We start from the raw sequence: 255,230 nt of genomic DNA on the forward strand, positions 1-255,230 counted from the left end.
GGTGTGATAGTGGGGGGGTCTGTGCTGTGACCCGGGGTCCCCCCTGGCTGTGGGTGGGGGTGCGATAGTGGGGGGGGTCTGCGCTGTGATCCGGGGTCCCCCTGGCTGTGGGTGGGGGTGCGATAGTGGGGGGGGTCTGCGCTGTGACCCGGGGTCCCCCCTGGCTGCGGGTGGGGGTGCGATAGTGGGGGGGGTCTGCGCTGTGACCCGGGGTCCCCCCTGGCTGCGGGTGGGGGTGCGATAGTGGGGGGGGTCTGCGCTGTGATCCGGGGTCCCCCCTGGCTGCGGGTGGGGGTGCGATAGTGGGGGGGGTCTGCGCTGTGACCCGGGGTCCCCCCTGGCTGCGGGTGGGGGTGCGATAGTGGGGGGGTCTGCGCTGTGACCCGGGGTCCCCCCTGGCTGCGGGTGAGGGTGCGATAGTGGGGGGGTCTGCGCTGTGACCAGGGGTCCCCCCCGGCTGCGGGTGAGGGTGCGATAGTGGGGGGGGTCTGCTCTGTGACCCGGGGTCCCCCCTGGCTGCGGGTGGGGGTGCGATAGTGGGGGGGGTCTGCGCTGTGACCCGGGGCCCCCCCTGGCTGCGGGTGAGGGTGCGATAGTGGGGGGGTCTGCTCTGTGACCCGGGGTCCCCCTGGCTGTGGGTGGGGGTGCGATAGTGGGGGGGTCTGCGCTGTGACCCGGGGTCCCCCCCGGCTGTGGGTGGGGGTGCGATAGTGGGGGGGTCTGCGCTGTGACCCGGGGCCCCCCCTGGCTGCGGGTGGGGGTGCGATAGTGGGGGGGTCTGCTCTGTGACCAGGGGTCCCCCCCGGCTGCGGGTGGGGGTGCGATAGTGGGGGGGTCTGCGCTGTGACCAGGGGTCCCCCCTGGCTGCAGGTGGGGGTGTGACAGTGGGGGGGTCTGCTCTTTAATCCAGGGTCCCCCCTGGCTGCGGGTGGGGGTGCGATAGTGGGGGGGTCTGCGCTGTGACCCGGGGTCCCCCCTGGCTGTGGGTGGGGGTGCGATAGTGGGGGGGTCTGCGCTGTGACCCGGGGTCCCCCCCGGCTGTGGGTGGGGGTGCGATAGTGGGGGGGTCTGCGCTGTGACCCGGGGCCCCCCCTGGCTGCGGGTGGGGGTGCGATAGTGGGGGGGGTCTGCTCTGTGACCAGGGGTCCCCCCCGGCTGCGGGTGGGGGTGCGATAGTGGGGGGGTCTGCGCTGTGACCAGGGGTCCCCCCTGGCTGCAGGTGGGGGTGTGACAGTGGGGGGGTCTGCTCTTTAATCCAGGGTCCCCCCTGGCTGCGGGTGGGGGTGCGATAGTGGGGGGGTCTGCGCTGTGACCCGGGGTCCCCCCTGGCTGTGGGTGGGGGTGCGATAGTGGGGGGGTCTGCGCTGTGACCCGGGGTCCCCCTGGCTGCGGGTGGGGGTGCGATAGTGGGGGGGTCTGCGCTGTGACCCGGGGTCCCCCCTGGCTGTGGGTGGGGGTGCGATAGTGGGGGGGTCTGCGCTGTGACCCGGGGTCCCCCCCGGCTGTGGGTGGGGGTGCGATAGTGGGGGGGTCTGCGCTGTGACCCGGGGTCCCCCCTGGCTGTGGGTGGGGGTGCAATAGTGGGGTCTGTGCTGTGATCCGGGGTCCCCCCTCGGCTGTGGGTGGAGGTGCGATAGTGGGGGGGTCTGCGCTGTGACCCGGGGTCCCCTCTGGCTGTGGGTGGGGGTGCGATAGTGGGGGGGTCTGCGCTGTGACCCGGGGTCCCCCCTGGCTGTGGGTGGGGGTGCGATAGTGGGGGGTCTGCGCTGTGACCCGGGGTCCCCCCTGGCTGTGGGTGGGGGTGCGATAGTGGGGGGGTCTGCGCTGTGACCCGGGGTCCCCCCTGGCTGTGGGTGGGGGTGCGATAGTGGGGGGGTCTGTGCTGTGATCCGGGGTCCCCCCTCGGCTGTGGGTGGGGGTGCGATAGTGGGGGGGTCTGCGCTGTGATCTGGGGTCCCCCTCGGCTGTGCTGCGCGACTCCCAGTGACTCACCCACGTGCATTGGCCCAGACACCCTGTCCCAGCCTGGGCAGGGAACTAGGCTCTTCCAGGGGAGACAGAGGGAGGCGGAGACGGCCCGTGGCTGGGGCAGCCCGGGAGCTGGGCAGTGGGATACAGGGCGTGTGGGGAAGCAGGGAGGACGTACACTGAAGCCAGTACAGGGGCTCAGGAGCTCAGGGGCCCATGACCCCCTCCCCCGAGGGCACTAGGGCTGTCGGCCTGTCCCAGGCCTGCGTCAAACCTCCGCTGGGCTGTACCTGGAGCAGCACTAACCCGTCTGTGCTCCGCTGGCTGCAGCCGGGGTGCAGGGTCGGGGGCTCCCCAACGCGCTGTCACACCCCCCAGTGCACCCCACAGGCCTCTCGGAGCTGGGCAATGGATCCCGGGGCGCGGGGCAGCTCCAGGGTAGACTACACGTGCTCTAAGCGTGTGTCGGCGTGTTAGGCCTGGGGGGGCGGGTTAGCTAATGAGTGCTATAAGCGTGTGTCTGTCACATGACTAAGGCCCGTCCTGTGCCCCCATCCCCCCCACTGACCGTAGCCAGGTCCCTCAGCCGCCCCTCGTGTCTACGGCCCCGTCCTGTGCCCCCACCCCCCCCACTGACCGTAGCCAGGTCCCTCAGCCGCCCCTCGTGTCTACGGCCCCGTCCTGTGCCCCCATCCCCCCCACTGACCGTAGCCAGGTCCCTCAGCCGCCCCTCGTGTCTATAGCCCCATCCCCCCCACTCACCATAGCCAGGTCCCTCTGGGGCTGGTGCGGATGGGGGGCTGGTGTGAGGGGGGCTCTATGGGGCTAGTGCGGATGGGGGGCTGGTGTGAGGGGGGCTCTATGGGGCTGGTGCGGATGGGGGGCTGGTGTGAGGGGGGCCCTGCCAGCCCCGCCCTGGGATCCCCCCCCCGCAGGCCCCTGCCAGCCCCGTCCTGGGATCCCCCCCCCCCGCAGGCCCCTGCCAGCCCCTCTCTGGGATCCCCCCCCCCCGCAGGCCCCTGCCAGCCCCGCCCTGGGATCCCCCCCCCGCAGGCCCCTGCCAGCCCCGCCCTGGGATCCCCCCCCCCCGCAGGCCCCTGCCAGCCCCACCCTGGGATGCCCCCCCCCCGCAGGCCCCTGCCAGCCCCGCCCTGGGATCCCCCCCCCCCCCCCGCAGGCCCCTGCCAGCCCTGCCCTGGAATCCCCCCCCTGCAGGCCCCTGCCAGCCCCGCCCTGGGATCCCCCCCCCCCCGCAGGCCCCTGCCAGCCCCGCCCTGGGATCCCCCCCCCCCCCCGCAGGCCCCTGCCAGCCCCGCCCTGGGATGCCCCCCCCCCGCAGGCCCCTGCCAGCCCCGCCCTGGGATCCCCCCCCCCCCGCAGGCCCCTGCCAGCCCCGCCCTGGGATCCCCCCCCCCCCCCGCAGGCCCCTGCCAGCCCCGCCCTGGGATCCCCCCCCCCCGCAGGCCCCTGCCAGCCCCGCCCTGGGATCCCCCCCGCAGGCCCCTGCCAGCCCCGCCCTGGGATCCCCCCCCCCCCCCCCCGCAGGCCCCTGCCAGCCCCGCCCTGGGATCCCCCCCCCCCCCCGCAGGCCCCTGCCAGCCCCGCCCTGGGATCCCCCCCCCCCCCGCAGGCCCCTGCCAGCCCCGCCCTGGGATCCCCCCCCCCCCGCAGGCCCCTGCCAGCCCCGCCCTGGGATCCCCCCCCCGCAGGCCCCTGCCAGCCCCGCCCTGGGATCCCCCCCCCGCAGGCCCCTGCCAGCCCCGCCCTGGGATCCCCCCCCCCCCCGCAGGCCCCTGCCAGCCCCGCCCTGGGATCCCCCCCCCGCAGGCCCCTGCCAGAGTGGAGCCAGTGCAGCCCCCAGAGCAGGAGCTGCAGACCCCCCCAGCCCAGAGCTGGGCCCAGCCATTCCCTCACTCCTGTTGCCATGGCGAACGTCACTGTCATTACTAACTTGTTGCCGTGGTAACCTGGGGAGGAGTCCCAGGTGTGCTCCAAAGAGCCCCTGTGCGTTCCCCTCCCCCGCTGAGCCCCCAAGCCAAGGAGGTGATGGGGGGGGTTCGACCAGGCCCCCGGCGCAGCTCAGCGGGGCGGCCCCGGCCCTCCCTCCCCAGGGGCCCTGGCCCAGCCTCCGTGCAGCCCATGGGAAGGGGCCGGGCGGGCGGGAGCTGGCCCCATTGGAGCGGGCGCTCGGAGGAAGGGCCCTGCCCCACGCTGGCTGCTGGGCTGGCTCTGGAGGGAGGCTCGGGGCCATGGGCAGTGCTGGGAACACGCAGCGAGGGCAGCCCACTGTCCTCCCTCCGACGCCACGGGGCCGGGCAGGCGGGCCAGGGCCTGGCTCCATCCTTCGCTCCGGCCACAGGCCAGGGCTGGCCCCGGCGATCCCTGGGGCAGAGCTGTGGGCAGGACCCACCGTGCCCCTAGGCCATTGTTCCAACGGCTGCGGCCGTTGCCGCTACCCGATTTCCAGCCTCAGCTTGTCGAGTTTCCACTTCCAGCCCATTCGCTGCCCACCTGGAGCCCATGACGGGGGATTTGCTTCCCAGGTGGATGCTTCAGAGGAAGGTGGGGAAAGCCAGTTGTGTGCCGGGGCCAAAGTTCCTACCTGACCTCCACGGGGAGCCCCTGGAGCCAGGGACTGATTGCCTGGTGCAAAGCAGCGAGTGGTAGGAAGATGTGGCAGGCAAGGCAGGCGGGCCTGTCCCTGTGGCCTAGGAAGGAAGCAGTGAACCGGGGCACCCACAGAGGCCAAGGCCAGAAGAGACCCCCGTGACCACCCACCACAGTTGTGTGTCCTAGGAGCGGGCCTTTGGAAAGTCTCTACTCTCCTGACGCCTGCAAGGGGCGGGGAGCCCAGCTGGCCCCGTGTCTGATCCCCTGCGCTGCCAAGGACTCACCCTTGGGCCAGGCTGCAGCTTGGTCTTGGGCACCCAGGTCAGCAAGGCTGAAGCCCTCCGACTTGCCAGTCTCCGGCCCAGAGGCACGGTGGGCTCTGGCTGGTGGGTCGATTCCTTGGCCCACAGGTGAGGCTCAGATTTGTGAGGAGCAGCTCCCACACAGGTGCCAGGCAGCCACTGGGCTCTGAGCCTTCCAAGTGCCCATCCCCATGGTGTCTAGGCCCCGGCTCAGCCATGCTGTGCTGCACCTTCCCAGCTGCCCAAAGTCATTTTTAAATTCAGTCAATAGAATCAAGTTCGACAGGTCAGGGAGATCTGGGGTTAGCAAAGGGATTAGAGAGGAAGAGCACTCACCCTGCTGGGGTCAGGACAGGGCACTGCTGGGGGAAGCTCACAGCATTGGGAGGGATCCCAGCTGGTGCTGACAGGGCACTGCTGGGGAAGCTCACAGCAATAGGAGGGATCCCAGCTGGCGCTGACAGGGCACTGCTGGGGAAGCTCACAGCATTGGGAGGGATCCCAGCTGGTGCTGACAGGGCACTGCTGGGAAGAGCACAGCACTGCTGGGGAAGTTTGCCCTGCTACAGCCTGGGCTGGCATTGGCTGCTCTGACAGTAACTCGCTCAGCCCCGGGCAGGAATTGCTGCTGTTCTTGCCTGGCCCTGCCAGGAGCACAGGTGGGAGCGCCAGGCTGCCAGCGCCAAGCACCTGGGCTCCAGGTGCGGAAGGGTTTGCGGGCACAGGGGCCTGTTGCCGGGGGAACGAGGTGGGGCTCCTTTCCAGCGAGGCCTGAAAGGATGTTTTGGTCCCACACCGAGCCTGCCAGTGCTGGGCCTGCGGCCAGGCTCCCCTGGCACGGAGCCCACATGTGTACGGGAGTTGTGCCAGCAGGGCCTGGCACCAGCTGCATTGCTCAGCCCTGCCCAGCTCGGGAGGGGGGGGGTTTGCACAAGGCTGGGGGGTCACCCGGGGTGAGCTGTGACATGAGCATGCAGCCGACAGGGCACTGCCCCCTTCCCTAAGCAGGGCATGGACCTACTGCAGCCCTGGGCCCAGGGCCCTGCTCCTGACAAGGGCAGGAGCAGGCAGAAGCCTGGCAGATCATCCAGAGAAACATACGGAGTTCCCAGCTGGGCGACCCAGATCCACTCCCTGCTGCTCGCCCTGCCTGCCTGTGGCTTATTCTCTGTGTTGCAGCGGGGCCAGGCTCTGGACGGGCATAGAGGGCCAGACGGTCCCTGCCCCAAGCAGCTCCCAGTCCTGGCACCCTCCCTGTAGTGGTGGGGAGTCCCCAGCTGGTGCCTCTCCCTGCAGGACCCTGTCTGCCTGCAACGGCACAAGCAAGGGGCTGCTTCTGGTGCCGAGCGTGTGGGCCTGGGGCTGAGAGCCGCATGCTCTGTGGGGCAGAGGACGGAGCCAGTGGGCTGCACGTTGAGGTGCAGCTGTTACCATGCCGGGTGACAAAGGCAGGCGGTGTGAGTGTGGGGTGGCTCGGCCACCGTGGGCAGGATGGCGTGTGCGTGGTGGGGTCTGGGCCACTCAGCCTCGGCCAGTGGGGCGAGTGGAGCTGTGGCAGGGCTGTGGGGTGGGTGCAGGGGACGGTGATGGTGCTGCACGGCCATGGGGTATCTGGTGCTGAGGGGAAATGACCTGGGCACAATCTGGGTGTGGGATGAGAACTGTTGGAAGGGGCAGCGATGCTCCCACAGCCACATGGGGGGGTGCAGGCCCTGGGAGGCTGGCACCAAGGGCTGTTGTAAGAAGAGTTGGGGAGGCAGCGGGTGCTGTTGTGGGGCAGAGTGCTGGCACCGGCACGGTGGAGGGGAGCGCTGGGTGCTGGAGGGTGGCACGGTGGGCAGGGTGGAGGGGAGCGCTGGGTGCTGGAGGGTGGCACGGTGGGCAGGGTGAAGGGGAGCGCTGGGTGCTGGAGGGTGGCACGGTGGGCAGGGTGAAGGGGAGCGCTGGGTGCTGGAGGGTGGCACGGTGGGCAGGGTGAAGGGGAGCGCTGGGTGCTGGAGGGTGGCACGGTGGGCAGGGTGGAGGGGAGCGCTGGGTGCTGGAGGGAGGTACGGGCCAGCGAGCGCTGAGCTGTATCTTTCCCCTGGGGCTGTCTGCTTGCAGGAGCAAAGAGAGGGTGGGGCGCTATGCAGTGGGGTGCAGGGGCCGTGGGGCGCTATGCATGGGGTGCAGGGGCCGTGGGGCGCTATGCATGGGGCGCAGGGGCCGTGGGGCGCTATGCAGTGGGGTGCAGGGGCCGTGGGGCGCTATGCATGGGGTGCAGGGGCCGTGGGGCGCTATGCTGTGGGGCGCAGGGGCCGTGGGGCACTATGCATGGGGCGCAGGGGCCGTGGGGCGCTATGCATGGGGCGCAGGGGCCGTGGGGCGCTATGCTGTGGGGCACAGGGCCGTGGGGCGCTATGCAGTGGGGTGCAGGGGCCGTGGGGCGCTATGCAGTGGGGCGCAGGGGCCGTGGGGCGCTATGCATGGGGCGCAGGGCCGTGGGGCGCTATGCAGTGGGGTGCAGGGCCATGGGGCGCTATGCATGGGGCGCAGGGCCGTGGGGCGCTATGCAGTGGGGCGCAGGGGCCGTGGGGCGCTATGCAGTGGGGCGCAGGGCCGTGGGGCGCTATGCAGTGGGGCGCAGGGGCCGTGGGGCGCTATGCAGTGGGGCGCAGGGCCGTGGGGCGCTATGCATGGGGCGCAGGGGCCGTGGGGCGCTATGCAGTGGGGCGCAGGGGCCGTGGGGCGCTATGCATGGGGCGCAGGGCCGTGGGGCGCTATGCAGTGGGGTGCAGGGGCCGTGGGGCGCTATGCATGGGGCGCAGGGGCCGTGGGGCGCTATGCAGTGGGGTGCAGGGGCCGTGGGGCGCTATGCATGGGGCGCAGGGGCCGTGGGGCGCTATGCAGTGGGGTGCAGGGGCCGTGGGGCACTATGCATGGGGTGCAGGGGCCGTGGGGCGCTATGCTGTGGGGCGCAGGGGCCGTGGGGCACTATGCATGGGGCGCAGGGGCCGTGGGGCGCTATGCATGGGGCGCAGGGGCCGTGGGGCGCTATGCTGTGGGGCGCAGGGCTGTGGGGCGCTATGCAGTGGGGCGCAGGGGCCGTGGGGCGCTATGCATGGGGCGCAGGGCCGTGGGGCGCTATGCATGGGGCGCAGGGGCCGTGGGGCGCTTTGCTGTGGGGCGCAGGGCCGTGGGGCGCTATGCAGTGGGGCGCAGGGGCCGTGGGGCGCTATGCATGGGGCGCAGGGCCGTGGGGCGCTATGCAGTGGGGCGCAGGGGCCGTGGGGCGCTATGCATGGGGCGCAGGGCCGTGGGGCGCTATGCAGTGGGGCGCAGGGGCCGTGGGGCGCTATGCAGTGGGGCGCAGGGGCCGTGGGGCACTATGCATGGGGCGCAGGGGCCGTGGGGCGCTATGCATGGGGCGCAGGGGCCGTGGGGCGCTATGCAGTGGGGCGCAGGGGCCGTGGGGCGCTATGCATGGGGCGCAGGGCCGTGGGGCGCTATGCAGTGGGGCGCAGGGGCCGTGGGGCGCTATGCATGGGGTGCAGGGGCCGTGGGGCGCTATGCAGTGGGGCGCAGGGCCGTGGGGCGCTATGCATGGGGCGCAGGGCCGTGGGGCGCTATGCATGGGGCGCAGGGCCGTGGGGCGCTATGCAGTGGGGCGCAGGGGCCGTGGGGCGCTATGCATGGGGCGCAGGGCCGTGGGGCGCTATGCATGGGGCGCAGGGGCCGTGGGGCGCTATGCATGGGGCGCAGGGCCGTGGGGCGCTATGCAGTGGGGCGCAGGGGCCGTGGGGCGCTATGCATGGGGCGCAGGGCCGTGGGGCGCTATGCAGTGGGGCGCAGGGGCCGTGGGGCGCTATGCATGGGGTGCAGGGGCCGTGGGGCGCTATGCAGTGGGGCGCAGGGCCGTGGGGCGCTATGCATGGGGCGCAGGGGCCGTGGGGCGCTATGCATGGGGCGCAGGGCCGTGGGGCGCTATGCAGTGGGGCGCAGGGGCCGTGGGGCGCTATGCATGGGGCGCAGGGCCGTGGGGCGCTATGCAGTGGGGCGCAGGGGCCGTGGGGCGCTATGCATGGGGCGCAGGGGCCGTGGGGCGCTATGCATGGGGCGCAGGGGCCGTGGGGCGCTATGCATGGGGTGCAGGGGCCGTGGGGCGCTATGCATGGGGCGCAGGGGCCGTGGGGCGCTATGCATGGGGCGCAGGGCCGTGGGGCGCTATGCATGGGGCGCAGGGGCCGTGGGGCGCTATGCATGGGGCGCAGGGCCGTGGGGCGCTATGCAGTGGGGCGCAGGGGCCGTGGGGCGCTATGCATGGGGTGCAGGGGCCGTGGGGCGCTATGCAGTGGGGCGCAGGGCCGTGGGGCGCTATGCAGTGGGGCGCAGGGGCCGTGGGGCGCTATGCATGGGGCGCAGGGCCGTGGGGCGCTATGCAGTGGGGCGCAGGGGCCGTGGGGCGCTATGCATGGGGCGCAGGGGCCGTGGGGCGCTATGCAGTGGGGCGCAGGGCCGTGGGGCGCTATGCAGTGGGGCGCAGGGGCCGTGGGGCGCTATGCAGTGGGGCGCAGGGGCCGTGGGGCGCTATGCAGTGGGGCGCAGGGGCCGTGGGGCGCTATGCATGGGGCGCAGGGCCGTGGGGCGCTATGCAGTGGGGCGCAGGGGCCGTGGGGCGCTATGCATGGGGCGCAGGGCCGTGGGGCGCTATGCAGTGGGGCGCAGGGGCCGTGGGGCGCTATGCATGGGGCGCAGGGCCGTGGGGCGCTATGCAGTGGGGCGCAGGGGCCGTGGGGCGCTATGCAGTGGGGCGCAGGGCCGTGGGGCGCTATGCAGTGGGGCGCAGGGGCCGTGGGGCGCTATGCATGGGGCGCAGGGCCGTGGGGCGCTATGCAGTGGGGCGCAGGGGCCGTGGGGCGCTATGCAGTGGGGCGCAGGGGCCGTGGGGCGCTGTGCATGGGGCGCAGGGCCGTGGGGCGCTATGCATGGGGCGCAGGGGCCGTGGGGCGCTATGCATGGGGTGCGGGGCCGTGGGGCGCTATGCATGGGGCGCAGGGGCCGTGGGGCGCTATGCAGTGGGGCGCAGGGGCCGTGGGGCGCTATGCATGGGGCGCAGGGCCGTGGGGCGCTATGCAGTGGGGCGCAGGGCCGTGGGGCGCTATGCAGTGGGGCGCAGGGGCCGTGGGGCGGCAGGCGGGGGTTCCGCGGGGCAGGTCACGGGCCGGCTCCGCCTTGCTCTGGCTATTGGGCTGGCCGCGGGGCGGGGCTTGCGGGGGGCGGGCCGTGGTGCAGGCGGGGGCGGGGCTTGCGGGGCAGGCTCCGCCCACTCTCCGCGCTCTCTCCGACCCCAGGTCCGGCTGCCGCGGGGGCCCCGCACGCGGGGTGCGGGCGGAACGTTTTGCAGCGCGGCGCGGCCCGGGCCGGCCATGGGGCTCGCGGCCCGGCTCGCCTCGCTGGCCCCGGCGCTCTGCGCCCTGCTGCTGCTCTCGGCCTCCCAGGAGACGGTGCCGGGGTCAGCCTGCACTACGGTGAGTGCCGGCCGGGCGCTGCGGGGCCCGGGGGCTGCGGGGCCCGGGAGCGGGGGGAAGCCCGGGGGCTGCGGGGCCCGGGAGCGGGGGGGAAGCCCGGGGGCTGCGGGGCCCGGGAGCGGGGGGGAAGCCCGGGGGCTGCGGGGCCCGGGAGGGGGGGAAGCCCGGGGGCTGCGGGGCCCGGGAGGGGGGGGGGAGCCCGGGGGCTGCGGGGCCCGGGAGGGGGGGGGGAACCCGGGGGCTGCGGGGCCCGGGAGGGGGGGGGAGCCCGGGGGCTGCGGGGCCCGGGAGGGGGGGGGGGGAACCCGGGGGCTGCGGGGCCCGGGAGCGGGGGGGAAGCCCGGGGGCTGCGGGGCCCGGGAGCTGCGGGGCCCGGGGGGGGGGGGGAGGCCCGGGGGCTGCGGGGGACGCCGGGTGCCTCGGCGGGGCGAGGGGAGCAGCTGGCCGGGGCGGAGGTCGCTGGCGCTAGGGATGCGGGAGCAGGCGGCTCCCCTGTCCCGAAGGCTCCTAGGTCAGTGCACAGGCGAACCGGCCCCCGCCCCCGCCGGCTCGCTTCTAGCGGTGGCCAGCGGCCTGGCTCGGGCCCAGCTCGCCCGGGTCCGGGACCTACCCCCCGGCTCTGCATTTCAAGCGTGTTAGGAGCCGGGCGCGCAGGCACCGGGTCCCGGAGCTCGGCCCCCACCCTGGGGAGCCCCTTCCACTCCCGCTGCTGCCTCTGGATCAGGGCCCGCGAGGGGGGCTGGTGTTTAAACGGCCCCCTCGCAGACCAGGTCCCCTGGCACTGGGCTGCAGCAGTGCGGAGCGGGAGTGGGGGGCACTGGCTGCGGGCCCCGCCCCCGGGGACGATAGGCCAGTCGAGTAACCGGTAAGACCTGGTGCGGTTACTCGACTATTCAGGTCCCCGCTGTTTGGCATCCCTGGCTGGTGCGAGGTGTGTTACACGCCGTGCACGTGGGATCCGCAGCCTCCCCTGCCCCTGCCCCCCAGGTCTCAGCCGGGGGGCTCTCCAAGTGCAGCATGCCCGCCCCTCCCCGGACCCCGCCTGCAGGCACTTGGCAGACCTCTTGCCAGGGAAGCTTCTCCCCAGTGCTGGGGGGCAGGGGCCCCCCAAAGCTTGCAGCAGGGACAGACGCCAGGCTCCTGGGTGGGGTGTGAGCCTGGGGAAGCAGGCCCTGCTCCCTTCCATGCTGGGGGCTGCTGGCTGCACGGGCAGGGTGGCTCGGGGCAGCCGATGGGACTTGCGGCCGGCCTGTGGCTGAGGCAGGAGCGGGCACTCCGGGGGGGAGAGGCGTGGCAGCGGGCCGGGTCTCTGGCCCCAAGCCCCCTTGACTGCACCGTGTGGCCCAGAGCCCTGGGCTGGAGACGTGGGGAGTTGTGTGGAATTCTGCTGGCGGTGGCAAGGGGCAGAGCAGAGAGGTGACCCCCATGCTGTGGGAGGTACTGAGCCGGCCCAGCCTCGGCCTGGCTGGCAGAGGGATTGGACTGGCTCTGCTTCTGGGACTGTCCTCGCTGCCCCTTGGGGCTGTTGCCCTGCCGGGAGTGGGCACCTGCAAAGGGCCGTGCCCCTGCCTGGTGGCAGCATGCAAAGCGTCCTGCCGTCACCCCCAGCCATGGGCATGGCTTCCAGGCCCCTCGGCTGGCCCCTGGGATGGGGTTATTGGCTAGGGCCTGTGCACGCCGTCCGGCCCCGTCTCCAGTGAGGTGGGGGGAGTTGCAGGGTCTCAGCCTAGGTGTCCTGCTGGTGGCTGATTCCTGGGGCTGCAGGAAAGCCGTGCGCTGGAGACGGACCTGGCCACGGGCTCCGTGTGGGAGCAAGCGCTGCTGCGGGATGGCCGTCCTCGGGGCGCTGCGACCCTCCGGCTCCCCGGGGGCTGGGCAGCATCTGGGATGTGGGGCTGCCCGGGGGGGAGGTGCCTGCTGCTCTGGCTGGGCCCAGAGGGAGGAAGGAGGTGGCTGGGCTTGGTCAGCCGTGTGCAAGGGGCCGGGCAGGGGCGCTGTGGCTGCGTGAGGCCGGAGCTGGAGGGTGCGAGCGAAGCAGCCGGCAGGGACTGCGGTGGGGCCTTGGGCTGCGGGTGGCGGGCTGGGGCCACGGCGTGAGCCGCCTGGTGCTGGCTGCTGAGCCCGGGAAGGAAGTGCCTTTGCCCGGCGCTGAGCTCCCTGTGGCGGGCACCCCAGGGACAGCGAGTGGCTCAGCTTCCCTGCCTGGCTGGGGAGACTCCGGGCGAGTCTGGCCCTGCTCCCGAGGGCGGGAGGTGGGTGGCGCTTGCCGGCGTCCCGGGGCCAGGTGCTGGCTTCTGCAACCTGCAGCCTACGTTCTGCCGGTGTCGAAACGCCTCGTGACTCCTGGCTAGGTGCTGAGGCTGCAGAACGCCCGCGCCCCGCCTAGCCCCGCAAGCCAGAGCACGTCTGCCAGAGGCTCCCGGCCCCACGGCGGAGGCAGCCAGCGCAGGCTCCTGGTGTGTGCTGGCCTGGACAGCAGGGCCAGGCTGGGGGTGGTGAAAGAGCCAGGAGGCAGAGCTGTGCCCGGGCCAGGCTGCCCAGCCAGCAGGCACCGTGCCCAGCATGGGGGCTGCCCAGAGGCCAGGCTGGGGAAGGCGGGGCTGCAGCATGTCCTGGGAGGGGAGGTGCTGGTGGGGGAGAGGGCAGCGGCTCTGAGGGGGAAGGGGGAGGTGCCGCTTGGCGGAGTCCTGCCCGCCTTTGTTGCTGGGAGCCGAGGCTCCTTGCCAGGGTGCTGCACAGGGATCCCTGCCTCTCCCGGGGTGAGGCTCTGTCCCCCTCCCCCACGGCTCTGTTCCTCCTGTGTGTCTGGCCCCTGGCAGCCTGCCCTCTGTGCGAGGCCCTGGCAGAGCTCAGCTGCTGGGCACGGTCGGAGCAGGGCGCAGGGTTTGCCCAGGGACCGGGACTGGCCCCTCAGTCTCCCCCACCCAGTTACCGACTGGGGGGGGCTGGGCCCCGCTGTGGGGAGGGTGCCAGGCGGACACAGGGGATGGCTCCGGTTGCCCCTTGGGACCAGTCTGCAGCCTGTCCCTGGGCCCAGTAAGGCCCCAACCTGCCGCTGCGGATCTTCCTTGTGCTCCGCTGCAGCCGGCCCTGGGGCCCCCACCCTGCCCGGGAAGGGGCGAGAGAGGGGTGTTCCCTGCAGATTCCCGCTGGGCGCCCTGGCCACATGCTTCCGGGGGCTCGGTGCCCGGGGCAGGCGTAGTGCGCGGGAGCCCAGATGCCCTGGGCGGGACAGGCTCCGTGTGCCCCATCCTGACAGCTCCGCCCTGCCGCGGGCCCACCCGGGTCCATGGGCCCCCTCTCTGCCCCTGTGGGTGTGGCAGGCCTGCGGGGCGGGGTGAGCCAGGGCGTGCCGTGCTCAGTCACCTCCAGCCGGTTTGCCTGGAAGCGGCCGGTCCTGTCCCAACACGCCCGTTGGCACCACGCAGCCTCCCGTTTGCTGCCGGCCAGGCTCCAACACGGCTGGGACTGGGCTACCCCGAGCGCCCGCCCTGGCCCTGCTGGGGGCTGCTTGGTTCTCCTGGCCTAGGGCCCCGGCGGGACGTCCCGGAAGCCTGGCAGCTGCTGTGGAGGGAGGCAGCCGAAGCAGGACCCCATGGGGCTGGGCTGGGGCTCGGTGCCCTGGTCCCTGAGTGGGCATTGGGGCTCCTGCTAGCAGGGCATGCCCTGCCGGGGGCGGGCAGGCAGCAGCTGCTCGTGGGGCAAGCACAGCCCAAGGCAGCCTGGCTGTGGGCAGGGCTGGCCAGCTGTGTGTGTGGGAGGGGGGCCCAGTCGCTGCCAGCTGGGTGAGCCTGTTCCCAGTGGCTGCTGGCCCTGCCGCGGGCTTGGCTCCACAGCGCTCGCAGCTCATTGTGCTGGGGCAGGCGGGGCCCTAGCGACAGGGAGCTTGGGGGCCGACACCGCTCCCTGGGGGGTCCTAGCCTCAGGGAAGGGGGGGCCCTAGCTGCTGGCTGGGGGGTGGCACTGCTCCCTGGGGGGTCCTAGCCCTGGGGGAGCCCCAGCGGCAGGCTGGCCAGGGGGTGGCACCTAGCTCCCTGGGGGGTCCTAGCCCCGGGGCAGGGGTGCCAGGCACAGAGGCTGGGAGGCAGCAGCAGAGCGATGGGACCCAGGCCTCCTGCTCTGTCTGCTCGCGGCACGCGGTGTCCCCCGTGGGGAGCGGGGCAGGCAGCCGTCGCTCGCCCAGCCCTGCCTGCAGATAGAGCGGGGCCTGGGATGGGCACACGCAGGAGCTGGAGGGGGCCCTGCCCGGCTGCAGAGCGGGGAGGCGGGAGGCTGGGCCTGCGTCACAGCCCGGGCAGGGGAGAGGAAGCGCTTCCGGAGGCAAGCCCAGCCAGGCAGGTAACCTCAGCTGCTTGCAGTGAGTCAGCCCTCGCTGCCCCCCTGGCGGGCAGGCCCAGGCCAAGAACTTCCTGTGGGACCAAGACACCTGGGCCAGCCCTGCCAGGGTGTTCCGGGCCGGACCAGCCCTCTCTCCGGCACCGCCCGGCCCGTCACTGCACAGGCCGGACCCTGCGCAAGCCGGGGCCGTGGGCACCGTAGGGCAGGCGGGAGGCAGGCGGGGTTCTGGTTCTGGTTCTGGCCAGGCCAGGTGCTCTCGGGCGGAGCCGCCTTTGCCAGCGTGAGTTCTCGCCCGGTGCCGGGGTGAGCGTGTCACGGCCATGGGCTGCGCCTGGGCCCCTGCCCAACGCGGGGGAGCAAGAACCTCGCTCAGCCTGTCCCCTGGCAGTGCCGCCTGGGCGTGTTGGGGGCGCCGGGCACCGGGCAGGGCTCCCACGAGCGGAGCCTGGCTCCGAGGGGCGGCTCCCAAGTCACCCTGCAGCCCGCCCGCTTTGTGCCCAGGGAGTCCGGGCGCTGTGGCCTGGCGGGTGGTGTCTCCTCTCTGCGCTGACTGGCCTGTCCAGACAGGCGGCTGCTGCTCCGCCTGTAGGGCCGATTGAAATACTCCCCCTGAGAGCCTGAGCTAGGGCTCCGCGGGGCCAGAGATCACCCTGCCCCGGCCCTTGGGCTCTGTGGGGCTCCGCGGGGCCCCGGAGCGGCCCCTCCCCCGACGCTGGGGCTCCGCGGGGCCAGAGATCACCCTGCCCCGGCCCTTGGGCTCTGTGGGGCTCCACGGGGCCCCGGAGCGGCCCCTCCCCCGATGCTGGGGCTCCGCGGGGCCCCGGAGCAGCCCCTCCCCCGATGCTGGGGCTCCGCGGGGCCCCGGAGCAGCCCCTCCCCCGACGCTGGGGCTCCGCGGGGCCCCGGAGCGGCCCCTCCCCTGACGCTGGGGGCTCTGTGGGGCACCGGGTCTGCCCTGGCACTCAGCTGGCAGCATGCCGGATTGCTCAGCCCGTCCCTGGCAGGAGGGACCAAGTGTCCAGGGTGTGCCCGGGGCGGGGCTGTTTTGGGGGTGTCTGAGGCAGGGAGTTGGTCTGACGAGCGTTTTGTGCTGCAGGCCCTGGGCGGAGGCTCCCCAGGTTTGGCCCGGGGTCAGTGTCGGGCCCTGTGGCGGTGGGGAGCTGGGAACTGGGGGCTGCCCCGTGGCGGTGGAGGGAGGTGCTGGAGGCCAGGGGCTGCCCCGTCGGGGAGGGGCGGTGGAGGGAGGTGCTGGAGGCCAGGGGCTGCCCCGTGGCGGTGGAGGGAGGTGCTGGAGGCCAGGGGCTGCCCCGCGGCGGTGGAGGGAGGTGCTGGAGGCCAGGGGCTGCCCGGTGGCACTGGGGTGCCCAGCGACGTGGCTGCCTGGTCCCATGGGGCCTGTGGGGCCTCAGGGCGGTGCGCCGGGTGGTGCTGGCGGAGGGAGATGTGGGGAAGGTGGCCTGGCAGCCTCAGAGCAGCACTCCCAGCTGCCTGCTCCCTCCCCGCCAGGCCCCCTCGTCCCCCCATGTGCGGGGGCAGCAAATCAGGCTTGTGCCGGGATATGCTGGGGCAGCTCGGAGCTCGCAGCAGAGAGGCTGAGCCGGCCCGGCGCCCCGCCACTGACCCTGCTGTCCTGCCAGTCCATGCCCCGCTCTCGGCCCCTGGGCAAACGGACACGACCCGTCGCCCCCGGGCATGGCCAGCCCCGCTTTCAGCCCTGTAGCTCCAGCGGGAGGCTCTCCAGGTCGGCTCCCCTGGGGCCGGGCAGGTTCGGACTAGGGGTGTGACAGGGTGGTCAATTAGCCCATTAACCAGCCAAAGCGCCTAGGTCGGTGCTACGGACGACAGGCGTTTCCCCCACCCCCTGCCATAAATGTGTAGCAGGCTGGCCAGCAGCCCGGCCAGTTACGGCTCAGGCTGGGTCCAGGGGCTCAGACCCCCCCTCCACCCCCTCGCCAGACGGGCTGCCCGGGGATTCCAGACTGGGTCGATTACCCGAAAAGAATTTGTGAGCTTAATCGACTATTCAGTTAGCCGAGATTTAACATCCCTAGCTTGGACCCCAGCCTGTATGGGGAGGAGCGCAGGCAGAGCTGGGGGGGCAGGGTTGTGGGGCAGAGGTGAGGGGAACCAGCAGGGCAGGGCTGGAGTGTGCAGGGCTTGGCCATGAGGGGCTGTGAGGGGGCCGGCGGGGCTGGGCTGTGAGGGGGCCGAGGGGGCTGGCGGGGCTGGGCTGTGAGGGGGCTGAAGGGGCCGGCGGGGCTGGGCTGTGAGGGGGCCGGCGGGGCTGGGCTGTGAGGGGGCCGGCGGGGCTGGGCTGTGAGGGGGCCGGCGGGGCTGGGCTGTGAGGGGGCTGAAGGGGCCGGCAGGGCTGGGCTGTGAGGGGGCTGTGAGGGGGCCGGCGGGGCTGGGCTGTGAGGGGGCCGGCGGGGCTGGGCTGTGAGGGGGCCGGCGGGGCTGGGCTGTGAGGGGGCCGGCGGGGCTGGGCTGGGCTGTGAGGGGGCCGGCGGGGCTGGGCTGTGAGGAGGCTGAGGGGGCCGGCTGGGCTGGGCTGTGAGGGGGCCGAGGGGGCCGGCGGGGCTGGGCTGTGAGGGGGCCGGCGGGGCTGGGCTGTGAGGGGGCCGAGGGGGCCGGCGGGGCTGGGCTGTGAGGGGCCCGAGGGCACCGGCGGGGCTGGGCTGTGAGGGGGCCGAGGGCGCCGGTGGGGCTGGGCTGTGAGGGGGCCGAGGGGGCCGTCAAGGCTGAGCTGAGCCTGGATTTCATGAGCACCAACACTTCCTTGCTGGGGAGCAGCGGGCGGTGGGTTCTGGGACGCTGGGGGCTCCCTGGGGCCGTGGCTGGGGAGCAGCGGGCGGTGGGTTCTGGGACGCTGGGGGCTCCCTGGGGCCGTGGCTGGGGAGCAGCGGGCGGTGGGTTCTGGGACGCTGGGGGCTCCCTGGGGCCGTGGCTGGGGAGCAGCGGACGGTGGGTTCTGGGACGCTGGGGGCTCCTTGGGGCCGTGGCTGGGGAGCAGCGGGCGGTGGGTTCTGGGACGCTGGGGGCTCCCTGGGGCCGTGGCTGGGGAGCAGCGGACGGTGGGTTCTGGGACGCTGGGGGCTCCCTGGGGCCGTGGCTGGGGAGCAGCGGGCGGTGGGTTCTGGGACGCTGGGGGCTCCCTGGGGCCGTGGCTGGGGAGCAGCGGACGGTGGGTTCTGGGACGCTGGGGGCTCCCTGGGGCCGTGGCTGGGGAGCAGCGGGCGGTGGGTTCTGGGACGCTGGGGGCTCCCTGGGGCCGTGGCTGGGGAGCAGCGGGCGGTGGGTTCTGGGACGCTGGGGGCTCCCTGGGGCCGTGGCTGGGGAGCAGCGGGCGGTGGGTTCTGGGACGCTGGGGGCTCCCTGGGGCCGTGGCTGGGGAGCAGCGGACGGTGGGTTCTGGGACGCTGGGGGCTCCCTGGGGCCGTGGCTGGGGAGCAGCGGACGGTGGGTTCTGGGACGCTGGGGGCTCCCTGGGGCCGTGGCTGGGGAGCAGCGGACGGTGGGTTCTGGGACGCTGGGGGCTCCCTGGGGCCGTGGCTGGGGAGCAGCGGGCGGTGGGTTCTGGGACGCTGGGGGCTCCCTGGGGCCATGGCTGGGGAGCAGCGGACGGTGGGTTCTGGGACGCTGGGGGCTCCCTGGGGCCATGGCTGGGGAGCAGGCCCAAGCCGGGAGCCCCGGGCGCGCTGACGGGCGTCTTGCTGGCTCCCCAGGCTCCACCGAGAGACCCGTGTGGCGGTTTGAGGAGGACGGAGTCACCAACTACACGGCCCTGCTGCTGAGCCCGGACGGGGGCGCTTTGTACGTGGGGGCGCGCGAGCTCCTCTTCGCCCTCAACACCAGCCACTTCCAGCGCGGCCCCCAGCACCAGCGCGTGAGTCGCCCGCCTCCCACGGGAGCCCCGTGCCGGGCAGGGCAGGGCAGCCAGCAGTGAGGTGGCCTCTGGGTGGGGGGTGACAGGCCGGGCCAGGTCTGGGCACCGCTGAGGGCTCCGCTCAGGGTGAATTGCTCAGACTCGGGGCTCCGTACAGCCCCACTGGAGACCTTCCAACAGGCCACACCGAGCGCTTCAGCTGCCAATCCGGCCAGAAGCCTCATGAGCAACACCCCAGCTCTCCCTGTGCCCCAAAGAGCCCTGGGCCTGCCCACAGGTGAGGGGTTATAGGACCCATCTCACCTACCCCGAACGGGTTCTTCCAGTCCCAAGAACCAGCCACAGAACCCAGGTCAATTTACACTCTGGATCTCACCCACAAGGTCACGCTGGGCCGATCCTTTAGCATCTAACATCTCAAGGTTTATCACTGAAAGAAAGCAAAGCCTGAGAGTGAGGTTAAGGAGAATACGTTACATGCATCGAATCCCCCAGTTCTCGACGCAGGCTCTCAGCAGAGATGTTAAACTGCTGGCTTAAAAGTCTCTGGTTACATCCTATGTCCGGAGGGGTCCACGGTTCTTCCCGGCTCGGGGTTCCCTGCAAGTCTGCATCTGGGATCAGGAGCTAAACTGAAGACAAGATGGAGGGTCCCACATGGCACTTGTATGCCCCCTCTGGCAGCTGCTTGGCTGCAGCAGGTCACCTGGCCAGCGGCCTCTCCCTGAGTCCCCTGCTGGTAGCCCCTAGGTATCAGTCACGTGCCTGAGGTGCATATTGGCACCTAGAGAGTCCTTGTCTCCTCGCTAATTAGCATAGTCACCGGCTGAGCTTTCCTTGCCCTTTGCTCAGCCACAGAGACTTTTCCAGCCTCCGCACAGAGTCCGTGTTTCTAGCCACACACAGACACTGCCCCCGTTACCGACGCCGCCCCCGTTACCGACGCCGCCCCCGTTACCGACGCCGCCCCCGTTACCGACGCCGCCCCCGCCCCCGTTACGGACACCGCCCCCGCCCCCGTTACCGACACCGACGCCGCCCCCGTTACGGACACCGACGCCTCCCCCGTTACCGACACCGACACTGCCCCCGTTACGCACACTGCACCGACACTGCCCCCGTTACCGACACTGTCCCCGTTACCGACACCGACACTGCCCCCGTTACCGACACTGCCCCCGTTACCGACACTGCCCCCGTTACCGCCCCCGTTACCGACACCGCCCCCGTTACCGACGCTGCCCCTGTTACCGACACCGACGCTGCCCCCGTTACCGACACTGCCCCCGTTACCGACACTGCCCCCGTTACGCACACTGCACCGACACTGCCCCCGTTACCGACACTGCCCCCGTTACCGACACCGACACTGCCCCGTTACCGACACCGACACCGCCCCCGTTACCGACACCGACACCGACTCTGCCCCCGTTACCGACACCGACACTGCCCCCGTTACCGACTCTGCCCCGACACTGCCCCCGTTACCGAGTCTGCCCCGACACTGCCCCCGTTACCGACACCGCCCCCGTTACCGACACCGACACTGACACCGACACTGCCCCCATTACCGACACTGCCCCGTTACCGACACCGACACTGCCCCGTTACCGACACCGACACTGCCCCGTTACCGACACTGCCCCGTTACCGAAACTGCCCCCGTTACCGACACCGACACTGCCCCTGTTACCGACACTGCCCCGACACCGCCCCCGTTACCGACACCTCCCCCGTTACCGACACCGACACCGCCCCCGTTACCGACACCGACACTGCCCCCGTTACCGACACTGCCCCCGTTACCGACACCGACACTGCCCCCGTTACCGACACTGCCCAGACACTGCCCCCGTTACCGACACTGCCCCCGTTACCGACACTGCCCCCGTTACGCACACTGCACCGACACTGCCCCCGTTACCGACACCGACACTGCCCCCGTTACCGACACCGACACTGCCCCCGTTACCGACACTGCCCCCGTTACCGACACCGACACTGCCCCGTTACGCACACTGCACCGACACTGCCCCCGTTACCGACACCGACACTGCCCCGTTACGCACACTGCACCGACACTGCCCCCGTTACCGACACCGACACTGCCCCCGTTACCGACACCGACACTGCCCCCGTTACCGACACTGCCCCCGTTACCGACACTGCCCCGACACTGCCCCCGTTACCGACACTGCCCCGTTACGCACACTGCACCGACACTGCCCCCGTTACCGACACTGCCCCGTTACGCACACTGCACCGACACTGCCCCCGTTACCGACACTGCCCCCGTTACCGACACTGCCCCCGTTACGCACACTGCACCGACACTGCCCCCGTTACCGACACTGCCCCGTTACGCACACTGCACCGACACTGCCCCCGTTACCGACACTGCCCCGTTACGCACACTGCACCGACACTGCCCCCGTTACCGACACCGACACCGCCCCCCTTACCGACACCGCCCCCCTTACCGACACCGCCCCCGTTACACGACTAGCACCTGCAGAACCAGTAGAACAGGCCGTGCCAAGCGCTGGGACCCCTCCCGTGGCCCCTTGGGACAGACTTTTGGGGCAAACACCCCTCCCCCCATGGGTGCGACTGATCTGTAGTATCCAGTTACGTGGCGGGGGCAGCGCCAGGGGGCTGAGGTGCCAAGCGCCGGGGATGGGCCTGGCGCAGGGTTTCCGGAGGCTGCATGTCCCCGGAGACACAGGGCAGCGAGCCGGGGCGGGGGAGCTGCAGAGGCAGGGTGCCAGCCTCCACCTGTCCACGCCTGGCTGGCTCCACCTGTCCCTGGCGGGCACTGAGACTCGGCCCCAGGCAGCGGGATGCTCCACAGGAGCCGGGGGCCCATCTGTCAGCAGGGAGGGGCCGTGCCAAGCGCTGGGGCTCCTGGTAACCAGCCCCTCTCCACAGCTGCCCTGGAGCGCGGACAAGGAGAGGAAGAAGCAATGCGCGTTCAAGGGCAAGGACCCCCAGGTGAGTGCCAGCGTGGACCCCACCTCTCTGGCTGAGCCTCTGGGCATGGCGCACGCCCCCAAGCAGGCCCCGGCCCCATGCCCAGCCGGCCAAGTCGGACAGGGGCCTGCAGCCAGCCCGTGGCACTGTACTGCTGCTGGGGTCCCTTTGGGGCACTATGGGGTGGGGGCCTGTGGGGGGCTCTCCCTGCACTCAGCGCTGGCCCGTGGCCCCCGGGGGCGCTGTGGGGTGGAGTGGGGGCCTGTGGGGGGCTCTCCCTGCACTCAGCGCTGGCCCGTGGCCCCCGGGGGCACTGTGGGGTGGAGTGGGGGCCTGTGGGGGGCTCTCCCTGCACTCAGCGCTGGCCCGTGGCCCCCGGGGGCACTGTGGGGTGGAGTGGGGGCTTGTGGGGGGCTCTCCCTGCACTCAGCGCTGGCCCATGGCCCCCGGGGGCGCTGTGGGGTGGAGTGGGGGCCTGTGGGGGGCTCTCCCTGCACTCAGCGCTGGCCCGGGGGCACTGTGGGGTGGGGTGGGGTGGAGTGGGGGCCTGTGGGGGGCTCTCCCTGCACTCAGCGCTGGCCCATGGCCCCCGGGGGCGCTGTGGGGTGGAGTGGGGGCTTGTGGGGGGCTCTCCCTGCACTCAGCGCTGGCCCGGGGGCGCTGTGGGGTGGAGTGGGGGCTTGTGGGGGGCTCTCCCTGCACTCAGCGCTGGCCTGTGGCCCCCGGGGGCACTGTGGGGTGGAGTGGGGGCCTGTGGGGGGCTCTCCCTGCACTCAGCGCTGGCCCGTGGCCCCCGGGGGCGCTGTGGGGTGGAGTGGGGGCTTGTGGGGGGCTCTCCCTGCACTCAGCGCTGGCCCGGGGGCACTGTGGGGTGGGGTGGGGTGGAGTGGGGGCCTGTGGGGGGCTCTCCCTGCACTCAGCGCTGGCCCGTGGCCCCCGGGGGCGCTGTGGGGTGGAGTGGGGGCTTGTGGGGGGCTCTCCCTGCACTCAGCGCTGGCCCGTGGCCCCCGGGGGCACTGTGGGGTGGAGTGGGGGCCTGTGGGGGGCTCTCCCTGCACTCAGCGCTGGCCCGTGGCCCCCGGGGGCGCTGTGGGGTGGAGTGGGGGCCTGTGGGGGGCTCTCCCTGCACTCAGCGCTGGCCCATGGCCCCCGGGGGCGCTGTGGGGTGGAGTGGGGGCCTGTGGGGGGGCTGGGGGCTCTGGGGTGGGGTGGGGTGGAGTGGGGGCCTGTGGGGGGCTCTCCCTGCACTCAGCGCTGGCCCGGGGGCGCTGTGGGGTGGGGTGGGGTGGAGTGGGGGCCTGTGGGGGGCTCTCCCTGCACTCAGCGCTGGCCCGGGGGCACTGTGGGGTGGGGTGGGGTGGAGTGGGGGCTTGTGGGGGGCTCTCCCTGCACTCAGCGCTGGCCCGGGGGCACTGTGGGGTGGGGTGGGGTGGAGTGGGGGCCTGTGGGGGGCTCTCCCTGCACTCAGCGCTGGCCCGTGGCCCCCGGGGGCGCTGTGGGGTGGAGTGGGGGCCTGTGGGGGGCTCTCCCTGCACTCAGCGCTGGCCCGTGGCCCCCGGGGGCGCTGTGGGGTGGAGTGGGGGCTTGTGGGGGGCTCTCCCTGCACTCAGCGCTGGCCCGTGGCCCCCGGGGGCGCTGTGGGGTGGAGTGGGGGCCTGTGGGGGGCTCTCCCTGCACTCAGTGCTGGCCCGTGGCCCCCGGGGGCGCTGTGGGGTGGAGTGGGGGCCTGTGGGGGGCTCTCCCTGCACTCAGTGCTGGCCCGTGGCCCCCGGGGGCGCTGTGGGGTGGAGTGGGGGCTTGTGTGGGGCTCTCCCTGCACTCAGCGCTGGCCCGTGGCCCCCGGGGGCACTGTGGGGTGGAGTGGGGGCCTGTGGGGGGCTCTCCCTGCACTCAGCGCTGGCCCGTGGCCCCCGGGGGCGCTGTGGGGTGGAGTGGGGGCCTGTGGGGGGCTCTCCCTGCACTCAGCGCTGGCCCGGGGGCGCTGTGGGGTGGAGTGGGGGCTTGTGGGGGGCTCTCCCTGCACTCAGCGCTGGCCCGTGGCCCCCGGGGGTGCTGTGGGGTGGAGTGGGGGCTTGTGGGGGGCTCTCCCTGCACTCAGCGCTGGCCCGGGGGCGCTGTGGGGTGGGGGGAAAGGGGCCTCGGGCGGACTGGGCAGGTTCCTCTCGCCTTCCCTTGCAGAGGGACTGTCACAACTACATCAAGATCCTGCTGCAGTTCAACAGCAGCCACCTGTACGCCTGCGGGACCGGCGCCTTCAGCCCCGTCTGCACCTACCTCGTGAGCGCCAGCCGCCCCCTCCGCCGCCCGGCCGCCCGGCCTTCCTTCCCCACAGCGCTCACGACCCTGTGCTGTGCCCATCCCAGGCCGGCAGCGCCTGAGGTCCCAGAGCCGAACCCGCGCTTCCCCCAGCTCCCCAGCGGGGACACAGGGCCTGGGGTGTCACGGGGCAGGTGCACATCAGTGACCTGGCGAGTGAAACACCCACAGGTGTCAAGAGAGGGCAGGACACGCCTGACCTGCCTCCCCTCTTGCCCCCGCCTGCCTTGCCCCGGGCTCCCCCGCCCCGCCCCGCCTGCCTTCCCCCGGGCTCCCCCTTCCCCCGGGCTCCCCCGCCCCGCCTGCCTTCCCCCGGGCTCCCCCTCCCCCCGGGCTCCCCCTCCCCCTGCCTCCCGCCCCCCTCCCCCCGCTCCCCCTTCCCGCCCCGCCTGCCTTCCCCCGGGCTCCCCCTCCCCCCGGGCTCCCCCTTCCCGCCCCGCCTGCCTTCCCCCGGGCTCCCCCTCCCCCCGGGCTCCCCCTTCCCGCCCCGCCTGCCTTCCCCCGGGCTCCCCCTCCCCCCGGGCTCCCCCTTCCCGCCCCGCCTGCCTTCCCCCGGGCTCCCCCTTCCCCCGGGCTCCCCCTTCCCGCCCCGCCTGCCTTCCCCCGGGCTCCCCCGCCCCGCCCTGCCCGCCTTGCCCCGGGCTCCTCCCTGCCGCCTGCGTGCCCCGGGCTCCCCCGCGGCCTGACCCGTCCCGCTCACAGCATCCTCTCCCCTTTGCAGCCTGTGCAGAACTTGGGCCTGGCGCGGGACCTGCTGCTGGAGGACGGGAAAGGTCGCTGCCCTTTCGACCCCGAATACCAGTCCACTGCCATCCTGGTCGGTAAGGAGGGGCCCGGGGCGGGGGTGGGGGCTGCGGGTGGCTCGAGGGACGGGTGTCCTGGCGGAGGCTGAGCGCTGCCGGGTCCCTCCGGCCTGGCCACGTCGCCCCTTTGGTGGGAGGGCCTGTGGGACGCCGGCCCGCGGGTGCCCAGCTGGCACGGGGCGGGCGCCCGAAGGAGGCTGTGCTGTGGGCCCAGGGCAGGGCGGAGCCGGTCCCCCCTCAGGCCAGCGGGTCTCTCCCCGGCAGACGGTGAGCTCTATGCCGGGACCGTGAGCGACTTCCAGGGCAAGGAGCCGACCATCTACCGGAGCCAGGAGAGCCGCATCTCCCTCAAGACGGAGAACTCCCTCAGCTGGCTGCAAGGTGCGGGCGGCGGGGCCGGGAGCCCAGGCTGGCACGGGGCAGCCCAGGGCCGAGGGGGTGTGAGCCAGGCCTGGTGGGATGGGGAGGGGGCAGGCTGCTGGTCTTGCTCAGACTCTGCCTCTCCCCTGGGCTGCCTTCCTGTCGCTGCTCCCAGGAACCCCGCAGGCAAGCTGGGTTGCACTCCTGGGCCCTGGCGCTCCCCCCAGAGGGGCTGCGTCTTGGGCCCAGGCTCCGGGGGGCTGGCACTGAGGGTCTGTCTCCGGGGTGCAGACCCAGCCTTCGTGGGCTCGGCCTATCTGCGGGAGAGCCTGCCGCCCGGCAGCGCCGAGGGTGACGACGACAAGGTGTACTTCTTCTTCAGCGAGACCGCCCGGGAGTTCGACTTCTTTGAGAACACCATCGTGTCGCGCATCGCCCGCGTGTGCAAGGTGGGCAGGGGCGGGCCCGGCCTGGCTGTGGGGTGGGCTGTGGCAGGGCAGGGCCAGGCCTGGCCATGGGGCAGGCGGCAGCGGGGCCTGGCCTGGCTGTGTTGGGGCAGGGGTGGGCCTGGCCTGGCTGTGGGGCGGGCGGGCGGGCGGCAGCGGGGCAGGGGCGGGCCTGGCCTGGCTGTGTTGGGACGGCGGCGGGGCAGGGGCGGGCCTGGCCTGGCTGTGTTGGGGCGGCGGCGGGGCAGGGGCGGGCCTGGCCTGGCCGTGGGGCGGCGGCGGGGCAGGGGCGGGCCTGGCCTGGCTGTGTTGGGGCGGCGGCGGGGCAGGGGCGGGCCTGGCCTGGCTGTGTTGGGGCGGCGGCGGGGCAGGGGCGGGCCTGGCCTGGCTGTGGGGCGGCGGCGGGGCAGGGACGGGCCTGGCCTGGCTGTGGGGCGGGCGGCGGTGGGGCAGGGGCGGGCCTGGCCTGGCTGTGTTGGGGCGGCGGCGGCGGGGCAGGGGCGGGCCTGGCTGTGTTGGGGCGGCGGCGGGGCAGGGGCGGGCCTGGCCTGGCTGTGTTGGGGCGGCGGCGGGGCAGGGGCGGGCCTGGCCTGGCCGTGGGGCGGGCGGCGGCGGGGCAGGGGCGGGCCTGGCCTGGCTGTGTTGGGGCAGGGGCGGGCCTGGCCTGGCCGTGGGGCGGGCGGCGGCGGGGCAGAGGCGGGCCTGGCCTGGCTGTGTTGGGGCAGGGGCGGGCCTGGCCTGGCTGTGGGGCGGGCGGCGGCGGGACAGGGCCGGGCCTGGCCTGGCTGGGGGGCAGGGGCGGCGGGAGGGGCAGGGCCAGGGCCGGGCCTGGCCTGGCTGTGTTGGGGCGGCGGCGGGGAAGGGGCGGGCCTGGCCTGGCTGTGTTGGGGCAGGGGCGGGCCTGGCCTGGCCGTGGGGCGGGCGGCGGCGGGGCAGAGGCGGGCCTGGCCTGGCTGTGTTGGGGCAGGGGCGGGCCTGGCCTGGCTGTGGGGCGGGCGGCGGCGGGACAGGGCCGGGCCTGGCCTGGCTGTGTTGGGGCGGCGGCGGGGAAGGGGCGGGCCTGGCCTGGCTGTGTTGGGGCGGCGGCGGGGAAGGGGCGGGCCTGGCCTGGCTGTGTTGGGGCGGCGGCGGGGCAGGGGCGGGCCTGGCCTGGCTGTGGGGCGGGCGGCGGCGGGGCAGGGGCGGGCCTGGCCTGGCTGTGTTGGGGCGGCGGCGGGGAAGGGGCGGGCCTGGCCTGGCTGTGTTGGGGCGGCGGCGGGGAAGGGGCGGGCCTGGCCTGGCTGTGGGGCGGGCGGCGGCGGGGCAGGGGCGGGCCTGGCCTGGCTGTGTTGGGGCGGCGGCGGGACAGGGCCGGGCCTGGCCTGGCTGTGTTGGGGCGGCGGCGGGGAAGGGGCGGGCCTGGCCTGGCTGTGGGGCGGGCGGCGGCGGGGCAGGGGCGGGCCTGGCCTGGCTGTGTTGGGGCGGCGGCGGGGCAGGGGCGGGCCTGGCCTGGCTGTGGGGCGGGCGGCGGCGGGGCAGGGGCGGGCCTGGCCTGGCTGTGTTGGGGCGGCGGCCGGGCAGGTGCGTGTTGGCCAGCGGAGGTGGGGCAGGCAGTAAGGGCAGCGGCTTTCTCATTCCCAGAAGTGCTCCACCCCCGCTCTGCCCCACGTGTCTCCACCCCGGCCCCCTAGTGCACACTGCGGAGCAGTTGAGTGGTGGGGGGAGGAGCTTTAGCACCTGTGTGCTGGGGGGTCACTTGGCAGGATCAGTGGCCTGTGCGTGCGGGGCGGGGGAGGGGAGTGGTCACACGTGCAGACTGACGCACGTGGAGGCACAGGTGTGCGAGGGGAGGTTGTGCGTTTCCCTGCTCGCTGCAGGGCTTGTCGCGCCCCCGCTGCCCGTAGCTGGCTGGTGACGCTCGCGCTCTCCCCGCGGCAGGGGGACCTGGGGGGGGAGCGGGTGCTCCAGCGGAGGTGGACCACGTTCCTCAAGGCCCAGCTCTTGTGCTCGCGCCCCGACGACGGGTTCCCCTTCAACGTGCTGCAGGACGTGTTCGTGCTCACGCCGGCTGAGCAGCACTGGAGCGACACGGTCTTCTACGGCGTCTTCACCTCCCAGTGGTGAGCGTGGGCGGGGGCCGCGGCCCTGGGGCTGCTCCAGCGAGAGCGGCTCAGGGCCGGAGCCGGGCGGCGGGCGGGGAGGGGACGAGAACCTGGGCACCGACCCCGATCTGGCAGGGGGCAGGCAATGGGACGCAGGACTTGTCCCGCTGGGGTGCTGGCTGCTGCCCGCTGTTCCCTCCCAGCGGTTTGCCTGGTGCAGGTGCTGTGCTCGCGCGCGTGAGTGTGTGTGCGCGTGAGTGTGTGTGTGTGCGCGCGTGAGTGTGTGTGTGTGTGCGCGTGAGTGTGTGTGTGTGCGCGCGTGTGTGCGCGCGCTCGTGAGTGTGTGCGTGTGTGTGTGTGTGTGTGTGTGTGTGTGTGTGCGTGTACGCGGGGGGTTGTCCCCAGCCTGCAGAGGCCGGGGTGTCTGGGTCGTCCCGGCCCCGTGAGAGCTGCTGATCCCCCCGTGCTCTTGCGCCAGGAACAAGGGGGGCCTGGGCAGCTCGGCAGTGTGCGCCTTCGCCATGCGGGACGTGCAGAAGGCCTTTGGCGGGCTCTACAAGGAGGTGAACCGCGAGACGCAGCAGTGGTACACGGACACCCGCCCTGTGCCAGAGCCCCGGCCCGGAGCGGTACGTGCCCCTCTCCCAGCAGGGCCCGAGCCTGCCTGCTCCGCCCAACCGCCTCCAGCGCCCCCGGCTGCTCCAGCAGGCGCTGCTGTGCCGCGGGTCTGTCCGGGAGCTGCAGGGCTGTGCTGTCCGTGTGTCTAGCTCTCCCCTTGTCCGCCCCCCAGTGCATCACCAGCCATGCGCGGCGCATGAGGATCAACTCCTCCCTGCAGATGCCGGACCGGGTGCTGAATTTTGTCAAGGACCATTTCCTGATGGACAGCGCCGTGCGGAGCGAGCCGCTGCTGCTGCAGAGCCGCGTGCGCTACCGGCAGATCTGCGTGCAGCGCGTCCAGGGCCTGCGCCGCGCCTACGCCGTCCTCTTCCTGGGCACAGGTGGGTCCCCGGCGAGGGGCGGGGCCCGGGCGGCGTTGCCAGCCCCGGCTCTGCTCAGCGCCCCGCTGTGTGTGTTGCAGACGACGGGCGCCTGCACAAGGCCGTGAGCGTCGGCCAGAAAGTGCACATCATCGAGGAGCTGCGCCTCTTCCGCGCCGGGCAGCCCGTGCTCCAGCTGCTGCTGGACCACAGCCAGGCAAGGCAGCCAGCAGGCTGAGCTGGGCCCCTCTCTGCAGCCCGGGGCCCCCCGCGGCCAAGGCTCCCTCAGACTCGTTTCTCCAAGGCCCCTGGCATGGCCGGCGCCCGCGTGCCTTGCCTGACAGGCTCATCCGGGCAGCCCAGCACCCGGCGGGGCCCAGCCTCAGGGACGGGGGCCAACCCTCCCCCGCTTCCGCCCAACCAGCGAGCAGCTTGGCTCAGCCCGCCCGCCCCGACAGCCGCTGCCCGGGCACCCCGCGGGGCACTGCTCCCCAGCCCCCCCGCCTGCCGTGGGCGCCAGGGGTTCCAGGAAGGGGCCTGGCTGCTGCGTCCTTGCTCGCCCCCTGCGGGGCTGGTGCTCACCCCTCTCTCCTGCCAGGGTCTGCTGTACGCTGCCTCCTACTCGGCCGTGGCCCAGGTGCCCGTCTCCAACTGCAGCCTGTACCGGAGCTGTGGGGAGTGTGTCCTGGCTCGGGACCCCTACTGCGCCTGGAGTGGGGACGCCTGCCGCAGCCTCGCCCAGCGCCTCCTGCACACGCAGCCCCAGTAAGTGCTGGGCTCCCCCGCCCCCGACTCGGCTCCCCCGCCCCTGCACTGCTCGGCTGCCCCCCGACTCGGCTCCCCCGCCCCTGACTCGGCTCCCCCACCCCTGCACTGCTCGGCTGCCCCCCGACTCGGCTCCCCCGCCCCCGACTCGGCTCCCCCACCCCTGCACTGCTCGGCTGCCCCCCGACTCGGCTCCCCCGCCCCCGACTCGGCTCTCCCGCCCCTGCACTGCTCGGCTGCCCCCCGACTCGGCTCCCCGCCCCTGCACTGCTCGGCTGCCCCCCGACTCGGCTCCCCCGCCCCCGACTCGGCTCCCCCGCCCCCGACTCGGCTCCCCCGCCCCCGACTCGGCTCCCCCGCCCCCGACTCGGCTCCCCCGCCCCTGCACTGCTCGGCTGCCCCCCGACTCGGCTCCCCCGCCCCCGACTCGGCTCTCCCGCCCCTGCACTGCTCGGCTGCCCCCCGACTCGGCTCCCCCGCCCCCGACTCGGCTCTCCCGCCCCTGCACTGCTCGGCTGCCCCCCGACTCGGCTCCCCCGCCCCTGCACCGCTCCCCCGCCCCCGACTCGGCTCCCCCGCCCCTGCACCGCTCGGCTGCCCCCCGACTCGGCTCCCCGCCCCCGACTCGGCTCCCCCGCCCCTGCACCGCTCGGCTGCCCCCCGACTCGGCTCCCCCGCCCCTGCACCGCTCGGCTGCCCCCTGACTCGGCTCCCCCACCCCCGGCTCGGCTCCCCCGCCCCTGCACTGCTCGGCTGCCCCCCGACTCGGCTCCCCCGCCCCTGCACCGCTCGGCTGCCCCCGGACTCGGCTCCCCCGCCCCTGCTCCCCTCCCCTGCCCCCCGACTCGGCTCCCCCGCCCCTGCACCGCTCGGCTGCCCCCTGACTCGGCTCCCCCACCCCCCCCCCGACTCGGCTCCCCCGCCCCTGCACTGCTCGGCTGCCCCCCGACTCAGCTCCCCTGCCCCCCGACTCAGCTCCCCTGCCCCCCGACTCAGCTCCCCTGCCCCCCGACTCGGCTCCCCCGCCCCTGCACCGCTCGGCTGCCCCCTGACTCGGCTCCCCCACCCCCAGCCCCCCGACTCGGCTCCCCCGCCCCTGCACTGCTCGGCTGCCCCCCGACTCAGCTCCCCTGCCCCCCGACTCAGCTCCCCTGCCCCCCGACTCGGCCCCTCTGCCCCCGCACTGCTCGACCGCCCCTCGGCTCCCCTGTCCCTGCCCTGGCCAGTCTTGGTTCTGCCACACCAGGAGCTCGCACCCCTCTCGCCTGCCCCCTTCATCCCCCAGTTGGGCCCCTTGCCCGTCCCTGCAGGCCATGCTGATGGCCCGTCTCCCCGCAGAGCCTGGGCCCAGGATATCGAAGACGCTGACACGGAGAGGCTCTGCCAAGCAGGGAATGTGTCCCTGCCCATCCCCCGCCGTCACCAACCCCAGGGTAAGGAGGGCTTGGGGCAGGACCGGGGAGGGGGGGGCCCTGCTCAGAGGATTGCTGCTTGGACCCAGGGCCTGGGGCAGGGCCAGTGAGGGGGGTGTCCGGGCCGGCTCAGGATTGCTGCTTGGACCCAGGGCCTGGGGCAGGGCCAGTGAGGGGGGTGTCCGGGCCGGCTCAGAGGATTGCTGCTTGGACCCAGGGCCTGGGGCAGGGCCAGTGAGGGGGGTGTCCGGGCCGGCTCAGGATTGCTGCTTGGACCCAGGGCCTGGGGTGCAGGAGTTGGCTCTCGGTGGGGGGGTCTGGCTTGCACTGGCGGCTGCCCGGGGGCCCACGCTGCGGCTCTGGCTGGGGGAGGCAGAGCCCCGTGGCCCCCGCCGGCCGTGGCCGCTTCGGGGGTGGGGAGAGCCGCTCCCCCCTCCGCAGCCCTGTGCCCGCGGGTGCTCGGCCCCGTGGCTGCGGCTCTAACGGGCCGCGTGGCTTGCTCCCAGCAGAGGGAACGCCGTGCCAGCAGGTCCGGCTCCCGCCCAACGCGGTCCGGCACCTGCCCTGCCGGCTCCTGTCCAACCTGGCCTCGCGGCAGTGGGTGCACAACGGGACCCCCATCAACTCCTCCTACCTGGTGCTGCCCGACGGAGCCCTCATCCTGGTGGGGAGCCCGGAGCGCGGGGGCACCTACGAGTGCTGGTCGCTGGAGGAGGGCTTCCACAAGCTGATGGCCGGCTACTGTGTGGGGGTGGAGGAGCTCCCCCTGCTGCAGCACCCGCCCCTGGAGCCCGTGGGCAGGCCCCTGCCGGGCCAGGCCGCCATGGAGACCATCAGCACCTCGCGCAGCACCTCGGCTGCGGGCAGCGCCTCCCGCCTGGCCGCCAAGAGCTACTGGCCCGAGTTCCTGGCCATGTGCGCGCTCCTCGGGGCCGTGCTGCTGCTGCTGGCCTCCTTCGTGCTCTGCCGGCACCGGGCCGGCATGAAGGCCTTCCTCCGGCAGGGCGAGCGTGCCCACGGCATCCACGGGAAGGCGGGGCTGCCCGCCGAGGGCCTGCCCCTGAACGGCAGCAGCCTGGCCAGCACGGCGCCCGACCACAAGGGCTACCAGACGCTGACGGACAGCGCCCTCGGCACCCCCCTGCACGAGCCCCCGGGCGCCAGCGCCGCCTTCTCCCGGTCCGAGAAGAGGCCGCTCAGCCTCCGGGAGAGCTTCGTGGAGGTCTCCCCCGCCTGCCAGAGACCCCGGGTGCGGCTGGGCTCTGAAATCCGGGACTCCGTGGTGTGAGGGGCTGGGCGGGACCTGAGCCCACGAGCCACACCAGCCGCTGCGTCGCTGAGCCTTCCCGGAGACCTGGGGCGGGGCGCACCCTCCCCCGCCCGGCTCGAACAGAGACTTGGGGTGTGGGGGGCGCACCCTCCCCCGCCCGGCTCGAACAGAGACTTGGGGTGTGGGGGGCGCACCCTCCCCCGCCCGGCTCGAACAGAGACTTGGGGTGTGGGGGGGCGCACCCTCCCCCGCCCGGCTCGAACAGAGACTTGGGGTGTGGGGGGGCGCACCCTCCCCCGCCCGGCTCGAACGGAGACTTGGGGTGTGGGGGGGCGCACCCTCCCCCGCCCGGCTCGAACGGAGACTTGGGGTGTGGGGGGGCGCACCCTCCCTCGCCCGACTCGAATGGAGACTTGGGGTGTGGGGGGGCGCACCCTCCCCCGCCCGGCTCGAACGGAGACTTGGGGTGTGGGGGGCGCACCCTCCCCCGCCCAGCTCGAATGGAGACTTGGGGTGTGGGGGGGCGTACCCTCCCCCGCCCGGTTCTAACAGACTTGGGGTGTGGGGGGGACGCACCCTCCCCCGCCCGGCTCTAACGGTGACTTGGGCCTTGCCCCCTGCCCCAGCTCTAACGGTGACCCGCAGGGGCGGGGAGGGGCCCTCCTGCAGCTGGCCCACATTCTCCAGAGGGGAGCTCAGAGGGGCTTGTGCTTTCCCCAGTGCTAGGCCCTCGGGCAGCCCTGAATCGGCAGCAGGAGCCAGGCGCTGCGGGAGGGGAGGGGCAGCGGGGCCCTGGTGTGAGTTTTGTGGCCGATCCCCCTCGCTGGGCTCGGGGCCGGCTCTGCTCTGCTCTGCTCGTGGCCTCTGGTTCTTGCCCAGCAGTGAGTGTTTTTATAAAAAGTCCCCCAGTCTCCTCGTGCGGTGTGTGCCGTCCCTGCCGCCGGGCCCTGGCACCTGCAGTCAGTCGCTCGCCACGCCCGGCTGTGCGCCTCATCACCCCTGCCCATCTGGCTGCTCTCCGGCGGGAGCGAGGCGCCTGTGGCCCCTGTCTGCCTCCAGCCTAAGCTGGAGTGCTGGGGCCTTGTGCCTCTCCCAGGCAGGGGAAGGGGTCTGGCCTTCCCTGGGCTCCTGCTGCAGGCCTGAGCTGGCTGGAGTCTCGTGGCCACCACGGTACCTCGAGCACAGAGGGTGGGTGCAGCTAGAGCAGAAGGGCCCGGGGCAGAGGGCTGCCGGGGAGGGTGCAGGAGTCATGGGTGGGGGTGGAGAGGCCCAGGGGGCTGAGGGGCGGCTGCTGCTCTTCCCCTGACTTGAAGCGAGAGGGAAATTCGCATCTGCCCTCCAGGAAGCACAAGCTGGTCTTTCCCTTGCCGCCCTGCCCAGCGGGGTCCCAGCCGCAGCCCCTCTGCTCTCCTGAAAGGGCAGAGGGAGGGAGAGGCTGGGGCAGCCCCAACAGTGGCACGCACCTCCCAGCCAGCCCCGTTCTCCCCTGAGCAGGATGGCCTGCCCCATTTTCCCAGCAGCTGGTTGAGAGCAACAGGCCTGGGCGTCCAGGCACCTCCCTGCTGGCTCAGCCCCCAGCCTGAGGGAGCTGCCCCAGTGCTCCTGGCTGCAGGGGCAGGAGCCTGTGCTGGGGAGAGGGGGGGAGGTGGTTGGGCCCCTTTCTCCCATCCCCCTGCTCCATGCTTCCTGGTGGCGCTCGGCTGTGCCTGGGCAGCCTCCCATCCGGAACCATTGCCCCAGCTCACACGCAGGTCTCTGCTCCAGGGAGGGGCCACAGCGCTGCCCGCAGAGCCCTAGGGGTCCTGGCGAAGGCGGGTGACCAGCGGACAGGCCCTCGCCGGCCCTCCCGCTCTCAGGCACTGCTGCTGGGCTGGAGGATGCCTGTTGGGCCAGCCTGCGTCCTGCACACGGCTTGGCTGGCTGGGCCAAAGTGGGAGCCGTTTGCAATGCCCGTGTGGAGCCGGCATGCCCCCGTGCAGTGGAACAGAACCCTGCGCGTGAGGGCAGGCCTTGCTCTCCCCAGCAGCTGCGCCTGGGGCAAGTCCCCTTCTAGGACAGACATGGACACGGAGACAGAGCTACGCCCTCCCCCGAGGACACTGAGTGGCCCTGGGCACGGAGAGCTAGAGCCTGGCCCGAGACAGGGCCAGAAGGGGGGGTTGGGCTCTGGCCGCCCAGGGGGCAAGCACAGTTCTCAGGGCAGTGTCACCTGCAGCTTGTTTGCATTCCTGCTGCTGAAATGGGCCCTGTCATCGTGTGTCCCACCCCCAGGCTGCCTCCAAGGGGTGGGCCCTGGCCAGGAGCACAGGGCCCTGGAGATGCCTACCCGCCTGGCTGCTCACACCACCAGAGGAGCTGGCTGCTGGCAGGGATGGGGGCCTGTAGAAGCCCCCGTTGGCCAGTGCCAGGCCCAAGGCTCCTCCACCCTTTGGCAGTCACGCCCAGGCCCCCAGCAGCTCTTAGGCCATTCCAGGCTGCAGCTGCCCACGCCGTAGCCTAGGTGCTGCCTGTCCTGCAGGGCTGAGGGAAGAAGGACCCAGCGCCACAGGCCTGGCTGCAGCCAGTTCCTTGCACACACGTGACACGCCAGGCCCACGGGTAAGACTCCAGCTCTTTATTCACTTGCCCAGCAGCTGCCTTGAGTGGTAAGAAAAGTAGGAAGCAAGAAATTCATGATACCCTGAGTTTTAGCTCCCACCCCAGGCACAAGCACCCAAGTGCTGCCAGTTGGATAGGAGAGTGGAGCTGCTGCCTTCCCCCAGCCTGCGTCTACGGGCTACCGGGAGAGGCCCCTGCCAGGCAGCCTGGCTAATGGGAGACAGGCAGAGCAGAGGCAGGGGCAGACTAGAAGGGGCACAGGTGGAAGTTGCACAAGTCCAGAGTTGTCAGCTGTGGCCCTGCCTGCTGCCAATCCTGGGAAGGCCATGGGCCGCGCCAGGACACCCCCTCCCAGACCGCACAGCTGGCTCTGCAGGGCCCTTCAGGCGGGCCCTGGGCGGAGCTGTAGGCTGCAGCAGTGTAAGGTGCATCATTGCATAGAAAAACAAGCCAGGTTTGCTGCCGCCCTGGAGCCTGCAGCAGGGCATGGGGCCAGCCAGGCCCTCAGCATCCTCAGGGGCTCCTTGCTGGAGTCCCAGCCACCAGTCTGCTAGTGGAAGGCACAGGGAGGTTCAGGAGGGAGCCCTGGATTATTGCAGGCCCCAGCAGGAGTTCCCTTCTCCAGCTCAGGGTGTCCAGGTTAGGCCCAGGGAACCTGGGTTGCATAGGAGTAAGCAGCTGCAAACATGGCCCCATGGGGACTGGAGGTCCTAGCAGCCCCTGCTCTGAGCCGGGAGTGGCTGGGACCTGGAAGCACAAGGCCCCTGGCACCACAGGACCTTGTGACCCCCCCGCTGCACAGGAGAGGCCTGGCCCTAGGGGCCATAAGGCACTGTGGACGGAGCGCTCCTAGCACCAGCCTGCAGTCACTCATCTAGTCCTGGCTTGGTCAGAAGAGGCAGGATCCAGCCACCGTGCAGAGATGTGCAGCCGGCTTGGGAGAGACAGGCCACGGGACGGCTTCGCTGGAAGGGATGTGCTGCATCACAGCACGATCTTAAAGGAACTGAAAGACACAGCATTAAGAACCGGCTGGTCGCTGCCACAGGGGCGCTACCTGCTGGGACTCCCACAAGGCCATGCGTGCCTGGGCTGGAGGCACCCTGGGGGGGCGGGGGTACGAAACGGAGCTCCAAGGGGACCTGGCAGAGCCAGGTGGAATGCAGCTGGTGTCTCAGACACGATTCTGGCTGTCTCCTGCCAATGCCTGGACCCGGGGAGCAGGTTGAGACAGCCCCCATCAAGCTAGCACAGTGGAGTCACCAAGGAAGGGGCATGGGAGCCTTGGGGTGGGAAGGGTTGTCTGGTGGCCAAGGCTCAGAACAAGACGACAGAGCTGCCACAGTGTGCCTAGGCAAGCAGAGACGCTGCCAGGGCGGACCAACTGGGGGTCCCGAGCCAAGCAAAAAAAGAAAAGGCAGGGAGTTCGAGCCAAAATGTGGTTGTGCCCCCGCTGGCAAGCACTGGACTAGCTCCAGGCAGACACCGCAGCAAAGCAGGCAGCTACCTGGCGAAGTCCGGGGAGCGCGAAATGACATGCTGGAACTCAGAGAGGTTAATGGTCCCATCCTTGTCGATGTCAGATTCCTCCAGGATCTGTCAGGGAAAAGGATACACCTGGCTGAGCAGTCCCGCCCCACAGACAGGGCCAGCCCCACAGGTGTGGGCTTGTTACACTCACGTTCTGGATGAGCTGGTCCATCTCTGAATCACTCAGCCTGGTCTCATCCCCTTCCCCCGTCAGGCAGTTCACTAGCTTCTCCAGGTCCTTCTGGCCCAGGGTCCCATCATCATCAAAATCTTGGGGGGAGGGAGGGGGAATGCCCAGATTACACTCAGACATTTGCCCAGTAGACCCTGGTTCTATGGCAATGGCCTAACCACATAGGAGCGTGCCTGGAGGGGGCGCTCCTAGCTGGCCCTGGAGGCCTTCCAGCCTGCTCCCTGCCCTGGGCAGGGCTGGCCACCACCACAGGCTGCAGCCTGCCAGCCACCCCGCAACCCCCCCAAGAGCAAGCCCTGGGAGCAGCCAGGGACTGGCGGAGCAGAGCAGGCACCCGGGACCCGGCCGATCTCTACCGAAGATGCGGAAGGCGTAGTGGGATTTGATCTCTGCCGTGGCTGAGTCGCTGAAGACGCTCAGCATGTCGAGGAAGTCTTCGAAGGACATGCTGCTATCCTGAGCCTCCGAGGTGGAGAAGACCCAGCAGATCCGGTGCTGGAAGGGGTTTGCCTGTCAACACATGGGGAATCATGGCTGGGCTGAGGCCCCAGGGCACCCTGGCAGGAGCGGGCCAGCTCTGCCCTAGCTCAGTGCAGGTCAGAGGGCCAAGCAGAGAATCACCATGATCCCTTCCAGCCTCAGGGTATGTCTAGACTACGTGCCTCTGCTGGCAGAGGCATGGAAATGAGACATACCGACATAGTCAATGAAGTGGGGATTTAAATATCCCCCGCTTCATTAGAATAAAAATGGCCACTGCATCGTGCCGGCTCAGCTATTTGTCGGCACAAAGCGGCAGGCAAGACGGGGATCGGAGGAAAGCCTTCGCCGACCGATCCCGGAAACCTCGTTGCACGAGGCATGAGGGATCGGTCGGCAAAAGCTTTCCTTGCCGACCAATCCCCGTCTTGACTGCTGCCCCCCGGGGCCCACTTCATTGACTATGTCGGTATGTCTAATTTACATGCCTCTGCCGGCAGAGGCACGTAGTCTAGACATACCCTTAAAGTCTCCTGCTGTGCAGAGACCCTCAACATCACGTGCAGCTCCACTGGCCGTGGGCAGCCCCTGCGCCCCGAGGCCGGCAGTGCCCGCACGGCACAGAGAGAAAGGCACCAGGCGGACGGCCCTCTCGCAGCACAGCAAGCGCACCGTGACTGAACCGCCCAGGCCGAGCACCCCCAGCATGAAGGGCAGCAGATAAGGAGCTGCCCCAGGCAGGACCCGAGTCTTTGCCCCGATGAGTGGGGCTGACCTGGTTCCTCCTAGGGCAGAGGGGGCCAAGCAGCAGGGGGCGTGCACCATACCCTCAGCTCAGGCAGTGTGAGCATCTTGCTCGCGGGGACTCTTGTCTGCAGGATGTCCTCCCTCTCCTCCTTGGGCAGCAGCTCGCTGAATCTCTTGAGGGCGCTTTGGGAGACAGGACGAATTAGAGCCTGGCAGAGTTGCTGCCGGCCTGGGCCTGGCTACTGGGCTCGGCTGGGCCACTCCCCGGGGGACCCATTCTGCATGCCCCGAGCACACTCCCAGGCTTGAGCAGAAAGACATGGACGCAAACAAGGGGCAAGGGAGAAGGAAGAGTCATTCCCCAGCCAGCCAGCCCCCTTCTCTGCAAGCTACAGCCACAGCTGGCCCCTAGACCCAGCTCCCACCTTCTGGCCGCTCAGTGTGGCACTAGGCACCAGCCTGCTGTAGCCCCCCCGCACCTCCAGTTGCAGAGGTTACAGTGCTAGGTGGCTGCCAGGAAGGCTCCCAGAGCAACCGCTGCAGGGACTTCCCCACAGGCCCCTGCACAGGACCAGCTGCCGGTGCCTGGCACAGTGCGTGACTCGCTCTCAGGCAGGCTGGGCTTGAGCCAGCAGCTTCACCTCAAGCAGCCCATCAAGGGAAACACCAAGAAGCCGTCACACCCTGGAGCAGAGTCCAGCACAGAGCCAGGCTCAAAGGCACTGTGCCAGGGAGTGCAGCAGGGCGGGGAGCAAGAGCAGGAAGAAGCTCAGGGCAGAAGGAACTACCTGGTCACTGCACACTGCTGCACCGCACTCCCCTCCCCCCGCTAGGATGCATGCCCCCTAGGCCGCGCTGCCACCTCTGCCTGCACCCCTGCCAGTGCGCGCTGCGGCAGCTGCCACCACCCACAACTCAGAGCAAAGGGGACCAGTGCGGGGGAAGGGGGCCCTGCCTCGGGGGCCCGTGTCATATCTGGGGCTTTCCAGGAGCAGCCACCGCCATGCTAGGAGTGCTGCCTCCCCCAGCTACCCCTCCCACTGGAGCCAGGCAGGGCGTCTAGCTTGGGCTCCACCCTATGGCCCAGTGGCTCTGAGCCCTCTGCTGGGTGCGCTCCAGGCAGGCCCTGGCCCCTTCTCCCTGCAACCCTCCTCTCGCTCCTGCGCCCGGCAAGGGGCGAGGGGACCAGCCGGGCGCTCACAGCAAGATCTCCTGCTTGGTCAGGAAGGTCAGCTCCTGGAAAGAGAGGAACGTTACCAGCGCAGGTAGGGCGGGGCATGGCCGGGGGCGGGGACCGGGGGGGCTGGGGGCAGCGGGGGGAGGGGCCCCGGGGGGGCCCGGGGGGTCCGGGGCGGCGGGGGGGGCGCTCGGGGGGGGTCCGGTGGCGGCGGGGGGAGGGGCCCCGGGGGGGGCCGGGGTGGTGGCGGGGGGGGGGGCTCGGGGGGGGGGGCGGCGGGGGGGGGGGGGGCGGCGGGGGGGGGGGGGCCCCGGGGGGGGGCCGGTGGCGGGGGGGGAGGGGCCCCGGGGGGGGCCGGGGTGGGCTCGGGGGGGGGAGGGGGGGGGGGCGCTCGGGGGGGGCGGTGGCGGCGGGGGGAGGGGCCCCGGGGGGGCGCTCGGGGGGGGGGTCCGGTGGCGGCGGGGGGAGGGGCCCCGGGGGGGCGCTCGGGGGGGCCGGTGGCGGCGGGGGGAGGGGCCCCGGGGGGGGGCCCCGGGGGGGCCGGTGGCGGCGGGGGGAGGGGCCCCGGGGGGGTACCTGGTACTCGCCGAGCAGGTCCCGCGGGAGCTGACTGGCCGAGCCCCCCATGCCGCCCCGCGCTGCTTCCCCGGCCGGAGTCCGCGCGAGCGGGGTCCTACGTCACCGTCTCCAGGAGACGCCCCGGCAACGCCCACGGCTTAAAGGGCCGCCTCCGCCAAGTGCCCGGCGCGGGGCATGCCGGGAGCATCGTCCCCCCCCCCCCCGCCAGCGCGGGGCATGCCGGGAGCATCGACCCGCCCCCCCCCCCAGCGCGGGGCATGCCGGGAGCTTCGACCCCCCCCCCCCCCCCGAGCGCGGGGCATGCCGGGAGCTTCGACCCGCCCCCCCCCGAGCGCGGGGCATGCCGGGAGCATCGACCCGCCCCCCCCCCCCCCAGCGCGGGGCATGCCGGGAGCATCGACACCCCCGCCCCCCAGCGCGGGGCATGCCGGGAGCTTCGACCCGCCCCCCCCGAGCGCGGGGCATGCCGGGAGCTTCGACCCGTCCCCCCAGCGCGGGGCATGCCGGGAGCTTCGACCCGCCCCCCCCCCGAGCGCGGGGCATGCCGGGAGCATCGACCCGCGGCCCCCCCCCCAGCGCGGGGCATGCCGGGAGCTTCGACCCGCCCCCCCCAGCGCGGGGCATGCCGGGAGCTTCGACCCGCCCCCCCCCCCAGCGCGGGGCATGCCGGGAGCTTCGACCCGCCCCCCCCCCAGCGCGGGGCATGCCGGGAGCTGTGACCTTTCCCCTCCGCCCATTCGCGTGGCAGGTCGCGATGTGTCCCCGCCTCTCGGCGCGGAGCATGCCGGGAGCCGCGCGCCTGAGGGGAGCGGGGCCGGCGGGTGAGTGGGGGCGGGGCCGGCGGCTCCTCGCTCAGCGCCCCCCCCTCCGCTGGGAGACCTGGGACGGGGGGGTAGGAGGGAGCAGCTGCTTCGGGCTCGTGGCCCCATGGCGGGGCGGGGCGGGCTCGTGGCCCCATGGCCGGGAGGGGCGGGCTCGTGGCCCCATGGCGGGGCGGGGCGGGGCGGGCTCGTGGCCCCATGGCCGGGAGGGGCGGGCTCGTGGCCTCATGGCATGGCGGGGCGGGGAGGGGCGGGCTCGTGGCCCCATGGCGGGGAGGGGCGGGGCGGGCTCGTGGCCCCATGGCCGGGCGGGGCAGGGCGGGGCGGGCTCATGGCCCCATGGCCGGGCGGGGCGGGGCGGGCTCGTGGCCCCATGGCATGGCGGGGCGGGGCAGGGCGGGCGGGGCTCTTGCTTCCTCCCTGAGTTCTGCCCACGGCCCCTCATGCCCAGCGGTTGCTTTGTGTGTTCCAGATCCGCTGGGGATGCTGCCTGCAGCGGAGCCCTAAGAGCTGCTGCTCATCTGCCATGGCAGCGCCCCTGGGTGCCAGCCCAGCCCTCCGTGACCCAGCGGGGCTGCCATCCCCGGAGCAGCCAGGCAGCCGCCCTGTGTCCTGCCAGGAAGACTTTGTGTATGGTGAAGAAGATTATGTGCTGTGTGGGGTTGGGTGGTGGAGAAGCAGGTCGGAGGGGCCAGCACGCCACCCCTTGTCTCGCTTTGACAGAGCTTTGCAGGCTGGCTGGGAGGAGAGGATGAGGCTGGGGCTCTTCCGGTATCGCCTGGGCGAGCTACAGACCCGCGTCTTGCCTGGGAAGGTCCAGTTTGTGGCCCAGCTGAACATCCAGAGGGGGCTGGAGAGGAGGCGACCACAGGCCATCCAGAGCATAAGGCAGACATTTGACCCCCAGCAATTCCATTTCAATAAGATCAACCCAGGGGAAATCCTCTTCCATATGGCCAGGGGCCCTACGCTCCACCCTCCCACCAAGGGGCCCTCTCAGGGCCGAGGGGCCCGCGGGAGCGTGAACTCCCAAGGACACTTGCCCACGTCCTAGTGGTGATTAACGTCAGCCCTCTGGAGTTTGGACACGTGCTCTTTGTTCCAGACCCTGCTCTCTGCCTGCCTCAGATCCTCACCCAGGAGCTGCTCCAGTTCGGACTGGAGTCGGTTCTTCTCAGTGCACACCCAGGCTTCCGGGTTGGCTTTAACAGCCTGGGAGCCTTCGCCTCAGTCAACCACTTGCACCTGCATGGGTTTTACCTGGATTGGCAGCTCCTGATTGAGACGGCCCCAGGCGAAGCCCTGTGCCCCACGCTCAACTTCCACTTCCTGCGGGGGGTCCCGGCCCCAGGGTTCCTGTTCTACAGCGAGGGAGAGGGGCTAGCAGCCCTGGCGCACACCATCTGCCGCGTCACTGATTACCTGGTGGAGAAGGAGATGGCACACAATGTGTTTGTGACCCGGGGAACTGCTCCTGGGGAGCCAGCCCATTCCCAGGCTCGGTCTGGGATCCGGGTGGTCATCTGGGCCAGGAGCTCCTGCTTTGGGAGCAAAGAGGAAACTGCATTTAACGTGGCACTTTGTGAGCTGGCTGGGCACCTGCCTGTCAAAACTGCCCAAGACTTCGAGAGCCTCACAGAGACAACAGCTATTCACACCATCCAGAGACACCTCCTCCCCGAGGCGCAGCTGGCTCAGCTCTGTAGCCAGCTGGTGGCACTTCTCACACAGTAACCCCGTGGGCTCTGCGTTGCACGTGCCTCACACTTCCTTGTGGCCAGTCTGACTCTCGTGTGTTTTGGAATCGCTGCAGAATGGTTCACTGTGGGGCTCTGGCTCTGGGTCCAGTATGGAGGCTGCCTTGTTGTTTTATACCACTGCCCCCGCAGGCACTGCCAACTGGCTCCTCTGGACACTGGCCTGCTGTGCCACTCTGGGCCAGAGAGGAAGGAAGTGTTGTCCTTGCCCTATGGGAGTGGGAGATAGAACTGGGGGGTAACCCCACAATTCTGACCTCGGTAGTGACTGAACTATTGGCTTGTTTCTGGTGAACACAGCCAATAAACCCCCTTTGGATGCTGCAGCATCTACTCTCTTTCCCATAGCACATAGTAAAGGGCCGGTTCGGTCAGAAATGTGCCCGTATCCCAGTGGCTCCTTTCTCTTCCCCAGAGCAGCTGCCGGCATTTACCAGTCAGGGTAAACTTCAAAACATCAGTAATCTACCTGAAAATCCCATCCCGGCCACTATGGACGGAGAAGCCCTTTACACCAACATTCCACATGAAGACAGATAACAGGCCATCAGAAACACCATCCCCAATGACAGCACTGCACACCTGATTACAGAGCTCTGCGACTTTGTCCTCGCCCCCCACTACTTCCAATTTGGAGACCATTTGTATCTCCCAAGTCAGCGGCACAGCCATGGGTGCCCGCATGGCACCACAAACTGATCTTGAACAATGTCTCCTCAGCTTTCACCCCCTAACGCTCCTATTTTATTTATGCTACTTCGATGACATCTTCATCATATGGACCCACAGAAAGAAGACTCTTGAAGAATTTCACAAGGATTTCAACAACTTCCACCCCACCATCAACCTTCACCTGGACCAGTCCATGTGACAAATCCACTTCGTGGATACTACAGTACAATTAAATAATGGACAAATTTCCACCACCCTATACTGGAAACCCACCAACCACTACACTTACCTTCATACCTCTAGCTTCTATCCCAGACACATTTCTCAATCTATCAAGCCCTAAGATACAACTGGATTTGCTCCAATCCCACAGACGGAGACAAACACCTACAGGATTTATATAAGGCATTCCTAAAACTGAAATACTCACCTGGAGAAGTGAAAAAACAAACTGACAGAGCCAAAAAAGTACCCAGAGATGAACTACTTCAAGACAGGCCCAAAAGAGAAAATAACAGAATTGCACTTGTCATTACTTGCAGTCCACAACTCAAACCCCTCCAACTTCTTATCTGCAAGCTACAACCCATCTTGGAAAATGACCTCTCACTCTGAGGCCTTGAGGGAAAGCCCATTCTCGCTTACAGACAACCCCCCAACCTGAAACGAATTCTTTCCAGTCACCATGCTACACAGCTACATCATAAGCATCCAGGAACCCGGCCCGGCAATCAGTGGTGCCAGCTCTGCCCATGTATCTATACAAGTGAATTCATCCCTGGAGCCAACAACATAAGCTACCAAATCAAAGGCTCATTTAACTGCACATCCAGTAATTTGATCTAGGCCATCAAATGCCAGTGTGCAAGATAACGAGCCTTCACTCTGCGTTGTGTTTAAGCAACAAGTAGCCAGAGGCAGTTCATTCGAGCAATATTGCAAGGGAAGGCAGCGTAAGCGGATCTTCAAATGCAAAACAATTCAAAGCCAATATATCTACCTTTCTGTTACATATAACATTAAACAATTACTTCCCTGCCCACTCAGTTCCCATCGGACACTGTCTTATCTCAAGGCTCTCACTGAGGTCAGCATTCCACTCTTAGCAATGTGAGAGAGACAGGAAGGCGAACCCAGCGTCTCTTCTAGCTCTCGCGTTAGCAGGAGTCCGAGTGAACCAGACTCTTGCTCTGCTACTGACAAACCCTAAAATGGCCACCCAAATCCCCTTTCCCTTAGTCCTGCTTCCACACTCCCCCCTTTTGTGCTCTAGGCACAACTACTTCAAATCTCTATATTCATTAAACATTGTATTTCTGTTTTAACATCGAGAGGATTGACCTCACATGTATGGATTGGTTGCAATGGTAATACAGGATTAGTATGAACATGAAAACTATTTCTGTTAGTACATCCTCTATAACAACAATAAAATAATCCTACAATAAGCAAAAGCAATACAATCATTAATATCCCCACAATAACTCTATAATGGGGTCGCTGTATAGCCTTAGTTACATAACACGATACATCATAATCCGTACACAGGAGGGATGTTCTATAGACTGTGTGGAAAGCATGTGCCTCAGTTTGATAGGTATTCTGGAGAACATGAATTTGACCTTGTAATTCAGAGATTTTCTGGACTTCTGGTATGAGTGAAAGTAAATTCTGGAATCGGTCGGGTATTAGGGTAGTCCAGTAGAGGGGTATTTGGAATCTAAGGGTTGTTCGTAGGACCTTGTCTGCGGGCCAATAAATGACATGATTTCCCATAACAGTGGTGAGATGAAAGTGCATGTCTTGGAATGTGGTGGTATTAATGTGTGCACAGCTATCATTGGCCTGAAAGAGCAAATGTCCTGTTAGGGTGCATCCTTGTCCCATACCTTTCCAACAAATGCTGTCATGTACGGTTACAACTTCCCCTGGTCTCAGCTTTCGTATGCACTGAAGCTGTGGGGGTTCTAAAGGCCAAAGCACCCATTGATTTCCTATCCCTATCCAAATATCAGGTGTTATTCCAGGAGCACTGACTATAAACCGGCTGGGCGCACCAGGTGGTTTAATTTCCCAGATGTCTCGGTGAATCACCCAATCCCACATGCATCCCCCAATGGACCTGGCAAGATTCGGTATGTGGGGGCCCACACCCCTCCAACCGGCCCGTATGCTTGGAAGGAGCACTGTGAGTGCCTGCATCTCCACCCTGAGAATCTCCAAGTGTGTCTCCAGGGCCACAGTTCTGATGGTATCCCCGAGGCATTTGCAAGGGCAGTGGGCCAGGTCTGATGCTCAAGATCACTCTGAATGGCCATTAGCTGGTCATTCAGGAAGTCCTGAATTTCCAAACAAGCCAGATCCCACTGCAATTCCTTCTCTGCCTCAGTGATATCCAGTATCATCTTTGTCAGCAAGTCCTGGGTCATTGAGCCGAGGGCGGAGATAACATGCAATTCACCGATTCCAGCCTGAACTTGGGTTAGCTGTGCTCCAGTAATAAGCCCAGTGGCTTCCTCTATCTGTCCCAGCCTTTCCTCATGTTGTTGGCCCCTGTATATGCACCATCCCACAGGCTGTCTTCCTTTTCCTCCTAGTGGAAACCCATGCCCTCTGTTGTGCCAACCGAATGGCAGCCCTTTAGAACAGTTTGGATACAAAGAGGTGACCTGAAAGCTGGGCAAAGGCAGTGTAAATTTTACAGTCCCTAGTGTGGCATTGACTATGGTCCATCGATATCCTAACACATCTCTTTTAGACACAGTATCATACCACATCTGTTGATTAAAAACTCTAATATAATTTTTAGCACCATTAATATCAATAGCATAAGAAGGAGTATATTGCAATATAGCGCAGGCAAAATTATCGGTTAAGGGAATTATCTTAGTACAGGTAAACTTTCCATTAGGTGACCACATTCTCTGAGTCTGAATGTGGCCCTTTGCTAACTGGGTAACCAAATAACAATAGGGCCCTCTTCCTGTCAACAGACTACAAACCCCGGGGATGGCCATCATGTCAACCCCATCAGAAAACCCCCTAACCTCAATGCTAGAATTTAGTGGCTCATGTTCATGTACAGTAATATCATAAACCCCTATCTCCACTGATCCAGCTGACTTCCATTTAATTGTTCGCTCAAATGAAAAATTTAGAACCTTGAAAAATAGATTTTCCAGACAATACTTAGCTAAGTCACTCAGATGTGACGGCCTTGGCCATTGAATTTCATCAGAATACACAATATCATCAGTATTTGGGTATGTTACCGGAATGGCAGTGGAGGTGGAGGAGGTAGTGAGAGCGGTGGCATCAAGGTGCTTTTGGTATTGATCGTCTGAAAGCCAATTGGGGAGTGCCATACATTCTGCTGGTATTTGCCCATAAGCACAGATCGCAGCTCCTGGAAGAAACCCACCAAACCACTCAACACCACACTCCCAACTGTGAGTCCCACAAGTCCCTCCTTGCCAGTGTATAATGCTCCGCCTTTTCCACCAGGGCCAGTTCTTAATGTCCTTTGTTGTTAAAAAGTTCTGGACTGTGGCAGTGTCAGGGGAGCGAATTTTTCTTCTTCTTTCTTGAAATAGTAGTAATTCTGCATCATGCAGGGGAGAGGTTACTAGCACATCACCCTGTAACAATTTGGTCCTTCTGACATATACCAGAGGTATATTAGTTCTGTTAGTGGGCAAGGGAGAAGTTACTAGCACTTCACCTTGCCCTCGTTTTCTGCTATTCAGCAGGAGAAGGAACAGGAACAGAAAGAGGGACAAACCCATCAATAGTCGAAGTTGAGTCATCTCGAGGTGGAGGGGTCCTTTTACAGTGAGAAGCATGGGTCCAAGTAGGCAGCCCTTGGCACTTCACAGCGGTGTTGGTGGTCAGCAGGACCTGGTATGGGCCTTTCCAGCGTGGGGCTAGAGCAGTCTTTCACTGACGGACCTTTATGTAGACCCAGTCGCTGGGTTCCAACAGATGGCACGGTTGCTCAGGGTCCTTGAGTAATGCTTCTTTTACTTGTGAATAAAAGGACCTAACACACTTCATTAATGTCTGGCAATACTTAAGCATGATATCATCCATTAAATGAATGTCCATTTGAGCCAAGGGTCAGTGGGGGTGCTGCTGGTAATCGCATCGGGCGCCCTGTCAGGATCTCATGTGGGCTAAGTCCAGTTTTCCGATTTGGGCTGGCCCTCATGCTCATTAATGCCAATGGAAGGGCATCTGGCCACTTCAAGTTTGTTTCTGCACAAATCTTGGCCAGTTTGTTTTTCAAAGTCCCATTCTGGCGCTCCACTGTCCCAGCAGACTGGAGGTTGTGCTGGATCTGTAAAGCTGTACACAATTCTTTTACAATCTGTCCAGTAAAATGAGTATCACGATCACTGTTAATACTAACAGGTATACCAAATCTGGGTATAAAATCCTTAAGTAAAAGTTTCACCACAGTCTTGGCGTCTGCCTTCCTACAGGGGAAGGCTTCAATCCAGCCTGAAAACACATCAACTAATACTAGCACATATTCTTAATTACAGCATTTATACAATTGAATAAAGTCAATTTGAATATTTACAAATGGTCCCCACGGAGGGGGATGTGCTGCCTGTTTTACCTTAACAGCCTTACCAACATTGTGCTGTTGGCAAATCGTACACTGTTGGCAGTAGTGCTGGGCCACAGGAGAAAAATCTGGTGCAAACCAGTCTCGACTAACAGCATTAATCATAGAATCATAGAATAATAGGACTGGAAGGGACCTCGAGAGGTCATCGAGTCCAGCCCCCCGCCCTCAAGGCAGGACCAAGCTCCATCTACACCATCCTTGACAGATGTCTATCTAACCTGTTCTTAAATATCTCCAGAGAGGGAGATTCCACCACCTCCCTTGGCAATTTATTCCAATATTTGACCACCCTGACAGTTAGGAATTTTTTCCTAATGTCCAATCTAAACCTCCCCTGCTGCACTTTAAGCCCATTACTCCTTGTCCTGTCCGCAGTAACCAAGAGGAACAAATTTTCTCCTTCTTCCTTGTGACACCCTTTTAGATATTTGAAAACCGCTATCATGTCCCCCCTTAATCTTCTTTTTTCCAAACTAAACAAGCCCAGTTCATGAAGCCTGGCTTCATAGGTCACGTTCTCTAGACCTTTCATCATTCTTGTCGCTCTTCTCTGTACCCTTTCCAATTTATCCACATCTTTCTTGAAATGTGGCGCCCAGAACTGGACACAGTACTCCAGCTGAGGCCTAACTAGCGCAGAGTAGAGCGGCAGAATGACTTCACGAGTTTTGCTTACAACACACCTGTTGATACAACCTAGAATCATATTTGCATTTTTTGCAACAGCATCACACTGTTGACTCATATTCAACTTGTGGTCCACTATGACCCCTAGATCCCTTTCCGCCATGCTCCTTCCTAGACAGTCGCTTCCCATCTTGTATGTATGGAACTGATTGTTCCTTCCTAAGTGGAGCACTTTGCATTTCTCTTTATTAAACCTCATCCTGTTTACCTCTGACCATTTCTCTAACTTGCTAAGGTCATTCTGAATTATGTCCCTATCCTCCAAAGAAGTCGCAACCCCACCCAGTTTGGTATCATCTGCAAACTTAATAAGCGTACTCTCTATCCCAATATCTACATCACTGATGAAGATATTGAACAGTACGGGTCCCAAAACAGACCCTTGAGGAACTCCACTTGTTATCCCTTTCCAGCAGGATTTAGAACCGTTAACAACAACTCTGACTACGGTTATCCAGCCAATTATGCACCCACCTTGTCGTGGCCCTATCTAAGTTATATTTGCCTAGTTTATCAATAAGAATATCATGTGAGACCGTATCAAATGCCTTACTAAAGTCTAGGTATATGACATCCACCGCTTCTCCCTTATCCACAAGGCTCGTTATCTTATCAAAGAAAGCTATCAGATTAGTTTGGCATGACTTGTTCTTCACAAACCCATGCTGGCTATTCCCTATCACTTTATTACCTTCCAAGTGTTTGCATATGATTTCCTTAATTACCTGCTCCATTATCTTCCCTGGGACAGACGTTAAACTGACCGGTCTGTAGTTTCCTGGGTTGTTCTTATTCCCCTTTTTATAGATGGGCACAATATTTGCCCTTTTCCAGTCTTCTGGAATCTCCCCTGTCTGCCATGATTTTTCAAAGATCATAGCTAAAGGCTCAGATACCTCCTCTATCAGCTCCTTGAGTATCCTGGGATGCATTTCATCAGGACCTGGTGACTTGCTGACATCTAACTTTCCTAAGTGATTTTTAACTTGTTCTTTGTGTATCCTATCTTCTAAACTTACCCTCTCTCTGCTTGTATTCACTACGTTAGGCACACCTCCAGACTTCTCGGTGAAGACCGAAACAAAGAAGTCATTGAGCATCTCCGCCATTTCCAAGTTTCCTGTTACTGCTTCTCCCTCCTCACTGAGCAGTGGGCCTACCCTGTCCTTGGTCTTCCTCTTGCTTTTAATGTATTTATAAAATACCACCCCGTGGTACACGCAAGCAAAATAGGGCAAGAGCACCCCAGGCGCAACCAGGCGGCCGTCCGGGGAGCGCCAGAGGTGATCAGGGTGTAATATGCACCCAGCAACACTTCAAGAATGTTTCTCAGCTTCTGGTGCCATCTCCTGTATCCTAGCAAGATCGTCCAGGGAAGCTAGAGGAGGTTCCATTAAGGCAAAAGTACATTCAGCCCGAGGGGGGGCAAAAAGGGCCGCGTGCTTGACCGCCTTATCAGCCAAAGCATTCCCACGCGCAACTTCATCATGAAGGGTTTGATGTGCAGTGCACTTAACAACGGCAATAGCTTTGGGTAACAAAAGGGCATCTAAGAGAGCAGACACATATTGACCATTCTTGATAGGGGAACCAGAGGATGTAAGAAAGCCTCTGTGTTTCCACAGCAAACCATAATCATGTACCACTCCAAAAGCATATTGAGAATCAGTGTAAACAGTGACAGTTTTATGCTGAGCCAAAATACACGCTCTAGTCAAAGCAATGAGCTCTGCAATCTGAGCCGACAGGACAGAAGTCAGAGCAGCACTTTCAATCACAGCATGCAAAGAGCATACAGCATACCCAGAAGTTAATTTCCCCTTAGAATCATGCAAACAAGAACTGTCTACAAAGTATATCAGATCAGGGATCTGCAGGGGCATGTCAGTAAGGTCATCCCGTGGACGGGTAAGGACAGAAGTTAGGGTCTGTCTACACTACCCCCCTAGTTCGAACTAGGGGTAATGTAGTCATACAGAGTTGCAAATGAAGCACGGGATTTGAATTTCCCGGGCTTCATTTGCATAAAGCCGGCCGGCGCCATTTTTAATGCCGACTAGGTCGGACCCCGTGCCGCGCGGCTACACGCGCTAGTGGAACGAGGTGTACAGCTAGTTCAGATAGGAAGCCTAATCCGAACTAGCTAGTCGGTGCCGCGTGTAGCCGTGCGGCACGGGGTCCGACCTAGCCGGCATTTAAAAATGGCGCCGGCCGGCTTTATGCAAATGAAGCCCGGGAAATTCAAATCCCGGGCTTCATTTGCAACTCCGTATGACTACATTACCCCCCCTCGTTTGAACTGGGGGGTAGTGTAGACATACCCTCACAGACACACAGTCGTGAGATGAGCCGTCTGTCGGCCCGGGCAGAAGGGAAGCCGGGTTTAAGACAGGACAGCGAGGCAGAGGAATACGAGACGAGGTTAACAAAATAAGTTCATACTTAAGGAGACGAGAAGTAGACAGATGCTGTGTTTGGTTCTTAGCTTCCACTGCATGAGGCCCAGCAAGCGTTAAAGGTGAACTTAAAACTATAGTTTCAGATAATTGTACGGCCAATGCTGCTGCAGCCACAGCCCGAGGACAAGGGGGTTAGCCAATTGCACAGCATCCAGAGCAGAGCTGTAATAGGCAAGTGGCCGGTGTTTATCGCCGTGTTTCTGTGTCAACACAGCCAAAGCAAATCCATCACGATCATGACAGAAAAGAATAAATGGCTGAGCGTAGTCAGGGAGGCCCAAAGCGGGGGCACTAGAACGGGCTTGTTTAATAGCCACAAAGGCTTGTTCAGCCTCTTGGGACCATGGCAGGGGTCAGGAGTATCTGTTTTAATAAGCAGTTGTAACGGCTTAATTATTGCTGCATAACTTACAATCCATTGTCTGCAGTACCCAGCCATGCCCAGGAAGGTTCGCATCTGCGAGATAGTGACAGGTTTAGGCATTTTTAAAATGGCTGCCATGCGAGCGTCTGATAAATGTCGAGTACCAAGTGAAATATCATGACCCAGATAATGAACCCTAGGCTGGCACAACTGAAGCTTTTCTCGGGAGGCCTTATGGCCTTTTGTAGCTAGTGCTTTCAAAAGAACCGGAGTATCAATTTTGCAGGATTCAAAAGAAGGGGAAGCTAACAAAAGATCATATGAGTACAGATTTTTCTGGAAAGACTATGTCATCGAGGTCTTTCTTGAAGATTTGAGAAAATAGAGATGGGGATTCAGTATACCCTTGAGGCAACCGGGTCCAAGTGTATTGACGTTCCCTATAGGTGAAAGCAAACAAATATTGGCTATCTTGATCAATAGGAATAGAAAAGAAGGCTGAACAAAGGTCCACAACAGTAAAGCAAGTGGCTGTAGAGGGTATACAAGAGAGAATGGTAGCTGGTTTGGAACCACTGGAAACGATGGCAGGACAGCAGCATTAACTGCACGGGGATCCTGCACAAAACGATAGGTATTCTTTCCTGGTTTTTCACAGGGAAGATAGGAGTATTACAAAGGCTAGAAACAGGAACAATTACACCCTGTGCTGTTAAAGAGTCTATTACTGGAGCAATCCCTTCTTCCGCTTCAGGGCGCAGCGGATACTGTGGCACTCTGGGAAGAGGCTTCGAAGGATCAACAAGAATTTTAACTGGTTTAGCTGTCCCAATCTGCCCCGCCTCATTCACATGTTTGGACCACACGTAAGAGGGGACTTGTGACAGTAACTCAACAAGATCGTTACTGAGAGGCAAACCCTGCTGGGCTGGTTCCTCGGTTTGCAGGTAGCCAGCACTTGACTGGGATTCTCGTCAGGGACATTTAAGAAGACTCCATCTGGAGTACAGTAGATAGTGCAGCCCAATTTGCACAAAAGCTCTTGTCCCAGTATATTCACGGGGAGGATGCACTAAGTAAAAGGCTGATCTGAAATGGGCCCCAAGGAAACAGAAAGGGATTTTGTGATGGGGTGAGGAACGGGTTGGTTCGAAATACCAACAGCTGTGACAGACGAGCATGACAAGGGAACAGAGGGGAAATCCGCAGACCTTAAAGCTGATCTGCTAGCACCAGTATCTACAAGACAAGCTACAGACTGACCTGCTATTTCACAATTAACATATGGCCTTGCTTGAGAAATGGGGAGCAAAGGATTCATGATGCAGTTACGTTCCCTCAGGCTGTCCTAGTAAGAATTCACTTGTGGAGGAAAGGCAGGTGCAACAGGGTTTGGGAAAGGAGGAGGGGGAAGAGGCAACGAGGGGTGTGGAGATGGTCGGTTCAGGCACTCATTTCTCCACTGACCCTCCTGGCCACAGTAATGACATGCCGTACTCCTTAGCTGGGGAAGGCATGAGGAAACTCTTCCTCTCCTCCGTGCTCCACCCCGTGCTCTTCCCCCCCTTGCTCCATAGGTCTGTAACCGTAAAGCCATAAGCTTTGATTCAGCATTTTCCTTCTGCTCTAAGCAAGCTGCACAATGGTTTGCAACTCCTACCAATTCAGAAAGGGGCTTGGCTTGCCAGCCAATGCAAATTGTCTTTAGCTGTTGCTGAACCTTTGGCAAAAGTCCCTGTACAAAAGCAGCCCCCACTGCCTCTTTGGCATTCTCAGCTGGTTGGGCGATCCCGGAATGTTGCTCAAATACCCTTGTTAGCCTATCTAAATAATCGGCAGGGAGTTCGCCTTTGTCTTGCTTACAGCCACTGATTTTTGTCCAATCAGTTTTCTTTGGGCAAACCTCTGAAACGGCGTCCAACAGACGGCCTTTAGCGTCAGCCAGGGGTTGCCCATTTCCAGGGTCGGCATTTGGCCAGTTAGCCTGAGCTGTGAGCCGCTTTTGAGCTTCAGGTGGCAATATGACTCGTAAGAGCTAGTTAACGTCAGCCCATGAAGGATCATAACACTGGAATACTATCTCGAGTTCCTCTTTAAATTCCCCAGGTTCCTCTCTGAACTTTGGAAATCCCTTAGCTAAATTTTTAAGGTCCCCTGGTGTCCAAGGGGCATGTACAGTAACTAGGACATCTCCAGCACCAGGTAATTGTCGTAAGGGAGCCATGACTAAAGGGGTACCCTGGACTGTTGGGGCTATTTGACGTCTAGTGCGTGCTGCAATCGGGGTGTAGGACCCGGTAGAATTAAACGAACCAGGGGACTGGTCAGAATCAACCTCCCCGGTTTGCTGACTGCTAGGCAGGGCTGGTGAAGAAGAACTCTCCCCAGAAAGATTAATCTGTGGGGATGAAGCCTGTGCTGATGAGTCTGATGCTACAGCCAGCAGATGAGTCTGATGACACAGCCTGCCAAGGGGGAGAGAGCGGCGGTGGCGGCAGCCTTGGAGCATTGCTAAAGAAACCCACAACATCTTCAGCTGTCTCTCCCTCGCTCTCAGCGTTAATTAACTGGGGATACAAGGGAGCCGAGGGAGCTAGGGAGGTGGATTGGATGGGAAGACATCCAGATGCCTTACATTTTAATTTCAAATCCTGTGCTTGTGTTTTTAGTTTTTCCTGAGAGTCCCTTAGACTCCGCATTCGGGACTCATGGAGTCTCTTTGTGGCTTCCTCCCACCAATAGACAAATGGTCCCCACTGCACATCTGGGATTGCGAGACACGGCACCAAATTGTGGAAGATAACGAGCCTTCACTCTGCGTTGTGTTTAAGCAACAAGTAGCCAGAGGCAGTTTATTCGAGCAATATTGCAAGGGAAGGCAGCGTAAGCGGATCTTCAAATGCAAAACAATTCAAAGCCAATATATCTACCTTTCTGTTACATAGAACATTAAACAATCACTTCCCTGCCCACTCAGTTCCCATCGGACACTGTCTTATCTCAAGGCTCTCACTGAGGTCAGCATTCCACTCTTAGCAATGTGAGAGAGACAGGAAGGCGAACCCAGCGTCTCTTCTAGCTCTCGCGTTAGCAGGAGTCAGAGTGAACCAGACTCTTGCTCTGCTACTGACAAACCCTAAAATGGCCACCCAAATCCCCTCTCCCTTAGTCCTGCTTCCACACCAGCAATGCCCAACTGCTATATATATTGGACAAGCTGGACAGAATCAATGGGCACAAATCAGACATACATAAAGGGAACATACAGAAACCTGTTGGACAGCACTTCAGTCTACCTAATCACGCTTCAAAAGATCTCCAGGTGGCTGTCTTGTCACAAACCAACTCGACAAGCCCAATACACAGAGAGGCGTTGGAATTACAATTCATCCACAAATTCAGTTCTCATCCTGATAACCTCCTGAATTGAGATAGCGGATGGCTGGGACATTATCAGCCTAACATTCAGGTGCCAACAGCTCTTCGTCTGTGTAGATTCTTGCATTACAGGCTACCCCCAACTTGCGACACGATTGGTTCCGGGAATAGCGTCACAGGTTGGGGCATCGTAACTCAAGTCCACATTTGCGACAGTTGTATGCCGTCGTAAATGCGGGGCCAAGGACGTAAGTTGGGGGATTTCGGCCCCTTCCACACTTACGGAAAAGGTCATAAGAGCGGGGGAGGGGTCGTAAATCGGGCCATCGTAAAGCGGGGGCCTCCTGTAGTACCCTTCCTATCTAATTGCTATTCTATGATCCTTATCTGTTTCTTTTAACTATCCAAACTTTAGGTACTTATAGGTTACCAGTTCTGCCCACTTGTTCTTCCCTTTGATATTTTCATACCCTCTGCTCCTTGTTTCCTTCCGTCTCCCCTATTTATTTTGGGTCTGCACAGCCTAACCTCAAAACTCCAATCATCTGAAGAAGTGGGCTGTGCCCACGAAACTCTTGATCCCATCTACGTGTTTTGTTAGTCTACCAAGTGCTGCCAGACCATTTGCTTTTTAAGTTTATTTAGGGTATAACCCGTTACTCCAGTGCTTGTTCTACGGGGCAGGCCCCTAGAAACACTATAGATCAGCAGCCCTGCAGGCCCCCCCAGCTCAGAGAGATGGAGTCTGTCCTAACCCTGCAGACACCCCAGTTTGGGCACAGGTGGCTATTCGGGCTTGTAGATCGTCAACAGACCTGGCAGCTAAACTAGAATCTGAGAAGTGAGTTCAGGGACTCCCAGCCAGAGCCCAGGGCTGCAGGGAATATGTGGGGCAAGCAGCTGATAGAACCTGCCACCAGCTTGGAGGCCTGGTCTATGCTGCAGGAGTAGGTTGATGCCAGGCAGCTTGCGTCTACACTGCAGTCTTGCTCCCACCAGAGCCAGCTGCCAAAGGGCACAGCTGCCAGGGCAGAGCGCGGCTGCTGCTGTACTGGGGTGTGCACAGTTTCTGCGTGGATGCTGCTCTGCTTCTAGCTCTGGCTCTCAGGCCCCACACTGACTTTACATCGTTGCAAGCGCTCCTGGAGAGCCCACAGGAGGACCTGCCGAACCATACTGTGATGGCAGTGGGTCACCCCTGTTGCACTGAGGGAAGCTTGTACCTAAATTTGCATCTGATTATTATTAATTAAGCCTCAGTGGAAGTTGCAGATACCACCAAACCTCATCTATCGTAGGTGTTTGCTGACCCAGGAATGCCGCAGTAAATAAAAACGTTGCTCACTTTAAAGGGGCCAAACCATATATTGTAAAAGTTTTAAAGGTACAACAAGAAAGGCAGGTAAACAGTAATATTTCCCAACCCCAAGAAGGAAAGAAGATAGAAAAGTTCCCCACAAACACACGGTTACACAAAATACAATAATTACACAGTCCAGTGTAGCCTACTCATTTTTGACACTTCATTAATATTTATAAGCAATCATTAATATGTATGATTTGTTATGAATATGTAGTAGCTGTTAGGAATGTTAATATAGACGTTTCTAGGAGTGTTGCACACGGCACACAGGTAGCTGCACATGTCACACTGTGCTGCTACATGCAGCTCACTGATCCAGGCGGTTACAACTTGTTTATCAAAGCAACCAATCAGGGACCCTTGTTTTCCTGTACAGGGTCCAATGAGTGTAAAGATAAAGATAATGAATATTTATGAGAAGGGTGCTTGGAAGGCCTGGCTAAGAGTTGTCTGTGTTGGTTCCTGCCACCCTTGTTCCTGCTTGTCTGTCTGTTTATGTCAGTCTGTAGTTAGTCAGGGTTAGCTAGATCTCGTCATCGAGTGTGTCCGTTAGGATCAGTGCGTCGGTTCACCGCACCAGCGGCCGGGGACTTGTCCGTGACGGGAGCGTCGTGGTAGCTAGTCAGGTTTTGTTTCCAGGTGTGAGGTGTGAGGACCAGACGACCAGCGCCAGGCAAGTCTCCACCGGAAGGCCCCAGACGAGGATCATCACCACCCGCCTGCACCACACCCGTCCCCAGGGTCTCCGAGGGACCGCCTCTCTGTTCCTCGCTGAGGGCTCGGAAGGAGCCCAAGGCTTGAGGTCGAGAGCACCGCAGAGGGTCACCGCTGCGAGGGATCTCCTCCGTGTCTTTCACCAGAGGCTTTCAATTAGCCAAAGGCTTGAGAGACAGGAGCTTCTCACCCACTGTCAACTACTGGACTGAGTAATTATTGTATTTTGTGTAACCTAGTGTTTGTGGGGAACTTTTCTATCTTCTTTCCTTCTTGGGGTTGGGATAAAAAGTGTTTACCTGCTTTTCCTTGTTGTGCTTTTAAAACTTTTACAATATATGGTTTGGCCCTTTTAAAGTGAGCAACGTTTTTATTTACTGCGGCATTCCTGGGTCAGCAAACACCTATGATAGATGAGGTTTGGTGGTATCTGCAACTTCCACTGAGGCTTAATTAATAATAATCAGATGCAAATTTAGGTACAAGCTTCCCTCAGTGCAACAGAATTGGCGACCGCGGCAGGACACCAGTCGTTTGCTTGATCTCAGCCGCTTTTCCAGCAAGGAAAGCAGGTTTTGAGAATTGTGAAATAGAGTAAAGGGAGGGCTCTAAATAGACCTCTGTCCTATCTCTCTCTGCTCCCAACCATTTCTGTTCCCTAAAATCCGGCCTACGGTCCAGCCTGGTAGTGGGGGGACGCGCTCACTCAGGGTCTGTAACCCTCCGGTAACTGACCAGACACCCCGCTGGTTAGTTGGGCAAGAGGCCCTTCCTGAGCCCAGCCCGCAGGTGCCACCATTTGGAGGCCTTGCTGAGTCGGCCACTTGGAGCCGCTGCATGTGATCGCGGTTCGCGAGTGCAAACCCCTCCCCCGCTTTTCTCTGGAATAGCGCGGTTTGGCTGGCGCGTCCTAGTTTCTCTGGTGGACAGTGCCGCAAGCCAGTGTGATATTATTCAGCTGGTCTTGAGCGACCCGGTACACCACAGGCTTGTTCCAGGAGGCTTGGTAAGAAGCCATGGCAGCTACTAGAGTCTTTACTGAGGACGGCTGGGAGCTGCTGCAAAATAAAAACTGGTTAGAGTGCGCTCTCGATTCTTTCTGTAAAGGGCCTAACCCTTGGAAATCTAATGTATTCAGGGGGGAGGATCCTTTGAATGAGCTGTGTGTATTGTGGGAAAAGTTTGTAAAAACTAAACCTGTTCCCAAAAGGAAGACACAGAAAAGTGCTTTCATTTATGCCTTAGCCACTGTCAGCAATGAGCTTAGTGCTCAGGTTAAGGAGTTGAACATCCAGTTCAAAGAGTTTGAGTCTATAAAAGATCAATTGGACAGACAACATTTCAAATTGGAGGCTGTGGAAATTCAAAATGCTAGAGGCTCAGCTTGCAGCAGTCATGTCACAGTGTGACCAAGCTGAGGACAGCCTCATAGAAAAGGTTGCTGCCTTAAATGACTCACAGGCTACGGTGAGGCAGCTGCTTAAGGAGGCAGGCACGCCTAAGCCAGGAGTGGCCGACCACACCAGCTGCCAGAGGGAAATTGCCAACCTGCGCCTGCAAGTCAGCAAGGCAAGAGGAGTTGTTTCAGCAGTCAGCCCTGGTTATCCAGCTGACTGGCTGAACGCTAATGGAGAGTCTGAGGTCCCACCCCTTGATTGCTATCAAGGAGGGGAAGGGAATATGGCTCCTGTAATAGTAACCGAGGTTCACCAACCAGGGCAGAGTCAGCCCACTGTAAAATATGAGAGGAAGTCTTTCTCTCCTGAACAAGCCAGAGTTCTGGGCAAGAACCTAGGCAAATGCTGCAAAGAGACCATTTTGAATTGGATGGCAAAAGTGGCTGCCTCCCCAGAGGACACAGTTACCTTACTGAGGGAGTGCATGTCACTAGAAGACGTGACGGCCTTGCCTTATGGTGTGGTCAATAGTGCTAATCCAGATCTTAGCAATTTATACAAAGCTGCATACCACTTATACTTCCCCAGCGAGGATGTAATGGGAAAATTGTATTCAGATGTGTTATCTGAAGGGGAGAGACCGGAGCTGTATGTAATGAGAAAAAAGATGTTGCATTGGCTTGCTGGGTTAGGTATTCTGGTTAATGGTGCCATAAATTATGATGGTTTTGGATTTAAGAGACTGTTGTATCAGGGTCTGTGTCCATCCCTGAAGATAGCTTTGGGGTCTTTTGATTTTGGGAACACCCCACTGGTTGAGTTTGAACGAAAACTCCGCGAGATCTTTGAGCTGCTGCAGCAAAAGCAGAGCACCAACCCTAAAAAGGTAGCAGCTATCGAAGAGAAGGGGGAAACTAATGTTAAAAGGCAGGCTCCTAAGCCTCCGGCCCAAGCTAAATTTAGAGGTAACCAAGGACGTTTTGGGGAGATTCATGTGACCCGAAAGGTGCTGTCACAAAAACTATCCAGATTTCTACCCTGGGATAAAATTCAGGACTTGAGTTTAGGAGAAATGATTAGGGAGCTGGCTAGGCTGGACGTCGAACCAGGCTGCTCCGAGAACCGCCAGCGTGGTGACAACAGACAGGCGCCGCCATCTTGCCGTACGGACAGACTGCCGCAAGGGAGACGCCATGTGGACGTCGAACGTCGTGACGCGCCTAACTGAAGCTGCCGAGCTTCCCTCTTGCCCCCCCTACAGGTAATAACACCGATTGCCCTTGACATCTATGGGAGACCTGTAGTGACAATGACTTTTACAGGGAAGTTCGAAGAAATACAGCAGAAGATATTAGTAGATACAGGGGCATCTACTAGTATACTGTGTTCAGCGGCAGCTCCTCAGCTAAGACAACAGCAATATTCTTGTGTTAAGTCTCTGCAATCCTATAATGGCAAGACATCTATGGTACCATTTGTCAACAATATCAAGTGTAAGCTTGGAGATGAGAAAGTCACCATGCAAGTTGGATTACAAGATATGGACGGTGTTGGCATCATGGGATCAGACATGATTAAAGGAGTAGGATTAACTATCGATTTAGTGAACAAGAAGATCTACAAAGCTCCGGACAACCAGAGTGTGGGTGACATCATTTCAGCAGTCCATCGTTTAGGTGCCATTAAGGCATCTGAAGAACTGAAGCTGCCCAACTGGGAGACAGATGTGATGGACATCGTGACCCAGCACAGATCAGTGTTTGCAAGGCACAAACTAAGCTGCGGTAAAACAACCGAGACTATAGAAGTTCCTGGTCCTGATCCACGATCAATGCGTCAGTATCGCTTTCCCCAAGAAGCACAGGATGGAATTGATGAAACCATCAAAGCATTACTGAGCCAAGGTGTACTGAAAAAGACTTCAAGTCCTTGTAATTCTCCTATTTGGCCAGTGAAGAAGGCAGATGGGAAGACATGGAGACTCACCGTTGATTATCGAGGGGTGAACAAAGTGACTCCAAGAATTGCTCCTGTGGTGGCAAAGTACCCCAAAATCATTGCACAGATTGCGAATGGAGCACGGTGGTTTTCAGTCATAGACATTTCTAATGCTTTCTTCTCCATTGGATTACATCCCAATAGCTGGCACAAATTTGCTTTTACCTACAAGGCTCAGCAATACACCTTTACAAGGCTCCCACAAGGCTTTCATAATGCTCCTACCATCTGTCATCGTGCTGTATCCAAGTTATGGAAGGGACTGATGCATTCAAAGAACATTATAAGCTACGTGGATGATATCCTGATTGCCACTCCGGATAGAGAGACACACCTTGCTGCACTTGACGAGGTATTAGATGCCTTAAAGAAAGCTGGTTTCATCATCAATCCTGAAAAGGCCCAGCTTTTAAAGAAAGAGGTCACCTACTTGGGCGTCCGTCTGGGACATGAAGGTCGTACTCCAGACAAAGAACGGGTAGAGCTGATATCCAAGCTTCCAGCACCAACAGATGTCCATAGCCTTTGAATGTTTCTCGGCTTAATTGGATTTTGCCGAGATTTCATAGAAGACTTCGGTAGTCTCACAAGACCATTATACAAATTATTGAAGAAGACACAAGAATGGAGTTGGGGTCCAGAGCAGTCAGAAGCTTTTGCAAAACTGAAGACAGCTCTTATGAAAGCGCCAGCCCTGGCATATCCTGACCCAAACAAAGAATTCCATCTTAAAATAACAACAGGGAAAGAAGCGATTGGTGCCATCTTGATGCAATACAGTGGAACTACCTTGAAACCGGTTGCCTGTGGTTCCAGGACTCTTAGTAATGTTGAAAGACAGTTCACCTCCTGTGAGAAAGAGGTTCTGGCCCTTACATGGTCACTTCAGCATTGGGAGTACCTAATTGGAAGTGCACCCATTGTGTTGAAAACGAGCCACGCACCTGTTCGCTACATCAGATCAGGAAAAGCGAACAACGGGCGAGTGAGCCATCCCAGACTGGCTCAATGGACTTTGACACTGATGAACCATGACATCAAGGTGGAACCCGCCAACACCCAATCTAATCCACCTGGAATATTCTGTCAGCCCATCCAAGCTACAGATCCACATGAGTGTCCAATACCGGAACAGTCTGTGTCCAACATTATCTCACCATTTAGTCTACTCCAGTCATTTAAAGACGTCAAAACTAAGACACCTGAAGGTATCTGGGTGGTAGACAGAAGCTGTCGAAGGAAAGACGGGCAACTAGTCACTGGAGCAGCTGCCATGCATACCTCCACCCAGTACAGTGTATAGAGGCCAACTGATGTCGTCTCAGCCCAAGCAGCAGAGATAGTCGCAGTCATCCTAGCGATGGAAGAAGCATTGCCAACGGCAGACATAACCATCTGCACCGACTCGGACTGGGTCCTACGATCGTTCATAGATTGGATGGTCGTGTGGAAAGAACAGAATATGTGCACTAACGACAACAAGCCAGTAGCCCATGCCACTCTGTTAAACCACGCATGGAACTTGGCTACCCAGCGCACTGGAAAAACGTATCTTTTCAAAGTGCGAGCACATAGAAAAGACCAGGCCGAGATCTCCATCCTAAATAATCAAATGGACCAGCTAGCAAAAGAAGCAGCCGGACTGGATCCAATGACTGCATGGAAGGCGAAGGATATGCAGAGCATCCACGCCTCCACGCCCTTCCCACCTCTATAAGATTCTATCGACATCGTGAGACTACAAGAATCTGATAAAGACATCATGGAGCTGCTAAGAACTAGAAAACATCAAACCTACAAAATCAGTAGACATTCCAGCGGAGTAATAATGGCACAGAACGAAAACCAAATACCTGTTTTGGTGATGCCACGTGTGTTACGTTCAGAGCTAATTGAGCTGGCTCACGCACAAAGGCATTTTGGACAAGAAAAGACTCTAAATCGATTAAAATCTGTAGCATGGTGGCCACAAATGAGCGCAGATGTTGAGCATTTCATCAGCAATTGCCTTCGGTGTGCCCAAACAAACCCTAAACCACGAAGTAATAAGGGACCGTTGAAGCATCAACCCATTGATGGTCCCTGGAAAAGGTTGCAGATAGACTTCTTTGGCCCATTGCCCAAAACAGCCAAGGGCAATGCCTATTGTCTAGTTATAGTAGATCCGTTCTCAAAGTGGATAGAAGCCATTCCCATCAGAACGTGCACTGCAAAAGCTACCACGCGGGTTCTACTTAATGAAGTCTTTTCGTGTTTTGGTCTTCCAATGGTCATTGACAGCGACCAAGGATCTCATTTCACTGCGGAGATCACTAAGCAATTGTGTACGGCCTTGAACATCACACAGCGATTTCATATTGCAGGCCATCCGCAATCTTCAGGTCAGGTCGAGAGGTCCAACCGGACTATTAAGACGGCCTTGAGGAAAATGGTAGATGCCTCAGGAATGAAGTGGGACCAGCATCTTCCTCTAATCCTGATGGCTATGAGATCCACGATCAGCTCTGTGGGGTATACGCCACACGAGGTGCTGTTCGGACGACCAATGAGAACATCTGAGCTTTGGTGGTTACAAGGAGGGGTGCCTTCCGACGAATTCCAACCGAGGGTGAAAATTGACCAGTATATCCAACATCTGCTATCCATAATATCGGAGGTCCAACAAAATGTGGCCTGTCAGCTGAAAAGGAACATCGTGAAAATGGACAAAAGATTGGCTGAGGAGTAGACCCTTGATAACTGGGACGTTGGTACAAGAGTGTTATATCGCCATTATAGCGAAAAGGACCATCCATTAAGTCCTAGATGGCTCGGGCCATGTCCAATAGTTAACAAAGCCAGCCCAACGGTGTACCAAATCGAAATCACCACTGATAAAAAGAAGAAGATCCTGAAGTGGTTTCATATCTCACAGCTTAAGCTCTGGAAGGAGAAAAGGATTAGCCTTACTTTCAGTCTAACTGATAATGGGGGTTAGAGACCAAAATCTAATCTACTGTCTTGGTTTATCTTTTTCAGAAAGTTTAACATGGAGTTTTCTTTCAGATTGTTCATGTTATTATATGTATTAATAATATTGTAACTACAGGTGTCAATATGGTTCGTATGGATGTTAAAATCATGAGTGATGGTCAGGTAATTAGACCCAATGACCGTCATAATGAATATGTGCATCCCCCTGAGAGTAAGCTGGTTATAGTAGAGAACGAAGTGTGGAAGTGCATGGTAACTGACACACCATTGTCATACTGGAGTATGGATCGTATTCCATCATCGAAATCCAGTGCACTGCTTCGTCGCTCTGCTCATCCAGTCCCTGCTTTTAGGTCACAAGAAGTGTTACTAACTGTGTCACAGGGTTTCAAAGTCTGTAATAGCATTTCTGTCTATACATGCTCTTGCAATGACTTGCTACCTATGTTGTAGATCTAAAGGTGGCAAAAGAAATCCTGTTTCTGCAATGTTATGATGGTTGATTTTCTAGCAGTCGCTCTCAATCACCATCAAGGAGGGGATTGTAGCCTGCTCATTTTTGGCACTTCATTAATATTTATAAGCAATCATTAATATGTATGATTTGTTATGAATATGTAGTAGCTGTTAGGAATGTTAATACAGAAGTTTCTAGGAGTGTTGCACACGGCACACAGGTAGCTGCACATGTCACACTGTGCTGCTGCATGCAGCTCACTGATCCAGGCGGTTACAACTTGTTTATCAAAGCAACCAATCAGGGACCCTTGTTTTCCTGTACAGGGTCCAATGATTGTAAAGATAAAGATCATGAATATTTATGAGAAGGGTGCTTTGAAGGCCTGGCTAGCAGTTGTCTGTGTTCGTTCGCGCCACCCTTGTTCCTGCTTGTCTCCTGTCTGTTTATGTCAGTCTCAGTTAGTTAGTCAGGGTTAGCTAGATCTCGTCATCGAGTGTGTCCGTTAGGATTAGAGTGTCGGTTCACTGCACCAGCGGCCGGGGACTTGTCCGTGACGGGAGCGTCGTGTTAGCTAGTCAGGTTTTGTGTCCAGGTGTTAGGGATAGGTAGCTGTCTATCATCGGTTCCTGCTGAAGAGCAGAAGCCACCTGAAGATCAGCGCCAGGCAAGTCTCCACCGGTGATTCCTGCGCCTAGGAGCGGAAGGCCCCAGACAAGGATCACCACCACCCGCCTGCACCACACCCGTCCCCAGGGTCTCCGAGGGACCGCCTCTCTGTTCCTCGCTGAGGGCTCGGAAGGAGCCCAAGGCTTGAGGTCGAGAGCACCGCAGAGGGTCACCGCTGCGAGGGATCTCCTCCTTGTCTTTCACCAGAGGCTTTCAATTAGCCAAAGGCTTGAGAGACAGGAGCTTCTCACCCACTGTCAACTACTGGACTGAGTAATTATTGTATTTTGTGTAACCTAGTGTTTGTGGGGAACTTTTCTATCTTCTTTCCTTCTTGGGGTTGGGATAAAAAGTGTTTACCTGCTTTTCCTTGTTGTGCTTTTAAAACTTTTACAATATATGGTTTGGCCCTTTTAAAGTGAGCAACGTTTTTATTTACTGCGGCATTCCTGGGTCAGCAAACACCTACGATAGATGAGGTTTGGTGGTATCTGCAACTTCCGCTGAGGCTTAATTAATAATAATCAGATGCAAATTTAGGTACAAGCTTCCCTCAGTATAACACCAGTAGTTGACAGTGGGTGAGAAGCTCCTGTCTCTCAAACCTTTGGCTAATTGAAAGCCTCTGGTGAAAGACAAGGAGGAGATCCCTCACAGCGGTGACCCTCTGCGGTGCTCTCGACCTCAAGCCTTAGGCTCCTTCCGAGCCCTCAGCGAGGAACAGAGAGGCGATCCCTCGGAGACCCTGGGGACGGGTGTGGTGCAGGCAGGTAGTGGTGATCCTCGTCTGGGGCCTTCCGCTCCTAGGCGCAGGAATCACCGGTGGAGACTTGCCTGGCGCTGGTCGTCTGGTGGCTTCTGCTCTTCAGCAGGAACCAGTGATCGACGAGCTGTACCTGTTCCCTATACTGGACACAAAACCTAGCTAGCTAACCCGACGCTCCCGTCACGGACAAGTACCCAGCGGCTGGTACAGTGAACTGACACACTAATCCTAACGGACACACTCCATGACGAGATCTAGCTAACCCTGACTAACTAACTGAGACTGACAGGGTGACACAAACACAAGCAAGGTGGAAAAAGCGCGAACCAACACAGACAACTCTTAGCCAGGCCTTCAAAGCACCCTTCTCATAAATAGTCATGATCTTTATCTTTACAATCATTAGACCCTGTACAGGAAAACAAGGGTCCCTGATTGGTTGCTTTGATAAACAAGTTGTAACAGCCTGGATCAGTGTGACACGTGCAGCTACTTGCCTGCCGTGTGCCACATTCCTAGAAACTTCTAACTGAATATGAATACAGCTAATACATATTCATAACTAAAGATACATATTAATGAGGTGTCAAAGTGACAGGCTACACCCCAGCTCAGCCTCGTTTGGTAGTGTAGACTTTCCTGAGCGACTGTTGTGTCTTACTTGAGGTACGGAGCAGCCCAGGGTGGGGGAAGTGAGGGCCCCCAACAGGAGGCAGCATTGGTGGGGACAGGACTCCCTGTGGGAGGAGGGGCTGGGGAGGTGCGGAGAGGTGGGGTTCCCAGCAGCTGGAGATGTATTGCAGAGGGTGGGGCTGTGTGATGGGATTGGGGCTGTCAGGGCTCCTAGTGGGATAGGTGGCTGGGGGCATGTTGGCAGTGGGGGTGGGGGTGGGGGCAGGGCTCCCAATGGGATAGGAGGCTGGGGGTATGTTGGCAGCAGTGGGATGGGGAGGAGTGGTCAGGGCTACCAGTGGGCGAGGCTGGGGGGTGGGGTTGGTGGCACGTCAGGGTGAGAGCAGTGGGGTAATTAGTCAGTTGGAGCACGGCTTAGGAAGGCCTTGGGGTAGGAGAGACCGCGGTAGAGCCCACTGCATTCTGGTCAGAGCCCACCCACACTGCAGTGAAGCCCTTGTTCAAGCCCTGTCTCGCCTGGATCAGGCCAGGTGAGCTCCCTGACCCTTACCCCTCTCCCATCCTATTATCGGGAGGTGAGGAAGGCCCTCTGGGGGTTGCTGGCTGGGTCAGTTTCCTGGCAGTGGGCTTGTTAGCATCTTAAGAACAGGAGAATGGGTCAGAGCATGGGTCCATCTCGCTCCCGCTCACCAAGTGGCTAATGTCAGTGCTTGTGAGGGTACAGACCAAACAGGGCAGTTATTGTGTGATCCAGCCTCTGTCGCCCGCGCCCAGGCTCCAGCAGTCTGAGTCCAACCCTTTCTTCCTAGTTTTTCACTAGTTACATGTTGTGAAGGGGACCTTCCCTCTGTCCCATGACAGCGCTTTGCCAAAGAGCCTTTGGTGAGCGATCTTGTCGCAGGCGCTTTGCAAGTACAGCTGTGCTAGATCTAGTGGATCACCCTTGTCCAGGTTTAGCACGGATGTCCCTGAGTGACAGGTAGCAACATAACCTGTGGTGTAGACTACTTTGTAGATTTGTCACCTCAGAAGAATGGCCCAGGGGTAGGAATCTTGAGACGGATGCAAATAGTTCATTTTGTGTCTCTCAAATGGCCTTGTGTTCCTGAGTGCTCCTCTACTGCTGTCGGGCTCCGGTAGCCACTCGGATCGGTGGGCTTCCTGCTTCTGAGGTACCCATCAACCCTTCCAATCCTAGCAGAGAACTGGCCAGCAAGCCCCGTCCCCTGCACTCATGGCAGGAGCAGGTACCAGCTAGACCACGGGTGCCTGGGGCCCACAAGGGGTCCTATGCCCCTTGAAGGTTGTAAGGGAGGTGAGGGAGCAACAGGCGGTGCCCCCCCATCCACTGCAGAGGGCAGCCTGTGAGACAGTGGGGGGCCGGGGACCCCCATTCTCACTGCCAGCAGCAGGAAGCAGCTGGCCCGGCCGGCTCTACTCCCTGCTCCCAGCCATGTTGCTCAGGGAGGGGGCCCAGCGAGCACGAGATGGGGGGCAGGGAACCAGTGGGAGGGGCTGGGGAGCCCCGCCCCGCTCCCAGCCAGGTGCCTGGCGAGGGGAGAGAGGGGCCGAGAGCGAGGCATGCTGGGAGCGCCCATTTCCGCCCCGTGGCGTTGCACAGGTGGGAGTCTCCGCCCATTCCCTCAGCCAATCAAAAGCCAGTTTACTCTCCCCAGGAGCCTGGGCAGCCTGTCAGTCACGTGACCCGCCTCAGGTGCGCTGTCTCCATGGTTTCGCGGGCCGGGGCGGGCCGTGCCCTGACCCCGCCCCTTCGCTTGGTTTCCCAATGGGCTGGTGTCTTTCGTCCCATGGAGACAGAGTTGTACTTAAAAGAAGTACTCGGGATCTTTTTCAGGGGGATAAGGCAACACGCCACATTTATTGATCACACATAGAATAATCAACACTTATCATATGCATATGATATATATGTCACTCACACACACACACACACACACACACACACACACACACACACACACACACACAAGCACACTCCGTCTTGCTGTTGTTACCAACGAGTTGCTCCCCTTAACTGCACTGGCCAGGTGAGTTAGATGGGGGAGGGGTGGAGCCGGGCTTCTGCCGATCCGGATCGATGCTCCGATGGTGACAAGACGAAAACCCGGGGTCCTCTGCAAGACACCTCATTTTAGAGCATCCCTCTCATATGCAAATCTATCCCAGATTCAAACTCTGGGTCTGTGTCCGTTGGTCCCTTTGTGCTGCAGAGAGGGTGTTTTCCAAAGAAGGTGCCTGCTTCTAATCCCCAAGGCCGTCAGTATGTCTGCTCTTCTTTCTTCAGCCCGCTTGACACCTTGGGTCTGGCTTCCACCCCCTCTTCAACTAGTGTAGCTGTCTGGAGGTGCTTGGCTCCCAAGTCTTACTCATTCACACCTCATTCATTCAACAGGGCAATTGATTACAGAGTGGGGGGAGAGAATGGGGGGAAGATCTTATTCTACTCCTAGCAAAAGACATTTTACCATTTTAACTATAGATTCAGTTTTCTACAAGTTTTTCTACATAGGGTTCTAATACAAAGTGACAAGGTTCTATGGATTTAGGTTCTAATACAAAGTGACAAGGTTCTGTGGATTCAGGTTCTAATACAAAGTGACAAGGTTCTGTGGATTTAGGTTCTAATACAAAGTGACAAGATTCTGTGGATTTAGTTTCTAATGCAAAGTGACAAGGTTCTATGGATTCAGGTTCTAATACAAGTGACAAGGTTCGGTGGATTCAGGTTCTAATACAAAGTGACGAGGTTCTGTGGATTCAGGTTCTAATACAAAGTGACGAGGTTCTGTGGATTCAGGTTCTAATACGAAGTGACAAGGTTCTGTGGATTCAGGTTCTAATACGAAGTGACAAGGTTCTGTGGATTCAGGTTCTAATACAAAGTGACGAGGTTCTGTGGATTCAGGTTCTAATACAAGTGACAAGGTTCTGTGGATTCAGGTTCTAATACGAAGTGACAAGGTTCTGTGGATTCAGGTTCTAATACAAAGTGACGAGGTTCTGTGGATTCAGGTTCTAATACGAAGTGACAAGGTTCTGTGGATTCAGGTTCTAATACAAAGTGACAAGGTTCTGTGGATTCAGGTTCTAATACAAAGTGACAAGGTTCTGTGGATTTAGGTTCTAATACAAAGTGACAAGGTTCTGTGGATTCAGGTTCTAATACAAAGTGACAAGGTTCTGTGGATTCAGGTTCTAATACAAAGTGACAAGGTTCTGTGGATTCAGGTTCTAATACAAAGTGACGAGGTTCTGTGGATTTAGGTTCTAATACGAAGTGACAAGGTTCTGTGGATTCAGGTTCTAATACGAAGTGACAAGGTTCTGTGGATTCAGGTTCTAATACAAGTGACAAGGTTCTGTGGATTCAGGTTCTAATACAAGTGACAAGGTTCTGTGGAGAGGCACAGTGTCAAGTCATATGCAGCAATATATAATACATAGATTTATCTACAACAGCGGCGGGGCCTGCGGGAGCCCTAGGGGCGCGGCTGCAGCTGGCGCCCCCAGAGCCCTTCCCCCGCCGCCCCCGCAAGCGGAGCTGGGCGCCCTGGTGAGCGGGCAGGGGTGGGGCTGGGGGAGCAGGGCCCAGGGGGAGGGGCAGGTGAGGCCTCGGGAGGGGGGGATCACTTCGGGGGGGCGGTGGTTCCCCCCGCACAGCTGTGCCGCCCCTCATACTGGCCAGCCCTGCCTGGGCCCTGCTTCCTCCTGTCGCGAGGACCACAGGTCCGATGGTGAGTACCCAGGGGGAAGGACAGAGCCAGGTGGACAGTTTTATCAAATAAAATTATTTATTTATGACAGAGGTGACTTTCTAGTGTTTATTCTAAGACTTGTAATAGGCCGTGTTGATAATGAATTTACAGTATTTGTTATATTTATTCTATGGCTTCTAGTAAAACGTGCCAGAGATATAGGGATGGGAACGGCAAGGGGAATAGTCTCTTATCTTAAACTATCCAGCTACAGTAATTAAATAACAGTGATAACTACAAACTCTATGTACTACCCACAAACAACTACAACACTGAGCTTATACAACAGGAAAAACTCAAATCCTACGTACCAACGTACACAGCACACGGAACGTTTCACAGCTATCGGTTCGGTTGCGAAGGCCTAGGTTACGCCCGAGAGTCGGGGGAGGTGGCTGGTCGGTTGATCAGGCCGGCAGCGCTTGGAAGTATTTGAGAAGGCACACGCACGGTGGTACGTGTGTGGCAAAGACCTCCTCGAGCAAACTGTGCCCTGGGTATTTATCCCCAAATCCGCACATCACTTCCCTGCGCTTGCATATTACCATATATGGCCCAATGGTCACCAAGTGGGGGGTCTGTGTCCCAGGGGTTGGGCCGAAACTGTGCAGGTTTCATGCGACCAGGTAAGCCCCGCAGTTCTCACGCCAAGGTGACGGGTGGGAGAGTCTGAGGCTATTTTCTCCTCTATTGTGGAGCTAGGAAGGTCTCCTCGGGCTGCTTACCCAGATGGATCTTCCCTGGAAATAGCCCCAGGAGAGCTCCTGAAATCATTTCTTCAAGAGTCAAATCTGCTCTGAGACCTGAGGTTCAAGGTGCAGCAGTGGGTTCCTGTGATCTCGGGAGCCTGTCAGAGGGGAAGGAAAGGGAAACGGAGCCGCATCCCGGGGCCCGAGGGCTGAGAGAGGCAAGGCTGACCCTGGGTCATTGCTAGGGGAGGGCAGGCAGGAATACGTTCTAGCAGGTGCTAGGCCCGGGCACACTGCAGTGTTAGTTAACACTGGCACTAGCCTGTCGTTCAGGCTGTCTGCACACCACAGGCTGATGAGTTCTTTCCTGTACAACTCGCAATAGCAGCCAGCAGAAGGAAGATGAGCTCCAGCGACAGCAGCGAATCGGAGAATGCCCAGGCCCTGGAGGGAGCTTTCGAGGCAGAGGAGCCGTGCCTAGGGCAGAGAGGGAAACGTGATCTCCTGCCGGCTGTCTCTCTGATCGATCTGGACGAGCAAGTGGCAGAAGACGGCGAGGCAGAGACCACCCTCAGAAAGAAAAAGCGAAAACACAGGTGAGTTTCCTCCACACCGTTCTCTGCAGCCTGTTCCCTCGTGCTCCTCAGGTGTCACCTCGGCCTCCCAGGACCAGGGAGGAGCCAGCTAAGTCTGGGTGGCAGCTGCCCAGGGCCTTTCCCCAGGCCAGAGCATGGCTCGCTCGGATGTGCTTTCTCTGGACACCATGCGCATGCTGAGCCCGTGATGATCGTGGCTGCCCCATACCCCAAGCCCGCAGGCTGCTGGTCGCGTACCACAACTCCAAGGCAGACACTGTAGGTGCTTCAGCATGCGGGCCTGGGGTCCCACAGCCACGCCCACACATGCTGGATGAGACCGGGTGTTTGTCTAGGCTGGCAGGAAGGGAGACTTTGCAGGTGCTCTGGCTACAGAGACTGAGCAGGTGGAGTGCTAAGTGTCAGGAAGCAGCTCTTGTTTGGGTCCCTGGGGGTGTGACAGTAAGAGCCAGCAGGGAACCGTCTGCAGCACATAGCTCGCGTTAGTCACTGTCTCTGCCCAGCATGGGGGAGGCCTCAGCTGGAGCACTGTGTCCAGTCCTGGGCACCCCACGGTAGGACAGTGACTCTGCTCTGCAGGACGGAGATGAAAGGGCTAGAAAAACAGACCCGTGGGAAAAGGTCAAACAATTGCTGGTTTAATCTTGAGAAAAGGAGGCTGGGCGGCAGTGTTCCATCCATGTGTGGAATAAATTGTTGCTGCACCAAGGCATGTGCGGATGTGCACCACCAGTAGCAACTCAGAAGGAGCTGTGGGCACCCTGCCGATCAGCTGCGTGGCTTGGGCTCTCTGCTGAGCGGCCACACGTGCCCAGGCTCCAGGGAGCGCTGCTGGGGGCCTGTGTCTGATCCGGCTCCGGTTCTGTCAAGGGCTGTTAGAGTGGGGCTGGTGACCAGCTGCTCCCCTTGTTCAATGGAGACAGGAGAAGCAGCGATGGGCTTAGTCTGCAGCCAGGTTAGCTCCTAGGAAAAGCTTTGTAAGGACAAGGGGAGCTAAGCTCCAGAGCAGGGCGGGTCTGGGATCCCCAGCCCTGGAGGTTAGAAGAGCAGTCGGCCAGCCCCCTCGCCTGGCTGGTCTTGGTACAGGACCTGCCTCAGCGCGGTTCTCTCCAGCCCCCTTGTCCCATTTCTTAGTGTGTCCACACGCCTCCGCTGGCCGTTCGCTTCCTGGCTTGGGCCGGGTACTGGCGGGGACCCAGTGTCTGTGGGGCGCCCCTGCGAGGTCACGCTGTGGTGCAGCAAGTAGGGGCTTGCAGGGTTCCCAGCCAAGCTCCGTTCCTGGCCCTTATAGGGGCCCCGGTCCCTTGGCTGCCTTAGGGAGTACGCCAGAGACCAGCGCACAGCCTCTCTGCCCACAAAGCCTGGGGCCGTCCTGGGCCAGCGCCTGACGCGGGGAAGCGAAGCGCCTGGGAGGGGGCTGATAGGAACCGTGTGGACCTTCTCTGGGAAGCCAGGGTGCCGGGCCTGCACCCACTCAGGCTGGACAGCCGTTGCAAGGCTCCGGCTGCCACCGCCAGCCTGAAGGTGAGGCCTGCAGCCTGCTCTATTTTAGGCAGCCCCCAGCAGGTGGGTTGTAGGCGCGCACACTGCGGGGTGCAGGGGGCGAGTGTGCAACTGGCCATAGGGCGCCCGCTTGACTGACAGTTGCCAGGCAGGAATTATGCCAGTGGGGTTCTGCACATCTGAGCCCGCAGTGGGCGGCTTCTGCCCTCAATGCAAGGGGGAGCCCGTCTTTCCCCTTCCTTGTTCATCTGCAGAGCAGACGCCCTTGGGGAGCAGTGGCCAGGCCTCAGCCTGTCGAAAAGCAGCAGACAGCACTGACTTTTGGGGCCTGAAAGCTCTTTGGGGGAATCTCAGGCCGTTCAGTCTCCCGCCGTGTGGAATTCCAAGTGGGACCCCACCCTCCCCTCCTCACTGCCGGCCTGCCTGCCCTGTGCTGGGCCAGGGCCAGGTGTGCAGAGGGCGTCCTGTGCTGGCAGAAGGCGCTGAGGGCAGCAGGCCTCTGGGGTGGAGAACTCACAAAGAAACATGGCAGCATGTCTCTGCCCTCGCCGTGCTGGCGTCTAGCGCAGGGGCACAGGCGTCCCTTGGGAACGGCAGCTGCACTGAGCCGTTGCTCTCTCCTTCCCTCCCTTCCAGGCTGCTGTCTATCAACCTGAGCAAGTGCAAATACGAGAGCGGTGAGTGGAAGGCAAGCCAGGGCTCCTCTCAGCCCCACCTCCCTCTGGCAAGTGCTGCGGACCCACGCCCACCCAGGCACGCTGTTAGCACTGGCTGCCGTGGCTGACTGGCCCATAGCACGTGCCCCCTGCGCATCCCACCCGCACTGGCCGAGCCAGCAGCTCCCCCCGGGCTGGAGAGAGGCAGGCGAGTTCAGTCCCCAGATGGCCGCAGGGCGCAGGGCTCAGGGCTCAGGGCGTGCCTGCTGAGAGGCAGATGTTGGCACGCTTGCCTTGAGAGCTGCACGGCTGGGGCTGACGGGGATTGGCCCTGGGCCTGGCCTGGGCCGGAGAGTCCCCATCCCTGCCTGTGCCTCTCGCAGTGAGTGCTGGGCAGGAGGGCCGGGGTCTCTCCTGGCGCCTCGCCGTGGGGCGGGAGAACACAAACGGCAGCATCTCTCTCCCGGTGGGACTGTTAATGTCCCTGATCCACCAGGCCCACACTGACGGTCACAGTCTTGTGCTGTGGGGAGAACATGGTTTCTCGCTCTGCTGGGCCTGGCTGCCTCCTCTCGGGAGGGGCCAGATACTATGATGATCAGCACCTAAGAAGCGGGGGCAGTGGCCGTGGGGCCAGAAATCACTTCAAAGGGCTGCTCCCCAGGCCAGCTGGACAAACGCGCTTCCGGTGGGGGCAGAGGTCATCAGCTAAGGGAGAGGAATGTTCCTGCCGTGTTCCCCAGGGTCCCAGCCCCTTGTCACCTTGGCAGCTGTTGGTGGAAGTCCTGGGTGTTCCCTCCCCGGCCCGCCTGTTCCCATCTGCTCCTTCCGCGGAGAGAGGCCTGGCTCTCGGCCCATCTCCCTGCCCCGCCTAGAGATGCCGCTAGCCCTGTGCTCGTTTTGCTCCAGTGCGGCGTGCTGCCCGGCACTGCGGCCTGAGGGAAGTGGGGGAGGACGAGGAGTGGACACTGTGCTGGACTGACTGCTCGGTCTCTCTGGAGCGCGTCATGAACATGAAGAGGTTTCAGGTAAAGACCCCTCCCTGGGCAGCCATGGCTGGGAAGAGCTCAGGCAAGAGGACAAGGTGGGGAGGAGTCAGTGGGACGCCAGGTGTTGCCATAGAGTAGCCCAGGTGAGCATCAGTTGTCTGTGGGACAGTCCCCACTGCCTGGCCATGGTGTGCCAGGGGCACCCTGAGCTTTGCACTGGGGGTACCCAGAAAGGTGCTCTCAGCGCCAGGTTGACGGACAGCTGGAGAGTTGCCCCCTGCTCCCCTCCCCCCTGCCACTGCTGAGTCCTTGTCCAGCCCATTGGCCCTCCAGAGGGCAGCTCTTGGGGAGGGGAGTCGCAGGTCTGAGCTAGGAGGAGCGAGCGTCTGTGCTGATGGGCTCAGGAGTGCCCCGCAGGCGGGACAGCTGCCTCCCTGGCCTGGCCACCTGCTGCTTCCCCTTTGCTCCCAAGGGCTGTCGCTCCCGCTCCTGTGGCTGACTTGTCCTTTCTGCTGCACGTCTTCCAGAAAATCAACCATTTCCCGGGTATGATGGAGATCTGCCGGAAGGACCTGCTGGCCCGCAACCTCAACCGCATGCTCAAACTCTTCCCCAAGGAGTACAACATCTTCCCCCGCACCTGGTGCCTGCCTGCTGAGTGAGTGCCCGCTCTGCCAGCCAGACACTGGCTCTGGGAGTGGGACCGCTTTCTGGGGATCTGCTGCCGACCCTGGGCCCCGACACGGGCTTTCCTGGTGTAGCCCCCTTTTTCCTCCCCAGGTTACTCGGGAGCAGGTCACACTCACAGGCGTGCCTGGGTGCCTGATGTTTTAACAGCAAAGGAGCTCCCAAGTGCTCCATGGGTGATGTTATTTAGTTGGGGATTCCCTCTCCACCCCCTTGCTCCTAAAGAATATACAATGGCGGCGCCTCCACTTGGCTGGCCCTGTGCACACTTCCTGGCGTGCCTTGGGAGCCTCCAGGAATACCGTTATTCCAACAGTAATTTGGATCTAACTCCAAGACAACAATTATGAATAATACACATCTCATTGATGCAATTAGAATCAACACACCTTCACTTAACAACTTAAAGAAACTGAGGGTCTGTCTACACTACAAAGTTAGTTCGAACTAACTTTCCTAGGCGCTACACTAGCGCTCTGTTAGTTCAAACTTAATTCGAACTAGCGGAGCGCTTAGTTCGAACTAGGTAAACCTCATTTTACGAGGACTAACGCCTAGTTCGAACTAGCTAGTTCGAATTAAGGGCTGTGTAGCCCTTTAGTTTGAACTAGTGGGAGGCTAGCCCTCCCCAGGTTTCCCTGGTGGCCACTCTGGCCAACACCAGGAAACTCTATGCCCCCCTCCCGGCCCCGGCCCCCTTAAAGGGGCACAGGCTGGCTACGGTGCCCATGCCAAGTGCAAGCCTGCCAGCACCCAGCCAGCAGACCCTGCACCTGGCACGGCACAGAGCCACCCACCCGATGCCCCCCAGCCCACCCCCTCTTCCCAGGACCAGGCTGGCGGCTCCCGGGAGCTTGCCCTGGACCGCAAGAGGCGGGCACCTTCCTGGGCTAGTGCGGACATCGTGGACCTCGTCCACGACCTCTGCACTAGGCACAGGAAAGTGGCCGGCTAGGGCAGGAGAGCTGCCAGCCTGGCCACCCAGGAGCAGGTGTGCATGAAAATCAAGGGGGTCCACTGAGACCCCGACCCTGAGCCCTGAGCTTACAATGGCCGTCCTGGGTCAGACCAAAGTTCCATCTAGCACAGTAGCCTGTCTGCCGACAGCGGCCAACCCTAGGGACCCTGGAGGGGATGGACCGAAGACAGTGACCAAGCCATTTGTCTTGTGCCATCCCTCTCCAGCCTTCCACAAACTTTGGGCAGGGACACCACTCCTACCCCCTGGCTAATAGCACTCCATGGACCCAACCTCCATGACTTGATCTCACTTCCCTTTAAACTCTGTTCCAGTTCTAGCCTTCACAGCCTCCTGCAGCAAGGAGTTCCGCAGGTTAACTATTTGCTTTGTCAAGAAGAACAACTTTCTCTTACTAGTTTGAAGCCTGCTACCCATTCCTTTCCTTTGGTGTCCTCTAGTCCTTCTTTATGGGAACTCAGGAAGAACTTTTCTGAATGCACCCTTTCCACCCAACCCCTGCTTTTAGAGACCTCTATCCTGTCCCCCCTCCGTCTCCTTTTTTCTAAGCTGAACAGTCCCAGTTTCTGTAGCCTCTCTTCATCTGGGACCTGTTCCCAACCCCTGATCATGTTAGTTGCCCTCCCTTCTCCCAGCCTTTCTCTTCCCCTCTCCCACCTCCTTTTCCCAGTCTCCCCCAGTTTTTTTCAATAAAGACAGAGTTAATGTTGGAAGAAACGTTATCTTTATTTTGTACATCAATAAGAAGAGGGGCTAGGGAAGGGTAAGTGGAAGGAGGTGAGGGAGGAATGGGGTACGAGCCCCCGATGGGGAGGACTGGGCTGGCTCTGCGGGCTTCTGGGGGTGGAAGCTCTCCTGCAGCCCCCCAATTGCCCCCTCTCCCCAGATGGCAGCCTGCGGCAAGTGCAGCCGGGCTGATGGCCAAGTGGTGTGATGTGCCCAGTGTGGGTACTCCGGGCAATCCAAGCCAGAACTTCTTTGCAAGCGGGGCACCCCTTAGAACTGTGTGTCCGGGGTGGGGGTCGGGACCCTTTAAGCGCAGCCCTTGGCTAGCCTGAGACAGCATCTCCACGCTCTAAGTCCTCCTTTTATGCCCTGCCGGCACTGCTTCCGGCCATCCTTAAGCCCTGTTCAGAGTCCACTCAATGTGGACTTGCTAGTTCGAATTAGCAAAACACTAATTCGAACTAGTTTTTAGTTCTAGACGCGTTAGTTTGAATTAGCTTAGTTCGAATTCACTAATTTGAACTAAGTTAGTTCGAACTAGCGCTGTAGTGTAGACGTACCCTGAGGGTGTTAAAATTGACTAGTCGACAGGCACTTCCGCAGTCCCCCTTTGAAATGTACAAGAGCCCCTCCTGCGGAGCTCCTGGGGGCTCTTGTGTATTTCAAAGGAGGAATGCGGAACTCAGGGCCAGTGGGAAGTCCTGCTGACTCCGGGCTGCACACGGGTCCCCAGCAGGAGCTCTCGTGCATTTCAAAGCCATCTGGGGTCAGCTGCGGAGCTCCCTGGCTGATCCTGGGTTCTGGGGAAATGCCAGGAGGAGCCCGGGGTCAGCTGGGAGTCCCTAGCTGACCCTGGGCTCCACGGCAGCTGCCACTTTGAAATGTGCAGCAGCGGCGTTTTAAAGGGGCAGCCCGCTGCAAAGCTGATCCATAGATCAGCTGTGCAGCGGCTACCTTGGAGTTTCAAAGTGGCAGCGCTGTGTGGTGCTGCCACTTTGAAGTTCCCCTTCCCCTCCCTCCTTTGCTGCCTCTGTCTCATAGAGGGAGCAAGGGAGGGGATATCGACTAGTCAACTAGTCAAAAGACTATCGGATAAGCAAATGCTTATCGGCTAGTCCACTAGTCGCCTAGTCTTTAACATCCTTAAAAGAAACAGGGTTGAACAGATTCAAAGTGAATAAAATCAATTAACAAAGGACACAGAAAGAAAGGGAACTTATCTCTCTGGCATTCGCCGCTTACCCCACCCCCGAGTGTGCACTCCTTTGGAGTCAGAGTCCCACACACTTGCTGGCGTGGGCACGCTTGGAGGTCTGCAGCTGGAGTGGAGACAGCGCCGGGCAGGTCCTGTGTGTGTCAGTCCAAGCTGAGCAGCCAGCTGCAAAATCCCTCTGCCTCTGGAGTTCTGTGGCTCGGGGTCGGGGGGGGGGGGGGGGCTGGGGATGGAGTTCAGTGGCCGGGGGGTGGGGATGGAGTTCAGTGGCCGGGGGGTGGGGATGGAGTTCAGTGACCGGGGGGCTGGGGATGGAGTTCAGTGGCCGGGGGGTGGGGATGGAGTTCAGTGGCCGGGGGGCTGGGGATGGAGTTCAGTGGCCGGGGGGTGGGGATGGAGGTCAGTGGCCGGGGGGCTGGGGATGGAGTTCAGTGGCCGGGGGGTGGGGATGGAGTTCAGTGGCCGGGGGCTGGGGATGGAGTTCAGTGGCCGGGGGGCTGGGGATGGAGTTCAGTGGCCGGGGGGTGGGGATGGAGTTCAGTGGCCGGGGGGCTGGGGATGGAGTTCAGTGGCCGGGGGGTGGGGATGGAGTTCAGTGGCCGGGGGGCTGGGGATGGAGTTCAGTGGCCGGGGGACTGGGGATGGAGTTCAGTGGCCGGGGGGTGGGGATGGAGTTCAGTGGCCGGGGGACTGGGGATGGAGTTCAGTGGCCGGGGGGTGGGGATGGAGTTCAGTGGCCGGGGGCTGGAGATGGAGTTCAGTGGCCGGGGGACTGGGGATGGAGTTCAGTGGCCGGGGGGTGGGGATGGAGTTCAGTGGCCGGGGGGTGGGGATGGAGTTCAGTGGCCGGGGGGCTGGAGATGGAGTTCAGTGGCCGGGGGCTGGGGATGGAGTTCAGTGGCCGGGGGCTGGAGACGGAGTTCAGTGGCCGGGGGACTGGGGATGGAGTTCAGTGGCCGGGGGCTGGGGATGGAGTTCAGTGGCCGGGGGGTGGGGATGGAGTTCAGTGGCCGGGGGGCTGGGGATGGAGTTCAGTGGCCGGGGGGCTGGGGATGGAGTTCAGTGGCCGGGGGGCTGGGGATGGAGTTCAGTGGCCGGGGGGTTGGGATGGAGTTCAGTGGCCGGGGGGCTGGGGATGGAGTTCAGTGGCCGGGGGGTGGGGATGGAGTTCAGTGGCCGGGGGGTGGGGATGGAGTTCAGTGGCCGGGGGGTGGGGATGGAGTTCAGTGGCCGGGGGGCTGGGGATGGAGTTCAGTGGCCGGGGGGCTGGGGATGGAGTTCAGTGACCGGGGGGTGGGGATGGAGTTCAGTGGCCGGGGGGTGGGGATGGAGTTCAGTGGCCGGGGGGCTGGGGATGGAGTTCAGTGGCCGGGGGGCTGGGGATGGAGTTCAGTGGCCGGGGGGTGGGGATGGAGTTCAGTGGCCGGGGGGCTGGAGATGGAGTTCAGTGGCCGGGGGGCTGGGGATGGAGTTCAGTGGCCGGGGGACTGGGGATGGAGTTCAGTGGCCGGGGGGCTGGGGATGGAGTTCAGTGGCCGGGGGGCTGGGGATGGAGTTCAGTGGCCGGGGGGTGGGGATGGAGTTCAGTGGCCGGGGGGTGGGGATGGAGTTCAGTGGCCGGGGGGTGGGGATGGAGTTCAGTGGCCAGGGGGCTGGGGATGGAGTTCAGTGGCCGGGGGGTGGGGATGGAGTTCAGTGGCCGGGGGCTGGGGATGGAGTTCAGTGTCCGGGGGGTGGGGATGGAGTTCAGTGGCCGGGGGCTGGGGATGGAGTTCAGTGGCCGGGGGGCTGGGGATGGAGTTCAGTGGCCGGGGGGTGGGGATGGAGTTCAGTGGCCGGGGGGTGGGGATGGAGTTCAGTGGCCGGGGGGTGGGGATGGAGTTCAGTGGCCGGGGACTGGGGATGGAGTTCAGTGGCCGGGGGGTGGGGATGGAGTTCAGTGGCCGGGGGGTGGGGATGGAGTTCAGTGACCGGGGGACTGGGGATGGAGTTCAGTGGCCGGGGGACTGGGGATGGAGTTCAGTGGCCGGGGGGTGGGGATGGAGTTCAGTGGCCGGGGGACTGGGGATGGAGTTCAGTGGCCGGGGGACTGGGGATGGAGTTCAGTGACCGGGGGGTGGGGATGGAGTTCAGTGACCGGGGGACTGGGGATGGAGTTCAGTGGCCGGGGGGTGGGGATGGAGTTCAGTGGCCGGGGGGTGGGGATGGAGTTCAGTGGCCGGGGGGCTGGAGATGGAGTTCAGTGGCCGGGGGGCTGGGGATGGAGTTCAGTGGCCGGGGGGCTGGGGATGGAGTTCAGTGGCCGGGGGGTGGGGATGGAGTTCAGTGGCCGGGGGGCTGGAGATGGAGTTCAGTGGCCGGGGGGTGGGGATGGAGTTCAGTGGCCGGGGGGTGGGGATGGAGTTCAGTGGCCGGGGGGCTGGAGATGGAGTTCAGTGGCCGGGGGGCTGGGGATGGAGTTCAGTGGCCGGGGGGCTGGAGATGGAGTTCAGTGGCCGGGGGGTGGGGATGGAGTTCAGTGGCCGGGGGGTGGGGATGGAGTTCAGTGGCCGGGGGGCTGGGGATGGAGTTCAGTGGCCGGGGGGCTGGGGATGGAGTTCAGTGGCCGGGGGGTGGGGATGGAGTTCAGTGGCCGGGGGGCTGGGGATGGAGTTCAGTGGCCGGGGGGTTGGGATGGAGTTCAGTGGCCGGGGGGTGGGGATGGAGTTCAGTGGCCGGGGGGCTGGGGATGGAGTTCAGTGGCCGGGGGGCTGGGGATGGAGTTCAGTGGCCGGGGGGTGGGGATGGAGTTCAGTGGCCGGGGGGCTGGGGATGGAGTTCAGTGGCCGGGGGGTGGGGATGGAGTTCAGTGGCCGGGGGGTGGGGATGGAGTTCAGTGGCCGGGGGGCTGGGGATGGAGTTCAGTGGCCGGGGGGTGGGGATGGAGTTCAGTGGCCGGGGGGTGGGGATGGAGTTCAGTGGCCGGGGGGTGGGGATGGAGTTCAGTGGCCGGGGGGTGGGGATGGAGTTCAGTGACCGGGGGGTGGGGATGGAGTTCAGTGGCCGGGGGGCTGGGGATGGAGTTCAGTGGCCAGGGGGCTGGGGATGGAGTTCAGTGGCCGGGGGGCTGGGGATGGAGTTCAGTGGCCGGGGGGCTGGGGATGGAGTTCAGTGGCTGGGGGGCTGGGGATGGAGTTCAGTGGCCGGGGGGTGGGGATGGAGTTCAGTGGCTGGGGGGCTGGGGATGGAGTTCAGTGGCTGGGGGGCTGGGGATGGAGTTCAGTGGCCGGGGGGTGGGGATGGAGTTCAGTGACCGGGGGGTGGGGATGGAGTTCAGTGGCCGGGGGGTGGGGATGGAGTTCAGTGCCCGGGGGGTGGGGATGGAGTTCAGTGACCGGGGGGCTGGAGATGGAGTTCAGTGGCCGGGGGCTGGGGATGGAGTTCAGTGGCCGGGGGGTGGGGATGGAGTTAAGTGGCTGGGGGGTGGGGATGGAGTTCAGTGGCTGGGGGCTGGGGATGGAGTTCAGTGGCCGGGGGGTGGGGATGGAGTTCAGTGGCCGGGGGGCTGGGGATGGAGTTCAGTGGCCGGGGGGCTGGAGATGGAGTTCAGTGGCTGGGGGGTGGGGATGGAGTTCAGTGGCCGGGGGCTGGGGATGGAGTTCAGTGGCTGGGGGGCTGGGGATGGAGTTCAGTGGCCGGGGGGTGGGGATGGAGTTCAGTGACCGGGGGACTGGGGATGGAGTTCAGTGGCCGGGGGGTGGGGATGGAGTTCAGTGGCCGGGGGGCTGGGGATGGAGTTCAGTGGCCGGGGGCTGGGGATGGAGTTCAGTGGCTGGGGGGCTGGGGATGGAGTTCAGTGGCCGGGGGGTGGGGATGGAGTTCAGTGGCCGGGGGCTGGGGATGGAGTTCAGTGGCTGGGGGGCTGGGGATGGAGTTCAGTGGCCGGGGGGCTGGGGATGGAGTTCAGTGGCCGGGGGGTGGGGATGGAGTTCAGTGGCCGGGGGACTGGGGATGGAGTTCAGTGGCCGGGGGGTGGGGATGGAGTTCAGTGGCCGGGGGGCTGGGGATGGAGTTCAGTGGCCGGGGGGTGGGGATGGAGTTCAGTGGCCGGGGGACTGGGGATGGAGTTCAGTGGCCGGGGGACTGGGGATGGAGTTCAGTGGCCGGGAGGCTGGGGATGGAGTTCAGTGGCCGGGGGGTGGGGATGGAGTTCAGTGACCGGGGGACTGGGGATGGAGTTCAGTGGCCGGGGGGTGGGGATGGAGTTCAGTGGCCGGGAGGCTGGGGATGGAGTTCAGTGGCCGGGGGCTGGGGATGGAGTTCAGTGGCCGGGGGGCTGGGGATGGAGTTCAGTGGCCGGGGGCTGGGGATGGAGTTCAGTGGCCGGGGGGCTGGGGATGGAGTTCAGTGGCCGGGGGGTGGGGATGGAGTTCAGTGGCCGGGGGGTGGGGATGGAGTTCAGTGACCGGGGGGTGGGGATGGAGTTCAGTGGCCGGGGGGTGGGGATGGAGTTCAGTGGCCGGGGGGCTGGGGATGGAGTTCAGTGACCGGGGGACTGGGGATGGAGTTCAGTGGCCGGGGGGTGGGGATGGAGTTCAGTGGCCAGGAGGCTGGGGATGGAGTTCAGTGGCCGGGGGCTGGGGATGGAGTTCAGTGGCCGGGGGGCTGGGGATGGAGTTCAGTGGCCGGGGGACTGGGGATGGAGTTCAGTGGCCGGGGGGTGGGGATGGAGTTCAGTGGCCGGGGGGCTGGGGATGGAGTTCAGTGGCCGGGGGGTGGGGATGGAGTTCAGTGGCCGGGGGGCTGGGGATGGAGTTCAGTGGCTGGGGGCTGCGGATGGAGTTCAGTGGCCGGGGGGTGGGGATGGAGTTCAGTGGCCGGGGGGCTGGGGATGGAGTTCGGTGGCCGGGGGGTGGGGATGGAGTTCAGTGGCTGGGGGGCTGGGGATGGAGTTCAGTGGCCGGGGGGTGGGGATGGAGTTCAGTGGCCGGGGGGTGGGGATGGAGTTCAGTGGCCGGGGGCTGGGGATGGAGTTCAGTGGCCGGGGGGCTGGGGATGGAGTTCAGTGGCCGGGGGGTGGGGATGGAGTTCAGTGGCCGGGGGGCTGGGGATGGAGTTCAGTGGCCGGGGGGCTGGGGATGGAGTTCAGTGGCCGGGGGGTGGGGATGGAGTTCAGTGGCCGGGGGGTGGGGATGGAGTTCAGTGGCCGGGGGGTGGGGATGGAGTTCAGTGGCCGGGGGGCTGGAGATGGAGTTCAGTGGCCGGGGGGTGGGGATGGAGTTCAGTGGCCGGGGGGTGGGGATGGAGTTCAGTGGCCGGGGGGCTGGGGATGGAGTTCAGTGGCCGGGGGGTGGGGATGGAGTTCAGTGGCCGGGGGGCTGGGGATGGAGTTCAGTGGCCAGGGGGTGGGGATGGAGTTCAGTGGCCGGGGGACTGGGGATGGAGTTCAGTGGCCGGGGGACTGGGGATGGAGTTCAGTGGCCGGGAGGCTGGGGATGGAGTTCAGTGGCCGGGGGGCTGGGGATGGAGTTCAGTGACCGGGGGACTGGGGATGGAGTTCAGTGGCCGGGGGACTGGGGATGGAGTTCAGTGGCCGGGGGGTGGGGATGGAGTTCAGTGGCCGGGAGGCTGGGGATGGAGTTCAGTGGCCGGGGGCTGGGGATGGAGTTCAGTGGCCGGGGGGCTGGGGATGGAGTTCAGTGGCCGGGGGCTGGGGATGGAGTTCAGTGGCCGGGGGGTGGGGATGGAGTTCAGTGGCCGGGGGGCTGGGGATGGAGTTCAGTGACCGGGGGACTGGGGATGGAGTTCAGTGGCCGGGGGGTGGGGATGGAGTTCAGTGGCCAGGAGGCTGGGGATGGAGTTCAGTGGCCGGGGGCTGGGGATGGAGTTCAGTGGCCGGGGGGCTGGGGATGGAGTTCAGTGGCCGGGGGACTGGGGATGGAGTTCAGTGGCCGGGGGGTGGGGATGGAGTTCAGTGGCCGGGGGGTGGGGATGGAGTTCAGTGGCCGGGGGGCTGGGGATGGAGTTCAGTGGCCGGGGGCTGGGGATGGAGTTCAGTGGCCGGGGGGCTGGGGATGGAGTTCAGTGGCCGGGGGGTGGGGATGGAGTTCAGTGGCCGGGGGGTGGGGATGGAGTTCAGTGACCGGGGGGTGGGGATGGAGTTCAGTGGCCGGGGGGTGGGGATGGAGTTCAGTGGCCGGGGGGCTGGGGATGGAGTTCAGTGACCGGGGGACTGGGGATGGAGTTCAGTGGCCGGGGGGTGGGGATGGAGTTCAGTGGCCAGGAGGCTGGGGATGGAGTTCAGTGGCCGGGGGCTGGGGATGGAGTTCAGTGGCCGGGGGGCTGGGGATGGAGTTCAGTGGCCGGGGGACTGGGGATGGAGTTCAGTGGCCGGGGGGTGGGGATGGAGTTCAGTGGCCGGGGGGCTGGGGATGGAGTTCAGTGGCCGGGGGGTGGGGATGGAGTTCAGTGGCCGGGGGGCTGGGGATGGAGTTCAGTGGCTGGGGGCTGCGGATGGAGTTCAGTGGCCGGGGGGTGGGGATGGAGTTCAGTGGCCGGGGGGCTGGGGATGGAGTTCGGTGGCCGGGGGGTGGGGATGGAGTTCAGTGGCTGGGGGGCTGGGGATGGAGTTCAGTGGCCGGGGGGTGGGGATGGAGTTCAGTGGCCGGGGGGTGGGGATGGAGTTCAGTGGCCGGGGGCTGGGGATGGAGTTCAGTGGCCGGGGGGCTGGGGATGGAGTTCAGTGGCCGGGGGGTGGGGATGGAGTTCAGTGGCCGGGGGGCTGGGGATGGAGTTCAGTGGCCGGGGGGCTGGGGATGGAGTTCAGTGGCCGGGGGGTGGGGATGGAGTTCAGTGGCCGGGGGGTGGGGATGGAGTTCAGTGGCCGGGGGGTGGGGATGGAGTTCAGTGGCCGGGGGGCTGGAGATGGAGTTCAGTGGCCGGGGGGTGGGGATGGAGTTCAGTGGCCGGGGGGTGGGGATGGAGTTCAGTGGCCGGGGGGCTGGGGATGGAGTTCAGTGGCCGGGGGGTGGGGATGGAGTTCAGTGGCCGGGGGGCTGGGGATGGAGTTCAGTGGCCAGGGGGTGGGGATGGAGTTCAGTGGCCGGGGGACTGGGGATGGAGTTCAGTGGCCGGGGGACTGGGGATGGAGTTCAGTGGCCGGGAGGCTGGGGATGGAGTTCAGTGGCCGGGGGGCTGGGGATGGAGTTCAGTGACCGGGGGACTGGGGATGGAGTTCAGTGGCCGGGGGACTGGGGATGGAGTTCAGTGGCCGGGGGGTGGGGATGGAGTTCAGTGGCCGGGAGGCTGGGGATGGAGTTCAGTGGCCGGGGGCTGGGGATGGAGTTCAGTGGCCGGGGGGCTGGGGATGGAGTTCAGTGGCCGGGGGCTGGGGATGGAGTTCAGTGGCCGGGGGGTGGGGATGGAGTTCAGTGGCCGGGGGGCTGGGGATGGAGTTCAGTGACCGGGGGACTGGGGATGGAGTTCAGTGGCCGGGGGGTGGGGATGGAGTTCAGTGGCCAGGAGGCTGGGGATGGAGTTCAGTGGCCGGGGGCTGGGGATGGAGTTCAGTGGCCGGGGGGCTGGGGATGGAGTTCAGTGGCCGGGGGACTGGGGATGGAGTTCAGTGGCCGGGGGGTGGGGATGGAGTTCAGTGGCCGGGGGGTGGGGATGGAGTTCAGTGGCCGGGGGGCTGGGGATGGAGTTCGGTGGCCGGGGGGTGGGGATGGAGTTCAGTGGCTGGGGGGCTGGGGATGGAGTTCAGTGGCCGGGGGGTGGGGATGGAGTTCAGTGGCCGGGGGGTGGGGATGGAGTTCAGTGGCCGGGGGGCTGGGGATGGAGTTCAGTGGCCGGGGGGTGGGGATGGAGTTCAGTGGCCGGGGGGCTGGGGATGGAGTTCAGTGGCCGGGGGGCTGGGGATGGAGTTCAGTGGCCGGGGGGTGGGGATGGAGTTCAGTGGCCGGGGGGTGGGGATGGAGTTCAGTGGCCGGGGGGTGGGGATGGAGTTCAGTGGCCGGGGGGTGGGGATGGAGTTCAGTGGCCGGGGGGTGGGGATGGAGTTCAGTGGCCGGGGGGTGGGGATGGAGTTCAGTGACCGGGGGGCTGGGGATGGAGTTCAGTGGCCGGGGGGTGGGGATGGAGTTCAGTGGCCGGGGGGCTGGGGATGGAGTTCAGTGGCCGGGGGGCTGGGGATGGAGTTCAGTGGCCGGGGGGCTGGGGATGGAGTTCAGTGGCCGGGGGGTGGGGATGGAGTTCAGTGGCCGGGGGGTGGGGATGGAGTTCAGTGGCCGGGGGGTGGGGATGGAGTTCAGTGGCCGGGGGCTGGGGATGGAGTTCAGTGGCCGGGGGCTGGGGATGGAGTTCAGTGGCCGGGGGGCTGGGGATGGAGTTCAGTGGCCGGGGGAGTGGGGATGGAGTTCAGTGGCCGGGGGGTGGGGATGGAGTTCAGTGGCCGGGGGGCTGGGGATGGAGTTCAGTGGCCGGGGGGCTGGGGATGGAGTTCAGTGGCCGGGGGGTGGGGATGGAGTTCAGTGGCCGGGGGGTGGGGATGGAGTTCAGTGGCCGGGGGCTGGGGATGGAGTTCAGTGGCCGGGGGGCTGGGGATGGAGTTCAGTGGCCGGGGGGCTGGGGATGGAGTTCAGTGGCCGGGGGGTGGGGATGGAGTTCAGTGGCCGGGGGGTGGGGATGGAGTTCAGTGGCCGGGGGCTGGGGATGGAGTTCAGTGGCCGGGGGGCTGGGGATGGAGTTCAGTGGCCGGGGGGTGGGGATGGAGTTCAGTGGCTGGGGGGCTGGGGGCCGGGGAGAGGGAACAGGGTGCCAGTGGGGAAAGAGAATCCTCTGCACCCACCTCCTACAAAGAGCCCCCCCAAGAGAAGCCAGCATGCACCTCTCCCTGGGCGAACCCCCACACGGCACAGCGGAAGCCAGCTCCTTCCTCCCCTTCCCTCCCCCCCCGCAGCAGGGGAAGCTGGTGCCTGCTTCCCCTGAGGCCGATCCCCCCTCCCATGGCACGGGGGAAACCAGTGCGTGCCTACCCCGGGACCGACCCCTTCTCCTCCCATGGTGGGGTGAAATCCCCGTGCGCCTGCTCCCCCAGGGCTGACCTCCCCCACGGCCAGAGAACCCCCACATGTGCCTCTGCCGGGGCCAATCCCCCCCCCGGGCAGGGGAAGCTGCCGGCACTTCCCTTCTCTGGGGCAGACCCCCGTCCCATGGCAGGGGAAGCCGGCGCGTGGCTTCTCTGGGGCCAACTGCCCTGCGGTGCAGGGAACGCCCCCGCGCGCCGCCTCCCCCAGGGAAGCCGTGCTCCAGGGAAGGCACCGGAAGGGGAAGGGGAAGGGGCAGGGTTTGGAATTTGGTGCCCATGCACCTTGGCGCCCCAGTCCCTATAGGCACAGGCCGCCCCTGCTGCCAGGTGACTGGTTTCCCCGCCCTCGCTGCGGAACTGGCCAGGCAGGGGCCAGGACCCCACAGCCACAGCCAGGCCCCAGGGTGAAGTCGAGTAACCAGCACTTCCTGTCACATAGCTATGGGGACTTCCAGGCCTACGGGCGCATGCGGAAGAACAGGACGTACATCTGCAAGCCGGACAGCGGCTGTCAAGGGAGGGGCATCTTCATCACCCGCAACCCCAAGGAGATTAAACACGGGGAGGACCTGATCTGCCAGCAGTACATCTCCAAGGTAACGGGGCGCCCTGGGGCCGGGCAAGGCGTGAGCGTCTGGCCAGCCGTGCCCTGCGCTCCTGCTGCCAGCTCCCTCTGCGACCGCTCAGCCGGCGGCGGGGCCAGGCTGCCCTCCCTCCCTCCCTCCCTCCCTCCCATGAGCAGCCACATGTCTGCAGCTCACAGCCACGCCACCCTTGTCTCTTACAGCCCTTCCTTATTGATGGCTTCAAATTTGACATGCGCATCTATGTCCTGGTCACGTCCTGTGACCCCCTGAAGATTTTTGTCTATGAGGAAGGGCTGGTCCGCTTTGCCACCACGAGGTTCATCGAGCCCAGCAGCAGCAACCTGGTAAAGAAGGGATGTTTCCAAGTAACTGTGTAGCGTCAGTCGGACTAGGGTGGGCTGCAGACCCCGGGGAGCTCAGGCCTCATCCCCTCTCCTGCTCTGGCTGCTCCTCCCCCAGTCCCTTTACTCCCTGTCAGGGCGCTTAGTCCCACGGGGCTGCTCCCCAGCTTTGCCAGGCTCCCAGGGAGCAGGGGGCAACTCTCCCTTGTGCACAGGGGCAGTGCGGGCTCCAGCCAGGAAGAGGAAAGATGGAGAGAATGGGTGTTTGGAAAGGGAGCGGGGTGGACGGCCGGGCAGAAGGGGGAGGACGAGGAGCAGGAGCAGGGTGTGGGGAAATGGAAGAGGAGATATGGGGGAACTCAAGGGCAGGGGAGCAACGAGCGCGCTAGACACCTGTGACCCGAGTCCGGGCGGCGGAGCTGAGCAGTGGCCCAGGGCAGGGTTGTGGACCCCGCGAGCAAACGTGGTTAGGGGCAACACCCCCGTTTGCTACAGTAGGGAGCTTATCTCCCTGCGTCAGGGCCCGGGGCCGGGGCCGGGGACAGTGGGTGGGCCTGGGCCCCCTCTCCGCTGTCCGGAGGCGACCACGGAGTCCAGTCATGGTGGTCGGCTGGACATGGGGCGACCTGCCAGTAGGTTGGCCCTGGACTATTCAGGGACTGGGGGCGCGGGGGCGCGTGTAACCAGATAACGGGGTAATTTGCACAAATGACGAGTATGGACTCATGACACAGCTGATCGAGGCCACCAGCGAGTTCTCCTGCCTCTGCTGGCAGCCCTCCAGCTAATCAGCCCTGCGCACCGAGAGCCTGCACGGATACGCACTTTGTCTGCCTCTCACCTGCCACCCACATCCACGGCCCACATTGGCAGGCTCTGCACCCCCTGCAGGCACAGCCCCTCCCTCTAGGACCCGAGGCTCCTTTCTCGGATGACGGAAGAAAAGGGGCAGATTGTCCGTCTGTTCCACTTGCAGAAACTGTCGGCCCCTCCTGTGCTGAGGATTCCCAGCATGGGGAAGGCCCCTGGGCATAGCTCCAGGTAGCCCACTCCTGTCTCCCGTGGCCTGGCCCATGCGGTGCGCAGAGGGCGGGGGCTGGTTCTGCTGTTCCCAGCTAGCAGATGGTTGCTCAAAAGCCATTGCCTGTGGCTTCGATGCTAGTAGCGCCCAGGCCGCTCTCCCTGCTGGGGCGGGTGGACGGAGAGTGGGCAGCAGGGTTCAGCCTCAGCGGTCTGGCCACCCGCTCACTGGTGCATGGGTTTGCTGCTGACCGGAGCCGGGTGGCCGAGCGGGCGGGTTTGCTGCTGACCGGAGCCGGGTGGCCGAGCGGGCGGGTTTGCTGCTGACCGGAGCCGGGTGGCCGAGCGGGCGGGTTTGCCCCTGACCGGAGCCAGGTGGCCGAGCGGGCGGGTTTGCAGCTGACCGGAGCCAGGTGGCCGAGCGGGCGGGTTTGCTGCTGACCGGAGCCGGGTGGCCGAGCGGGCGGGTTTGCTGCTGACCGGAGCCGGGTGGCCGAGCGGGCGGGTTTGCCCCTGACCGGAGCCAGGTGGCCGAGCGGGCGGGTTTGCAGCTGACCGGAGCCAGGTGGCCGAGCGGGCGGGTTTGCCCCTGACCGGAGCCAGGTGGCCGAGCGGGCGGGTTTGCCCCTGACCGGAGCCAGGTGGCCGAGCGGGCGGGTTTGCCCCTGACCGGAGCCAGGTGGCCGAGCGGGCGGGTTTGCTGCTGACCGGAGCCGGGTGGCCGAGCGGGCGGGTTTGCTGCTGACCGGAGCCGGGTGGCCGAGCGGGCGGGTTTGCTGCTGACCGGAGCCGGGTGGCCGAGCGGGCGGGTTTGCCCCTGACCGGAGCCAGGTGGCCGAGCGGGCGGGTTTGCAGCTGACCGGAGCCAGGTGGCCGAGCGGGCGGGTTTGCCCCTGACCGGAGCCAGGTGGCCGAGCGGGCGGGTTTGCCCCTGACCGGAGCCAGGTGGCCGAGCGGGCGGGTTTGCCCCTGACCGGAGCCAGGTGGCCGAGCGGGCGGGTTTGCTGCTGACCGGAGCTGGGTGGCCGAGCGGGCGGGTTTGCTGCTGACCGGAGCCGGGTGGCCGAGCGGGCGGGTTTGCTGCTGACCGGAGCCGGGTGGCCGAGCGGGCGGGTTTGCTGCTGACCGGAGCCGGGTGGCCGAGCGGGCGGGTTTGCTGCTGACCGGAGCCGGGTGGCCGAGCGGGCGGGTTTGCTGCTGACCAGAGCCGGGTGGCCGAGCGGGCGGGTTTGCTGCTGACCGGAGCTGGGTGGCCGAGCGGGCGGGTTTGCTGCTGACCAGAGCCGGGTGGCCGAGCGGGCGGGTTTGCTGCTGACCGGAGCCGGGTGGCCGAGCGGGCGGGTTTGCTGCTGACCGGAGCCGGGTGGCCGAGCGGACGGGTTTGCTGCTGACCGGAGCCGGGTGGCCGAGCGGGCGGGTTTGCTGCTGACCGGAGCTGGGTGGCCGAGCGGGCGGGTTTGCTGCTGACCGGAGCCGGGCGCGCAGGAGCTGCTGGGGCTGGGCGGCTGTGTGGGCAGGTTTGCTACTGACCGGTGTCGGGCGGCCGAGCAGGGGGGCTGTAGAACGGAGGCCTAGGCCGGAGGAGTGGCCGGGCAGACTAGAAGGCTCTCGTGGACTGCGAGGTCGAGTGTCCACTCTCATGCTTCCCTCCCTCAGGATGACATCTGCATGCACCTGACCAACTACGCCATCAACAAGCACAATGAGAACTTCATCCGAGACGACATGATGGGCAGCAAGAGGTACATGCTGCCCTGCCCCCACCCACTTCCCTGGGGCTTCCTTCCCTGGGGCTCTTCTGTAAGGTGGCTGGGGTGGAGGGCCCCCACGTCAGTGTCTTGGGGCTCCAAGGTCTGCTTCTGGCCCCCCTGAGCCGAGACACCCCCTCCGTGGGGGCCTGTGCTCGGGTACCATGGGGCTTGCTGGCTTGCTCAGAAGCAGCACTGGGCTCCGTCCCCTGCTCCCCACACCTGCCCAGCCCCTGTGGCCAGCCTGGTGAGGCTGCTCCAGCTGCAGAATCCCTTTGGCTTGGCTGCCCCCCTCACCTCTTTGCTGCCCAAACAGGAAGCTCTCCACCTTGAACGCCTGGATGATGGACCATAGCTACGACACCACCGAGCTCTGGGAGGACATCGAGGACATCATCATAAAGACCCTGATCTCCGCCCACCCGGTGCTGAAGCACAACTACCGCACCTGCTTCCCCAAGCACGTCAGCGGCTGCGCCTGCTTCGAGATCCTGGGCTTTGACATCCTGCTGGACAGAAAGCTGAAGCCCTGGCTGCTGGAGGTGAGGGAAGCCCCCCGCCCCTGCACAGCTGCGGCCCCCCAGGGGAGAAGGGGGCTGAAGCTGGGTACGTGGCAGCCAGTTTAGCGGGACTGAAGGCCACTGCAGCCTCTGCAGCCCTCCTGCCGTGAGGCGCGGGGAGGCAGGGAGCCAGCAGTCCCCGGCCCATGAGGTGCAAGGCAAGGTCTTCCCTAAGCTTCCAGCATGATAGCCGGGACTTCCTGCATCCCAGGCGCCTTGGCAGGGTCCCGTCTGATCATTTCCGGCCCTGTGCGGAATGAATTTTGTTGTGTGCACCAAATTGCGGTGATGGGCGGGAAACCAAACCTCAGCTATTATGCGTGTTTCTAAGGTTCCCGCAGGGATAATGAGTCCAGCCCATGACAGGCTAAAGCATGTTAGAACTCACTATTCAAAGACTACATGTGAGTGTCAGAGAAAAATACACTTTATGAAATGTACAGACCAGTCAAAAGCCCAAAATAGCACACTGTGAGGGAAGTGTCCATAGTAAAAGTATGTGAGTGTGAAAGACTGTGTGAGTGTGTTTGTGTGAGAGACGCACCGTGCGTATGAAAGACAGGCACACAGTGTATAGGACTGTGATAGAAATGTAGCGGTCTTAGTCTGGTGTATCTGAAACAAAATACAGGACTATGTAGCACTTTAAAGACTAACAAGATGGTTTATTAGGTGATGAGCTTTCGTGGGCCAGACCCACTTCCTCAGATCAAATAGTGGAAGAAAATAGTCACAACCATATATACCAAAGGATACAATTAAAAAAAATGAACACATATGAAAAGGACAAATCAAATTTCACAACAGAAGGGGGATGGGGGGGAGGTAAATGTCTGTGAGCTAATGATATTAGAGGTGATAATTGGGGAGGCTATCTTTGTAATGGGTAAGATAATTCATGTCTTTGTTTAGACCAAGGCGTAAAGTGTCGAACTTAAGCATGAATGACAGGTCAGAGAATTCTCTTTCAAGTCTGGTGTTAAAAGGCCTTTGAAGCAGGATGCAGGTAATCAAGTCATTGAGACAATGCCCTTTCTGGTTGAAATGGCAAGAAACAGTTCTTTCTTTGTGATCCTGTCTGATATCTGTTTTGTGGGCATTGATCCTTTGGCGAAGTGTCTGAGACGTTTGTCCAATGTACATAGCAGACGGACACTTTCGGCACATGATAGCATAGATTATATTTCTGGATGCGCGGGAATATGTGTTCTTGATCTTATAACTCACTTGGATAGGTCCAATAATGGTGTCATCAGAGTGAATATGTGGACAAAGCTGGCAACAGGGTTTGTTGCAAGGGAAGGTACCAGGGCTGGTATTAGTGTGGTATGTCCTGTGGTTGTTGGTAAGAATCATCTTGAGGTTAGGTGGTTGTCTATAGGGGTATGTCTACACTAGAAAGTTAGTTCGAACTAACGGACGTTAGTTCGAACTAACTTTCCTATGCGCTACACTAGCGCTCCGCTAGTTCGAATTTGAATCGAACTAGCGGAGCGCTTAGTTCGAACTAGGTAAACCTCATTTTACGAGGACTAACGCCTAGTTCGAACTAGCTAGTTCGAACTAAGGGCTGTGTAGCCCTTTAGTTCGAACTAGTGGGAGGCTAGCCCTCCCCAGGTTTCCCTGGTGGCCACTCTGGCCAACACCAGGGAAACTCTATGCCCCCCTCCCGGCCCCGGACCCCTTAAAGGGGCACGGGCTGGCTACGGTGCCCGTGCCAGGTGCAAGCCTGCCAGCACCCAGCTAGCAGACCCTGCACCTGGCACGGCACAGAGCCACCCACCCGATGCCCCCCAGCCCACCCCCTCTTGCCGGGACCAGGCTGGCGGCTCCCGGGAGCTTGCCCTGGACCGCAAGAGGCGGGCACCTTCCTGGGCTAGTGCGGACATCGTGGACCTCGTCCACGATCTCCGCACTAGGCACAGGAAAGTGGCCGTCTAGGGCAGGAGAGCTGCCAGCCTGGCCACCCAGGACCAGGTGTGAATGAAAATCAAGGGGGTCCACTGAGACCCCCGACACTGAGCCCTGAGCTTACAATGGCCGTCCTGGGTCAGACCAAAGGTCCATCTAGCCCAGTAGCCTGTCTGCCCACAGCGGCCAACCCTAGGGACCCTGGAGGGGATGGACCGAAGACAATGACCAAGCCATTTGTCTCGTGCCATCCCTCTCCAGCCTTCCACAAACTTTGGGCAGGGACACCACTCCTACCCTCTGGCTAATAGGACTCCATGGACCCAACCTCCATGACTTCATCTCACTTCCCTTTAAACTCTGTTCTAGTTCTAGCCTTCACAGCCTCCTGCAGCAAGGAGTTCCACAGGTTAACTATTTGCTTTGTCAAGAACAACTTTCTCTTACTAGTTTCAAGCCTGCTACCCATTCCTTTCCTTTGGTGTCCTCTAGTCCTTCTATTATGGGAACTCAGGAAGAACTTTTCTGAATGCACCCTCTCCACCCAACCCCTGCTTTTACAGACCTCTATCCTGTCCCCCCTCCGTCTCCTCTTTTCTAAGCTGAACAGTCCCAGTCTCTGTAGCCTCTCTTCATCTGGGACCTGTTCCCAACCCCTGATCATGTTAGTTGCCCTCCCCTCTCCCAGCCTTTCTCTTCCCCTCTCCCACCTCCTTTTCCCAGTCTCCCCCAGTTTTTTTCAATAAAGACAGAGTCAATGTTGGAAGAAACGTTATCTTTATTTTGTACATCAAGAAGAAGGGGGGCTAGGGAAGGGCAAGTGGAAGGAGGTGAGGGAGGAATGGGGTACGAGCCCCCGATGGGGAGGACTGGGCTGGCTCTGCGGGCTTCTGGGGGTGGAAGCTCTCCTGCAGCCCCCCAATTACTCCCTCTCCCCAGATGGCAGCCTGCGGCAAGTGCAGCCGGGCTGATGGCCGAGTGGTGTGATGTGCCCAGTGTGGGCACTCAGGGCACTCCAAGCCAGAACTTCTTTGCAAGCGGGGCACCCCTTAGAACTGTGTGTCCGGGGTGGGGGTCGGGACCCTTTAAGCGCAGCCCTCGGCTAGCCTGAGACAGTATCTCCATGCTCTAAGTCCTCCTTTTATGCCCTGCCGGCACTGCTTCCGGCCATCCTTAAGCCCTGTTCAGAGTCCACTCAATGTGGACTTACTAGTTCGAACTAGCAAAACGCTAGTTCGAACTAGTTTTTAGTTCTAGATGCGTTAGTTCGAACTAGCTTAGTTCGAATTAACTAATTCGAACTAAGTTAGTTCGAACTAGCGCTGTAGTGTAGACGTACCCTAGGAGACTATGGGTCTGTCTCCAGAGCCTCTTGGGCTACGTCTAGACTGGCATGATTTTCCAGAAATGCTTTTAATGGAAAAGTTTTCTGTTAAAAGCATTTTCAGAAAAGCGCGTCTAGATTGGCAGGACGCTTTTCCCCCAAAGCACTTTTTGGGGAAAAGCGTCCGGGCCAATCTAGACGCGCTTTTGTGCAAAAAAGCCCCAATCGCCATTTTTGCCATCGGGGCTTTCTTACGGAAAACAAATCTGAGCTGTCTACACTGGCCCTTTTGCTCAAAAGCTTTGCGCAAAAGGACTTTTGCCTGAACGGGAGCAGCACAGTATTTCCACAAAAGCACTGATTTCTTACAGCAGGAAGTCAGTGTTCTTGTGGAAATTCAAGCGGCCAGTGTAGACAGCTGGCAAGTTTTTCCGCAAAAGCATCTGCTTTTGCGGAAAAACTTGCCAATCTAGACACAGCCTTGGAGTATGGTATCCTGTTCCAGTATAGGCTGTAGTTTATTGATAATGTGTTGGAGGGGTTTAAGTTGGGGGCTGTAGGTGATGACAAGAGGTGTTCTATTGTTGGTTTTCTTGGGTCTGTCTTGTAGTAGATGGTTTCTAGGTATTCGTCTGGCTTTTTCAATTTGCTTTTTTATTTCTCCAGGTGGGTAGTTGAGGTTTATAAATGCTTGGTAGAGATCCTGAAGTTTCTGGCCTCTGTCAGTGGGATTAGAGCAGATGCGGTTGTATCGAAGGGCTTGGCTATAGATGATGGATTGTGTGGTGTGTTCTGGATGGGAGCTGGAGGCATGTAGGTAACTGTATGGGTCAGTGGGTTTTCTGTAGAGGGTGGTGTCTAATTTTCCATTGTTGATTTGTACTGCCGTGTCCAGGAAGTGGATCTCTCGTATAGAATGGTCCAGGCTGAGGTTGATGGTGGGGTGTAGGTTGTTGAAATCTCTGTGGAATGTCTCCAGTGTTTCTTGGCCATGCGTCCATTTCATAAAGATGTCATCGATGTAGCGTAAGTAGAGAAGGGGTAAAAGGGGACGGGAGCTGAGGAAGTGTTGTTCTAGGTCAGCCATAAAGATATTAGCATACTGTGGGGCCATGCGTGTACCCATGGCTGTGCCGCTGATCTGGAGGTATAAGTTGTTCTCAAACTGGAAATAATTGTGGGTGAGAACGAAGTTACATAGGTCTGCTGTCAGGCTGGCAGTGGTGTCCTCTGGGATAGTGTTTCTAATTGCTTGTAACCCGTCTCCATGTGGGATGTTGGTGTCTAGAGCTTCTACGTCCATGGTGGCCAGGATGGTGTTATCGGGGAGGTTATCGATGTTCTGTAGTTTCCTGAGGAAGTCAGTAGTGTCTCGGGGATAGCTGGGGGTGTTGGGCCGCTACCGGGCCGTGGAAAGAAAATGCCGGGCCTCAGCGTGCCTGGTGGCTGCCGGCCCTTAGGCCGATTCGACCCATTTGGTCAAATCGGGCCCGCGCCCCTGCACCCGGAAGTGCCGGCGAGTGACGAGCCGGGCCCTGCTCCAGCGCTTGTGGAGCTGGGTCTCTCCCCGGCTCTGCCTGGAGCGGGCCCCGCCCCCGCGCGTCCTCCCGCCCCGGCCCCGGACGTCTCTGCCGCGCGCAGCTCCTCCTCGCCGCCTGCCGCCCGTGCGCGGCGTTGCACGTGGGCGGGGAGGACGCCCGGGCGTGACGTGACGTAACGGCCCAGGGTTTCGAAACCCGCGGGAGGCACGTGGCGGGGCCTGGCTGGCTCCGGGTTCGGCCCCCGGCCCCGCAGCGTGGAAGGAGAAGGTGGGAACCGGCTCGTGCGGCAGCGGCGAGGAAAGGAGAGGGGGAAGGCACCAAGGGACAGGGTGCGGGAGAGAGAGACAAATGGCAGGGGGCCAAGTGCAGACCATGAGGGAAAGGGCAGGAGGGGAGGTGTTAGGGGGAGGGGGGACAGGGTGATGCTGGGAGAGGGAGGAGAGGGGAAGGGCACGGGGGGGGGGCTGGAGGGGGAGGTGCTGGGAGGAGGCTTGAGAGAAGGGGCGGGCATGAGGAAGGTCAGGATGGAACAAATTGTGTGTGAGGGCCCAGAGGGGCAGGAGGGGAATGGGGCAGAGACGGGTGAGGGGGTGGGTATTAGGGGAAAAGGAGGCACCAGGAGGGCGCAGGGTAAGGGAAGGTGCAGGTGCCAGGGGATTCTGGGGCCACCAGAAGCAGAACTGGACGGGGGAATCAGGGCAGGCTGGGGAGATTGGGGGGCTGGTGGAAGCAGGGCTGCCGGGGGGTGCGAGGTTGGGGGCAGGGAGCTGGCCGGGGAAGATGTGGGCGGGGTGGGAGAAGCGGCTGCCGGAAGGAGGGCTGGACGCAGGCAGCGGGGCTGGCCAAGGGAGATTGGGAGGAGACGCGGGGGAGAACTGGCTGCCCGGGAGGGGGCTGGGGGAAGTGGGGCTGGCCAGAGGCGCAGCAAGGGGAGCAGGGGGGAGGAATGAATCAGCCTGCGGGGAGTGGGACTGACCCGACCCCGTTCCCCTCTCCCCCCCCCACAAAGCACGAGTTAGTCTGGCCCAGGGATTCTACTGTCCGTCCCCCCCTTTCCCCCTCCCCCCCACCCCTCGAGTAGTTGCGAACTATCTGGCTGGTGGACACACTCGTGCAGCCTGAGCACATTTACCAGCCGGGCCGTTCGAAACTACAAACCGATACATCTAGTAAAAATACAACGTCCCTCCTGAGAAAATACCAGACGTGTTCCATGACGTGTTCTGTGTCTGCTATTTGCTCAGTTTGGTTTTCATGTGTTTATATTTTTGGGCTGCAAAAAGCAGAACTGAAAAAAAAAGGGTTCCAACGAAAGTACAAAGTTTGGGAAACCCTGGTCTCACCAGCTTTCTGTCTGTCTTACAGCCCATGTCTCCAATCCACATTCCTTAACTTGCTGGCAAGAATATTGTGGGAGACCGTATCAAAAGCTTTGCTAAAGCTGGCACTGGGAGATTTGGGAGGACCAGAAACAACTTATTTGAATATTCATCATTTGATTAATGAATATGCAAATGAACATCACTGGTCCTCCAAAAGTTCGTGAATGGATTTACTGGTCCCCGTGGCAAAAAGTTTGGGAACCTCTGGCGTAGGGTTTGAGAAGAGAGTCTACACAGCTGGATAAACCAGAGATGATGGGACGTCCAGGGTGCCCAGGTTTATGGATTTTGGGAAGCAGATAGAACAATCCTGGTCGGGGGTCAGAAGGTGATTCTGTGAGGATTTGTTCCCAGGTAGCTGTAAGGAGGCTTTTAAGGAGACAGTGTAGTTTCTTTTGGTATTCCAAGGTGGGATCAGAGGAGGGAGGTTTGTAAAATGTGGTGTTCGAGAGTTGTCTGGTTGCCTCCTGCTTATAGTCGGCCTTATTCATAATGACCACAGCACCCCCTTTGTCAGCTGGTTTGATTACAATGTCCAGGTTGTTTTTGAGACTCTGGACGGCATGTTGTTCAGCGCGGCTGAGATTGTGTGTCGCTTGTTGTCGTTTGCGAATAATGTCAGTCTGTGCGTTGTTGCGGAAGCTGTGTATATAGAAATCCAGATTGTAATTCCGACCATCAGGGGGAGTCCATATAGAATTATTCTTCCTTTTGTGTTGATAGGGGGGATCTGGTAGGTCAGACTGATGTTCATTGGCAGTTTGGAAATATTCTCGGAGGCGGAGGCGGCGAAAAAAAGCCTCAAGGTCACTGCAAAATTGTATCCAGTTTGTGGGGGAGGTGGGCAACTAAAATGATTAGGGGTTTGGAACGGGTCCCATATGAGGAGAGGTTAAAGCAACTGGGACTTTTCAGTTTAGAAAAGAGGAGACTGAGGGGGGATATGATAGAGGTATATAAAATCATGAGTGGTGTGCAGAGGGCTGATAAAGAAAAGTTATTTATTAGTTCCCTAAATAGAAGAACTAGAGGACACCAAATGAAATTAATGGGTAGCAGGTTTAAAACTAATAAGCGAAAGTTCTTCTCCACACAGCGTGTTGTCAACCTGTGGAACTCCTTGCCAGAGGAGCTGTGAAGGCTAGGACTATAATAGAGTTTAAAGAGAATATCCATGGGCAGCGAGTTGTGTGGGCTCGTGGTGCCCATGCTCCACCAATATTTGAAGCTGGAGCGGGCCCTACCCCCCCCCTTCCCCGCGTCCTCCCACCCCGGCCCCAGAGCATCTCTCCCCCGGCCCCAGACTGTCCCTGCCATGCGCAACCTTCACTGAACTCCCCCTTGCCGGCTGCTGCCGCCATGCGTGGCGTGTTCAAACCGGTGGGCGGGGAGACGCCCGGGCGTGATGTAACGTCACGGTCCAGGATTTTAAAACTGCTGGGCTCTGCGTTGCGGGTTTGGAGTCCGGGGATGGAGCACAGACTCCGGCCACACAAAGTGGAAGGCAGAAGGTAGAGGAGGGGGAGGGCTGGGAGAGGAAGGGGCTTGTGCGGAGGGGGAGGGGAGAGGGGGAAGAAAGGGGAAGGCACCAATGGACAGGGTGGAGGAGAGACAAATGCCAGGGGGCCAAGTGCAGACAATGAGGAAAAGGGCAGGAGGGGAGGTGTCAGTGGGAGGGGAACAGGGTGATGCTGGGAGGGGAGAGGGTAAGGGCATTGGGGGCTGGAGGAGGAGGTGCTAGGAGAAGGTGTGAAAGAAGGGGTGGGCATGTGGAAGGCCGGGATGGAGAAAGTCATGTGTGAGGGCACAGAGGTATGGGGGGCAGAGGGTGGTGAGGGGGTGGGCATCAGGGAAAAAGAGGGCAAAGGGGGCAGGGGCAGTGAGGGAAGGGGGAGGCACCAGGAGGGTGCAGGGGTAAGAGAAGGTGCAGGTGCCAGGGGATTCTGGGGGTGAAGCAGAAGGGCAGACACCTGCAGGGGAGGGACCTGCACCAGAGGAGAGAGGCAGGGCAGGTTTGTAGAGGGAGGTGTTAGGAGAGGGGATGAGGAGGGGTAGCTCACATAATCAGAGTGGGGCTACTGGAGAAGTGGGCACAGGGGGGAGAGAAGGGCTGGTGGAGGGGGGTAGGTCTCAGGAGGGCTGAGGGCAGTGAGAAGGGCAGGAGTCAGGACAGCAGGGACGGGTGAGGGGTTGGAGGGCAGCAGGCACCAGGCGAGCTGATGGAGCAAGGGGAGGAGACATGGCAGCAGAGGGAAAAGGTAAAGGTTTAAAAATATGTATTAATAACTTGGGTGCCACAGTGGCACATCCAGACAAGCCCCATGACCTCAGTGCTGGTGCACAACACAACATTCATTTTGCTCATGTGAGGAAACTCTTAGGCTGTGTCTGCACTGGCGGTGTCTTGTACCAAGGGTTCTTGTGCAAGAACACGTCCACACTGCCATGTGCGAGCTGTACTTTTGCACAAGAGAATCCATGGCGGTGTGGACGCTCTCTTGCGCACGAAAGCTCCAATGGCCATTTTAGCCGTAAGAGTTTCTTGCGCAGGAAATCCCTGCCGAGCGTCCACGCTGCCCTCTTGCGAAGAGAGCTCACACCTGTTAGAAAGAGCGTCGCTCTTGCACAAGACGCCCTCTCCCACCACGCCGGACTGTAAATCTCCTTGCACAAGGGCAGTGCGGATGCTCTGTGGGTTCTTGCCAAGAACGGCTGTACTTGTGCAAGAAGCCGCAAGCGTAGACAGAGCCTTAGAGGGAACCCTTCCCCCAGCCTCTCCGCCCCCGAGTTAATGGCACACACGCTGGGTTAATGCAACTGCAGGATAGTTGCGTGGGGGGGCTGGTGGGGGCCAAACTAATCCCTGTTGGTAGGAGGATGGTGGGAAAAGCCCGTCGAGAGGGGTCACATGACACCTTTACTTCTGGTGCATCTTGCCCCGAGTGTGTTACCTCCAGAGGCCTGGCTAACGTGTGTGTGTGTGTGTCAAGGGGCGTGACTAATGGGGATCGGGGGCGTGGCTAATGGGGCACCACCAAAAATTATACAAACCTGCTGCCCATGCCAATATCCTCAGCCATGAAGACTGAAGAAAAGAATTCATTTAGCTTCTCTGCCCAAGGGGGGGGCTCAGAGCCCAGCAGTGGGAGCCCGTGTGAGGAGCAGCCGCAGGCCCGGGGTACCTGAGGGGGGGGGCTCAGAGCCCAGCAGCGGGAGCCCATGTGAGGAGCAGCCGGAGGCCTGGGGTACCCGAGGGGGGGGGGCTCAGAGCCCAGCAGCGGGAGCCCGTGTGAGGAGCAGCCGCAGGCCCGGGGTACCCGAGGGGGGGGCTCAGAGCCCAGCAGCGGGAGCCCGTGTGAGGAGCAGCCGCAGGCCCGGGGTACCCGAGGGGGGGGGCTCAGAGCCCAGCAGCGGGAGCCCGTGTGAGGAGCAGCCGCAGGCCCGGGGTACCTGAGGGGGGGGCTCAGAGCCCAGCAGCGGGAGCCCGTGTGAGGAGCAGCCGCAGGCCCGGGGTACCCGAGGGGGGGAGCTCAGAGCCCAGCAGCAGGAGCCCGTGTGAGGAGCAGCCGCAGGCCCGGGGCTGCCCGAGGGGGGTTCGGAGCCCAGCAGCGGGAGCCCGTGTGAGGAGCAGCCGCAGGCCCGGGGTACCCGAGGGGGGGGCTCAGAGCCCAGCAGTGGGAGCCCGTGTGAGGAGCAGCCGCAGGCCCGGGGTACCCGAGGGGGGGGGCTCAGAGCCCAGCAGCGGGAGCCCGTGTGAGGAGCAGCCGCAGGCCCGGGGCTGCCCAAGGGGGGGGCTCAGAGCCCAGCAGCGGGAGCCCGTGTGAGGAGCAGCCGCAGGCCCGGGGTACCCGAGGGGGGGGGCTCAGAGCCCAGCAGCGGGAGCCCGTGTGAGGAGCAGCCGCAGGCCCGGGGTACCCGAGGGGGGGGCTCAGAGCCCAGCAGCGGGAGCCCGTGTGAGGAGCAGCCGGAGGCCCGGGGTACCCGAGGGGGGGGCTCAGAGCCCAGCAGCGGGAGCCCGTGTGAGGAGCAGCCGCAGGCCCGGGGTACCCGAGGGGGGAGCTCAGAGCCCAGCAGCGGGAGCCCGTGTGAGGAGCAGCCGCAGGCCCGGGGTACCCGAGGGGGGGGCTCAGAGCCCAGCAGCGGGAGCCCGTGTGAGGAGCAGCCGCAGGCCCGGGGTACCCGAGGGGGGAGCTCAGAGCCCAGCAGCGGGAGCCCGTGTGAGGAGCAGCCGCAGGCCCGGGGCTGCCCGAGGGGGGTTCGGAGCCCAGCAGCGGTTTTGGGCGTCAGGCGAGTCGTTTGTGGTGCAGGTGAATCACTCTCCCAGCTTCACCACGGACTCGCGCCTGGACCAGGAGGTGAAGGACGCGCTGCTCTGTGACACCATCAACCTCATCAACCTTCGAGCCTGCGACAAGAGGAAGGTGCTGGAGGAGGACAAGCGGCGGGTGAAGGAACGGCTCTTCCAGGCCCACCAGCTGCCTCGGGAAGCCAGGTACCGCGCCAGCGAGGAGAGAGCAGCACCGCGAGGCCAGAGGCTGCTCTGTGGGGCCTGCCAGGGACGCCACATGGCGGCTCCCCCCGAGGCTCTGAGACTGCAGTGCCCCAGAGCAGTGCTGCTTCCCTGCCCGCGCCCCCATGCGCTTGGCTGAGGCCCAGACCCGAGTGGAGAGGCCAGCCAGCTGCCGGGCCCCTGCCAAACACGGGTCGGTTCGTGGCTGAGGGGGGCCCGGCTCAGCCGCAGCATGTCCAGAGCGTCCCCTTGGTGCAAAGGCTCCTGGCACCCGCCACTCAGACGCTCTGCCCCGGCCCGGCCCGGCGTCGAGCTCTCACAGGCGGCACCGAGGGCTGGGAGGGGGGACCAGGGCGGCGTTGCCTGGCCAGTGACCCGAGGGCATGTTGCCTTGGAGCAGTGGATGGAGGCCGGGTGCCCCACCCCGGGGGGAAATGCCAGCTGGACCCCTGGACAGTGCAGCGTCTGGGCCCTGTCCCACCCTGCTGCCTGCCCCAGGGACGTGTGCACCACGGCCCCTCTCCACTCTGCTCCTGCCTGCAGGCGCGAGCAACTCGAGAGCAGCCAGGCGGCCTGGCTGGCCCAAGCTGAGTCATATGAGAACACTCACCTGGGCGGGTACCGGCGCATTTACCCTGCGTGCGGGACCGACAAGTACGAGCCCTTCTTCAAGCACAGCGGCTCCCTCTTCAAAGAGACCGTGGCCTCCAAGGCCAGAGAGGAGTGTGCCAGGTACACGGCTGTCTGGGTGCCACGGCGGGGAACACGCGGGGCTCCGTCGCCAGGGCACAGCTCCGTGTCCTCCACATGCCGTCTCTGCCCTGCCGCTGGCCCCGCGAGGGGGATGCCCCAGAGCACAGGGGATGGTCCCGGAGGGGCCTTGTAGCCTCCACCCTGGTGTGTCCCCACCCTGTCCAGCTGGCACAGCCTGGTGCAAAGGGCATTTCCGTAGGGGGTGGGAACAGCTGGCCACGGCCCAGGGCATTCGCCGTCCCAGAGCCGGCTCCCGGCAGCAGCCCCCTCCGCCAGGGTGAGCCCAGCCTGCCACAGGCCTCCCCGGGAGCGGCCTTGACCCGGGCTGCTGGGTCTTGCCAGGCAGCAGCTGGAGGAAATCCGCCTGAAGGAAGAGCAGCGAGAGGTCACCACGGGCAAGAAGAAGAAGGAGCGAAAGGAGAACCTGCAGGGCGAGTCAGCCGGGGAGAAATCCCGCCCCCGCGGCAAGGCCAAGGCTCCTCTCACCCGCCTCACCTACAGCAGCGCCAGGCCCCGCGACAGGAAGGTAGCGCCGCTCTCCTCCAGCCTGTGGAGTCTCTGCCCTCTCGCCCTGCCTGGCACCCCCCCTGCTCCAGGCAGCCTGCGGCCTCAGCCCCTCTCCACGGCCCAGCCCTGCCTAGCGCCTGATTATCCCTTTCAGACGCAGCAGCTGGCGTTTGACTCCATGCGGCCCCAGGAGATCGTGGAAGAGGAGGAGGCAGAGCGGATCAAGGCTCTTCTGCAGCGCGAACACCTCATCCAGGATCTGGGCATCGTGGATCAGCTCTCTCGGCTGCTCCACATCACCGAGCCCAGGCCAGTGGATGTCCACAGGCCCCACGTCAATCTCACCGAGAGCCAGGTACGGGTGGGCACCGAGAGGCACCGCCTGGGCCGGGCCAGGCAGGAGGTGGTGCTGAGGACACGGGCGTTGCTGGGCTAGCTGAGAGCGAGGGCTGGGTTGGCCAGTCCTTCAGGTCAGTTTTCTTGTGACCAGAAGGGTCCAAAAGTGACTTCTCAGGGGCACCTCAAAAACCCAGAGGAGGCTCCTGCCATTCTGGGTCCCATCTTATTGCCACCCATAGAACTGTGGCATAGAACTTCCTTCTGCTGGCCCGGCTCTGCTCGGCTCTGCTGGCCTGGCTCTGCTGGCGTGGCTTGGCTCTGCTGGCACAGCTCGGCTCTGCTGGCACGGCGTGGCTCTGCTGGCACAGCTCGGCTCTGCTGGCACGGCTTGGCTCTGCTGGCGCGGCTTGGCTCTGCTGGCGCGGCTCGGCTCTGCTGGCACGGCGTGGCTCTGCTGGCACAGCTCGGCTCTGCTGGCGCGGCTTGGCTCTGCTGGCTTGGCTCTGCTGGCGCGGCTCGGCTCTGCTGGCACAGCTCGGCTCTGCTGGCACGGCTTGGCTCTGCTGGCCCGGCTCTGCTCGGCTCTGCTGGCCTGGCTCTGCTGGCGTGGCTTGGCTCTGCTGGCACAGCTCGGCTCTGCTGGCACGGCTTGGCTCTGCTGGCACAGCTCGGCTCTGCTGGCACAGCTCGGCTCTGCTGGCACAGCTCGGCTCTGCTGGCACGGCGTGGCTCTGCTGGCACAGCTCGGCTCTGCTGGCACGGCTTGGCTCTGCTGGCACAGCTTGGCTCTGCTGGCACAGCTCGGCTCTGCTGGCACAGCTCGGCTCTGCTGGCACGGCTTGGCTCTGCTGGCACGGCTTGGCTCTGCTGGCACGGCTCGGCTCTGCTGGCACGGCTCGGCTCTGCTGGCACGGCTCGGCTCTGCTGGCACAGCTCGGCTCTGCTGGCACGGCTTGGCTCTGCTGGCACAGCTCGGCTCTGCTGGCACAGCTCGGCTCTGCTGGCACAGCTTGGCTCTGCTGGCACAGCTTGGCTCTGCTGGCACAGCTCGGCTCTGCTGGCACAGCTTGGCTCTGCTGGCACAGCTTGGCTCTGCTGGCACAGCTCGGCTCTGCTGGTGCGGCTTGGCTCTGCTGGCACAGCTCGGCTCTGCTGGCACAGCTCGGCTCTGCTGGCACGGCTCGGCTCTGCTGGCACGGCTCGGCTCTGCTGGCACGGTTTGGCTCTGCTGGCACAGCTCGGCTCTGCTGGCACAGCTTGGCTCTGCTGGCACAGCTCGGCTCTGCTGGCACAGCTCGGCTCTGCTGGCGCGGCTCGGCTCTGCTGGCACAGCTCGGCTCTGCTGGCATGGCTCGGCTCTGCTGGCACGGCTCGGCTCTGCTGGCACAGCTCGGTTCTGCTGGCCTGGCTCTACTGACGCGGCTCGGCTCTGCTGGCACAGCTCGGCTCTGCTGGCACGGCTCGGCTCTGCTGGCCTGGCTCTGCTGGCGCGGCTCGGCTCTGCTGGCACAGCTCGGTTCTGCTGGCCTGGCTCTACTGACGCGGCTCGGTTCTGCTGGCACGGCTCTGCTTGGCTCTGCTGGCCTGGCTCTGCTGGCACGGCTCGGCTCTGCTGGCACGGCTTGGCTCTGCTGGCACAGCTTGGCTCTGCTGGCACGGCTTGGCTCTGCTGGCGCGGCTTGGCTCTGCTGGCGCGGCTCGGCTCTGCTGGCACAACTCGGCTCTGCTGGCACGGCTTGGCTCTGCTGGCACGGCTTGGCTCTGCTGGCACGGCTTGGCTCTGCTGGCACAGCTTGGCTCTGCTGGCGCGGCTCGGCTCTGCTGGCGCGGCTCGGCTCTGCTGGCACAGCTTGGCTCTGCTGGCGCGGCTCGGCTCTGCTGGCACGGCTCGGCTCTGCTGGCACGGCTCGGCTCTGCTGGCACGGCTTGGCTCTGCTGGCGCGGCTCTGCTTGGCTCTGCTGGCCTGGCTCTGCTGGCACGGCTTGGCTCTGCTGGCACGGCTTGGCTCTGCTGGCGCGGCTCTGCTTGGGTCTGCTGGCCTGGCTCTGCTGGCACGGCTTGGCTCTGCTGGCGCGGCTCGGCTCTGCTGGCGCGGCTCTGCTTGGGTCTGCTGGCCTGGCTCTGCTGGCACGGCTTGGCTCTGCTGGCGCGGCTCTGCTTGGGTCTGCTGGCCTGGCTCTGCTGGCACAGCTTGGCTCTGCTGGCCTGGCTCTGCTGGCACGGCTTGGCTCTGCTGGCCTGGCTCTGCTGGCGCGGCTCTGCTTGGCTCTGCTGGCGCGGCTCTGCTTGGCTCTGCTGGCCTGGCTCTGCTGGCACAGCTCTATTAGCACTGCTCTGCTCAGCTCTGCTGTGACGGGCCAGGCCGGGTCTGGGCACCGCTCAGGGCGAATTGCTCAAACTCGAGGCTTCTTACAGCCCAGACTGAAGACCTTCAACCAGGCCACACACCAGTCCCACCGAGCACTCCAGCTACTAATCTGGCCAGCCAGAAGCCTCATGAGCAAAACCTCTCAGACACTCCAACTCTCTCTGTGCCACAATCAGCCCTGGGCCTAGCACACAGGTGAGGGGTTATAGGACCCATCTCACCTTCCCCAAGTAGGTTCTTCTGGTCCCAAGAAACCAGCCACAGGTCCCAATTAATTTACATTCTGGATCTTACCCGCAAGCCAGTCCATTAGAATCTACAATCTAAAGGTTTATCACTGAAAGAAGGAAAAGCCTGAGAGCGAGGTTGTTAAAGTATCGTACATTACGGCTACGTCTACATTGGCAAGATTTTGTGCAAATACTTTTAACGCAAGAGTTTTTGCACAAGAGAGCGTCTACACTGGCATGTGCCTTTGCGCAAGAGATGTGCTTCTGCACAAAAGCATCCGTGCCAGCGTAGACGCAAGAAAGCTCCGATGGCCATTTTAGCCAGCAGGCTTTCTTGTGCAAGAAATTCATGTTGCCTGTCTACACTGGCCTCTTGTGCAAGAACAGTTGCACAAGAGGGCTTATCCCTGAGCGGCAGCATCATAGTTCTTGCACAAGAAGCCCTGATTTCACACATTAGAATGTCAATGTTCTTGCACAAGAACTCCCCACCAGTGTAGACAGGCAGCATGTTTTTGAGCAAAAGCAGTTGCTTTTGCGCAAAATCATGCCAATGTAGACAGCCTACATGCATCGAATCCCCCAGTTCTCGACGCAGGCTCTCAGCAGAGATGTTATAACTGCTGGCTTAAAAGTCTCTGATTACATCCCATGTCTGGAGGGGTCCACGGTTCTTCCCGGCTCGTTGTTCCCTGCAAGGCTGCTTCTGGGATCAGGAGCTGAACTGAAGACCAGATGGAGGGTGCCACATGGCACTTGTATACCTCCCCTGGCATCCTCCTGGCCAGAGGTCACATGGTCCAACAATCTATCCTCACAGCCCATGCTGGTATCCCTTCGGCCCTGGCTGGTTTGCAGGTATCAGTCCCATTCCTGGGGTGTGTACTGGCACCTAGAGCTTCATTGTCTCCTTGCTAATTAGCACAGCCACTGCCTAAGCATTCCTTGCCCGTTGCTCAGCCACAGAGAATTTTCCAGCATCCATACAGAGTGGATGCTCCTAACCCCACACACAGACATTGGACAAGTACACGAGTAGCACACAGAACCAGTAGAACATGGGACACCTCACAAGGCCCCTTTGTATCCACTTTGGGGCAAATACCCCCATGGGTGCAACAGGGATCTTTAGAATTATGGCTCAGCTCTGCTCAGCTGGGCTCTGCTGGCATGATTCGGCTCTGCTGGCACAGCTCGGCTTGGCTCAGCTCAGCTCCACTGGGTCTGCTTGGCGTGGCTCAGCTCGGCTGGCACAGTGTGGCTCAGCTGATCAGGCTCGGCTCAGCTGACATGGCTCAGCATGGCTCGGCCAGTCTCGCTGTCTGGGCTGAGCCTCTCTAGCACAGACTAGCCCATACAGTCACTTGTCAGACTTGGCCTGCATGTGTCCGTTTTGAGGGAGCCAGGGCAGGATGTGGCGAGAGGGCACCGGGCGTAGTCCGTGGGGTGGCTAGGGTACTGCGCACGGGGGCGCCTGGAGGCACCAGCAGTGCCCTGGCGAGCGGGGGAAATGGGGGTGTGGGGAAGGGTTAGGGTTAGCCTCTGCCGCTCGCTGCCTGTGTCCCCCTGCGCCAGGGCGCACGCGTGGTCACAAGCACCGTTCTCTGCCGGCTTGCCAGCGTTCCCTCGCTGCGCAGAGTGGCCTCTGGAGCGGCTGGGAGCCCTTTGCCAAAGGTCTTGGCTCAGCCTGCCTGCTGGCAGACGCCCGCCCTACTGCCTTGGCGCTGTGGGAACGGGCCAGCCGCCTGTCCACGCCCAGGGCACCCCAGGCACCGCGCAGCTCCCGGGCTGTAGGGACACGTGCTGCACTGAGGCCCTTCCCAGCGCAGAGCCGGCCCCAGTGCCGAGACCCACTGGCCCACGCTGGACAATGCTGGCTGCGGGCACTCCCTGGGCCCCGGAGAGCCCGCAGGCAGGGCTGCAGTGAACTCGGGCGCTTCCCAGCCTGTTCCAGGGGGAGCAGCCCCAGTCGGCGAGAAACTCGCTGGGCTGCGCTGGCCAGCCGGAGGCTCCCCAGGCCGCTGGAAGCCAAGCAGCCTGCTCCCCTTAACTCCAGGCGGGAGGGGAGCCAGCCGTCCGGGATTCGCTGCCTCCGTCTGTCGGGCTGAGCCAACACCCGGCCTTGTGCTGGGGATGGGGAGATTGCTCAGGGCTCAGCTCCCCTCCTGTCCGCCATGTGCTGGCAGGGTACACGCTTCAGGAGAGGGTCAGAGCAGCCCAGCCTGCTGGGGGGGGTGGCTGGCCCTGGCCCTGGCCCTGGAAAGGGGCTTTGCTTTGGCAGACGTGCAGCGCAAGGGGCAGTGCCGGCCGGGTCAGTAGCAATAAGGTACGAGGAACAGGCTGGGAACCGCGGCAGCACACGCCGGAGCCTCCATCTCAATCCAGGGGGCGTCCCGCCTGGCAGAGCCCTGTGCAGACACGTCTGTCCCCGCAGCCGCAGGCAGGGGCGGGTTTGTGGGGCTCTGGGGGCTGCAGGCGGCAATTGCTGGCCTGTGTTGTATGGGGGGAAGGGGCGGGACTAGAGGACCAGGATGGCCCCTTCTGGCCTGGAGTGTGGGTGCAAATGGGCTAAACCCACGGGAGGGGCCTTGGGGATGTAACAGTCACGGGTTCGTGAGAGACGCGGGAGATTACCAAGTCAGGCTAGCGGAGTCCTCGGAGGCTTTTTGCCTTCTGCTGCGGCACGGGGCACGTGCGGGGCCGGCAGCGTCTCTGTGGCTTGAGGGCTGCGCTGGCTCGGGCCGTGCTCGGGCGGGGGCTGGGAGAGGTTGTGGCTGGGGGGGCAGGTCACACCAGACACTCCCAACCCCCCAGGAAGCGGAACACAAGTTGCCTTTTCTTTCCCGCCAGCCCCGGTTCCTCCAGGACGTGTTTGGGAGCCGGGAGACGCAGCGACTAATGACCCTGGTGCCCCTCTCGCTGCAGGGAAGCACGGTGCGCGACCTAGGCCAGCAGATCATGCAGCAGCCGGCGGCCAGGGCCCAGATGCTGGGCAGCCAGGGCTTCATTCCCAGCCTGCTGGGCACCAGGTCGGGCATGGGCCAGAGCCTCCCCTACCGCGTGCAGCACAGGGCGCAGCTCAGCCACGGCCTGCAGCCGCAGAACGCCAGCTGGCTGGGGAGCCAGGCCCTGGGCACAGCAGTGGCCGCCGAGCGCTGCACTCTGGCCAAGGTACCGAAGGAGGGAGGCCGGAGATTCTCCAGCGCCAGGAACAAGGTGGAAGGCTGTGAGTACGGCACGGGGGGTCGGCCTGCTGCTGGGCCGTGCAAAGCAGCCTCATGCAGGCCCTGGGCCCCAGGACCTGCTGCCTTCCAGGCCTCTGGGGCCCCCCCAGGTATGGCCTGGTTACCAAGCCCCTGGCATCCTCTGGCACAGCTAGCGAGATGGCAGAAGGGGTCTGTCTCCTGCCTCCCACCGAGATTTCCAAGGTCTGGGTGCCACGGGTCAGTGTGCCTTAGGGCTGGGGCCAGTCCTCAAATCCCCCAGAGGGGCCAGCGGGCACCCTCCTCTAGCAGGGCTCCCGGCCCCTCTGGCTGGCTGGCTGGCTCTCTCCCCCCGTGTCCTCCGGCCCCACCTGCTGCCCCGGGCAATTTAACACCCCCACGCTGCAGTGCAACGGGGCTCGAGCAGCTTCCGACTCCCCGTGGGCCAGGGCAGGTGGGTGCAGAGCCGTCCCCGCACTCGGGTTGGCCCGCGGGCCTGAGCAAACGGGGGCCAGCAGCAGGGGTGGGACCGCTGCACTCACGGTGACGGGGGGAGCCACACAGCAGCCGTGTCCCAAGACAGGCCTCGCCAGGCCTGGGGCGCTCTGCTTCCCGTCACCCCGGAATGGGACTCGCGGGCCAGCAGCCGGGCCTGGGCCGGGAGCTGGAGAGCCCTGCCCTGCTCTCCTCCTCAGGGCTCCGGCAGGGCGCTAGAGCTCAGAGACCCCGGGAGTCCCGGGGCGACGGGTCCTCCCCTGCCACTGCCCGTAGGCCCAGAGCTGGAGCCCAGCCCGCGTGGGAAGGGGGAAGGCAGCAGCCGTGATAGCGTCCGAGGAGAAGGGGGAGAGGCTGGGGGAGGCCCGGGCTTGCCAAAGTGCCCCTTCCCACAGCGATGGCCAGTGAGACAGGCCATACCCAGTGTGTTCCCAGCCAGACTCCTGAGGGGGCACACTCAGCCCTGCACCGTGCCACGCTGGCCTGCCTGCTGCGCTCAGGGCTGGCAGGAGAGGCGTGGGGGGCAGGGTGTTTATCACCCAGGGTGCGTGGCCATGTCGCCAGGCGGGCTCCAAGCCAGCCCCAAGGGGCATCTTTGGTGTCCCTCCTGCTGCTCTAGCCCTGCCTTGTCCCTTCTGTGCTCTCCTTTCAGATGGCACCTTCCCCACGGTGCCCGACCCTGAGCCGCGCTGCAGTCCACGAGCTAGCCATCAACTCTGCCTCAGCGCCCATCGTGCAGCGCGCCCACGCCCCGCCCCGGGCCAACGCCATGTCCATCCTCAGCTTCCACCACCACAGGTATGGCCCGAGCTGCCCCCCGCAGCTCTGCCCCGGTGTCCCGGCCGGCTTCCAGGTAGGGGACGTTCTTCACCTCCCTGCCTGCCAAACGCCTCTCGTGGAGGGCTGCCATCAGCAGGCACGTCCCCACGCCAGCCCGGGCTGCCTGTCGGAGCCATGGCCCGTAGGCGTCGCGAAAACACCGCCAGCTGGCTGAAGGCCATTGGGAATGAGACCCTGCTGGTGTTTTCGCCAGGCCCTGGGGTCCTGCTCCACGAGTCGCACTGCTGGAATCTGCCCAGAGCGCCTCCCTTTGGCTTCAGCAAAGCTCAGGCACATGCCAGTCCCGCAGCCAGGCAGGGGCATAGCCGGCTCTGGCACTGGTACATGCGAGCGAGCCGCACCCTGGAGTGCTGCTGGCTGGGGCCGTGTGCGTGGAGGAGGGGTCTGACCCCAGGGTTGCTTGTCTGTCTCTGACTGGCTGAGGCGGAATCGCTGCGGGAGAATTGTCACTCTCCCTGGCCAGAGCATGGTCCCTGCTCGCAGGAGCAGGGTAGAATTCCGGGGGACCCCTCTGGAAGAAGGGTGTTTCCATCTCAGGGGCTTTCCCGCCATGCTGGCCAAAGGTCCGGCGAGTCGGGAGACTGGGGCCGAGCAAACAGCTGGCGTGAGAGGCCCCGGGTGTGGGGAATTGGTGGGTACCCTGCCCTCTGCTCACAGCAGCCACCTCCAGCAGCGTGAACAGAGCCCAGCAGCCCTGTGGACCACGCAAGAAGCTGACAGGCGCTCTGGGCCCTGTCGTTTCCTCATTCCCAGCTGTTCACCTGAGCTGTGGAGGGGAGGCTATGGGTTCTTTGCCGGCCAGCTCCTATCTGTGTCTGTCCCCAAGCAAACCCGTGTCTCATCGGCGGTCGCTTGCCTCTCCCCAGGAATTGGACCTGAGCCTCAGCCAGACCATCTCTGGGACGAAAGGGACCAAGGGCCTCGGGACTCCGACAGCCAAAGGCCATGGCTGTGCCAAAACCAGGCTTTCTTCTGCACAAAGGGAGAACCCCTCCTAGGGCCAGGCAGACGAGGGAGTCGGGACCCCAGGCCTGCTGCGGTGACTGGCGACTAGTGACGAGGAGCTGCTTGGAGTCACAGTGCCGGCGGACAGAGCTGTGTGCACACGGTGCTTCCTCCTGCCAGCCGACCTTCACCCGCGAGCTGCAGCCTCCCTCGCACACCTGCTGCCCGGCCACAGGGCTGCGCGACTCTGTTCCTTTGTATTGGGCTTAGGAAAGTTTTATAGTTTTACAGTCGCCTGTCAGGGAGGGACCGTTCATTCCTCGGGGCACAGCAAGTCACAGGGCGGACGAGCGCCAGGCTCCGGCCGGAGCCACTCGGACCAGACGCCAGGCGACGCCCCGGCCAGCAGGCAAGTGGAGGGTCGGACCCTGCTCTCGACAGAGCCTCCGGCCGCCCAGCGCCAGCGCTCGCCTCCTGCCGACACGGGTGGGGAACAGGCCCCGCCCACCCCCTGCACCTGCCTGCTCCGCAGCCCAGCCCCCCGCAGCGCCCCGCCCACCCCCTGCACCTGCCCGCTCCGCAGCCCCGCCCCCCGCAGCGCCCCGCCCACCCCCTGCACCTGCCTGCTCCGCAGCCCAGCCCCCCGCAGCGCCCCGCCCATCCCCTGCACCTGCCCGCTCCGCAGCCCCGCCCCCCGCGGCGCCCCGCCCATCCCCTGCACCTGCCCGCTCCGCAGCCCCGCCCCCCGCAGCGCCCCCCCTCCCGGCACCTGCCCGCTCCGCAGCCCCGCCACCCGCAGCGCCCCGCCCATCCCCTGCACCTGCCCGCTCCGCTGCCCCGCCCCCCGCAGCGCCCCGCCCATCCCCTGCACCTGCCTGCTCCGCAGCCCCGCCCCCCGCAGCGCCCCGCCCATCCCCTGCACCTGCCCGCTCCGCAGCCCCGCCCCCCGCAGCGCCCCGCTCACCCCCTGCACCTGCCTGCTCTGCAGCCCCGCCCCCCGGCCTCGTTCTCGGAACCGCCCCGCCCATCCCCGGCACCCGCCTGCTCCGCAGCCCCGCCCCCCGCAGCGCCCCGCCCACCCCCTGCACCTGCCTGCTCTGCAGCCCCGCCCCCCGGCCTCGTTCTCGGAACCGCCCCGCCCATCCCCGGAACCTGCCTGCTCCACAGCCCCGCCCCCCGGCCTCGTTCTCGCAACCGCCCCGCCCACTGGCTGCTGCTGGGCTGCGCATGGCGGCGCCGCGAGGGCTGCGGGCCGCGGGCCTGACCCGCCTGCTGGGCCGGGGAGCCGCGGGGCCGGGGGACCCCGAGGAGCTGGAGAGGTGGGGGGGCTGGGGGACAGGGGGCGGGGCTGGCGGAACGGGGGGGGGCTGGGGGACAGGGGGCGGGGCTGGCGGAACGGGGGGGCTGGGGGACAGGGGGCGGGGCTGGCGGAACGGGGGGATCTGGGGGACAGGGCAGGAGGGGCTGGCGGAACGGGGGGATCTGGGGGACAGGGCAGGAGGGGCTGGCGGAACGGGGGGGCTGGGGGACAGGGGGCGGGGCTGGCGGAACAGGGGGGGGCGGGGGGGGCTGGGGGACAGGGGGCGGGGCTGGCGGAACGGGGGGATCTGGGGGACAGGGCAGGAGGGGCTGGCGGAACGGGGGGATCTGGGGGACAGGGCAGGAGGGGCTGGCGGAACGGGGGGGCTGGGGGACAGGGCAGGAGGGGCTGGCAGGGGGCTGGCGGAATGGGGGGGGGGAGGGGCTGGCTGGGGGACAGGGGGCGGGGGGCAGGAGGGGCTGGCGGAACGGGGGGGCTGGGGGACAGGGCAGGAGGGGCTGGCGGAACGGGGGGGCTGGGGGACAGGGGACAGGGGGACAGGGCGGTGGGCTGGGGCAGGGTGGGGGTCCTGGGCGCACTCAGCCCCTCTGTCCTCCTCCCCCCAGGGCGCTGCAGCGGCAGAGGACGGCGGTGCGGCTGAGGAGGCTGCGGAGGGAGCTGGAGCCCACGGGCCCGCCCCGGCGCAGCCTGACTTGGCAGGCGATGGAGCAGATCCGGTGAGCAGGCCATGCTGGCCGGTGACCCTGGGCCGAGCGCCCGGGGCTGGGGGCTGTGTGGCTGGGCCTGCCTGACGGCCTGGCGCTTGCTCTCCCGGCAGGTCCCTGCGGCAGGCCTTCCCCGAGGAGTGGCCCGTGGCCCGGCTGGCCCAGGGCTTCAGTGTGAGCCCTGATGTCATCCAGAGGGTGCTGAGGAGCACGTTCTGCCCCTCGCCGGAGCGCCGGGCGAAGCAGGATGCAAAGGTGCTGGGTCCAGAGGGGAGCCCAGACCCCACAGCTCAGCTGGTGGCCAAGTCTGCAGGCAAAGGCGCTCAGCAGCTCCTGCCAGCCGGGCCCAAGGACGCCTCCCTGTGCAGAGCCCCCCCCGCGCCTGGGGGCCAGTCCAGCCGCTCCCAGCCACAGAGGAAGGGGCAGAGCAGCAGGAGCTCCCGGCTGGTGCCTCTTCAGGCGGATGGAGCCAGGCGTGAGGCCGCCGGCAGGAGCGGCTCCTTGGCGGCGGGAGCCACGGCGCGGTGGGACGGTGAGGTGCGGAGCGAGGAAGAGCTGGAGGAGCTGGCTGCAGAAGGCTGGGACGCCGGCACCGAAGTGGTGCGGAGAGGCCAGGAATACTTCGACAGCCATGGGCATTTCCTGTACAGGGTCCCTTCGAGGCTGGCGCATGGAGAGGGAGGGGGGCACAGGCAGCCCTTGGCCCAGGCTGATGCCAAGGCTGGCAAGGAAAGGCAGGAGTAGGGGCGGGTGGGCCTCTGACTGTCCTCCCTGGGCCGGCCGGCTGGACTCTCTCTGGGCATGGTGGAGATGTCTTTGTAGGGACGTGGCACTTGCTGTGCCGGGCCTGGCCTGCCGTGCATGGCGGGGACTTACACCGGCAGCCTGGCTCAGGCTCCGGCCATGCTGCCATCGTCCTGGGCGGGCCGAGAGCTTGCCTGGAATTGCAGGGGAGCGCTGGGCAGGTGGGTAGGAGGGACCAGTGGGGTGGGAAGGCCGGGCCAAGCTGAGGTGCAAAGGGCCGGGACTCCCCAGAGCTGGTCTGTGCTGTGGGTCTCTGGGCGGGGAGAGAGGGTCTCTGCTTGGGCCAAGCTAGGTTCTCAGGCCCGTTCCTTTGGGGGCTGTGCAAAGAAAATAAAAGGTTACAAAGTCCTAGCTGTCTCGGCTGAGCCTGCCCTGGGGGTGCTGCTTCTGTCCCTTTGCTGCCCCGCCTCTGGCACCCTCCTGCCCCAGCCAAGGCCACCTGGCTGTGCAGCGGGTGCGTTACCCTGGGGCGCTGAGCCTTCAGGCCTCAGGGAGCAGCTCTGCAGCTGGCTGGGCAGGCTGGTTCAGACTCCATCTTCCTGTACCCGGCAGAACGTACGCTGGGAAGGGGGATGCAGCGGGGAGCCGGTGGGCTCTGCGCCGGGATGGGGGGGAGCTGGTAGGCTGTGCGCTGGGAAGGGGGGTGCGCCGGGGGAGCCGGTGGGCTGTGTGCCGGGATGGGGGGGGCGGAGCAGGGGGAGCCGGTGGGCTGTGTGCCGGGAAGGGGGGCGCCGGGGGAGCCGGTGGGCTGTGCGCCGGGATGGGGGGCACGCCGGGGGAGCCGGTGGGCTGTGCGCCGGGGGAGCCGGTGGGCTGTGCGCCGGGAAGGGGGGGAGCTGGTGGGCTGTGCGCCGGGAAGGGGGGGAGCTGGTGGGCTGTGCGCTGGGAAGGGGGGGAGCCGGTGGGCTGTGCGCCGGGATGGGGGCGCGCCGGGGGAGCCGGTGGGCTGTGCGCCGGGAAGGGGGGGAGCCGGTGGGCTGTGCGCCGGGAAGGGGGGGAGCTGGTGGGCTGTGCGCTGGGAAGGGGGGGAGCCGGTGGGCTGTGCGCCGGGTTGGGGGGCACGCCGGGGGAGCCGGTGGGCTGTGCGCCGGGAAGGGGGGGAGCCGGTGGGCTGTGCGCTGGGATGGGGGGCACGCCAGGGGAGCCGGTGGGCTGTGCGCCGGGAAGGGAGGCGCCGGTGGGCTGTGCGCCGGGAAGGGGGGCGTGCCGGGGGAGCCGGTGGGCTGTGCGCCGGGAAGGGGGGGAGCCGGTGGGCTGTGCGCCGGGAAGGGGGGGAGCCGGTGGGCTGTGTCCCGGGATGGGGGGTGCATTGGGGAGACCTGTGCTGGGAAGGGGGGGTGCATTGGGGAAGGCTCTTGAAGCGGCCGTCAGCTCCCTGCTCCCAGGGTTCTGCCGGAGCGGGGGCAGCAGCCGGCGAGGGGGCGGAGCTGCGCTTACCCGGCATGCCGCGCGGCTCGCCCGTGCCGCGATTTCCCAGCCATGGACTCCGAGGCGGCCCGGCTGCTGGAGGCCGCTGACTTCGCCGCGCGGAAGCACAAGCAGCAGCGGCGGCAAGACCCCGAGGGCACCCCGTACATCAACCACCCCATCGGTGCGCGGCGGGTCGGATGGGGCTAGCGGGGCTCCCGCGTCCTGCCCCGGTGCTGTGTTGGGGGGGGGGGGCAGTGCGAGGCGGCCCGGCTGCTGCTGACCCGGCCGTGTGTCTAGGTGTGGCCCGGATTCTGTCTCGGGAGGCGGGAGTAACGGACGTCGCGGTGCTGCAGGTAAATGCGCGCGGGAGGGGCGGTCACAAGGCCGGGGTCCCCCCGCCCCGCCCCGCCTCAGCCGGCCCCTCTCCCGGCCGCAGGCTGCTCTGCTCCACGACACGGTGGAGGACACGGACACCACGTTGGCGGAGATCCAGGAGCACTTCGGGCAGGAGGTGAGGCGGCTGGTGGAGGAGGTGACCGATGACAAGAGCCTGCCCAAGCCGGAGCGGAAGCGCCTGCAGATAGAACACGCGCCCCACAGCAGCCGGGGGGCCAAGCTGGTCAAGCTGGCGGACAAGCTGCACAACCTGCGGGACCTGAACCGCTGCACCCCGGCAGGTAGGCGCCCGGGCGGCCAGTCACTAGGGGCCCGGCTCCAGGCCTGGGGCCGGGCGCCCCCCGGCTGGCTGTGTGGCCACAGAGGGGCCAGCCCCCGCGGCCGGCCCTGGCTGCCTCTGGCGCGGACCCTAGCGGTGCCCCGCCGTGGGAGTGACCGCGGCGCTCTGCCCTAGGCTGGTCGGAGCGGCGGGTGCAGGAGTACTTCCTCTGGGCCGCCCAGGTGGTGCGCGGGCTGCGGGGGACCAGCCCGGCGCTGGAGGACAAGCTGCTGCAGCTCTTCAGGGCCCGCGGGCTGCCCGAGTGACTGCGCCGAGCCTCTTCCGCCCGGGACCCTGCGCAGCGCAGCTCGCCCGGGCCGCTCACGGCTGCAAAACTCCCCTTCCCCGCAGCGCCGGCCTCTCCCCTGCCGGGGGCCCTGGCCTGGCACCGGACCGCCTGCCTGCAAATAAAGCCCGGAGCACCCAGCGCCTGGTGTCTGTCCCGCGGGGGGGCTGGGGCCGGCGGGCTGGGCAGGGGCGTTCCCCTGGGAGAGCTGGGGCCTGGAACACCCCCCAGCGTACCCCCCATCTTCTGCCCCCCCGAGCCCCGCTGCTCCCTCCACCCCCCGAGTACCCCCATCCTCTCCTGCCCCCCCGAACCCCGTCCCCCTTCTCCTGCCCCCCGAGCCCCGCTGCTCCCTACACCCCCCGAGTACCCCCCATCTTCTCCTGCCCCCCGAGCCCCGCTGCTCCCTCCACCCCCCGAGTACCCCCATCTTCTCCTGCCCCCCCGAGCCCCACTGCTCCCTCCACCCCCCCGAGTACCCCTCCCCCATCTTCTCCTGCCCCCCGAGCCCCGCTGCTCCCTCCACCCTCCGAGTACCCCATCTTCTCCTGCCCCCGAGCCCCACTGATCCCTCCACCCCCCGAGTACCCCCATCTTCTCCTGCCCCCCCGAACCCCGTCCCCCTTCTCCTGCCCCCCGAGCCCCGCTGCTCCCTCCACCCCCCGAGTACCCCCCATCTTCTCCTGCCCCCCCGAACCCCCTCCCCCTTCTCCTGCCCCCCGAGCCCCGCTGCTCCCTACACCCCCCGAGTACCCCCATCTTCTCCTGTCCCCCGAGCCCCGCTGCTCCCTCCACCCCCGAGTACCCCCATCTTCTCCTGCCCCCCGAGCCCCGCTGCTCCCTCCACCCCCCGAGTACCCCCATCTTCTCCTGCCCCCCGAGCCCCGCTGCTCCCTCCACCCACCCGAGTGCCCCCATCTTCTCCTGCCCCCCGAGCCCCGCTGCTCCCTCCACCCCCCCCGAGTACCCCTCCCCCATCTCCTCCTGCCCCCCGAGCCCCGCTGCTCCCTCCACCCCCCGAGTACCCCTCCCCCTTCTCCTGCCCCCCCGAGCCCCGCTGCTCCCTCCGCCCCCCGAGTACCCCCCATCTTCTCCTGCCCCCCGAGCCCCGCTGCTCCCTCCACCCCCCGAGTACCCCCCATCTTCTCCTGCCCCCCGAGCCCCGCTGCTCCCTCCACCCCCCGAGTACCCCCCATCTTCTCCTGCCCCCCGAGCCCCGCTGCTCCCTCCACCCCCCGAGTACCCCATCTTCTCCTGCCCCCGAGCCCCACTGATCCCTCCACCCCCCGAGTACCCCCATCTTCTCCTGCCCCCCCGAACCCCGTCCCCCTTCTCCTGCCCCCCGAGCCCCGCTGCTCCCTCCACCCCCCGAGTACCCCCCATCTTCTCCTGCCCCCCCGAACCCCCTCCCCCTTCTCCTGCCCCCCGAGCCCCGCTGCTCCCTACACCCCCCGAGTACCCCCATCTTCTCCTGTCCCCCGAGCCCCGCTGCTCCCTCCACCCCCCGAGTACCCCCATCTTCTCCTGCCCCCCCGAGCCCCACTGCTCCCTCCACCCCCCGAGTACCCCCCATCTTCTCCTGCCCCCCGAGCCCCGCTGCTCCCTCCACCCACCCGAGTGCCCCCCATCTTCTCCTGCCCCCCGAGCCCCGCTGCTCCCTCCACCCCCCGAGTACCCCTCCCCCATCTCCTCCTGCCCCCCCCGAGCCCCGCTGCTCCCTCCACCCCCCGAGTACCCCTCCCCCTTCTCCTGCCCCCCGAGCCCCGCTGCTCCCTCCGCCCCCCGAGTACCCCCCATCTTCTCCTGCCCCCCGAGCCCCGCTGCTCCCTCCACCCCCCGAGTACCCCCATCTTCTCCTGCCCCCCGAGCCCCGCTGCTCCCTCCACCCCCCGAGTACCCCCATCTTCTCCTGCCCCCCGAGCCCCCCTGCTCCCTCCACCCCCCGAGCCCCGCTGCTCCCTCCACCCCCCGAGTACCCCTCCCCCATCTTCTCCTGCCCCCCGAGCCCCGCTGCTCCCTCCACCCCCCGAGTACCCCCCATCTTCTCCTGCCCCCCGAGCCCCGCTGCTCCCTCCACCCACCCGAGTGCCCCCCATCTTCTCCTGCCCCCCCGAGCCCCGCTGCTCCCTCCACCCCCCCGAGTACCCCTCCCCCATCTCCTCCTGCCCCCCCCCCGAGCCCCGCTGCTCCCTCCACCCCCCGAGTACCCCTCCCCCATCTCCTCCTGCCCCCCGAGCCCCGCTGCTCCCTCCACCCCCCGAGTACCCCTCCCCCTTCTCCTGCCCCCCCAGCCCCGCTGCTCCCTCCGCCCCCCGAGTGCCCCCATCTTCTCCTGCCCCCCGAGCCCCGCTGCTCCCTCCACCCCCCCCCGAGTGCCCCCATCTTCTCCTGGCCCCCCGAGCCCCCCTGCTCCCTCCACCCCCCGAGCCCCGCTGCTCCCTCCACCCCCCGAGTACCCCCATCTTCTCCTGCCCCCCGAGCCCCGCTGCTCCCTCCACCCCCGAGTACCCCCATCTTCTCCTGCCCCCCCGAGCCCCCCTGCTCCCTCCACCCCCCCGAGCCCCGCTGCTCCCTCCACCCCCCGAGTACCCCTCCCCCATCTTCTCCTGCCCCCCGAGCCCCGCTGCTCCCTCCACCCCCCGAGTACCCCCCATCTTCTCCTGCCCCCCGAGCCCCGCTGCTCCCTCCACCCACCCGAGTGCCCCCATCTTCTCCTGCCCCCCCGAGCCCCGCTGCTCCCTCCACCCCCCCGAGTACCCCTCCCCCATCTCCTCCTGCCCCCCCCCCGAGCCCCGCTGCTCCCTCCACCCCCCGAGTACCCCTCCCCCATCTCCTCCTGCCCCCCCCCCGAGCCCCGCTGCTCCCTCCACCCCCCGAGTACCCCTCCCCCTTCTCCTGCCCCCCCAGCCCCGCTGCTCCCTCCGCCCCCCGAGTGCCCCCATCTTCTCCTGCCCCCCGAGCCCCGCTGCTCCCTCCACCCCCCCGAGTGCCCCCATCTTCTCCTGGCCCCCCGAGCCCCCCTGCTCCCTCCACCCCCCGAGCCCCGCTGCTCCCTCCACCCCCCGAGTACCCCTCCCCCATCTTCTCCTGCCCCCCCCCCCCGTGCCCCCGGCCCCTCCGCACAGCCTCCTCCCCCAAGGCGGCACGGGGCGGGCGGGGTCTCCATGGCGACGGGCACTTCCGGCGCAGGCGTGCCCCGGCGGAGCGGAAGCGGAAGCGGAAGCGCGCGGCCCAGCATGGCCGTGGCCGGTCGCCGCGAGGCGCCCCCGGGGCCGGACTTCGCCCTGCTCAAGCGGCTGGCGCGGGACCAGCTCATCTACCTGCTGGAGCAGGTGGGCGCGGGGCTCACGGCGCATGCGCGGCTGCGGGCCTGCCGCCCCCCCCCCCGCGAGAGGGGCCGGGGTTGCCCGGCGGGCTGAGCGGGCAGGAGCGGGGGGGGCGGGGCAGGAGTGGGGGGGGCCCGGCGGGCTGAGCGGGCAGCAGCGGGGGGGCGGGGCAGGAGCGGGGGGGCTGGGCGGGGCAGCAGCAGGGGGGGGGGGGCCCGGCGGGCTGAGCGGGCAGCAGCGGGGGGGGCGGGGCAGGAGTGGGGGGGGGCCCGGCGGCCTGAGTGGGCAGGAGCGGGGGGGGGGCCCGGCGGGCTGAGTGGGCAGCAGCGGGGGGGGGGGCGACTCACTGCCCCCCTTCCTGGGCCACGAGCGGTCTGCGCTTCGCCCCTGAAAGCAGCCAGGCCCGGCCGTGTCCTGCCCCCCCGGCCGCGCAGCGACCCATCCGGGCAGCCCCTGTGACCCGGTTTTGCTCCTGGCCAATGTGGCTTCTGCTGCTTGTGTGACCCGCGCCGTGTGGCGACAGCCGCTCACATCCACGGGCGCCCGTAAGTGCCACTCGCTGGGAAACCTTCCCGCTGCCCCCTCCCAGTGTCTGCTGGACCCACCGAGCCCCTGAGCGCTCCCCCACCCTCCTGGGACACAGCCTGGAGAACAGACAGGCCAGCACGACAGCTGCACTGCACTCTGGGAGACGGAAAGCCGGGAAGCGCTGCCTGATGGGAAATCCCCGCTCCAGATGCTAATGGCCCCTGGCCTACACACACCCAGATCAGCAATTATCAGGCCAGTTCTAGGGAAAAGACCTTGATGGTCTTCCCGGGATATAAAAGATATCGACAGGATAGAGCAGGGCGGGTGGGTGGCGGAGTGGCACTGAAAGATAATGTAGAATCAAATGAAATAAAAATATTAAGTGAATCAACATGTTCAATAGAATCGCTATGGATAGTAATTCCATGCTCCAATAATAAGAAATTAGCAGTAGGGATATATTACCGACCACCTGACCAGGACAGCGATACTGACATTGAAAGGGAGATTAGAGAGGCTACCAAAATAAAGAACTCTATAATAATGGGCAAAAGCGGCAAGGAGTCCTGTGGCACCTTATAGACTAACCTTAGTCTACAAAGTGCCACAGGACTCCTCGCCGCCTTTGCAGATTCAGACTAACACGGCTCCCCCTCTGATATATAATAATGGGGGATTTTAATTACTCCCATATTGACTGGGTACATGTCACCTCAGGAAGAGAAGCAGAGATAAAATTTCTCAATGGCTTAAATGACTGCTTCTTGGAGCAGCTGGTGCAGGAACCCACAAGGGGAGAGGCAATTCTCGATTTAGTCCTGAGTGGAGTGCAGGATCAGGTCCAGGATATAACCGTTACAGGACCGCTTGGAAATAGTGACCATAATATAACAACATTCAACATTCCTGTGGTGGGAAGAACACCTCAGCAGTCCAGCACTCTGGCATTTATTTCAAAAAGGGGAATTACACAAAAATGAGGAGGTTAGTTAAACAGAAATTAAAAGGCACAATGACTAGAGCCAAATCCCTGAAAGCTGCATGGAAACTTTTTAAAGACCCCATAATAGAGGCCCAATTTAAATGTATACCCCAAATTAAAAAACATAGCAAGAGACCTAAAAAAGAGTCACCGTGGCTTAACCACCATGTAAAAGAAGCAGTGAGGGACAAAAAGGTATCTTTTTAATAAGTGGAAGTCCAATCCTAGTGAGATAAATAGAAAGGAACATAAACACTGTCAAATCAAGTGTAAAAATGTAATAAGAAAAGCAAAAAAAGATTTTGAGGAACAGCTAGCCAAAAACTCAAAAAGAAATAACAAAATGTTTTTTAAGTACATTAGAAGCAGGAAGCCTGCTAAAAAACTTGTGGGTCCCGTAGATGATAGAGCTATAAAAGGAGCAATCAAGGACGATAAAGCCATTGAGGAGAAACTAAATGATTTCTTTGCTTCAGTCTTCACGGCTGAGGACGTTGGGGAGATTCCCGAATCTGCACCGTCCTTTGTGGGTGATGAATCTGAGGAACTGTCCCGGATTGAAGTGTCATTAGAGGAGGTTTTGGAACAAATAGAGAAACTTAATGTTAACAAATCTCCGGCACCAGATGGCATTCATCCAAGGGTTCTAAAAACTCAAATGGGAAATTGCTGAGCTATTATCTGTAGCTTGTAACCTATCCTTTAAATTGGCTTCTGTACCTAATGACTGGAAGGTAGCCAACATGACGCGAATATTTAAAAAGGGCTGTAGAGGCGATCCTGGCAATTACAGACCGGTAAGTCTAACTTCAGTACCGGGCAAATTAGTCGAAACAATAGTAAAGAATAAAATTGTGAAGCATGTAGAAGAACATAATTTGTTGGATAAAAGTCAACATGGTTTCTGTAAAGGGAAATCCTGTCTTACTAATCTATTAGAGTTCCTTGAAGGGGTTAACAAACATGCGGACAAGGGGGATCCAGTAGATATAGTCTACTTGGATTTTCAGAAAGCCTTTGACAAGGTCCCTCACCAAAGGCTCTTGTGTAAATTACATGGCCATGGGATAAGAGGGAAGGTCCTTTTTTGGATTGAGAACTGCTTAAAAGACAGGAAACAAAGGGTAGGAATAAATGGTAAATTTTCAGATTGGAGAGGGGTAACTAGTGGTGTACCCCAAGGGTCAGTCCTGGGACCAATCCTTTTCAACTTATTCATAAATGATCTGGAGAAAGGGGTAAGCAGTGAGGTAGTAAAGTTTGCAGATGATACCAAACTGTTTAGGACAGTCAAGACAGAAGCAGACTGTGAGGGACTCCCAAGATCTCACCAAACTGAGTGATTGGGCAACAAAATGGCAAATGAAATTAAATGTGGATAAGTGTAAAGTAATGCACATCGGGAAAAATAACCCCAACTATACGTACAGTATGATGGGGGCTAATTTGGCTACAACAAATCAGGAAAGAGATCTTGGAGTTATCATGGGCAGTTCTCTGAAAACTTCCACGCAGTGTGCAGCGGCGGTCAAAAAGGCAAATAGGATGCTAGGAATTATTAGGAAAGGGATAGAAAATAAGACCCAGAATATCTTACTGCCCCTGTATAAAACTATGGTACGCCCACATCTTGAATACTGTGTACAGATGTGGTCTCCTCACCTCAAAAAAGATATTTTGGCCTTGGAAAGGGTTCAGAAAAGGGCAACTAAAATGATTAGGGGTTTGGAACGGGTCCCATATGAGGAGAGGTTAAAGCGACTGGGACTTTTCAGTTTAGAAAAGAGGAGACTGAGGGGGGATAGGATAGAGGTCTATAAAATCATGAGTGGTGTGGACAGGGCCAATAAAGAAAAGTTATTTATTAGTTCCCTAAATAGAAGAACTAGAGGACACCAAATGAAATTAATGGGTAGCAGGTTTAAAACTAATAAGCGAAAGTTCTTCTTCACACAGCATGTAGTCAACCTGTGGAACTCCTTGCCAGAGGAGGCTGTGAAGGCTAGGACTATAACAGAGTTTAAAAAGAAGCTAGATAATTTCATGGAGGTTAGGTCCATACAAGGCTATTAGCCAGGGGATAAAATGGTGTCCTTGGCCTCTGTTTGTCAGAGGCTGGAGAAGGATGGCAGGAGACAAATCGCTTGATCATTGTCTTCGATCCACCCTCTCTGGGGCACCTGGTGCTGGCCACTGTCAGTAGACAGGATACTGGGCTAGAGGGACCTTTGGTCTGACCCAATACGGCCGTTCTTATGATGGGATCCAAATGACTGAAGCTGCCTCTTTGTATTATGAGGTCCCGCTAAGGCAGGGACGGAGAACCTATGGCCGGCCCGCAGGCTGGGATGCTCTGGACCCCCCCCCCCAATCAGGGCAACCCAGCACTAGTGCTCCAACCATGGAGGGGGAGAGGGGCTCCAAAGCTTTGTGCCCCCCCCCCTCCATCCCCTGTGTGGCTGGAGCATCAGCGCCATCTTGATCTGCTGCAGGGGGCAGGGGCCTGAGACTCGGGGGCTGCATAGGTTTCCCACTGGGTAGAGAAGTTTGGAAGTATGGCAAGACACACCCTGGCCTACCCGTGGTGTCCTCAGTGATCTGAGAGCCAAGGAAGAGTCCCATCAAAGGGTAAACTAGGCCACGTGACAAAGGATGAAAACCAACCAATAGCTCACGTGTGCAGGCCTAAATTAGAACGGCCAAGGCATGAAAGAAGCTCAGTGCACCTGGAGACCGGAAGGGTAACGGGAACATTCTGTAGAAAAGACCAAGGGGAACAGACAAAGCCAGAGAGTGTGGGCCTGGCAGAGGCGCCTGCTGAATTCTTTGTCTTGGTTTCACCAACAAGGTTAGTGGTGGTTGGCCGCTTAACAGAGTGAATGCCAGGGACAACGAGGTAGGGTTAGAGGCAGAAACAGGAAAAGCACAAGTTAAGAATTACTGCCACAAATTAGTCACCGTAGTCTGGTGAAATGCAGGCGAGTACTCTGAGGTGGCCAAGGAGGTATCTGAGCCATCAGCTGTTCTCTGAAAAGCCATGGAAGGCGGCAGAGGTCCCAGAAGAGTGGAAAAGGGCAATTGCGCGGGCAGTCTATACAAAGGAAAATAAGGACGTTCACTTGTGTGCCTGGAAAGACCATAGCGCACATAAATAAGCAGCGCTGTCCAATCAGAGCTTTGACACGGTAACACACCTGGCTGGTGGTGGGGGTGGGGGGTTGACATGGTTATCAGCCGATACTAGCGTAACCTAGGTGGGGCTCCAGTAAGGTGGGTGCCACACTGCTTGGAAAATAGTGCCAGGGGCAGTTGTCCGTGGTCTTCAGTCATGCTGGACGGGCATAAGGAGCTGTGTCCTGCAGGGAGCCGTTCTGCATTTGTTGTACTTAACAGAAGCACCTGGGATCTTTTTCAGGGGGAGTAAGGCAACACGCCGCATTTATTGAACACACATAGAATAATCAACACTTATCATGTGCATATGACACATCACACTCATGCACTCACACACACAAGCACACTCCGTCTTGTTGTTACCAAAAGTTGCTCCCCCTAACTGCACTGGCCAGGTGAGTTAGATGGGGGAGGGGTGGAGCCGGGCTTCTGCCAATCCGGATCGATGCTCCCGTGATGACAAGACGAAAACCCAGGATCCCTCTGCAAGATGCCTCCTATTTATCCCTCTCATGCAGCCAATTAGTCAGCACCTCGCCTTTCTTAATGCTGCTTCAAAGAGAGTCCTTCCAAGGGCAGGCACTTGCTGCTGGACTCCCGAGGGATCTGTCTGTCCAGTCTTCTTCATGAGCTCACTTTGCAGGAATTGTCTTGGATCTGGCTCCCAGACCTTCTCCACCCTTGGGACTGCTGCTGGAGGGGCTCCCCTTTCATTCTCCGTTCACACCTCATTCGTTTCAACAGGGCAATCAAGGAAAGGGGAGAGCTCAAAAGATTTTTTCTTACAAGATCTGTATATCTGAATAGGAAGTTCTAGGAGAAATGTTCCTGAGATTCTATAAAGACAGATCTAAAAGGACAAGATCTTAATACAAAGTAGAATATCACAGGGATTTCTCCACACATTTCAGTTCCAGACCTTCAGCACTGCTCTGGAAAGCGGCTGTGGGACGGGGCAGGGGCACAGTCCCCCACACCGCCTGGGCAGGAGCAGGGCCATGCCTCCAGGGCAGCAAAGAGCTTTCCCCACCTGCCAGTCTGTGCGGGGATAGGGGTGGGGGCTGTCCTGGCCCTTGCCCAGCCCTCTGGGTCCCCCTCACCAGTCGCTTGTGCTTGGAGCTGTGGTGCCCCCCAGTTCTGAAGCCCGAGCGAGCAAGCCACTCAGCCGGCGAATAGCCACACGTGGCTCGTGGCCACTTGTGAAGGCTGCGAATGCTAACACATTGGGAGGGGCTGCAAGTGCTTTGGACCACACGCTAAATACGAGGCAGCAGCGGAAACTCCTAGGCTGCGTCTAGACTGGCACGATTTTGCGTAGTATTTCCGCAAAAGAGCGTCTAGATTGGCACGGATGCGTTTGCGCAAGAAAGCTCCGGTGGCCATTTTAGCCATCGGGCTTTCTTGCGCAAAAAATGACGGTGCCTGTCTACACTGGCCTCTTGCACAAGAGGGCTTATCCCTGAGCGGGAGCGGGAAAGTATTTGCGCAAGAAGCCCTGAATTCTTCCATTAGAACTCCACTGCTCGTGCGCAAATTCAGGCGGCCAGTGTAGGCAGCTGGCGAGTTTTTGCGCGAAATCTTGCCAGTCTAGACGCACCCCTCAGAAGAGCAAAGCTCGGAGCTGGGGGCAGGACTCACGTCGGCATTCGCCGCTCTGCTCCGTGCTGAGCAGGCCTGAGGTGGAGACGGGGTGAGAAGCCGGAGCAGGGTCACGCTTGCTGGTCTGTAGGCATTGGCTGCCCCCGGCCTCACGTGTCACGCGCTGGACGTAGTAACCGCTCCTGCAGGACTGGCTCTGTTTGCTCCTCCAGCTGCCTGGCAAGAAGGACCTGTTCATTGAGCCGGATCTGATGAGCCCCTTGGATCGAATTGCCAACGTCTCCATTCTCAAGGTAGCTCCCTTGGGCATTGGGCCCCGGCAGCAGCACATGCAGCGAGTTCAGCCAGTCCCCATGTGTCTCGCCACAGGCCGGCCCTGGGGCCGCAGGTCAGGCCTGGGGACCTTGGTGCGTGCTGTGTTAGCCCGTAGCGCGTGGGGGAGGGCGCTGACCATAACAAGCACAACCCCCCGAACAGAAGGAGAAGGACGCTCCCCGCATTCCCCTCGCCCCCAGAGCCGGGCCGCCCAGGCTAGCAGGTTTGTGCCCTGCTGGGGGGGGACCCTGAGCCTTGGGGGCCACATCCGGGCAAGCCGGCCTGAGGTTCCCCACCCCTGCCGTAGCGGGAGTCTCTGGTGCCAGGTGCCTGTGTCTGCGGCGCCAGGAGTGTGGGGAGTGTTTCACCCGCTGCTGCCCCGTGGACCCAACACTGCCCCAGACACGCGGGCGTGGGAGCTGAGTCTGTGCCCCAGCCGGAGGCCTGGAAGGGAGCTTCTGGAATCCGCTCCAACAGCTGCTCCAGCCTTGCTCCGGCTGTCGGGCCGTTGGGCCACGTTGTCTGTCTGTCCGGTCTGGTCGGCGGGTCACGCTGTCTGTCCGGTCTGGTCGGCGGGTCACGCTGGCTGTCCGTCCGGCCGGCGGGTCACGCTGTCTGTCCGGCCGGCCGGCGGGTCACGCTGTCTGTCCGGTCTGGTCGGCGGGTCACGCTGGCTGTCCGGTCTGGTCGGCGGGTCACGCTGTCTGTCCGGTCTGGTCGGCGGGTCACGCTGGCTGTCCGTCCGGCCGGCGGGTCACGCTGTCTGTCCGGTCTGGTCGGCGGGTCACGCTGGCTGTCCATCCGGCCGGCGGGTCACGCTGTCTGTCCGGTCTGGTCGGCGGGTCACGCTGTCTGTCCGGCTGGCCGGCGGGTCACGCTGGCTGTCCGGCTGGCCGGCGGGTCACGCTGTCTGTCCGGTCTGGTCGGCGGGTCACGCTGGCTGTCCGTCCGGCCGGCGGGTCACGCTGTCTGTCCGGTCTGGTCGGCGGGTCACGCTGTCTGTCCGGCTGGCCGGCGGGTCACGCTGGCTGTCCGGTCTGGTCGGCGGGTCACGCTGTCTGTCCGGTCTGGTCGGCGGGTCACGCTGGCTGTCCGTCCGGCCGGCGGGTCACGCTGTCTGTCCGGTCTGGTCGGCGGGTCACGCTGGCTGTCCGTCCGGCCGGCGGGTCACGCTGGCTGTCCGGCCGGCCGGCGGGTCACGCTGTCTGTCCAGCCGGCGGGTCACGCTGTCTGTCCGGTCTGGTCGGCGGGTCACGCTGGCTGTCCGTCCGGCCGGCGGGTCACGCTGTATGTCCGGCTGGCCGGCGGGTCACGCTGGCTGTCCGGCCGGCCGGCGGGTCACGCTGGCTGTCCGGCCGGCCGGCGGGTCACGCTGGCTGTCCGACCGGCCGGCGGGTCACGCTGGCTGTCCGGCTGGCCGGCGGGTCACGCTGTCCGTCCGGCCGGCGGGTCACGCTGTCTGTCCGGTCTGGTCGGCGGGTCACGCTGGCTGTCCGTCCGGCCGGCGGGTCACGCTGTATGTCCGGCTGGCCGGCGGGTCACGCTGGCTGTCCGGCCGGCCGGCGGGTCACGCTGGCTGTCCGGCCGGCCGGCGGGTCACGCTGGCTGTCCGACCGGCCGGCGGGTCACGCTGGCTGTCCGGCCGGCCGGCGGGTCACGCTGGCTGTCCGGCCGGCGGGTCACGCTGGCTGTCCGGCCGGCCGGCGGGTCACGCTCTCCCATTTCTTTCTCCAGCAACATGAAGTGGACAAGCTGTACAAGGTGGAGAACAAACCCATCTTCAGCGCCAGTGACCAGTGAGTCTGTGCGTGGAGCTCCCGGAGTCTGCGCGCCCCACGCCCCGACTGGCCACGCTGCACTGCTGTCTGCCCAGCGTCTTCCTCAGCAGGGCTGTCCAGGCTCCTGCCCCGTCTGGGCGCATGGCTGGCCGCCGGCGCTGCAGGGCAGCGAGTGCTGAGGGGCAGAGGGCATGGGGCTGGGAAGCCCAGCTCAGCCAGCTAGTCTGGGGCCATGTTCCCGTCTCCTGCCTGCCCGCCGCCTGGGGGGGTTCACTGTGCCTGGCTGGCCGGCGGGAGGGGAAGGCTGCAGGAGTGCCAGGCCCCGCGCCATTGCTGAATCTCTGCCTGCCTCCCCCCAGGTTGTGCTTCTTAGTCCGGCCGCGCGTCGCCAACATGAAGTACGTGGCCGGTGAGTGGGGCCGCATGCAGGGGGGTCAGTGGGTACTTCCCTGGCTCCAGGGAGCTGGCTGGGATATTGGTGGGCGGGGGGCCGGTTCCTGTCTGGGCAGCTGGAGGGGTAGGTGGGGCTCGGGGCCCTAGCAGCCGGGCGTGGGGCGGCTTGGCTCGCAGGCCTGTGGCTGAATACGCGACCCGGCGGGCAGGCTGTGGGGTCCCAGGGCGGCCCAGGCTCAGCGGGGTCTCCCGTCTGCAGATATTGTCAACACCGACAAGGCGGCGGGGAGGAGCCGGAAGTACAAGATCATCTTCAGCCCCCAGAAGGTCAGTGCGGGCACTGGGCCAGGCCCCCTTCCGGCCCGTCCCTCAGCCCTGACGGTCTCATGCCCAGAGGGACTGCGGCACCCTCGAGTCCCTGCTTCCCTGCCTGCCAACCCCCCCCCCCGTGGCTCCCCCGCACACTGATCCCCCCACTGGCCTGTGTGCCCCCCGTGGATCCCCCATCCTGGCTCTCCTGCCCCACCCCAGCTGCCCTGGCCACCGTCCTTCCCCCCACTGGCCTACGTCCTTCCCCCTCCAGCTCCCAGCAGTTTTCCTTTCCTCCTTCATGTCTGACCCACAGCCAGTCCCCACCCGCCCCCTGGCCTGCGACCCCGCTCTCCCTCCTGCAGTCAGAGAGCCCAGCCTGAAGGCTGCCATGTGGGGAGGCAGCAGCTGGAGCCAGCCCCATGCTGCCCCGCCCCCGCCCCGCCCCCGCCCCCAACCAGCCTCTTCCTCTCCTGCAGTTCTACCTGTGTGAGCTGGTGCTGGAGGAGGAGGGGATCTATGGGGGTGAGTGGGGAAGGGGACGTGAGGGGGATGCGGGGGGCGTTCCCAGGGGGCGCTGGTGGGGGCTCCCTAGAGGTTCATGGGGGGCGTTCCCAAGGGGGCGCTGGTGAGGGCTCCCCAGAGGTGCTGTGTGGGTTCTGGGGGTCACCAGGGGGAGTTCCCGGGGGGGCGCTGGTGGGAGTTTCCCAGGGGTGCTGGGTGGGTTCTGGAGGTCACCAGGGGGAGTTCCTGGGGGGCGCTGGAGGGGGTTCCCCAGGGGTGCTGGGTGGGTTCCGGGGGTCACCAGGGGGAGTTCCCGGGGGGCGCTGGTGGGGGTTCCCCAGGGGTGCTGGGTGGGTTCCGGGGGTCACCAGGGGGAGTTCCCGGGGGGCGCTGGTGGGGGTTCCCCAGGGGTGCTGGGTGGGTTCCGGGGGTCACCAGAGGGAGTTCCCGGGGGGCGCTGGAGGGGGCTCCCCAGGGGTGCTGGGTGGGTTCTGGGGGTCACCAGGGGGAGTTCCTGGGGGGCGCTGGAGGGGGCTCCCCAGGGGTGCTGGGTGGGTTCTGGGGGTCACCAGGGGGAGTTCCTGGGGGGCGCTGGAGGGGGCTCCCCAGGGGTGCTGGGTGGGTTCCGGGGGTCACCAGGGGGAGTTCCCGGGGGGCGCTGGTGGGGGTTCCCCAGGGGTGCTGGGTGGGTACCGGGGGAGTTCCCGGGGGGCGCTGGTGGGGGTTCCCCAGGGGTGCTGGGTGCGTTCTGGGGGTCACCAGGGGGAGTTCCCGGGGGGCGCTGGAGGGGGCTCCCCAGGGGTGCTGGGTGGGTTCCGGGGGTCACCAGGGGGAGTTCCCGGGGGGCGCTGGAGGGGGCTCCCCAGGGGTGCTGGGTGGGTTCCGGGGGTCACCAGGGGGAGTTCCCGGGGGGCGCTGGTGGGGGTTCCCCAGGGGTGCTGGGTGGGTTCCGGGGGTCACCAGGGGGAGTTCCCGGGGGGCGCTGGAGGGGGCTCCCCAGGGGTGCTGGGTGGGTTCCAGGGGTCACCAGGGGGAGTTCCCGGGGGGCGCTGCGTCAGGCAGCCGAAGGCCAGGGTCCCAGAGCGCACAACCCCGGGGTGTAGCCCTACAGAGCAGGAGGCCGTGGGCTCCTCAGCACCCCGCTGAGACTAGGGAGGGTCCCAGCCCGTGGCCGGGGGGCCCGTGCAGCCGCCCTGGCATGCTCTGCTGTGCCCGCCAGACGTGACCTGCGACGAGTGGGCCTTCTACCTCCTGCCCCTGGACGACGACCTCCTGAGCATGGAGCTGCCCGAGTTCTTCCGGGACTTCTTCCTGGTCAGTGGCCCAGGGCCGGGGGGTGCCCCCGATCCTCTGCTCCACCCCTCCCATGCCCCCCTGCCCTGCTCCAGCCCCACGGGCTGGCGTGGGAGATGCCAGCTGGGGTCTGTTGGGCTGAGCAGCTCCGCACCTTGGGGCGCTGCGCCTGGGCAAGGGCCAAGTCCCTGATTGGATACTGGGGGGGGGGGGGGGGGGCAGCCTGCCTGGGAGGGCCTGTGCTGTGGGGCCAGCCTGCCCCGGGGGAGAGGAGGGGGCTCTGCTGGGGGGGGGGGACTGTGCTGTGGGGGCAGCCTGCGGGGGGGGGGAGAGGGCTGTGCTGTGGGGCCAGCCTGCGGGGGGGGGAGGCAGGGGGGAGGAGGAGGCTGTGCTGTGGGGCCAGCCTGCGGGGGAGGGGGGGGCTGTGGGGGAGGGGGGCTGTGCTGTGGGGCCAGCCTGTGGGGGGGGGGAGGAGGGGGCTGTGCTGTGGGGCCAGCCTGCGGAGGAGAGGGGAGGGGCTGTGCTGTGGGGGGGGGGGGCCGTGCTGACTCAGCTGTGGGGCCCCACAGGAAGGAGACCAGCGCTGGACCAGCACAGTTGCCCGCGCCCTGCGGCTGCTGAACTCCCTCTTCGGGCCTTTCGCGAGCGTCGCTGGGCTGGGCCGGGGCGCCAAGGTGCGGGGGCTGCGCGCTCGGGGGGCCGGTGCTGGAGGGGGGGGCACTTGCATGGACCTGAGCCCCTCAGCCCCCTCCCCTGAGTTTGCAGAGGTGGGGCCTGGGGCTGTTGGTGCCCAGCAGGGAGTGCTGTCTGGGCCGGCCGCCTGCCCTGGGAGCCGCCGGGGGCTCTGCTGCTGCGACCGTGGGGCGAGAGGCGCTGGGCCAAGCCGGCAGCCGGGGGCTGTTCTCACGCAAGGGCGGTGACCAGAGCAAAGGGTCCCCTTGCACCCAGCCTGTCGCTGGGCTGGCTTCAGGGGCCCCGGGGTCTGCCCAGCCGCATCTTTGCTTCTGTGCACGGGCCCTGCAGCCCCCCGCCCCCTCCTGGCCCCCCCCCCCCCCCCGGGTCCCTCCCGGCCCTGCAACCCCCCCCCCCGCCCTCCCGCCCCCCGGGTCCCTCCCGGCCCTGCAGCCCCCCCCTGGCCCCCCCCCCCCGCCCCCCGGGTCCCTCCCGGCCCTACAGCCCCCCCCCCCCCGGGTCCCTCCCGCCCCCCCCCCGGGTCCCTCCCGGCCCTGCAACCCCCCCCCCCAGCCCCCCCCCTGGGTCCCTCCCAGCCCTGCAGCCCCCCCCCCCGCCCCCCCGGGTCCCTCCCGGCCCTGCAGCCCCCCCCCCCGCCCCCCCGGGTCCCTCCCGGCCCTGCAGCCCCCCTGCCCCCCACCCCCCGGCCCGCCCCCCCGCCCCCCGGTCCCTCCCGCCCTACAGCCCCCCCTACAGCCCCCCCCCCCCGGGTGGCCCCAGCCCCCCCCCGGGTCCCTCCCGGCCCTGCAGCCCCCCCCCCCCGCCCCCCCGCCCCCCGGGTCCCTCCCGGCCCTGCAGCCCCCCCCCCCCCCCCCCCCCCCCTGGCCCCCCCCCCCCCCCGGGTCCCTCCCGGCCCTGCAGCCCCCCCCCTCCCTCCCGGCCCTGCCCCTCCCAGCCCTGCAGCCCCCCGGTCCCTCCCGGCCCTGCAGCCCCCCCCCCCCGGGTCCCTCCCGGCCCTGCAGCCCCCCCCCCGGTCCCTCTGGCCCTACAGCCCCCGGGTCCCTCCCAGCCCTGCAGCCCCCCCCCCCCCCGGGTCCCTCCCGGCCCTGCAGCCCCCCGGTCCCTCCCGGCCCTGGCCTTGCTGGCAGGCGCTTGCGGATCTGCTCTCAAGTCGTAGCATGCAGGGGCCCTGGCCCTGGGGCCGGCTGGCTCCCACCCGGCTGATGCTCTCTCCCAGATGGTCTCTGAGGTGTGGCGAGAGCTGGTGGAGGAGAGCGAGGGGGACAGCCAAGCCAGGAGGCCTGAGATCAGCCATGTCTTCCTCATGGACAGAGGTAGGGGTGGAGCCTGCAGTGGTAGGCTGTGGGGGGCAGTGGGCACTCAGGAGGAGCTTGTGTCAGCAGCAGTGGGGGACCTGGCAGGGGCAGCGGGGGGCACGCAGCAGCGGGCAGAGGTCCAGCTGGCAGCCGGGGGGGAGGGGCAGGAGTGGGCAGTGGGTGGGGGGGCGGGGGCAGTTGGCAGCGGGCGGGCTGTGCCCCTGTGCTTCTCGTTGCAGACGTGGATTACGTCACGGCGCTCTGCTCCCAGGTGGTGTACGAGGGGCTGGTGGACGACACGTTCCGCATCAAGTGTGGTCAGTCGGGCTGGCGAGGAGGGGTGCGGCTGCAGGGAGCCGGGCACCTGCCCAGCGTTGCGGGGCTGTGGGCAGGCGACGGGCCAGGCTCTGCAGATGGCCTCCGGAGTCCTGGGCTGTGCTTTGGGGCAGTTCCTGTGGCTGCTTTGCTGGATCCCGGGGTCTGTGCTGGGCCCCTGTGGCCGCAGACAGGACGCTCCGTGCATGGTGCATGTCAGCCCCAGGCCCCCCGGCTGGTGCCCTCTCCCGTGGGGCTGGGAGGCCTGAGCCGGGGGTGGGGGCGGGAGGCGCGGGGCTCTGAGTGCGGCTGGTGACCAGGGCGGAGCGCTGAACGGCTCGCGCCGCTCTTGGCAGGGGGCGTGGACTTCGGGCCCGACGTCACCGCCTCCGACAGAAGCTTCAAAGTGCTGCTGAACGCCCAGGACAAGGTGAGCCGGCGCCGGCGCCGCTGTGGTGGGGAGGTGAGACTGGAGAGTGGGGCTTGGCCCTGTGGAACTGCAGGCCCCAGCCTCCGGGGATGCCGGCGGGGGGCTCAGCCCGCAGAGGTTCCTGGGCCCAGGCCACGCGCCCCGTGGCTCTGCTGGCGCGGAGCGTGGCTAGCCCAGGTGTGCTCTGGTGCAGGTGTTCAGCGAGATCCGGAACGAGCACTTCTCCAACGTCTTCGGCTTCCTGAGCCAGAAGGCGCGGAACCTGCAGGCGCAGTACGATGTGAGTGTGAGCCCCGGGCTGGGCCCTGCAGCGGGCGGGGGTGACCCCCTGCGGCCCCGCGCTCAGCCCCCGTGTCCCCACAGCGCCGCCGCAGCATGGACATCAAGCAGATGAAGACCTTTGTCTCCCAGGAGCTGAAGGGGCTGAAGCAGGAGCACCGGCTGCTGAGCCTGCGTAGGTACTGGGCAGCGGGGCAGGCCGCACGGCCAGGCTAGCGCCTGCTCCAGGGCCCCGGGTCCCAGGCTGATCCCCTCTTGGCTGTGCAGATATCGGGGCCTGCGAGTCCATCATGAAGAAGAAAACCAAGCAGGATTTCCAGGAGCTGCTGAAGACAGAGCACTGTGAGCGGGACCCCGGAGTCAGCCCAGCCTAGCTGCTCCTCGCGACCCGGCCCTGGGCTCTGCGCTGCGCCCCTCCGCGGGCCCCACCCCCCCAGGGACAGACCCCTGTGCTTCGGGGCTGGCGGGCAGGTTCCTGCAGGGTTAAATGGGCTTCCCCAGCCTGGGGGCAGGGCAGGGGGGCTCGCTGTCCCCAAGGGGCGGGGTGAGGAAGGGCAGGCCTTGCCCTCTGGAGCTGGGGAGGGCTGGGGCTGGGGCGGGGCCGTAGCTGACCTGTCCCCTCGCTCGTAGCGCTGCTGGAGGGGTTTGACATCCGCAAAAGCACCAGCTACATAGAAGAGCACATCGACCGGCAGGTGAGTGCCGTGGGGGGGGGGGGGGGCCTAGCCCGGCCCCGCCCTTCACTCACCCTCCCCCTTTCTGGGCAGGTCTCCCCCAGCGAGAGTCTGCGCTTACTGTGCCTCCTGTCCGTCACTGAGAACGGTGAGCTCCGCACGGGGGAAGGGGCAGCCGGGGGGGGCGGGGCGCTATGGGGCTTTGCACTCAGCTCTCCCTGTTCCCCCTAGGGCTGATCCCAAAGGACTATCGCTCCCTGAAAACCCAGTACCTGCAGGTGAGTGGGCGGGCGGCTAGAGGTGAAGGCAGGGGAACCCCTGATGGAGGCTCTAGCCGGGCCCCCAGGCCATGTCCAGGAGCCAGGCAGGCAGCTGGAGAGGGGGTACTGGGCCTGCTGGTCCCAGGTCTCACGACCAGCCACATGTATGGCCTGGGGTGCTGCTTTGCATGTTTGTTCGTGAGCACCCTCGTGGGCCATCTCCCTTCCGGGGCACCGTGAGCTGGTCCGGCGGGGGGGGGGGGTCTGTGCTGGACCCACCCTTCCCGGGGCACTGTGAGCTGGTCCGGCGGTGGGGGGAGGGCGGGGGTCTGTGCTGGGCCCACCCTTCCCGGGGCACTGTGAGCCGGTCCAGTGGGGGGGGGGGGGTCTGTGCTGGGCCCACCCTTCCTGGGGCACTGTGAGCCGGTCCGGCGGGGGGAGGTCTGCTGGGCCCACCCTTCCCGGGGAGGCGGGGGGGGGGTGTCTGTGCTGGGCCCACCCTTCCCGGGGCACTGTGAGCCGGTCCGGCGGGGGGAGGTCTGCTGGGCCCACCCTTCCCGAGGAGGCGGGGGGGGGGGGGTGTCTGTGCTGGGCCCACCCTTCCCGGGGCACTGTGAGCCGGTCCAGTAGGGGGGGGGGGGGGGGTCTGTGCTGGGCCCACCCTTCCCGGGGCACTGTGAGCCGGTCCGGCGGGGGGAGGTCTGCTGGGCCCACCCTTCCCGGGGAGGCGGGGGGGGGTGTCTGTGCTGGGCCCACCCTTCCTGGGGAGGCGGGGGGGGGGGTGTCTGTGCTGGGCCCACCCTTCCCGGGGCACTGTGAGCCGGTCCGGCGGGGGGAGGTCTGCTGGGCCCACCCTTCCCGAGGAGGCGGGGGGGGTGTCTGTGCTGGGCCCACCCTTCCCGGGGCACTGTGAGCCGGTCCGGCGGGGGGAGGTCTGCTGGGCCCACCCTTCCTGGGGAGGCGGGGGGGGGTGTCTGTGCTGGGCCCACCCTTCCCGGGGCACTGTGAGCCGGTCCAGCAGCGGGGGGGGGTCTGTGCTGGGCCCACCCTTCCCGGGGCACTGTGAGCCGGTCCAGCAGCGGGGGGGGGTCTGTGCTGGGCCCACCCTTCCCGGGGCACTGTGAGCCGGTCCGGCGGGGGGAGGTCTGCTGGGCCCACCCTTCCTGGGGAGGCGGGGGGGGGTGTCTGTGCTGGGCCCACCCTTCCCGGGGCACTGTGAGCCGGTCCAGCAGCGGGGGCGGGGGGGTCTGTGCTGGGCCCGCCCTTCCCGGGGCACTGTGAGCCGGTCCAGCAGCGGGGGGGGGGGGGTCTGTGCTGGGCCCGCCCGAGCCTGGCACCAGAGTTCTGATCCCCCATTTCCCTTTGCCCGCAGAGTTACGGGCCTGAGCACCTGCTGACCTTTCATAACCTGAAGCGCACTGGGCTGCTGACGGAGCAGGCCCCGGGCGAGACCCTGACCGCTGTGGAGAGCAGAGTCAGCAAGCTGGTGACCGACCGAGCGGCAGGTCTGTCCACCGCCCCGGGGGCCGCGCCCCGCAGGGCCTGGCTGGAGGGCTGGCAGGGCGCTCGCTGTCACTGCCGGGGCGCGCTCGAGCTGGGCCCGCGGGGAGTGGGAATCCTAGAACCCTAGGACCGGAAGGGACCTCGAGAGTCGAGTGCAGCCCCCTGCCCTAGTGGCAGGACCAAGCTCCGTCCAGACCAGCCCTGAGAGACGTTTCTCTAACCTGCTCTGGAATCTCTCCAGAGACGGGGATTCCACAACCCCCTGGGCAATTTATTCCAGTGTTTGACCCCCCTGACAGTTAGGAACTTTTCCTAATGTCCAGCCTAAACCTCCCTGGCTGCAGTTTAAGCCCATTGCTGCTTGTCCTGTGCTCAGAGGCCGAGATAAACAAGTTTTCTCCCTCCTCCTTGTGACACCCTTTTGGATACCTGAAAGCTGCTCTCATGTCCCCCCTCAGTCTTCTCCTTTCCAAACGAAACAAGCCCAGTTCCTTCAGCCTCCCCTCCTAGCTCATGTTCTCTGGACCTTTAATATCTAGAAGGGGAAGGGGAGCCCCGGGGAAAGGCAAGGGGCTGCCTGTCCCCGCCGCCCCAGAGCAGGGCCCCCTGCGGTCGCCCCGGCAGCGCTGCGGCCAGCGGGGCTAGTGGGGTCTTGTTTTGCAGGGAAACTCACCGACGCTTTCAGCTCTCTGGCCAGGAAGAGCAATTTCCGAGGCATAAGCAAGAAGCTGGGCTTGGTAGGTCCCCCCCGGAGCTGCTGGCTGCGGCGCCCCTCCCCCAGGCTGGGTCTGGGGGGGCCCGTCACCTTGGGGATCTGGGCTTCCTTGTGGGGCTGAGGGAGGCCGTGGGCCTGGCCCCGCCCAGGCAGCAGGAGGCCTGAGCGCTCGGCAGACGGGCGCGGCGCAGTGCAGAGGCCCCTGTGGATGCAGCGGGTCAGCGAGCGCCCTGGGGGCTCTGGGGAGAATTCAGGCTTCGGTGCAGGTCAGGAGCAGGGGCTTTCTCCACCTGGCGGCGGGCAGCAGAGGCGAGTCCTGGTGCCCCCGGGGTGGGTGCCCAGCTGCAGGGCCCATGCTGGCTGTGTGCCCCGCGCGGTGCAGGGCTGGCTGGGGCCAGAGCCTGCCCCCGGCTCCCTGGCAGTCGGTGCCATCGGCCTGTCTCCGCAGATCCCCCGTGTGGCTGGGGAGTACAACCTGAAGGTGCCCCGGGACATGGCCTATGTCTTCAGTGGGGCCTACGTCCCGCTGAGCTGCAAGATCATTGAACAGGTGAGTGTGGGCGGGCGCTGGGAGGGGGGCAGCGCTCCCGTGGCCTGGCGCGTGGGGCTCCGCAGGTCCCCTGTGGGTGCTGAGGGAGGGGCAGCGCTCCCGTGGCCTGGCGCGTGGGGCTCCGCAGATCCCCTGCGGGCACTGGGGGAGGGGCAGCGCTCCCGTGGCCTGGCGCGTGGGGCTCCGCAGGTCTCTTGCGGGCACTGGGGGGGGCAGCGCTCCCGTGGCCTGGCGCGTGGGGCTCCGCACGTCCCCTGCGGGTGCTGGGGGGGGCAGCGCTCCTGTGGCCTGGCGCGTGCGGCTCCGCAGGTCTCTTGCGGGCACTGGGGGGGGCAGCGCTCCCGTGGCCTGGCGCGTGGGGCTCCGCAGGTCTCTTGCGGGCACTGGGGGGGGCAGCGCTCCCGTGGCCTGGCGCGTGGGGCTCCGCAGGTCTCTTGCGGGCACTGGGGGGGGCAGCGCTCCCGTGGCCTGGTGCGTGGGGCTCCGCAGGTCCCCTGTGGGTGCTGGGGGAGGGGGGGCAGTGCTCCCATGGCCTGGCGCGTGGGGCTCCGCAGGTCCCCTGCGGGCGCTGGGGGAGGGGGCAGTGCTCCCGTGGCCTGGCGCGTGGGGCTCCGCACGTCCCCTGCGGGTGCTGGGGGGGGCAGTGCTCCCGTGGCCTGGCGCGTGGGGCTCCGCACATCCCCTGCGGGTGCTGGGGGGGGGCAGTGCTCCCGTGGCCTGGCGTGTGGGGCTCCGCAGGTCCTCTGCGGGCACTGGGGGGGGGGGGCAGCGCTCCCGTGGCCTGGCACGTGGGGCTCCACAGGTCCCCTGCGGGTGCTGGGGGAGGGGGCAGTGCTCCCGTGGCCTGGCACGTGGGGCTCCACAGGTCCCCTGCGGGTGCTGGGGGAGGGGGCAGTGCTCCCGTGGCCTGGCGCGTGGGGCTCCGCACGTCCCCTGCGGGTGCTGGGAGGGGGCCAGTGCTCCCGTGGCCTGGCGCGTGGGGCTCCGCACGTCCCCTGCGGGCGCTGGGGGAGGGGGCAGTGCTCCCGTGGCCTGGCACGTGGGGCTCCGCACGTCCCCTGCGGGTGCTGGGGGGGGGCAGTGCTCCCGTGGCCTGGCGCGTGGGGCTCCGCACGTCCCCTGCGGGCGCTGGGGCAGGAGGCATCTCAGCTGCTTCGGGTGAGGCCCTGAGCCCCTCCTGTGCCCCTGGCTCCTGGCAGGGCCCTGGCTGGCGGCTCGGCTCCCGGCCACACATGCTGTGCTTCCCCTGCCTGCAGGTGCTGGAACGCAAGGGCTGGCAGGGCCTGGAGGAGGTGGTGCGCCTGCTCAATGGCAGCGAGTTCTCCCTCACAGGTAATCCTGGCTCCGGGGGAGTTGGGGGAGTTTGGGGAGTCACTTCACCACCTCTGATCCTTCCAGAGCCGGCAGTGGAGGAGAGTCCTGGCGGGGCCCAGCCTGTCGTCCTGGCCGTCTTCCTGGGAGGCTGCACCTTCTCCGAGATCTCCGCCCTGCGGTTCCTGGGCAAGGAGAAAGGTACCGGCCTGGGGGAGCCCTGGGCACAGGCTCAAGGGACTGGCACTGCCTCTGCCATCTCCCATCACCTGCCTTCGGCTTGGCCAGGTGCCTGCTCTGGGCTCCAGCTTCTCCCTGCCTGCAGGCGTCCGCGCCCCCTCCCCGTGCTGCTGCCGCCGAGTGGGCGGCCGTGCCGGGCGCTGGCAGGGCTCCCGCTGCGGCCTGGCAGCCCCGCTTCTGCCCTTGGTCTCATGCGCTATCCGTTCCCTCTGGGTTCTCAGGGTACAAGTTCATCTTCCTGACGACAGCCCTCACCAACAGCGCCCGGCTGATGGACGCCATGATGGAGGCGAAGACCTGAGGCGGGGTGGGCTGGCCCTGGCCAGCAGCTTGGGCCCCAGGGACACTACCGGCCCAGGCTTGGCGTGAGAGACTGGAGCGCTCCAGCAGCAGCCCAGGCAGGCCAGACACGCGGCCCGGCCTGCCGGTGGGGCGAGAACGAAGGAAGAGCCTCGCAGAGGGTGCGGGGGAGTGTCGCCACAGAGGCTGGAGGAGGGCGGACGCCGTTGTTCCTCCATGGCCCGGCCTAGTCCCTGGGCTTGCTCTCTTGGTGCTTCCATCACTGGGTCACGGGCCCTCACTAGCCCGGTTCCCATGGCCTGCCTCTTGGTCCCTGGACAGTCGGTACGCGGGGCCAGAGGCGAAGGCCTGGGGCCGTGGCAGCCTGCTGGCAGCATGCCGGCCTGTTCACCGGGGCTGGGCGCACGGCCGGGCGCGGGCGGCGGCTGCGCTCCCCACTGGCAATGAATTGTGTTGTGACAGTCGTGTGTGTGTGTGTTCTGGGGCCGGGGGCCGGGCCGCGGGCGCTGTGGGGCGAGGGCTGGGATTGCGGCGGCAGAAGTGGGCGCTAGGGGCCTGTACAACAGGTGCTCAGGCTGCAGCGCTGCGGGGCCCTGGCCTCGGCTCCGGCCTGTTTCCAGGAGGGGCTGGTAGCCTCTAGCCGGCCGCCTGGGGGGTCCCCAGCTGGAGTTCCCTGCAGGGCCTGTGGGTGGGGGCTGGATCCTGCTTCAGCCCAGCCTGCAGGGCAGGGACAGGGGCGCGCTACGCTCCCGGCTGGGCTCCGGGCCAGGGCCTGGGGGGGGCACTGCGGGGGGGCGCATGCCCACGGGAGGGGCGTAGCGCTGGCACCGGGGGGGGGGGGGGGAGAAGTCGGAGGGGGGCGGGGCCGGTTGCGTGGCAGCGGTTCTGTCGCGGGGGCGGGGGCTGGGCTGCTTGGCCACGTGATCCCGGCGCGCCTCGCCCCGCTCACTGCACTGCCTCGTCATTGGCCCGAGGCCTCCGGGGGCTCGCTCGCTATTGGTTGGCGGGGCGGTGGGCGCGGCCCCAGCGCCGGTTGTAGGCGGGGCTTGCCGTGACGTAGGGCGGCCAATGGGCCGGCCAGGGCGGGCAGTTTGAATCGGCGGCCGCGGAGCGCGGAGCGGCGCCATGAGGAAGAGGTGAGGGGGGGCGGGGGAGGGGGGGGGCCTGGTGGGGGCCGGGGGGGCAGAGGCTGGCCTGGGGCGGGGGGGGAGCGGAGGCTGGTGGGGGGGAGCCCTGGGCCTGGGGGGGGGCAGAGGCCGGGGGGGGGGCGGAGGCTAGCCTGGGCCTGGGGGGGGGGGCAGAGGCTGGGGCCTGGGCCTGGGGGGGGGGGGAGAGGCGGGGCGGGGGGGGAGCCTGGCTGGGGGGGGTGGAGGCTGGCCGGGGGCGGGGGGGAGCCTGGCCGGGGGGGCCCGGGGTGCTGACGGCCCTCCCCCGCGCAGAGGCGGTTCAAGGCAGACTCCGCCGTGTGGGGCGAGCGCTCCCGGGCCGGCTGCGCCGCCATCAGCCTGGGCAAAACCCTTTGCGGGCTGGCGGGCGCGGGTCGGATCCGGCTCCAGCAGGGAGGCGCAAAGAGCCTGAGCCCCGCTTCCCGCAGGCCTTGCTCCTGCCAGCCAGTGGCCCAGCCTGACTCCCACTTGGCCTGGCCCCGGCCTGCGGCAGTAGCATAGCGAAGTGGTCCCCTGGGGGGCAGGTTCGTATGCGTGTCGGTAGGTCCCAGCACAGCGCTCCCATCCCTATGGCAGACCAGGGCAGCCCCGCCCCCGCTCCATGCTAGCCTGTCCTGCTCTGATCTGCCCCCCCCCCCCCGAGCTCCCACTGTCCCTCGAGGGGGCGGAAGCTGAAAAGGCAGGGATGGAATGGAGACGAGCAAGGGGGCAGAGCCAGCCAGGTTGCTACTGCTGCCAGCTCCAGGCCTCCCCCTAATTCTCCAGACCACACAAGACCCGCATCTGTCATATGACTGGGGGAGCTTTGGAAACAAGCCCAAACATCGGTGGAGTTGGGCCCACGTTGCTGAACAGCAGCGACACATGGCCGCCCCCGGCCTACGCGGATTTGACCTCCGTAATTGTCACTAGTGAAACGTGCTGAGATGTTGCATCCAGTTCTGTCCCACGGCGGAGGTTAATTGCAGGCATTGGGAGAAGAGCCACGCGAATGATTAGCGAGTAGAAGTATGTGGGTGGTGAGCTCCAGGAGCTCGCTCTGTTTATCTTAACACAGGCTGCGAAGGGGCTCTAGTTAGTCTGTGCCATGCAATAGCGCAGTCTCACAGGCATGACTATGTCCAATGGCTGGAAGCGGGAGCTAGACAGTCAGCCTGGAGACAAGGTGTGACGTCTAACAGGGAGGCCGCTGAACACTGGAACAATTTCCCCAGGGTTGCGGCGGGTTCTCCACCCAGGCAATTTTCTAATCCAGACTGAATGGTTTCCTAACCGCTCTGCTCCAGGACTTGGGGTGAGGTGGATCTCTGGCTGTGATGCAAGAGTCTGACTAGATGCTCACAACCCTGTCCGGCCTTGGAATCTACACCTTTGTAAGGAATGAAAGGGTGGCATTCCGAAAAGCAGGCCTTGCCAAGCGCCCTTGGTTTCATTCCGTCAGGTTACAACGGTGGTTGAGACGTTACTTAGCGATCTAGGCTGCGGAAGGCGCTCAGTTAGTACCGCACTCCGTGCTGATTTGCACAACGCGCCCTACGCAATGTCTAGGAACACGTGTTACATGGCTTCAGACTGGCGGCTGACAGGTCCCCAGTGATCGACAGGGAGTCCTTGCTGGATGGAAATGTTTCCAGTGGGGTTCCACTTGGCATGTCGAACCCTCTTCAATTGGCCAGTTAAATGTTACGTTTAACAGGTCGACCGATTAAACGGGCAGGCAGTCTGCAGCAACCCTTCCCCCACCCTGCTGCTGGAGCACCTCTACCAAGGAGCGCCCGGCCTGTTCTCCCCTTCTCCGCTGCCTCTGATACAGAGGAGGCAGCAGCACGGGAGGGTGGGGGAGCCTTGCTTGGGGCGTGGGAGTTAGCCGTTTGCACATGTGCACTAATGCATGCCTAGGCCCCGGCGATCACTTCCATAGCAGCTTGTCCTATGCTTGCTGGTAATTCTGCAGGGGGCAGTAGTTAGGTTATGGGATCCAACCCCATGTCCTGCCCCCAGTCCTGGGGCATGCCTCGGTCCCGAGGGCTTAAACCCCGGAGTAAGCCTACCACTGCTAGGGGGTGGTTCTGCTTCTGCAGAAGAGGGTAGTGCTGGTTTGGCATTTAAACCCACTTGAATGTCGAGTGCTCGGCCAGTTCACTTCCAGCCCTGCGCTTCCTTGTGGTTGGCACTGACCACTGGGGGAGTGTTCCATGTGCATGGCACAACAGCATCTTCCTCTTGGGCATGTGTGTGTCTGGCACGAGGGGTCCTGGATGGGCTGGGTCCTGCAGGCTGTGGCAATGCCCTTGGCCAGAAGGGAGACAGGAAGTGCTTGGTCCTTCTGCTTCCTCACAGTCTGGACCCAGTTCTTTGGGTGGGCCTGTCAGCCAGAGAGCAGCGATCCTTACAGCCAGCCCAGAGAAGTGTGTCTCCCCCCCTCCCCCTCCAAATCTCCTGCAAGAGCGAGCTGGTCTCAGTGAAGCCATTGGCCAGGCATGTGCTACCAGTCTCCCTCCTTCCTCAGCGAGGTGCTGGCTGCAGAGTCGGTGGCATGTCTGAACAAAGCGCTGGGCCACCTTCGGGACATCTGGGAGGAGATTGGGATCCCGGAGGAGCAGCGGCTGCAGCGCACAGAAGTGGTGAAGAAGCACATCAAGGTGAGTGCTCTTCCCTCGAGCACCCTTTGCTCTGCCAGAGACGCGGGAAGGGACCAACAGACCCGCCGTGCGCACCAACGCACCAGGGGAGCAGCTGTTCTGCCTTGGCAGGGAGGGGCTGGCGGGGAAGGGGGTGACAACATCAGAACGGCACTTTGGGTCAGCCCACGGGTCCAGTCTGCAGTGGCCAGTGCATGTGGGACCCGTTCCAAACCCCTCATCATTTTAGTTGCTTTTTTCTGAACCTTTTAAAATGCCAAAATGTCTTTTTTGAGGTGAGGAGACCACATCTGTACCCAGTATTCAAGATGTGGGCGTCCCATAGTTTTATACAAGGCAGTAAGATAGTCTGGGTCTTATTTTCTACCCCTTTTTTAATAATTCCTAATATTCTATTGGCTCTTTTGGCTGCCGCTGCACACTGCGTGGATGTTTTCAGAGAGCTGCCCATGATAAATCCAAGATCTCTTTCTTATTAGTTGTAGCCAAATTAGCCCCCATGATACTGTACATCTAGCTGGGGTTATTTTTTCCAATGTGCATTACTTTACACTTATCCACATTACATTTCATTTGCCATTTTGTTGCCCAGTCACTCAGTTTGGTGAGCTGTTTTTGAACTTCTTCAGTCTGCTTTGGTCTTGACTACCATGAGCAGTTTAGTATCGTCTGCACACTTTGCCACCTCCCTGCTCACCCTTATAGATCATTTATGAATAGGACTGGTCCCAGGACTGACCCTCTCCAGTCTGAAAATGTAGCATTTATTGCTACCCTTTGTCTCCTGTCCTTTAACCAGTTCTCAGTCCATGGAAGGACCTTCCCTCTTATCCCGTGACAGCTTAATTTACACCGATGGCAGCTACACCCCCTGGGAAGGGCCCACTTTGGGTGCCAGTGCCAATTCTTTTTGGGTGACAAGTTGCCAGCTCGGCCAACTTCTCTTGCTCTGGGTCCCAGGGCCTCCAGAGATGTGCCGGTTTCTCTGGTGTCCCCTGGCACCTATGGCAAGGATGGTGGACAGCCAAGAGTGGGGAAGGGCCAAGGTCGGTGCGGGAGGCAGGGAGGCTGGCGGGAGGCCGGAGCTGCAAAGTGGGCTCTCCTACGCATCCCCCGCTGCTCCTCCCTGCCCACACACTGTCGCTTGCTGCAGGGGCTGCTGGACATGATGGTTGCGGAGGAGGAGAGCCTGAAGGAGCGTCTGCTGAAAAGCATTGCCCTGTGTCGCAAGGAGCTGGACACGCTCTGCAAGGAGCTCCAGCTGGACCCCTTTGAGGTGGGCTGCAGGGCCTGTCCCTGGGATTCCCTGCTGTCTGTCCAGCCCGGGGCTGTGCACAGGGCCCCCACTTGCTGGCAAGCTGTGTCCCCAGGTCTGTCCCCTGAAAGCTCGTCAGCGAGCTGGGGGGAGCTCAGCCCTGGACTGCCACAAATGTGCAGCCAGTGTGGGAGGGGGGGCAGAGTGTGAGGGAGCATGTGTGGGGGGAGGGGTGGGGAAAGTGAGTGGGGGGGCGTGCGTGCGAAGCGTGTGCATGCGGGGGAGGAGTGGGGGAGCGTGTGCGTGGGAGGGGTGGCGTGGGAGTGGCAGCTGCGTGAAGCGTGTGCAAAGGGGCAGGGGGAGCGTGAGTGGGGAGGCGGGCATGTGAAGCGTGTGCATGCGGGGCGACGGGAGGGCAGAGTGGGGTGGGCAGGTGTGTGAAGCGTGTGCATGCGGGTTGTGGGGGACGTGTGGGCATGTGGGGGGAGGGGCGGCATGTGAGTGGGGGGCGGGCATGAAGCATGCGCATGCGGGGCGTGGGGGCGGGCGTGCGAAGCAGGGGGAAGGGGCGGGGGGGCTGCAGGCTCCGAGCGGAGCCGGGGGGCTCTTGACCATGGCCCAGGGGTGGCGCTGGCGTGGGGAGCTGGGCTGACAGGTCCCGCTCTCAGGAGGAGGACAGCACCATCCTGCAGCTGGAGAAGGACTTGCGCACCCGCCTGGAGGTTCTGCTGAAGCAGAAGAGAGAGAGGAAGCAGGAGCTGAAGACGTTGCAAGAGCGAGAGCAGGACTTGTGCGAGCTGCTCTGCGCGAGCCCCTACAGCATCGACAGCAGCTCTGTGCCCAGCCTGGAGGAGCTCGACCGCTTCCGGCGCCACCTGGCCGCACTGGCTGCTGAGAAGGTCTGGGGCTGGCTGGGCGCGTGAGCGGGCAGAGCTCTGTGGGGCGGGCAGGGAGCTGAGGGACTAGCCGTCCCCCCCACCCGCCGCCTCTATCGGAAAAAAGCAAGGGGGGAGGAGAGGGGGTGTTTCAAGGCAGCAATTCCCTGCGGCACTGCCCCTTTGAAACGCCATGTGAGGCCAGGGTGAGCTGGCAGTACTGGTCCGGGCTCCCCGCGGCGTTTCGAGGGGCGGAGGCGGGTGCAGCCGGGGCGAGCTGGGAGTACTGGTCCGGGCTCCCCGCGGCGTTTCGAGGGGTGGAGGCGGGTGCAGCCCGGGGCAAGCTGGGAGTACTGGTCCGGGCTCCCCGCGGCGTTTCGAGGGGCGGTGGCGGGTGCAGCCGGGGCGAGCTGGCAGTACTGGTCCGGGCTCCCCGCGGCGTTTCGAGGGGTGGAGGCGGGTGCAGCCGGGGTGAGCTGGCAGTACTGGTCTGGGCTCCCCGCGGCGTTTCGAGGGGCGGAGGCGGGTGCAGCCGGGGTGAGCTGGGAGTACTGGTCCAGGCTCCCCACCGCGTTTCGAGGGGCGGAGGCGGGTGCAGCCCGGGGCGAGCTGGCAGTACTGGTCCAGGCTCCCTGCTGCGTTTCGAGGGGCGGTGGCAGGTGCAGCCGGGGCGAGCTGGCAGTACTGGTCCGGGCTCCCCGCGGCGTTTCGAGGGGCGGAGGCGGGTGCAGCCCGGGGCGAGCTGGCAGTACTGGTCCGGGCTCCCCGCGGCGTTTCGAGGGGCGGTGGCGGGTGCAGCCGGCGCGAGCTGGGAGTACTGGTCCGGGCTCCCCGCGGCGTTTCGAGGGGCGGAGGCGGGTGCAGCCGGGGCGAGCTGGGAGTACTGGCCCGGGCTCCCCGCGGCGTTTCGAGGGGCGGAGGCGGGTGCAGCCGGCGCGAGCTGGGAGTACTGGTCCGGGCTCCCCGCGGCGTTTCGAGGGGCGGTGGCGGGTGCAGCTGGCGCGAGCTGGGAGTACTGGTCCGGGCTCCCCGCGGCGTTTCGAGGGGCGGAGGCGGGTGCAGCCGGGGCGAGCTGGCAGTACTGGTCCGGGCTCCCCGCGGCATTTCGAGGGGCGGAGGCGGGTGCAGCCGGGGCGAGCTGGCAGTACTGGTCCAGGCTCCTGGCGGCGTTTCGAGGGGCGGTGGCGGGTGCAGCCGGGGCGAGCTGGCAGTACTGGTCCAGGCTCCTGGCGGCGTTTCGAGGGGCGGTGGCGGGTGCAGCCGGGGCGAGCTGGCAGTACTGGTCCAGGCTCCTGGCGGCGTTTCGAGGGGCGGTGGCGGGTGCAGCCGGCGCGAGCTGGGAGTACTGGTTCGGGCTCCCCGCGGCGTTTCGAGGGGCGGAGGCGGGTGCAGCCGGGGCGAGCTGGGAGTAGTGGTCCGGGCTCCTCGCGGCGTTTCGAGGGGCGGTGGCAGGTGCAGCCCGGGGCGAGCTGGCAGTACTGGTCCGGGCTCCCCGTGGCGTTTCGAGGGGCGGTGGCGGGTGCAGCCGGGGCGAGCTGGCAGTACTGGTCCGGGCTCCCCGCGGCGTTTCGAGGGGCGGTGGCGGGTGCAGCCGGGGCGAGCTGGGAGTACTGGTCCGGGCTCCCCGCCGCGTTTTGAGGGGCGGTGGCGGGTGCAGCCCGGGGCGAGCTGGCAGTACTGGTCCGGGCTCCTGGCGGCGTTTCGAGGGGTGGTGGCGGGTGCAGCCGGGGCGAGCTGGCAGTACTGGTCCGGGCTCCCCGCGGCGTTTCGAGGGGCGGAGGCGGGTGCAGCCGGGGCGAGCTGGCAGTACTGGTCCGGGCTCCCCGCGGCGTTTCGAGGGGCGGTGGCGGGTGCAGCCGGGGCGAGCTGGCAGTACTGGTCCGGGCTCCCCGCGGCGTTTCGAGGGGCGGTGGCGGGTGCAGCCGGGGCGAGCTGGGAGTACTGGTCCGGGCTCCCCGCCGCGTTTTGAGGGGCGGTGGCGGGTGCAGCCCGGGGCGAGCTGGCAGTACTGGTCCGGGCTCCTGGCGGCGTTTCGAGGGGCGGTGGCGGGTGCAGCCGGGGCGAGCTGGGAGTACTGGTTCGGGCTCCCCGCGGCGTTTCGAGGGGCGGTGGCGGGTGCAGCCGGGGCGAGCTGGCAGTACTGGTTCGGGCTCCCCGCGGCGTTTCGAGGGGCGGTGGCGGGTGCAGCCGGGGCGAGCTGGGAGTACTGGTCCGGGCTCCTCACGGCGTTTCGAGGGGCGGAGGCGGGTGCAGCCGGGGCGAGCTGGGAGTACTGGTCCCAGCTGGGGACTCTGCTGACCCTGGGCTACCCCTGGCGCTTCTGCTTTGAAACGCCGCGGGCTCACGGGGCCAGCGGGGCACTGCCCTGGGTTGGTGCGCTTCGCAGGCGGCCGCGCTGTGTCGACTGATCGTGTAGTTGGTGCGAATTGCACGGCCTTTCCACTCAGCCAGTCTGTCGACATGGCCGCCCTGGCCTCTAGCGCTGCGTGCTTTCCACCTGCAGGGCCGCAGGAGGGAGGAGTTCGTCAGCATCAAGCGGCAGATTATCCTCTGCATGGAGGAGCTGGAGCATGTGCCTGACACCAGCTTTGAGCGGGATGTGGTGTGTGAGGACGAGGACGCCTTCTGCCTGTCGCTGGAGAACATAGCCGCGCTCAGGGCGCTGCTGCAGCAGGTACGGGTCCCGGCCTGGGGGCGAGGGGCTTGCGGGGAGGCGTGTGCTGCCCGGATGCTGAGCCTGTGCTCCCCCTGCTCCAGCTGGAGGCCCGGAGAGCTGTAAACGAGGCTGCCTGCGGCGAGCTGCGTGTCAGAGTGGTGGCGCTGTGGGCCAGGCTGCAGGTGCCCGCGGAGGAGAGAGACGCCTTTGCCCCGTACATGACCGGCTCCAGAGCCCACACCAGGAAAGCTGTAAGGAGACCCCGCCCGTCTGCGCCCTTGGGGGAGAGGGGGTGCCAGGCCTGCGCTGAATGGTGGCCGCGGGCGCCTGGGCTCATGCCAGCCGCTGCAGGCTGGTGCTGCCTGGCACCCAGCGCTTGGCCTGCTCTCTCCTGGTCTCTAGCTGCAGCTGGAGGTGGAGCGCCTGGAGGAGCTGAAGCTGCAGAACATGAAGAGGGTGATGGCAGCGATCCGCGCGGAGCTGGCCGCCTACTGGGACATGTGCTTCTACGGCCCAGAGCAGCGCCGCGCCTTTGCCCCGTACTACGAGGGTGCGTAGGAGGCCTGGGTGGGGCCATGCAGGGTGCTCCCCAGAGGAGCACTGCTCAGCGGCCTGGCCGGGGCTCCCTGGTGACTGCTCTGTCCCTGTGCAGAGGACTGCACGGAGGCCCTGCTGCAGCTCCACGAGGCAGAGGTGGGGCGAGTGAAGTGTTACTACGAGATGCACAAAGAGCTCTTCGAAGCTGTTCAGAAGTGGGAGGAAAACTGGAGGCTGTTCCTGGAGCTGGAGGTACTGTCCCTGCAGGGAGCAGACCAGACTGGGTCTAGCAGGTTTCCAGCCGTGTGCGGAATAAATGTTTTATGTGCACGGGAGCATGTGTGGCTGTGCACCACCATAGCAATAAAACCCAGCACTGCTGGGGGCACTAGAAGCTCTCCTGAGTGGCTGCACAAGTGCGCCGGGGCCAGGGCCGAGGGAGGCCAGGGCGCCCCCGGCTGCGTTTGGGGAGATGGGCAGGTGGAGAGGGCGCGGGAGGCTGGCCTGGCTGACACAGACCATGGTACTGCCAGCAGGGTGGGGGCAGAGGTGGGTGTCACAAGTGACCTGTCTGCTTGGCTTCCTCCCCTCTGGCCTGTGCATCAGAGAAAAGCAACGGACCCGAGCCGCTTTGCTAACCGAGGAGGCAACCTCCTGAGGGAAGAGAAGCAGCGAGCCAAACTGCAGAAGACTCTCCCCAAGGTAGGGGCTGGGGTGGGAGGCGGGGCGTGGCAGGGAAAGCAGGCTGCGAGGCCACGGGGTCTGTCCAGCTCGGCCCCGCAGCCCCCCGCGGCAGCTCACGGGCTCTCTCGTCCAGCTGGAGGAGGAGCTGAGAGTTCGCATTGAGGGCTGGGAGCACGAGCAGGAGACGGCCTTCTTGGTGAACGGGCAGCGGTTCATGGCGTACGTGAGCGAGCAGTGGCAGCTGCAGCGGCTGGAGAAAGAGAGGGAGAAGCAGGAGCGGGTGAGTGCAGGGCTGATGGGAGGGGTCCCAGGTGCACGTGCACCCCCCGGGACAGGCCCTTTCCTCCTGTGTGAGCCGGCTCGGGCTGTGGGTGCAGCCCAGTAACCCCCACTCCGGGGGGCGAAGCTTTGCCATGATTCCACGCGTGGCCAGAGCTAGTGGCCCAGTGGTGTGTGGCAGGTGCGGCCCCGTGCCCTGCGCTGCCCCCGGCCGCGCTCATTCACAGCTGAGCCAGGGCGTGCCCCTCTGTCCCCCCCACCCCCCGGGCTGGTGAGTTACTGGGGCCAGCACGGTGCGGTGCCCGGTCGCTGGGGCTAGAAGTGTGTCTCGTGCAGCAACTGAAGAAGAGCCGCCAGATCGAGGAGGAGATGCTGTACGGCAGCGCCCCCAGAACGCCCAGCAAGCGCCGCGGCCTCGGCGCCAACACCCCCGGCAAAGTGAGGAAGGTAAATGGGCCGCGCTGCCCGGCAAGGCGGCTGGGCTGTGCTGCCAGCGCCGTGTTCCTAGCAGCCCGGCCAGCGGGTGTCTTCGGCGGAGGGGAGTCAAACGGTGCCTGGTGCCGTGGCCCTGAGTCCTGCCTTGCCGGGCTCCTGGGGAGCGGGACCTTGCGGCCGGCAGCCGGAGCCCTCGGCTGATCGCCAGGGCGGTGGGGAGACGGGCTCCAGCGGGCATCGGGCCCGGCGGGCTGCGGCTCGCATCCGTGCGAAGGGCCCTGGGCAGGGCTGCTCCTCTGTTCTCCCTGCCGGGCCGGGCCCACCCTCTCCTAAGCTCTGGAAAGGGGGCTGTAGTGCTGTGGCGACCAGCAGGGCCCGGGTACGACCTAGGCGGAGTGGCCTGCCCCGTGCCGGGCGGGGGCGCTGGATATACTGTGCCGTGTGCGCGCCCCTCCAGGGACTGCCGGGGCAAGCGTCCCGCACCGGCGCATGGGGCGCGCAGGGCTAAGGACACAAGTGGCCCCTCGGGCACTGGTCTCTTAGCGCCCTTCCCCCACTGCTGCCTCGGGCTCCACGTGGGCCCCGGGGCTTCCCTCGCTGATCTCTGCTTTCCCTGCAGCTCAATGCCACGGCCAGCGCCACTCCCAACTGCTCGAGCCGCTCCGCCTTCGGGGGGGCGCTCTTCCACTCCCCCGTGGCCCGGCCACCGCCCTCCGGAGGCAAGGTAAGCCCCGCCTCCAGCGCTGGGGGCAGAGGCTCAGCACATACCAAGCTGCAGTCCCTGCCTTGCGGAGCCCCAGCTCCTGGGCCCCAGGGAAATCCGTGGTCAGCTGCCAGGGCGCTGGGTAAAGCCCTGCCCTGGGCAGCATGGGAGCCGGTGGATGCAGAGAATGGGGTGCAGCCCTCGGGGCGTGCTGCGTGGCGTCCTGCTCGGGGCGTGCTGCGTGGGGACCTGGGCTCAGCCGCAGCTGGAGAAGGCCTGGGGGGGGTGCAGGGAAGCGGGGCTCTGCGTGTGTCCAACCAGCCGTGTTTCCCCTGCTCTAGCCCGGCCAGCCTGCTCGGACCCCCGCCCGCGTGGCCAGGAAGCCCCTGCTCTCAGCACACGCAGAGCGGAATAAGGAGAACGTGTCCCAGCTGAACGGAACCGCCCTGAGTGGTGGGTGCACCCCCACAGCCCCCGCCCAGCGTACCTGCAGCATTAACTCTGTTGCCAGCACCTATTCTGAGTTTGCGGTAATTCACCTTCCTAACCCGTCCAGTCTGGGCAGCACAGCGGGCAGGGGGCCGGCGCACCCAGAGCCCCCATCCTGCCACTGCACGTGCTCCCAGGAGCGCCTGGCTCCGCGACCCGGGGGCCCGTGGGACCTGGCCTTTCCGGCCAACGTGCTCCCCAGCCACGGGGTCCTGGGCTGCATGGGGGTGTCCGGCGGCCTCCTGCCCGTTCTCACTGGCTGCTCGGTGTCCCTCCCGCTGCACCAGGGGAGAACAGGGCTCCAGCCCTCGGCCCACGGAGCTGCTGGCAAAGCGCTGGCTCCGGCACGGCCCCTGCAGCTGCAAGGGGCGGCGAAGCGCAGCTCGGCTCTGGGGGAGCCTGTGCATGCTGGGCCCATCTCTGCCTGGCCTTGCAGTGCCTCAGCAGCCTCCCTTCCCCCATTGCCAAAGGCCAGGCCGTGCTCCAGCCCCTGGCCATGGGTGGCGGGCCCCCGTGTCCCTGGCTTGCTCGCGGCCATTGCACGCTGGGTGTGCGTGCGGGACGGTCCAAAGGGAGCATCGCTCCCCCACCTTGCCACCAGTGCCCGTGCACCAGCGCTGCCCCGTGGCGGGGCTAGGGCCTAGTGACTCTGCGTGGAGCTGTGTCCCCTGCGGCCCCTTAGCCGGAGGGGCTCAGGCTCTGGGCACGGTGCTGTGGCCTCCCATGGGGTGCTCAGCTGGCACTGCCAAGTGAAAGAAGCCAGCAACAGGCTGCTCTGCCCGCCAAGGCAAGGAGCAGGGGTGGTGAGCTCACACCCCCACCTGGGCAGGCAACACTCCCCCAGGGCGGGGTTCCCTGTCCCTGCCGGTGCCACCCGCAGGTCTGGGGTAAGTCTGCCTTGGGCCCAGCCTGTGGGTTCCATTCGCCCCCTCAGCCTGCCAGCTGCAGCACTGCCGCCCCCACTGGTCTCGGGATTGCAGGCGCCTCTCCACAGGCGCTGCACGCCGCTCGCGTGTCCCGGGAGGAGGCACGTCTAGCCGGGTGAGCCTGGTACTGGAGCTGGAACCCTGCTCCCTGCGCAGTCCAGGCCACGGTGCCCCTCGATAGCGCTGCTGCCCCCATACGTGTTCCTGTGGCCCAAGCCTGGCTCCATGCCAGTTCAGCTGGCGGGTGAGGGGGCTGCCCTGAGCAAGGCCCCCGCCTCCCTGTTTGTCCTGTGCCGAGGCGGAGGCAGGGTCCCTCACGCTGCCCTCCACAGCCACCTCCCAGGGCGAGGGCTCCATGGGCGGCCTGCCTCCGGCATCACCCCCACAACTGAGAAATGGAGAAACATTGTGGGGCATTGCTCCTGGCCCAGGGTGGCACCCTGCCTGTCTCCCCAGAGCTCTGCCCCCCTGCTGGCTTCTACCTCCTCCCCCTGCTCAGGGTTGGCCCAAAAGGAAGCAGGGTCCCTGTGGCAGGACAGGGCCAGTGCATGTGCTCGTGCTCTCCGCCCTGGGCCGGTCCTGCAGCCCAGCCTGGCCCTGGCAGTGGCTACCCACGGCGGGGCAGTGCACAAGCGCAGGGCCTCTCGCCTCCTTGGGGCACTCAAAGTCCAGGGGTCCGTCAGCACAACTACGATGTGGAGAAAACAGCGTTTTGCTTTTTACAGCGCTTTGCTTTTCTGCTTTTTACACCCAAAAACTCCAGCGCCCGCCTGGCTGCCAGTAAGTTCAAACACGTGTTGTAACGGTAGGAAAAACGGTCTGAAAACTGTGGGTCGTGGGGCTACTTGTGCCGTGTTTCTCCAGCAGCCCAGTCTCGGGGGAGGTGGGCAGCATGGTCCAGCGAGCCCTTCCGGCCCAGCCCTGCTGCCTCCTCATTCCCGGTTTCCTCTTCCCGCAGCGCGAGCTTTCAAAGGCTTCCAGATCTGACAGCAGCGTCCGGATCCTCAACTCGACCAGCACCAACCTGCACTGCTGAGGTGACGGCAGCCACCCAGGCTCTGGCTCGCGGGATGCGCTGCAGCCTGCCTGCAGCCCAGCGCCTCCCCTGGCTTCCAGGTGCTGCTGCGCTCCTGCGTGGCCAGCAGGGACTGTGGCAGGAGCCAGCAGCGGGGGGGAGGGAGATGTTTTTAATGGTTTATACTGCGGAGACTTTCATGCTTTGTTAGATGCAATATTTTCAAGAGTAGGGCTGCCCTGCTCTTCGTACACTACTGCGCCTTGCTCTGCGTACACTACTGCACCAGCCTGTGGGCCCTTGGGAGGGAGAAGTGGGGCAGCCAGAGCCCCCCTCAGCTGCTCCTTGGCCTGCCTTGCTGGTAATTCCCTAGGTCCCAGTGGCTGTGCTAGCACTGCAGGGGGCTGGGCTGCTGCAGGAGCATTTCAAGAGCTGCTTCCTTTAAGGCCCTCCCTGGCAGGCGCGATGCAGGGGAGGGGCAGTGTGGAATTAAGTGTACAGTTCACTGCAGAAAATACATGGAGCAGCATCTGGCCTGGTGTTCTGCCTCATGTCTGGGGGGGGGCAGCTGCAGCCAGGGCAGGTGTCGGCTGGACCACAGTCAGTTCAGCTCTGTGCCCAAGTGTCATCCCCGGTGCCTCTGGCCTCAGCCTCCCCTGTCTCTGCAGCGCAGACGTACGTGTTCCAGGGGCCGCAGACCACGTCCTCCACGCTGAGCCCACGGGCAGGGAAGTAGCCCACCTGCTGGGGCCGGTCCAAACTGGCGCTGTCCCCGTGGCCGAGCTGGCCGTATTTACCTGCAGACCAGAGTGGGGGCTGAGTGCAGGCTCTGGGTGGCTGCTCCCCCCCCCGCCCAGCGGTGCCCCCACTTACCCCAGCCCCAGGTGTAGAGCACCCCTGTCCCTGCAAACAAAGAGCAGCTGTCAGCTGGGGCCCCCAGGAGTGAGGGCCTGACCTCCCCCCCTGCCCAGGCCTACAGGCATGGGGTGCACAGTACAACATCCCCCTGGGGGGCCGGGCACGGGAGTGGCCAGTTCAAACTGGGGCTGGTAAGGGACTAGTGGACCAGTGGAGTCTCTCCTCCCCCGCCCCCCAGCAGGCAGAACAGCAACGAGGGGGGAGTTCAAAGCAGCCAGGCCACACGGCTGGTCCCCAGCTCAGCTGTGTGGGGCTGCCCCTTTGAAACACCCCCTGCCCTTTCAAAGGGGCAGCCCCGAGGCAGCAGGACTTCCCTCTGGCCCAGGCTCCTCTGAAATGGCCAAGAGCTAGCGGGCCCCGCGCTGCCCAAGGCGGAATGGGGCCGGGCCAGGCGCCTAGAGGGATGTTCCAGCCTCGTCAGTTATGGGTTTGTTAAGCCAAGGCTCACAGGAGGGATGTTAAGTGACTGGCCACTTGGCTAGTCCACCAGTCGCTCCCCCTCCTTGCACGCTGCCTGGGGGGGGGGGGGGGCTGCTTAAACTGGGTCCTGTCAGTACCATCGCCGTGGTGGAGGGAAGGGGGGAGCAGAGGCCATGTGGGGGACTGGACCTGAACAAGGACTCAGCTGTCCCAGCCACTGCACTAGAGCCGAGCGGCTCCTCCTCCCTGTGAAGGGCAGAGGTGCAGCAGGGCCGGGGCCAGCGCCTCCCCACTGCGCCCAGCTCCTGGCAGCCAGCCCCCCTCCAGTGGAGCCGAGCTAGGGAATATTACTGGGGGGGGCCAGGCTCTGCTGCCCATCCCCATGAGCCTGGGCAGAGCACTAGCCAGCCTCCCGCAGGCCAGCTGGGCCCCCTGCCCTCCTCCCTGGCCCAGCCCCCAAGTCCTGGACTGGCACTTACGGGTCACAGCAGCAGTGTGGCGGGAGCCGCAGCTCACCTTGCTGACCTCTGCCCCCGCTGGTAGGTCCAGCAAAGCGGGGAGGGCCTGGATGGAAATGAAGTTGGCTGCTTCGGGGCCCTGGCGTGCCTCTCCGGCGGCACTGAGCTCTGCCTCTCCTGGGAACCAGTCAACACCCAGCTCAGCTGCCCAGGGCTGCCCCCTCCAGCGTGGATCTGCCCTCCCCCACCCCCGTCCAGCATGCACCCGGGATGGGCTGTTGCCAGAATTCATGCACAGGGCTGGCGGGAGCGAGCCCTTGAGCCTTAGGGAGCAGGCTGCCAGTAGCAGCTCTGGCCCCAGCCCCTTTTCTCCCTACTGGGGCCTGATGCCACCTTGGGGGCAGGGGAGGGTGCATCCCAGCGGGCCTGCAGTACAAGGGCGCCTCACCTGTGCCAGCCCCCTCCTGCTGCCAGGCTGCGGCTGGTGCCAGTATCTCTGCCAGGGCTTTGGATGGCAAAGCCAGCTGCCCCGATTCATTCCAGCCCCACACATAGAGGTCACCTGCCTCTGGAAGACACAAGCCGCACCCAGGGCTGAGCAGCCAGCCAGCGCCATGGCCCCTGGAGCCCCGCTGCTGCCCCAGGAGCAAAGCCCCCCGTAGGGGTGGGGGCGGGGGCTGTGCGTTGGCTCAGCCAGGACATCGCCCCCGGGGCTCGGGCCTTACCGCTGACACTGGCGGAATGCCAGCCTCCAGCTGCCACGTCCCCCATGGGCACCCCGTGCAAGGCCTCCACCAGCCGGGGCTCCGGCGCAGGCTCCAGCGCCCCGTGGCCCAGCTGCCCGTGTCTGCGGGGACACATGGGACCAGACACAGTCGCTGCGCTGGCTCCCTGCCCTTCCCCGGTCTCCCCAGCCCCCCCAAGCGGCTCAGGCCCGCACCCACCTGCCGGCGCCCCAGGTGTAGACGGCCCCGCCGGAGCCCAGCAGCGCCGCGTGCTCGTGGCCCAGCACCAGCTTGCGGGCTCGCAGCGCCGGCGGCAGCGGGCGCAGGAAGGGCGGCGCCGGGGCCACGTAGCCGCCGGGGGCCAGGGGCAGGGGCCCGGCCGCCTCCCCGGGCTGGAACCGCCGCCGCCAGACGCGCCGCCTGCGGCCCGCGCCCAGCGCCCAGGCCTCCAGCGCCGGCCCCCGCTGCAGCAGCACGTGGCTCTCGGACGCGAGCAGGTCCCGGCAGCGCCCGGGCAGCGCCTCCGCCGGCCGCCCCCGCAGCGCCAGGCGCCCGCGCCCTGCGGAGACAGCGGTCAGCGGCCGGTACGGGGGGGGGGGGGGCAGGGACAACGGTGGATGGCGAGGGGCGGTACCGGGGTCGGTATTGGGGTGGGGGGGAGCCGGTCCCGGGGGGGGGGGGGGGGGGGAAGGAACGAGCGGAGAGGGGCGGTACCGGGGGGGGGGGGGGCCGGTGGGTGGCGAGGGGCGGTTCCGGGGGGGGGGGGCGGTGGATGGCGAGGGGCGGTTCCGGGGGGGCGGTTCCGGGGGGGGGGGGCCCGCGGGCTCACCCGTCACCAGCCCCGTGTAGCTCCAGGCCGGGCGCACCACGCGGACCCCGCCCGGCCCCACTCGCCGGATCCCGCCGCCCGGAGGCTCCGCGACGCCCCCGAAGCCGAAGACGAACCAGCCGCGCCGGGGACCCGGCTCCGCCATCCGGCCCCGCAGCCAATCAGAGCGCGGCCCCGCTTCCGGTCACGGGACGTGCGCTCGTAGGCCCCGCCCCTTCGGCAGCTGAGCCTTCTGCAACGCCCCCCCCCAGTCTCGGGCCCCGCCCCCCCAGGCCCCGCCCCTTCGGCAGCTGAGCCTTCTGCAAACTCCTCCCCCCTGGGCTGAACGGCCCGTCCCTGCCCCTCCCCCCAGGCCAACTGGGGCCTCCTGCCCCCAGCCCCCAACGCCCCTTGAGTCCCCCCCCCGGCGGGTAACTGAACGCCCAGGGCGCAGCAGCTGGGTCCAGGCGTGTTTGCAGGAGCAGAGGGAATACAGGGAGCAGGACACGGTACAGCGCGATGGGGGCAGGCCCGGCTCCCCTCCCCTCCCCCCAGCCCCAACCCCAGGGCAGCTCCCGCTGCTGCCACCCCTCACAGCCACCCCTGGCCCCTGGCCCGTGCAGCCAGAAGGCACCAGCACGCCCAGAAGGCACCAGCACAGCCCCTCCAGCCTGGCTTCTCTCCCCCCACCCAGCAGCCAGCCCCCCACAGGGCTGGGAGGCCCCAGAGGAAGGAGGATCCAGGGCCCCTCTAGGGCTCCCTCAAGAAATGGACCTGGGCGCCAGGCAGAGCCCAGGCCCTGCATACGCGCCCGGTGGCCATGCCGTGGGAGCCAGCCTGGCTTTCCCTAGTCACTCTCCCGGCACGGTGGCTTTGATCAGCCCATAGGCCACAGCCTGCGCCAGGCCCTCCTGGGCAGCCTGGGCCACGCTGGGCTTGTCGCTCTCCTTGGCCAGCACAGACAGGATCTCCAGCGTCTCGCTCTCCACCAGCTGGGCCGCGAGCTCCCGCTCCGCCGCCATCATGTTCAGCACGATCACCGCCCCGCGGTGCTGCAGCTCCGGGCTGGGGCTGAGCAGCAAGGCCTGCAGGATCTCCAGCCAGTGAGCCGTCTGTGGGGAGAGAGGGCCCAAGCCCGCATGGGCACAGTGCGCCAGCCAAGCCCTGCCTGGGGGCTGCTTCCTGCCAGGCCCATTACACTCCCGCCAAGGCCACAGCAAGGGGGCGGCTGCCATGGGGACGCTCTGCCCCGTGCGCACAGGCTCCCCCCAGCCAGCCAGGAGCCCACAGGGCCAGGTCACCCTCTTGCAAGTCTCATATGGAGATCTACCGTCTCCAAGCACCAAAGGGACCTTGCCAGGTCATCGAGTCCGGTCCCCTGCCCCCCGGGCAGGACCAGGTACCATCCCTGACATCTGCCCCAGATCCCTAAATGGCCCCTCAAGGACTGAACTCTCGACCCTGGGCTTAGCAGGCCAACACTCAAACAACTGAGCTATCCCTCCGCCCCCCCACCTGCCGCTGGACAGCTGCTCCCTGGGGAACAGGGGAAGAGCTCGTTCCGCCCCGCCGGCGGGTGAGGCGCAGACGCCGCCAGGAGGGGGGGAGGGGCCCTCACCACTTGGGGGATCTTCCTGCAGATCTGGGGCTGCAGCGAGGTCAGCATGGCCAGGGTGCCGGAGGCCGCACGCCGCAGCTTCTCCTCCTCCTCCCCGCTGTACAGAACCAGCAGCTTCAGCCGGTCCGAGCCCTCAGCCAGGAACTGCTCCTGCACCTGCAAGCCAGAGGCAGGGGGTAGTGGCTCCCCAAGGGCAGCCTGCCTCTCACCCCCTCAGCCGCAGGGCCTCACCCCCCCCCTCAGCCCGCAGGGCCTCACCCCCCCCCCCCCAGCCTGCAGTGCCCCTCCCCCCTTAGCCACAGGGCCTCACCCCCCCCCCTCAGCCCGCAGGGCCTCACACACACACACCCCCCCCTCAGCCCGCAGGGCCTCACACACACACACCCCCCCCTCAGCCTGCAGTGCCTCCCCCCCTTAGCTGCAGTGCCTCCCACCCCCCCCTCAGCCCGCAGGGCTTCACACCCCCCCCCCATAGCCCGCAGGGCCTCTCACCCCCCCCATAGCCCGCAGGGCCTGCCAGCTCACCTCCGCGCTCATGGCCATGTTGCACATGCACTCGGTGGCAGCCAAGCGGAGCAGCTCGTGCTCCTCAAACATGTAGCCCTCGATCATGGGCAGGGCCTTCTCCGCCAGGATCTTCTGCCTGCAAAGGGACCAGTGAGCACTGCCGCCGGGCCGGCTGGGTCAGGGGAGCAGCCCAGGGGCAGTGCCGCCTACCTCAGCCGCTCGCTGATGCCGGCCAGGTTGGTCAGCGCCATCAGCCCCTCGAAGTTCTCCAGGCCCGTGCAGTGCAGGTGCAGCAGGCGCACCAGGGGCCGGACCACCTCATAGATCTAGGGCGCAAGGCAGCAGTGAGGGGCCGCAGCCGAGAGGCCCCAGCACGAGGAGGCTCTGCCAGGGGCGGGCTCCCCCGGCCCCACGCACTCGGGCCGCACTGACCCGCTCTCCAGGGAAGGCCATCTCAGGGTTGGAGGTGATGGTGATCTTCGCCAGGGCCTGCGCCGCCTTGCGCTGCCCCGCCTCCGTCCCCTCCAGCGCCAGTGGGATGAGCACCTGCGGGAACGCCCGGATCAGTTCACTGAACCTCATCAATTCTGATTGGTTACTCGACTAGTCTAGGGCCCGGGGGCGGGGCCGGCAGCCAGTGCCCGAGCAGCCCCTGCCGCCGCGCCGCTGTCTCCGTCTCAGAAGCTGCAGCGGGCGCCAGGCAGGCTGGTCCGCGAGGGGAGCCAGTTTAAACACCAGCCCGTCCGGGGTGGGCGGGCCGAGCTCCGGAACAGAGCCGGGCCCCCTGCCCGCCTGGCTCCCAAGACTAGAGGTGCAGAGGGGCGCGGGGCAGGCTCGGACCCGGCGCGGGCAGCTGCTGACACGTGGACGGGCGGGGGAGGGGTCTGTAGCACTGACCTACGAGCTTTCGCTAATCGGGTAGTCGGCTGCACTGGTACCTCCCACCCCGCCTGTGCCCCGGCCCACAGCTCACCTTGCCCCCTCCCTGGGCCACCACGCCGCCTCGGTCCGCCGCGTCCTCCACCACGGCCAGGAAGACCCTGCGGGCAGAGCGAGGGCGGCCCATCAGCACGAGCCCGAGCCCCACGCCCACCGCTCCCCACGGCCCCGCCCCGCTCACCTGGAGATCAGCTCCCGGCAGGGGTTGGTCAGCGCCGGGCTCTCGCTCTTCACCATGCCGGTGAGCGCCGACACCACGCCCGCAGCCAGCAGCTTGCGCACCCGCCGCCTCACGCAGCCCGGCTCGTCCTGCGCCGGGAACCAGAGGCACACGGTACTCGCCCGCCCCGCCCTGGTCCCAGGAGCCCCACGGCCTGCCCCCCCCCCCACTCCCAGGAACCTCCACCCCGCCCCACTCCCAGGAGCCCCACAGCCTGCCCCACCCCGCTCCCAGGAGCCCCATGCCCTGCCCCGCCCCACTCCCAGGAACCTCCACCCCGCCCCACGGCCTGGCCTGCCCCGCTCCCAGGAGCCCCACGGCCTGGCCCGCCCCACTCCCAGGAACCTCCACCCCGCCCCGCCCCGCTCCCAGGAACCTCCACCCTGCCCCACTCCCAGGAGCCCCACGGCCTGGCCCGCCCCACTCCCAGGAACCTCCACCCCGCCCCCCCCCACTCCCAGGAACCTCCACCCCGCCCCACTCCCAGGAGCCCCACGGCCTGGCCCGCCCCGCTCCCAGGAGCCCCACGGCCTGGCCCGCCCCGCTCCCAGGAACCTCCACCCCGCCCCGCCCCGCTCCCAGGAACCTCCACCCTGCCCCACTCCCAGGAGCCCCACGGCCTGGCCCGCCCCACTCCCAGGAGCCCCACGGCCTGCCCCGCCCCACTCCCAGGAACCTCCACCCCTGCCGCCATCGTCCCCACCATCCCCGCCACGACCCAGCTGCCCTGCTCACCTTGGGGTGCCGCTCCGGGACGTGCTGCTTGGCGTACCTGGCCAGCTCCAGCAGCTGGGGGTCCGGTTCCTCGTGGTCGTAGCCGTTGGTGCAGTTCACCAGCGCAGAGGCCACTGCGAACAGCACGCTCCTGTCCTCTGCCTGGGGGGATAGCAGGGCACTCAGCACCCGGGGCTGCCGGCCCCCAGCCCCCCAGCCCTGCCCTGCCCCACCTTGGCCAGCTGGAACATGGCCTGCAAAGCCGCTTTGTCCTCCACAAACTCCTCCTTGACGTCGGCGTCGAAGGTGAGGTAGGCCAGGCCCTCTGCCGCCCAGCGCCGCGTGCCCGTGTCCAGCGCCTCGGTGCACAGCCACCTGCCGGGGACACCGTCAGCCCCGCTGCTGGCCTGGGCCTTGCCCCCGGCCACGGCCCCGCCCCACCCCCGCGACCGCCTCTGGGGTCAGCCAGGACGCCCGGCCACGGCCCCGCCCCATGCCCGAGACCGCCTCTGGGGTCAGCCAGGACGCCCGGCCACGGCCCCGCCCCGGCCCCACCCCCGAGACCGCCTCTGGGGTCAGCCAGGACGCCCGGCCCCGCCCCCGCCCCACGTCCGAGACCGCCTCTGGGGTCAGCCAGGACGCCCGGCCACAGCCCCGCCCCCGCCCCACCCCCATGACCGCCTCTGGGGTCAGCCAGGACGCCCGGCCACGGCCCCGCCCTGGCCCCACCCCCGTGACTGCCTCTGGGGTCAGCCAGGACGCCCGGCCCCGCCCCCGCCCCACGCCCGAGACCGCCTCTGGGGTCAGCCAGGACGCCCGGCCACGGCCCCGCCCCCGCCCCACCCCCATGACCGCCTCTGGGGTCAGCCAGGACGCCCGGCCACGGCCCCGCCCCATGCCCGAGACCGCCTCTGGGGTCAGCCAGGACACCCGGCCACGGCCCCGCCCCCGCCCCACCCCCATGACCGCCTCTGGGGTCAGCCAGGACGCCTGGCCACGGCCCCACCCCTGCCCCACGCCCGAGACCGCCTCTGGGGTCAGCCAGGACGCCTGGCCACGGCCCCACCCCCGTGACCGCCTCTGGGGTCAGCCAGGACGCCCGGCCACAGCCCCGCCCCCGCCCCACCCCCGTGACCGCCTCTGGGGTCAGCCAGGACGCCCGGCCACGGCCCCGCCCCCGCCCCACGTCCGAGACCACCTCTGGGGTCAGCCAGGACGCCCGGCCACGGCCCCGCCTCCGCCCCACCCCCGCGACCGCCTCTGGGGTCAGCCAGGACGCCCGGCCACAGCCCCGCCCCGGCCCCACCCCCGTGACTGCCTCTGGGGTCAGCCAGGACTCCCGGCCACGGCCCCACCCCCGTGACTGCCTCTGGGGTCAGCCAGGACTCCCGGCCACGGCCCCACCCCCGTGACCGCCTCTGGGGTCAGCCAGGACTCCCGGCCACGGCCCCGCCCCGGCCCCACCCCCGTGACTGCCTCTGGGGTCAGCCAGGACGCCCGGCCCCGCCCCCGCCCCACGTCCGAGACCGCCTCTGGGGTCAGCCAGGACGCCCGGCCACGGCCCCGCCCCCGCCCCACCCCCATGACCGCCTCTGGGGTCAGCCAGGACGCCCGGCCACGGCCCCGCCCCCGCCCGAGACCGCCTCTGGGGTCAGCCAGGACGCCTGGCCACGGCCCCACCCCCGTGACCGCCTCTGGGGTCAGCCAGGACGCCCGGCCACAGCCCCGCCCCCGCCCCACCCCCGTGACCGCCTCTGGGGTCAGCCAGGACGCCCGGCCACGGCCCCGCCCCCGCCCCACCCCCGTGACCGCCTCTGGGGTCAGCCAGGACGCCCGGCCACGGCCCCGCCCCACGCCCAAGACCGCCTCTGGGGTCAGCCAGGACGCCCAGCCACGGCCCCGCCCCCGCCCCACCCCCGCGACCGCCTCTGGGGTCAGCCAGGACGCCCGGCCACGGCCCCGCCCCAGCCCCACCCCCGTGACTGCCTCTGGGGTCAGCCAGGACTCCCGGCCACGGCCCCACCCCCGTGACCGCCTCTGTGGTCAGCCAGGACGCCCGGCCACGGCCCCACCCCCGTGACCGCCTCTGGGGTCAGCCAGGACTCCCGGCCACGGCCCCACCCCCGTGACCGCCTCTGGGGTCAGCCAGGACGCCCGGCCACGGCCCCGCCCCAGCCCTCACCTGCGGCACTGCTTGGCCAGCTTCAGGGTGGAGCCCTCGGCAAACTGCTTCATGCTGAAATCGGTGCCTCCGGCCGAGCCCAGCTTGCAGAGCCCCTGCAGCAAAGAACAGCCCGTCAGGCCCCTCCCTGCCCCCGGGGAACCTGCCAGCTCTGCCGCCCCGAGCGCCCGCCCCGCCCCTCACCACCAGGGCCCGGATGCGGATGCCGTCCTTCGCGCTGCACTTGTAGATGTTCTTGAGCAGGGCCGCCCCGTTGGCCGTGATGAAAGTCGCCCGCTTGGCCGTGGCGGCGGCGTGGATCAGAGCCTCCACTGCCACCAGCTGGTCCACGTCCCGCACGGAGGCGCACAGGGCCAGCACGCCCTCCATCACCCCCTCCAGCTCCAGCACCCGGTTGCCAGCCTCCACGGGGCCCTGCAGCAGGCACGACGCCGTCTGGATGGCACGGAGCTTCCCGGCCAAGCCGTGCCCCTCAAGCCAGCCCCTGCAGGGAAGAGCAGCAAGAGAGGCTAGCCCCACAGGCAGAGGGCAGCACAGCCAGACGCAGCCCGGGGAGCAGGGCCTCGCGCCGCACCTGACGTAGTCTTCACACAGCCGCTGGAAGTTCTCCCTCTCGGCGTCGCACTTCAGGTCTGCGTAGAGCTTGCTCAGCAGCACGGCGGCGCTCATCCGGCTGTTCTCGGTCACGGGCAGGCTGCCGGGGGCCTCGCACACCGTGCCCCCCACCTCCAGGATCTTCTGCAGGCCTGCAAGAGCTGGGTGCTCAGACACTGCCTCAGCAGGGCCACGCGTGGTACAGGCAGAGCAGGGCTGTGGGGGGAGGGCATGGCAGACACCAGGTAGGGCTGCAAGGAGGTGGGGGCAGGGCGTGGCAGACTCTGGGGCATGCGGGGGGGGGGGCAGATGCCGGGGCAGGGCCGCAGGGAGGCAGGGCCGCGCGTGGTACAGGCAGAGCAGGGCTGTGGGGGGAGGGCGTGGCAGACTCTGGGGCATGCGGGGGGGAGGAGGAGGTTGTGGGGGGGGCAGATGCCGGGGCAGGGCTGCAGGGAGGCAGGGCTGCGCGTGGTACAAGCGGGGCCGGGAACCTGGGGGGGCGTGGCAGACCCCAGAAGAGGCGGGGGCAGGGCCTCACGGCACACGCCGGGGCAGGAGGGGGGGCCGGGGCCATGCGTGGCACACGCTGGGGCGGGGCAGCTCCTACCCTGGTCGATGACCCAGAGGGTCAGGCTGTTGTCGGGCTGGCGCAGTGATTTCCGCGGCACCGCTCTGATCAGCAGGTCGAGGGCGTGGGCCCGCCCGTGGCCCGAGGCCTCCTCTTGGGGCAGCAGCTCCAAGAGGTGCCCGAGCAGCAGCTTCAGCTCCTTGGCGGGATCTGGCGGAGACACGCCCGAGCGTCAGCGCCCCTGCAGCGCAGCAAGGGGGGCGGGGCTCCAGCCGGGGGGAGTGGTGGGGCGAGGTTCACAGCCCGGGGTCTCTCACCCGGCACGAGGGGCTCCTCCTTGCCACGCAAGTCCCTCTGCAGCCCCTCCTTCAGCGCCTCCAAGACCGCCTGCAGCAGGCTACAGGCCGCCAGCGCCACCCGCTCGGCCTGCGCTCCCAGGGCGGCTGAGAGGCGCCGCGCCCCCAGCTCCGCCAGCACCGCCACGGTCTGCGCACAGGGAGCAGCTGCTAGAGGACTGCTGGGACGCCCCAGGCCGCCAGCCCTGCTTCTACCCCCAGCCGGGCCCGCCAGGCCGAGGGACCCGCCCCCACGGCGCTGGCCCCCTGGCGGAGGGAACGGGGGGGGCAGCTGCTTGGAGAGCTGACCCTGCCCGCGGGGGATTGGCGGTGACGCCCCGAGAGTCAGTGCCCAGCTGCCCTCTCACCGGCCGCCAGCCACGCAGGCAGCTCGCTGCTCCCCCCCAGCCACCGGGCCCGGCCCACACCTACCCGAGAGCGGTGCCCGGCGCACAGGCCAGCCAGGGTGCGCAGGGCTGCCAGGACGGTCTCCTCCGCGCCCGAGTCCAGCATGCGCAGCAGCAGCTGTGCCCCGTTGCTCTGCAGGATCTTCTCCGCCCCGGCCTCCTCCCGGGCCAGCACAATGAGGTTCTGTGCGGCCTGCGGGCAGGGGTGACGTGCAGGCTGGTCAGCCCCGCCCCGGCCCCCCGCCCCGCCCGGCTGCCAGCCAGAGCCTGCGGCAGGACTCTAAGGGCCCCGGCTGGGGTCGCAGCCTGGCAGCCGTGCCAAGCCACATCCTCCTGTGGCAGGCACACGAGTGCCCATGCCCAGAGCCACAACAGTCTGTGCCCACCACAGCTCAGGCCTACGAGCGAGCAGCACCTGCCGGCGGACAGGCGCCCCACGTCTCTGCCAGGGCCTGCCCCCCATTCCCTCCCCCCCTCGCCCACACCCACCCAGCCGCTGCAGCTCCCGCCCGGCGGCTGCTGAGACCTGCTACCTTCTGCTTTCTGTCTGCGTCGGCCTCTTTGGGATCCAGCAAGATCTGAAACATCTGCTCCACTTTGGAGTCTGTGCAGGACATGAGCTGCAGCTGAGAGAGGGGCTGGGTCAGAGCCGGGCTGGGAGCCGCACAGCGCTCCCACCCTTGGCCCTGCCCGCTGGCGCTCACCTTCTCCTGCAGGCTGCTGCCCAGGTCCCGCAGCGCCTCCTGGAAGGCCTTGTTCCTGGGCTCCAGGCTCACACACCGGCGCAGGTCGCAGACGGCCTGGTCCAGACGGCCCAGCTGCTGCAGCGCCTGGCTGCGGCGGAACAGCGCCTTCACGTCCTGCCCGTCGGCTTCAATGGCTGAGCAGAGAGCAGAGAGCAGAGCATCAGCCGGGCCCGGGGCCAGCTCCCCTGCCCCCGGGCACCCGCACACCCAGCCGCCTACCTTTCGACGCATCCGCTTCCGCCTGGGCATAGTCCTCCTGCAGGGAAGGCAGCTGGTGAGACGCCTCCAGGCTCAGGCCGGCCCGTGGGGGGGACGGCTTTTCAGATCTCGCCGGGCTGACATTTGGGGGCGTTGCCACGGCGACACATCCCCAGCTGCTCAGCCCACCCTGCCCCAGGCCCCCGCTCAGCCCCGCACCAGGGGCCCCGCTGGCTGCCCAATGGGGGGATCGCCTGCCCCTTGGTCCCCCACCCCACAAGCCCTGCAGCAGCCCCTGCCCCTCGCAGCTCAGCGCTCCGGGGGGCACACACCTTGTTAGAGGGGAGCAGGCGAGCGGGGAGTCAGGGCAGCCTGCTGGGGGGGCAGTGGGGGGCAAGGCTGGGACACCGGGCGAGCGTCTGGCCGGCACAGCCCAGCCTCCCGGCTCCCCTGGCAGCGCCAGGCGAACGCCCGGAGAGCTGAGCAGGGAGCAGGCCCGGGCAAGGCCCCGTCCCGCTCCCAGCCGGCCCCATCGCCGCGCTACCCACGTGCGGGCGCCAAGGGCCTGGCCAAGCGGCTGCCCCGCCCCTCGCAGGCCGGGCGGCACGGGGGGGGGACGCCCCCCGCTCACCAGCTTGAGGTGGCAGGCGGCCCGGTTGCGGTGCAGCACGGCGCGCTGCGGGGGCTCGGCGCCCAGCTCCAGGGCCCGCGAGTAGGCGGCCAGCGCCGCCCCGTAGTCGCCCGCCTGGAAGAGCCGGTTCCCCTCCTGCCGCAGCTGCTCCGCCGCCCGCTGGGGAAGAGACAGTCAGCGGGGCGGAGCACCCCCGATACCCCCCTCCCGCCCCCCCGATACCCCGCCCGGCCCCGATACCCCCCTCCCGCCGGCCCCGATACCCCGCCCGGCCTCGATACCCCCTCCCACCCCCCCGATACCCCGCCCGGCCCCGATACCCCGCCCGGCCCCGATACCCCCCTCCCGCCCCCCCGATACCCCCTCCCGCCGGCCCCGATACCCCCCTCCCGCCCCCCCGATACCCCGCCCGGCCCCGATACCCCCTCCCACCCCCCCGATACCCCGCCCGGCCCCGATACCCCCTCCCGCCCCCCCGATACCCCCCTCCCGCCCCCCCGATACCCCGCCCGGCCCCGATACCCCCTCCCGCCCCCCCGATACCCCGCCCGGCCTCGATACCCCCTCCCGCCCCCCCGATACCCCGCCCGGCCCCGATACCCCGCCCGGCCCCGATACCCCCCTCCCGCCCCCCCGATACCCCCTCCCGCCGGCCCCGATACCCCGCCCGGCCCCGATACCCCCCTCCCGCCCCCCCCGATACCCCGCCCGGCCCCGATACCCCCCTCCCGCCCCCCCGATACCCCCCTCCCGCCGGCCCCGATACCCCCCTCCCCCCCCCCGATACCCCTCCCGCCCGGCCCCGATACCCCCCTCCCGCCCCCCCGATACCCCTCCCGCCGGCCCCGATACCCCCCTCCCGCCCCCCCGATACCCCTCCCGCCCGGCCCCGATACCCCCTCCCGCCCCCCCCGATACCCCCTCCCGCCCCCCCGATACCCCGCCCGCTCACTCACGGCCCCCTCCATGCTGGTTCGAACGCTCAGTCCGACCTGGCCCCGCCCCCTGTCAGTCGCGCTAGGACGCGGCGCGGTGACGCTCAGGAGCATCACGTGAGGAGTCCCGGGGCGGGGCTTAAGGCGGGTCCTGGGACTCCGCCCACCCTGACCCCGCCCCGCCGGGGCTGCGGCGCCTCTGAGCGTTGACTCTGGAGCGGAACGATGGGTCGGGCCGCGGGGCCCCAGCAACGCTGAGGAGCCAGAGGGGGGAAACGTGTCGCCCCCCACTAACCCCCCACACCCGTGGGCCAGCACTGCTCCAGGGGCCCAGCACTCACCCCCACCGCCCGCCCCTCAATGCACCCCCCACCCATGGGCCCACCCCCACACCCGTGGGCCAGCACTGCTCCAGGGGCCCAGCGCTCACCCCCACCGCCCTCCCCACAATGCACCCCCCACCCATGGGCCCACCCCCACACCCGTGGGCCAGCACTGCTCCAGGGGCCCAGCACTCACCCCCACCGCCCGCCCCTCAATGCACCCCCCACCCATGGGCCCACCCCCACACCCGTGGGCCAGCACTGCTCCAGGGGCCCAGCACTCACCCCCACCGCCCGCCCCTCAATGCACCCCCCACCCATGGGCCCACCCCCACACCCGTGGGCCAGCACTGCTCCAGGGGCCCAGCACTCACCCCCACCGCCCGCCCCTCAATGCACCCCCCACCCATGGGCCCACCCCCACACCCATGGGCCAGCACTGCTCCAGGGGCCCAGCACTCACCCCCACCACCCGCCCCTCAATGCACCCCCCACCCATGGGCCCACCCCCACACCCGTGGGCCAGCACTGCTCCAGGGGCCCAGCACTCACCCCCACCGCCCGCCCCGCACGTGCACCCCCCCACGCATGGGCCCACCCCCACACCCGTGGGCCAGCACTGCTCCAGGGGCACAGCACTCACCCCCACCGCCCGCCCCTCAATGCACCCCCCACCCATGGGCCCACCCCCACACCCGTGGGCCAGCACTGCTCCAGGGGCCCAGCACTCACCCCCACCGCCCGCCCCTCAATGCACCCCCCACCTATGGGCCCACCCCCACACCCGTGGGCCAGCACTGCTCCAGGGGCCCAGCACTCACCCCCACCGCCCGCCCCGCACGTGCACCCCCCCACGCATGGGCCCACCCCCACACCCGTGGGCCAGCACTGCTCCAGGGGCCCAGCACTCACCCCCACCGCCCGCCCCGCACGTGCACCCCCCCACGCATGGGCCCACCCCCACACCCGTGGGCCAGCACTGCTCCAGGGGCACAGCGCTCACCCCCACCGCCCGCCAATCACGTGCACCCCCCCCCACCCATGGGCCCACCCTCACACCTCCAGCCTCCCATGCTCCCTTGAACAGGGCCCTGGAGCATCCCGCCCGTGTCCCTCGGTGCTCAGGGTGAGGCTTAAAAGGGAATGGCCAAGTGCACCCAGCTGTGTCCTCACCCACATCCCGGACAGAACACTCGGGGGCAAGGCTTGGCCAGTCAAACATGTTTATAAGGGCCAAGCCAGGCCAGACGGTGCCGGGCTGAGGCTTGGGCAGCGCGCCAGGCCCTGCTCGTGGTGCCTCTGTAAATGCCGACAGCCGCCATCCCCTCCCTCCATGGGTCGGCCCACAGTCACTGCCGCGGCTTCTCTTCACACTGGCTGTCCTGGCTGAGCTGGGCCGTGGGTCCCGCCAGCCCCTGCTGCTGGCTGGCTGCTGGCGCTGGGCTGCGAGCAGCGATGTGGGAAGGAGCTGGCCAGGCGGTTGCCCAGGCGGCTGCCGCTCAGGAGGCTGTAGAAGCGGTGCTGGTTGAGTTGGCAGAAGTGGAGGAAGTCGAGAGTCATGAGCGTGAGGACGAGGAGACCGTAGAGCCCCACGGCCAGAAGAGGCAGAGGGTTCCTGCGGGAAGCACACACAGCGTCAGAGCGACCAGGCTGGACCCAGCCGCCATGAATTTATCCAGGTCTCTTTGTTTGTTCTAAACTTGCTATCTATTCATTTCATGTGGTGCTCCCCAGTTCTGGTGTTCTGGGCACAGTAAACAAAGTAAACAACTTTTCCTTATTCACTTTCTCCACCCCACTCATGATTGTATAGATCTCGATCCTACCCCCCTCAGTCTCCTCTCTTCTAAGCTGAAAAGTCCCCGTTTTATTCGTCTCTTCTCACATGGCAGCCGTTCCAAACCCCTCATCTTTTCGGTTGCCCTTTTCTGAATCTTTTCCAATGCCAATTTATCTTTTTTGAGCTGAGGCGCCCACATCTGTGCGCAGGATTCAAGCTGTGGGCGTCCCATGGATTTATACAGAGGCAATGAGAGATTCTCTGTCTTATTCTCTGTCCCTTTTTAAATGATTCCTAACGTTCTATTTGCTTTTTGACGGCCGCTGCGCACGGAGTGGATGTTTGCAGAGAACGATCCACAGTGACTCCAAGATCTCTCTCTTGAGCAGGCATAGCTAAATTAGTCCCCATCATTTTGAAAGTGCAGCTGGGATTATGTTTTCCACTGTGCATTACTTCGCATTTATCAACATTAAAATTAATCTGCCACTTTGTTGCCCAGTCACCCAGTTTTATGAGATGTTTTTGAAACTCTTTACAGTCTACTTTGGATATTATCATCTGCAAACTTTCCCACCTCAGGTTTACCTCTTTCTCCAGATCATTTATGAACAAGTTGAATAGGACTGGTTCCAGTATGGACTCTTGGGTGACACCACTAGTTACCGCTCTCCGTTCTGAAAACTGACCATTTATTCCTACTCTTTGTCTCCTGTCTTTAACCAGTTACCAATCCATGAAAGGACCTTCCCTCTTATCCCATGACAACTTACTTTGCTTAAGAGCCTTTGGTGAGGGACAAAGGCCTTCTGAAAATCTAAGTGCACTGTATCCACCGGATCCCCCTGGTCCACATGCTGGGTGACCCCCTCAAAGAACTCTAGTAGAATAGTAAGGCATCATTTCTCTTTACAGAAACCATGTTGGCTTTTCCCCAACAAATTATGTTCATCTGTGTGTCTGACTATACTTTGCTACAGTTTCAACTACATTTGCCCGGTACCGACGTTAGACTTACCGGTCTGTAATTGCCAGGGTCACCTCTAGAGCCCTTTTTAAATATTGGCATCAGATTAGCTATCGTCCAGTCATTGGTACAGAAGCTGATTGAAAGGATAGGTTACAAACCACAGTTAATAGTTCTGCAATTTCACATTGAGTTCTTTCAGAATTCTTGGGTGAATGCATCCTGGTGACTTGTTACTGTTAATTCATCAATTTGTTCCAAACCTCCTCTAGTGACACCTCAATCTGGGACAATTCCTCAGATTTGTCACCCAAAAAGAATGGCTCAGGTTTGGGAATCTCCCTCACATCCTCAGCCATGAAGATCCAAGTAAAGAATTCATTTAGTTTCTCCGCAATGACCATATCATCTTTGAGGGCTCCTTTAGCATCTCAATCATCCAGGGGCCCCCTGGTTGTTTAGCCGGTTTCCTGCTTCTGGTGTACTTAAAAAATGGCTATTTGGCTAGCTGTTCTTCGTCCACTTTTTAAACGATGCCTTTTTATCTCCCACTGCTTCTGTTATTTGGCTGTTGAGCCACAGTGGCAATTTTTTGGTTCTCTTCTTGTGTTTTTTACTTTGAGGTATACATTTAAGTTGGGCCTCTATTCTGGTGTCATTGAAAAGTGTCCATGCAGCTTGCAGGGTTTTTACTTTTGTCTTTGTACCTTTTAATTTCTGTTTAACTAACCTCCTCATTCGTGTGTAGCTCCCTTTTCTCCAATTCAATGCCACAGTGTTGGGTTGCTGAGGTGTTTTCCCACCGGAGGGATGTTACATGTAATTATATTAGGGTCACAATTTCCAAGCAGTCCAGCTATACTCACCTCTTGGACCAGATCCCGCGCTCCACTGAGGAGTAAATCAAGAATTGCCTCTCCTCTTCCAGAACCAGCTGCTCCAAGAAGCAGCCATTTAAGGTCATTGAAGGTTTCAAGAAACTTCTAGAGTTTGTATTTAAGCACTTAACAAACTTGTGACTATTTATCTGTCTGCCATTTCCTGATGTGATTGAGACACTTTTTCATTTGACTGTTTCTCATCTGATCTTACTCATCTCTTAGGGTCTGTCTACACTAGCCCCTAGTTCGAACTAGCAGGGGTAATGTAGGCATACCGCACTTGCAAATGAAGCCCGGGATTTGAATTTCCCGGGCTTCATTTGCATGAAGCCGGCTGGCGCCATTTTTAAATGCCGGCTAGTTCGAACCCCGGGCCGCGCGGCTACATGCGGTACGGACTAGCTAGTTCGGATTAGGCTTCTAATCCGAACTAGCTACTACCTGCTGCGTGTAGCCACGGGGCACGGAGTCCGAACTAGCCGGCATTTAAAAATGGCGCCGGCCAGCTTCATGCAAATGAAGCCCGGGAAATTCAAATCCCGGGCTTCATTTGCAATTGTGGATGACTACATTACCCCCCTAATTCGAACTAGGGGCTAGTGTAGACATACCCTTATTATCTTACCATCCTCTCCTCTTTACTGGGACATGGAGAATCTCTATTAATAGACCCTCCCTTAAGAGAGAGACCAGAAATTGAAAGGTCCGATCCATGTGTTCCTCTGCACCCGTCGGCTTTCCTCCAGCTGCTCTACGACCCTTTTACTGTTAAGTGCCAGCAGTCTGGCTCCACTTTGGTTTAGGTGGAGCCCATCCTTCCTGTATAGACTCCCCCCATCCCAAAAGTTTCCCCAGTTCCTAATAAATCTATAGTCCTCCCCTCTACAGCATTGTCTCATCCTCACATTGAGACTCTGAAGCTCTGCCTGCCTACCTGGCCCTGCACGTGGAACTAGAAGCATTTCCGAGAACGCCACCATAGAGATCCTGGATTTCAATCCCTTTCCTAGCAGCCTAAATTTGGCCTCCAGAACCTCTCTCCTACCCTTCCCTATGTCATTGGTACCTACATGCACCACGAGCACCGGCTCCTCCCCAGCACTACACACAAGTCTATCCGGAGGTCTCGAGAGATCCGCAACCTTCGCAGCAGGCAGGCCAGTCACCACACGGTTCTCCCGGTCATCGCACACCCAGCTCTTTGCTTCTAGTGATCGAATCCCCCATTACAAACACCTGCCTTTCCCTCACGACTGGAGTTCCCTCCCCCAGAGAGGTCTCAGTGCGAGGGGATACAGAACATCTGCTGGAAGGAGGGTCCCAACTACGGGATCATTTCCCTCTGCTCCAGATGAACATTCCCCGAGCCTTTCGCCCTCCCTAACAGCGCAGGGGCTGTGTGTGTGGGGTAGGACCACTGCACTGCGAATAGGAGCGGTGCAGAGGGGAGTCTGGCGAGGGAGTTTCGAGGGGGAGGTGGAAGGGAGCTAGACATGATTAACATTCTTTAAACTCCACTAACCCCCACACCACCTGATTCACCACAAGCTCTCAAGGAAGGCGAACGCAGAGGATGCAGGCACAAGCCCAGCAGCAGCCCGGGGACTGTCCAGTTTACTGCACCCAATGCAGGACGTTTGCTTATCAGCTCTGTGGGTGGGAGGCGGGTGTGCATGGGCCAGGGCTCCTGGCCCTCAGACCGTGGGTGGGCACTGGAGGCCAGGCTGGCTGAAGTGGAGGAGCCGAAGGGCGGCAGAGAGGTAGGCAGATGAGGCTTTGCGGGCACAGTAGGTACACAGGATCACAGAACACTAGCTTCAGAGGGGGAGCCAAGTTAGAGCCAGTGCTCTATGACAAACGTACAAAGCAGCGAATAGTCTCGTTGGTTTAGCAGCACCTTAGAGACCAACAACACGGGGATGGCTCATGAGCTTTTGTGGGCCCACCACCACCACGGTCTGTTAGTCGGTACGGTGCTACTCGACTAGTTGTTGGTTTGTACGTTTTTCATAGAGCACTAAAGCTAGCAGGGACCTTGAGAGGCATCGAGTCCAGACCCAGCCCTTGCGGCAGGACCCAGCACCGTCTAGCCCAGCCCTGACACGTTTATCCAACCTGCTCTGGAGTATCTCCAGGGATGGGGATTCCACAACCTCCCCGGGCAACTCATTCCAGTGTTTGACCACCCTGGCAGGCAGGAACTTTTTCCTAATGGCCAACCTCAACCTCCCTGACTCCAATTTAAGCCCATTGCTTCTCGTCCTGTCCTCAGAGGCCAAGGAGAACAATTTCCCCCCCTCCTCCCTGTGACACCCTTTTAGATACTTGAAAATCTCTATCATGTCCCCTCTCAGTCTTCTCCTTTCTAAACTAAACAAGCCCAGTTCCTTCAGTCTTCCCTCATAGCTCATGTTCTCTGGACCTTTCATCATTCTTGTTGCTCTTCTCTGGACCTTCTCCAATTTCTCCACATCTTTCTTGAAATGTGGTGCCCAGAACTAGACACAAGACTCCAGCCGAGGCCTGATCAGCGCAGAGCCGAGCGGAAGAACGACTCCTCGTGTCTTGCTCACAACACTCCTGTTAATGCATCCTAGAATCAGGTTTGCTTTTTTTTGCAACAGTGTCATGCTGTTGACTCATATTTAGCTTATGGTCCACTATAACCCCTAGATCCCTGTCTGCCGTTCTCCTTCCTAGACTGTCGCTTCCCATTCTGTGTGTGTGAGACTGATTGTTCCTTCCTCAGTGGAGCACTTTGCATTTGTCCTGATTAAACTTCATCCTGTTTACCTCAGACCACTTCTCCAGTTTGTCCAGATCAGTTTGAATTCTGACCCGTCCTCCAGAGCAGTCGCAACCCCTCCCAGCTTGGTGTCATCTGCAAACTTAATAAGCGTCCTCTCTATGCCAATCTCTAAATCATTGATGAAGATATTGAACAGAGCCGGTCCCAAAACAGACCCCTGCGGAACCCCACTTGTTCTACCTTTCTAGCAGGATTGTGAATCATTAATAACTACTCTCTGAGTACGGTTATCAAGCCAGTTATGCACCCGCCGTAGAATAACCCTATCTAAGTTATATTTACCTAGTTTATTGAGAAGAGGGTCACCAGTGTTATACGGAGCAGCAGTGTTACACAGAGCAGCAGTGTTACACGAAGCAGCAGTGTTACACGGGGCACCAGTGTTATAGGGAGCAGCAGTGTTACACGGGGCACCAGTGTTACACGGAGCAGCACTGTTACACGGGGCACCAGTGTTACACGGAGCAGCAGTGTTACACGGGGCACCAGTGTTATACGGCGCAGCAGTGTTACACAGGGCACCAGTGTTACACGGAGCAGCAGTGTTACACGGGGCCCCAGTGTTACACGGAGCAGCAGTGTTACACGGAGCAGCAGTGTTACACGGGGCCCCAGTGTTACATGGGGCCCCAGTGTTACACAGAGCCGCAGTGTTACACGGGGCACCAGTGTTACACGGAGCAGCAGTGTTACACGGGGCACCAGTGTTATACGGCGCAGCAGTGTTACACAGGGCACCAGTGTTACACAGGGCACCAGTGTTATACGGCGCAGCAGTGTTACACAGGGCACCAGTGTTACACGGAGCAGCAGTGTTACACAGGGCACCAGTGTTACACGGAGCAGCAGTGTTACACGGAGCAGCAGTGTTACACAGGGCACCAGTGTTACACGGAGCAGCAGTGTTACACGGGGCCCCAGTGTTACATGGAGCAGCAGTGTTACACAGGGCACCAGTGTTATACGGCGCAGCAGTGTTACACAGGGCACCAGTGTTATACGGAGCAGCAGTGTTACACGGGGCACCAGTGTTACACGGGGCAGCAGTGTTACACGGGGCCCCAGTGTTACACGGGGCACCAGTGTTACACGGAGCAGCAGTGTTACACGGGGCACCAGTGTTACACGGAGCAGCAGTGTTACACAGGGCACCAGTGTTACACGGAGCAGCAGTGTTACACGGAGCAGCAGTGTTACACGGGGCACCATATGGCTACTCCAGGGTGGCTTCCACTGTCCTAAGGAGCCCACGGCAGGCAGATCCCCCATCTGGGCTGCTGCAAAGCAGGCTGGGCGGGAGCCACGGGTGCCCATTGCTGAGTTCCAGCCCCTCGGCCGGATTCAGAGGCTTGATTCTCCTCTGCCCCTCCCCGCGGCCACACTGGGTCAGGGCAACGGCCCAGGCGGCCCACGTCCTGTCTCTGACGGGCCCGGAGGGAGTGAGACCAGGCAGTGACCTAGTGATCCCGCCCCGCCACCTGGCCGAGGCCCAGGGGCACCCAGAGCCTGGGCTGTGCCCGCCCGCCTGGCTAACAGCCCAAGGGACTTCTCTGGCTCTTCTCTTGGGCTTCACAGCCTCCCCGGCTGGGCGCTCGGCGGCCCGAGGGCTGTGAGAACAGCCTGTGGCCTGCCTCCCACCGGGGCTGCTAAGGCCACGGCTGGCCTGGTGCCTGTGCGAGCTGAAGGAGTAAGTGACACTCATGTCACAGGTCCCCATGGCAGCTCCCGTCCTTGTCTCCTCTCAGCCGCTGCCCGGCTCAGCCTCCATGGCCCCCCGGCGGAGCGGGGCCCTTTCCCGAGCAGGGCTGTGGGCGGGGGCGTGCCATGGGGACCCACGCACTGGCTCATGAGTGGCAGCCGGGGGAACGCCTCACACTGCACTAGCGCCAGTGACGCACGCGGTGCAGCCACGCCCAGCCACGCCGGCACCGGACCCCGCCCCCGGCCCCTGCCCCTGCTTACCGGAGTCGGGCTGGGCTGGGCACGTGGGACAGGTTGAGGCTCCGCAGACCCTCCGCCTCGGGCTGGGGGCAGCAGGACTTGAGGGCGAGGTGTGCGAGGCGGCAGCAGTACCGGTGTGCGGGGGGGTCAGTGAGGCGTGGGCAGTAGAAGCCGGAGTGGTGGTGCCCCTCGGGGCCGGGGTACCCCTCACAGAGCTGCAGGTCACAGGCCGAGGCTGCAAGGGGAAGTCGCGGTTTTCAGAGGCTGTTCCGAAGGCGAGCCAAGCACAAGAGCCTGCTGCAGGGTCCCAGCAGGTAACAGCCTACAGCCGCTCCTGGTGTGGAGCCCCCTTGGCTCCGTGCTGACAGGCCTGGGATCCGACCGTTGTGGGGGCCTGGCACTGAGCAGGGGCATCGACTCTGACAACAGGCGCCGACGGCCCGGAGCTTTCAGGCCCCCGCCGGGAGGGGCTGGGGAGAAGCCCCCCCGCCCCCTCATGCCTGCAGCTCTTCCAGAGAATGGCTGGATGTGCTACAGTGGGGCCTCGCCACGCGCAGCGAGTCTGCCCGGGTGCTGCCCCCAGCATGGCTGGCATGCAGCGTGCGGCTGTAGGGTGCCCGGCCCATACGCTGAGCCTGCTGGGAGAAACGTGCCCCAGCCTCACCCAGCTGGCACTCCCCCGACACCCCACCCAGCGCATCATCCCCGGGACCCACCGCAGGCAGGGCACGGTGCCACGCAGAGCGGGAGTCAGAGCAGTTTGGTGCTGACAGGTGTGTTCTACGCATGCTGAAGCGCTTGGGGAGCCGAGGGGGCACCGTGCCTGTGCCGAGGGGGATGCGGAGCTGAGGGGGCACCGTGCCTGTGCCAAGGGGGTTGGGGAGCCGAGGGGACACCGTGCCTGTGCCGAGGGGGATGCGGAGCTGAGGGGGCACCGTGCCTGTGCCAAGGGGGTTGGGGAGCCGAGGGGGCACCGTGCCTGTGCCGAGGGGATTGGGGAGCCGAGGGGGGCACCGTGCCTGTGCCGAGGGGATTGGGGAGCCGAGGGGGGCACAGTGCCTGTGCCAAGGAGCTTGGGGAGCCGAGGGGGCACCGTGCCTGTGCCGAGGGGGTTGGGGAGCCAAGGGGACACCGTGCCTGTGCCAAGGAGCTTGGGGAGCCAAGGGGGCACCGTGGCTGTGCCGTGGGGGTTGGGGAGCCGAGGGGGCACCATGCCTGTGCCGAGGGGGTTGGGGAGCCGAGGGGACACCGTGCCTGTGCCGAGGGGGTTGGGGAGCCGAGGGGGCACCGTGCCTGTGCCGAGGGGGTTGGGGAGCCGAGGGGATACCGTGCCTGTGCCGAGGGGCTTGGGGAGCCGAGGGGGGCCCTACCTGTGCCAAGAAAGCTGGTGAGCAGCGCTGTGCAGATGAGGACCCCCGGCAGGACTCTGGGCAGCATCTTCTTGCCTGCTGCTTGGGCAGGGCAGTGCTGGCTCTGTGCTGAGGAAGCAGAACCCAGAGCCCCTCCTGCCCCTCCTCCATCTCGGCCCCAGCAAGCGCCTCTGCCTCCTGCAGCCATTAAGGCCTCACCACAAGAGCCTCCTGCACTTACTGCCCAGCCCCACTGGGACCCGGGCGAGCCGGGGAGGCGGGCGTATCGCGAAGGAGCTGCTCCGGAAGCCAGTGCCCCGGGGGCAGCAGCCTCTGGGGCTCCCAGCGCCCCTTGTCAGGCAGGAGGGTGGCTGGTCCTGGCCCTGCTGGGGGCAGCGGCTCCCTGGGCAGGGAGGACCCAGGGGCTGGGCTGAGCAGGCCGGAGAGGAGCCTGGGGAGATGCGCTGAGCGGCTGGGATGAGGGGCTGGGCTCTGCCCGGGGGGCGGCGCTGTCTGGAGACCAGGGCGCACGGAGCTCTGGGGAGTGAGCCCGCTGGGCCCGCGCCCACCTGAGCCTGACCAGGGACTGACCCCCAGCCGGCGCCTGGCAGGCCGAGCCGTGGCCGCACGCGCGGGGCAGGGTGGAGCCGGTGCAGCGCTCTCCTCCCGCCCCCGCCCGGCAGCAGGGCCGTGGCCCTCACCAGGGCTCCACTAGTGGTTGCTGGGAGCCAGCGCCAACGGCTGCACTTCCAGGCGCCCGCAGCCGGAGGGGCCCCGCGCTCCAGCCCCTTCCCCCTGCCCGCCCACATGCACCAACGCAGCAGCCAGCCCCTGCGCCCAGCAGACCCTGCCTGGGCTGCTCCAGGGCCCCCCGCCTCGCGCACAAGCCCCAAGCCTCGCCCTGTAGCCCGGACCCCTGCCCGGCCTGCGCCAGGCTCCCCGCGAGCAGCCGGCCCAGCGCTCTGCAGCAGGAGAGGCCCAGCCCCGCCCGCCTGCGCCAGGCCAGGCCCCCGGCAGGCAGCTGTGCTCAGCACCCCAGAGGCAGCCGCAGGCACCCCGCTGCCCCCCTTCTTGCAGTAATGAGCCCTGGGGGAGCCAGGCAGGCCCGCAGCCACCGTGCCACAGTGTTGTGACCTGCCCCATGGCAACCGGAGAGCAGTCCCTGCCCCACGGGGCCCAGAGCTGGAGCGGGGCTCTGCTTGGCACTGGCCCCTCCCGGGGAGGTGGCAATGGGATAACCGTCCCCAGCCTGCTTTGTCCCATCGCCATAGCAACCCGGAGCTCCTGGCGCCCTCTGCAGCGCTGGTTCCAGTGGCAGGGAGTTCCGCAGGCCCCCGTCACTGCTTGCCACAAACCTGGGCCCCTGAGTGCTGCAGGGGGAGGGGAGCAGCTGGGCCCCCCACCAAGCCTCGCCCATGGGACCAATGGGTTAGCAGGCAGCCTGCTCACGGCTCAGCCTGTGGCAGAGGGGGCAAGCCACCGAGCCCGTGCGGGCCTGGGGGGCTAGTGCAGAACCAGATCCTTCCCCTTCCACCTGCCCCCCCACGGAGCCTGGGACAGTGGGAGGGGCCACTTGCTCCTTAGCACCCCTGCTGGGCGGGGCCACAGGGGTCTCGGTTTGGGGGAGGGGCTGTGACGTAGTGGGGGGCTGTCCACCCTTGTGGCCCCAGGGCAGTCCCTGGCTGTGTGTGGGCGGGGGCGACCCCTACTGGCCGTGCTGCTCTGCAGAGACTGTGTGTCTGTGCGCACTGCCCGGGGGGTCCCTGAGGACAGGCACAGGCCGGGCCCAGCACCTTCTCGCCTGGCCGGGGGAAGGGGTGTGAACAAAGGGGGGGCTGGGCACAGACTGGCGGGTGCTGGGGGTTCAGGGGCCTGTGCCCCGCCCCAGGGGGCTGAGGCACCTGCCCTGACTCCTGCGTCCACGTCACGCCTACGCTGGGCTGTACCTCTGAGGAGCAATAACCCCCCATTCTCGTGGCTGGCAGGGTCCCATCTTGCTGTGGACGGGGGTGCAGGGTCAGGGCCCCCAGCGTAGGAGGGAACGCTGGGCTCCAAGTCAGCAGGTGCTCGGTGGAGCCGCGGCGCAGGGAACGGAAGGGCAGGCCCGTGAGCTGGCAGGGAGAGGGGCAGAGGCCCCGGGATCTCACCCCAGCGGGAGGCTCTGCCCGTGGGGCCGGCAGCACGAGGCACAGACCAGACACGGCAGGGGTGCAAACAGGCCTTCTCTTCCCGAACGGGCACATTGACAGGTGCCAGTCAGACAGTGTCCACGAGCACCCGGCCCCCCAGCCCTCAGGCAGGTCCCCACCCAGAGGCCTGCCCCACTGGCCCACAGCACGGCGTGGGGGGCGGAGACCTGCCTCCCGGCACAGGGACAGGGCAGGTTCCTGGCAGCCCAGGGAAGCTGCGCCCGCCACCTGGCTGAGCCAGCAGCATCGCCGCAGGATGCAACAGCCAGCCTGCTGCTCTGCCGCCCCGGCTTGGCCACTGGCCACCGGCCAGGGAACGTAAAACGTGGATCAATAAATAAGGGAGGTAGCAGCGCCCGGCCGGCGACTCCAGCAGCCGGACCCCCCCACCCTGCCGCAGGCAACTCCAGCAGCTGTCCAGTCCCTCCTCCTGGCAGGCGACTCCAGCAGCCGCCCCCCCCCACAGGCGACTCCAGCAGCCGCCCTGGCCCACCCCGGCAGGCGTGTCCAGCAGCCGAGCCGTGTGGCACCTGGAGGCTAGCCCAGCTGCAGGCGGAAGGTGGCGATCTCCATGGGCTCCATGTGGATCACAGTGCTGTTGGAGGGGCTGCCCAGGGGGTACATCAGCGTCAGCGAGGTGGGCTGCAGGGCGCCCAGCTCCAGGCCATGGAACAGGCCCCCCAGAGAGAGCTGGAGAAGGGAGGGGCAGGGGTGAGGGCGGGCGCCGCAGGCTGGGGCCAGCTCCCGGATCAGGACCCGACGGAGAGCCCGAGCCCAGAGCATGGAGAGACCCCCCAGCACTCCACAGCCTGCCTGCCCAGAGCATGGAGAGACCCCCCAGCACTCCACAGCCTGCCTGCCCAGAGCATGGAGAGACCCCCCAGCACTCCACAGCCTGCCTGCCCTGAGCATGGAGAGACCCCCCAGCACTCCACAGCCTGCCTGCCCTGAGCATGGAGAGACCCCCCAGCACTGCACAGCCTGCCTGCCCTGAGCATGGAGAGACCCCCCAGCACTCCACAGCCTGCCTGCCCTGAGCATGGAGAGACCCCCCAGCACTCCACAGCCTGCCTGCCCTGAGCATGGAGAGACCCCCCAGCACTCCACAGCCTGCCTGCCCTGAGCATGGAGAGACCCCCCAGCACTCCACAGCCTGCCTGCCCTGAGCATGGAGAGACCCCCCAGCACTCCACAGCCTGCCTGCCCTGAGCATGGAGAGACCCCCCAGCACTCCACAGCCTGCCTGCCCTGAGCATGGAGAGACCCCCCAGCACTCCACAGCCTGCCTGCCCAGAGCATGGAGAGACCCCCCAGCACTCCACAGCCTGCCTGCCCAGAGCATGGAGAGACCCCCCAGCACTCCACAGCCTGCCTGCCCTGAGCATGGAGAGACCCCCCAGCACTCCACAGCCTGCCTGCCCTGAGCATGGAGAGACCCCCCAGCACTCCACAGCCTGCCTGCCCAGAGCATGGAGAGACCCCCCAGCACTCCACAGCCTGCCTGCCCAGAGCATGGAGAGACCCCCCAGCACTCCACAGCCTGCCTGCCCTGAGCATGGAGAGACCCCCCAGCACTCCACAGCCTGCCTGCCCTGAGCATGGAGAGACCCCCCAGCACTCCACAGCCTGCCTGCCCTGAGCATGGAGAGACCCCCCAGCACTCCACAGCCTGCCTGCCCAGAGCATGGAGAGACCCCCCAGCACTCCACAGCCTGCCTGCCCAGAGCATGGAGAGACCCCCCAGCACTCCACAGCCTGCCTGCCCTGAGCATGGAGAGACCCCCCAGCACTCCACAGCCTGCCTGCCCTGAGCATGGAGAGACCCCCCAGCACTCCACAGCCTGCCTGCCCAGAGCATGGAGAGACCCCCCAGCACTCCACAGCCTGCCTGCCCAGAGCATGGAGAGACCCCCCAGCACTCCACAGCCTGCCTGCCCTGAGCATGGAGAGACCCCCCAGCACTCCACAGCCTGCCTGCCCTGAGCATGGAGAGACCCCCCAGCACTCCACAGCCTGCCTGCCCTGAGCATGGAGAGACCCCCCAGCACTCCACAGCCTGCCTGCCCTGAGCATGGAGAGACCCCCCAGCACTCCACAGCCTGCCTGCCCTGAGCATGGAGAGACCCCCCAGCACTCCACAGCCTGCCTGCCCAGAGCATGGAGAGACCCCCCAGCACTCCACAGCCTGCCTGCCCTGAGCATGGAGAGACCCCCCAGCACTCCACAGCCTGCCTGCCCAGAGCATGGAGAGACCCCCCAGCACTGCACAGCCTGCCTGCCCTGAGCATGGAGAGACCCCCCAGCACTCCACAGCCTGCCTGCCCTGAGCATGGAGAGACCCCCCAGCACTCCACAGCCTGCCTGCCCTGAGCATGGAGAGACCCCCCAGCACTCCACAGCCTGCCTGCCCAGAGCATGGAGAGACCCCCCAGCACTCCACAGCCTGCCTGCCCAGAGCATGGAGAGACCCCCCAGCACTCCACAGCCTGCCTGCCCAGAGCATGGAGAGACCCCCCAGCACTCCACAGCCTGCCTGCCCAGAGCATGGAGAGACCCCCCAGCACTCCACAGCCTGCCTGCCCTGAGCATGGAGAGACCCCCCAGCACTCCACAGCCTGCCTGCCCCAGAGCATGGAGAGACCCCCCAGCACTCCACAGCCTGCCTGCCCTGAGCATGGAGAGACCCCCCAGCACTCCACAGCCTGCCTGCCCAGAGCATGGAGAGACCCCCCAGCACTCCACAGCCTGCCTGCCCAGAGCATGGAGAGACCCCCCAGCACTCCACAGCCTGCCTGCCCAGAGCATGGAGAGACCCCCCAGCACTCCACAGCCTGCCTGCCCTGAGCATGGAGAGACCCCCCAGCACTCCACAGCCTGCCTGCCCTGAGCATGGAGAGACCCCCCAGCACTCCACAGCCTGCCTGCCCAGAGCATGGAGAGACCCCCCAGCACTGCACAGCCTGCCTGCCCAGAGCATGGAGAGACCCCCACAGCACTCCACAGCCTGCCTGCCCAGAGCATGGAGAGACCCCCCAGCACTCCACAGCCTGCCTGCCCAGAGCATGGAGAGACCCCCCAGCACTCCACAGCCTGCCTCCCAGAGCATGGAGAGACCCCCCAGCACTCCACAGCCTGCCTGCCCAGAGCATGGAGAGACCCCCCAGCACTCCACAGCCTGCCTGCCCTGAGCATGGAGAGACCCCCCAGCACTCCACAGCCTGCCTGCCCAGAGCATGGAGAGACCCCCCAGCACTCCACAGCCTGCCTGCCCAGAGCATGGAGAGACCCCCCAGCACTCCACAGCCTGCCTGCCCAGAGCATGGAGAGACCCCCCAGCACTCCACAGCCTGCCTGCCCTGAGCATGGAGAGACCCCCCAGCACTCCACAGCCTGCCTGCCCAGAGCATGGAGAGACCCCCCAGCACTCCACAGCCTGCCTGCCCAGAGCATGGAGAGACCCCCCAGCACTCCACAGCCTGCCTGCCCTGAGCATGGAGAGACCCCCCAGCACTCCACAGCCTGCCTGCCCAGAGCATGGAGAGACCCCCCAGCACTCCACAGCCTGCCTGCCCAGAGCATGGAGAGACCCCCCAGCACTCCACAGCCTGCCTGCCCAGAGCATGGAGAGACCCCCCAGCACTCCACAGCCTGCCTGCCCAGAGCATGGAGAGACCCCCCAGCACTCCACAGCCTGCCTGCCCTGAGCATGGAGAGACCCCCCAGCACTCCACAGCCTGCCTGCCCTGAGCATGGAGAGACCCCCCAGCACTCCACAGCCTGCCTGCCCTGAGCATGGAGAGACCCCCCAGCACTCCACAGCCTGCCTGCCCAGAGCATGGAGAGACCCCCCAGCACTCCACAGCCTGCCTGCCCAGAGCATGGAGAGACCCCCCAGCACTCCACAGCCTGCCTGCCCAGAGCATGGAGAGACCCCCCAGCACTCCACAGCCTGCCTGCCCTGAGCATGGAGAGATCCCCCAGCACTCCACAGCCTGCCTGCCCAGAGCATGGAGAGACCCCCCAGCACTCCACAGCCTGCCTGCCCAGAGCATGGAGAGACCCCCCAGCACTCCACAGCCTGCCTGCCCAGAGCATGGAGAGACCCCCCAGCACTCCACAGCCTGCCTGCCCAGAGCATGGAGAGACCCCCCAGCACTCCACAGCCTGCCTGCCCTGAGCATGGAGAGACCCCCCAGCACTCCACAGCCTGCCTGCCCAGAGCATGGAGAGACCCCCCCAGCACTCCACAGCCTGCCTGCCCAGAGCATGGAGAGACCCCCCAGCACTCCACAGCCTGCCTGCCCAGAGCATGGAGAGACCCCCCAGCACTGCACAGCCTGCCTGCCCAGAGCATGGAGAGACCCCCAGCACTCCACAGCCTGCCTGCCCAGAGCATGGAGAGACCCCCCAGCACTCCACAGCCTGCCTGCCCAGAGCATGGAGAGACCCCCCAGCACTCCACAGCCTGCCTGCCCAGAGCATGGAGAGACCCCCCAGCACTCCACAGCCTGCCTGCCCTGAGCATGGAGAGACCCCCCAGCACTCCACAGCCTGCCTGCCCAGAGCATGGAGAGACCCCCCAGCACTCCACAGCCTGCCTGCCCTGAGCATGGAGAGACCCCCCAGCACTCCACAGCCTGCCTGCCCAGAGCATGGAGAGACCCCCCAGCACTCCACAGCCTGCCTGCCCAGAGCATGGAGAGACCCCCCAGCACTGCACAGCCTGCCTGCCCAGAGCATGGAGAGACCCCCCAGCACTCCACAGCCTGCCTGCCCAGAGCATGGAGAGACCCCCCAGCACTCCACAGCCTGCCTGCCCTGAGCATGGAGAGACCCCCCAGCACTCCACAGCCTGCCTGCCCAGAGCATGGAGAGACCCCCCAGCACTCCACAGCCTGCCTGCCCAGAGCATGGAGAGACCCCCCAGCACTCCACAGCCTGCCTGCCCAGAGCATGGAGAGACCCCCCAGCACTCCACAGCCTGCCTGCCCAGAGCATGGAGAGACCCCCCAGCACTCCACAGCCTGCCTGCCCTGAGCATGGAGAGACCCCCCAGCACTCCACAGCCTGCCTGCCCAGAGCATGGAGAGACCCCCCAGCACTCCACAGCCTGCCTGCCCTGAGCATGGAGAGACCCCCCAGCACTCCACAGCCTGCCTGCCCAGAGCATGGAGAGACCCCCAGCACTCCACAGCCTGCCTGACCCACGCGACGCAGCCAGACGGCCCCGGTGTCACACTGTCTGCTGTGCTGCGTTGTGTGTGGCGCCGCCCTGTGCCATTCTGGAGTGGCTCTGTGCCTCAGTTTCCCTGGGCACCGTCACAGAGCGTGGGGGAGCCCCGGGCCCTGACCCGCCACCCACAGACAGAGGGGACACGGCGCTGCCTGGGGTCATTGGGAACACCGGAGCCGGGGGCAGCCAGCGCCCTCCCCCTTCCCGCCCTAAAACCAGCCGAGACTGACCCGTCCCCCAGGCCCGAGGCCCCAGCCTGCCCTTGGTGCCTTCCCAGGGCTAGGTGGGAGAGACCCCATGCGCTTTCCCCCGTGCCCAGGGAAACGGAGGCCTGGGGGGCAGCCTGGCTGGGGGGGCCGGCCGTGTCCCAGACCCACCTTGCCCTGGCTGGTGGTGCAGTTGAAGCCCAGGTGCTTGGCCTCCAGGCCGCAGTCAAAGCCCTTGCGGTGCAGGATCAGGGCCATCTCCGCCGAGGGCAGCGACTCCTCCTGGTACGGGACAGAGGCGTGTGACAGCAGCAGCAGCCCCCGCCCCTGCCCCTGCCCGGCTGTGCTGCAACGCTCCCCCCCGCACCTCCTGCCAGCTACCCTGCATCCCCTCTGCCCCCGCCTGGTAACTCCCCTGCCCCTGCCCCCGCCCGGCTGTGCTGCAACGCCCCCACCACCTCCTGCCAGCTACCCTGCATCTCCTCTGCCCCCGCCTGGCAACTCCCCTGCCCCCGCCCAGCCGTGCTGCAACGCCCCCATCACCTCCTGCCAGCTACCCTGCATCTCCTCTGCCCCCGCCTGGCAACTCCCCTGCCCCCGCCCGGCTGTACTGAAACGCTCCCCCCCGCACTTCCTGCCAGCTACCCTGCATCCCCTCTGCCCCCGCCTGGTAACTCCCCTGCCCCTGCCCCCGCCCGGCCGTGCTGCAATGCCCCCACCACCTCCTGCCAGCTACCCTGCATCTCCTCTGCCCCCGCCTGGCAACTCCCCTGCCCCCGCCCAGCCGTGCTGCAACGCCCCCATCACCTCCTGCCAGCTACCCTGCATCTCCTCTGCCCCCGCCTGGTAACTCCCCTGCCCCTGCCCCCGCCCGGCTGTGCTGAAACGCTCCCCCCCGCACCTCCTGCCAGCTACCCTGCATCTCCTCTGCCCCCGCCTGGTAACTCCCCTGCCCCTGCCCCCGCCCGGCTGTGCTGAAACACTCCCCCCCGCACCTCCTGCCAGCTACCCTGCATCCCCTCTGCCCCCGCCTGGTAACTCCCCTGCCCCTGCCCCCGCCCGGCCGTGCTGCAATGCCCCCACCACCTCCTGCCAGCTACCCTGCATCTCCTCTGCCCCCGCCTGGCAACTCCCCTGCCCCCGCCCGGCCGTGCTGCAACGCCCCCATCACCTCCTGCCAGCTACCCTGCATCTCCTCTGCCCCCGCCTGGCAACTCCCCTGCCCCCGCCCAGCCGTGCTGCAACGCCCCCATCACCTCCTGCCAGCTACCCTGCATCTCCTCTGCCCCCGCCTGGTAACTCCCCTGCCCCTGCCCCTGCCCCCGCCCGGCTGTGCTGAAACGCTCCCCCCCCGCACCTCCTGCCAGCTACCCTGCATCCCCTCTGCCCCCGCCTGGTAACTCCCCTGCCCCTGCTCCCGCCCGGCCGTGCTGCAATGCCCCCACCACCTCCTGCCAGCTACCCTGCATCCCCTCTGCCCCCGCCTGGTAACTCCCCTGCCCCTGCCCCCGCCCGGCCGTGCTGCAACGCCCCCACCACCTCCTGCCAGCTACCCTGCATCCCCTCTGCCCCCGCCTGGTAACTCCCCTGCCCTGCCCCCGCCCGGCTGTGCTGAAACGCTCCTCCCCGCACCTCCTGCCAGCTACCCTGCATCCCCTCTGCCTCCGCCTGGCAACTCCCCTGTCCCCGCCCGGCCGTGCTGCAACGCCCCCACCACCTCCTGCCAGCTACCCTGCATCTCCTCTGCCCCCGCCTGGCAACTCCCCTGCCCCTGCCCCCGCCCGGCCATGCTGCAACGCTCCCCCCCGCACCTCCTGCCAGCTACCCTGCATCCCCTCTGCCCCCGCCTGGCAACTCCCCTGCCCCCGCCCGGCCGTGCTGCAACGCCCCCATCACCTCCTGCCAGCTACCCTGCATCCCCTCTGCCCCCGCCTGGCAACTCCCCTGCCCCTGCCCCTGCCCCCGCCCGGGCTGCAACGCCCCCTCCCCCTTCCTGACAGCTACCCTGCATCCCCCCTGCTCCCGCCTGGCAACTCCCCTGCCCTGCCCCCGCCCGACCGTGCTGCAACGACCCCCCCCCCACCTCCTGCCAGCTACCCTGCATCCCCCCCGCCTCCACCCGGCCGCGCAGCATCCCCCATGGCTGGGCCTGGCTATGCCACAAGAACCAAGGCCAGAGCACAGGCCAGGCCTTGCGCTCCTGTGCCCCAGCTTTGCGTGTCCCTTGTCAGGGTGCACGGGGTCCCTGCGGCTCCCGACCTTGACGCCCCTGCCCCACTCACGCGCTTGCCCGGACACAGGTGGGAATCAGCCGGGCCCGCTGGGCTCTCACCTCGGCCTGCAGCGTGCGCAGGTTCAGGATGTGGAAGTCGCAGGGCACGGTGGCCGCCAGGGGCCGGAAGGACCGCAGGGCTGGGGGAGCCGGCTTCTCCTGGGCCACGGGCATGGCTAGCACCTCCCCATTCAGGTGCATGGAGGTGATGTGGCTGAGCAGGGATGGGAAGCTGATTGGACGACTGTCCTGCACCTGGAACACGAGCAGCCAATCAAGATGAGGGGCCTGGGGCTGCCCCGCCCTGCTGGGTTTATGGGGCAGTGGGGCTGGCTTAGGATGTGGGGAGGGGAGCAGGGGCCCCTCTGTGGTGGGTTCCCCCCGATCCTGCACCCCCGTCCGCAGCAAGATGAGACTCCCCCAGCCAGCAGAATGGGGGGTTATTGCTGCTCCAGGGTACAGCCCAGCATGGGGAGGTCCGTCGCCCCCTCAGCTCAGTCTGTTCCCTTCATGTTTCCCAGCCAGACACGACACTGCCCAGCTCCCAGACCCTGCCCCCAGCCAGGGGCCGTCTCCGCCTCCCTTCATCTCTCCCCCTGGAAGAGCCTTGTTCCCTTCCCAGGCTGGGCCGAGGTGTCTGGGCCAATGCACGTGGGTGAGTCACTGGGAGTCGCGCAGCACAGCCGAGGGGGACCCAGTCACAGCAGAGCCCCCCACTATCGCACCCCCACCCACAGCCGAGGGGGGACCCCGGATCACAGCACAGACCCCCCCACTATCGCACCCCCACCCGCAGCCGGGGGGGACCCCGGGTCACAGCGCAGACCCCCCCACTATCGCACCCCCACCCGCAGCCGGGGGGGACCCCGGGTCACAGCACAGACCCCCCCACTATCGCACCCCCACCCGCAGCCGGGGGGGACCCCGGGTCACAGCGCAAACCCCCCCACTATCGCACCCCCACCCGCAGCCGGGGGGGACCCCGGGTCACAGCGCAGACCCCCCCACTATTGCACCCCCACCCGCAGCCAGGGGGGGCCCCGGGTCACAGCGCAGACCCCCCCACTATCGCACCCCCACCCGCAGCCGGGGGGGACCCCGGGTCACAGCACAGACCCCCCCACTATCGCACCCCCACCCACAGCCGGGGGGGACCCCGGGTCACAGCGCAGACCCCCCCACTATCGCACCCCCACCCGCAGCCAGGGGGGACCCCGGGTCACAGCGCAGACCCCCCCACTATCGCACCCCCACCCGCAGCCAGGGGAACCCCGGGTCACAGCACAGACCCCCCCACTATCGCACCCCCACCCACAGCCAGGGGGGACCCCGGGTCACAGCGCAGACCCCCCCACTATCGCACCCCCACCCACAGCCAGGGGGGACCCCGGGTCACAGAGCGGACCCCCCCACTATCGCACCCCCACCCACAGCCGGGGGGACCCCGGGTCACAGAGCGGACCCCCCCACTATCGCACCCCCACCCACAGCCGGGGGGACCCCGGGTCACAGAGCGGACCCCCCCACTATCGCACCCCCACCCACAGCCAGGGGGACCCCGGGTCACAGAGCAGACCCCCCCACTGTCACACCCCCACCCACAGCCGGGGGGACCCCGGGTCACAGAGCGGACCCCGCCCCCCGCTGTCACAAGGAGTCACCCACAGCCCACGCACAGCAACCAGCGAATGCTCGAATGGACAGCACCCCCACATCACCCCCCCCCAGTGGGCTGCACTCACTGCGCCTGGCCCCGTAAGACGTCTGGGCGACGCTGTGGCCCTGGGAGCCAGTAACCCCTTTGTGCTCCCTGCCGGCTGGCAGTCCCCTCTGGCTGCAGGGCCCGGGGGCTCCCTCACCCCATGACGGCCCAGAGCAGGCTGCAGGGGCTATCGGGTGAGGTGGGGCTCCCCCACACCTTGGGGCCAATCTGCCGCCCTCTACTGCTCTGGCGCTGAGCACGGCCCCAGCCGGAGCTCTGGGAGTGACATGGGGCGGGCAAGGCGGGGAACGAGAAGAGCAACGCTCGTAGGAGCCGGGGGGACGTGCAGCCCTGTGCCGGGGGACCCGCCGCCTCCCCCCACCTGCCGGGGGACCCGCCGCCTCCCCCACCTGCCGAGAGACCCGCCGCCTCCCCCCACCTGCCGGGGGACCCCGCCACCTCCCCCCACCTGCCGGGGGACCCGCCGCCTCCCCCCACCTGCCGAGGGACCCCGCCACCTCCCCCCACCTGCCGGGGGACCCGCCGCCTCCCCCACCTGCCGAGGGACCCCGCCACCTCCCCCCACCTGCCGGGGGACCCCGCCGCCGCCTCCCCCCACCTACCGGGGGACCCCGCCGCCGCCTCCCCCCACCTGCCGGGGGACCCGCCGCCTCCCCCCACCTGCCGGGGGACCCCGCCGCCTCCCCCCACTGCCGGGGGACCCGCCACCTCCCCCCACCTGCCGAGGGACCCGCCGCCTCCCCCCACCTGCCGGGGGACCCGCCGCCTCCCCCACCTGCCGAGGGACCCCGCCACCTCCCCCCACCTGCCGGGGGACCCCGCCGCCGCCTCCCCCCACCTGCCGGGGGACCCGCCGCCTCCCCCCACCTGCCGGGGGACCCCGCCGCCTCCCCCACCTGCCGAGGGACCCGCCGCCTCCCCCCACTGCCGGGGGACCCGCCGCCTCCCCCCACCTGCCGGGGGACCCCGCCGCCTCCCCCCACTGCCGGGGGACCCGCCACCTCCCCCCACCTGCCGAGGGACCCGCCACCTCCCCCCCCCCCACCTGCCGGGGGACCCGCCGCCTCCCCCACCTGCCGAGGGACCCGCCGCCTCCCCCCACCTGCCGGGGGACCCGCTGCCTCCCCCCAGCAGAGAGCAAGCACCACGGGGGGGACAGCCCCCTTGAGCCCAGCTGCCCCGCAGTGACTGCTCTGCTGGAGGCAGCGGGCGCCCAGGACTCCCCACGCTGGGCTGCGAGCGGCAGCACCTCACCTTGTTGGCCGTCCTGCGGCGCTCCAGCAGGAGGCGGAAGCGGTTGCAGGTTCGCTTGTTGTCCCGCAGCCCCTGGCCCAGCCCGCGGTTGTCGTCCTGCATGAGGCGCCGGTCCAGGATCACCTCCAGCTGGCCTGGGGACCGTCCCGCGGGGCTGAGCGCCGGGCCCTGAGCCGCCCCCCCACCGGGCGCAGGCCCCCAGCGCCCTGCCACCGAGACCCGGGCGGAGGCCGGGCCATGCCGGGCCGGCAGCACGGGGAGGAGGGGACGTCTCCCCAGGGAGCTGGGGCTCGGCGCCCCATGGACACAGCAGAGCCCAGGGCCCATCTCACCCGGGGCAGGGCCTGGTGTTACCAGAGGCAGAGCTCTGTACGAATGGACATGCCCATCTCCACGAGCTGGAAGGGACCTGGGAAGGCCGAGTCCAGCCCCGGCCTGCTCAGCACGACCAAGCACCATCCCTGAGGAATGTTTGCCCCAAATCCCTAAGTGGCCTCCGCAAGGATTGAACTCACAGCCCTGGGTTCAGCAGGCCAAGGCGCCTTGCAGCAGGGCCCCCCAGCGCCCCCAGGGGAACGGGGCAGCCCCCCGCCCAGCCTTGCAGCTGGGCCCCCCCAGCGCCCCCAGGGGAACGGGACAGCCCCCCGCCCAGCCTTGCAGCAGGCCCCCCCAGCGCCCCCAGGGGAACGGGGCAGCCCCCCGCCCAGCCTTGCAGCAGGCCCCCCCAGCGCCCCCAGGGGAACGGGGCAGCCCCCCGCCCAGCCTTGCAGCTGGGCCCCCCCAGCGCCCCCAGGGGAACGGGACAGCCCCCCGCCCAGCCTTGCAGCTGGGCCCCCCCAGCGCCCCCAGGGGAACGGGACAGCCCCCCGCCCAGCCCTGCAGCAGGGCCCCCCCAGCGCCCCCAGGGGAACGGGACAGCCCCCCGCCCAGCCTTGCAGCAGGGCCCCCCCCCCAGTGCCCCCAGGGGAACGGGACAGCCCCCCGCCCAGCCTTGCAGCAGGCCCCCCCAGCGCCCCCAGGGGAACGGGGCAGCCCCCCGCCCAGCCTTGCAGCAGGCCCCCCCAGCGCCCCCAGGGGAACGGGACAGCCCCCCGCCCAGCCTTGCAGCTGGGCCCCCCCAGCGCCCCCAGGGGAACGGGACAGCCCCCCGCCCAGCCTTGCAGCTGGGCCCCCCCAGCGCCCCCAGGGGAACGGGACAGCCCCCCGCCCAGCCTTGCAGCAGGGCCCCCCCAGCGCCCCCAGGGGAACGGGGCAGCCCCCCGCCCAGCCTTGCAGCTGGGCCCCCCCAGCGCCCCCAGGGGAACGGGACAGCCCCCCACCCAGCCTTGCAGCTGGGCCCCCCCAGCGCCCCCAGGGGAACGGGACAGCCCCCCGCCCAGCCTTGCAGCTGGGCCCCCCCAGCGCCCCCAGGGGAACGGGACAGCCCCCCGCCCAGCCTTGCAGCAGGGCCCCCCCAGCGCCCCCAGGGGAACGGGACAGCCCCCCGCCCAGCCTTGCAGCAGGGCCCCCCCAGCGCCCCCAGGGGAACGGGACAGCCCCCCGCCCAGCCTTGCAGCTGGGCCCCCCCAGCGCCCCCAGGGGAACGGGACAGCCCCCCGCCCAGCCTTGCAGCTGGGCCCCCCCAGCGCCCCCAGGGGAACGGGACAGCCCCCCGCCCAGCCTTGCAGCAGGGCCCCCCCCAGCGCCCCCAGGGGAACGGGACAGCCCCCCGCCCAGCCTTGCAGCAGGGCCCCCCCCAGCGCCCCCAGGGGAACGGGACAGCCCCCCGCCCAGCCTTGCAGCTGGGCCCCCCCAGCGCCCCCAGGGGAACGGGACAGCCCCCCGCCCAGCCTTGCAGCTGGGCCCCCCCAGCGCCCCCAGGGGAACGGGACAGCCCCCCGCCCAGCCTTGCAGCAGGGCCCCCCCAGCGCCCCCAGGGGAACGGGGCAGCCCCCCGCCCAGCCTTGCAGCAGGGCCCCCCAGCGCCCCCAGGGAAACGGGACAGCCCCCCGCCCAGCCTTGCAGCAGGGCCCCCCCAGCGCCCCCAGGGGAACGGGGCAGCCCCCCGCCCAGCCTTGCAGCAGGGCCCCCCCCAGCGCCCCCAGGGAAACGGGACAGCCCCCCGCCCAGCCCTGCAGCAGGGCCCCCCCAGCGCCCCCAGGGGAACGGGGCAGCCCCCCGCCCAGCCTTGCAGCAGGGCCCCCCCAGCGCCCCCAGGGAAACGGGACAGCCCCCCGCCCAGCCTTGCAGCAGGGCCCCCCCAGCGCCCCCAGGGGAACGGGGCAGCCCCCCGCCCAGCCTTGCAGCAGGGCCCCCCCCCCCAGCGCCCCCAGGGGAAGGGGGCAGCCCCCCGCCCAGCCCTGCAGCAGGGCCCCCCCCCCAGCGCCCCCAGGGGAAGGGGACAGCCCCCCGCCCAGCCTTGCAGCTGGGCCCCCCCAGCGCCCCCAGGGGAACGGGACAGCCCCCCGCCCAGCCTTGCAGCAGGGCCCCCCCAGCGCCCCCAGGGGAACGGGACAGCCCCCCGCCCAGCCTTGCAGCAGGGCCCCCCCAGCGCCCCCAGGGGAACGGGACAGCCCCCCGCCCAGCCTTGCAGCAGGCCCCCCCCAGCGCCCCCAGGGGAACGGGACAGCCCCCCGCCCAGCCTTGCAGCAGGGCCCCCCTAGCGCCCCCAGGGGAACGGGACAGCCCGCCGCCCAGCCTTGCAGCAGGGCCCCCCCCCCAGCGCCCCCAGGGGAACGGGACAGCCCCCCGCCCAGCCTTGCAGCAGGGCCCCCCCCCCAGCGCCCCCAGGGAAACGGGACAGCCCCCCGCCCAGCCTTGCAGCTGGGCCCCCCCAGCGCCCCCAGGGGAACGGGACAGCCCCCCGCCCAGCCCTGCAGCAGGGCCCCCCCAGCGCCCCCAGGGGAACGGGACAGCCCCCCGCCCAGCCTTGCAGCAGGGCCCCCCCCAGCGCCCCCAGGGGAACGGGACAGCCCCCCGCCCAGCCTTGCAGCAGGGCCCCCCCCAGCGCCCCCAGGGGAACGGGACAGCCCCCCGCCCAGCCTTGCAGCAGGCCCCCCTAGCGCCCCCAGGGGAACGGGGCAGCCCCCCGCCCAGCCTTGCAGCAGGGCCCCCCCCAGCGCCCCCAGGGGAACGGGACAGCCCCCCGCCCAGCCTTGCAGCTGGGCCCCCCCAGCGCCCACAGGGGAACGGGGCAGCCCCCCGCCCAGCCTTGCAGCAGGGCCCCCCCAGCGCCCCCAGGGGAACGGGACAGCCCCCCGCCCAGCCTTGCAGCAGGGCCCCCCTAGCGCCCCCAGGGGAACGGGGCAGCCCCCCGCCCAGCCTTGCAGCAGGGCCCCCCTAGCGCCCCCAGGGGAAGGGGGCAGCCCCCCGCCCAGCCCTGCAGCAGGGCCCCCCCCCCAGCGCCCCCAGGGGAACGGGACAGCCCCCCGCCCAGCCTTGCAGCTGGGCCCCCCCAGCGCCCCCAGGGGAACGGGACAGCCCCCCGCCCAGCCTTGCAGCAGGGCCCCCCTAGCGCCCCCAGGGGAAGGGGGCAGCCCCCCGCCCAGCCCTGCAGCAGGGCCCCCCCCCCAGCGCCCCCAGGGGAACGGGACAGCCCCCCGCCCAGCCTTGCAGCAGGGCCCCCCTAGCGCCCACAGGGGAACGGGACAGCCCCCCGCCCAGCCTTGCAGCAGGGCCCCCCCCAGCGCCCCCAGGGGAACGGGACAGCCCCCCGCCCAGCCTTGCAGCAGGGCCCCCCCCAGCGCCCCCAGGGGAACGGGACAGCCCCCCGCCCAGCCTTGCAGCAGGGCCCCCCCCAGCGCCCACAGGGGAACGGGACAGCCCCCCGCCCAGCCTTGCAGCTGGGCCCCCCCAGCGCCCCCAGGGGAACGGGACAGCCCCCCGCCCAGCCTTGCAGCAGGGCCCCCCCAGCGCCCCCAGGGGAACGGGACAGCCCCCCGCCCAGCCTTGCAGCAGGGCCCCCCCAGCGCCCCCAGGGGAACGGGACAGCCCCCCGCCCAGCCTTGCAGCAGGGCCCCCCCCAGCGCCCCCAGGGGAACGGGACAGCCCCCCGCCCAGCCTTGCAGCAGGCCCCCCCCAGCGCCCCCAGGGGAACGGGACAGCCCCCCACCCAGCCTTGCAGCAGGGCCCCCCAGCACCCCCAGGGGAACGGGACAGCCCCCCACCCAGCCTTGCAGCTGGGCCCCCCCAGCGCCCCCAGGGGAACGGGACAGCCCCCCACCCAGCCTTGCAGCAGGGCCCCCCCAGCGCCCCCAGGGGAAGGGGGCAGCCCCCCGCCCAGCCTTGCAGCAGGGCCCCCCCAGCGCCCCCAGGGGAACGGGACAGCCCCCCGCCCAGCCTTGCAGCAGGGCCCCCCTAGCGCCCACAGGGGAACGGGACAGCCCCCCGCCCAGCCTTGCAGCAGGGCCCCCCCCCCCAGCGCCCCCAGGGGAACGGGACAGCCCCCCGCCCAGCCTTGCAGCAGGGCCCCCCCAGTGTCACCAGGGGAACGGGACAGCCCCCCACCCAGCCTTGCAGCAGGGCCCCCCCCAGCGCCCCCAGGGGAAGGGGGCAGCCCCCCGCCCAGCCTTGCAGCAGGGCCCCCCCAGTGTCACCAGGGGAACGGGACAGCCCCCCACCCAGCCTTGCAGCAGGGCCCCCCCCAGCGCCCCCAGGGGAAGGGGGCAGCCCCCCGCCCAGCCCTGCAGCAGGGCCCCCCCAGCGCCCCCAGGGGAAGGGGGCAGCCCCCCGCCCAGCCCTGCAGCAGGGCCCCCCCAGCGCCCCCAGGGGAAGGGGGCAGCCCCCCGCCCAGCCCTGCAGCAGCCCCCCCCAGCGCCCCCAGGGGAAGGGGGCAGCCCCCCGCCCAGCCCTGCAGCAGGGCCCCCCCCAGCGCCCCCAGGGGAAGGGGGCAGCCCCCCGCCCAGCCCTGCAGCAGGGCCCCCCCCAGCGCCCCCAGGGGAACGGGACAGCCCCCCGCCCAGCCTTGCAGCAGCCCCCCCCAGCGCCCCCAGGGGAACGGGACAGCCCCCCGCCCAGCCCTGCAGCAGCCCCCCCCAGCGCCCCCAGGGGAACGGGGCAGCCCCCCGCCCAGCCCTGCAGCAGCCCCCCCAGCACCCCCAGGGGAAGGGGGCAGCCCCCCGCCCAGCCCTGCAGCAGCCCCCCCCAGCGCCCCCAGGGGAAGGGGGCAGCCCCCCGCCCAGCCCTGCAGCAGGGCCCCCCCCAGCGCCCCCAGGGGAAGGGGGCAGCCCCCCGCCCAGCCCTGCAGCAGCCCCCCCCAGCGCCCCCAGGGGAAGGGGGCAGCCCCCCGCCCAGCCCTGCAGCAGGGCCCCCCCCAGCGCCCCCAGGGGAAGGGGGCAGCCCCCCGCCCAGCCCTGCAGCAGGGCCCCCCCCAGCGCCCCCAGGGGAAGGGGGCAGCCCCCCGCCCAGCCCTGCAGCAGGGCCCCCCCCAGCGCCCCCAGGGGAAGGGGGCAGCCCCCCGCCCAGCCCTGCAGCAGGGCCCCCCCCCCCAGCGCCCCCAGGGGAACGGGACAGCCCCCCGCCCAGCCTTGCAGCAGGGCCCCCCCCAGCGCCCCCAGGGGAACGGGACAGCCCCCCGCCCAGCCTTGCAGCTGGGCCCCCCCAGCGCCCCCAGGGGAACGGGACAGCCCCCCGCCCAGCCCTGCAGCAGGGCCCCCCCCAGCGCCCCCAGGGGAACGGGACAGCCCCCCGCCCAGCCTTGCAGCTGGGCCCCCCCAGCGCCCCCAGGGGAACGGGACAGCCCCCCGCCCAGCCCTGCAGCAGGGCCCCCCCCAGCGCCCCCAGGGGAACGGGACAGCCCCCCGCCCAGCCCTGCAGCAGGGCCCCCCCCAGCGCCCCCAGGGGAAGGGGGCAGCCCCCCGCCCAGCCCTGCAGCAGCCCCCCCCAGCGCCCCCAGGGGAAGGGGGCAGCCCCCCGCCCAGCCCTGCAGCAGGGCCCCCCCCAGCGCCCCCAGGGGAAGGGGGCAGCCCCCCGCCCAGCCCTGCAGCAGCCCCCCCCAGCGCCCCCAGGGGAAGGGGGCAGCCCCCCGCCCAGCCCTGCAGCAGGGCCCCCCCCAGCGCCCCCAGGGGAACGGGACAGCCCCCCGCCCAGCCCTGCAGCAGCTGGCTTTCCCTGTCAAATGGGGGGAATGGCCCCCGAGATGCCCCGCTCACCACTGTGCAGGCTGGACACCCCCAGGGCCTGGGCCGTGTGCAGGGTGAGGCGGCTCTGCTGGTCCTGGATGTAGGCCATGGCTGGCATGGGGTAGAAGTTGGCCTGGAGAGGCAGCTTCTTCAGGAACCGGCGAGGCTGGATCTGCAGGAGAAGAGCCATCGGGGCCACCCAGCCCGCCCGCTGCACAGCCCCCCGCCTGGCAGGGCCCCGCGCAGGGGAAGGGGGCAGCTCCCCGGGGCTGGGCAGGACAGGTGGGGGGCTGCCGAGTGGGGGGGCAGAGGAGACGCCCAGCACAGGGCAAGCGCTGCCACGGTGGGCTGGGTCCCGGCAGGGTAGCGGCCCTGGCGGCGGGGGGGTCCGGGGGCCGGGTCCCGGCAGGGTAGCGGCCCTGGCGGCGGGGGGGTCCGGGGGCCGGGTCCCGGCAGGGAAGGGGCCCTGGCGGCGGGGGGGTCCGGGGGCCGGGTCCCGGCAGGGTAGCGGCCCTGGCGGCGGGGGGGGTCCGGGGGCCGGGTCCCGGCAGGGAAGCGGCCCTGGCGGCGGGGGGGTCCGGGGGCCGGGTCCCGGCAGGGTAGCGGCCCTGGCGGCGGGGGGGTCCGGGGGCCGGGTCCCTGCAGGGAAGCGGCCCTGGCGGGGGGGGGGTCCGGGGGCCGGGTCCCGGCAGGGTAGCGGCCCTGGCGGCGGGGGGGGCCGGGGGCCGGGTCCCGGCAGGGTAGCGGCCCTGGCGGCGGGGGGGCCGGGGGCCGGGTCCCGGCAGGGTAGCGGCCCTGGCGGCGGGGGGGCCGGGGGCCGGGTCCCGGCAGGGAAGCGGCCCTGGCGGCGGGGGGGGTCCGGGGGCCGGGTCCCGGCAGGGTAGCGGCCCTGGCGGCGGGGGGGTCCGGGGGCCGGGTCCCGGCAGGGAAGGGGCCCTGGCGGCGGGGGGGGGTCCAGGGGCCGGGTCCCGGCAGGGAAGCGGCCCTGGAGGCGGGGGGGGGTCCGGGGGCCGGGTCCCGGCAGGGAAGGGGCCCTGGCGGCGGGGGGGGTCCGGGGGCCGGGTCCCGGCAGGGAAGCGGCCCTGGCGGCGGGGGGGGGGGGGTCCGGGGGCCGGGTCCCGGCAGGGAAGGGGCCCTGGCGGCGGGGGGGTCCGGGGGCCGGGTCCCGGCAGGGAAGCGGCCCTGGCGGCGGGGGGGTCCGGGGGCCGGGTCCCGGCAGGGTAGCGGCCCTGGCGGCGGGGGGGTCCGGGGGCCGGGTCCCGGCAGGGTAGCGGCCCTGGCGGCGGGGGGGTCCGGGGGCCGGGTCCCGGCAGGGAAGGGGCCCTGGCGGCGGGGGGGTCCGGGGGCCGGGTCCCGGCAGGGTAGCGGCCCTGGCGGCGGGGGGGTCCGGGGGCCGGGTCCCGGCAGGGAAGGGGCCCTGGCGGCGGGGGGGTCCGGGGGCCGGGTCCCGGCAGGGTAGCGGCCCTGGCGGCGGGGGGGGTCCGGGGGCCGGGTCCCGGCAGGGAAGCGGCCCTGGCGGCGGGGGGGTCCGGGGGCCGGGTCCCGGCAGGGTAGCGGCCCTGGCGGCGGGGGGGTCCGGGGGCCGGGTCCCGGCAGGGAAGGGGCCCTGGCGGGGGGGGGTCCGGGGGCCGGGTCCCGGCAGGGAAGCGGCCCTGGCGGCGGGGGGGTCCGGGGGCCGGGTCCCGGCAGGGTAGCGGCCCTGGCGGCGGGGGGGTCCGGGGGCCGGGTCCCGGCAGGGAAGGGGCCCTGGCGGCGGGCGGGTCCGGGGGCCGGGTCCCGGCAGGGTAGCGGCCCTGGCGGCGGGGGGGTCCGGGGGCCGGGTCCCGGCAGGGAAGCGGCCCTGGCGGCGGGGGGGTCCGGGGGCCGGGTCCCGGCAGGGAAGCGGCCCTGGCGGCGGGGGGGTCCGGGGGCCGGGTCCCGGCAGGGAAGCGGCCCTGGCGGCGGGGGGGTCCGGGGGCCGGGTCCCGGCAGGGTAGCGGCCCTGGCGGCGGGGGGGTCCAGGGGCCGGGTCCCGGCAGGGAAGGGGCCCTGGCGGCGGGGGGGGTCCGGGGGCCGGGTCCCGGCAGGGAAGCGGCCCTGGCGGCGGGGGGGTCCGGGGGCCGGGTCCCGGCAGGGAAGGGGCCCTGGCGGCGGGGGGGGTCCGGGGGCCGGGTCCCGGCAGGGAAGCGGCCCTGGCGGCGGGGGGGTCCGGGGGCCGGGTCCCGGCAGGGTAGCGGCCCTGGCGGCGGGGGGGGTCCGGGGGCCGGGTCCCGGCAGGGAAGCGGCCCTGGCGGCGGGGGGGTCCGGGGGCCGGGTCCCGGCAGGGTAGCGGCCCTGGCGGCGGGGGGGTCCGGGGGCCGGGTCCCGGCAGGGAAGGGGCCCTGGCGGCGGGGGGGTCCGGGGGCCGGGTCCCGGCAGGGTAGCGGCCCTGGCGGCGGGGGGGTCCGGGGGCCGGGTCCCGGCAGGGAAGCGGCCCTGGCGGCGGGGGGGTCCGGGGGCCGGGTCCCGGCAGGGTAGCGGCCCTGGCGGCGGGGGGGTCCGGGGGCCGGGTCCCGGCAGGGAAGGGGCCCTGGCGGCGGGGGGGTCCGGGGGCCGGGTCCCGGCAGGGAAGCGGCCCTGGCGGCGGGGGGGTCCGGGGGCCGGGTCCCGGCAGGGTAGCGGCCCTGGCGGCGGGGGGGTCCGGGGGCCGGGTCCCGGCAGGGAAGGGGCCCTGGCGGCGGGCGGGTCCGGGGGCCGGGTCCCGGCAGGGTAGCGGCCCTGGCGGCGGGGGGGTCCGGGGGCCGGGTCCCGGCAGGGAAGCGGCCCTGGCGGCGGGGGGGTCCGGGGGCCGGGTCCCGGCAGGGAAGCGGCCCTGGCGGCGGGGGGGTCCGGGGGCCGGGTCCCGGCAGGGAAGCGGCCCTGGCGGCGGGGGGGTCCGGGGGCCGGGTCCCGGCAGGGTAGCGGCCCTGGCGGCGGGGGGGTCCAGGGGCCGGGTCCCGGCAGGGTAGCGGCCCTGGCGGCGGGGGGGTCCAGGGGCCGGGTCCCGGCAGGGAAGCGGCCCTGGCGGCGGGGGGGTCCGGGGGCCGGGTCCCGGCAGGGAAGCGGCCCTGGCGGCGGGGGGGTCCGGGGGCCGGGTCCCGGCAGGGAAGCGGCCCTGGCGGCGGGGGGGTCCGGGGGCCGGGTCCCGGCAGGGTAGCGGCCCTGGCGGTGGGGGCCCGGGGCGGCCAGGCACCTGGAAGCCGTTGAGGTCGGTGAAGAAGGTGTCCTCGCTGGCGATGCCGGTGCTGAGGCGCAGGGCCATCTCCTTGTTGACGTGGTCGCGGATGTCCACCAGGCAGGACACGTCCAGGGACAGCCCCTCCACTCCTGCGAGCAGAGGCCGTGGGCGGGTCAGCGGGTGCACGGCAGAGCGCCCGTCCCCGCGGCCCGTGGCTCACCTGGCACGTTGTACAGCCGCACCACCTGCTGCACGTGCGGGAAGTAGCTGGCCACCTCGGAGAAGAAGGGTCCCTCGGTCACCCGCACCACGGGCGGCTCCTTGGGGGCGTAGGGCTGGAAGGGAGCACGGCAGCCTGTCAGAGGCAGCAGGCACCGGGGGGGGACTGCCCGAAAGCCTCCCCGCCAGCCCTGCCCAGGCCTCGCCCTGGGGCCGCACCTTGGCGTCTCCGTCCGGCAGGAAGAGGTAGGCCCCGCTCTTGTCCTTGGCGCTTCTGGTACCATAGACGAGGAACTCGGTGCTCAGCCGGTGCTCCTCCCCGGCCCGCCGGATGCTCTGCAAGGCAGCAGCAGGCAGTGAGCCGGGGGGCGCCAGCCGGGCGGCCCCGCTGGGCACCCCGCTCACCTGCAGCAGGCCGGTGAGGCCCGAGAAGCAGGCCTGCATGTGCGGGTTCTCCAGGCAGAAGTCACGGGCGGCGGCGGGGACGATGCGCACGGGGAAGGCCTCGCGGGGGCGCACGGCCAGGTCGCGCCCATGCAGGTGCAGGCGCACGGACGACGTCAGCGTGGCATGGCTGTCGAACGCCTTGTGCAGCTGCAGGACGCTGAGGCCCAGCGCTGGCAGCCGGGCCATGACGGACACCTGCCAGCAGAGGGGAGATGCGCGTGGCCCGGGCACGAATCAGGGACACGGCCGGACGGGGCAAGTGGGGCAGGCCAGGGGCTGGGCTGGGGGCTGAGGGGGGGGCCTGGCGCTGGGCTGGAGGCTGAGGAGGGGGAGCCCAGGGGTCTGGGCTGGGGGCCCAGGGGGGCCCAGGGGTCTGAGTTGGGGGCCGGGGGGCCCAGGGGTCTGAGTTGGGGGCCGGGGGGCCCAGGGGTTTGAGTTGGGGGCCGGGGGCCCCAGGGTTCTGAGTTGGGGGCCGGGGATCCCAGGGGTTTGGGCTGGGGCTTCCCAGGGGTCCTGTGTGGGGGACTCAGGGTACGTCTACACTACAGCGCTAGTTCGAACTAACTTAGTTCGAATTAGTTAATTCGAACTAAGCTAATTCGAACTAACGCGTCTAGAACTAAAAACTAGTTCGAATTAGCGTTTTGCTAGTTCGAACTAGCAAGTCCACATTGAGTGGACTCTGAACAGGGCTTAAGGATGGCCGGAAGCAGTGCCGGCAGGGCATAAAAGGAGGACTTAGAGCATGGAGATGCTGTCTCAGGCTAGCCAAGGGCTGCGCTTAAAGGGTCCCGACCCCCACCCCGGACACACAGTTCTCAGGGGTGCCCCGCTTGCAAAGAAGTTCTGGCTTGGAGTGCCCTGAGTGCCCACACTGGGCACATCACACCACTCGGCCATCAGCCCGGCTGCACTTGCCGCAGGCTGCCATCTGGGGAGAGGGGGCAATTGGGGGGCTGCAGGAGAGCTTCCACCCCCAGAAGCCCGCAGAGCCAGCCCAGTCCTCCCCATCGGGGGCTCGTACCCCATTCCTCCCTCACCTCCTTCCACTTACCCTTCCTTAGCCCCCCTTCTTATTGATGTACAAAATAAAGATAACGTTTCTTCCAACATTGACTCTGCCTTAATTGAAAAAAAACTGGGGGAGACTGGGAAAAGGAGGTGGGAGAGGGGAAGAGAAAGGCTGGGAGAGGGGAGGGCAACTAACATGATCAGGGGTTGGGAACAGGTCCCATATGAAGAAAGGCTACAGAGACTGGGACTGTTCAGCTTAGAAAAGAGGAGACGGAGGGGGGACAGGATAGAGGTCTCTAAAAGCAGGGGTTGGGTGGAAAGGGTGCATTCAGAAAAGTTCTTCCTGAGTTCCCATAAAGAAGGACTAGAGGACACCAAAGGAAAGGAATGGGTAGCAGGCTTCAAACTAGTAAGAGAAAGTTGTTCTTCTTGACAAAGCAAATAGTTAACCTGTGGAACTCCTTGCTGCAGGAGGCTGTGAAGGCTACAACTAGAACAGAGTTTAAAGGGAAGTGAGATAAAGTCATGGAGGTTGGGGCCATGGAGTCCTATGAGCCAGAGGGTAGGAGTGGTGTCCCTGCCCAAAGTTTGTGGCAGGCTGGAGATGGATGGCACGAGACAAATGGCTTGGTCACTGTCTTCGGTCCATCCCCTCCAGGGTCCCTAGGGTTGGCCGCTGTTGGCAGACAGGCTACTGGGCTAGATGGACCTTTGGTCTGACCCAGGTCGGCCATTGTAAGCTCAGGGCTCAGGGTCGGGGGTCTCAGTGGACCCCCTGGATTTTCATGCACACCTGGTCCTGGGTGGCCAGGCTGGCAGCTCTCCTGCCCTAGCCGGCCACTTTCCTGTGCCTAGTGCGGAGATCGTGGACGAGGTCCACGATGTCCGCACTAGCCCAGGAAGGTGCCCGCCTCTTGCGGTCCAGGACAAGCTCCCGGGAGCCGCCAGCCTGGTCCCGGCAAGAGGGGGTGGGCTGGGGGGCATCGGGTGGGTGGCTCTGTGCCGTGCCAGGTGCAGGGTCTGCTAGCTGGGTGCTGGCAGGCTTGCACCTGGCACGGGCACCGTAGCCAGCCCGTGCCCCTTTAAGGAGTCCGGGGCCGGGAGGGGGGCATAGAGTTTCCTGGTGTTGGCCAGAGTGGCCACCAGGGAAACCTGGGGAGGGCTAGCCTCCCACTAGTTCGAACTAAAGGGCTACACAGCCCTTAGTTCGAACTAGCTAGTTCGAACTAGGCGTTAGTCCTCGTAAAATGAGGTTTACCTAGTTCGAACTAAGCGCTCCGCTAGTTCGATTCAAATTCGAACTAGCGGAGCGCTAGTGTAGCACCTATTAAAGTTAGTTCGAACTAACGTCCGTTAGTTCGAACTAACTTTGTAGTGTAGACATACCCTCAGTGGGCTGCAAGACTGTCATCACCCGGACAGTCTCCGGCACAGGGCAGCTTTGCTCCCTGCTCGCTCACCTCGCCGTGCGGGGGCACTGACCGGACCGGAGCAGCGCTGGGACCGGCTGCAGGGAGCGCACGGCTCCGACAGGCAGGGCTGTGTGCAACCAGCCCCCACCTCGCTGCACAGGCCCTGGCGCCAACGTGCCTGGCACTTCAGTGACACCGGTAGGGAAAAGCCCCACGGGCAGAATCCAGCGGAACGTGGCAGCCCCGCGCGTGGGCAAGGAAACACGATGTCTTGCGGGCCACGCACAGAGCCCCACGGGCCGCCCGCGGGACACAGAAACCTACAGTCCACCAGTGGGGCACGCACAGACCCCATAGGCCATCTATGGGCCACGCACAGCCCCACGGGCCGCTCGCGGGACACAGAAACCCACAGTCCACCAGTGGGGCACGCACAGACCCCATAGGCCATCTATGGGCCACGCACAGCCCCACGGGCCGCCCGCGGGACACAGAAACCCACAGTCCACCAGCGAGCCACACACAGACCCCCATAGGCCATCTATGGGCCACACACAGCCCCACGGGCCGCCCGTGGGACACAGAAACCCACAGTCCACCAGTGGGGCACGCACAGACCCCATAGGCCATCTATGGGCCACGCACAGCCCCACGGGCCGCCCGCGGGACACAGAAACCCACAGTCCACCAGCGAGCCACGCACAGACCCCATAGGCCATCTATGGGCCACACACAGCCCCACGGGCCGCTCGCGGGACACAGAAACCCACAGTCCACCAGTGGGGCACGCACAGACCCCATAGGCCATCTATGGGCCACGCACAGAGCCCCACGGGCCGCCCGCGGGACACAGAAACCCACAGTCCACCAGCGAGCCACGCACAGACCCCCATAGGCCATCTATGGGCCACGCACAGAGCCCCACGGGCCGCCTGCGGGACACAGAAACCTACAGTCCACCAGCGAGCCACGCACAGACCCCATAGGCCATCTATGGGCCACGCACAGAGCCCCACGGGCCGCCTGCGGGACACAGAAACCTACAGTCCACCAGCGAGCCACGCACAGACCCCATAGGTCATCTATGGGCCACGCACAGAGCCCACACAGGACCTGGCAGGACACACAGAGAACCCAGCGGGCCGGCCGCACACAGCACCCGGCAGGACGCACACAGCACCCGGCAGGACACACACAGAACCCGGCAGGACACACACAGAACCAGGCAGGACACACAGAGAACCCGGCAGGACACACACAGGACCCGGCAGGACACACAGAGAACCCGGCAGGACACACACAGGACCCGGCAGGACACACAGAGAACCCGGCAGGACACACACAGGACCCGGCAGGACACACAGAGAACCCAGCAGGACACACACAGAACCCAGCAGGACACACACAGGACCCGGCAGGACACAGAGAACCCGGCAGGACACACAGAGAACCCGGCAGGACACACACAGGACCCGGCAGGACACACAGAGAACCCGGCAGGACACACACAGAACCCAGCAGGACACACAGAGAACCCGGCAGGACACGCACAGAACCAGGCAGGACACACACAGAACCCGGCAGGACACACAGAGAACCCGGCAGGACACACACAGAACCCGGCAGGACACACAGAGAACCCGGCAGGACACACACAGAACCCGGCAGGACACACAGAGAACCCGGCAGGACACACAGAGAACCCAGCAGGACACACACAGAACCCGGCAGGACACACACAGAACCCGGCAGGACACACAGAGAACCTGGCAGGACACGCACAGAACCAGGCAGGACACACAGAGAACCCGGCAGGACACACAGAGAACCCGGCAGGACACACAGAGAACCCGGCAGGACACACACAGAACCAGGCAGGACACACAGAGAACCCGGCAGGACACACAGAGAACCCGGCAGGACACACAGAGAACCAGGCAGGACACACACAGAACCCGGCAGGACACACACAGCACCCGGCAGGACACACAGCACCCGGCAGGACACACACAGGACCCGGCCAGCAGCAGGTGGCCCCCGTTGGTCCCCGGGTGCTACTGGCGGTGACAGAGGCCCCAGAGGCCCAAGGGAATTGCTTGTGTGGCCGGTGAGCCGGCGTGCCGCTGGGCTGGTGCCCGGGACGTGGGCGCCCAGTCGTGGGCTGTGGCTGCCCCCTGTCCATGCAGGTCTGTCCCAGGTTTGTATCCCCGTACCTGGTAGACGTCGGGCACCATGTCCGTGGCTGAGCTCCAGTGGGCGCTGAGCTGGACGGCCAGGGGCTGCCCGTCCTCGGAGAGCACGCGGACGCGCGGGGAGCTCACCAGCAGGGTGACAACGCTGAGCCGCTCCTGCTCCAGCGGGTTAAACAGCACCACGAACCTGCACGGGGAGGGGCTCAGTGTGACGGGGGGGGGGCTGTGCTGTGACCCGGGGCCCCCCCTGGCTGCGGGTGGGGGTGTGTGACGTAGTGGGGGTACTTGCTGGGCTGTGGTGACCCCTGCTGTCTGGAGCAAGACCCAGCAGGGAAAACCTCGCTAGGCAGAGGTAATGCCAAACTTGTTGAACCAGTGGCCAGACACCCCCCATGGAGAGGAGCAAAGGAAGGTGGATGCTGCCCTGGCTGGGGGGCAGGGCTGGAAGAGGGTGAGTTAGTTCCTATCTGGAAGGCAGCATATAAGGAGCTGGGGAGGGGGCTGGGACTCCCCTATCTCAAGGGGGGGCACTGAGGCCTCTTAGCCCCAGTTCCTGTAACCAGATTACATCTGTGCTGCGCTGTGCTGGAGGAGCAATAAACCACCCTCAATTCCACTGGCTGGTGCAGTCTGTTTGTGCCATTTCGGGGTGCAGGAGACGGGGAACCCCCAACGCGCTGTCACAGGGTGCGATAGTGGGGGGGTCTGTGCTGTGACCCGGGGTCCCCCCTGGCTGCGGGTGGGGGTGCGACAGTGGGGGGGTCTGTGCTGTGACCCGGGGTCCCCCTGGCTGCGGGTGGGGGTGCGACAGTGGGGGGGTCTGTGCTGTGACCCGGGGTCCCCCCTGGCTGCGGGTGGGGGTGCGATAGTGGGGGGGTCTGCTCTGTGACCCGGGGTCCCCCTGGCTGCGGGTGGGGGTGCGACAGTGGGGGGGTCTGCTCTGTGACCCGGGGTCCCCCTGGCTGCGGGTGGGGGTGCGACAGTGGGGGGGTCTGTGCTGTGACCCGGGGTCCCCCTGGCTGCGGGTGGGGGTGCGACAGTGGGGGGGTCTGTGCTGTGACCCGGGGTCCCCCCTGGCTGCGGGTGGGGGTGTGACAGTGGGGGGGCTCTGCTGTGACCGGGTCCCCCCTGGCTGCGGGTGGGGGTGCGACAGTGGGGGGGTCTGTGCTGTGACCCGGGGTCCCCCCTGGCTGCGGGTGGGGGTGTGACAGTGGGGGGGCTCTGCTGTGACCGGGTCCCCCCTCGGCTGTGCTGCGCGACTCCCACTGACTCACCCAGGTGGATTGGCCCAGACACCCCGTCCCAGCCTGGGCAGGGAACAGGGGATTCCCGGGGGAGAGGCAAAGGGGGAGACCAACACCAGGTGTTGGGGGAAGGGGCAGTTGCTGGCTGAGAACCACGAAGGGAACAGACTGCGCTGGGTGCTGAGGGCCGAGGGGGCGATGGACCCCACCCCAGGGGGGCTAAGGGGGCGATGGACCCCACCCCAAGGGGGCTGAGGGGGCGATGGACCCCACCCCAGGGGGGCTGAGGGGGTGATGGACCCCACCCCAAGGGGGCCGAGGGGGCGATGGACCCCACCCCAAGGGGGCTGAGGGGGCGATGGACCCCACCCCAAGGGGGCTGAGGGTCTGGGGGCCGAGGGGGCGATGGACCCCACCCCAAGGGGGCTGAGGGCTGAGGGGGCGATGGACCCCACCCCAAGGGGGCTGAGGGCCGAGGGTCTGGGGGCGATGGACCCCACCCCAAGGGGGCTGAGGCATCCTGGCCCTGACTCCTGTAGCCACGTCCCGTCTGTGCTGGGCTGTGTCCTGGAGCAGCAATAACCCCCCTGTTCTAGCGGCGGCGGAGTCTAGTCTGGCTGCTACAGGGCTTCGGAATCAGGGGGACCCCAACTTGCCGTCACACTCAGCCACGGGGCCAGGCCCCAACCCCCCTCGGCTCCCAGCTCCCGATTCCCCTGGTCCCCGATCCCCCTCGGCTCCCAGCTCCCGACTCCCCTGGTCCCCGACCCCCCTCGGCTCCCAGCTCCCGATTCCCCTGGTCCCCGACCCCCCTCGGCTCCCAGCTCCCGATTCCCCTGGTCCCCGAGCCCCCTCGGCTCCCAGCTCCCGACTCCCCTGGTCCCCGACCACCCTCGGCTCCCAGCTCTCGACTCCCCTGGTCCCCGAGCCCCCTCGGCTCCCAGCTCCCGACTCCCCTGGTCCCCAACCCCCCTAGGCTCCCAGCTCCCGACTCCCCTGGTCCCCAACCCCCCTAGGCTCCCAGCTCCCGATTCCCCTGGTCCCCGATCCCCCTCGGCTCCCAGCTCCCGATTCCCCTGGTCCCCGAGCCCCCTCGGCTCCCAGCTCCCGACTCCCCTGGTCCCCGACCCCCCTAGGCTCCCAGCTCCCGACTCCCCTGGTCCCCGACCACCCTCGGCTCCCAGCTCTCGACTCCCCTGGTCCCCGACCCCCCTCGGCTCCCAGCTCCCGACTCCCCTGGTCCCCGATCCCCCTCGGCTCCCAGCTCCCGACTCCCCTGGTCCCCGATCCCCCTCGGCTCCCAGCTCCCGACTCCCCTGGTCCCCGATCCCCCTCGGCTCCCAGCTCCCGACTCCCCTGGTCCCCGAGCCCGCTCGGCTCCCAGCTCCCGACTCCCCTGGTCCCCGATCCCCCTCGGCTCCCAGCTCCCGACTCCCCTGGTCCCCGATCCCCCTCGGCTCCCAGCTCCCGATCCCCCTCGGCTCCCAGCTCCCGACTCCCCGGTCCCCGACCCCCCTCGGCTCCCAGCTCCCGACTCCCCTGGTCCCCGAGCCCCCTCGGCTCCCAGCTCCCGACTCGCCTGGTCCCCGACCCCCCTCGGCTCCCAGCTCCCGATCCCCCTCGGCTCCCAGCTCCCGACTCCCCTGGTCCCCGAGCCCCCTCGGCTCCCAGCTCCCGACTCCCCGGTCCCCGACCCCCCTCGGCTCCCAGCTCCCGACTCCCCTGGTCCCCGAGCCCCCTCGGCTCCCAGCTCCCGACTCCCCTGGTCCCCGATCCCCCTCGGCTCCCAGCTCCCGACTCCCCTGGTCCCCGACCCCCCTCGGCTCCCAGCTCCCGACTCCCCGGTCCCCGACCCCCCTCGGCTCCCAGCTCCCGACTCCCCTGGTCCCCGATCCCCCTCGGCTCCCAGCTCCCGACTCCCCGGTCCCCGACCCCCCTCGGCTCCCAGCTCCCGACTCCCCTGGTCCCCGAGCCCCCTCGGCTCCCAGCTCCCGACTCCCCTGGTCCCCGACCCCCCTCGGCTCCCAGCTCCCGATCCCCCTCGGCTCCCAGCTCCCGACTCCCCGGTCCCCGACCCCCCTCGGCTCCCAGCTCCCGACTCCCCTGGTCCCCGAGCCCCATCGGCTCCCAGCTCCCGACTCCCCTGGTCCCCGAGCCCCCTCGGCTCCCAGCTCCCGACTCCCCTGGTCCCCGATCCCCCTCGGCTCCCAGCTCCCGACTCCCCTGGTCCCCGAGCCCCCTCGGCTCCCAGCTCCCGACTCCCCTGGTCCCCGACCCCCCTCGGCTCCCAGCTCCCGATCCCCCTCGGCTCCCAGCTCCCGACTCCCCTGGTCCCCGATCCCCCTCGGCTCCCAGCTCCCGACTCCCCGGTCCCCGACCCCCCTCGGCTCCCAGCTCCCGACTCCCCTGGTCCCCGAGCCCCCTCGGCTCCCAGCTCCCGACTCCCCTGGTCCCCGATCCCCCTCGGCTCCCAGCTCCCGACTCCCCTGGTCCCTGATCCCCCTCGGCTCCCAGCTCCCGATCCCCCTCGGCTCCCAGCTCCCGACTCCCCGGTCCCCGACCCCCCTCGGCTCCCAGCTCCCGACTCCCCTGGTCCCCGAGCCCCCTCGGCTCCCAGCTCCCGACTCCCCTGGTCCCCGAGCCCCCTCGGCTCCCAGCTCCCGACTCCCCTGGTCCCCGATCCCCCTCGGCTCCCAGCTCCCGACTCCCCTGGTCCCCGAGCCCCCTCGGCTCCCAGCTCCCGACTCCCCTGGTCCCCGACCCCCCTCGGCTCCCAGCTCCCGACCCCCCTCGGCTCCCAGCTCCCGACTCCCCTGGTCCCCGAGCCCCCTCGGCTCCCAGCTCCCGACTCCCCTGGTCCCCGAGCCCCCTCGGCTCCCAGCTCCCGACTCCCCTGGTCCCTGATCCCCCTCGGCTCCCAGCTCCCGAGCCCCCTCGGCTCCCAGCTCCCGACTCCCCTGGTCCCCGATCCCCCTCGGCTCCCAGCTCCCGATCCCCCTCGGCTCCCAGCTCCCGACTCCCCGGTCCCCGACCCCCCTCGGCTCCCAGCTCCCGACTCCCCTGGTCCCCGAGCCCCCTCGGCTCCCAGCTCCCGACTCCCCTGGTCCCCGATCCCCCTCGGCTCCCAGCTCCCGACTCCCCTGGTCCCCGAGCCCCCTCGGCTCCCAGCTCCCGACTCCCCTGGTCCCCGACCCCCCTCGGCTCCCAGCTCCCGACCCCCCTCGGCTCCCAGCTCCCGACTCCCCTGGTCCCCGAGCCCCCTCGGCTCCCAGCTCCCGACTCCCCTGGTCCCCGAGCCCCCTCGGCTCCCAGCTCCCGACTCCCCTGGTCCCTGATCCCCCTCGGCTCCCAGCTCCCGAGCCCCCTCGGCTCCCAGCTCCCGACTCCCCTGGTCCCCGATCCCCCTCGGCTCCCAGCTCCCGATCCCCCTCGGCTCCCAGCTCCCGACTCCCCGGTCCCCGACCCCCCTCGGCTCCCAGCTCCCGACTCCCCTGGTCCCCGAGCCCCCTCGGCTCCCAGCTCCCGACTCCCCTGGTCTCCGACCCCCCTCGGCTCCCAGCTCCCGACTCCCCTGGTCCCCGATCCCCCTCGGCTCCCAGCTCCCGACTCCCCTGGTCCCTGATCCCCCTCGGCTCCCAGCTCCCGACTCCCCTGGTCCCCGATCTCCCTCGGCTCCCAGCTCCCGATCCCCCTCGGCTCCCAGCTCCCGACTCCCCTGGTCCCCGACCTCCCTCGGCTCCCAGCTCCCGACTCCCCTGGTCCCCGAGCCCCCTCGGCTCCCAGCTCCCGACTCCCCTGGTCCCCGACCCCCCTCGGCTCCCAGCTCCCGACTCCCCTGGTCCCCGACCCCCCTCGGCTCCCAGCTCCCGACTCCCCTGGTCCCCGAGCCCCCTCGGCTCCCAGCTCCCGACTCCCCTGGTCCCCGACCCCCCTCGGCTCCCAGCTCCCGAGCGGCCAGGCCCTGGGAGGAGGCAGACGGCCCCTACCTGGGCGACGGATCCAATTTGATGACCGTTTTCTCGGGCAGCGAGTCCTGGTTGAGACGCGTCTCATCCTGGCAGCAAGGAGTCGAGTCAGCGCCCACGTGGCTCCCGGCCCCTCCAGGGAGGGCACGTGGGGAGGGGGGCTGACCCCTCGCTCCCTCAGGACAGCCCCTGGCTCAGGGCAGCAGGGAGCCGCTCCTGGGGGTGGGGCAGGAGAGCCCAGGGCTGCGGTCAGGGCTCAAGCCTGGCTCGCGGCAGGGAGGCTGGGTTGGGAATGTGGGGCTCAGGTCAGGGCAGCAGGGCCAGGTTGGAGCAGTAGGGTGGGGGTCACAGAGCAGGGCAGGGAAGTGGGGCAGCAGGGTGGGTTGAGGCAGGGGGCAGGGGCAGGCAGGAGGTTGGGGCAGGGCGGGGGCAGGGTGGTGGCCCAGCATCAGGACAGCAGGGTGGGGGTGGGTGTTGTCAGGCAGGAGGGCGGAGGTGGGCAAGGGGCGGGGTCAGGCAGTGGGCAGGGTTGGATAGTGGGCAGGGCACTGGGGTGGGGCAGGGTTGGGCAGGGGGCAGGGCACTGGGGCGGGCAGGAGACGGGGTTGGGCAGCGGGCGGGGGGGCACTGGGGCGGGCAGGGGGCGGGGCAGAGGGAGGGGCACTGGGGCGGGCAGTAGGCGGGGGCGGGGCAGAGGGCGGGGCACTGGGGCGGGCAGTAGGCAGGGGGCAGGGCACTGGGGTGGGCAGTAGGCAGGGGGCGGGGCAGAGGATGGGGCACTGGGGCGGGGCAGAGGGCGGGCAGGGGCCAGGGCACGGGGGCGGGCAGGGGGCGGGGCAGAGGGCGGGGCACTGGGGCGGGCAGTAGGCAGGGGGCGGGGCAGAGGATGGGGCACTGGGGCGGGGCAGAGGGCGGGGCACTGGGGCCGGGGCAGAGGGCGGGGCACGGGGGCGGGCAGGGGGCGGGGCAGAGGGCGGGGCACGGGGGCGGGCAGTAGGCAGGGGGCGGGGCAGAGGGCGGGGCACGGGGCGGGGCTCACCGTGCCGAGGAAGGGCCCCGTGGGATCGTAGCGGTAGGCGTCCTTGTCCCCCAGCACCAGGTAGTGGGCGGCGTTGCCGATGACCCGTTTCAGGTTGACCAGGGAGCGCAGCAGCCTGGGGGCAGAGAATCAGCGTCGCCGCTCGGCCCCCGCCCCGCCCCCCGGGGGCTCCTGCCCGGCCCGTCCTGCCCCCCGGGTCCTTTCCTGCCCCCCGCCCCGCCCCCCGGGGGCTCCTGCCCGGCCCGTCCTGCCCCCCGGGTCCTTTCCTGCCCCCCGCCCCGCCCCCCGGGGGCTCCTGCCCGGCCTATCCCCCGTCCCTCCTCCTGCCCCCCACCCCTCCCCGGCCCGTCCGTACCTGACGCCGTAATCCACCACAACGGCCTCCTTGGCCGTGCCCGTGATGGCGTCGTGGTGCTGGAAGAGCCCGAGCGCGCGCCGGGCCTGGCTGAGCAGGGCGTAGTCCGACAGGGGGTACCGGCTGTCCACGCCGGCGCGCCGCGCATGGCTCAGCGCCAGGCTGTACAGGATCTCGGCACCCCTGGCCAGACACGGACCCCTCAGCCACACGGCCCTCCCCCCCGCGCCGCCCCCGGCGCCTCCCCTGCCCCGATCGGAACCCCTTCACCCTGCCCCCCCGAATCCCCTCGCCCACCCCATCCTGCCCCTCCCCCCAACCACCCCTCACCCTGCCCCCCCGAATCCCCTCGCCCACCCCATCCTGCCCCTCCCCCCAACCACCCCTCACCCTGCCCCCCCGAATCCCCTCGACCACCTCATCCTGCCCCTCCCCCCAACCATCCCTCACCCCGCCCCCCGAATCCCCTCGACCACCCCATCCTGCCCCTCCCCCCAACCACCCCTCACTCCACCCCCCCAAATTCCCTCGACCACCCCATCCTGCCCCTCCCCCCAACCACCTCTCACCCTGCCCCCCCGAATCCCCTCGACCACCCCATCCTGCCCCTCCCCCCAACCATCCCTCACCCCGCCCCCCGAATCCCCTCGACCACCCCATCCTGCCCCTCCCCCCAACCATCCCTCACCCCGCCCCCCGAATCCCCTCGACCACCCCATCCTGCCCCTCCCCCCAACCATCCCTCACCCTGCCCCCCGAATCCCCTCGACCACCTCATCCTGCCCCTCCCCCCAACCACCCCTCACCCTGCCCCCCCGAATCCCCTCGACCACCTCATCCTGCCCCTCCCCCCAACCATCCCTCACCCCGCCCCCCGAATCCCCTCGACCACCCCATCCTGCCCCTCCCCCCAACCACCCCTCCCCCTGCCCCCCCGAATCCCCTCGACCACCCCATCCTGCCCCTCCCCCCAACCACCCCTCACTCCGCCCCCCAAATTCCCTCGACCACCCCATCCTGCCCCTCCCCCCAACCACCCCTCACTCCGCCCCCCAAATTCCCTCGACCACCCCATCCTGCCCCTCCCCCCAACCACCCCTCACCCTGCCCCCCCGAATCCCCTCGACCACCCCATCCTGCCCCTCCCCCCAACCATCCCTCACCCCGCCCCCCGAATCCCCTCGACCACCCCATCCTGCCCCTCCCCCCAACCATCTCTCACCTCGCCCCCGAATCCCCTCGACCACCCCATCCTGCCCCTCCCCAACAATCCCTCACCCCGCCCCCCGAATCCCCTCAACCACCCCATCCTGCCCCTCCCCCCCAACCACCCTTCACCCCACCCCTGAATCCCCTCGACCACCCCATCCTGCCCCTCCCCCAACCACCCCTCACCCCACCCCTGAATCCCCTCAACCACCCCATCCTGCCCCCTCCCCCAACCACCCCTCACCCCACCCCTGAATCCCCTCAACCACCCCATCCTGCCCCTCCCCCCCAACCACCCTTCACCCCTCCCTTGAATCCCCTCGACCACCCCATCCTGCCCCTCCCCCCAACCACCCCTCACGACACCCCCGAATCCCACTCACCCCTCATCCTGTCCCGAGTGCTCCCTGTCCTGCTGCCAGTCCCTCCCCCCCCCCCTGAATCCCAGCCCCTTCAGCGCTCTGCGCCCTGAAGCCCCGTCCCGAGATGCCCCGGCTGCGCCCCGCCCAGGCCCTCACCGCAGGTGGGCCTCCAGCACGCGGTCCAGGCTCTTGTAGAAGGGCCGGGAGGTGTAGTAGCCGGTCCAGTAGTGGTCCTCCCGGTCGGCGTAGGAGAAGAAGTCCCCGCTCAGCACGGGGAAGCCGGGCGGCCTCGCGCCGGGGACGGTCCCGGTGCCCTTGCAGAGCGCGTCGAAGTAATCGGAGAGGGTCCCGAACTGCGCCTGCGGGAACGGCCCGGCCCCGTGAGCCCCGCGAGGGAGGGGCTCCCGCCACCCAGGGCACCGGCTCCGAGTGGGGTGGGGGGTGCGCCCGGGGCATGCTGTGACGGGGGGCAGGCTGAGCACAGCAACTTCACAAGCCAACCCCGTGCCCCCATCGCCTTCCCTGGGGCTGCCAAGGCGACTTTTGGGGCAGGCCATCGCGCAGGGAGCCGACAGGCGCCCCGCACCCAATGTCTATCGGACCCACTCAGCTCCCGCACGCCCGCGTCCTGCCATCGGCGAGTCACCAGGGACACTGGTGAGTCTTCCAGTGTCAGCGCCGATTCTCCCTTCGCTACGGGGAGACGGGCAGGGCTCCCGGGAGGGGAGTGGGGTCTAGTGGGAACAGCAAGGGGCGACCCGACTGGGTCAGAGCATGGGTCACCCAGCCCAGGGACCTGTCTGCCCAGCGGCCAGTGCCAGGCGCCCCGAGGGAGGGGACAGTGATCCCTCCCCTGTCACGCTGTCCCAGCCTCTAGCAAACAGCGGCCAAGGACGCCACCCCTGCCCATCGTGCCTAGTAGCCATCGATGGGCCTGTCCTCCTTGAACTTATTTCCTTCCTATTGGAACCCTGTTATAGTTTGGGCCTTCCCACCGTCCCCTGGCAAGGAGTTCCACAGGTTGACTGTGAAGCAATAATGTATTTGTTTTAAATCTGCTGCCTATAAAAGAATTGGCTCAGCTTCGTGTGTTATGTCAGCGAAGGAATAAGTAACATTTCCATATTCTATTCTTGCACACCGTTCATGAGTTTCTAGACCTCCGACGTATCTCCTGCCCTTTAGCCTTTTCTTTTCCAAGCGGAAAAGCCCCTGCCTTATTAATCGGTCCACAGATGGCAGCTGTTCCAAGCCCCTCACCATTTCTGCTGCCCTGTGTGGTGTGGGGGGGGCTGTCTGCTCTGTATCCCGGGGTCCCCCTGCGCGGTGAGGTGCGATTCCCACAGACTCACCCACATGGTGTGATGCACGTGCGGCCTGGCTCCCGCCTCCCCCCGGCGCGGTACCTGCACGTGCGGCCTGGCTCCCTCCTCCCCCCGGCGCGGTACCTGCACGTGCGGCCTGGCTCCCCCTCCCCCCGGCGCGGTACCTGCACGTGCGGCCTGGATCCCCCCTCCCCCCGGCGCGGTACCTGCACGTGCGGCCTGGCTCCCGCCTCCCCCCGGCGCGGTACCTGCACGTGCGGCCTGGCTCCCCCTTCCCCCCGGCGCGGTACCTGCACGTGCGGCCTGGCTCCCGCCTCCCCCCGGCGCGGTACCTGCACGTGCGGCCTGGCTCCCGCCTCCCCCCGGCGCGGTACCTGCACGTGCGGCCTGGATCCCCCTCCCCCCGGCGCGGTACCTGCACGTGCGGCCTGGCTCCCGCCTCCCCCCGGCGCGGTACCTGCACGTGCGGCCTGGATCCCCCTCCCCCCGGCGCGGTACCTGCACGTGCGGCCTGGATCCCCCTCCCCCCGGCGCGGTACCTGCACGTGCGGCCTGGCTCCCCCCTCCCCCCGGCGCGGTACCTGCACGTGCGGCCTGGCTCCCGCCTCCCCCCGGCGCGGTACCTGCACGTGCGGCCTGGCTCCCGCCTCCCCCCGGCGCGGTACCTGCACGTGCGGCCTGGCTCCCGCCTCCCCCCGGCGCGGTACCTGCACGTGCGGCCTGGCTCCCGCCTCCCCCCGGCGCGGTACCTGCACGTGCAGGCCTGGATCCCCCTCCCCCCGGCGCGGTACCTGCACGTGCAGGCCTGGCTCCCCCTCCCCCCGGCGCGGTACCTGCACGTGCGGCCTGGCTCCCTCCTCCCCCCGGCGCGGTACCTGCACGTGCGGCCTGGCTCCCCCTCCCCCCGGCGCGGTACCTGCACGTGCGGCCTGGCTCCCGCCTCCCCCCGGCGCGGTACCTGCACGTGCGGCCTGGCTCTCGCCTCCCCCCGGCGCGGTACCTGCACGTGCGGCCTGGCTCCCCCCTCCCCCCGGCGCGGTACCTGCACGTGCGGCCTGGATCCCCCCTCCCCCCGGCGCGGTACCTGCACGTGCGGCCTGGATCCCCCCTCCCCCCGGCGCGGTACCTGCACGTGCGGCCTGGCTCCCGCCTCCCCCCGGCGCGGTACCTGCACGTGCGGCCTGGCTCCCGCCTCCCCCCGGCGCGGTACCTGCACGTGCGGCCTGGCTCCCGCCTCCCCCCGGCGCGGTACCTGCACGTGCGGCCTGGCTCCCCCCTCCCCCCGGCGCGGTACCTGCACGTGCGGCCTGGCTCCCGCCTCCCCCCGGCGCGGTACCTGCACGTGCGGCCTGGCTCCCCCCTCCCCCTGGCGCGGTACCTGCCAGGCCGCGGCGCGGTACCTGCACGTGCGGCCTGGATCCCGCCTCCCCCCGGCGCGGTACCTGCACGTGCGGCCTGGATCCCGCCTCCCCCCGGCGCGGTACCTGCACGTGCGGCCTGGCTCCCCCCTCCCCCCGGCGCGGTACCTGCACGTGCGGCCTGGCTCCCGCCTCCCCCCGGCGCGGTACCTGCACGTGCGGCCTGGCCCCCCCCTCCCCCCGGCGCGGCACCTGCACGTGCGGCCTGGCTCCCCCCTCCCCCCGGCGCGGTACCTGCACGTGCGGCCTGGCTCCCCCCTCCCCCCGGCGCGGTACCTGCACGTGCGGCCTGGCTCCCGCCTCCCCCCGGCGCGGTACCTGCACGTGCGGCCTGGCTCCCCCCTCCCCCCGGCGCGGTACCTGCACGTGCGGCCTGGCTCCCCCCTCCCCCCGGCGCGGTACCTGCACGTGCGGCCTGGCTCCCCCTTCCCCCCGGCACGGTACCTGCACGTGCGGCCTGGCTCCCGCCTCCCCCCGGCGCGGTACCTGCACGTGCGGCCTGGCTCCCCCCTCCCCCCGGCGCGGTACCTGCACGTGCGGCCCGGCTCCCGCCTCCCCCCGGCGCGGTACCTGCACGTGCGGCCTGGCTCCCGCCTCCCCCCGGCGCGGTACCTGCACGTGCGGCCTGGCTCCCGCCTCCCCCCGGCGCGGTACCTACACGTGCGGCCTGGCTCCCCCTCCCCCCGGCGCGGTACCTGCACGTGCGGCCTGGATCCCCCCTCCCCCCGGCGCGGTACCTGCACGTGCGGCCTGGCTCCCGCCTCCCCCCGGCGCGGTACCTGCACGTGCGGCCTGGCTCCCGCCTCCCCCCGGCGCGGTACCTGCACGTGCGGCCTGGCTCCCGCCTCCCCCCGGCGCGGTACCTGCACGTGCGGCCTGGATCCCGCCTCCCCCCGGCGCGGTACCTGCACGTGCGGCCTGGCTCCCGCCTCCCCCCGGCGCGGTACCTGCACGTGCGGCCTGGCTCCCGCCTCCCCCCGGCGCGGTACCTGCACGTGCGGCCTGGCTCCCCCTCCCCCCGGCGCGGTACCTGCACGTGCGGCCTGGCTCCCGCCTCCCCCCGGCGCGGTACCTGCACGTGCGGCCTGGCTCCCGCCTCCCCCCGGCGCGGTACCTGCACGTGCGGCCTGGCTCCCGCCTCCCCCCGGCGCGGTACCTGCACGTGCGGCCTGGCTCCCGCCTCCCCCCGGCGCGGTACCTGCACGTGCGGCCTGGCTCCCGCCTCCCCCCGGCGCGGTACCTGCACGTGCGGCCTGGCTCCCTCCTCCCCCCGGCGCGGTACCTGCACGTGCGGCCTGGCTCCCGCCTCCCCCCGGCGCGGTACCTGCACGTGCAGGCCTGACTCCCGCCTCCCCCCGGCGCGGTACCTGCACGTGCGGCCTGGCTCCCCCCTCCCCCCGGCGCGGTACCTGCACGTGCGGCCTGGCTCCCCCCTCCCCCCGGCGCGGTACCTGCACGTGCGGCCTGGATCCCGCCTCCCCCCGGCGCGGTACCTGCACGTGCGGCCTGGCTCCCGCCCCCCCCCGGCGCGGTACCTGCACGTGCGGCCTGGCTCCCGCCTCCCCCCGGCGCGGTACCTGCACGTGCGGCCTGGCTCCCCCTCCCCCCGGCGCGGTACCTGCACGTGCGGCCTGGCTCCCGCCTCCCCCCGGCGCGGTACCTGCACGTGCGGCCTGGCTCCCCCCTCCCCCCGGCGCGGTACCTGCACGTGCGGCCTGGCTCCCGCCTCCCCCCGGCGCGGTACCTGCACGTGCGGCCTGGATCCCCCCTCCCCCCGGCGCGGTACCTGCACGTGCGGCCTGGCTCCCGCCTCCCCCCGGCGCGGTACCTGCACGTGCGGCCTGGCTCCCGCCTCCCCCCGGCGCGGTACCTGCACGTGCGGCCTGGATCCCCCTCCCCCCGGTGCGGTACCTGCACGTGCGGCCTGGCTCCCCCCTCCCCCCGGCGCGGTACCTGCACGTGCGGCCTGGCTCCCGCCTCCCCCCGGCGCGGTACCTGCACGTGCGGCCTGGCTCCCGCCTCCCCCCGGCGCGGTACCTGCACGTGCGGCCTGGATCCCGCCTCCCCCCGGCGCGGTACCTGCACGTGCGGCCTGGCTCCCGCCTCCCCCCGGCGCGGTACCTGCACGTGCGGCCTGGCTCCCGCCTCCCCCCGGCGCGGTACCTGCACGTGCGGCCTGGCTCCCTCCTCCCCCCGGCGCGGTACCTGCACGTGCGGCCTGGCTCCCGCCTCCCCCCGGCGCGGTACCTGCACGTGCGGCCTGGATCCCCCTCCCCCCGGTGCGGTACCTGCACGTGCGGCCTGGCTCCCCCCTCCCCCCGGCGCGGTACCTGCACGTGCGGCCTGGCTCCCGCCTCCCCCCGGCGCGGTACCTGCACGTGCGGCCTGGCTCCCGCCTCCCCCCGGTGCGGTACCTGCACGTGCGGCCTGGATCCCCCTCCCCCCGGCGCGGTACCTGCACGTGCGGCCTGGCTCCCCCCTCCCCCCGGCGCGGTACCTGCACGTGCGGCCTGGCTCCCCCCTCCCCCCGGCGCGGTACCTGCACGTGCGGCCTGGCTCCCCCTTCCCCCGGCGCGGTACCTGCACGTGCGGCCTGGCTCCCGCCTCCCCCCGGCGCGGTACCTGCACGTGCAGGCCTGACTCCCGCCTCCCCCCGGTGCGGTACCTGCACGTGCGGCCTGGATCCCGCCTCCCCCCGGCGCGGTACCTGCACGTGCGGCCTGGCTCCCCCTCCCCCCGGCGCGGTACCTGCACGTGCGGCCTGGCTCCCGCCTCCCCCCGGCGCGGTACCTGCACGTGCGGCCTGGCTCCCGCCTCCCCCCGGCGCGGTACCTGCACGTGCGGCCTGGCTCCCGCCTCCCCCCGGCGCGGTACCTGCACGTGCGGCCTGGCTCCCCCTCCCCCCGGCGCGGTACCTGCACGTGCGGCCTGGATCCCGCCTCCCCCCGGCGCGGTACCTGCACGTGCGGCCTGGCTCCCGCCTCCCCCCGGCGCGGTACCTGCACGTGCGGCCTGGCTCCCGCCTCCCCCCGGCGCGGTACCTGCACGTGCGGCCTGGCTCCCCCCTCCCCCCGGCGCGGTACCTGCACGTGCGGCCTGGCTCCCCCCTCCCCCCGGCGCGGTACCTGCACGTGCGGCCTGGCTCCCGCCTCCCCCCGGCGCGGTACCTGCACGTGCGGCCTGGATCCCGCCTCCCCCCGGCGCGGTACCTGCACGTGCAGGCCGGGGTGGGCGTTGAGGAAGTCGAAGAGGCGCTGGTAGCTGAGGAACTGGGCATCCCACTCCTGGGGCTTGTCGTAGCGGAAATCGTCCCCCAGGGGCACCAGCAGCACCTTGCTGCGGAACAGCTTGGACTTCTTACGGTACTGATCCAGAAGCAGCTGCGCCCTGCGGAGAGACACCCGAGCCTCAGGGGGCAGGGCCGGCCCTGACGCGGGGCCGTAGGCACAGGCAGCGCCCAGCGGCCAAGCAGCCTCGGGCACCATGGCTGAGCGGGGGCACCGTCACTCACCGTTCGGCCACGTTGGCCTCGGTGATGGCTCGGGGGGGCACCTTCCAGGGGCAGTTGATCCTGCCCCCAGGCAGGCGCTTGAAGTCGAACTGGCAGCAGATCTTGGGGTCGGGGCCGCAGGTGTGGGGCACGTCGTAGCTGTAGAAGGGCATCATGTGGCAGAGGATGTCGGTGCTGGAGTCAGGGGCTGCAGAGAAGGGGCCAGCTGAGTGGGTGTGCCCACCCCGGGAACCGGCCACCCGTGCCCACGCTCCCAGGCCGGGGAGCAGCCAGGGGAGGGAGGCAGCCGAGGGCTGAGGGGCAGGCGCTGGGCAGGGCAGGGCAGGGCAGCCAGCGTGCCCCATGGCACAGGCAGGGTCCCGCCAAGCAAGAGCCAGGATGGGCCAGGAGAGCCAGGGCCTAGCAGGGAAGTGGAGCCCGGCTTACCCGCACTCCCTGGCCTGGGCGGGAGAGATGGGCTGGGCCTGGCTCAGCACCAGGGCCCCCAGAGCCGGCGCGGGAGGCTGCTCCTCGGTCAGACGGAGCCACAGAGGCAGGGTCCAATCCACCCCCACTCCCTGCCCCCGCCCCCGGGCTGCTCACCCCAGGTCTGTCTCCACATGAACTCCAGGCTGCGGGTGGCGGCGAAGTGCTTCTTGATGGCGTAGTGCACCCGCTGCACCAGCATGCTGCTCAGGTTGGCGCGCCGCAGCAGGTAGGGCATGGTGGAGCTGTGCCCAAAGGGGTCGACGGCCCAGCCGGAGCGCGGGGTCACGCCTGAGTCGCCACCACAGACCGGTTAGGAGCCTCCTCCCTGGCAGCAGAAACCCCCGGCCCCACGGCCCTCGGGTGTGGGCTGCGCCCCCGGCTCCCCTTCCCTGGCCCCGGCGCCCCTCGGGTGTGGGCTGTGCCCCCGGCTCCGGCTCCCCCCCCCCAGCCCCGGCGCCCCTCGGGTGTGGACCGCGCCCCCGTCTCTGGCTCCCCCCCCGGCCCCGGCTCCCCTTGGGCGTAGGCTGCACCCCCGTCTCTGGCTCCCCTCCCCGGCCCTGGCTCCCCTCGGGTGTGGGCCGCACCCCTGTCTGTCTCCTCCCCCGGGTCCCGGCATGAAGAGACCAGGGCTGGGCCCACGCACCGATGTTCCTCTCCAGCCACTGGTGCCCCTCGATCAGCTGGTCGAGCATGGCGAAGTAGTGAGAATTGGCCTCGTCGGGCATCACCCAGCCACCCGTCACCATCTCCAGCTGCCCGTTGCCAACCAGCCTGCGGACGCAGTCCAGGTAGAGATGCCCCACAGCACCTCCTGCGGGCACACCCCACGGCCCTCGCCCCCGCCCCACACCCCACGGACCCCACCCCAAAGCCCCTGCCCCATGGATCGCACCCCCCACCCCACAACTCCCACCCCACGGTCGGCACCCCCATCTCATGCTACTGCCCCACAGCCCGCATGCCAACTCCATGGTCCCTGCCCCATGGCTCCTGCCGTCACCTCATGGACCCTGCCCCATGGGTCCCACCCCTCCCATCCCATCCCATGGCCTATGCCACAATACCACAGCCCTCACCCCATGGTCCGCGCCCCATGGCGCATGACTCCACCCCCCAGCTCCCGCCCCACAAGCCCCACCCCATGGCCAGCACCTCACCACACAATCCCTCCTGCAGGCCACCCCACAGCCATGGCCAGTTCCCCCAGAGCCCCGCCTCGGCCCCCACCTGCGCACCGCAGCCCGTTTCTGGGCACTGATGTTGTCCCACCACTTGGAGAAGAAGGAGATCTCGGACCAGATGAAGCGGCGGCGCGGGTCCTCCTGCAGCTTCAGCACCATGCTGCTCAGGATGTGCTGCGTCTGGTCCGTGTAGTACTTCTCGAAGGTCTTGATCCAGCCTGGCCACCAAGCAGAGGGCAGGGCTGAGTGCAGAGCCCCTGCGGGCACTGGACCCAACCCCCAGGGCTGGCAGGGACCTCGAGAGCTCAGGCCCAGTCCCGTCCTCACACCAGGACCCAGCTGTCTAACCTGCTCCTATGCCACAACCCCCGGGCAATTCAGCCCAGGGTTTCACCACCCAGACAGGCCGGAACTTTTTCCTAATGTCCAACCTCAACCTCCCTGGCTGCAGTTTCAGCCCCTTGCTGCTTGTCCTGTGCTCAGAGGCCAAGGGGAACAGTTTGTCTCCCTCCTCCCTGTGACACCCTTTTAGATACTTGAAAACTGCTCTCATGGCCCCTCTCGGTCTGCTCCTTTCCAAACGAAACAAGCCCAGTTCATTCAGCCTCCCTTCCTCACTCCTGTTCTCTGGGCCTTTCATCATTCTTGTGGCTCTTCTCTGGACCCTCTCCAATGTCTCCGCATCTGTCCTGAAACTGGCGCCCAGAACTGGACACAAGACTCCGACTGAGGCCTGATCAGCGCAGAGCCGAGCGGGAGAATGACTCCTCGTGTCGTGCTCACAACACCCCTGCCAATGCAGCCCAGAATCATGAAAAAATGTAAAAAAAGAAGAAATGGTCCTGCAGCGCCGTAGAGACGCCCAAACCCTAGAGCTGGGCTCAGGAGCTTTCGTGGGCACAGCCCCCTTCCGCAGATGACTGGCGCGAGGGGTGCACAGCTGCAAATAAATAGCAGCAAAAGGGGATGGGGAAGGACAGGGACGGAGACGATGCCCATGGGAGCGTCTAGTCGAGTGCCCGTGTAAATGAGGCTAATGGAGGGGCTCCAAGTACCTGGCGCTTGGCTTTTGTGTCATTCGGGGGTGGACTGGCGCTAGCGGCCCAGCCAGGTCAGGTCTTTGTTCAGACCTTGGTTCAAGGAGTCAGACTTGTACATGAAAGCAAGTTCTGCAGCCCCTCTCTGGAGCAGGCGTTTGAAACGGCACAGCCACGTTCCGATCCGTAGCGTATTATTACAAAGCCAGCTGGAGAGAGAACATCAGAGTGGCCAGACGGGGTCAGACCAACGGTCCATCCAGCCCAGGGTCCTGTCTGCTAGCAGTGGCCAACACCAGGGGCTCCAGAGGGAGGGAACAGAACAGGTATCCTCACGTGATCCCTCCCGTCACCCACCTCCAGACAAACAGAGGCCAGGGACACCATTCCTGCCCATCCTGGCCAATAGCCATTGGTGGACCTTACCTCCGTGACTCTATCTAGCTCTTTTTTGTACCCTGTTAAAGTCCTGGCCTTCACCACATCCTCTGGCAAGGAGTTCCACAGGTTGACTGTGCGCTGAGTGAAGAAAAACTGCCTTTTGTTTTAAACCTACGGCCTATTTATTTCATTTGGTGACCCCCAGTTCTTATATTGTGGGAATATGGACATAACTTTTCCTTATTCACTTTCTCCACCCCACTCATGTTTTTATAGACCTCTATCATATCCCCCCTCAGTCTCCTCTTTTCTAAGTGGAAAAGTCCCCGTCTCTTTAACCTCTCTTCATAGGGGACCCGTTCCAAACCCCTCAGCACTTTTTTGCCCTTTTCTGAATCCAATGCCAATGTAGCTTTGTTGAGATGAGGGGTCCCCATCTGTGCGCAGGATTCAAGCTGTGGGCGTCCCGTGGATTTATACAGAGGCAATGAGAGATTCTCTGTCTTATTCTCTGTCCCTTTTTGATGACTCCTAACGTTCTATTTGCTTTTTGACGGCCGCTGCACACGGAGAGGATGTTTGCAGAGAACGATCCACAGTGACTCCAAGATCTCTGAGTAGCTGTAGGCAAATCAGTCCCCCTCCCGGTGCACGTGGCGTTGGGATGGTTTTCCAATGGGCGTTACTTTACCTTTATCCACATTCCATTTCGTTGCCTAGTCGCTTAGTCTGGTGAGAGCCTTTAGAAGCTCCTCACAGGCTGCTTTGCTCTCAACTACCTTGAGCAGTTTGGGATCACCTGCAAGTTTTGCCACCTCCCTGTTTCCCCCTTTCCCTAGATCATTTCTAAATAAGTCGACTAGGACAGACCCTGGGGGGACCCCACTAGGTACCTCTCTCCACTCGGAAAACTGGCCATTTATTCCTACCCTTTGTCTCCTGGCTTTAACCAGTTCTCAGTCCATGAGAGTCCCCCTTGGTGAGGGCCCTTGTCAGAGGTTTTCTGGAAATCTAAGAGCACTGCATCCACTGGATCCCCCGTCCAGATTTTTGGTGACCCCCCCTCTCAGAACTCGAGCAGATTAGTAAGGCATCACTTCCCTTTACAGGAACCATGTTGACTTTCTCCCAACATATTTCATCGCTGTTTCTGACAATTTCATTCTTTACTATGGGTTCAACTAATTTGCCCGGTACTGAGGTTAGACTTACTGGCCTGGAATTGCCAAGGTCACCTCCAGAGCCCTTTTAAATATCGGCGTCACGTTAGCGACCTTCCAGTCGTTAGGTACGGAAGCTGATTGAAAGGGCAGGTTACAAACCACAGTCAATAGTTCTGCAATTGCCCATCTGGTCCCGGTGACTCGTTACCGTTAGTTTATCAATTTGTTCCAGAACCTCCTCTAATGGGACCTCAATCAGGGACAGTTCCTCAGATTTGTCACCTACAAAGGCCGGCTCAGGGCTGGGAATCTCCCCGACAGTCTCAGCCTGAAGACCTAAGCGGAGAAGTCATTCAGCTTCTCTGCTATGACTTTATCGTCTCTGAGGGCTCCGTTAGCGTCTCCATCGTCCAGGGGCCCCACTGGCTGTTTAGCAGCTTCCTGCTTCTGATGCGTTTAAACATTTTGCTGTCACTTCTTGAGTTTTTGGCTGGCTGCTCTTCAAACGCCTTTTTGGCTTTTCGTCTTATATTTTTACGCTTCCTTTGACACAGTTTCTGCTCCTTTCTATTTTCTCACTAGGATTTGACTTCCACTTTTTAAAAGATGCCCTTTTATTGGTCACTGCTTCTTTTACTTGGTCGTGGGGGGCGGTCGGCTTTGTAACTCAGTGTCCCCTGCGCTGTGCAATTCCCACTGACTCACCCGCATGTGGATTGGCCCAGACACCTCGGCCCAGCCTGAGCAGTTAGCAAAGCTCTTCCCAGGGGACAGACAAAGGGAGGGGGGCGGAGACGGCACCTCGCTGGGGGCAGGGCCTGGGAGCGAGGCAGTTTTCTGGCTGGGAAACATGAAGGGAACAGACTAAGCTGAGTGCGGAGGGGGCGATGGACCCTCCCCCAAGGGGCTCCGGCTGCCTGGCCCTGACTCCTGTAGCCACGTCCCGTCTGTGCTGGGCTGTACCCTGGAGCAGCGATAACCCCCCCCCTGTTCTACCGGCCGGCTGTGGTGTAGCCCCAGTACCTTGCTGGTCGCTGTGCTTGGGCGCTGGGCGGTGGGGACCCCACTGGCGGTGTCTGTAGCACGGCCCAGCAAGAGGGGCCTCAGGACAGTGTCCAAACCGGCTCTACTTGTTAAGGGACGAGGCTGAACAGAGGACTGTGCGCTGGGGGGGCTGGAACCGTCAGGGAGACAGACTGAGGTTGCTGGGGCTGGGGCGAGGGGTGATGGGCCCCTAACCCAAGGGGTCTGAAACACCCTGGCCCCGCATCCTGTAAACACACCACGGCTGTGCTGGGCTGTACCCTGGAGGAGCAATAGAACCTCGCTCTTCTACTGCTGGCGGAGTCTGTTCTTGCTGCTATGGGGGTGCAGGATCGGGGGAACCCCAACGCACCGTCCCAGTGGTGTCAGGAGTGGGATGCGCTGCCCCCCGTGGACGGAGCTTCCACCAGCGAGTGCCAAGGCGCAGTAGAGGGAAGGGGCGTAGAGCCAGGTGTGCTGGAGACAGAGCGAAGCGGTTCCTGGGAGTCGTGGGCACTGCAGCACTGGACTGGTGAATCTGCACCGAGGGGACCGGCGGGGCGATGGCCTACGCCCAACTCCTGAAGGCAGAGCTGGTGGGGCTCTGCAGAGAGAGGGCCCTGCCCGTGGGGAAAGGAACCAAGGCCCAGTTCATTGCCCGGCTGGAAGAGAGTGACCCATCCAGGGGCCGGGATCCTGCCCCAGCGGGGAGCAGACAGACACCCCCGGGGAGCGTCTCAGGCTCTCAGACCGGACGGAGGGCTGGAGCCCGCCAGAGAGTCGTGGTGCCCACCAGGCCAAGCCCTGCCAGCCGTGGTCCGTCCAGGGCAGGGTCCAGCCCAGAAGAGCTGCAGTGGCTGGAGATCGAGCTGCGGCTAAAGGAACTAGAGGACCATAGGGAGGAGCGCCAGGACCGAGAGAAGCAGCGACAGCATGAGCTGGCCATGGCGGAGCGGAGCAGAGGAGCCGAGGGGCCCTGGCTGCGGTGAATGGGGAGGACCTTGTACCGGGAATGGCTCCCCCCAGGGAAGGTGGGGGCATGAGGGCTCCAGCGGCAGCTGGTAGTTCCCCAAAAGTATCGGCACATGCTGCTGCACCTGGCCCATGACATCCCCTTCTTGGGACACCGGGGAATCCGGCGCACGCGGCTGAGGCTGCTTCAAAACTTCTACTGGCCGGAGATATTTACAGCTGTGCAGCGGTCCTGCCGGTCCTGCGACTCCTGCCAGAAGGGGGGGAAGGCCCAAGACAGGAGGACAGCTGCGTTGAGGCCCCTGCCCATTATAGAGGAGCCTTTCCAGAAGGTGGCGATGGATATTGTGGGGCCCTTCAGCAGAGCGACCCAGACAGGGAAGAAATACATCCTGGTGGTGGTGGATTTCCCCACCCGCTACCCGAGGGGATCAAGGGAACCCTGACTACGCTGTCTCACTGGCGGAGTCTGTTCTCGCTGCTACGGGAGTGCAGGATCAGCGGGGTCCCCGACACGCCATCACACTTGGTTGTTAAGCCATGGGGGCACTTTTTTGGTTCTCTTCTTGTGTTTTTTAATTTGGGGTATACATTTAAGTTGGGCCTCTATTATGGAGTCTTTACAAAGCTTCCATGCAGCTTGCAGAGATTTTACTTTTGTCACTGTGCCTTTTGATTTTACTTTTGTCACTGTGCCTTTTGATTTCTGTTGATCTATTTTTGTGTAGTTCCCCTTTCTGAAATTAAATGCCACAGTGCTGGGCTGCTGACATATTTTCCCTACCACTGGGATGCTAAATTGTATTACATTATGATCACTATTCCCAAGTGGTCCAGTTCTATTTACCTCTTGAACCAGATCCTGTGCTCCACTTAGGACTAAATCAAGAACAGCTCTCCCCTTGTGGGTTCTAGAGCCACCTGCTCCAAGAAGCAGTCATGTAAGGTATATGTACCCAGTCAATATGGGGATAGTTGAAATTCCCCACTATTACTGAGTTCTTTATGTTGATAGTCTCTCTAATCTCCCTTAGCATTTCATAGTCACTATCACTGTCCCAATCAGGTGGTCGATAATAGATCCCTACTGTTATATTCTTATTATTGGAGCATGGAATTACTATCCATAGAGATTCTATGGAACATTTAGGGTCATTTAAGATTTTTACTTCATTTGATTCTACATTTTCTTTCATGTACAGTGCCACTCCCCCACCAGCATGACCTGCTCTGTCCTCCCGATATATTTTGTACCCTGGTGTCCCATTGATTGTCCTCATTTCACCAGGTTTCTGTGATGCCTATTCTATCAATATCCTCCTTTAACACGAGGCACTCTAGTTCACCCATCTTATTATTTAGACTTCTAGCATTTGTGTACAAGCACTTTAATAATTTGTCACTATCTGTCTGACATTTCTTGATGCATTAGACATTTTTTCATTTGATTGTCTCATCTAATCTGACCCATACTTCCATCCTCTCCTCCTGACTAGAACACAGAGCGTCTATTAACAGACCCTCCCCTAAGAGATGTCTCTGTCCGATCCATGTGCTTTCTGCACCCTTCAGCTTTCCCCCAGCCCTTAGTTTAAAAACTGCTCTACGACCTTTTTACTGTTAAGTGCCAGCAGTCTGGCTCCACTTTGGTTTAGGTGGAGCCCATCCTTCCTGTATAGACTCCCCCCATCCCAAAAGTTTCCCTAGTTCCTAATAAATCTATAGTCCTCCCCTCTACAGCATTGTCTCATCTTCACATTGAGACTCTGAAGTTCTGCCTGCCTACCTGGCCCTGCACGTGGAACTAGAAGCATTTCCGAGAACGCCACCATAGAGATCCTGGATTTCAATCCCTTTCCTAGCAGCCTAAATTTGGCCTCCAGAACCTCTCTCCTACCCTTCCCTATGTCATTGGTACCTACATGCACCACGAGCACCGGCTCCTCCCCAGCACTACACACAAGTCTATCCGGAGGTCTCGAGAGATCCGCAACCTTCGCAGCAGGCAGGCCAGTCACCACACGGTTCTCCCGGTCATCGCACACCCAGCTCTTTGCTTCTAGTGATCGAATCCCCCATTACAAACACCTGCCTTTCCCTCACGACTGGAGTTCCCTCCCCCAGAGAGGTCTCAGTGCGAGGGGATACAGAACATCTGCTGGAAGGAGGGTCCCAACTACGGGATCATTTCCCTCTGCTCCAGATGAACGTTCCCTGAGCCTTTCGCCCTCCCTAACAGCGCAGGGGCTGTGTGTGTGGGGTGGGACAGTTCAACAGCGTCCCGGAAAGCCTCAGCTACGTCCCTCTCGGCCTCCCTTAGCTCCTCCACTTCAGCCAGCCTGGCCTCCAAAGCCCGGACGTGGGCTGAGGGCCAGGATGCCCACAGGGCAGGTATCCCACAGGCTCCACTGAGCGCAAGGAACAGGAGAGCCCCCGCTCTGCGGCTGGGCTCCGCCTGCACTGCCCCTACAGCTCCCCAGGCTGTGGAGAGGGCGTCTATTGAAATCAGGCAGTTTGGGGTTTAGTGGAGTGTAACAGTGGTAACGACTGGCGCGTGCCCCCGCCCCCCCACTCCCTCTCGAAATGCCCTGGGAGCTGCAGGCTGGCCTTCCTAGGCCGACCAGATGCCCCCCGCAGGGACTGGCCAAGACAGTAGCCAGCTGGGCATAGCTGGCAGCTGAGGGTTTCTGAACCTCTCTGCTCCTGCTGCTCCCTCCAGGAAGTGGCTTGCCCAGGAAAGCTCCCGCGACCGTCTCTGCGTGCTGCCGGTCTCTCCGGCGCTACAGGACTCTCCTTCACATTGTCTTACGCTCCAGATGAACATGGCTCCCCCGAGGCTCCCCTGCCATCCCTCCGATTCTGTACGGGGCCCGAGGGCCCCTCCTGCGGCCAGGCCTGGAGCGCGACTGTGGCGCTCGGCCTTCTGCTCAACGCAGCGACTGCGCAATCGAGCCCTGCACCCGCCCCTGGCCAGGCGTGAGGAAGCCAGCAGGAGCGTTTCTCCTACTGGCCTCCCTGTGGGAATGGCGCCGAGTTCAGCATGAGGTACGGCTCCAGCTGGCACCGTGTCCCTTAAGCTGCCTCCTGCCATGGCGCGGCCTGGTCCAAGCGCAGCACTGTGCATTGGCCTTGCGGCCTTGCATCCTATTTACCTCAGAGCCCTTCTCCCGGGTGAGCTCTCAGCCGGCCCCCCTGGCAGCCTGGCCAGATTGGGTACCAGCCGCAAGCGTTAGGAGCGCCCCGCGCCGCTGCCTGGACGGGCTCGGTACCAGCCGCAAGCGTTAGGAGCGCCCCGCACCGCTGCCTGGCCGGGCTCGGTACCAGCCGCAAGCGTTAGGAGCGCCCCGCGCCGCTGCCTGGCCGGGCTCGGTACCAGCCGCAAGCGTTAGGAGCGCCCCGCGCCGCTGCCTGGACGGGCTCGGTACCAGCCGCAAGCGTTAGGAGCGCCCCGCGCCGCTGCCTGGCCGGGCTCGGTACCAGCCGCAAGCGTTAGGAGTGCCCCGCGCCGCTGCCTGGCCGGGCTCGGTACCAGCCGCAAGCGTTAGGAGCGCCCCGCGCCGCTGCCTGGACGGGCTCGGTACCAGCCGCAAGCGTTAGGAGCGCCCCGCGCCGCTGCCTGGCCGGGCTCGGTACCAGCTGTAAGCGTTAGGAGCGCCCTGCGCCGCTGCCTGGCCGGGCTCGGTACCAGCTGTAAGCGTTAGGAGCGCCCTGCGCCGCTGCCTGGCCGGGCACGGTACCAGCTGTAAGCGTTAGGAGCGCCCTGCGCCGCTGCCTGGCCGGGCACGGTACCAGCTGTAAGCGTTAGGAGCGCCCCGCGCCGCTGCCTGGACAGGCTCGGTACCAGCCGCAAGCGTTAGGAATGCCCCACGCCGTTGCCTGGCCAGGCTCGGTACCAGCCGGAAGGGTTAGGAGCGCCCCACACCGCTGCCTGGCCGGGCTCGGTACCAGCCGGAAGGGTTAGGAGCGCCCCGCACCGCTGCCTGGCCGGGCTCGGTACCAGCCGGAAGGGTTAGGAGCGCCCCGCGCCGCTGCCTGGCCGGGCTCGGTACCAGCCGGAAGGGTTAGGAGCGCCCCGCGCCACTGCCTGGCCCGCAGGCGAAGACACTGACTGGAACCGGCCCCAAGCACTGCCCCATTTGTTCTGTCCTCCAGCACGGCTGGGAGTCGCAGGGAACTCTGCCCTGGGAACGTCACCAGCCAGTTCTGCACCTGCCTTGTAGCCCAGCCGGGGCTGCTGCACGTCCCTGGTCTGTCTGTGAGCCGAGGGCCCTGCCCAGAATCCCCCTCCATGGGCTCTGGGGGTTCCTTAAGCCCGACCAGGCTCCCTGGGCCCCTCACCTGGGTCGTTATGGGAGTGCGGCACCACAAACACCTGCAGGGGCTCCGTGTCCCACTCGTGGGGCTCGTAGGTGATGTCAAAGCCCTGCTTCCAGACGCCGCCATCCTGGTTATCGAAGGGCAGCGCCGCCGCCACGGCCAGCATCTGCCGGGCAGACACCTCACTCAGCGGGACAGCCAGCCTGCCTCCACCCCACCCCGGACACCGGCCCCGGCTCCCAGCCCCCCACCTCCGGCACCGGCCCTGCCTCCACCCCACCCCGGACACCGGCCCCAGCTCCCAGCCCCCCACCCCGGACACCGGCCCCGGCTCCCAGCCCCAACCCCGGACACCGGACACCGGGCCCGGCTCCCAGCCCCCAACCCCGGACACTGGGCCCGGCTCCCAGCCCCCAACCCCGAACACCGGGCCCGGCTCCCAGCCCCCCACCCCGGACACCGGGCCCGGCTCCCAGCCCCCCACCCCGGACACCGGGCCCGGCTCCCAGCCCCCCACCCCGGACACCGGGCCCGGCTCCCAGCCCCCAACCCCGGACACCGGGCCCGGCTCCCAGCCCCCACCCCCGGACACCGGGCCCGGCTCCCAGCCCCCAACCCCGGACACCGGGCCCGGCTCCCAGCCCCCAACCCCGGACACCGGGCCCGGCTCCCAGCCCCCAACCCCGGACACTGGGCCCGGCTCCCAGCCCCCAACCCCGGACACCGGGCCCGGCTCCCAGCCCCCACCCCCGGACATGGTCCCCTCCAGCCCAGCCTTGGCCTCCGGATGCAGCCCAGCCCCTGCGGGGAGAGGCTGCACCAAGAGAGCTGCTCCTGCCCCAGCCCTGGGACAGGACAGCGCATGGGCCCCAATACGCCAGGCTCCCTAGGCAGCCCCTCTCCCACCTGGAGCCCCGGCCCAGGCACCTGCAGGTCTGGCGTCTGGCCCCGGCCGCCCAGGGCGAACTGGCAGTCCTGCGGGGCGATGGAGAAGACGCGGGGCCGGCTCTCGGGGGGCAGCACCCAGGACCCGTTGGGCGTGTGGAAGGGCAGCAGCACCGGCTGCCCCCCCGCGTGCGCCGTCAGCTCCAGCACCGAGTCCTTGATGTGGCTGATGATCTCGTGGTTCTCCTCCAGCAGCTGCTCCAGCTGCTCAATGCGGTTCTGCAGCACCGAGATCTGGCTCTGTGGGCCCCAGGCCCGGTGAGAGGGGCCCAGCCGACCCTCCCCACCCAGTGAGAGCAGGGGTGCCCCAGCCAGGGGACACGAGCGGCGCTGTGCTGCTGGGCGGGGCAGGGGGCTCTCCCCGCACTCGGGGCGCTGGGTGCAGAGGTGCAACCCCACGACGTGTGTTCAGTGAGTCCGGGCAGGTGGCGCCGCTCCCCGTGCCCGGCACTGCCCAGGGGGGCCCCGCTCCCCGTGCCCGGCACTGCCCAGAGGGGCGCCGCTCCCCGTGCCCGGCACTGCCCAGAGGGGCGCCGCTCCCCGTGCCCGGCACTGCCCAGGGGGGCCCCGCTCCCCGTGCCCGGCACTGCCCAGAGGGGCGCCGCTCCCCGTGCCCGGCACTGCCCAGAGGGGCCCCGCTCCCCGTGCCCGGCACTGCCCAGAGGGGCGCCGCTCCCCGTGCCCTGCACTGCCCAGAGGGGCGCCGCTCCCCGTCCCCGGCACTGCCCAGAGGGGCCCCGCTCCCCGTGCCCCGCACTGCCCAGAGGGGCCCCGCTCCCCGTGCCCGGCACTGCCCAGAGGGGCGCCGCTCCCCGTGCCCGGCACTGCCCAGAGGGGCGCCGCTCCCCGTGCCCCGCACTGCCCAGAGGGGCGCCGCTCCCCGTGCCCCGCACTGCCCAGAGGGGCGCCGCTCCCCGTGCCCGGCACTGCCCAGAGGGGCGCCGCTCCCCGTGCCCGGCACTGCCCAGAGGGGCGCCGCTCCCCGTGCCCCGCACTGCCCAGAGGAGCCCCGCTCCCCGTGCCCGGCACTGCCCAGAGGGGCCCCGCTCCCCGTGCCCCGCACTGCCCAGAGGAGCCCCGCTCCCCGTGCCCCGCACTGCCCAGAGGGGCCCCGCTCCCCGTGCCCCGCACTGCCCAGAGGGGCGCCGCTCCCCGTGCCCGGCACTGCCCAGAGGGGCGCCGCTCCCCGTGCCCCGCACTGCCCAGAGGGGCGCCGCTCCCCGTGCCCCGCACTGCCCAGAGGGGCGCCGCTCCCCGTGCCCCGCACTGCCCAGAGGGGCGCCGCTCCCCGTGCCCGGCACTGCCCAGAGGGGCGCCGCTCCCCGTGCCCTGCACTGCCCAGAGGGGCCCCGCTCCCCGTGCCCTGCACTGCCCAGAGGGGCGCCGCTCCCCGTGCCCGGCACTGCCCAGAGGGGCGCCGCTCCCCGTGCCCGGCACTGCCCAGAGAGGCGCCGCTCCCCGTGCCCCGCACTGCCCAGAGGGGCGCCGCTCCCCGTGCCCGGCACTGCCCAGAGGGGCCCCGCTCCCCGTGCCCGGCACTGCCCAGAGGGGCGCCGCTCCCCGTGCCCGGCACTGCCCAGAGGGGCGCCGCTCCCCGTGCCCCGCACTGCCCAGAGGTGCCCCGCTCCCCGTGCCCGGCACTGCCCAGAGAGGCGCCGCTCCCCGTGCCCCGCACTGCCCAGAGGGGCGCCGCTCCCCGTGCCCGGCACTGCCCAGAGGGGCCCCGCTCCCCGTGCCCGGCACTGCCCAGAGGGGCCCCGCTCCCCGTGCCCGGCACTGCCCAGAGGGGCCCCGCTCCCCGTGCCCGGCACTGCCCAGAGGGGCGCCGCTCCCCGTGCCCGGCACTGCCCAGAGGGGCCCCGCTCCCCGTGCCCCGCACTGCCCAGAGGGGCGCCGCTCCCCGTGCCCCGCACTGCCCAGAGGGGCGCCGCTCCCCGTGCCCTGCACTGCCCAGAGGGGCCCCGCTCCCCGTGCCCCGCACTGCCCAGAGGGCCGCCGCTCCCCGTGCCCGGCACTGCCCAGAGAGGCGCCGCTCCCCGTGCCCGGCACTGCCCAGAGGGGCACCCCCTGCACACCGCCCGGCTGGCCCCCACTGCCACATCCACCCCAGAGGTGGCCGCATGTCAGTGGCGGGTGCTGGGCGGCCTCGCTCGTGCCCAGGGCACAGCCCCACAATGTCTCTGGGCCCAGGCAGTGGCGACGCCCGGCCCCCAGGAGCTGCCAGCGAGGGGGTCTGGGGGAGGGGCAGAGCCAGGGCCACTCACCCGCGGGAAGTTGCCTCCGCTCTGGTGCCGGGCAGGGTCGTGCTGCACTCGGTCCAGCATCAGGTAGAGGGAGAAGACGGCCACGCAGAAGATGGCAGCTCCGCACACCGTCACCTGCTTCTTCAGCTTCATCCCGGGGGCACCTGCCACCGAGCCAGCCTGAGCCAGGTCATGGCCCCCCCGCCTCGGCCAGCCCCCCGGCGGGACCCTCCCCCGCCTCGGCCTGCTCCCCGACGGGGCCCTCCCCCGCCTCGGCCAGCCCCCCGGCGGGACCCTCCCCCGCCTCGGCCAGCCCCCCGGCGGGACCCTCCCCCGCCTTGGCCTGGCCCCCGGCTGGCTCCTCCCTCGCCTCGACCAGCCCCCCAGCCAGGCCCTTCCCTGCCTCAGCCAGCCCCCTGATGGACCCCTTCCCCCACCTCGGCCAGCCCCCCAGCGGGCCCCTCCCCCACCTTGGTCAGCCCTCCGGCGGGCCCCTCCCCCGCCTCGGCCAGCCCCCCGATGGGTCCCCTCCCTGATCTACTCCAGCCCCCCGATTGGCAGCATTCCCCTGTCAGCTGGGCACTTGGGCAGCCGCTCAGGAAGGATTCAGGTGCCACCCAGCTGATTGGCAGAGCACCCAGCCGGGTTCACGTTTCTGCTGGTGGGGCATGTTAGATCATCAGAGCGGCCAGGCTGGGCCCGACCAAAGGCCCATCCAACCCCATGTCCTGCCGGCCCACAGTGGCCAGTGCCAGGTGTCCCAGAGGGAGGGGACAGAACTGGGACTCATCACACGATCCCTCCCGTTGCCCATTCCCAGCCTCTGACCAACAGGAGCGAGGAGGACACCTTTCCTGCCTACTGTGGCTAGTAACCATTGATGGACCTAAGCTCCATGATCTATTTGGTTCTTTCTGAACCCTGTTAAAGTCCTGATCTTCACAACATCCTCTGGCAGGGAGTTCCACAGGTTGCCGTGTGAAAAATGCTTCCTTTTCAGCCTGGAACCTATTCATTTCATTTGGTGCTCCCTGGTTCTTATGTTATGGGAATAGGTAAATGACTTTTCCTTAGTCACTTTCTCCACACTCTCATGACTGTATAGACCTCAGTCAGCTCCCCCTTAGGGTACGTCGACACAGAAGTGTTATTCTGAAACGACTTAGTCCACGTCTGCACGACAAGCCGTTATTTCGACACCATGTCAAAATACAGGCGAGCTGGAGGACTGCTCGCTCTGACTCCTGTGACCCTCACTGTGCGAGGGGAGTCGGGGGAGGCGTGCTCTGCCTCGGACGCCCTGCGGAGCAGACAGCCTCAAAAGCCAAAATCCGCTATTTTGATTTAAGCTACGCAATTGACGCAGCTCAAGTTGTGTCGCTTATTTCGGCTTTAGCCCTGCTGTGCAGGCGCCCTAGGTCTGCTCTTTTCCAAGCCAGAAGTCCCCGTCTTTTAACCTCTCTTCATACAGGACCCGTTCCAAGCCCCCATCATCTGTGTGGCCCTTTGCTGAACCTTTTCCAATGCCAATGTAGCTTTGTTGAGATGAGGGGACCCCATCTGTGCGCAGGATTCAAGCTGTGGGCGTCCCGTGGATTTATACAGAGGCAATGAGAGATTCTCTGTCTTATTCTCTGTCCCTTTGTAATGATTCCCAACATCCTGTTTGCTTTTTGACGGCCGCTGCGCACGGAGAGGATGTTTGCAGAGAACGATCCACAGTGACTCCAAGATCTCTCTCGAGTAGCTGTAGCCAGATCAGTCCCCATTATATTGTGTGTGCAGCAGGGGTTATGTTTCCCAATGGGCATTACTTGACACTTATCCACATTCCATTTCAGCTGCCATTTCACTGCCCAATCGCTGACTTTGGGGAGATCTTTTTGACGCTTTCCAGTCTCCTTTGGTCTTAACTATCTTGAGCAGTTTGGGATCATCTGCAAATTTTGCCACCTCCCTGTTTCCCCCTTTCCCTAGATCATTTCTAAATAAGTTGAAAAGGATTGGTCCCAGGTCAGACCCTGGGGGGACCCCACTAGGTACCTCTCTCCACTCGGAAAACTGGCCATTTATTCCTACCCTTTGTCTCCTGGCTTTTAACCAGCTCTCAGTCCATGAAAGGACCCGCCCTCTTATCCCATGACAGCTTGCTTTGCCTAAGAGCCTTGGTGAGGGACCTTGTGTGACATAGTGGGGACGGTATTCACTCTGTTCGCTTTGTCACGGTGTATGTGATTCCTACTGTTATGTGCTGCTCTGTAGTACTGTGTGTGTGTGTGCCTCAGTTTCCCTGGGAACTGCACAGGTGCCTGGCGGGGCGTGGGAATGTTGGGTGTGACTCTCACTGAGGGAGACTGTCCCATCTTAGCACATGTACAATGGCTCAGGCTGTCCTGTAACCTGAGCCTGGGTGGGAGATGTAGCCAGGTGACACCTTTTTGCCCAGGAAGCTGGACACAGGAGGGGACGAGGCTGCCTGCAGGGTGGGGCTGGGTGTGTGAGTGTCTCTCATCAGGGGAGGACTGTACTGACTGCGCCTGTTCCCTGAAACAGGTCTGAGCTACACTGTCCCCCTGGGAATCAAGAACCATTCTGGGCTCCCTGCTGGAGGGGCCCGGTGGCTCCCCCACCCTCCTTGACATCTTGTCAGAGGAAATCTAAGAGCACTGCGTCCACTGGATCCCCCGTCCACATGCTGGGTGACCCCCTCAGAGAACTCCAGGGGTTAGTAAGGCATCACTTCCCTTTACAGAAACCATGTTGACTTCCCCCAACAATATGTTCCTCCGTGTGTCTGACAATTTCATTCTTTACTATAGTTTCAACTAATTCGCCCAGGACTGAGGTCACACTTACCGGTCTGGAACTGCCAAGGTCGCCTCCAGAGCCCTTTTAGATATTGGCGTGGTGTCAGCGACCTTCCCGTCGTTAGGTGCGGAAGCTGATTGAAAGGGCAGGTTACAAACCACAGTCAATAGTTGTGCAATTGCCCATTTGGGTTCTTTCAGAACTCGGGGGACGCATCTGGGCCCGGTGACTTGGTACTGTTAGTTTATCAGTTTGTTCCCAAACCTCCTCTCATGGCACCTCAATCGGGGACAGTTCCTCAGATCTGTCACCTGCAAAATGGCTCAGGTTTGGGAATCTCCCCAATATCCTCAGCTGTGAAGACTGAAGCAAAGAATTCATTTCGCTTCCCTGCAATGCCCCCAACAACTGCTATTCTGCAGCTGCCTCCAGCAGTCCTGTCTGGGCCACCCCACCCCTAGCCCCTGGCCACCCCCATCTCGGCCCTGGGCCCCCCAGCTAGGGATGGAAAATCCCATTGAATTGGTTAACCAACTAAAGGGGGCGGGCAGGGACCCGCTCTTGCTCCCCCTGGTTAACCGGAACTGGTGAGCATCCCCCGGCACGGACAGAGCTAAGTCGTGCACTCTGTGGCCTGGCCAGACTCCCCCCAGCTCTGCACCTTGGTAGGCCCAGGGGTGATGCCTGTGCAGCCAGGTCCAGCACTGCACAGACTCAGCGGGTGTGACGTAGTGGGGGTACTTGCTGGGCTGTGGTGACCCCTGCTGTCTGGAGCAAGACCCAGCAGGGAAAACCTCGCTAGGCAGAGGTGAGGCCAAACTGGTTGAGCCAGGGGCCAGACACCCCCCATGGAGAGGAACAAAGGAAGGTGGATGCTGCCCTGACTGGGGGGCAGGGCTGCAAGGGAATTTGGTTAGTTGGTTGGTGGCTGTCTGAGAGGATGGAGGAGACAGCCTAGGGAGAGGAGCTGGAGTTTTAGGGGCCCAGTCTCCCCCATCTCAAGGGGGCCTGAGGCATCCTAGCCCAGTTCCTGTAACCAGATTACATCTGTGCTGCGCTGTGCTGGAGGAGCAATAAACCACCCTCACTTCCACTGGCTGGTACAGTCTGTTTGTGCCATTTCGGGGTGCAGGGGACGGGGAACCCCCAACGCGCCGTCACAGCGGGGTTATGGGGCAGGCCTGTGGGGCCCAGCCAGCCTGGCGCACCCACCCCACAGCAGCAATACTGCCCTGGGGCTTGGGCCGCGGGCACTCACAGGAAGCCGGCCTGCAGCAAGCCCAGCACTGCCCTGTGAGCTAATCCCGCCTGCGCGCCAGCCAGGACGGCGTATTTATAGCCTGGGCAGCCTGGGCCAGGCCGGAGGAGGGGCTGGATTGGACAGAGCATCAATTACACCTTGCCCTGCCCTGCCCCCGGCCAGGCACACGGCACCGCCCATGCAAGAGAGAGCGCCCCAGCCACGAACCACACTGCATCTGTCCCCCTCATACTGCCCCTCCCTCGCAGCAGCTGGCCACACGGCCCCGCCGCTGCCCCCTGTGCCAGTCCTCACCGCGCCCACTGCTGAGTCTGGGCGCGCGGGCGGGGGGCCAGCCAGGAGCAGGCTCTCTGGGCACAAGGAGGGCCAGGGATCGGCGCGGCCCAGGGCAGGCGGAGCGCAGGGAGACTGGGGGCGCGGCAAGGGCCTAGCAGAGGGTGCGAGGGCTCAGCCCAGGGGCGAGCGAGCTGGGGCGGAGAGGACACGGCCGGGCATGGCACCGGCTGGCTAAGCAGTGCCGGGAAGCCGCCCTGCACGGCTGGCAGGGCCTGGCGGGAGAGGGGCTGGGCAGCCCGGCCTGCGGCGTGTCCGGAAGCCAGCGGACAAGGGGCCCTGCTGCCATCGCTCTGCTGAGCTGGCCTGGGCAGTGCCCCTGTGTGACATGGCCACGTCTGCTTCCCTGGCCACTCGCTGCCAGTGGGGGCCCGGGCCGGGGGGGGCATGGCCGGCCAGAGGGGAGAAGGGCAGGAACACAGGCTGGGCTGGGTGGGTCGGGAACGGCGGGGACCCGGACCAGGCCACGTGAAAGCAGGAGCCTCCTTGTCACTAGCCACGAGGTTACAGGTCCCCCTCGGCCCCGCCCTGCGCCCTGCCCCCCCCTCGGCCCCGCCCTGCCCCCCCCCCGGGCCCTGCCCTGCGCCCTGCCCCCCCCGGCCCCGCCCTGCCCTGCCCCCCCCGGCCCGCTCTGCCCCCCCTCGCCCCCCCTCTGCCCCCCCTGCCCCCCCCCGGGCCCTGCCCTGCGCCCTGCCCCCCCCTCGGCCCCGCCCTGCCCCCCCGCCCCCCCCTCGCCCTGCCCCCCCCGGCCCCCCTGCCGGCCCCCCCTGCGCCCTGCCCCCCCCTCGGCCCCGCCCTGCGCCCTGCCCCCCCCCCGCCCTGCCCTGCCCCTGCGCCCTGCCCCCCCCCCCCGGCCCCGCCCTGCCCCTCCCCCCCCGGCCCTGCCCTGCGCCCTGCCCCCCCTGCTGCCCCTGCCCCCCTCGGCCCCGCCCTGCGCCCTGCCCCCCCCCCCTCGGCCCTGCCCTGTCCTGTCCCTGTCCCCCCCCCCGGCCCCCCCCCCCGGCCCTGCCCTGCGCCCCCAGCGACCTACCCCCCCCCCCGCCCTGCGCTGCGCTGCGCCGCGCCGCGCCGCGCCCCCCCCCTCGGCCGGGCGCCCAACCCGGCTGCTCTGGTCCATTCAAGGCAGGGGCTGAGCGGGGGGGGGGGGGGCGCGGCAGGGCCCCGGGAGCTGTCCAGCCCCGCCCGGCCCCGCGCTCCTACCTCCGGCTGCGGCAGGCCCGGGCCCGGCTCCGCTCACATCCTCCGCCGGGCCGGGCACGGCCTCTCCGGCAGCTGCCGCCTCCGCGCCGGGCTGCGCCGGCTGCGAGCCGGGATGCGCCCAGGCTCCGCCCCGCTGCGCTGCGCTCCCCCCCCTGCGCTCCGTCCGTCCGTCCCCTCCCCTGCTGTCTGTCTGTCCGTCCCCTCCCCTGCGCTCCGTCCGTCCGTCCCCTCCCCTGCTGTCTGTCTGTCCGTCTCCTCCCCCTGCGCTCCGTCCGTCCGTCCCCTCCCCTGCTGTCTGTCTGTCCGTCTCCTCCCCCTGCGCTCCGTCCGTCCGTCCCCTCCCCCTGCGCTCCGTCTGTCCGTCCCCTCCCCTGCTGTCTGTCTGTCCGTCCCCTCCCCTGCGCTCCGTCTGTCCATCCCCTCCCCTGCTGTCTGTCTGTCCGTCCCCTCCCCTGCGCTCCGTCTGTCCGTCCCCTCCCCTGTGCTCCGTCTGTCCGTCCCCTCCCCTGCTGTCTGTCTGTCCGTCCCCTCCCCTGCGCTCCGTCTGTCCGTCCCCTCCCCTGTGCTCCGTCTGTCCGTCCCCTCCCCTGCTGTCTGTCTGTCCGTCCCCTCCCCTGTGCTCCGTCTGTCCGTCCCCTCCCCTGCGCTCCGTCTGTCCGTCCCCTCCCCTGCTGTCTGTCTGTCCGTCCCCTCCCCCTGCGCTCCGTCTGTCTGTCCCATCCCCCTGCGCTCCGTCTGTCCGTCCCCTCCCCTGCTGTCTGTCTGTCCGTCCCCTCCCCTGCGCTCCGTCTGTCTGTCTGTCCCATCCCCCTGCGCTCCGTCTGTCCGTCCCCTCCCCTGCGCTCCGTCTGTCCGTCCCCCCCCTGCGCTCCGTCCGTCCGTCCCCCCCCTGCGCTCCGTCCGTCCGTCCCCTCCCCTGCTGTCTGTCTGTCTGTCCCATCCCCCTGCTGTCTGTCTGTCCGTCCCCTCCCCTGCGCTCCGTCTGTCCGTCCCCTCCCCTGTGCTCCGTCTGTCCGTCCCCTCCCCTGCGCTCCGTCTGTCCGTCCCCCCCCTGCGCTCCGTCCGTCTGTCCGTCCCCTCCCCTGCGCTCCGTCTGTCCGTCCCCTCCCCTGCTGTCTGTCTGTCTGTCTGTCCGTCTGTCCGTCCCCCCCCTGCGCTCCGTCCGTCTGTCCGTCCCCTCCCCTGCGCTCCGTCTGTCCGTCCCCCCCCTGCGCTCCGTCTGTCCGTCCCCCCCCTGCGCTCCGTCCGTCCGTCCCCCCCCCCCCCCCCCCCTGCGCTCCGTCCGTCCGTCCCCTCCCCTGCTGTCTGTCTGTCTGTCCCATCCCCCTGCTGTCTGTCTGTCCGTCCCCTCCCCTGCGCTCCGTCCGTCTGTCCGTCCCCTCCCCTGCGCTCCGTCTGTCTATCTGTCCACCCGTCCCCTGTCTGTCCACCCGTCTGTCCGTCCCCTCCCCTGCGCTCCGTCTGTCCGTCTCCTCCCCTGCGCTCCGTCTGTCTGTCTGTCCATCCGTCTGTCTGTCCGTCCCCTCCCCTGCGCTCCGTCTGTCCGTCCCCTTCCCTGCGCTCCGTCCGTCTGTCCGTCCCCTCCCCCTGCTGTCTGTCTGTCCGTCCCCTCCCCTGCGCTCCGTCCGTCTGTCCGTCCCCTCCCCTGCTGTCTGTCTGTCCGTCCCCTCCCCCTGCTGTCCGTCTGTCTATCTTTCCACCCGTCCCCTGTCTGTCCACCCGTCTGTCCGTCCCCTCCCCTGCGCTCTGTCTGTCCATCTCCTCCCCTGCGCTCCGTCTGTCCGTCCCCTCCCCTGCGCTCCGTCTGTCTGTCTGTCCCATCCCCCTGCTGTCTGTCTGTCCGTCCCCTCCCCTGCGCTCCGTCTGTCCGTCCCCTTCCCTGCGCTCCGTCCGTCTGTCCGTCCCCTCCTCCTACTGTCTGTCTGTCCGTCCCCTCCCCTGCGCTCCGTCTGTCCGTCCCCTTCCCTGCGCTCCGTCCGTCTGTCCGTCCCCTCCCCCTGCTGTCTGTCTGTCCGTCCCCTCCCCTGCGCTCCGTCTGTCCGTCCCCTCCCCCTGCTGTCTGTCTGTCTGTCCCCTCCCCTGCGCTCCGTCTGTCCGTCCCCTCCCCTGCGCTGCGTCTGTCCGTCCCCTCCCCTGCGCTCCGTCTGTCTGTCTGTCCCATCCCCCTGCTGTCTGTCTGTCCGTCCCCTCCCCTGCGCTCCGTCTGTCCGTCCCCTCCCCTGCGCTCCGTCTGTCCGTCCCCTCCCCCTGCTGTCTGTCTGTCTGTCTGTCCCATCCCCCTGCTGTCTGTCTGTCCGTCCCCTTCCCCAGCTGTCTGTCTGTCCGTCCCCTTCCCCTGCTGTCTGTCTGTCTGTCCCATCCCCCTGCTGTCTGTCTGTCCGTCCCCTCCCTCTGCTGTCCGTCTGTCTATCTGTCCACCCGTCCCCTGTCTGTCCACCCGTCTGTCCCATCCCCCTGTGGTGTATCCATCCCCTTCCCCAGCTGTCTGTCCGTCCGTCCCCTCCCCCTGCGCTCCATCTGTCCGTCCCCTCCCTCTGCTGTCCGTCTGTCTATCTGTCCACCCGTCCCCTGTCTGTCCACCCGTCTGTCCCATCCCCCTGTGGTGTATCCATCCCCTTCCCCAGCTGTCTGTCTGTCCGTCCCCTCCCCCTGCGCTCCGTCTGTCCGTCCCCTCCTCCTGCTGTCCGTCTGTCTATCTGTCCACCCGTCCCCTGTCTGTCCACCCGTCTGTCCCATCCCCCTGTGGTGTATCCATCCCCTTCCCCAGCTGTCTGTCTGTCCCCTCCCCGTGCTGTCCGTCCATCTGTCCCCTCCCCCGCTATCTGCCTTTTCCATTCACCCCCTCTCCCAGCTCTTTGCTTGTCTGTCTCCTTTCTTGCCTGGTGGCCTAACCCCCAGCCTCCACTTGTCCCCTGCGTCCCCTTCCCCGGCCGGCTGGGCTGCACCCGCCCCCCACCCCAGACGCCTCTCTGGGCTGCAGCCAAACCGCTCCACAGAGCCTGGACGCTGCCGAGCCTGGGCCGGCCCTGTCGCCCGGCTGTCCCTGTGTCTGCCTGTTTGTCCGTCTGTCTCACGGCCCCGGGCCCTGCGAGAGACCCCTGCGTAGGCCAGCACACAAGGGGGGCCAGGAGCCTGCTGGCCCTGCCCTGAGCCATCTCCCCCAGGAGCCCATGGGCCTCTGCAGCAACACCAGGCAGCCAGGCTCAGGCCTCAGCTCCTTACGTGGGAGCTGTCCAGGGGAAGGGTGTGAAGGACAAGTTGCCTCCCCCTCCCCCGCTGCCCCATCAGACAGACCAGCAACAGGGAGAAGGGGGACTTCAAAGCAGCTGCGCCGGCAGGGCTGAGCCCCGGCTCAGCTGTGTGGGGCTGCCCCTTTGAAATGCTGCCTGGGCGTTTCAAAAGGGCAGCACCACGGGGAGCCTGGGGGCAGCTGGAGTCCCCCACTGAGCCCGGCTCCGGGCGGCGTTTCAAAGGGGCAGCGCCATGTAGAGCCCAGGGCATCTGGAGTCCCCCGCTGAGCCCGGCTCCGTGCAGCGTTTCAAAGGGGCAGTGCTACGTGGAGCCCGGGGACAGCTGGAGTCCCCCGCTGAGCCCGGCTCCGTGCGGCGTTTCAAAGGGGCAGTGCTACGTGGAGCCCGGGGACAGCTGGAGTCCCCCGCTGAGCCCGGCTCCGTGCAGCGTTTCAAAGGGGCAGTGCTACGTGGAGCCCAGGGACAGCTGGAGTCCCCCGCTGTGCCCGGCTCCGTGCCGCGTTTCAAAGGGGCAGCGCCACGTGGAGCCCGGGGGCAGCTGGAGTCCCCCGCTGAGCCCAGCTCCGTGTGCTGTTTCAAAGGGGCAGTGCCACGTGGAGCCCAGGGCAGCTGGAGTCCACTGCTGAGCCCGGCTCCATGCGGTGTTTCAAGGGGGCAGCACCATGGGGAGCCCGGGGCAGCGGTGGGACTCTGGTTCCCCACGACCCCTGGCTCCGTGCGGTGCGACCACTTTGAAATGCGCAAGAGCCGCTGCTGGGGACTTTCCTACTTTTCAAAGCTGCCAATGCCTGCCGCCCAGAGTCAGTGGGACTACCCCTGCCCCAGCTGCCCAAGAGCCCCAGCCCGTCTAGTCAATTAAACACTCACTGTAGTAAATTGAGGGTCAGTAACATGGAGTCAGCAGGCCTAAATAGAGGTCTATAACATGAAAACAGCAACAGGCCTGCAATCTAGTGAGCAAGACTTTGGTTCAGTAACAGGAGACAAGAAAGAGGCCCTATTGATAACTGTGCGATTGTGTAAGTTAGGTCGAGCATGGAAGGACACAGGGAGGCACTGGGTACAGACTGTAAGCCAAAGGGGAGTATTGGAACATCTTAATAGAAATGTCTTGGTACAAAAACTCCCTAAAAACTAATGCACATACCAACCTAGGTTCAGGACTGGGTCGGAATTGACAGCATGAGGGATAGTAAGTGAGCCCCCTTCCCTAAGGTGAGGGGTGGTAACTAGGCAACAGAGGGTCGTAATCTGGTGCGTAAAGAAGTGATGTAAGTTGTTTGTACCTGTCTATAAAAGGACACCGCAGAGGGTGCTCTCCGGCCGACCTTGTGGGGGGCGCACTAGGCGCCTGAACGGCAGGTGTCATTGCCTAAACTTACAGAGTGCACAGTAGCTTAACTTTGACTAACTGCTGTTAATATCTGTTATATGGCAATAGGCCTGCCCGGTGTTGGCACCGTGTCAACGCGGGCCATAGTGCCCAGTGGTGTCACATTGGACTGATCTCTGTTACCAGCTGGTAGAGCTTCGCATCTGACAATAAACCTGCTCGACTGATTTCAGACCTTGCCTGCATCTGTCGTTTCCGGGGCCTCTCAGAGATCTCGTGTTGACCCAAGTGCACGGGGTCTAACACTCTAGATAAAGGGAGCACCCATTGTTACGCACGCAGCCGAGAGTTTAACAACGGAGTAGAGGTCCTGCCAGGAGCGCGCCAGGACAACCCTGACCAGACGACGCTGACACCGACAGTCCAGACCACCGAAGGCACGAAAACACCGAGGTACGACACTCGCCCGTGAACATCCTCAGCCCAGAGACCCGTCCGAGCCCACCCACCGGGCTGTGCTCCTCTGTCTCTTCAGGCCCAAGGGAGGGGCATGCGCCCAGACCCCCTTCTTACGCAGGCTCCCGGGGTCTCCCCCTTGCCCACTGGTGGGTCCTGGTGCCAGTTCCCCGGCCCAGGCTGCTTGTCACGAGGCCTCGCTGCAGCGTCTTTCACTCAGCTCCACCCGCCCGTCACCTGGGGACCGGGCCTGGAGGACACCCTGCAGCTGCTGCCTCTCCTGGGACCCAGCCTGGGCCTGGCCCCATTGCTGTCCCTCACCGTGGCTCCGGGCCCTTGTGCTCAGTGCAGAGGAGCTGAAGGGGGCAGGGCCGGGAGACTCCTGCGAGTGACGTGCAGGGCTGTGCGGCCCAGTGGGTGCAGAAGGGCTGACATGCTGCTGTGGGGCCAGGCAGGAGGGCCGAGGAGTCTGGGCACCCAGGGGCAGCCCCTAGCACGGGGATCCAGGAAGCCACTGGGACCCCCAAGAGCCACAACACTCACACCTACACCCAGCCACCAAGGCCATGTCTGCGCTAGGGTTGCCAGTGCAAGTCACCCTGGCCAGCGCACAGCTGCCGCACTCAGCAGGCTGTTGTGCGTGTGCGTCGCACCAGGAGGGTGTGTGTCGATGCACGGGGAGGTGCACCAGAGGGTGGGATCCCCAGGAGCTCCCCGCCGCTGTTCAGGTCTTGGTGACGCAGGGCTGGGCAGAACCAAGTCATGCAGCAAGCGCTCAGCAGTGTTCTCCATCCCATAATATCACCTCCAGCCTATCACGTTCACCCGTTTTCAACTTCCCAAGACCCACGCGTCCCTCCTGGCTGTCCGCCTCTGAACGGCACTGCAGGCCCAGGAGCCCCGCCCCCCACAGGAGACCTGGCTTGGGACCAGGAACACGCCGGACTCCAAGATGCTTTATGCAAAACAGGCCCTGGCCCGGATCGGGGTTGCGGTACCATCTGCGGAATGGGTCTCCCCCTCGCGCATGGACCACTCGGGCATGCAACGTGGGGTCTGTCTGAGGTGCCAGGGCTAACAAGGGCCATTACTGCTGCTCCAGAAACCTAATGGCTCGGTGATCAACCCAGCAACCTGCAAATGGGAGCGTTTGTCCTGTGACCCAAACTGCGCTTGGCCCTAGAAAGACACGTGCCCAGGCACCTGGTACTGGAATCCATCTCCAGCCTGGTACCTTTCCACAGGTATGGGGGATGCGAACAAAGGGTCCCCCTGTGGCGGTACGTCAGGTTCCCCCCGATCCTGCACCCCGTCTGCAGCAAGATGAGACGCCGCCAGCAGTAGAACGGAGGGTTTATTGCTCCTCCAGGATACAGCCCAGCATGGACGTGATGCCGTTTCAGGAGTCAGGGCCAGGAAACCTCAGACCCCTTGGATTAGGGGGTCCATTGTCATCACTGGACCCTCAGCTCCCAGCTAAGGCTGCTTCCTTCATATTTCCAGCCTGCAATGGCCTCTTCCCCCGAAACCTCCCTTCCTTTGTTCCCTGCCTGCCCTCAACCAGCCAGACAGGTTGGGTCTTTGCCTACATGCCGTAAGGCAGCCGTCCTGCTGGGCAGAGCTACAGGTACCGGCCAGTAGGGGTCACCCCAGCCCACACAGCCACCAGTGGATGTCCAGAGGGTATGGCCTGCCCGCTATAGCACATCTCTCCCACTTCCGAGAGTGAACTGAGCAGGGTCACTCCGCTCGTGACCTAGGGAAGTTCGGGCCCCCCCACGGGACAGCGCGTCGGCGATGATGTTGGCGCTCCCCTTGACGTGGATCACTTCCATGTCGTAGTCCTGCAGGAGCAGGCTCCACCGCAGCAGCTTGGCGTTCGTCCCTTTCATCTGGTGCAGCCAGGTCAGGGGGCAGTGGTCGGTGAACACCGTGAAACGCCGGCCAAACAGGTACGGCTGCAGCTTTTGCAGGGCCCACACCATGGCCAGGCGTTCCCTCTCTACGGTCGCGTAGCTCCGCTCCCGGGGCAGCAGCTTCCTGCTCAGGTACACGATGGGGTGACGTTCCCCTTTCTCGTCCGCCTGCATCAGCACCGCCCCCAGCCCGGTGTCCGAGGCGTCCGTAAACACGATAAAGGGCTTGTCGAAGTCTGGGTTTACCAGCACTGGGGCCTTGGCCAGGGCTCCCTTCAGTGCACAGAGAGCCCTCTGGCACTGCTCCGTCCAGACCACCCTGTCGGGCCTCCCCTTCCTGCACAGCTCTGTGATCGGGGCAGCGATGGAGCTGAAGTTGGGCACAAACCTCCGGTAGTACCCCGCCATCCCAATGAAAGCCTGGACCTGCTTCTTGGTCTGGGGCACAGGCCAGTCCCGGATGGCCTCCACTTTGGCCGGCTCTGGCTTCAAGCAGCCGCTCCCCACCTTATGGCCCAGGTAGGACACTTCGGCCATTCCAACATTGCACTTCCCAGCCTTTACGGTCAGCCCAGCCTCCCTCAGCCGATCCAGTACCTGGCTGACCTGGGCCACGTGGTCCTCCCAGGACTGGCTGAAGACACAGATGTCATCGATGTACGCTAGGGCACAGTTCTCCATTCCCAGCAGCAGCTGGTCCACCAGGTGCTGGAAGGTGGCCCGTGCTCCCTTGTGGCCAAAGGGCAGGACCAGGAACTCATAGAGCCCCACTGCGGTGATAAATGTCGATTTCAGCCTGGTCTCAGGGTCTTGCGGCACCTGCCAGTAGCCCTTGGTGAGGTCCAGGGTGGTGAGATAGCGAGCTCCCCCCAGCTTGTCCAGGAGCTCGTCGGGCCTTGGCATCGGGTAGGCGTCGGACACCGTGACGGCGTTGAGCTTCCGGTAGTCCACGCAGAACCGGATCGACCCGTCCTTCTTGGGAACCAGCACCATGGGAGAGGCCCAGGGGCTGGAGGACGGCTGGATCACCCCCAGGGCCAACATGTCCTGGACCTCTCTCTCCAGGTCCTGGGCTGTTTTCCCCGTGACCCTGAATGGGGAGCAGCGCACCGGGGGGTGAGTGCCCGTCTGCACCCGGTGGACAGCCAGGTTGGTGAGACCAGGCTTGTTGGAGAACAGCTGCTGGTGGGAGCGCAGCACCTCCCGGATCTCGGCCTGCTGGGCCGGGGTGAGCTGGTCCGAGAGGGGAATTGACTCCAGTGAAGAGTCCTCTCCGGTCCCAGGGAACAGGCCTACCAGGGGATCCTCCCCCTGGGCCTGCACACGGCCAGCACTGAGTTCTGGCCCCAATACGGCTTCATCATGTTAACATGATTCACCCGCTGGCCGCGCGTCCGGCCCGTCAGCTCCACCACGTAGTTCACCTCGTTCAGCTGCTTAACCACCTTGAAGGGGCCGTCCCAGGCGGCTTGCAGCTTGTTCTTCCGCACGGGGATCAGGACCATCACCTGGTCCCCGGTAGCGTAGGCGCGGGCCCGTGCATTGCGGTCGTACCAGACCTTCTGCTTCCTCTGGGCCCTGCTCAGGTTCTCTCTGGCCAGGCCCATGAACTTGGAAAGTCTTTCCTGGAATGTCAGGACGTATTCTACGACCGGCTCACCCTCACTCATCTCTCAGTAAATCCAAGGGCCCCCCTCACCCACCTCCCATACATCTGCTCTAACGGGGAGAACCCTGTGGACTCCTGGGGCACCTCCCCGTATGCGAACAGCAGGTGGGGTAGGTACTTGTCCCAGTCCTGCGGGTGTTTGTGTATAAAGGTCCGTAGCATCTGCTTCAGAGTCCCATTGAACCTCTCCACCAGCCCGTTGGTCTGGGGGTGATACGCTGAGGCCCAGGTGTGCTGGACCCCGCACTTCTCCCACAAGCACCGGAGCAGGGCCGACATGAAGTTGGATCCCTGGTCCGTGAGGACCTCCTGGGGCAACCCCACCCTGCTGAAAAGGGCCAGCAGCGCGTCTGCCACAGTGTTTGCCTTGATAGAGGGCAGAGCCACGGCCTCGGGTAGCAGGTGGTGAAATCCACCCCCTCCAGGATGTATTCCTTCCCCGTCCGGGTCAGCCTGCTGAAAGGTCCCCCTATATCCATTGCCACCTTCTGGAAAGGCTCCTCTAGGATGGGCAGGGGCCTCAAAGCAGCTTTCCCCCTATCTTGGGCCTTCCCCACCCGCTGGCAGGGGTCGCAGGACCGGCAGTACCGCTGGACAGCTGCAAATACCCCCGGCCAGGAGAAGTTTTGGAGCAGCCTCAGCCGGGTGCGCCAGATCCCCTGGTGTCCCAAGAAGGGGACGTCATGGGCCAGGTACAGCAGCTTGCGGCGATACCTTTGGGGGACCACCAGCTGTCATTGGAGCCCCCATCCTCCAACTTTCCCGGGGGAGCCATTCCCAGTACAGGAATCCCCACTCCCACAGGAACCTCTCCTGGCAATCTCCCTCTGTGGTCTGAGCTACGCCCAGGTTGGCCCGGTCCCTCAGGGTCCGCAAGGAGGGGTCTGCCTGCACCTCAGCCTGGAATTCAGCAGCTGGGGCAGGGACAGGGCCCTGTTCCCCCCCCCCGCCCCACCTGGGTCCAGAGTCCCATCTTGGCCAGGCTCCATGTCTGCTGGGGTGGGGCCCTGAGCCCCCTGCAGGGAGCCCTCCCCTGAGTCAGGGTCACCAGCCCCTCGCTGGCTCTGGCTGCGGGTGGTGACCAGGGCCCTGTGGGGTCCATCTGGTCATTCCTCTAGGTCCCCCCATCAGCACCTCCGTGGGCAAGTGCTGGTGACCCCCACCTCCTTGGGGCCTCCTTTTCTGATGCACCCGGACTACGTGCACCTTAAACGGGGTCCTGTCTATGGCCCTCAGGGTCAGCTGAGTATTGGGCACCATGTGGTCTGGGGCTACGACCTCGGGCCAGGCCAGTGTCACCTCCGCCCCCGTGTCCCAGAAACCCGCCACCTCCCTGCCATCCACCTGCAGGGGCACGAGGCTCTCGCTCCGCGGGGCTGCCCTGCCCCCACCCGGTACACGGAGAGACCCGCCTCTGGAGCGTCAGGTCTCTGGGAGGCCTTGGCCTGAGCCACCTTCCCCCGGCTCTGAGCTGAGGTTTGCCTGCTGGCCCCTGCCTCTGGGGCAGCCTGCCCCTCCCCCAGCCAGGTAACCTTGGAAAGTCCCAGGTCGTGGGCCCTGTCCTGGTGCCTGGTGCACTCAGCCCTCGTGTCCCCTTTGCCTGCAGCGGTGGCAAGTTAGGTCCTGTGGGCCCCTTCAGGCGGCTCCGCCCAGACCCTGGCTGGTTCTCGGGGATGCAGACAGCTGGTCCCTGTCTCTTGGGCTCGCCTCAGAGGTGCCTCTCTCCATCGCTCAGCCGAGATCCGGTCCCTGCGCGATTCCCTCTCTCCAGGACTCCTGTTCACCCCCGGACCGGCTCTCCATGAACTCGTCCGCCGGCCTCCTGGGTCCTCTGGCCTCCGGTCCTTGAGCCACAGCCTCAGGCTGGGCAGACACGCTTCATAGAGCTGCTCCAGCATCATCAGCTTAAGCAGCTCCTCTGCGGTCTGGGCCCCGGCCCCGCGCACCCACTTGCGGCAGGATTGCGCCAGGCGGGAGCCAGATCCTCTCCCCTGGCCCCTTCTGCGCCCCCCGGAACTTCCTCCTGTACGTCTCGGGGTCAGCCCAACTTGTGCAGCAGGGCCTCTCTGACCCGTTCGCAGTCGCGCGGCTGCAGATCCTCCAGCTGGTTGAGCCCCCCTGCGGCCTCCTGATCCAGCAAGGGGGGAGCTGCTGGAGCCGGTCCGCTGGGGGGTCTGGTGCAGCTCACAGGCCCACTCGAAGGGGCTGAGGAACCATCCATGCCCCTGCGTTCTTACATTGGGCCAACACGAGCTTCTCAAAATGTCTGGTCGCCCCAGGCCCCCTGGGGCCCTCCCCACTCACCGCAGCCGGGGCCCCTCGGCTCCTCCGCTCCGCCATGGCCAGCTCATGCTGCCGCTGCCTCTCCCGGTCCTGGCGCTCCTCCCTACGGTCCTCTAACTCCTTTAGCCGCCCTCGCTCTGCCAGGCTGGACCCCGCCCTAGACGGGGTAGAGCGTGACCCGGCGGGCACCGTGTTTCTCTGGCGGGCTCCAGCCCTCCGTCCGGTCTGAGAGCCTGAGACCCTCGCCGGGGGGGTCTGGCTGCTCCCCGCCGGGACAGGATCCCGGCCCCTGGACTGGTCATTCTCTTCCAGCCAGGCGATCAACTGGGCCTTGGTTGCTGCCCCCGTGGCCAGGCCCCTCTCTAAAGAGCCCCACAAGCTCTGCCTTCGGGAGTCAGGTGTAGGCCATCAACCCGCTGGGCCCCGAGGTATAAACTCACCGGCCGAGTGCTGCAGCGCCCACGACTCCCAGGAACCGCTTTGCTCTGTCTCCAGGACGCCTGGCTCTACGCCCCTTCCCTCTACTGCGCCTTGGCACTCGCTGCTGGAAGCTCCACCCACGGGGTGCAGGGCATCCCACTCCTGACACCACTGGGACGGCGCGTCGGGTACTCCCCCTCCCCCCTGCAGCAAGAACAGACTCCGCCAGCCAGTGGTATAGAAAGGGTTTATTGCTCCTCCAGGATACAGCACCACTGTTTCAGGAGTCAGGGCCAGGAAACCTCAGACCCCTTGGATTAGGGGGTCCATCGTCATCACTAGACCCTCAGCCCTCAGCTAAGGCTGCTTCCTTCATGTTCCCCAGCCAGCAACTGCCCCTTCCCCCGAAACCTCCCTTCCTTTGTTCCCTGCCTGCCCTCAACCGGCCAGACAGGTTGGGTCTTTGCCTATGTGCCTTAAGGCAGCCGTCCTGCTGGGCAGAGCTACAGGTACCGGCCAGTAGGGGTCACCCCAGCCCACACAGCCACCAGGGGATGCCCAGAGGGCACGGCCTGCCCACCACAGCACATCCCCTCCCTGGGGAAAGTCCACGTGCGCAAGGGGAAGTCCTTTGCCTTCAGCTGCCTTTGGAAACGGCCTGGCCCGCCCTAAGAGGAGACAAAGGACTTTGCAGAAGCCGTAGACCCCGGCCAGAGGGAAGAGCAGCTCTGCCATGCAGCTGGTACGGGGGCAAGAACAGCTGCTTCGGGCAGGAATTCGCAGGGAGCAGGTTTCTCGTGGATTAGAAGCAGCTAAGTGGTTTTGTTCATGTTAGTTTAGTAACTGGCTTTGCTCTGTCTGTTTGCACTCGCAGCCACTTAGCGCCCCCTGCCTGTGCCCGGGACACACTCTGGTTTCTCATCGGGCCCAGTGTCGATAGCCGTTCCCTGGGGGAGGCTCCGCTGGGCGTCTCTGCCCCCCCTGAGAAGGGGGCCGGCCTCATGAGTCTGCCTGTGTACAGCTGTCCCAGAGCAGGACAGATTGACTGGGCCTTTGGTCCCATTTGGCGGTTGGGTTCCTGGCTGAGGTGTTACAGCTGGATCCTCCTGGAGCTGAACTGGGGCAGGGTCTGTGTTGCTCTCCGGGGGGGTGACCCCAACTCTGCGCCTGGGCTGGGGGAGACCAGGGCTGCTGGCCCAGCAGCACAGGGTGGTGGGGAGCCCAGCGGGCAGGAAGGTGGCATCAGAGGCTTGATCAGGCCGTGGGGGGACAAGCCCAAGGGGATTTCTGTGAGTCAGGCCGCCACGCCCCCAGCCGTCTGAGGGAGAGCGAGAGCTGACGCAGCGCTGCGGGTGGCGAGCACCCAGCGGCAGAAGGGCCCAGCGATGTGCACGGAACAGTGGGGTCGCCTTGCAGCGCCGACTGGGGCTGGCAAGCCGGGGCAGGGGCTGTGGGCTGCACGAGGCCTCGTTCCTGGAGCCAGCGCCGAGCTGGCCCCACCCTGCAGCGCAGGGACGCCAGGCGGAGAGCTCCAGAGACGCGAGGGGGCCGTACCATGCCACCCTGCGTGGGGGACGCCAGGCGGAGAGCTCCAGAGACGCGAGGGGGCCGTACCATGCCACCCTGCGTGGGGGACGCCAGGCGGAGAGCTCCAGAGACGCGAGGGGGCCGTACCATGCCACCCTGCCTGGGGGACGCCAGGCGGAGAGCTCCAGAGACGCGAGGGGGCCGTACCATGCCACCCTGCGTGGGGGACGCCAGGCGGAGAGCTCCAGAGACGTGAGGGGGCCGTACCATGCCACCCTGCAGCGCAGGGACGCCAGGCGGAGAGCTCCAGAGACGTGAGGGGGCCGTACCATGCCACCCTGCGTGGGGGACGCCAGGCGGAGAGCTCCAGAGACGCGAGGGGGCCGTACCATGCCACCCTGCGTGGGGGACGCCAGGCGGAGAGCTCCAGAGACGCGAGGGGGCTGTACCATGCCACCCTGCCTGGGGGACGCCAGGCAGAGAGCTCCAGAGACGCGAGGGGGCCGTACCATGCCACCCTGCCTGGGGGACGCCAGGCGGAGAGCTCCAGAGACGCGAGGGGGCCGTACCATGCCACCCTGCGTGGGGGACGCCAGGCGGAGAGCTCCAGAGACGCGAGGGGGCCGTACCATGCCACCCTGCCTGGGGGACGCCAGGCGGAGAGCTCCAGGGACGCGAGGGGGCCGTACCATGCCACCCTGCCTGGGGGACGCCAGGCGGAGAGCTCCAGAGACGCGAGGGGGCCATACCATGCCACCCTGCCTGGGGGACGCCAGGAGGAGAGCTCCAGGGACGCGAGGGGGCCGTACCATGCCACCCTGCCTGGGGGACGCCAGGCGGAGAGCTCCAGAGAAGCGAGGGGGCCGTACCATGCCACCCTGCGTGGGGGACGCACTGTGAGGGCCGTGGGCATGCAGAGCCGTTTGCTGTCTCCTGTTGTGCTGGGCTGGGCTCCTGGCCACGTGCAAGACATGGTAGAGCTCGGGGGGGCCAGCGGGCCCCGGGGACACGTCTCGCCCATCAGTGCCCGCTGGCCAGGGAAGCGGCAGCACAGCCCCAAGCACACAGGACGCTCAGCAAGCTCCAAGCACGGCCCTTCTTTCCCGGCCCCGCCCGCCTCTGCCTCCGGGCGCTGCGAGCGCGACGTGGCGAGATGCAGCAGCGGCTCCGCAGTGCGCGGCCCGGTGGGAGGGGCGGGGGCTGCCAGGGGGCGGGTGCTCAGTGCAAACGCCAGACTGACGGTCGTTGCTGCCGGCTGCGTCCTGCCCGGCAGGCGCGAGGCAAGGGGGCACTGCCCCAGGGTGCAGGGCACAGGCAGGCTGGGCTGGGTGCCCCGTGCTTAGCCTGGGGGCCACGCGGGCACAGGCCCCTGCCAGCGCAGCGGCTCATGCTGGGGGTTCCTGACTCCCCATTTGGCACTGAGCCCTTGTGCCACGAGCGCTGCGGGCTGGTCCCTTCCCTGCCGGCCAGCACCAGCCCTTCAGTCTGTCCCGGCGGCCCCTGCCCTGGCTGTCTGGCCGCCCGCACTTGGGGGCTTGGCTGCTGGTGGGCGCTGAGCGCTGGCTCCATTGCCCCACAAGGCCTATGGAAGCGTCTCAAGATTCACAGGCCGTGCCCGCGTCCATAAGCAAACTGCCACGTCCCTGGGGCCCACGGAGCCACGGCGCGGCCTCTTGGCTGGAGCAGCAGGGCGCGAGCTAGAGCCTCCGTCGCGCCGCAGGGCACCCGAGGGGCCTTCTCCGGAGCCAGGCTTGGCTGCCAGGACTGGGGGGGTCCCAAGTGGCCCTGGCACACGGTGCAGGGGTATCCTGTCCCCCATACTCCTCCTTGGGGGTGCGCCCATGCGGGGGGCGGGGGTCTGCCAAGTACGGCATGGCCCTTGTGACGTAGTGGGGGTACTTGCTGGGCTGTGGTGACCCCTGCTGTCTGGAGCAAGACCCAGCAGGGAAAGCCTCACTATGCAAAGGTAATGCCAAACCTGTTGAACCAGTGGCCAGACACCCCCCATGGAGAGGAACAAAGGAAGGTGGATGCTGCCCTGGCTGGGGGGCAGGGCTGGAAGGGAGTTAGTTAGTTGCTGGCTGTCTGGGAGCATGGAGGAGACAGCCTAGGGAGAGGAGCTGGAGTTTAGGGGCCCAGTCTCCCCCATCTCAAGGGGGCCTGAGGCATCCTAGCCCAGCTCTGTGACCAGACTACATCTGTGCTGTGCTGTATCCTGGAGAGGCAATAAACCTCCTCTATTCCACCGGCTGGTGCAGTCTGTTTGTGCCATTTCGGGGTGCAGGAGACGGGGGACCCCAACGCGCCGTCACAGCCCTGACCGACTGCTGGCGGCTAGTGCACCTGCTTCAGCCCCTTGGCTCCCAGCCAGCACTACCGTGGTCCCTGGTGCAGCCCTTCCCCTGCCTCTCCCATGCTGCTCCCAGAGCTCCAGCATTCTTGGGCCTGCACAGCCTCTCCCCCTCCCAAGCCCTGCAGATCCTGTAGCTTCAGCTGGGGCGTGTCCGGAGCCGGGCGCCGGCCAGGTGCCCCAGTGGGGAGCCGCGAGGTGCACTCGAGAGCAGGGTGTGTCCGGAGCCAGGCGCCGGCCTGGTGCCCCAGTGGGGAGCCGCGAGGTGCGCTCGAGAGCAGGGCGTGTCCGGAGCCGGGCGCCGGCCTGGTGCCCCAGTGGGGAGCCGCGAGGTGCGCTCGAGAGCAGGGCGTGTCCGGAGCCGGGCGCCGGCCTGGTGCCCCAGTGGGGAGCCGCGAGGTGCGCTCGAGAGCAGGGCGTGTCCGGAGCCGGGCGCCGGCCTGGTGCCCCAGTGGGGAGCCGCGAGGTGCGCTCGAGAGCAGGGCGTGTCCGGAGCCGGGCGCCGGCCTGGTGCCCCAGTGGGGAGCCGCGAGGTGCGCTCGAGAGCAGGGCATGTCCGGAGCCGGGCGCCGGCCTGGTGCCCCAGTGGGGAGCCGCGAGGTGCGCTCGAGAGCAGGGCGCGTCCGGAGCCGGGCGCCGGCCTGGTGCCCCAGTGGGGAGCCGCGAGGTGCGCTCGAGAGCAGGGCGCGTCCGGAGCCGGGCACAGTCGGGGGCAGGGCAGTAGCATTCCCAGCGAGACCAGAGCCGCGGAGCCGGGCATGGTGGGACGTGGACCTGACTCGGCACCACACAGGCCAGGGGGCTCTAGGGCAGCCCGACGGGAGACCAGTGCAAGTGCAGCCGCATGCTCCTGCCCGGAAAGGTGTCAGCTCTAGGCTCCTAGGGCCCTCGTGAGGCACGAGCCCCGTCTCTGCCCACCCGGCGGGACCCAGCTCTTCCAGCCGAGTGCACCGCCGACCGGCAAACCCACCCGCACGCTTGTGGTGGACTCATAACATTTGCAGCTGCATATTTTTGTATTCATTATGCAAATAGTGAATATGCAAATACAGTGTTACCAGTCCACCCAAAGCCCCGGCCCCCAGAGCCCATCCCGTGCCAGCCCCCCACCCCTCCAGTACCCCCCCGCGCCAGCCACTGACCCCAGAGTCCCTTCACCCAACTCCCCAGTGCCAGCCTCCTGCCCTCAGAGCCCCCCAGTGCCAGCCCCCCATCCCTCCAGTACCCCCCCCGCGCCAGCCACTGACCCCAGAGTCCCTTCACCCAACTCCCCAGTGCCAGCCTCCTGCCCTCAGAGCCCCCAGTGCCAGCCCCCCACCCCTCCAGTACCCCCCCGCGCCAGCCACTGACCCCAGAGTCCCTTCACCCAACTCCCCAGTGCCAGCCTCCTGCCCTCAGAGCCCCCCAGTGCCAGCCCCCCACCCCTCCAGTACCCCCCCGCGCCAGCCACTGACCCCAGAGTCCCTTCACCCAACTCCCCAGTGCCAGCCTCCTGCCCTCAGAGCCCCCCAGTGCCAGCCCCCCACCCCTCCAGTACCCCCCCGCGCCAGCCACTGACCCCAGAGTCCCTTCACCCAACTCCCCAGTGCCAGCCTCCTGCCCTCAGAGCCCCCCAGTGCCAGCCCCCCACCCCTCCAGTACCCCCCCGCGCCAGCCACTGACCCCAGAGTCCCTTCACCCAACTCCCCAGTGCCAGCCTCCTGCCCTCAGAGCCCCCCAGTGCCAGCCCCCCACCCCTCCAGTACCCCCCCGCGCCAGCCACTGACCCCAGAGTCCCTTCACCCAACTCCCCAGTGCCAGCCTCCTGCCCTCAGAGCCCCCCAGTGCCAGCCCCCCACCCCTCCAGTACCCCCCCGCGCCAGCCACTGACCCCAGAGTCCCTTCACCCAACTCCCCAGTGCCAGCCTCCTGCCCTCAGAGCCCCCCAGTGCCAGCCCCCCACCCCTCCAGTACCCCCCCGCGCCAGCCACTGACCCCAGAGTCCCTTCACCCAACTCCCCAGTGCCAGCCCCCCATCCCAAACACCTGAGCCAGCGCCCACCCCGCAGAGCCCCACACCAGACCCCCCCGAGCCAGCCTCCTGTTTCCAGAGCCCCACTGCACCCAACCTCCACAGAGCCATCCCTAGGCCCCACTACTAGCCCCAGCCCAGAGCCGCCCAAGCCAGCCCCTGCCTGTTACAGCCCCTCACCCTCTGGGCCCCCTAGCACTAGCCCTACCCCCACAGCCCCCCCAGTGTCAGCCCCTTGCCTCAGAGTCCAACCGCCCTTTGGAGCTCCCCAGTACTAGCTCCAAGCTCAGACCCCCCAGTATTAGCTTCACCCCCCGGGGCCCCTCACCCCAGAGCCCCCAGTGTAGCTCTGCCCTGCCCCCACACCTCGCCCTGCCTCCCAGCCGCCAGCTGAGCGCTGCTGCCTGGGCCGTGGCTGCTCTAAGGCTGCCGTGCCGCAAAGCGCTCTTCCGCGGCCGGGAGGAGACCCGCCCCTGCCCAGCGCTGGTTGGCTGAGAGACGGGGCAGGACACGCCTCTCCCGCCAGCTGCGGTGGGGGCGGGGTACCCCAGAGGGCTGGGGCCCGCTGCGCCAGGGTGCACGTGATCAGGCCCTGGCTGACCCGAAGAGCTGGCGGATGGCAGGACGGGGGCTCTCC

At 66.1% G+C, this 255,230-nt stretch overlaps 12 protein-coding genes across 27 annotated transcripts; 7 read left to right on the plus strand and 5 right to left on the minus strand.

Moving 5' to 3' along the window:
* The first annotated feature begins 10,168 nt into the window (after positions 1 to 10,168).
* SEMA4B (semaphorin 4B) lies at positions 10,169 to 32,922 on the plus strand. The gene is given in 15 exon segments (XM_089782106.1): positions 10,169 to 10,367; positions 10,370 to 10,387; positions 18,448 to 18,608; positions 21,537 to 21,599; positions 23,757 to 23,855; positions 24,616 to 24,715; positions 24,962 to 25,078; positions 25,349 to 25,506; positions 27,421 to 27,602; positions 28,063 to 28,213; positions 28,375 to 28,585; positions 28,666 to 28,781; positions 29,163 to 29,329; positions 30,668 to 30,762; positions 31,251 to 32,922. Coding segments are annotated over 15 exon segments (2,499 nt in total). The 5' UTR covers positions 10,169 to 10,285; the 3' UTR covers positions 32,030 to 32,922.
* A 1,688-nt stretch (positions 32,923 to 34,610) lies between these two features.
* Positions 34,611 to 39,505, minus strand: CIB1 (calcium and integrin binding 1). Its single transcript, XM_075918053.2, has 7 exons — positions 39,313 to 39,505; positions 38,761 to 38,795; positions 37,640 to 37,742; positions 36,689 to 36,842; positions 36,291 to 36,409; positions 36,117 to 36,205; positions 34,611 to 35,615 (listed from the first exon to the last, which is right to left on the minus strand). Exons 1-7 carry the CDS (start codon positions 39,361 to 39,363, stop codon positions 35,594 to 35,596), a joined length of 573 nt encoding a protein of 190 aa, XP_075774168.1. The 5' UTR covers positions 39,364 to 39,505; the 3' UTR covers positions 34,611 to 35,593.
* On the plus strand, positions 38,690 to 47,466 carry GDPGP1 (GDP-D-glucose phosphorylase 1). The gene is given in 3 exon segments (XM_075918051.2): positions 38,690 to 38,824; positions 40,609 to 41,143; positions 41,146 to 47,466. Coding segments are annotated over 2 exon segments (1,206 nt in total). The 5' UTR covers positions 38,690 to 38,824; positions 40,609 to 40,662; the 3' UTR covers positions 41,871 to 47,466.
* Positions 47,467 to 58,861: 11,395 nt separating this feature from the next.
* On the plus strand, positions 58,862 to 110,784 carry TTLL13 (tubulin tyrosine ligase like 13). 4 transcript variants are annotated; one of them, XM_075918045.2, is made up of 16 exons: positions 58,862 to 63,930; positions 69,907 to 70,117; positions 72,257 to 72,297; positions 73,186 to 73,304; positions 73,793 to 73,923; positions 86,374 to 86,530; positions 86,722 to 86,865; positions 89,539 to 89,624; positions 89,947 to 90,172; positions 100,656 to 100,840; positions 101,402 to 101,590; positions 101,954 to 102,137; positions 102,273 to 102,473; positions 107,907 to 108,282; positions 109,407 to 109,552; positions 110,461 to 110,784. In XM_075918045.2, exons 2-16 carry the CDS (start codon positions 69,924 to 69,926, stop codon positions 110,590 to 110,592), a joined length of 2,511 nt encoding a protein of 836 aa, XP_075774160.1. In that variant the 5' UTR covers positions 58,862 to 63,930; positions 69,907 to 69,923; the 3' UTR covers positions 110,593 to 110,784. The 4 variants fall into 4 exon arrangements, with proteins under 4 accessions (XP_075774160.1, XP_089638233.1, XP_075774162.1 ...); XM_089782107.1 differs by having other exon boundaries at positions 107,982 to 108,282; XM_075918047.2 differs by having other exon boundaries at positions 69,910 to 70,117.
* Positions 110,785 to 111,700: 916 nt separating this feature from the next.
* NGRN (neugrin, neurite outgrowth associated) lies at positions 111,701 to 113,716 on the plus strand. Its single transcript, XM_089782109.1, has 3 exons — positions 111,701 to 111,858; positions 112,466 to 112,576; positions 112,678 to 113,716. The coding sequence occupies exons 1-3, from the start codon at positions 111,767 to 111,769 to the stop codon at positions 113,306 to 113,308; spliced, it is 834 nt and encodes a 277-aa protein (XP_089638235.1). The 5' UTR covers positions 111,701 to 111,766; the 3' UTR covers positions 113,309 to 113,716.
* Positions 113,717 to 114,796: 1,080 nt separating this feature from the next.
* Positions 114,797 to 115,920, plus strand: HDDC3 (HD domain containing 3). The gene is made up of 4 exons (XM_075918039.2): positions 114,797 to 114,959; positions 115,076 to 115,131; positions 115,215 to 115,455; positions 115,629 to 115,920. Exons 1-4 carry the CDS (start codon positions 114,848 to 114,850, stop codon positions 115,757 to 115,759), a joined length of 540 nt encoding a protein of 179 aa, XP_075774154.2. The 5' UTR covers positions 114,797 to 114,847; the 3' UTR covers positions 115,760 to 115,920.
* Positions 115,921 to 118,918: 2,998 nt separating this feature from the next.
* On the plus strand, positions 118,919 to 139,009 carry VPS33B (VPS33B late endosome and lysosome associated). 7 transcript variants are annotated; one of them, XM_075918034.2, is made up of 23 exons: positions 118,920 to 119,111; positions 125,604 to 125,684; positions 127,441 to 127,502; positions 127,844 to 127,893; positions 128,137 to 128,204; positions 128,666 to 128,711; positions 129,910 to 130,004; positions 130,553 to 130,657; positions 131,893 to 131,989; positions 132,211 to 132,288; positions 132,643 to 132,716; positions 132,910 to 132,996; positions 133,080 to 133,170; positions 133,263 to 133,337; positions 133,626 to 133,690; positions 133,763 to 133,817; positions 133,901 to 133,947; positions 135,302 to 135,434; positions 136,096 to 136,169; positions 136,596 to 136,697; positions 137,954 to 138,029; positions 138,096 to 138,209; positions 138,470 to 139,009. In XM_075918034.2, the coding sequence occupies exons 1-23, from the start codon at positions 118,944 to 118,946 to the stop codon at positions 138,547 to 138,549; spliced, it is 1,923 nt and encodes a 640-aa protein (XP_075774149.1). In that variant the 5' UTR covers positions 118,920 to 118,943; the 3' UTR covers positions 138,550 to 139,009. The 7 variants fall into 7 exon arrangements, with proteins under 7 accessions (XP_075774150.1, XP_075774149.1, XP_075774151.1 ...); XM_075918036.2 differs by having other exon boundaries at positions 118,923 to 119,111; positions 125,604 to 125,929; XM_075918035.2 differs by lacking the exon at positions 125,604 to 125,684 and having other exon boundaries at positions 118,919 to 119,111.
* A 478-nt stretch (positions 139,010 to 139,487) lies between these two features.
* On the plus strand, positions 139,488 to 152,744 carry PRC1 (protein regulator of cytokinesis 1). Of its 2 annotated transcripts, none has more exons than XM_075918037.2 (14): positions 139,488 to 139,684; positions 142,224 to 142,356; positions 143,510 to 143,632; positions 144,280 to 144,510; positions 146,990 to 147,160; positions 147,244 to 147,393; positions 147,545 to 147,692; positions 147,795 to 147,931; positions 148,286 to 148,381; positions 148,497 to 148,643; positions 148,979 to 149,089; positions 149,697 to 149,801; positions 150,122 to 150,310; positions 152,154 to 152,744. In XM_075918037.2, exons 1-14 carry the CDS (start codon positions 139,674 to 139,676, stop codon positions 152,229 to 152,231), a joined length of 1,830 nt encoding a protein of 609 aa, XP_075774152.2. In that variant the 5' UTR covers positions 139,488 to 139,673; the 3' UTR covers positions 152,232 to 152,744. The 2 variants fall into 2 exon arrangements, with proteins under 2 accessions (XP_075774152.2, XP_075774153.2); XM_075918038.2 differs by having other exon boundaries at positions 139,492 to 139,684; positions 150,122 to 150,233.
* Positions 152,364 to 155,836, minus strand: RCCD1 (RCC1 domain containing 1). Of its 6 annotated transcripts, none has more exons than XM_089782116.1 (7): positions 155,561 to 155,836; positions 154,951 to 155,290; positions 154,732 to 154,853; positions 154,455 to 154,574; positions 154,028 to 154,183; positions 153,084 to 153,113; positions 152,364 to 153,007 (listed from the first exon to the last, which is right to left on the minus strand). In XM_089782116.1, the coding sequence occupies exons 1-7, from the start codon at positions 155,703 to 155,705 to the stop codon at positions 152,817 to 152,819; spliced, it is 1,104 nt and encodes a 367-aa protein (XP_089638242.1). In that variant the 5' UTR covers positions 155,706 to 155,836; the 3' UTR covers positions 152,364 to 152,816. The 6 variants fall into 6 exon arrangements, with proteins under 6 accessions (XP_089638242.1, XP_089638244.1, XP_089638245.1 ...); XM_089782121.1 differs by having other exon boundaries at positions 152,867 to 153,007; positions 154,028 to 154,112; XM_089782118.1 differs by lacking the exon at positions 154,455 to 154,574.
* Positions 155,837 to 156,162: 326 nt separating this feature from the next.
* UNC45A (unc-45 myosin chaperone A) lies at positions 156,163 to 166,289 on the minus strand. Its single transcript, XM_089782111.1, has 20 exons — positions 166,155 to 166,289; positions 165,199 to 165,357; positions 164,589 to 164,625; positions 164,328 to 164,503; positions 164,157 to 164,249; positions 163,649 to 163,816; positions 163,199 to 163,367; positions 162,921 to 163,091; positions 162,294 to 162,465; positions 161,903 to 162,203; positions 161,720 to 161,814; positions 159,771 to 159,912; positions 159,559 to 159,699; positions 158,785 to 158,912; positions 158,638 to 158,704; positions 158,097 to 158,210; positions 157,875 to 157,990; positions 157,683 to 157,800; positions 157,158 to 157,313; positions 156,163 to 156,651 (listed from the first exon to the last, which is right to left on the minus strand). The coding sequence occupies exons 1-20, from the start codon at positions 166,245 to 166,247 to the stop codon at positions 156,391 to 156,393; spliced, it is 2,877 nt and encodes a 958-aa protein (XP_089638237.1). The 5' UTR covers positions 166,248 to 166,289; the 3' UTR covers positions 156,163 to 156,390.
* A 1,388-nt stretch (positions 166,290 to 167,677) lies between these two features.
* On the minus strand, positions 167,678 to 176,398 carry LOC149523621 (protein shisa-like-1). The gene is made up of 3 exons (XM_089782122.1): positions 176,205 to 176,398; positions 174,856 to 175,069; positions 167,678 to 168,071 (listed from the first exon to the last, which is right to left on the minus strand). Exons 1-3 carry the CDS (start codon positions 176,389 to 176,391, stop codon positions 167,825 to 167,827), a joined length of 648 nt encoding a protein of 215 aa, XP_089638248.1. The 5' UTR covers positions 176,392 to 176,398; the 3' UTR covers positions 167,678 to 167,824.
* A 2,506-nt stretch (positions 176,399 to 178,904) lies between these two features.
* MAN2A2 (mannosidase alpha class 2A member 2) lies at positions 178,905 to 237,556 on the minus strand. The gene is made up of 24 exons (XM_089782110.1): positions 237,378 to 237,556; positions 234,632 to 234,716; positions 231,797 to 231,939; positions 229,515 to 229,772; positions 228,609 to 228,753; positions 219,741 to 219,912; positions 219,157 to 219,284; positions 218,628 to 218,801; positions 218,046 to 218,232; positions 217,744 to 217,921; positions 211,948 to 212,150; positions 210,221 to 210,403; positions 209,866 to 209,980; positions 208,848 to 208,915; positions 203,639 to 203,804; positions 198,958 to 199,194; positions 198,772 to 198,888; positions 198,554 to 198,668; positions 198,349 to 198,482; positions 195,189 to 195,330; positions 189,061 to 189,194; positions 186,144 to 186,338; positions 183,983 to 184,093; positions 178,905 to 179,062 (listed from the first exon to the last, which is right to left on the minus strand). Exons 3-24 carry the CDS (start codon positions 231,926 to 231,928, stop codon positions 178,910 to 178,912), a joined length of 3,447 nt encoding a protein of 1,148 aa, XP_089638236.1. The 5' UTR covers positions 231,929 to 231,939; positions 234,632 to 234,716; positions 237,378 to 237,556; the 3' UTR covers positions 178,905 to 178,909.
* Between the last annotated feature and the right edge of the window lie 17,674 nt (positions 237,557 to 255,230).

The sequence above is a fragment of the Pelodiscus sinensis genome, chromosome 14 (genome assembly GCF_052426305.1).
Source record: "Pelodiscus sinensis isolate ZL-2025 chromosome 14, ASM5242630v1, whole genome shotgun sequence".
Lineage (NCBI taxonomy): Eukaryota > Metazoa > Chordata > Testudines > Trionychidae > Pelodiscus > Pelodiscus sinensis.

Bases quoted from the DNA above. Each gene is read 5' to 3' on its own strand.
- NGRN (XM_089782109.1), top strand. From the start codon at position 111,767: ATGGCGGCGCCGCGAGGGCTGCGGGCCGCGGGCCTGACCCGCCTGCTG. The intron at 111,859-112,465 runs GTGGGGGGGCTG...TCCTCCCCCCAG, and splicing joins GACCCCGAGGAGCTGGAGAG to GGCGCTGCAGCGGCAGAGGA. The intron at 112,577-112,677 runs GTGAGCAGGCCA...CTCTCCCGGCAG, and splicing joins CAGGCGATGGAGCAGATCCG to GTCCCTGCGGCAGGCCTTCC.
- HDDC3 (XM_075918039.2), top strand. From the start codon at position 114,848: ATGGACTCCGAGGCGGCCCGGCTGCTGGAGGCCGCTGACTTCGCCGCG. The intron at 114,960-115,075 runs GTGCGCGGCGGG...CCGTGTGTCTAG, and splicing joins GTACATCAACCACCCCATCG to GTGTGGCCCGGATTCTGTCT. The intron at 115,132-115,214 runs GTAAATGCGCGC...TCCCGGCCGCAG, and splicing joins CGGACGTCGCGGTGCTGCAG to GCTGCTCTGCTCCACGACAC.
- RCCD1 (XM_089782116.1), bottom strand. From the start codon at position 155,705: ATGGCGGAGCCGGGTCCCCGGCGCGGCTGGTTCGTCTTCGGCTTCGGG. The intron at 155,291-155,560 runs GTGAGCCCGCGG...CTGTCTCCGCAG, and splicing joins CTACACGGGGCTGGTGACGG to GGCGCGGGCGCCTGGCGCTG. The intron at 154,575-154,731 runs GTAAGGCCCGAG...TGTGTCTTCCAG, and splicing joins GCATTCCGCCAGTGTCAGCG to AGGCAGGTGACCTCTATGTG.
- UNC45A (XM_089782111.1), bottom strand. From the start codon at position 166,247: ATGCTCCTGAGCGTCACCGCGCCGCGTCCTAGCGCGACTGACAGGGGG. The intron at 163,817-164,156 runs GTAGCAGGTCTC...CCCTGCCCGCAG, and splicing joins ACGCAGACAGAAAGCAGAAG to GCCGCACAGAACCTCATTGT. The intron at 156,652-157,157 runs GTGAGGGCCCCT...CTCTCCCCACAG, and splicing joins GCAGGAAGATCCCCCAAGTG to ACGGCTCACTGGCTGGAGAT.
- MAN2A2 (XM_089782110.1), bottom strand. From the start codon at position 231,928: ATGAAGCTGAAGAAGCAGGTGACGGTGTGCGGAGCTGCCATCTTCTGC. The intron at 189,195-195,188 runs GTGAGCGGGGCA...GACGGTCCCCAG, and splicing joins GGTGTCCAGCCTGCACAGTG to GCCAGCTGGAGGTGATCCTG. The intron at 179,063-183,982 runs GTGGGTCTGGGA...TCCCTTCTCCAG, and splicing joins GCACCACCAGCCAGGGCAAG to CTCTCTCTGGGGGGCCTGTT.
- LOC149523621 (XM_089782122.1), bottom strand. From the start codon at position 176,391: ATGGCTGCAGGAGGCAGAGGCGCTTGCTGGGGCCGAGATGGAGGAGGG. The intron at 175,070-176,204 runs GTAGGGCCCCCC...TTCCCCTTGCAG, and splicing joins CACCAGCTTTCTTGGCACAG to CCTCGGCCTGTGACCTGCAG. The intron at 168,072-174,855 runs GTAAGCAGGGGC...TGCTTCCCGCAG, and splicing joins CCCAGCCCAGCCCGACTCCG to GAACCCTCTGCCTCTTCTGG.
- PRC1 (XM_075918037.2), top strand. The intron at 143,633-144,279 runs GTGGGCTGCAGG...TCCCGCTCTCAG, and splicing joins TCCAGCTGGACCCCTTTGAG to GAGGAGGACAGCACCATCCT. The intron at 150,311-152,153 runs GTAATTCACCTT...CTCTTCCCGCAG, and splicing joins GCACCTATTCTGAGTTTGCG to CGCGAGCTTTCAAAGGCTTC.
- TTLL13 (XM_075918045.2), top strand. From the start codon at position 69,924: ATGAGCTCCAGCGACAGCAGCGAATCGGAGAATGCCCAGGCCCTGGAG. The intron at 89,625-89,946 runs GTACATGCTGCC...CTGCCCAAACAG, and splicing joins GACATGATGGGCAGCAAGAG to GAAGCTCTCCACCTTGAACG. The intron at 101,591-101,953 runs GTACACGGCTGT...GGGTCTTGCCAG, and splicing joins GCCAGAGAGGAGTGTGCCAG to GCAGCAGCTGGAGGAAATCC.
- VPS33B (XM_075918034.2), top strand. From the start codon at position 118,944: ATGGCGACGGGCACTTCCGGCGCAGGCGTGCCCCGGCGGAGCGGAAGC. The intron at 128,712-129,909 runs GTGAGTGGGGAA...TGTGCCCGCCAG, and splicing joins GGAGGAGGGGATCTATGGGG to ACGTGACCTGCGACGAGTGG. The intron at 138,030-138,095 runs GTAATCCTGGCT...TGATCCTTCCAG, and splicing joins CAGCGAGTTCTCCCTCACAG to AGCCGGCAGTGGAGGAGAGT.
- CIB1 (XM_075918053.2), bottom strand. From the start codon at position 39,363: ATGGGGGGCTCGGCCAGTCAGCTCCCGCGGGACCTGCTCGGCGAGTAC. The intron at 37,743-38,760 runs GTGAGCGCCCGG...TGTCTCCCAAAG, and splicing joins ACCAAGCAGGAGATCTTGCT to CGCCCTCAAGAGATTCAGCG. The intron at 36,206-36,290 runs GTGAGTGTAACA...TTTCCCTGACAG, and splicing joins TGGACCAGCTCATCCAGAAC to ATCCTGGAGGAATCTGACAT.